General features: G+C 41.1%; 7 protein-coding genes and 1 non-coding gene across 13 annotated transcripts; 5 read left to right on the plus strand and 3 right to left on the minus strand.

Moving 5' to 3' along the window:
* Positions 1 to 739: 739 nt before the first annotated feature.
* Positions 740 to 70,462, minus strand: RHOBTB3 (Rho related BTB domain containing 3). Of its 2 annotated transcripts, XM_020793206.3 has the most exons (14): positions 70,331 to 70,462; positions 66,990 to 67,131; positions 52,375 to 52,560; positions 51,951 to 52,176; positions 47,208 to 47,400; positions 43,638 to 43,789; positions 35,685 to 35,793; positions 33,384 to 33,749; positions 25,449 to 25,561; positions 21,736 to 21,856; positions 14,688 to 14,861; positions 8,427 to 8,593; positions 5,175 to 5,271; positions 740 to 3,985 (listed from the first exon to the last, which is right to left on the minus strand). In XM_020793206.3, coding segments are annotated over exons 3-14 (1,836 nt in total). In that variant the 5' UTR covers positions 52,377 to 52,560; positions 66,990 to 67,131; positions 70,331 to 70,462; the 3' UTR covers positions 740 to 3,869. The 2 variants fall into 2 exon arrangements, with proteins under 2 accessions (XP_020648865.1, XP_020648864.1); XM_020793205.3 differs by lacking the exons at positions 66,990 to 67,131; positions 70,331 to 70,462 and adding an exon at positions 58,156 to 58,462.
* Positions 56,251 to 76,897, plus strand: LOC110078753 (carnitine O-palmitoyltransferase 2, mitochondrial). Of its 2 annotated transcripts, none has more exons than XM_078386292.1 (5): positions 56,251 to 57,510; positions 60,060 to 60,140; positions 61,343 to 61,449; positions 63,403 to 64,701; positions 75,952 to 76,897. In XM_078386292.1, the coding sequence occupies exons 1-5, from the start codon at positions 57,386 to 57,388 to the stop codon at positions 76,284 to 76,286; spliced, it is 1,947 nt and encodes a 648-aa protein (XP_078242418.1). In that variant the 5' UTR covers positions 56,251 to 57,385; the 3' UTR covers positions 76,287 to 76,897. The 2 variants fall into 2 exon arrangements, with proteins under 2 accessions (XP_078242418.1, XP_020648863.2); XM_020793204.3 differs by lacking the exon at positions 56,251 to 57,510 and adding an exon at positions 57,863 to 58,159.
* Positions 76,898 to 77,423: 526 nt separating this feature from the next.
* On the plus strand, positions 77,424 to 88,557 carry SPATA9 (spermatogenesis associated 9). Its single transcript, XM_020793207.3, has 5 exons — positions 77,424 to 79,108; positions 80,205 to 80,293; positions 81,921 to 82,148; positions 85,422 to 85,517; positions 86,962 to 88,557. The coding sequence occupies exons 1-5, from the start codon at positions 79,048 to 79,050 to the stop codon at positions 87,202 to 87,204; spliced, it is 717 nt and encodes a 238-aa protein (XP_020648866.2). The 5' UTR covers positions 77,424 to 79,047; the 3' UTR covers positions 87,205 to 88,557.
* Positions 88,558 to 91,748: 3,191 nt separating this feature from the next.
* On the minus strand, positions 91,749 to 103,474 carry RFESD (Rieske Fe-S domain containing). 2 transcript variants are annotated; one of them, XM_020793208.3, is made up of 4 exons: positions 103,272 to 103,474; positions 93,410 to 93,590; positions 93,072 to 93,106; positions 91,749 to 92,071 (listed from the first exon to the last, which is right to left on the minus strand). In XM_020793208.3, the coding sequence occupies exons 1-4, from the start codon at positions 103,404 to 103,406 to the stop codon at positions 91,802 to 91,804; spliced, it is 621 nt and encodes a 206-aa protein (XP_020648867.2). In that variant the 5' UTR covers positions 103,407 to 103,474; the 3' UTR covers positions 91,749 to 91,801. The 2 variants fall into 2 exon arrangements, with proteins under 2 accessions (XP_020648867.2, XP_020648870.1); XM_020793211.3 differs by lacking the exon at positions 103,272 to 103,474 and adding an exon at positions 98,089 to 98,764.
* A 6,304-nt stretch (positions 103,475 to 109,778) lies between these two features.
* GPR150 (G protein-coupled receptor 150) lies at positions 109,779 to 111,660 on the plus strand. The gene has a single exon (XM_072992518.2). The coding sequence runs from the start codon at positions 110,113 to 110,115 to the stop codon at positions 111,514 to 111,516; it is 1,404 nt and encodes a 467-aa protein (XP_072848619.2). The 5' UTR covers positions 109,779 to 110,112; the 3' UTR covers positions 111,517 to 111,660.
* Positions 111,661 to 119,880: 8,220 nt separating this feature from the next.
* Positions 119,881 to 120,046, plus strand: LOC140705069 (U1 spliceosomal RNA). Its single transcript, XR_012084624.2, has one exon. It is a non-coding gene; the product is annotated as a U1 spliceosomal RNA (small nuclear RNA).
* A 516-nt stretch (positions 120,047 to 120,562) lies between these two features.
* Positions 120,563 to 135,974, minus strand: ARSK (arylsulfatase family member K). 3 transcript variants are annotated; one of them, XM_020793214.3, is made up of 8 exons: positions 135,672 to 135,973; positions 133,821 to 133,950; positions 132,436 to 132,595; positions 129,215 to 129,497; positions 126,623 to 126,794; positions 124,512 to 124,733; positions 121,640 to 121,864; positions 120,563 to 120,887 (listed from the first exon to the last, which is right to left on the minus strand). In XM_020793214.3, exons 1-8 carry the CDS (start codon positions 135,831 to 135,833, stop codon positions 120,607 to 120,609), a joined length of 1,635 nt encoding a protein of 544 aa, XP_020648873.3. In that variant the 5' UTR covers positions 135,834 to 135,973; the 3' UTR covers positions 120,563 to 120,606. The 3 variants fall into 3 exon arrangements, with proteins under 3 accessions (XP_020648873.3, XP_078242419.1, XP_020648874.3); XM_078386293.1 differs by lacking the exon at positions 121,640 to 121,864 and having other exon boundaries at positions 135,672 to 135,974; XM_020793215.3 differs by lacking the exon at positions 133,821 to 133,950 and having other exon boundaries at positions 135,672 to 135,936.
* Positions 135,975 to 136,885: 911 nt separating this feature from the next.
* Positions 136,886 to 199,662, plus strand: SKIC3 (SKI3 subunit of superkiller complex). The gene is made up of 41 exons (XM_072992516.2): positions 136,886 to 137,021; positions 139,863 to 139,957; positions 141,081 to 141,224; positions 142,113 to 142,204; positions 143,306 to 143,381; positions 144,296 to 144,436; positions 144,900 to 144,998; positions 145,098 to 145,206; positions 145,684 to 145,824; positions 146,793 to 146,894; positions 148,167 to 148,306; positions 149,755 to 149,841; positions 149,926 to 150,029; positions 150,337 to 150,463; positions 153,363 to 153,542; positions 156,784 to 156,908; positions 158,136 to 158,389; positions 158,990 to 159,092; positions 160,814 to 160,990; positions 161,710 to 161,854; positions 162,763 to 162,841; positions 162,938 to 162,999; positions 163,082 to 163,138; positions 164,525 to 164,593; positions 165,345 to 165,419; positions 165,786 to 165,927; positions 167,220 to 167,313; positions 168,096 to 168,173; positions 171,669 to 171,793; positions 175,656 to 175,779; positions 179,840 to 180,061; positions 181,059 to 181,131; positions 183,587 to 183,640; positions 183,741 to 183,852; positions 187,190 to 187,318; positions 188,805 to 188,926; positions 190,105 to 190,263; positions 193,713 to 193,865; positions 195,015 to 195,145; positions 196,193 to 196,316; positions 199,417 to 199,662. The coding sequence occupies exons 2-41, from the start codon at positions 139,868 to 139,870 to the stop codon at positions 199,495 to 199,497; spliced, it is 4,701 nt and encodes a 1,566-aa protein (XP_072848617.2). The 5' UTR covers positions 136,886 to 137,021; positions 139,863 to 139,867; the 3' UTR covers positions 199,498 to 199,662.
* Positions 199,663 to 205,574: the final 5,912 nt, after the last annotated feature.

Below are 205,574 nucleotides of genomic sequence, written 5' to 3' on the forward strand. Positions count from 1 at the left end.
ACCAAACTCCGGGAGGCAGTGGAAGACAGCAGGGCCTGGCGTGCTCTGGTCCATGGGGTCACGAAGAGTCGGACATGAGTTAACAATTAAACAGCAACAACAACATAGGTACAGAAAGAAATAGATGTTGTATCATGAATTTACAAAACTATTGCTCTGTCTTTGCAAGGGAATTACATGCTAATCTTGTTATAAAATGAATTTGTGCTACTAATCATGTAACAGCTCTTCCATCTGGGAAGGATTATTTTTCATTCCTCTATGCTAGTTTCATGGAGGGAGGTCAGCGTACAGAAGACCTTTTGTGTTGTCATGCCTATCTGGACTCAGACAGGCTGCCCTATGTATAAAGGTACAGTATCTGTGTGTTTCCTTTTGCTGTACTGTATCATGTTGCATTCCTGTCAACCATCTATACAATAAATCTTCTAAGGTACCAGTGGCCTTGATCAGACTCAAAGAACTAAGCTCACTGAAATTCTGGTATGAACTAGTACACATCTAGCACAATAAAGCATGTGTTATAAATCATACATCCTTTAAATTAGGGTGGAGAATTCTTTGCCCTCCCATAAACTTGGCACTGGTAAGGCATTGTGGAAATTGTAGCCCAAATATCTTCATACTCATTGAGGATGCACTCCATTTGACTCAATTATCATATAAACTTTCAGCTCCTAAAGAGGGTCAGAAACCTATTCCAGCTTTGTGTTTAATGGGCAAGTAATCACATGAAATGAACACTTAGTAAAAACATTTTATTGACTTGTTAAACACAAATTAAACAATACATTTAAAATCTCGTAAATTTAAAGCACCTGCTTACAAGAAGTTGTTTCATACTTCAACACATGCCATAATAAAATAAATGTTTCTTTTAGCTACAAACATTCTTATTAATGTAACAGGTTTGTAACAAAGAATCTTACCATGATCTTAGGGTTGACTGTCTATAAAATTCATGCTGGCTTCACATTAACACATATCCACAGCTTCATTTAAGAAATTATAACAGTCTGTTACTGGAAATGATTTCCTTATAAAAATATAATTTTAAAGTAGTCCCTTCAATGTATGAATTTCTACAATGGTATCTATCAGTACCTCCATAATTAATAAATAACCAGTTATTGGAAATGCAGAAGGTATGCAAGTTATCTCCCAAAGCAGATACACTTTTTCTTAGAAGCAAGTCCCACTGAGTTCAACTGAGGCTGCTTTCAAGTTAAGTGGGCACAGTGGCTGCTGCATTAATTGCCCCTCAGCCATCTGAATAGAACTTAAGGAAAATTACAATCTGATCCCATCATTTTATTAAAGGGATGTCATAATTTGACAACTTTAGAGGGGCTAAAAGTAGCACGGAAACTATGAGCTCTGTGCCATTTTAATGGCCCATGTGGCTCGTCAAGCTATCCAAGAGTTCTCAGGCAACTATAACCAGAAATAAAAATCCAAAGTGTCTCTATATTTCAGAAGGTTGCTCTAGAACTGATTCTTTTCTGAAGCTGAACTAATTCAGACAAATACAAATATACATTATATCAAGCTACATGAAGATCCTGAGCATTAATAGGTACTCCATCTCTAGTTATCAATCCTACAAAGTCCAAACTAGTTTCCCTAATTTTAGGAGCCTTCGGACACTTGTTCTTCCTATTCTGCAGGAATATTAGTGGTTCTGTATTTTCCCTCCAAGTTATACACAATCCTTATTACAAAGCGTCAGTGCATTTTAACACACTATATGATAAGGTCTTAGGATAGGGTACAAACACTTCAAGAGCATGATGCATATCTGTAACAAGCTCCAATATGTGGCTATCCATTCCAAGTGAAAATGTTCTAGAAAAAATCTTAATTTTAAAACATTTATTTGTTTAAGAAGTTTATTTCTACGTTTACATGCTAAAATCACTGGAATAAATTATTAAATCTATTTGTGATTTAGTTAGAGTATGCAGAATTAGTATATACCACATGCAAATATAGGGTACAAATGAGGAATTACAAACTATTTTTTGTCCTTGCATACTCAGTAAATAATCAGAATGTATGGGAACTCTTCATGCTTGTCCAACTAACTTACAAAATGTATTGTAATTTAAAATTTAGTGTAACATATTATACAGTAAATGATTCTACTTTATGCAATTTCATATTAATCAATTATACAGGATTTTAAAAAAAATGTTGGCTTCTATTGGAAAGCAATTATTTTCCAATAGAAGTTCCACAAATGCATCAAGCATTAAAAACCTAATATAAAACTCTATTTTTAAGGGCTGTTGAAATATACATGGATTATATGGGACCACTGATTGGTGCAGCGCATTTTATAAAGATGTGAACTATGTGCCAGGAAGTTCCTGGTTTAAACCTCACCCCAGGTAACACAGACACAATCTTTCACCGTGTTTATGCATAAGAATTTTAGTGTGGTACATATTGACAGGTGTCTTGAGGATTACCCAAGCAAACTGCTGGCATATGTAAACACATGAATAAATAAGAACAACCCCAGGCTCATTGTAGTAGGGTACACGGCTTGTCTACAAAGAAAGCAATCATCTGAGTGTGAAGTATTCCAGAGGCACGCCATCTGAATGCACCGTGACCTCATGCAAGGCCCACCAGAAATGAACTGAGGGGGTACTTACAGCCCTTACCTGGACTTGTTAATTAAACTTGGCTGATATAAGGGATGATAAAAGTGACTGAGAGGAGCAGTGAAGTTAGGCTCCCTGGCCCCTTTCTTATGCCCATTTAAGTCACACACATTTATGGGGTTTCACAGACCACACTTGCCTACTGGATCCCACCTTGCTCCACTTCACTTTGCTGGCACAAAGGATGCCTTACAGATGTATAGAACTGTGGCCATCTTTATTCCCTGCTTCCACCTGAACCATTCAGAAAACACTTTGTAGACAACAGCCTATTCTTCGACCACCTCTTTATTTTACAGGACACAGACAAGCGGAAAAATGATTGGTGCTATTTTTGTTGCATTAGACATCTCAGTGAGGAGAAAAAACTGAGTTATTTTCTCAAGGAAGAATGATCTACTTTTACATTATTACACAAATTTGGTGCAGCTGAAGGGGGGCACTTTTAAATTCCTAATATAGAACTTTTATATACAATTTTAAATGTCTAATATTAAACCTAACACTAAACCCCCTGTGTTTGTACAAAATTCTTAAATAACTCATAAATAAATTACAGAACTAACTAATAGAACTAGCCAGTATACAAAAAAGTAGGTTCATGAATTTGGAATCTCTTCAGACTCCTAAAATCCCTATCATAGAGGCCAGTCAGATAATTACACTCTAAATCAGGGATTTACATACTATAACTCTTCAGATGATTTTGGGGCTGCAGATCCTCTCATCATTTGGCACTGGCTAAGGGTGATGGAGTAGTACTTTTAACATCCAAAGGGCCAGAAGATGCCTAGCCCTGCTCTAAATAGTCCACGCCCCTCTTTAAAACAAAACAAAACAAAACAAGGTGATACAAGTCAAAGTATTAAAAAAGAAAGAAACTTGGTCAGCAACATAACTAAGTCACATCATGGTTAAATGCTTATGCTGTCCTGAAATTTTTCACATGCTTTTTAGTACAGATTATGCATTAGCAAGTGCAACGGTATATATTGTTTCACAGTACAGTATTTTACCTCAGTATCTGATTTCAGTCTTGAGAAGTTGTAAGATATCTACAGTAAACTGCCTTTCTGTGACTCTCCTTTTTGTAAATAAAGAAAGATCTGTTTTCAGTTTACATTACTAGACAATGGCATTTTTGGGTTAACCCAAATATGTGATTCACAGAGGCCACGAAGAAGAAGATCTGTTTTCAGTTTACATTACTAGACAATGGCATTTTCGGGAATGAATGTAATTCCTGTACTCCGCGAGCTGCTTCAGGTACATGCTAGAAGGCCATCTATGCATCTCAACAAAATTACGTTCTTCCACTGGAAATAAAAACAAAGGCAGTTAAATTACGTTCTTCCAGTGGAAATAAAACCAAAGGCAGTTATGTCTTGTCATGCTAAAATACTTTGTGTCCATTGATACAAATAGTCTCTGACACATTTTTTCAAATGAGAAGCATCTATGAGATTCTCCCTACTGACAGAACTGATCTACAATTAGAGTTTCAGATACTCTACTTAACCTGGGGTGAGGCAGGCTGGGTGAAAAGCATTCAGTCAGTTTTACCAAACACATTATGGAAGTGGGTGGACATATTTCTTTAATGTGAAACAAAATACAGCACAGTTTTTCTGAGACTTGACATAAAGAGAAGTAGAAATATAAGGGAAAAATCGGGGAACCTGGGAGAAAGCAACACTGTTAATCACTGTACAGTACTACTGCAGACCCTTTAAAAACAGAAGAATCTTTCTCAACTTGGTATTTAGTTTATACCTAAATAGTGGTTCATAGCCTTGGTTCCTCAGATGTTGTCAAACTATCCAGCATTGTTTCTTTATGTCATGAGGTGATTTAAGGAAACAAATACATTAAGAGGTGGTGGCCAATAATAGCTGTTGTGAATTGTCTGGGGTCTGCAGGCCCTGCCATTTGTTCAACTATGCTGGAAGTGCATGCCAGTCCTACTCTTCCCTCTGCCCCCAAAAGATTACTGTTGGCATTTTGTGCCACTTGCCTTCCCCACTGTGGGAAGCACAATCTGAGTGATTTCTGGGCTAAAAACATTACCACTTGTTGTATGGGAGGGAATGAGCCTCTGATGGCAAATTATGCCTCGGGTCCTATTTGGAGATCACTTTTTCATTTATTTCTTCTTGCCTTCTAGTGCTGTTTTAAGCCTGTGGTTTCAATAATCCCTCATAAACCTCCACACCTTTCTCAAACTTGTTTTAGCCTGTCCTACAACCTCTCAGAATTTTGGAGAGATGTGTGTCTTCCTTACAGATTTATTAAACCATCTGGCATTGTGTCAGCCTGGCAAGCTTTTCCATAGTAACCAGTCAGAAGGGCAGATGCCAGTTGATTTACGGATTAAAGCAAGCAAAATAAAATATTGTCATTCTGCTAAAGCAAATGCAGTAAGACTATGCTCTCATTTTGACAGTGAGAACTATAGTACCAAAACTAAAATCCATCTTTTTTAAAAGGGAGCAGTTGGTAAATTACCTGAAAGGTCTTCAAATTCAGGTTTTTGACTGAAGATTAAGTAATTAGAAGCAATAAAATGAAGCAGCCAGTTTGAAAGGCAATCAGAGTTATGAAACTGTACAAAAAAATAGAAATAAAGTACAAAGGAATATCAGTGTCATAGAAAAAAGATGTTGGCATGAACAATATACATAGTTTAATATATAAATACTTCACTATACTTTAATACTAGCTACTTTCAGAGGTCTCCATATACAGTGTGTGTGTGTGTGTGTGTGTGTGTGTGTGTGTGTGTGTGTGTGTGTGTGTGTGTGAGAGAGAGAGAGAGAGAGAGAGAGAGAGAGAGAGAGAGCAGGCACATATGTACTATACACATATATTTGTAAAAGTATGTATATGTGTATGTATATACCTGTATAAATATACATATACACACACACTTCAATACCATATATACTTCCAGAAGAAATAATGCAAAATAAAGCATAAAATGAACGTTAGCCTGCCCTGGTGTATTATTAAAAGGTTCAGAATGTATTCAACACACTTATTTAACACTATTCTTTTAGAGTTCACAATACAATCAAGAGTCAGTCTATACAAGTCTGTGGTGAAAAGAGTAAAGAAGGGAGACTACCGTACCTACATTTTAATGGTGGTTGAAATAGAGGTGTAGGGCTAAGACTGAGGATACAACTATGTGTGACAATAAATACACTTTTGCCTTGCCTATAATACTGGAACTGTGGTTCACATGGGAATTAAGCCTTCCTTGACCTATGTACCATGTTTCCAAGAAAAATCATGCCCCCTCAGTTGCTACTTGTTACAAGAGACAAACTGCCATTGATGCCAAGAAACAGAAAAGACTATCAAACTCTATTTCTAAAAGAACAATAAGACTATTCAGACAGTAGCAGACTTCATTCTTAATGAATGCTGAACTTGCTACAATAAATTAGGGGCAGAATTGGGAAAATGTTGGGGACCACTGTCCTAGAGGATCCAAGGTGGCTTACAGTATTGAAAGAAACAATGTTAAAAGCTAAATAACAAATTATTACAATATTTTAAAAAGCATTAAACAGATGTCGTATTACAACTCATAAATAAGAGCAATATTAAAAGCTCAAGCAAAAGAACAGAATAAAATAATCCCTTTAAAAATCCCCTTTAAAAGTAATTAAAAGGAAAGGCTGCCTGGAGAGAAATGTCTTCATCGGCTTGCAGAAGGACAGCAAAGATGGGGCTAGGCCTCTCATGGGAGAGTTTCTGGCTCTGGGAGTAGCAACAGAAAAGGCCCTCTCCCATGTCCCCACCACATGTGCTTGTGAGGGTGGTGGAATCCAGAGAAAGGTCTCCCCTTAATACCTGGGTAGACTTACAAAGGGAGATACAATCTCTTAGATAGCTTGGATCCAAACCATTTAGGGTTTTACAGGTTAAAACCAGCACTTTGAATTATGCCCAGAAATGGGATCAACTACCAGTGGAGCTGCAGTAACAGGGGGATGATGTGCTCCCTGTAACCAACCCCAGTTAACAATTTGGCTGCAGCGGTTTTGACCTGCTGGAGTTTCTGAACACTTTCCAAAGACAGACCCACATAGAGCACATTACAGTAATCCAACCGAGATGTAACTAAAGCATGTGTTACCATGGCCAGATCAGACCTCTCAAGGAATAGGTACAGCTGGAGCACTGGTTTTAACTGTGCAAAGTGAGTCCTGCCACTGCCAAAACCTGGGCATCTAGTCTCAGAGACAAATCCAGGATCACCCCCAAGGTATGCAGCTGTGTTTTCAGAAGGAGTATAATCCCATCCAGCACAGACTGAATCCCTTGATCTGCCTTTTAGCTGACCAGGATCACCTCTGCCTTGTCTGGATTAAGTTTCAGTTTATTTGCCTTCCCCCAGTCTATTACTGACACCAGATACTGATGTAAAACTGAAACAGCTTCCTTGGATTTAAATGGAAGGAGAAATAGAACAGGGTGTCATCAGCATATTAGGGACACCGAATCTCAAAATGCAGACAACCTCTTCCAGCAGTTAATGTAGACGTTAAATAGCATAGGAGAAAAACTGAACCCTCAGGGATACCACAGGCCAACGGCCAGGGTGTCAAACAAGAGTCCTCCAGCACCATTCTCTGAGGTCCACCCTCCAGGAAGGAATGGATCTAGTGTAAAACAGTGCTTCCAAATCCCATCCCAGAAGGATACCATAGTTGATGGTATCCAAAGACACTGAAAGGTCCAGCATAAACAACAGGGACACACTACCCCTGTCCAGTTCCTGGCACAGATCATCTATCAAGTTGACCAAAGAAAGCAGTCTCTGTCCCATAACCAGGCCTAAAGCCAGACTGAAATGGCTCTAGATCATGTGTCTCATCCACGTACCCCTGTTGCTGAGAAGCCACAATGTACTCTAGCACTTTGCCCATGAATGGAACATGCTGGTAATTATCCAATACCATGGGATCCAAGGAGGATTTTTTCAACTGGTTTTACTACTGACTCCTTAAAGCATGCTGTGGTACTTTTCTACTGCAAGGAAGCATTCACCACTACTCGTATCCACTCAGCCAGTCCCCCTCTAGAAGCATTTAAATGCCAGGAAGGTCAAGGGTCCAGTAGACATGTGTTAGCCTTCACCTATTCAAGAGTCCTGTCCACAACATCAGATATTATAATTGATAGCATGAGGAAGTTGAAGTACACAAATAGGTCAAGGAACATTAGCTGCTGCAAGAAGCCAGTCCACAATAACTGAGGGGGAAAGACACCATAAGGTGGCAGTTCCAAGCAGAAATAAGTGTAGACTTTTGAAAGGTACCCAGTATCAGAAATGGGTGGAAACTTTCAATAAATTATTTTATGATGTTATCACTGAAGGGAATATCTTCTCCAGATGGCTCTTTCACCACAGATAAAGTTGGAAGCATGGGAAACAGTTCCATGGTTGGTGACATTAACAGCAGTCTGATGATAGCCAGCAATCAGCAACTCACATTTAGGTCCATGCCATAAAAAGCATGAAACAAAAAGTGCTCAAGCTCTTGCTAAATAGTTAGGGGCAAGCCAAGCAGTTCCCTCTCCAATTTTCCAGCTACTTGGTATCCCTTGCCTCAGAAAGGAAACTACGGTGTGCCCCAGATTTTGTTGGCTGCAGAAATGCCAATAAGAAACCTTGTTGGTCAGGAACCAGTAAAAGTGAATATGTATATACCGATACTTTATACATTTACAAACGGTAATCCTCACCTTTGCCTTTCGAAGCAAGCTGACAACACTCAGACTTGTTGATGCCAGCTCCCTACTGGGCATACTCTGTAGTTGTGTGATGATATAAAGCTCACAGATGTGCTGGAGCCTTGACACCTGGTACATCTCAGCACAAATTAAAAGTGACATGGCTTGCAAAATGCTGGCTGATAAAAAAAAATCAAGCAAGAGTCAGATTAGTGCACATTAACTAGCAAGGTAAGGACAGGTTATGTACTTTTAACTGTAGTTCTCTGAGTAGTCATCTGTGAATTCATATTAACGTATTGTTTTGTTCCAGCACAGATGCCCTCAGCATCTTCTAGAGCCTGGAAAAAAGTGTTAGCCCACTCTAGCACTTAGTGCATGCTCCTGCACCCAGCGCTAGAATTCAGTTCCCATGTCTGCAACTGAGTCAAATGCAAACATGCGAAAGATAGAGGGGAGGTTGTGTGAATTCACAAATGATCACTTGAAGAACTTCACTTAGTTCAATAACCTGTCCTCCTTCTTCATGGTCTCTGTGATTCACACTAATAAGTGACTAACAAGCTAATTTACTGGCTGGTGGGATGTCATGTCATCAAAGACAAGATCATTACTCAGCCAAAGGATGCAACAAGGTTTTCTCTGATGTTCAGTCTAAAATGCATAATGACAGTCATGAGCAGAGACTACATAACTGCCTTACAGATGCCCTTCATCTGTACCTCTTTTAAAAAGTCTGATGAGGCAGCAAGCACCCTGACAGAAAGTTCTTTCAAGAAGCTTGGAACAGGTTTCTTAGCCAACTGGTAAGACAAGATAACCACATTTACAAGCCACTTGTATACTCTGAGAGGAGATGTAATTGCCTAACCAATCTCCTTGGCAGCAGAGGAATAATCTGTTAGTTATCCTAAAAGGTTTTATCTTTGACACATAAAAGGCTAGCACCCTGCAAATATCAAGTGTCTGTAATGTTTTCTCTAAATCTGTAGTAGAGTCTGGAAAGAATGCCAGCAATGCCAGAGGTTGGTTGATGTGGAAATGTTACAACGTTTGGGACAAAAGACATACCTGTTGTAAGAAACACCTTATCTCTGAAGGCAAGTGCCAGGGTTATTGTTTTTAATCCACTGGCAAACTAAGGGGGAAGGGCTGTATTTTCTCCCACAGTATGCTGCCCTGGACACCTAATAATTTGCAGCTCAAATGTTGAGTATATTCTGCATCTGATGGCATCCATTTTTCTGCCTGTTTAGTTATGGGTGTTATTTTAGATCTTGTCTGGGACACTTGGATCATGATTTAATTAAATTGTTAATAGAAAAAATGAATTCTTTGTCTTGTATTTTGTTTTCAACTCTTCTCTGTGTCAGAGAGGGTTGATGGTTTCTTCCATAATTCTTTCATCAAGTATAGTAGCTGGCAGCATGGTTGTATGGATAGGTGTGGAAGCATTCTTTTGAACTTAAGGCAGACAGTGTCAGACCTAGGAGGAGGGCTCTGAATTTCTATTTGCAGTGACACTGCCATTCTAAGCATTAAGTCTGTGAAGGACCTGATGTCATCTGATGAGAGTTGTTAGATGTAGAGGCACTAACATTGTGTGTGTTCTCCTCGATGTCAAGCTCTAACATCAAGGTTTTTTCAGGTTCAGAGTCTTTGACTTGGTTTTGACCCTTATCTAGTTGGCACTGGGGTTGGAGGAGTGTTCCAATTACAGCCTCCTAAATTTCAGTGCACACTGTTGAGGTACTTTGATGGTTGATCGGTCTTAATGTCTGATGATGAGTTTGATACCAGAGACGTGATGAGGCTCCAGGGACTTCAAAATGGACAGCCTTCATTTCCTGCTCCAAGTGTGTTGGTGTTCCAGCACTGGAGGGGTTGGTGTAGAGAAGCCCAACATCAAGCTACAGTATGTGGCCAAAGATCCTATTCCATGTGCCCTCTGAAAATCAGGAGAGGGTGGCATAAAAGGCCATTCATCATCTGCACAGAAATGAGGTGGGACTTTATAGAAGAATGAGGGTAGGAAGGAATTCTCCCCCATTAGCATCTGCTCACATGGGATGGGCTGTGGCCTGTTCGCTGGGAGAGTTCCCATAACTGACAGATGGAGATCCTCCAATTCCAAGCATGGTGATCAAGATTGAGTGGTTTTATTGCATTGGTGTTTGTCAGAAACCTTCATGGTATCTTCCTGGGTGGATTGGGATGCTGGCTCACCACCATCCCAACATTTCAATTGGCTCTATATTGGTGACTTCCTTGGGTGACTTTCTGCTTTAAAACAGCGTGCGCAATTCTCAAATTCTATCTCTGGCCTTAATATGGTAAATAGGAAAGCCAATTAGATTTGCATAAGCCTGGGAGGCAGGAAAGTTTTAAGGGTCAGATCATACTTTCACACCATTAAAGAGAGGGCCAGGTAGTTGGGGCTCGTCAGCCATGGAAGGCAGCCCATCTAGGAGAAGGAAAACTCCGATTTCAAACCTCCACTGCCTTGTGGCTTTATCCACTCATGGAAAAGGCTTCAGGAGTTAACCTCGAGGCAAAATCCGGAGCTGGAGTCCCAAAGGCATTTCGTGTTGTTCTGCCAATTCCTGCGACGTTGCTGGAACCAGTTGTATTGGCTCTTGCCTTTCCATTGGAACATTTCAGCAACGTGGAGAGGGGGGATCTGCTACTTGGGTAACAGCCTATCCTCCATATTACCTTACCCGGGCTTCATGCTCTGGAGAGGACACTCCTCGATTCAGAGCATGTTACCATAGTCTCTCGAGACTGAAGGATGCCTATGTATATTGGTGACTGTGTTAAAGGAGAAGAGGCACTAGATGAAAGGAGCAGGGCATCGTCTCTGTCTGATACTGGCCTCCAACAGAACTCGTTGTGTACTTTCAGCTGGGAGGTCAATAGCTGTGGAGTTGGTGATGGTGTTTTCCTTGTCGAGTTAATGGCACTGGTCTTTTTAAACTGTCAGTTAACCTTTCCTTTTCTTCAATATGGAAGGTGAGGGTTTCAATGCAGACAGTGTCAAAAACATGTTCTTTGGAGGTGACCTTTGCGAGGTTCTCGATGCTGCTGGAACTGGCTCTTCTTGGATGTTTTGGCTCATGTCAGTTTGACTGGATTCCATAAAAATTGACTCAGCAGGAGTCTTGCAGATTGGGACTGGCAGTTCCATACTCTCCTGAGAGATCATGTCCACTGCTCAAAGTGACCATCCCCAAAGGTACAACTTGAATTTTGCTTGCCTATTTTTAATGGTGACTTTTGCAAACTTCTCACAAAATTGTCAAGACTGTGTATGATGGTTCTTCTCTGAGGAAATACAGGCATTTGAGTGTCCATCTGAAAGATGGTTTTAATATTACAACTCTCGCACTTGAATGGTGCAAAAAAAGGCCATAAAAGGCAGGAATGTGTAATGAGGAACCAGAATTTTTTCTCCCCCTCCTTTTTTTTTAACAGAGAAAAAGAGGGCTAACAAAAATGAAAAGATAGAAGAAAGGGAACCTGAAGAACAAACTTTTTACAAAATATTGAATCAGGCTCCAGATTATCACTGAGGTGCTGCTACAAGCAATGGTCAAAAAGAAAGTGAGTGCCAGCATTAAGTTGAGTAGCAAGTACCAAGTGCCAGGGTGGGGCTAATAAACTTTTTTCTAGGCTCTGGAAGATTCTGCGACATCTGCGCAGGCACAGAACAACCCACAAGTTTGAATCACAGAAACAGAGAAGAATCACCATAATACAAATACAAGCACACTGCTGTATGCTTACTAATTTGTATGGGTCAGCAGTATTCATTTTTAAATAGTTTTTTCTGCAAACATGATATTATTGGTCCTTTGGCAAAGTTCTTGAGATTTCAGAGATGCACAATTGCCACAGCCATACATGCATCCAAAATAGCTATATTAAGGTTAATGCAGTAAACAAAGTGTCTATATGTGCAGCAAACATTCCCTTACACCCAAGGAAGTTTCATGTACATTACAGCGGTCACTTGCAAATTAACGATCAAGCAGAAAACATCCTTTCAAAGTATTCATATACAGATTGTAGCACAATTGCAGTTTTAAAACATTTTACTTGTGGCTTCTTCAAATAGTACAAAGAAAGAAGAAACAAAGAAAAGATGAAAAGGTGAGTGAGGAAAATAAAAGGCATCAATGGCAAGATGTAGCTTATTTTATGTAATTGTTTTTTCTCTTGGTGATTTATATATAATCATACGAATTCCAGCTGCAATATACAATGCCTGTTAAATCATTAGACATTTGTGTGGACTTGAAGATACAGCATCAAATATTCAGATTTACTCTTTCTTTATATTTAGCAAGAAGCCAGAACATAAAATAAAGGTTTGCAGTGCATTTGCCACAGTGATCAATGAAAGTGATAATGTGGTACTTGGCTAACAATGCTAAGCAGTAAGCAAAAAATGAAGGCCTGGCACTGAGGGAAGATGGCTGAGTCAGCACAGCATAGGTGCACAACTGCTGTCTGTTCAAAAGCCTTCACATGGCCAGTAGTGGCCAGTTAGTAAACATTTGCTAGCAGGGTGCTGATCCAGCTGCCAATTAGAATGTGGCGTACGTCAAATTACTACGTATGTTTCTTTCCATCTCAGGTAACTGTTTTTTATATTGCTTGGTTATTTCTCTTGGTGTCTAAGGTTATTACACAGACAAAATTGATAGTCCATCTACTTTCCTGTTCTTAACCCTAGATTCTGTTCAATTGCACCTCTACCTCTACTGCACCCCAGCATGTCATCTGGAGCACAAGAAGAAAAGTTTTTTCCTTTCTTCTGTTGTAGACAAAATGCAACTATTCAGGAATACCTATGGGGCTAGTTATTATTCAAAGTAAGTATTATAAGGTTATTCTAATACATATTCTTAACATTGGAGAGTTTCAGTTATTTACTTTTGAATATAAGTTGAACCTTGGTGTGAATTATGCTATCTGCACTAAAATCTCTTTGCACCCCAAATACCCATTTCATTCTTCCTTGCTTCAATCACAAACCTTCTAGCACTGTGCACTAGTATCTAATAATGTGCAGCAGCCCAGATACTCTCTTGAATCCAATATGCAACAGGAAGGGGAAGTCTTTTGTTACTGAAAATTGCTTCAGTTGTTAGAGATATCCCAGTGCTCGTGATTTTTTGGTAATTCCCCCATCTGTCCTGCAGCTCCAATTACTATCTAGCGATGAAAGTGATTATATGGGAGCCTTGGAACAGAAGCTGGCAATGTTTAATTTCTGAAAAATCACTCCCACTGATGACCTCATCAGCCATGTATGGGCATAGTTGCATGAACAGGACTACAGTCAATAACAACTAAGAATTTAAAAAAGGTTACAGTTGTGCAGCACAACCCAATGCACGTTTACCTGAAAGAAAGGTCCATTGCGTTTATTGGGATTATAACTCAAATTAAGTACACACAAGTGTAGGTCAATCATAGTACAGTATTTCCCCAAAAATAAGACAGGGTCTTCTATTAATTTTTGTTCCAAAAACTCATTAGGGCTTATTTTCAGGAAAAAAAATTTTTTCATGTACAGTCAACCCTCGACTTACGAACTTAATTCGTTTTGGAAGGACATTCATAAGTCAAAAAGTTTGTAAGTCGAATCAGAATTTCCCATAGAAATGCACTGAAAACCAATTAATCCGTTCCGGCTGTTTTTGGTTTAGGTCAAGGGGTGGTTTGTAAGTCGAAGCATTAGTTCCAATAGGAACTAGTGCAAAACCAGTTAATCTGTTCTTACCATTAGGGGCTGATTTTTTTTCTTTTAACCTAAGATGACTTACGTTTTAAAAAAGGAAAGAAAAGAGTTCATAACTCAAAGCAAAGTTTGCAAGTCGAGCCAATATTTTCCTATTGGAGCAGTTCGTAAGTCAAACTGTTCGTAACCAGGGCCGTTCGTAAGTCGACGGTTGACTGAACAACAATCTACATTTATTCAAATACAGTCATGTATTCTTCTGGTTGCTGCACAATGGTGGAGGGAGGGGTTTCACTCAACTGGGGCTTATTTTTGGGGTAGGGTTTATATTACGAGCATTCTGAAAAATCATACTAGGGCTTATTTTCAGGTTAGGTCTTATTTTAGGGGAAACAGGGTACAGGATGGGATTGTGATATTTACTTATGCCTTTCCCTCCTTCTTCATAAAACAATAGTTTGAACAAGTATTTACCAGAACCATGTGACATTTCAAGATACAAAAAGGTTTTCATGTTTACTTACGTGGACAGCAGGAGTCAGTATACAGATATTCTAGAAAGGATAGGAAAGTGTCTTTCGAAATCCCATATACCGGAACTAGAAAACTATTCGATTCTATGTAGTTACCATTAAACATTGCTGCCATTACCTCACAGCGAGCTACCAGGACTGCTCTGTGAGCTGGTACTGTAACACCTGTAAGAAAGAGGATAAGGGAGAAAAGGGAAACCGTTACCACACTTTCAACATGTTAACAGTCAAAATTATTTAATTGAAAGGCTACGTTTACTTAAATCCTTTAACATGGATTTTTAAAAAAGGATTTTATCATTAATTTTAGCAATAGCTTAATTTGATGGGATATACATCTACAGTCCATATAATCTGAAATACCATGTTTCCCTGAAAATAAGATAAGGTCTTATATTAATTTTTGTTCCAACAACACATTAGAGCTTATTTTCAGAGGATGTTTTATTTTTTTTCATGTACAACAATCTACACTTATTCAAATACAGTCATGTCATCTTCTTCTGGTTGCTGCACAGTGGTGGAGCGCGAGGTTTCAGTTAACTGGGGCTTATTTTTTTGGTACGGCTTATATTATGAGCATCCTGAAAAATCATACTAGGGCTTATTTCAGGTTAGGTCTTACTTTCAGGGAATTAAGTCAAGGCAAGCAAAGTACGACCCTCTAGCCAGTGCAGAGGAATCGATGCTTTTGTTACCAATGGGTGAAGTTTTATTTAATTCTGTAGAATCACTTTTGAGTAAAGGCATTTAGAATTGTACTGTACACATCCTAAAATACAACACAAGAAAAAAGAGAACTGGAGAAATGCTCATGTGTCAACCGCTGCTGCCCAATGCACTACCATGACCCAAGAAAGTGCACTAGTAAAACAAAATAAATTTATATTGAAATATCCACTTTTACAAATGCATATGCAGTGACAATTCTCAGATACATTCTGCTCCCCTCCTCTGATATGATGAAAAAGAAAAGTCCAGAAGCTTTCATTTTTCACTTTCTCCCACAGTGTTCAAACCTGGGAGAACTCTGGTTTGTTTGAATTATTACTAGCTTTATACAAACCGGCATCCCTGATTTTCCTAGTTAAGTTTCTAACCACTTTACACAAATTCAGGCCAAATGGAAACTCTTGCAGGTTTATAAGACCTTAGAAGAGGAAGAAAACATTTTATCATCTATTCCTTGTGACTGGGCCAAAAAGAAGGGAGTACAAACAGGAATAAACCATAAGCTTGAGGTTAATGCATGTAAGGTCCTGGTCACTTGAAGGAAATGTTTCTTCTCCCCAGTTAGTTCGTTGAGGACACACAATCAACACTGAAACATTTTCCCTGGCAGGGATGCAACTGTCGAACATTTCTCCCTCATCAGGAGGGTTGTGTTATTTAGTACCTGTTGCATTCCTTACCCGGATTGCCTGTGTGCACAATCTGCCCCGCTTCTTTTCAGAATCAAAGCCAGGAAGACGGCAGTCATTTTTGCGGTGCACATATTAATTTTTTCCCCAGTCAGTACACTGATACATTGGTAAAAGAATTTCACAGGGAAGTGCCACCATTACATTACTGGCAGATAATTTTTATTATTATTATTTCTGTGGAAGATACATTGAACCGTTGGTATGCCAATGTCACTGGGCGGAGGTGATCGCCAGTATTGATGCACTTTTTTTTTCACTTACTGTGCATAGCATTTGTATGTATGTCTATGCAGGAGGTGCTGCCCTTTCTGCCAAATGTGCACCTTTTTCCCCCATGGCTGCTGCTGTACTAGCAGCACAGCCATAGATGGTGGTCCTATGTCCCTTGTGTGCAACGCATTTCCACAGGAGTAGCCAGCACAACAGAGGACAGTTTCCAAAAGAGAAACATCTACCAAATATAGTAATATATCGATAAATATTTTTTTCAAAAGTAAATAAATCAAGAGGTTAAATCACCCCTTGAAGCACGAGAGAAAACTATCTGGCACCATGGTGTAGTTGGCCATAATGATTCAAACAGGAGGAAATAAATTGGTAATGTTAAAAGTTTTGGGGACATTCACCCTGGTATATATACCATGAGACTGAGATTCAGTACAACAGAGGTATGGAAAGTATCGGAAGAACTAGAGAACATTCCCTCACAAGACCAGGGCCAAACACTAAACCAGAGTGTACAGTTAGTTACCACTGAACTGTCCTCTATATCCTCATTTTCACCATATATTTTTAAAAGAGTAGTTTCAGGACTAGTATATTTACTAGCTTCTACACAATGTATGAATACTTCAATTGAAATTAATATCATATAGGTGTGATCTGCTTAATGTAACTGTCTTGCATTCTAATATAGCTTGATACATCTAACAATCTATGTCACTCTAGCATATATTGCCAGTCTAGGGAAAAAAAAGTTTACAGCTGCAGACTTTCAAGCAGTCCTAATAATTTTAGTAGAACAATTCCAGAAGTGAAAAATTTAAAGATAAAGTATTCTAAAGATCTCTATGTACCATAAAACTCCACAGAAACACACAGCTGGTAACTGCAGTGACTTCTTTAGGATTAGATACTGTATCTTATAATATAGCACATCTCTCTAAAAACTTTAAGGCGCTTTCAGGTATAGGAGAAGAGCTCCAAATAAATAACTTTCAACTAATTTTTAAACCATTGCTGAAGAGGACTGTGATACATAATTTATGTGTGTGTGTGGGGGGGGGGGGAAGACTTGAAAATGTCTCCAGTACTTCCTATTTATAATGAACTGCTCTGTAGGAACAGAGAAAAACAATGCCCTAATCAAGCTTTTGTCCATACTGGTGTTTCTCTGCCTTCATGGCTAACAAGTAGTTATGTGTCATCTTGCATGGAACTTTTTAAAAAAATGTCTCATATTCCACAATCTAGAATCTTTATCACAATACTTGGTGTGTATATAGAAAAGGATGGAACAGCCATTTGTACATCTTTAAAAATGCTCACATTACCACTTCATGTGTTCTTCAGATGAATCCTGGCATTAAAAAGGTGCCAGGGTTGAGCCCTGTGTGTCCTAATAGTGAAATCTATCCACAACTGAATAAATACAGTGGTGCCTTGCTTGATGACGTTAATTTGTTCCAGCAAAATCGCTGTAGAGAGAAAACGTCGTCAAACGAAATAAAAAAACCCACTGAAACGCACTGAAAACCATTCAATGCGTTCCAATGGACTGAATACCTGCTCGTCTAGCGAAGATCCTCCATATGGCAGCCATTTTTGGTGCCTATAAAGCAAGGAATCCGTCCTAGAAAACAGCGGGGGCCATTTTCTTCAGCCGGTGGCCATTTTGAAACCTGACAATCAGCTGTTTGCTGATCATCGTAAAACGAAAATCGGTTCCCGAAGCAGGGAACCGATCATCGCACAGCGAAAAAACCCCATTTAAAACATCGTTTTGCGATTGCAACGGTAATCGCAAAAACATTAAGATAAAGCGGATTCGTCGTAGAGCGGGGTAATTGTCCAGCGGGGTACGACTGTACAGCTGCTATGCAATTTGCATTCATATATGTGCCACATTCTCAAGTTACCTAGTTTTGTTCCTAAAGAGATAAGGCCCTTTAGAAATACTAAATATTAATTCAGTGTCATTGTGTTCTGTCTGTAACAGAGGATTCCAGTCTGGTTAATATCAGTTTATGCCTTGCTGATATTTTCTTTGAAACAAGCAATGAGACCTATTGTTCCTTTGACATCCTACATGAAACGTCCACATAAGTAGCCCTTAGAACTGAGCTGTCTGTCTCACCAAGCTGTGCATTTGGATTTTGTTCTCCTTTCAAAGGAATGTTTGTTTTCTTTGCATAGTGAAGGCGACATCTAGAAAAGAATCCCCTTGTACGCATGTGCTAAATTCATAAAGATTCAGACTTGTCTGTGGCTTTTCAAAGCTGAAAGCAAAATAATTAAACAACTCTTTAATCTTGTGTAAGTAAGAGATTGAAGTTAATTAAAAATTGCCACTATCCTGATTTCCATATATGCATGAAAAAAGTTAAGGTCTTCATTACACACAATTTGCTCAAATCTCACTGAAGTATTAAACAATGAAACCCTTGCTCTGGACAAAAAAAAAGGTCATTCAGAGACAAAGCAAAGATGTTAACACCACAATAATTTACTATTAAATGACCTTTTTTGTTTATTTACTTAGTCATATACTTGGCTTTATAATATTCAACTGATACTATAACACTAATATATTCAGTAGAAAGTATTGGTTAATGTTATTTTGTACATTCTGATGCGATGTAAATTAAACACCAGCATAAGTATGCCAGGCATTACACCCAGGCAACATGCATTGCATAATTAGACTGCACAAGCATTCACGTGACTCCTGTTGTGAACAGCATTTCCGCTCTGCCTCACTTTTCACTAAAGCTATTACAGTTTCGTGTTGTGCTTGTTGAGTTATGCAACAAGATTTCAGACAATACATTTAAGTAAATTAAGGAACATTTTCTTCCCTCTATTTTTTCCATTGGTCTTTCAACTTTGTTTTCTATAGTAAAATTGTTCAAATAAAAATGTCAATTATTTTTTTAAAACAACAAAGAATCCTGCAGTTTCATGGATAGCAGCCCATTTCTTCAGATGGGCTAAAGATGAATCTTGTTGGTCAGGTTGCTATAGGCCAAAACAAAAGAAAAATAAAAAATAAAAAAGGTTGTGACACTGCTACATTTTAATGTTAAGCTTTTGTGGACATGTTCACTTCATCAGATGTAAGAGGAAATTGACTTGTTTATGAAAGCTCACATTAAAATGTAGCAGTTAGTCTTTAAGTTGTCACAATGTTTTTGCCTTCTTTATTTTTCATTTTTCTTTTCTTTTGGTCTCATATGTTAGCACAGACAAACACAGCTACCACTCACTTTTAAAGTTGCCACAGGACACTGCTGTTTTTGCTGCTGCAGAGTAAGGGTCTGATCAGATAGTGACAAAGGACCACATCTGATGGCAATGGAAAGAGTTGCTTTGCTAGGAGCAATCTCCCTTGAAGCAACCCTTCAGTCCCTGCAGGAACTGCTCTAGCACAGTCCCCTAAAAGAGTAGCCCTGCAGCTGGACCAAAAATGAGGCTGCTAGGTCTCGCTACATCATAGAATAACTGAGATGGGCTCAGTAAGCTTGAAGACTGAGTCCAACTCTGGGCACCACACTTTAAGAAGGATACTGACAAACTGGAACAAGTTCAGAGGATGATAACAAGAACTATTGGGGACAAGAAACCAAGCCTTGTGAGAAGAAACTGAAAGAATTGGGCATGTTTAACCTTAAGAAAAGAAGACTGAGATGAGGAATGATAGCACTCTGAAAATATTTGAAAGATTGTCATAAAGAGGAGGGGTAGAACCCGTTCTCAATAAACCCAGAGCACAGGACATGTAATACAGTGGGGTCTTGACTTGCGAATGGCTTGACTTGCGAACTTTTTGAGTTGCGTACTTCTCCGTCCGCAAAAATCCATTTTGACTTGCGAACGGAGAATTGACATACGAACTCAAAAAGTGTGTCGGGGGGGAAGCAGGAGAGGCGGGGAGAGCCAATAGGGCAAAAGCATAGCTGGGTGGCTGAGCCGTAAGGAACAGTAAGGAACCGGGGAAAAGCTTGATCGGCTGGGCAGATGCGAGGGAGGCAGCACGCCAACGCGGCCGCTCGACCCGGCTGCCTCCTTTTCCCGCCGCTCAGGCCGGCTGAGGGGGAGTCCGCACCACTGCGCTCGGCACCTCCGGTAGCCACGAGGTGAGTCTGCCGCCCTTCCCTCCGGAGGCTTCGTGGGGCCGGGTGGGCTGCCTTCAGGGTCCCACCTGCTCCTTCCCAGCCTCCGCGGCGCGCCCTCCCTCCCTCCCCTCTGCGCCTGCTCTCCCTGGCGTGCCTCGCCGCCCTTTGTCAGCCCGGCTCTTCCCCTGCTCTGCCCTCTGAGACACCCGCCCGGCACTCGGGCGAGGTGGGCTTCGGGCTTCCTCTCCCGGTCCTTTCCTCTTGCCCTCCCTCGACCCGCCAGACCCTTTCCCTCCGTCCGTCCCTCCCTCAGGTGGCCTCAGCCAGACGCTCTTCCCTCCGGAGGCTTCGCGGGGCCGGGTGGGCTGCCTTCGGGGTCCCACCCGCTCCTTCCCAGCCTCCGCAGCGCGCCCTCCCTCCCTCCCCTCTCGGCGCCCGATCTCCCTGGAGGAAGCCCCGCGCCTCGCCGCCCTTTGTCAGCCCGGCTCTTCCCCTGCCCTGCCCTCTGAGACGCCCGCCCGGCACTCGGGCGAGGTGGGCTTCAGGCTTCCTCTCCCCTCCCTCTCTCCTTCCTTCCTTCCTGTACAGGCTCCCCTCCCGCCCGCTCTTTCTCCCCTGCTTTCCTTGCCTGTGCGGGTGTCTTTCTATTGCCAGAAAAAAGCAGATACGGATCAAATGGTTTTCAATGCATTCCAATGGGAATGCAGATTTTGACCTGCGAACCGCCTCCCAATACACATTAAGTTCGCAAGTCAAGACCCCACTGTAATGGGGTTAAGCTAGTGGTAGACAGATTTTGGTTGAATACCAGGAAAAGTTTTCTAACTGTCAGAGCAGTAGCACAATGTAATTAATTACTTCAGGAGGTGGTGAATGCTCCAACAGTTTTTCTAAACAGAAAATTAGACAACCATCTGTCAGATACACTTTGATTTGGATTCCTGCATTGAGCAGGGGTTTGAACTCAATGACGTTATAGGTCCCTTTGAACTCCATTATACTATGATTCTAAAAAGATCTAGTTTGGGCACAGAGGTAATAGTTGGAAATAACTCGCATTGGACCATGTCACAAGCTGTCCAATAGGCAAACAGTTTCCCTGTTCGATCAACACCTTAGATGGCTATCTCTTTGATACTTTGCTAAAAAGTATCAGGAGCAATTTGTCATTACTTGTATATTGTGTTACTCCTATATATGAAACTCAGTGAAGCTAGTTATTCAACATTATTTAAAAGGAAAAAAGGTAGTAAAATAAGTCAGAAAAGCTTGATGTGATACCTTGGATTTTGAACATGACATCAGCTAAGACTGTTGTGTTAAAGAAAAGCCTAAGATTGCTGTTACATAACTGTAAGGGTCTTTTGGACAAATATGATCTGCAGTTCCATGAGCTGTTGATCTGAAAAATGAGAAGACAACAGAATGCATGAATGCCAGTGCTTTCAAAAATCATTAATTTTATTACCTGTCTCATAGCAGCCTTCATGGGCAAACGGATCTTTGATCCATCTATTTCTCTGACCACTTCATGCCTCAAATGCAATACCTATAAACATTTTCAAAAGCTCTTTCTTCCTTTTCCTCTCTGCTATGCTTACACTGAAATAGAGAGGTTACCTACCTGTAACCATGGTTCTTCCAGTGGTCCTCTGTGAATCCATACAATTGGGTTGTTCTGCACCTGTGCAGGACGTCTTGGAAGTTTCTAGAGCTTAAAGACATGTAATTAGTAGGACGTTCCCCCGTGGAGCGCATGCTCCGCCCTCCAAAGGTCCCCTCAGTTCTTGTAAGAGTCCGCCACTGTCAAAGGCCTATATCAAAGACAATGTGACAGACAGAGGGGAGGATGGGCGGGATGTGTGGATTCACAGAGGATCACTAGAAGAACCATGGTTACAGGTAGGTAAGCTTTCTTTCTTTGTGGCCTCTGTGAATGCACACAATTGGGTGACTGACAAGCTCACTTACCAGATGGTGGGACATCACAGTAGGAAGGATGTCAAGATCGCTCTGCCAAAAGCAGCATCATTCTTCGCCCGGATATCGAGACAGTAGTGTCTCACAAAGGTCGATGGGTTAGACCATGTAGCTGCACGGCAGATGTGAGGAAGGTCTATTCCATGTTGGCAGTAGAAATTGACAGCGCTCTGATGGAATGAGATCTTAAATATTGTTTTGTCCGTGAGCTGATATGCCAATGAGATAGTTTGGACAATCCAGCGAGATATAGTTTGAGGTGAAGCAGGGGCACCCTTATGAGGGCCATGAAAGCATAAGAAGAGCCTTGGAGACTTTCTAAATGATTTACCTTGACTTGAGAACGTCCCTACATACGAACGATTCGAGTTCAGAATGGCTCCGTTAGCAAAAAGTTGCTTCGACTTGAGAACAGAGCTTTGACTTAAAGGACCAAAAAAAAAAAAAAAAAAAAACCCACACATTCCTGCGCTTTTTTTTAACCTAACTTCACCTTAGGTCAAAATAAAAAATAAAAAAATTCATCCCCTAGTGGTAGATGTGAATTTCGTTGTATGTGTATATACTTACAATGACAATAAATTATTATTATTATTATTATTATTAGATACGGATTAACCAGCTTTGCATTAATTCCTATGGGAACTAATGCTTCGACTTAAGAACAGCGCCTCGACTTAAGAACGAAAAACAGCAGATACGGATTAAATGGTTTTCAATGCATTCTTATGGGAAATGGTGCTTCGACTTAAGAATGTTTCAACTTAAGAATGCAGTCTCAATACGGATTAAGTTCTTAAGTCGAGGTACCACTGTAGTTGTATCGATATAGAGGCAAAGGAGCATCTTACGTCAAGCATACGCTCGAGAGGCCAGCACTATCAAATGGAAGGTCTTTTATCCTTGACCTAGTATAATCTGAGATACCAGCCGATCTCAGCCAAGCATGGTGCCTCAAGGCAACAGAGGTGGACATAGCTTTAGAGGCCATGTCTGCAGTATGGCAGGAAGCAATTCTCTGCTGTTTAGCCAGAGTTGAAGCCTCGGTGTGGATATTTTGGCCTCATACTTGGTGGTGTCTGGGATTGCTTGATAGGTAAAACTCTATCCCACAGCTGGCGGTGATACGTACCCATAGTGGCTTGATAATTAGTGACTCTCATGGTAAGTGAAATGAGAGAATAGACATCTCCTGAGAATGTCTAGCCTTCTTCCTTCTCAGTTAGTGGGAGCTATGGATGATTTATTGCTTGCTCTTGACTGATTAAATTCCACAATAATTGCATTTGGTGTCGGATGTTTGGAGAGAAGGGCTGTGTCCGGGCTATGAGTTTTATAGTGATTTTCAACACGTCTCGAAATTTGAAATGAGGAGGGGGGGGTTGTCTCATGATTCTTTTACTAAATCGTGCATAGCCGGGATGAAACTTAAGCTAAGGGGTAGTGTCTTATCCTGACTGAGGTCATCGAAGACCAGGTCTTTCTTTTGAGGTGGTGGTTCTTCAATATCCAGTTGTAAAGACTTTGCCATTCGCATGACGAGCTGAGAATAAGATGTGAAATCCTCTGATGGGGATCGTGGATGGTTTTTGTCCACATCAGAAGATGGAGTTGGTAAATTAGTGGGTGATTCTTAGGATATACTGGATGTTGAATCTTGAAAAGGGAGGATTGTGGGGATGGTAATTGGTATGGAGGTTTGGTTGCCAATGCAGATGGTTGTGATGGTGGAGGTACAGTTGATGCTGGGCACTGTTCGATGTCAGGAGGGGTGGGGTGGAGTCCCTTGTAGGTGGTGGTGACCTGGAGAGATGTATGATGTCAAGAGTGTGTGGAAGAGTGCTTAGCTCGTTTGAGTTGTAGTAGAGAATCCAGTACTGGGAGAGTGCGTTCGAGAGCTGATTTCGTAGGGATCATATTGTGAGTGGATGTTGGATAGACCGCGGATGAAGGATGTTGGTGTTGTGGCGGTGAAGGTGATATGGAAGGTGCCTATCAGGGTGGAGAGGCATATCTCACCCTTCTTGGTTCATCATAATAGACATGGCCAGTCCGATCTTCATAATAATAGGGGTTTTAGTGGTGGTACTGATCCCCATAGTCATCTCGAGTTAGGTATCAAGACAGTTCATGATAATAGCAAATTTCCCTGTGTGGAGGGGTATACTGGACTGGAGAAAGGTGTCGTCTCTTCTACCAGTGCTTGTGGGGAGAATGGTGAGATGATTCCGAACCAGAGACCTGAATAGGTATTGCCCGCCCTGATGATCTGGGGTTTGAATGGGCCAAGGCCGGGGTGGAATGAACATCAGCCAGAGATAGGCCAGTACTTGGCGAAAGACCTGTGATGGAAGCCACAGCCTGAGCCGGTGTTAAAATTGGGTCATCTCTGTACAAAATCGAGCCAGGGGCATCTCTAGATGACTCCTCAAGAATCAGTGATGGAGGCCCCGGTTGAGGTGGATCGTAATAGTCACTCTAGTGTTCCAAATAGTTCCAACCGAAGCAGCGGCAAAAAGGAACTGAGGGGATCTCTGGAGAGTGGAGCATGCGCTCCACGGGGGAACGTCCTACTAATCATATGTCTTTAAGCTCTAGAAACGTCCAAGACATCCTGCACAAGCGCAGAACAACCCAACTGTGTGCATTCACAGAGGCCACAAAGAAGAACATACAATGTTGCTTGCTCTGAACAAGCAGATTTGTACTGATGTACATTGATGACAATGGGACCTCCCTAGTTCAATTTAAATTTTGAAATGAATAGGAGCTGTGCAACACAATAGCAGCGAGCAATTTTTCAATAAATTGCATCACAGTCTTAGGTCATATCCGTTTCCTATTGTTTTCCTTACTGCTATCCAAAATCCACTATCTGAGACAGAAAACTGCCTCCCCTTACATGCCTCTATTCCAATACTCCAAAGGCAGAAGAATTTTATCTGAGGGATCGAAACCAATTCAACAGGACATCTTTGCATCCTATTCCAGTAGGATGAAATAATTTAACTCACCTTTCCTGGAATTTTCAAGATACATTTAACTCTCTCAAGAACAAGTTCAATACTGCCAGGATCTTTCAGTTTCTTTTTTATATGTTCTTCCAATACTTCCCACTGGAAAGCACCTATAGGGAAGAAACAGATCAATAGTCTTTAAAAGAAAATAGATGTGTTTGTTGCAAATATGTGTTGCATAAACATATTTCCCAAAGGTTCTATTTCTGCAAAGATACTGTATTTTTCGAGTTTTGGTTGCATTCTACTCTGTACCTAAAAAGAAGCAAATCTCACACATGTGTCACAAGCAAATTTCTTCTGACTGTGACTCAGAAAGATGGTTAGGTGAGGCATTTAACAAGATACTATACACCTATAGTGTAAATAACACAAGCAGCAAAACTATCTCTGCCACTCGTATTTGTTGAATTCAGTGATTTTTAAGAGTGTGCTATTTAAAGAAAAGAAGAAAGGACAACATTCAGGGAAGAGTAGCCCTCCTATCAGTTGCCCACTTGAGCTATACCTGGCATTCCTGTTGGTGTGCCCCATCCAACAGCAACAGTTTCCATTCTGGGCTTGGAATCAAAGAGAAGTATCCGTTTGGCCTTGAATAATCAGCCTCGCAAATACTCTGAACCCACGCCTTTCACATCCACACATATACAACATAAGCATTTTGGTATTCATAGTACAGTAGATGACTTAATACTGTACTCTGTGGTTCAGTAAATATAGAACCTGTGGGGACTATGGGCTAGTTTATTCAGTGGAATGAATCCAATATGCAAGTGAGTTTAACTGTTCTCAGACCTCTAAGGGAAAAAGGTGGTGAAATTAATACAGGTGCAAAAGCTTCATGCTCACACCCAAGCACCCTGTGTTGCAGGAATCTCTGATCTGCACAATTACAATCTTCCATGCACTACTCTTGTGCTACTTCTCTTGATCTCTGCATTCCAAAGGAGTTGCAGGTGTAGTGTGACTTGCTCTACAGCATTTATTCCAGCATCTTCTGTCAGCTACTCTGTGCCAGTAAGGAAGTCTTAACATTTGATCCATGGCACGTTGTTTCCTGCCCATTTGCTTAAGGTTTTGAACATCTACCATTATTCATATTTTTTAAAGAGAGCAGAGAAAACTGAACACAGGCGAAACCTCTTAAAACATGCAGGAGAATGAACTGAAGCTGAACCCGGACAAGATGGAGTTCTTGAGGGTGGGCACCCCTCCTATTAGTGGCTTGGGAAGCTCCCTTTCTTTTTTGGGGGGGCAACTCTCACCACAAAGAGTGTGGTCCGCAACTTGGGGGGTCCATCTTGACCCAGCGCTTACCACGGAGTCCCAGGTACCGTGGTCTGTACTGCCCATCTACATCTTTCGCGGGGCACTCACCACTCTGGTCCATACACTCGTAGTCTCCAGATTACACTACTGTAATGTGCTCTACATGGGGCTGCCCTTGAGATTGATGCAGAAACTCGAAATGGTCCAGAACACGGCTGCCAGACTATTAACCAGGGTGAAAAAATATCATCATATTTCCCCCCACTCTGGCGGCCTTACACTGGTTGTCCATTCATTTCTGCATTGACTTCAAGGTATTAATGCTTATATATAAAGCCCTAAACGGTTTAGAATCTCGATACCTGGCACAGTGCCTAGTCCCACCTAGCTCTACTCGTGTCACTCAATCTAGCCAGGCTAGGTGGCTGAGGGGCTTGAACCTGAGAGAGGCCCAGAAAGAGAACTAGAAAGTGGGCCTTCTCGGCAGTGGCCCCTCACCTCTGGAACATCTTGCTCCCTGAGATTCGCCTGGCACCCTCACTGGGAGTTTTCAAGAACAATCTGAAAACTTGGCTCTTCAGGCAGGTCTTTCCCCCTTCCATCACTTAGTTCTCTGTGTTTTCCCATCTTGGACTTTGCTCATCTTTCTTTTGTTCTGATATAACTTTGTCTGTCTTTATTCTTGGTTTTATTGCTCGGACTGTAAGCCACACAGAGTAGATTCATTTCGAATCTAGATGGGCGGGGTAAAAGCTGAATAAATAATAGTAGTAATCAAACAGAAAACTGAAGAATAAAGAAAACAAGCTTGTCTGGTGCCCAATCAATCTGTGCCAGCACAACCTCTGGCAGTACCTACACAGATTCACAGATGTTATGGGTCAGAAACCCGTTAAATCCAATTCATCTCAGTGTGACTCTGGGTAAGATCACAACCTCTATGGACACTGGAAATCCTATTCTCTTCTGTAAAGAGAATTGCTTCACACATCCAAAGTGAGGTTCACATTTGAGTGCTGACAACTATATTTTAGTTTACAGAAAGGAATGAGGAAGACTCACATACACAAAGAGACGTGCACAAAGCAGAACTGCTAGGTTGCATATGTAACCTCAGCAAGTCCTAACTTATCAAAGGACTGTGACCTAATTCTGATTGAGACGGTAAACCCACATTTGTGCTACACCACAAGACTGCAGGTGGAGGATCGTATGACTAAATGCTCTTCCACAAAGAAAAAGAGAGGTTACTTACCTGTAACCATGGTTCTTCGAGTGGTTCTCTGTAAATCCACACTAATGGGTTAACCTGCACCTGCGCAGGACTCCTCGGAACATTCTAGAGCTTAAAAACGCATAGTTAGTAGGATGTTCCCCTTTGGAGCGCATGTTCTGCTCATCCACAGTCCCTCAGTTCCTAAAAAGGTCTCCCACTGTCAAAAGACATGAAGATAATACCATGATGGACAGAGGGGAGGATGGGCAGGATGTGTGGATTCACAGAGGACCACTCGAAGAACCAGGGTTACAGGTAAGTAACCTCTCTTTCTTCTTCGTGGCCTCTGTGAATGCACACTAATGGGTGACTAGCAAGCCAACTAACCAGATGGTGGGATGTTACGCCAGCAAAGAGGTCAGGACAGCTCTGCAAAAACTCGCTTCATTTTTGGCTCTGACATTCAGTCGGTAATGTGAAACAAATGTTGAGGGCGTAGACCAGGTGGCTGCCCGACAAACATTGGAGACATCATCACTACAAAGCAAAGTAGTAGATGTGGCCATAGGTCCGGTGGAGTGCATCCTGAGAATGCCTGGCGGGGGTTTACCTGTCAGCTCACATACCAGACTGATGGCATGGATTATCCACCAAGAAATTGTCTGTGAGGAGGCTGGAGAGCCATTGCATGGACCATGGTAACAAAGGAAGAGTCGAGGAGATTTATGGAAATCCTTAGTCCTGGAAATGTAAAAGGCTAAGGACCGCCAAACATCGAGAGAGTGTAGCATGCACTCAACTGCAGATGACGGAGAAGGGAAGAGAGATGGTAGGATGAGAGGCAGATTAATGTGAAAATCTGATACAACTTTAGGTAGGAAGGACACCTCAGGATAGAGGGTAAACTTGTCTATGTGAAACTGAATATAAGGAGCATCAGCACATAGAGATGCCAACTCACTTGCTTGTCAGGCAGAGGTGATTGCAACCAAAAATAGTGTCCCAAGGGAGAGAAACTTCAAGTGAGTCGTTGCAAGGTGCTTGAACTGAAGACGAGAGAGAACCTGAAGAACTAGACGTAGCAACCACTGAGCGAGCAGAAGTCGTTGAGGAGGGCAAATGTTTTGAAGACCTCTAAGAAACGTCTTCAGGATCAGGTGCGAGAATAAGTGAGAGGCCTCAGATCCACTAGGTTGATGCAACACAATGGCAGAAATATAAACCTTTAAGGTTGAATGAGTGAGATCTTGGTTGAAAAAGTGGAGAAGAAAAATGAGAAGAGTATCTAACGAAACTGGGATCGTGGCCAGATCCTTGGAAGCAGCGAACATAGAAAAGGTTCTCCATTTGTATGAATATAACAATTTAGTTGAAGGCTTTATGGCTTTGTCCAGCACCGCAACTATGGAGGGAGAATTCTCCATGCTGTGAGGTGGAGTGCATCTATGTTGGGATGGAAGATCCTGCCATTGTCCTGTGTCAGAAGGTGCGGCTGGCAAGGGAGCCAGAGGAACTCTGATGATATGGCTCTGAGAAGGGTAAACCAGGGAGGCCACCATGGGGCTATTAGGATGGCGTCGCCTCGTAGATGACAGAGCCTGATTATTGTCTGTTGGATGTGAGGAATGTGAGCGAAGAGGTAGAGGAGGCCTATTCCCCAATCCACCATGGAAGCATCACCTAAAGAATTTGTGCCTCTCCCTGTCCGGGAGCAGAAAGTATCTCATTTCGAGTTGTTCTCCATTGCAAAAACGTTGAGAACCAGAGCCCCCCACTGTTGGCAAAGTTGGAAAAAGACAGTCTCCTTGAGAACCCATTCATGGATTTGAGTGGTAAGGCAACTCAGATGATCTGCAACATATTGTCTTCGGTAGAAACATGAACAACAACCAGGAACACATGGTGATTGTAGCACCATCCCCAAAGTTGAATTGCAAAGTACAGAAGAGAGGAGTGAGTGCTGTCTTGTTCGTTGATATAATAAAGGGTGGCCATGTTGTCCATCGTGACCTGGACCCTGTGACCTACCACTAGAGATCAAAAAGCACAGAAAGCTTTGATGACCGCAAGCAGCTCAAGATAGTTGATGTGCAACCACTTTTCTGACTTTGACCATAGGGCATGGATTAGTGTGCACCCCAACCTGCAGGGCTCAAACAGAAACAGGTACCAAACCTGGAGGGAACACACTTTGAGTGTGGCATGTTGCACCATGGACATGGTCGAACCATGAGACCGAGGAGGCACTGAGCCTGATGAGCTGAGACTGTCCTGAATGGTCGAAAGGGCTATATGGCACATCTTAGTTTGACTATTCTTTCAAGGGGGAGGAAAACTCTGGCTGTAACAGAGACGAAATGAGCCCCAATAAAGTCCATACTTTGTGAGGGTTCAAGGCGGGATTTCTTGAAGTTGACTCTTAGACCAAGATCTGCCAAAGTCTGAAGAGTGAAAAGGGAGTCCCTTCAGACCCTGTGGTAAGAGTCTGCCACAATCAACCAATTGTCTATATAAGGAAAGACCTTGATGTTGTGTAGACAAAAGGTAGGCTGCCACGGGGGCAAGACATTTTGTGAAGGTTCTTGGAGCGGTAGAGAGCCCGAAGGGGAGGGAGCAGAACTGGTAGGCTGAATCCATGAAGAGGAAGCGAAGGTACTTGCAATGACGAGGGTGAATAGAGATATTGAAGTAAGCGTCCTGAAGGTCTATGACGACAAACCAATCTCCTGGGGAAAGAAGTGGAATGACAGCTTTGAGGGTGACCATCTGGAAACACCTGGGCTGAAGATAAGTATTGAGAAGTCTGAGATCTAGGATGGGGCGGAGGCCTCCATCTCACTTGGGAACAGTGAAGTACAGGGAATACAACCTGGAGTGGATGTCGTGGGTGGGAACTTTTTGGATGGCATGTTTCTGGTGGAGAAGAGATACCTCGTCCTCGAGAGCAGGTGAGTAAGGGGCAGACCCGAGGCGACTGGTAGGAGGGAGCTCTATGAACTCTAGCAGGTAACTATAGTGAATGATGGCTAACACCCAGTTGTCTTTGGTGATGATGGACCAATCGCAGAAAAAGAGATGGCTGAGGCCATAGCCTTTGAAGCTGCACCAGCAATGTGGCGAGTGGCTATATGTTGTTGTTTAGCCAAAGTAGAAGCCTCAAGGTGTGTACTGAGGGCACTTGTCTTAGCGTCCTCAGGGGCAATCTGAAGAACTGGAAGGACCTTATTCCAGAGCTGTCTATGATAAGCTGCCATAGCGGACTGGTAGTTAGCGACTCGCATCACAAAAGAGGTAAGAGAGTAAAGATGATACCCCAGGAAATCCAGCTTCCTACCTTCCATTAGTAAGGGTGACCACTGAACAGCCTCCAGCTTGTGACTGATTGGATTGAACTATGATAGAATTAGGTAACAGATGTTTTATAAGAAAGGCAGTGTCACTTCCATGTGCTCTGTAATGATTTTCTAACTATCTGGATATATGTAGGGAAGAAGATGGTTTGTCCCAGGACTCCTTTATGAAGTCTAACATAGCCAGAATGAAGGCAAGGCTTAACAGAGGGGATTTATCTTGGTTGATGTTGTTGAAGACAAAGTTCTGTTTGGGAGGGGTCAGCTGCTCGATGTCGAGCTCAAGCAACTTCACAATCCTGATAATTAATTGGGAGTAAGAAGAAAAGTCCTCAGATGGAGAGGGGGGTGATTGTCAGCCACGTCGGAGTCATGATGTGAGGCTGACACTGAGGAGGTGTGGACATGTTTTTATAAATGGCACTCGGCATGTGGGGCATCTGGTTGTGATAACTGGTGTTTCAGGGAAGATTTTGATGGTACCGATGCAATGGGCTTGAATTGAGAATTTGTGCAATGCTGATGCCGAGGAGACGAGGGTGACACCAAGGAGTCAGAGGGAGAGGCATAGGCATAACACATTCTCTCAGGCCGTTCATAGTAGCAGGCATCATAATAAGGGTCGAAATCATCGTATCGGTATTGAAGTCCCCGTAGTAAGAGCCTCAATAGTCTGGTAGATGTTGATGTTGAGAGGGATGATGTATATAAATAATGTCCCCATGCGGAGGCTGTTTGTGTGACGGCGAGAGGTGGTGGCATTTCGCCGAACATTTATGCAGGGGAGACTGTCCCACCGAAGCTTCCAAGTTATATAATTGTATTACAGTTGCCCGCCTGATAGAAATAGGGCTAGAATGGGCTGCAGCCAGGCTGGAGAGAGCACCAGCCACCAAACAGCCATGACGCGTCGAGAGGCTCGATATCAAAAACAGAGCCTGAGCTGGAGGCAATGGAATAGGGTTGTCAGCTTCCGACAAAGAGTCTGGATTGGGTAGTTCCCTAGACAACTCTTCAAGGACTGGTGAAGGAAGATACATTTGGTACGCAGGAAGCTCCTGTGGCTGGTTAGACTTAGCAAGGCATTTGGACTTCTTCTGCTTAGTTTGGCCCCTCTTTTTCTTAGGCAAAGGTTCCTGCGTCGACACTGAAGGTGACTTTGAGCTTGAGGCAGGTTTCAGGCCGGACAGAGGCTTTGACTTCGAAGACTTAAAAGTCAATTTTTGCTTAGGAGATGGTGTAGTGGGAGCCGATGCCGGATCTACAGACTCAGACCAAGGAACAAGTGTCAAGATAGGTTCCATGATCAAAGGGGATCTAGAGTTGGAGGGTTTCAGGGATTTCTCTCGGAGAAAAGACAAAAGGTGCTGTAAACAGTTTAAGAGCAGGATTGGTCAGTCTCTTGCACTCCGGGCAGGAGTGGGTTGGTGCTGCTCCCCCAAATAAAAAAAGGCAGCGATCGTGGCCATCAGCCAGGGGGACCTTGTTGGCACACAAGCTAAAACATTTAAACGGGCCCAGAGGGGCCATAAAAAGGGCGAAATGTCCAGGTAGGAGAATCAAAATAAGGAGTAAGAAAAGATCCGAAGATCGCAAGAAAAAGGCTAAAAGATCTGAAGATGGCAAGTGTAAAAAACACTCCAGTCGTCGGAGGAATCTGAACTCAGTGGTGACTAAAAGGAACTGAGGGACTGTGGACAGGCAGAGTATGCGCTCCATGGGGGAACGTCCCACTAATCACATTTTTAAGCTCTAGAAAGTTCCAAAGAGTCCTGCACAGGAGCAGATTAACCCATTAGTGTCCGTTCACAGAGGCCACAAAGAAGATTCAGGTATCTGGCAACGGGTTCTAGCTTACCGGTCTCATTCAAATACTAGTCTCTATACAAAGAAAGATTTCTCTCCCTATTCCCACCACCTTGAAGAAGCATTCAGTCACGCAATCCTCCCTGGAAGTCCGAAGTGGTATGACCTAGTTATAGGTTTACTGCTTCAGCAAGAAAGAGGTCTAGTGAGAAATTATGCATCCCCCACTACAGGAGGTTAGCTCTTTCTTGCTAAAAGACAAAAGCAGCTAGAACCATTCTGACAGGATACCTGAATAAATGAAGTGCAGAATGTCTGACAAACAAGAACAGAAGGAAGAGTCTTTAACAATGACTCTTACTGGTGAAGTGCATGATGAACCAGGATTTAAAATGGGGAACGCAGCTTCCTGGTCTGCTCTAAAAAGGGTCTGAGCAGTCCTAATGATAGAGGAATCCTGAATGTCAGCTGGGCTCTTCACATTAAAGAGTAACATGAAGACATGGCTAACAGAGCACAAAACAATCCTGTGAGCTTCTGCTACCTCCTTCAAGTCTTCAGAGTAAAATATCACATCCACACACTGGCAGCAGAACAGCAGGTTACGTAAATCGGAGTCGTAATGAGAGGCTTCACCTTTTAAGATTGGCATTTTTTCTAAAAAAAAAAAAGGTGAGATATTAGAAAAGCAATCATGAATAAACCGCTTGTAAGTCCAAACTTGCATTAGGCAAAAGACAAACAAAAGCATTTTTATTCCAAGGGCCTGGATTAAATGAGGACATAATAGCATATCCTTGAATGCCCTTACTAATTTTTTTTCTTTGCTACACTTTAGTCATGGAAAGTGCAAAGTTCTACACCTGGGGGGGGGAATCAAATGCACAATTATAAGATGGGGGATATTTAGCTCTAGGATCTTAGAATTGTTGTAGATCACAAGCTGAATATAAGCCAACTCTACGATGTAGTTGCAAAAAAAAAGGCAAATTCTATTTTAGACTGCATTAGCAGAAGCAGTCTCCAAATCTCGTGAAGTACTCGTTCCCCTCTATTTGGCACTGATTAGACCTCATCTTGAGTACTTTAAGAAGAATGCCAGCAAACCGGACCAGAGTTTGGAGCCAATTATCTTGGGAGGTGGTGAGTGCTCCAACGTGTGAGGCACTCAAGAGAAAATGGGACAATCATCTCTCACACTTTGATTTGGATTCCTGTATTAAGCTGGGGTTGGACTCATGGCCTTATAGGCCCTTTCCAATTCCACTATTCTATGATTCTATCTTTCTATGAAAACAAGCCTATTTTATCTAACTATTTTTAGTAAATGTTTTTACTATTTTTATTAATATTCTAATTTGTTTTTTAATGTATTTAGCGGAGAAATACTTCAGTTTCATCAGAATTTTGTTTTACAGCCAATGAATTATGAAAATTGAAAGCTACACACTCATAACTGTTGATCTTTCTGACAGAGGCTAGATGCAATACTGAATATAAAAAATTCTGGTTGTAGGAAACTCCTCTTTCCTTCTCTCCTCAGAGATTGGGAAGGGAAGGCATTTTCACTCTCACAAACTCAATTTAAATAAGAAAAAACATCAGTAGCATCACACTGCTGTTTTCTACAGAAAATGGCAGAAAGAGAAAAAGGCTAAATCCTCTTTTTTCTTAAAGAGAAAAGAAGTAAGGCAAAGGGTAAAGGTTCCCCTTGACAATTAAGACCAGTCATGTACGACTCTAGGGGCTGGTACTCATTCCCATTTGTAAAGCTGAAGAACCAACATTTGTCTGTAGAATCTTTCTGTGGCCACATGGTTGGCATAACTAGACACAGGACACTGTTACCTTCCCACCGAGGTGGTACCTATTCATCTACTTGCATTTGCATGCTTTTGAACTGCGAGGCTGGAAGGAGCTGGGACAAGCAATGGGAGCTCATTCTGTCGTATGGATTTGAACTGCTAATCTTTCAATCGATAGCCCAGTGGTTTAACCTGCAGCACACCATCTGCATCCCACAGAAAAGAAGAGGTGGCTTCTTTTTCTTAATTTTCTTGTTTTTGGCAGGAGGCACCAGAAAGGCTTAGCTTTTGGCAGAAATACTCTCCCTACTCATCCATTTAAGACAGCAGCCTAAGAGTGAAGGAAATTGCTGTCCAAAAACACCTGAAGATCACTGCAGATGTAGAAGAAAGGAAAGGTAGCTTCTTGTCATTCTCCTAGAATTTCTGAGTAGGTGATGGCCACTGCGTAAAGTTTTGATCACTCCCGGTTTTAATTATCAGTCTCCATCATTCAGTGAAGGAGTATCACTATTCATTTCTCATGCATCAAAGGGCTCCATATGCTAGTTTTGGAAGAAATTTAGATAAGAAATTATTATCTAAAATTTTCAATGTCTCATTTATTTAGTTCATCTTTATGCTCAGGTCTTCATCTCAGCAACAAAATCTAGAAGCAATTTTTTTCTAACTTCTCCTGGTACTTTATGTAACTTAGGTAACAGTGGTGCAAAATGTGTAATTTAAGAGATACAGTTTTAAATCATCTGAAGAATAATCAATAGACACACACTAACTTGCATTATACCTGGCTGATCAAGTTGAGGTGGCTTAACTCCATGACACTTATGGCTTTTTTTCCTTTTCTTCATTTTTTCAGATTTCTGATTCAAGCTCTGTATCATAAAATACTCCAACTAAAATAAAACAAAATAAATATTAAATATGGCAAATAAACTTGTAAAAGTACCTCCTCTACCACTGTCACTTAAAAATTGTGGTTACCAAATTCTGTGTTTTGACACATGATGATTTTATCTACTTGTACAGCCTCAATAACAACTACAATAAGAACACACAGAGAAAAAGAGCAATGTGTATTTTACAGAGAGATTGTTCTGGTCCATCAGACTCCATCTCTGTATGCAAAACAGACTACTGCTCCTAATGTGCACACTCCTTCATGAGAACTGAACTCTGTAATTACATAAGCAAGCTTTCACTCTTGCATATAGGCTGCTTAAATCACCTTGAAATCAACTGACACTAACTAGCCTCAGAGTACTGTATCTTTGATATCAACAACTGCAGATAACAATACAGTATTCAAATAATGAATACTGTACAGTACTGTATATAGCTTATCATGCCATCAGTCATGTTTAGATCCATTATAAGGCAGTCAGATAAGGTAGCAAGTCCCTCATACATGGAACAATTTGTAGCCAGTTAGCAACATTGGCCTTGAGTGAGTGCTTTCCTCCTTAAATAGCCTCTGCCTTAGGGAAAACCAGGTGAGGATCTGACACTAGAAACTGAATGCACACTGAGGTAAATGGTCATTTTTGCCATTTCTTCTCTCTGCTCCCAACACCTGCTCTGACATGCGTGCACACAATTTTCTCACAGAGGCTTCTGGAACTAACTTCCTTGTCAAGAAGAGGAAGCAGGCAGCCACATTGTCATCTTCACTTTGGCCTTGTTGCAACTCTTACCAGCCGCTCTCGTAAAGACATCTGGAGGCAACTCTTCCGGGAGGAGAAACGGCACTCAGAGTGCCGGGTTTCTTCTTGACCCCTTGAGCTTACCTGATATGGTAGAAACAACAAGATGCTGGCAGATTCCAGCACAGCCTCAGAGAGCTGAAGTCATCAAATTCTAGTTAGAATCATTTGCAAGGAAGTTAAATCGCCAGGTGATTTTTCAGTTACTTGCCAAGACTAGTTTCTGAACTGTGCAGCCTATTTCCACCTCAGTTGTTTCTTCTGAGATCTTTATAACTAGGGTGAGGCTTTCTATGACATTTCACATTTTCTCTGCAACCTATATTTGAACCCATGAGCATGTTCAAACATGTTTTTTTGAGTAATCTCGCCTTTCTCATCAGATTAGTCATAAACATGTTCAAGCCCACTTGTAAACTCAAACATAGGTTGCAGGGGAGGGGGGAAAATCCTCCTCCTATTTATAATATTAAGAACTGGTGCCTTAATTTGCTTGTTTTCCTTTCCTTTTCCTTTCTCATTTTAATTTTAAGTGGGATCTTTTTTTTTTTTAACAATAAACCTGAGGATACCCTTTTTTTAAAAAGCTCTGTATTCATTTCTGGGAGTATTTCCACCTAAACAGCAGAGTCTTTCTTTCTTAATGATATCAGAGTGTCGTATAACTTAAAATTATAGACATATATGAAATACAGGTAAAATTAAAAACAAATTAAAATGTTAAGATAACTTGAATATTTTTGAACAAAAGTGAGCTACTTCACTAATGTTATCTCAGCCATTTGCTAGATCTTCTTTGTACAGTTGGTGGGGCATAAACTGCATGCACTAAGTGCTGCACTGATTGAATTTCTCCACAGTCACAGAAAATTTGCCCTATATCCAAGTACAGTAGCTGCATTTTGCTTGAATATTCTTTGATCTTCCTGCTTCACTTGGAAGTCTATTAAGGGACTTCCAGATGGTACACTTAAGTCTTGTCCTGGTGGGAGACACTCTTCATCATTCATCTATTCGGCAAGGTGTGTTGTTTTAAACCTCTATAGGTTTAGCCTAGCCCCTTCTGGTTTAATAGTTAGAACTTGAGATGTGTGCAGAAAACTTTTCTGTGATTTTAGCTATTGTCTCTCTTTGTGTGTGTGTGTGTGTGGGGGGGGTGTCCATGAAGTGGATGGGCTTGGTGCTGGATTCTTATCTCATTCATTATTTGCTAGCACCTCTTGATGTACTTCTGGTGGGGCAATGCCAGCCAAATGATAAGACTTTTTCAATGGCAGTAGGTTTCAGGCAGCCAGCAATAATTCTGCTTAATTAATTACGAGATGCAGTCATTTCTTCTACATGTGCTGATTTATACCATATGGCAGTTGTTCCCTAACTTTTTCAATGTGTGGCTTCCTTGAGCTGCAGCAGAGCAGGAGGAGCTGCGAGGAGCGGACATGAAGGAGTGCAAAGAAGCCATAGCTGGAAAAGCGGCAGCATCAACTTGAAGAGACACAGAGAAGATTCTGCAGTGCCCTAGCTGGATTTGGCAGTGCCCCAGGGCACTGCAAGTCATCACAGCACACACTTTGGGAACCTCTGCCATATGGCACTAGCACATTCTGCTGTAGAGTAGCACAGGGACAAAGCTCTTATTGTTTATGGGTATGGACCCCAGTCTGACTCAGCCAGTTTCCTAAGTATGTTATTTCTGGTGGCAAATTTCTTTTTGGTGTTTACACATTTTTTGTAGGTCACAGTTCAATCTAGATCAGGGGTTTAAAACTCAATTTACCTGGGGGCCGCTGGAGGCAGAGTCTGGGTGAGGCTGGCCCACATCAGATTTTCCGCCAAGTGGAGCAAGAGCCCAAGGAAGCCGCCCAGGAGTTTCCTTAGCCGGCAGACAGGTGGGCTGGCTGGCAGGCTGCAGTTCTGGATGGAGGGTGCAAGAGGTGCTGTCTTGGGAGAGAGCCGGCGAGCGAGGCAGGGCTTTTTTTTACTCTTGACAGCAGAGGATGTGTGGGTGCTTTGGGGGGCAGGCAAGTTGAGGGCCACAAACTATCATCTGGGGGGCTGCAAATGGCCCCCGGGCCGCATGTTTGAGACCCCTGATCTAGATTGACACCCGAAGACTTTGGTGTAGGGCAATGTTCCAAAATCTTTCCTTCCCAACTATCCTGGAACTTCCTCTCTGCATCTCTGTTCTTTAAGTGGAAGCACAGACCCGTGTTTAAAGAGTTTGGTTTCAACTGGCTTTTTATGATATAAGGAAAGCTCTCCTGATGAAGATCTTCTTTAAATAAACAAAGAATCACAATTTCATCTGTTATGATTATCACATCTAAAGCCTTCTAGGTCAGCGGTCCCCAACTTTTTTGGGACCAGAGACTGGTTGGAGGAAGCAACCAGGAAGCAACCAGCAACCATGCATGGACAGAGCTGGGGGCACGCCCCTGCAGGCTCAATATGCCCCCGGTGCAAGCGCGACATGCCCCTGTGCGAGCATGACACACCCACTGCAGGTGCAATGCCCACCACGCAAGCATGACACGCCCCCCGCGCATGCATACGGGGGGGTGGAGATCCGTATCCACAGCCCAGTTCCAGCAAGCCCACAGACTGGCACCAGGCCGCGGACCAGGGGTTGACGACCCCTGTTTTAGGTAAAAGGTTACATGAATTTTTAATTACCAGGTTGAACACAAGTTCTGTTAAAAGGGCAGCCAAAAACAGTCAAACCCTGCTGAGCCAGTACATTGGGATATCTTGTCTCAGGTTTTCCTCTGCTACAGCCAGGAAGAACGGCTACTATCAGAAGATGGTTCTGGGAATGAAAGAGCCAGAGGAAGAGGAGACACTTCTGGGCAAAGAACAGCCTTACTGAGTTGATGGAATGAACAATATCTTCTTCTCCCCGTACCCACGAGGTAGAATGGAAACAGGTACAAAGGCTTTATATTTCTTCCTAGAATTTTATATATATAATTCTTCCCATCTGTCTTCCTGCCATAGCCTAAGTCTTATGCCATAGTTCATCACACACATATTAAAAAGCATAACTGCTATATAGCATGAAGCTAAGTAATTATTAAGACTCAGATGTGGGATAAAAGCCAAAGTATTAGTGAACTAATCCTAGAGCAAAGTCAGGAACAATTAGGCCACAAGATGTTTAAGAGAAAATGGAACATAACATATACTTAGGCATACAAGAAAATAAAAATGGAAAACTAGCATGGTAGCTTAATCTGATTACTTATGGAAAAAATTAAGTAGGGTACATTTAAAGGAAAGTTTACCATTACATTTCAAACAAGTATAGAGTCTCATGGTGCAGTGGTTAAACCGCTGTACTGCAGCCAAAACTGTGCTCACGACCTGTGGTTCAGTCCCAGGTAGCCGACTCAAGGTTGACTCAGCCTTCTATCCTTCCAAGGTCGATGAAATGAGTACCCAGCTTGCTGGGGAGGCAATGTGTAGCCTGCATAATTAATTTGTAAACTGCCCAGAGAGTGCTTGAAGCACTATGGAGCGGTATATAAGCAGCATGCTTTGCTTTGCTTTATAGGGGCATTACTTTTGGGCCAGAGAACAAAGACAGCACAATTTTAGTGTTGTGCTGCCTCAACACTGGTAAAGGACAAAGCAGAGGTGCATAACCTATGTCCCCAAGACCTTAATTGCCACCCCCTATGAGTGCCCTGATTCTTCCCAAGTGCTATCAAAATTCTTCCTTCTTCTGAAATCCTCAGACAGCTTGTAATTTTCACACTAGTGTTACTAGCAAGGAAAGAGAAATTTCTATGGGGACTGTTGAGGGATCTCAGAGATATTATTATTATTATTATTATTATTATTATTATTATTATTATTATTATTATTATTATTATTATTATTATTATTATTATTATTATTATTATTATTATCATCATCATCATCATCATCATCATCATCATCATCATCATCATCATCATCACCACCACCACCATCATCATCATCATCATCATTGTTTTTATACCCCACCTATCTAGTCATTTCGACCACTCTAGGCGGCTTACAACATAAAACATAACAAGTTCAAGAAAAAATTATAACAGATACTTATACAGATCTCTTTTACAATGCTAGTGCTACCAGCAAGGTAATGAGAATCTGTATCAGGACTGCACTTATATGTATGCAAGTATGTGTGTACATGCATATGATCCCACATTAGAATCACACAGAGCTCCAAGGGCCAAAAAGGGCACACCCACTACACAGTGGTGCCTTGACTTACGAGCATCCCTACTTACGACCATTTCAAGTTACGACCACCTCAATCCACAAAATTTTGCTTCTACTTGCGACCAGAGCTTCCACTTACAAATAGAAAAAGGCAGGGGAAAAGGCAGGAAAATCAAATTGCTAATTGTAGGTGGCGAGAAGGCTGCTTCTTTGTAGCTCTTTAGACCCAGCAGTTAGAGCAGTGGTCCCTGACCTTGGGCCTCCAGATGTTCTTAGACTTCAACTCCAAGAAATCCTGGCCAGCAGAGGTGGTGGTGGTGAAGGCTTCTGGAGCTGTAGTCCAAGAACATCTGGAGGCCCAGCATTGGGGGCCACTGAGTAAGAGAGTGTGTGACAGAGGAGGAGGCTTGGGACTGCCTCCTTCTGCTTCTGAGAATGTGTGTTTCCAGGGAGGCTTCGGGCTGCCTGGTAATGTTAGGTGCTGTTTTCTGCTTTTTAAAAACTGTTCTGGGTGTTTTTGCAGCATGGTTTTGAGCTGGGGGGTTATGTTTCTGTGCTGTGATAGGTCTTGGGGGTTTGTTTGTTTGTTGGTCCCCCCCCATTTCCGATGGGTCTTGTAGGGTTTGGTTGCTTTTTGAGGGGCTCCCCATTTCCAATGGGTCTTGAGAGGTTTGGTTGCTTTTGGGGGGATTCCCCATTTCCAACTGGTCTTTTGGCGATTTGGTTGCTTTTTTGATTTTTTCCCCATTTCTGATGGGTCCTGCATGCTTCCATTGCTTTTTCCTTTGCTTTCTTTGCATTTCCGACCTGCCCCCTTTGTTCTGTGCATTTTTGATCTGCTCCATTTGTTTTCTGTGAATTTACAATGGGTCTTGCACGCTTAATTGCTTTTCTCTCCCCTCCCCCCTTGGCCGGAAGGGATTAATCGTGTTTCCAATGAGTCTTGCAGTGATATTGGGTGTGTGTGATTTTTTTCCATCGGCCAGAACGGATTAATTGCTTTTCAATGCACTCCTATGGGAAATGGTGCTTCGACTTACAACCATTTCAAGTTACGTCCATCTTCTGGAACGGATTATGGTCGTAAGTGGAGGCACCACTGTAAATTATATTTGTCAGCCTTATGGTCCAACCACTTTTAGTAGGTAAATTCAATTTCTAGAATCTATGTTTGTTTTTGCTTTTGGAACAGATACAATATTGTCAACCAAAAAAGCACTTGCTCCCTTTGTCTCACTTGCACAACACATGGTCATGACTGGAAGATCAAAGTAAAAGAATAAACAGCTGGTGTTGACATTCAGCAGTGTTTTGTGAAGAGACTTTCTTTACAACACAAGCCTCCCCTTAATCACCCTCAGAATGGCCCACTCTAGTTGGTACCAAGAAGTTTTCCCCGCCCTTATCCTTTCTCAGCCTTCAGTTTTTGCCAGTTTCCCACAGGAACCTTCTTTCCACTGCCCCCCAGCTTCACTCTAAGCTTTTTTGAGTTCTGAGACCTTGACTTTCAACTTGATCTCTCCTTAGTTATTCAGAAGATTGCTGGAAAAGCAGAGTCTGGCCTTTAACTGCTCTCAACATCATTTTAGGCAGTAAAGGGAAAAAAACAGTTTGTGAGAATTGCTCCTCTGCATCCACCAAATCAACCTTTATAGTAGGTATCTAATGTCCCATTCCACATAATTTATTTTGGAACAGTTAATTTACACAATTTACTTATCCTTGAACAATCTTGCCAAAGATAAGCATAATATAACACAAGACTGCAAAAATCAGTATAAGCTGGTGTAAACCTGTGCAAATGAGGAACTCTGAATAACATATAGATCCAAATTAACAGGTACAACCAAACAGATAAAGACAGCTCATACTGATGCTAATATTTATAAAAATATATATTCATCATTGCTCCCTCACTGTTTGTGTTCATTTACTATCCTATTTTTCATGTGAGAAACATTATGCCCACTGAAGCTCATCTTGAAAGCAGATGATTCAACAACAAACCTAAGTGCCTAATCATTGCAAATAGATTAAATGCAAAAGTCTTAGAACAGGCTCACTTCCAGCATACACTTAAGACTCTAAAAGCCATTGATGGCACTATATACCATTTTCCAGAAATAATTTGGATGCTACTGGTAATATTTTCAATGCACTAATGGATCTAAGGATATAATTTGATCAATGACTTTGGATGTAATCCACATCAATTCCAATCAATATGCTATGGTGTTTTGTTGTTGTAGTCAGGGGACCTGAAACCGCTATACCCAATGAATGCTGTCATTAATAAAGTGAAATTAATCACATAATTTGCCAGTAGACCATTTAAGGCAAAATGAGATTTAGTGTGTACTTACATCTCCAATTCTTAGTTAAGCAGTATTATTTTAGAATATTATTTATTTGTCACATTCATCAAGCTTTTAAATTACATCTCTCAGAAAACCAAAGCACATCTGGACTAATACTCCTATTGCATTTGAATTCATTTTATTTCCACCCCTCATTCCTAATCCCTGCATTCTTCCCAAATATATATCCTTTCTCTTTCTAAAATAATGGATTACAAATAACAAGTGTTTTCAAATGGCTGGGAGGAAGGGCGGTGCAAGATCTGGAAATGTTACCCCTTCTTTATATGATTTTCTATGGCACATTGAGCACAACTGCACTATTAGACATTTTATCTCCAGAACAATTCTGTTTAAACTTAGAAAGCATAATCTCCAAGTCAAATAATACATAGCCCCAAAATCAAAGTTTTCAGCTAGAAAGATTTTACATCATAACAACTGGGCATGCTGCAATAATTCTATACTTACCACACCTCCAAAATATTTTCCTATGTAGAAATCATTGAGGCTGTGCAATTCCAGATAAGTAGCTCCTAGATCTTTAGCAAGCTGAATCCCTTCAGAAGCTGTAACACAGCTACCTCTGTCTGAGATGCACAAAGGACAAGTGCACGGAACTTCTGAGAAAGAAATGCCCATACGGAGTACTTCAGTACAGTATGTTGGCTCGTCTTCTGATTAATCCATACTAAGTAATTAGGCCTAAATCCACTTGTTAGTCCCAACTAGAGTAGATTCATTGTATCCATGGAACTTACACAAATGTTGAATTAACAGATCTATTAATTCAATAAGTCTACCTTCTTTACGAATAACATTTGAATTTACCTCTTAATGATGAATTAAGCAATACAAAACACATAGCCCTGAATCCAGTTCCTACTCCCAACAAAGGCACACTGATTGAATCAGAGAGGTTTACTTGACTGTATTCAGCAGCTGTACTCTGTCTAGCTGGAGATAGCAAATGGATTTAGGCCTGTAATTACTGTATACACATTTCTACTCAGTAGGCCCCAGTTTTCAATGTATTTACTCCTAAGTAAGCATAGAGACAATTGCAACATAAGATAATAAATAACATAAGTACAGTGCTCAACAGCTGTCCTATTGAAGACCAAGTTGGGTAAGAGTTACATTGTTGTTTTAATTTGATGTCAAATAGTAGGTGTTACTTTTTTCTCATAAACATTTTTTTGTAATCTATTATGCTCTTTGGAATGATATAACAGGTCTTTCTGCAAAAGTATTGATACAGTTCTACTAAAACAATCTAGAGCATTTATATTCAAGCAATTTACTTCATTGTATAAGCATAGTAAAATAATAATACAGACCATTTTATACTTGTAATACCCTGTTTCCCCGAACATAAGACCTAACCTGAAAATAAGCCCTACTATGATTTTTCAGGATGCTCATAATATAAGCCCTAACCCAAAAATAAGCCCCAGTTAAGTGGAACCCCACCCTCCACCATTGTGCAGCAACCAGAAGAAGATGACATGACTGTATTTGAACAAATGTAGATGGTTGTACATGAAAACAATAAAACATTCCCTGAAAATAAACCCTAATGCATTTTAGGAGCAAAAATTAATATAAGACCCTGTCTTATTTTCAGGGAAACACGATAATAAAAGCAGCTAGCTGGACAGCTCAGTGGTTTAGTACCGTATATGGCTATGTAGCCTGAGGTTGGCAGTTCAGTTCCCCCCTGGGAGAAGAGCCAGCCTGCGTAGCCTTGTACAAAATGCACAGTCCGAGGGTGCCCCCAGAAGAAGGGAATTGTAAGCCACTTCTGAGTATTCATTACCTAAAAACCCTGAAAAGGGTCACCATGTCAGAATTGACTTGACAGCACATTTTTATTTATTAATAATAAATGTGCCTAATTATTCTAGCAAGTTCAGGTAAAATGGAGCAGAGTGCTTAGTGATTACAGAATTATATAAAACAAAAGGAGCAGGAAGAGAAGAATGAGAAAATTTATGCTCATGAACTTTACATGTAGTCTGGATCTGGAAAGGTCTCTTTTTGTTCACCTGCCATTCACTACATCTGTGATACAATGTCCATGTAACTGAATGCATTTCTCATGTATAAGAAGGCCACAAAGCAGCGCTCCACCATGCAATGAAATATAAGAACTAATGGATCAAGGGACTGCATTACAGCAACTATGTTACATAACTACTTCTCATGCAGTTACAACATACTGCAATCTAACAAAACAAAGCAAAACAGTGCAATGTTTCCATTTTGGAAGTAGCACAGAATATCAGTGTTGCTAGGTTCCGATAAAAAAAAAACTATGAACTAGGAACATGATGGCTTAGGACTGATGCATTGGGTCAAGAAGCTATGGGAAGAAGCTATGGGAAGAAATTATGTACCTTATGAAACACCATCTAAACTCATTAAACAATGCCTGTAAGATCAATGGATAGCTCAGGAAATTCCAAGCAATGCATCAGCGGTAGGCATACTAATACGCCATGCGAGAACTGCTAGAATGCCACAAGAAATATATTTTTGAAAAAGTTAAATTTGTGAATCTAGGGAGGCAACCCACAGCATCTTTGCATGTATCAGTTATCTGGCTTTGCTCCTTTAATTAAGACTTCATTGCAGTTATTCTGCTGCAGATGTGATGGGATCATTCAACTATTCTGTTTACAGAAACACTCGTTTTCAGAAGGATGGGGGAGTATGCTATAAAATATACAGTATGTCTCATCTATCAGGAGATTGATGGCACAGTTGCAGTTATGATGCTGGCCTATGCTCACCAATTCGTCAAGGAAAATGTTGCTGAAAAGAAATGTTCATGCATACAAGAGAATTATAGAAATCAAATTGTAAGCCGCCCAGAGTACATTGTCTAAATGGGTGAGATAAATATCTAATAAATAAATAAATGAGTTCTTGAGGTTTTACATGTACTGTACATGTACATAAGTATGCCCGAAGAGACTGAAATGATGTTATGTCCTATTCACATATTCAATAACAATATGTACTCCAAATATAAGGAGGGAACATATATGTCCTGCTCTCTCCATCATTTTCTTCACATGAAGGAAGAAGACACCCTGTGGAGGTTCTCCATGTGAGTCAGGAATAGTTTCCATGAATAAAACACATCCAGAATGATGGGTTCTCTTCAGGCATTCCTACATATACTTACTATGGAATAAGTACTTACAAACATAGTAGGACTTATTTCTAAAGAACATAGTAGGACTTGTTTGGGACAGAACTGTATTCTTAAGGAAAGATCCAAAGCTATGCTAGCAATGCAACATCATATAACTTTCTTCTCCTCCACTCCTCTTCCCTTCAAGCCCTCAGTATTGCCTAAAAATATGATCCACAGATTTTCTCAGCTCTCTAGAGCAGCGGTCCTCAACCTTTTTCAGGCCGTGGACCAGCTAGGGGGAGCGAGAACCATGTGGGTGGCAGGGGCACCCCCATGCTCATGCCGTGGGTGTGTCATGTGAGCATGCGCAACACCCCCGCCGTGCAAGCATGACATGCCCTGCCATGTGCAGGGGGGGAGATCTGTATCTGCAGCCCAGCTCCTGCAATTCCACGCATCGGCACCGGACCACGGACCAGGGGTTGACAGCCCCTGCTCTACAGTATATATTTAGAGGATCCACAGTAGGCTGTAATGGAGAGGGGAAATTGCCTGCCTCCTGATTGCACTGGAGGAAGCAGTCCATAAGTAGATGTCATTCCCTGATTTTAGGGCTAAGACTGCAGTCAGAAACATAATTAACAGAAAGGAAGCCATACATAAAGGAACTTGTTTCCAAGTAAAGATGTAGTCCTGACATCATTTAAATTGGCACTTTCATTTCCTAGATTAGCCCAATACCAGTTTAAGTATATCAACTGAAATCTTTGCCAGTTACAGTAAGGATGTGCATTTTGAAATAGATCTTTTGATTGTAAATCAGTGATTCTTTTTCATCATGATCTAACTTCTAAGTCCATATTTACATTTCAGCTGTTTTTAAAATGAGCACATACCGTTTTGTCTTGCACCAACAGCAGAAATTATGACTGGAACTGAACAGTGGTTTAATGCTTTTTTAATCAATGGTGCATAAATGTCCTTTAATTCTTGAAATGAAGACTTGTCATTTACAGAGTATTTAATCACAATGATATCTGCTTCTCCAATAAGATTCCGGGATGTGTACCAGTCACTTTCAAAAATGTCCTACATGAAAGAAAAAGATTTAGCTAAATTCCTTTGTTTGTGGATCAAGAGCAGAATGAATTAATACTCCTTCACACAAAACTACAAAAATACATCATTGGTATTTCTTTTATCATAAACTGAAATGTTGAAACAACAAAGACCAGGAAGCTTGTGAGTACAATTTCTGTCTTCTTCTTCTTGTTCTCCCCCACCCCACCCCGCCCAAAAGCAATTTGCACAAAACTGTCCAGAATTAATGAATATGAAGCTAACTTTTTAATCTCATTCACCTCCCAACAATCCTTTTATATATATTCCCAGTTTACAAAACAGGGAACTAAATAGCTTGATGTAGGTTAACTACTAACTTGACGGGTGAAAAAAAATGTCTATGAAGATCTTCCACTAATGTTCTCACTAGTTTCGAGTACTTTACATTGGTTTAGTTACAGATGTAAACTTTCTCTTCTTATCTACTTAATTACAAAAGATCTCAGAGATGCAGTACTGATAAAAACTGAAAACATAAACAATTTACTTTACTCTGTCAATAATACCTTTCTATTAATTTTTATAAAAAGCAATCATCTGCATTGATGACAGCTTCATTTAACAGCCCAAGAGTTTAGTCATACTGCATGAACACCAATAACCTACTTCATTTATGAAAAGCAGTAAATCCTAGCAGCCTCACCAGAACAATTTCTATTGTTTTTATAAATGAAACATTTTAATTAAAAATGCTTCATGAAACAATTTTTTACCACTTCAAGAACAAATAGCCATTGAATCATAACATTCCAGAAGAAAGCTAGAAGTATTTTGAGACAATGGATCTATGTTGCAGCTCACCCCACCTGCATTTTCCCATCATCTTAGAATCCATATTCCAGTACTCTCATTGACTGGCATTATTTTTTCTCTTTTTTTAATTTCAGTTTTTACAATAAGATCCTGGATGCTTAAGTTTGGAGATAAGAGTCCTTTGTTCTTACAAGCAGACCATGTTTCTCTGTTTCTGCAGCTATTTCTTTTTTTCTCCAGTGGCATTCTGGAAATATCACTTCTAGAAAAATGAAAGGCCAGTCCAATGTCCTTGCTTCTTATGCAATAAACAGTTATTACTAGCTGATGAAAGGCTTTCATGGACTATTATAAATTGATCCTTTGTACTGCTCATTTTTCATTGTAAAATCCTGGTTATTAAAATTGCAGATCTCACAATTTTAGAATATCATGAAACTTCCCACTACTTAAAGCATTCTCAGATAAAGTAAGCATAAGATAAATTCAGAATGTTCAGAGCTGTTGGAAGTAAAAGAAGATAGGAATAGAAAAGTATATAAGTCCAATAAATAAATAAATAAATAAAATAATCTCAAGAGAGAAGACATAGGGAGACAATACGAACTGAGGAGATGGGAAAAACCAAATGGAAATGGTTTGATGAATACACTGAGAAGTTACAATCTTTTGGGAGATTCTTAGGACATTCTTAGGACACCATTCTGAATACTGACAAAAGGCAGAAGAGAATAAAATGTTTTAATTTCAACATGTCTGTATGCACACTGACGTATTGCCCTGATTATAATACTGTATTTAGGTACTTCTTGACATCATTCTATTTCAAAAGTTCAAACACAAGAGTGGATCCTTATGTAGCCAAAACAGCACCATGCTTTCATAAGAGATGAAAATCCAAAGCTTGGAGGAACACAAGTCATCAGGACAAAAGTGCCGTCTCTCAAAGCAACACAATGAGGACAGAGCACAAACAGTGGCTATGGAATGTTAATGGGGGAGAGGCAGAAAAACAAGTGGATAAGAGAGTGACAAATCCTGGAAGCTGGCATAGCTGGCTTAATGGAACACCAAACAGGAGCACATATTTTGGCTTTATTTGCAATGACAACACTGAAACTGGAAACACTTTTTAAAATTCCTCCTTAGATTTTGGAGCTATTGGTAAGAGCAAAGGTCCTGTCCTGATACTTATAGCACATACTTTTTTTTTCATCTGTTGTTGTGTTGATAACTCTTTTACTATTGATCAATATTGCAATTATCAAAGAAGACGACTGACAGAAAGTATCAGGAATGCATAGATAACATATTCCAAAGCTTAATGTCCTTGGAGAAAGATGACATTTGGAAGCATTCTTAGCCAAATAATTTGATCTGAGATATAGTAACCTGAAATTTGGGGCAGAATATCATATTTCCAATACAAATCAGAAACAGCAAAAGTATTGATGTATTGCATCAATTTCCAGACAGGAAATTCAGGTTCAGCTCAGTTAATAATACTGACCAACAATCGTTCCTGTATATTTGTATATAGACCTATATAGCAAGGTTAATCTCTAAATGGTTGGGGTATGTGCTCCTGATAGCTCAAACAGATTGTTATCCTTTAAAATAATTCATCCACTCTAAACATAGTATCAGAAAAGTTATATAGGGGTAAAGCAGTGCGTTTTTTTCATTTAGCTTAGTCCATATTTGTGATAGCAATTAGAAAATAAGAATGATTCCAGATATCATCCAGAATAGATGTGAAAAACTAATGTTGAGATCTGTTTTGAAGTAAAATATATTTTCACCAATTCCTAATATTTACACTTGTTAAAGCTGCCCAAAGTCATCCAAATGATAAGATACACAGCTGAACAAAATGAGTTTTCTAGACAATGTTATTTTTGTGCATAGCAAGCACCCTGGTTAACCTTTCCAGGTGACTGCTCAAGGAGAGCTATTCCATTCTGTGCACCAATGCCTAGACAACTTTATTTTTCATGAACTCAAGTTCTAGTACTGATTTACTAGGAAAAACGCAATTGCTATTCCTATTTCATCCTACAGTTCCACTATTGTGACAATATTGTGATAAGCAAAACAAGTCCCTCTTCATTATAGCTATGCCATTTTCTGTGTTTTAAATGCTCTGCCACTTCACCTACTTTTAAAATTTGTTCTAATTGATTCCTGTCATCCAGTCAGGTGCAGTGCATGCCTGTTATATAACTGCTCTCCCAGTACAGTATGTTTAAAAATGGCTGTGTTTCAGCAATCAGATTGACTCCTCACCTTTTTTTTCCTTGGTGTTGTAAATATAATACCTCTGGCAGTTCGGATAGTTCAGTGGTTCTTAACCTTTTTGAAAGAAACGCCCCCTTGAGCCATTGAGGAAGTTATCATTGCCCCCTCCCCACGGCGATATCTTATTTATTTATTTATTTATTTATTTATTTATTTATTTATTTATTTATTTATTTATTTATTTATTCATTCATTCCTTCCTTCCTTCCTTCCTTCCTTCCTTCCTTCCTTCATTCATTCATTCATTCATTCAAGACACTTAAATCCAATGACCCCTGAAAATAAAATTCAATTGCAAGAAAATGAAATGCCTGAAAAAACAGTAACATTTAATGATTTAGTTACAAGTGAATTTTAAGATGCAAAAAGAAATATTAAAAGGGCTTAAAAACAAACCACAGTGCAGGTTTGGCTTGCTCCAGCGGCCCCCCCTACCGCCCCCCTTCTGTTCCACCGCCCCCATACCGCCCCTTTTTGTTCTACCGCCCCCCTGAAAAATGAAATCACCCCCTGGGGGGCATTATTGTCCACGTTAACAACCACTGGGATAGTTGACTGCTAATTTAGCACCTAGAAGTAAGGTCCAGAGAACCTCACCCACAGCCATCAGACAGTTTCAAGTGACAGATTCTTATTTTTTGTTTTTCTGTTATACTTTCTTCAACGTATAATTAGAGACAAGCCCAAGATGAACAATATTTGACTCACCTGATTCATACTAACAATCGCACCTTAAAACACCTATACACCTTCTACAAAACCACAGTTTTCAGTCATTTCAGACTTGGCATCTACGTCTAAACTTTTAACTGTGCATATCTGCCTTTCTCCTCATTTTCTCTCCATTCATAAAAACACATATTAAATGGTGGTGGTGGTGGTGGTGCTGTTAGTGCAACCGAAAAGGTCATGAAAACTCGTAAGTTTGTTTTATTACATATAAGGATTTAAAAATCAATTAAAAGAAAATGAACAAGTCTTCCAACAGAACTGTCAGTTCTCACTAAAAAGGAGAAAAAAATGTGAGAACTTGTTCCTCATTACCAACCCTACTAAGAAATTCAGGTATATAACTAAGTCATTTTGGTGCATGATCAGTGCAGTACAAAATGAAAACTTACATGTTTCAAAACTTTTGTCATCATACATTTTTCAAACATATCCCATGCTGAAAATCTCTGCAGAAAATAAGTTTACTTTCAAACTGTGCTTTAATGTTGATACTACTACTGAATTTCTCTCTCTCATTTACTCAGCTGACACTAACTTAAACAGGTATTTACTTTCATTTCTTTATGTGCTGATTTTCTATTTCAATAATCTTATACTATATTAAAAATAGATGAGAATAATGTTAAAATCCTTTAAGAATATTACAAGGAAATAAGTGTCATGGAATTCATCGAGACCTGGCATTGAATAATATGTTTAAGATCAGTAGTTTCTTTCCTATTACATTCTCTTACCCAGAAAGGACAGTCATGTACCACCAATCTGACATTTCCAAACACACAGGCTTGATACTCGGTGAATGCAGGGTTTCTAATGTGGTTGGCAGAGTTTAGCAACAAACTGCTGTCAGTCTCTGAAACAAGAGCACTTCTCCCAAGATAGGTCCAGATCAGACTTCTCTGCTGATCATCCTCAGAAAATCCAGTTCCTTCATTTCCAAAAGCTACAATGTGAATGGACCTACAAATAAATGATGCTTTTTTTAATCTGCTGGAATCAAAATCTATTATGATAAAATTAAGAGATGGGGGAGAAAAGAAAAAACAAATGATATTTTAAAGTCAAAACAATAACATTATTTCACTTCTAAGACACACTTTTTGTTTTTTGTTTTTTTCAAACGTGAAAAACTTGAAAAATAAATAATGACCCACATACATGATCTTAAATCCACAAGCAGGAGAGCAAATCGGCCAGAGATCCTGCAAAAGCTGCTTGCATTATAAATCCAAAGGTTCTTGAGCTCATTCTTCCTCCATTCCCTGAAGCTGCTTCATGCTCTTAGTCGCATACTTGGTGGCTCTGTGGTGCGTCCGCCAGTGTCTAATTCAGCAATCCCTTTCTCTGCAAATCAAAATGAGGATTAGTTCTTTGACAACAGCCTGCTGCTACTGCTGCTGAAGGTGAAATCAGCACATACACTCAGCAGCTCCCAGCTTCGAGCACAGCCATTGCCTCATGACGTCAGAAAACTCTACCAACAAAGGGTTTTAACACCCGCAAGAGAAAGAGAGACTACAAATTTCTGCAGAACCAAAATAAGACGGTCAGTTTGGTGGAGACAGAGAGAAAAAAGCAAAGTGTGGCTTTGGGAGCAGCAGCATCTCAGCGAACTGAAGAAACCTACGTGGTACACTGCTGCTAGAGTGAAAAAGATACATAAATACATGAGCTCACTGGCAGCCAATCCACTTCCAGTCATTCCAAATCCAGGAAGGCAGGCAGCCCAAGCTAAGGCAGAGAGATCAACACTCAAGGGAAAAAAATGCCCCCAATAGAAAATACTTCTTTTCAAGACCTTTCACATGTATATCAGAACAGACTTTTAAAACCAGCTTTGTAAAAAACCTTTGGATTCCACAACCAACTCTTCTATTAATAGTCAGATTAAATTAGATCTTATATTTGATTGCAAATATTTTTACATTTAACTAACATATTGCATGTACATAAAAAAAAATCAGTGGTCACCATATGAACAGCCATTGTGTGACAATAAGCATTATGTTTTGAATATGGAGATGGATGAGCCTCTTTCTTAAGAATAATGTTTTCTGCTTCTGGTATCACTACTATAAGTAAAACAAATATATATAATAAAAATTGAATATTAAACAGAAATATTTAAAGTATTTTACGATATGCAATTATAAATATTATATACAATTTGATATGTAAACATACAAATACAAAATAGAAAGGAAATGAGTCTTTTAAAAATTGTTAAGATCTATAAGATAAATTAAGTATACAATTTAATGTTGTTTCAATACTTGTGCCTGCCTCTTATTTTATACAGTGGTGCCTCGCTTAACGATTACCTTGTTAAATGACAAATCCACTTTATGATGAAGTTTTTGCGATCGCTATTGAGATCGCAAAACGATGTTCCTATGGGGAAAATTCACCTAATGATGATCGGCTCCATGCTTTGGGAACCAATTTTTCGCTAGACGACGATTTTAAAACAGCTGGTCAGCGGCTCTAAAATGGCCGCCTGCTGTGCAAAATGGCTCCCCGCTGTGCTTTAGGACGGATTCCTCGCTTTACAGGCACCAGAAAACGGCCGCCCTGTGGAGGATCTTCACAAAACGAGCAGGTATTTCACCCATTGGAATGCATTGAACAGGTTTTCAATGCATTTCAATGGGTTTTTAAATTTTGCTTGACGAGGATTTTGCTTAACAGCGATTTGAACGGACCGAATTATCCTCGTCAAACGAGGCACAACTGTATTTTAAAAATGTGCAATTTATTTTTGGTTGCAATCCTGTGCAAATGTACTTTGACACAATGTATGCCACAATGAACTCAGTGGGATTTCTGAACAGACCTGCACAGGACTGCTTTGCCAAAGTAAAAACAAAATTAAGATATAGGATTGTTCTGTTAAAGTCATGATGAATCTTAATTTGAACTTGTGCACAAAAGTATTTCTGCAGATTATATATAAGTGATCTAAATCAGTGGTCTCCAACCTTGGGCTACCAGATGTTCTTGGACTTCAACTCCCAGAAATCCTGGCCAGCAGAGGTGGTGGTGAAGGCTTCTGGGAGTTGTAGTTCAAGAACATCTGGAGGCCCAAGGTTGGGGACCACTTATCTAAATGAAAAAAACACAAGAAAACAAAGAGAAACCTCAACAACTACCATCTGGCAAGGGGATACTATCAAGGCAAAGTTTGTCATTCCTTAAAATGAAGTTAAGGAAACAATCCCGTTTTTACAGTAAATGTATTTTTTGTTTATTTGAAATATGTTTACCTCACCTTTCTTCTTAAAAAGGACCCAAGGCAGATTACATAATTAAGTCTATTATCTTCAAAAAGGTAGGTTTTCAGTTATAAGGACAGTACTTGAGACATCTAGCTGATTGTTCAAATCTAAGATGTAGAAGGACTTCCCCAACATACACATTAACCAGGTATTGGTATGCAAGCACAGCAATGACGTCACCAGCAATAGCAAGATGCCAATACTGTATAATAAAGAATGAATGCTTCTGCTTCAGATTCTGTACAACTAATGCGCAATAAGATGAATGCAACCTGAAACTGAAGCAAGATTTCAATTAATTGATGTTCAAGGAAATTAGCAGCAATTTGCCAGTGTTGGTGTTGTCATTCTTACATTGGTGTGGCTGCAAAATGCATATTCACCACAGATATAATAAGATGAAAATCCATTTACTTCGTGTTAATCCCATTCTCAGCCTGCCAGGAGCCATCCAGGGGGAGAACAGTATTCCCTTTTGCTGCCCAGACAAGGCAGGGGTTGACAAAGAAGGAAAATTTTGCATATCTAGAGCACACGTTCAGCTCTTCCCTGAGTTTTTTTTCTCTGCTTAACATGGGGCACATTTCTCTCACTTCTTCTCTGTTTAACAATCTTCATCTTCACTCTTTGGATACTTTTCAACTTTTGTGCTTTTCACAATTGATTTCCCCACATGAGAAATAACAATAAAGATGGTGTGCCGTCAAGTCAATTCTAACTTATGGGGACCTTTTTTAGGGTTTTCCAGGTACAGAATACTCCAAAGTGGCTCATTATTCCCCTCATCTGAGGGCACCTTGGGACTGTGTATCTCACCAAGCACAGTGGAGAATTGAACTGAGCGAATAGCTACGCTAAGCATACTGACACTGAAATCTTAAATTTCATACTGTTGTTGTTGATAGTGATCCATTTACAAGTAAAACCCTGAAAAGACTCACCATAAATTAGAACTAACTTAATGCCATAAATTATTATTATTATGTGGGGAAATCAATTATGAAAAGCACCAAATCTACCAAGCTGTCAGACCAGCCACAGAGATTGCTTTCAAGCCTGTCCAGCTCCCTTCATATTCCCATGCACCTCTTATTGTCTCTGCCAGGCAGCCAGGGATTATCCATTAAGCAAAATACTGTAAATCAGGGGTTTTAATCTCAATTTACCTGGGGGCCGCTAGAGGCAGAGTCTGGGTGAGGCTGGGCCACATCAGATTTCCCGCCAAGCAGAGCAAGAGCCCGAGGAAGCTGCCCAAGAGTTTCCTTAGCCGACAGACAGGTGGGCCGGCTGGCAGGCGGCAGTTCTGGATGGAGGGTGCAAGAGGTGCTGTCTTGGGAGAGAGCTGGCGAGTGAGGCAAGGCTTTTTTTAAACTCTTGACAGCAGAAGATGGGCGCTTTGTGGTGGCAGGCAAACTATCATCTGGGGGGCCGCAAATGGCCCCCGGGCCGCATGTTTGAGACCCCTGCTGTAAATGCATGCTTAGGGCATCAACAAGGGAAGGGGGCATCAGGTTTTTTTTTCAGTGCTGGATTTTCCATGGACCATGGTGCAAATGGTGGACCCTACTTAACAAATCACATCCATCCACCCCTCACATTCAGCTCTCCCTCCCTCCCTCTTCCTCAAGAGCACGAAGAAAACTTTCCCTACTTAAAGTAATTTGAGTATGTGCCAGTAAATAGTATAAAGATTCACCCAGTGAGAAAATTCAGGCTTTGAGTGAAATGATCAATCATCACCATTGCTTAGTGCCTTTTGTTTATTTATTTTTTTACTTTATTTTGGGAGGTTGAGTGGCGATAAGGATAAAAAGAGCTCCTGGTCTTTAAACTCATGGCCTCTGCACTGTATGTGCAAGCCAAAGGAATAACAGCCACTGTTAAAGCTGCCCCCAAAGGGGTTTGAAGCTCTTGATTGAGCTTTTCAGTTTACAGATTCTGACAAAATCTGTCTACATTAATCAAAGCATGAAAGTGCAAGATTTGGCTGGAAGCCGGTAATTAGATTGTACATATGATTTTAGATACAATATGTGGTTCTTTTTTGCCGTACATTATATAATTAAATTACTGTATTTTCATGTGAATGTTTTAAGGTGTTTTTTTTAAACCATGGGAACCGCCATGCATTCTATTCATAGGGGGCACCACAATCTTTTCAGAATTTAGGGCTTCTAAAGGTCTTAATCCGGCAATGCTGCCAGGAGCTGTAGAAGCCCTTCTTCCAGTAATGGTGGTGAAAAACATTAAATCTGCCAAGGAGCTGGACAAGCCACACAGATACTTTCTGAAGCATATTCATTCCCCCTTACATTTTCATGTATTCCTTACCATTTCTACCAGAAGCTGTTGAGAGCCATAGAAAACTGCCCCACCAGTAAATATGTTCATTCACATCTGTGGCCACAATTAATATTGAATGGATGGAGGCAGTACATTTGGTTAACACATCTCTACTTTTATACAGTTCTACAGAATCCTTGGCTCCAGGATTTACTCTCTCATCCTCTCCTTTTCCCAAACATTTTGATTTATATATCCTTATCTTCCCCCAACATGTTTCCATGACTGAAGATAGAGTTATATGCCCCTCAAATCCACTCAGACTAGATGCAAAACAGTCGCCTCCAAATCAAAGTAAATACAGGTCGATGGGTTCTTAAAGTCAACACTTGCATAGGTGGAACTTTGTGTTTCTGCTCATCCTGTAGCAATCTACTGTATTTGTAACGCCAAGGGAATGCGTTTAAATTATAGTTATTTGTTACTCGTTTTGGGGAAGAGGCAGGGAAACTATGTTGGTAAACTGCGGACAAAAGGAAATGCACGGTGCTTCTCAAGTACTGGTAAGACGAGAAAAGAGCTATTTTGGGGTGAGGTAAAGAAAGTCTAGGATGAAACTAGCAACACTTCGTAGGCTACAGCTCGACTCTGCACTTTGGCTTCTCGGAGAAAAAACAGCCTGTGTGGTTTTGGGCAAGCTGCACAGCTCCCGAGGTACCTCCAGAAGAAGGGAACGGTAAACCACTTCTCTGTATTCTCTTCCCAGAAAACCCTGGAAAGGGTCGCCGTACGTTAGAACTGACTCGACGGCAGGCTATTATGCTTGTATAATAAATTACATAAATAATAGCACTTATTATTCAACCGACTCGTGTACGGTGGGTATTATGTAATAAATGCCTTCCTGCCGAGGCCATCCAAGAAGTACCCCTTTCCCGCCCGCCTCTCCCCCCCCCCCAATACGAGGCGAGAAGGCCGAGCGGGAAGGCCGGCGACCCAGGCACGAAGGGCGCGAGCCACCCACGCCCGCCTCGAACCACCACGGCCGTAAGTAGCGGCCTCTCGCGCGCGTTCGTTGCCTTGGCTACTGCCCAGCCAGGCGGCGGCCTCGGCCTCCGGCATCTTCGGCCGTTTTGCCCGCCCTTTGGAGAAGCGCGTGCCGGCCAGTATCGGTTGGCTTAGCTGTGCCCCGCCCGAGCCCCTCACTCCGAGCACCGGGACATGCACCGAGCTAGACCCCACTGGGGCGCCGCAACCCTGCGGAGCCGTGGGTACTGGAGGACCGTGGGGCAGCCGGAGGGCATCGTCTCGGAACAGGACACCGACCACCACTTCGTGCACCGGAGCACCATTCCTACCATGCACTTCCAGCCCAGCTTACCCAGGTTGCTCGTCCTTCCTCCAACTTGAAACTGGGGTGTGCCTGTGCCTTGGAGGTGGCAGCTGGCTAAGCCGCAGAATAACAAAAGCGACGGCGAGCGAGAGCAAAACCCACCGCCCTCTCTCCCGCCTTCTCCCATCTTTCCTTCTGCCGGGAGAAAGTAGCTCTGCACAAAGCCACTCATTTCAGTAGTGACAAATCCCAAAGGGGGTTATGTTTCAGCTTCTCAAGATTTAACTTCCTCGGAGTAACAGGAGCAGAGAAAATGCTTCTAGTTCTCACCCCATTTTTCTACAATAAAAAGCCCCCCCTTCAGTGTTTTTAGGGACGTTGCCTTGATCTTGTATGTGGGAGCAGAGGGTTCTCTTGAGTCCAAAAGGAGGAGGCCTGAGCTACTTGAAAGACCAATAAGAATTTACAGAAAATAAAGCTTGTTAAGCTCTAAGGTGTCTGGCATTACAAGTCACCCCCCACTATGGAAACCCTATGAATGAGCAATCTCCAAAATGCCCTGTCCGCTGGCTACTGGCGAGCACCAAAGAATTTCAGAAGATCGGTCTGTGCTTTATAGATTACAGCAAAGACTTTGACTGTGCACCTCACCAGAAACAATGGGTTCGTTTGAGAGCAATGGGTGTGCCTTAGCACTTGATTGTCCTGATGCATAACTTGTACAGTATTGTGGATGAGAAGCTACTACCATTAGGACAGAATATGGAGAGACAGAATGGTTTCCTATCAGCCAAGGGGTCAGAAAAGGGTGTATTTTATTCCCTTATCTATTAAATCTGTATGCAGAACATATACACAGAACCAGATTTGAGTCAGATGAAGGATGAGTGACAATTGGTGGAAGAAACACTATTAATTTAAAATATGCAGATGACACCATTTTACTGGCAGAAAGCAGCAATGACCTGAAATGACTTTTAATGAAAGTGAAGAAGAAAGTGCCAAAGCAGGACTGCAGTTGAACGTTAAGACCAAAATCATGACAACAAAAGAACTGCATAACTTTAGTACTGACAATGAAGAAACTGAAATAGGCATTTTGTATATCTTGGTTCAATCATCAATTCAAATAGAGACTGCAGTCAAGAAATCAGAAGAAGCCTGAGACTAGGAAGGGCAGCAAAGAAGGAACTATAAAAGATTATCAACTGTACGGGTGTGTCACTGGAGACCAAAACCAAGTTCATTCACACTCTTGCATTTCCAATCACCATATATGCACTTGAAAGCTGGACAGTTAAAGAAACTGACAGGAGAAAAATTGTTTTGTTTGCAATGTGGTGCTGGAGGAGAGCTTTGTGGATACCCTGAACTGCCAAAAAGATGAACAAGTGGGTTCTAGATCAAATCAAACCTGAACTAACTCTGGAAGCAAACATGTTGAAGCTGCCATACTTTGGCCAAAAGGCAGGATTCTTTGGAAAAGACAATAATGCTGGGAAAGGTAGAGGGCAGCAGGAAAAGATGAAGACCAAATACAAGATGGACTGACTCCCTAAGGTTTGAAGCTGAATACGGCAATTGAGGACAGGACATTTTGGAGAACACTCATCCATAGGGTTGCTATAAGCTAGAGTCAAGGGCATATAACAACATCAACAGCCCTGCTCAGCTCTTGTAAATTCATTAAGGTGGCTAGGAGACTTTTTTGTGATAATTGAAACTGCTTCTCACAGTATTAATTATTATTCATCTGCGGTGAGTATAATATCTCCATGACTCGGAGGCAAAGGTTTTGCCAACAGAGAGTTTATATTTTTCTTCCCAAGTGTTTAGAATGTCCTAAATTACTGATGTGTGGCCATGTGAGCTATATATATATATATATGCTAGGAGGTTTAAAGGAATCGTGGATATTTGATGTATAATTTGTTAATATTATCCTTTTACAGATTGCCTATTCCAAAACTGGAAGATACTATCAAGAGATACCTAGCTGCCCAAAAACCACTACTGAATTATGAACAATACAGGTAAAATAAATGATATTTGAAATTTTGTAACAGTTGGGAGATTCTTCTCCAAGTCTATCCCTGTCAGCTGCTCAAAAGTCTTCTGTTCTCTTTTGCCATCCAGTGCTTAAAGGAAGAGCTCTAGTTCCTTGGCAGAAGAGGTGCTTTGTATACAGAGATCCTCCCTGCTCAGTCTCAAGCAACTCTGTTTAGACTGCACCAGCCTGCTCCAAAAGGGCCAGTGTGTCATAACTAAGGTTTGACATACCAAATCCCCACTAATTCACTGGGTTTACTTACTGCAGTTTATAACACTAAGCAACAGGATTTCAGCTCTTGGGTTTGAACAGCGGCCACGAAGAGCTGAATTCTCTCTTCCTGCTTCTGCTTCTCCAAAGCCCAGTATACAGTGAGAGACCAATCCTATCTCAAATGTATTTGCATTTGTTCTTTGCATAGTGACTCATTCTCTGCACTTTTTCCTATTTATTTAAAATTCAGAAATTGAGATATTTGTGTATATAACACAAAAAAATAGGCAAGAAGCTGTAATACCTGCTTTTTATGGACTCTTGAGTATAATTTATGTAAAAATTTATTTTCTTAAAATTCCAAACCTAGAATTATTAAAAATTATACTTATAATATTCACCGGCATTGATTTTATTTGAAAACTAGTCCTATATTGATTTTGGATGTCCAGAAAATCAAGTAAGTGAGTATTATATCAGATCAAACCTGGTCTGTAGAAGCAGGAATGTGAGGCACCTGGAAGACTGGTCTTTATCTGAATCTGCTTTAGGGTGTAATCCATTAAGGTAGTACTGCAGCAGCACATACATCATTGATTTGGAGTCTGTAAAAATTCCATTATATATTACATATATGGCAAGGAAATCTTATTACTATCCTCCTTTTCCTTTTTCTCTCTCTCTTTCTTCTTTTTTCCTTTCCCCATCTTGGACTTTGTGATTAATTTGGATTTTACCTCAGTTTATTTTTATGTTATATGTAAAGCGCCCAGAGGAGACACGTTCTAGATGGGCGGTATATAAATCAAATAAATAAATAAATAAATAAATAAATAAATAAATAAATAAATAAATAAATAAATAAATAAATAAATAAATAAATAAAATGTTATAGTTACAGCTATCATAGCTATAGGTTGCTGTTAAAGTACAGTGATATTAATTAATTATTAATTCATTTTAAACTTCTAGATATACTAAAAAAATTGCCAGAGAGTTTGAAGCTGGAGAGGGCAAGTTAATACATCGTGATCTTCTTGAACATGATAAACTTAATAAGCATACAAGTTATATATCAGGTTTGGAATTTTTTAAAATTGTCTTATGATTTTTTAGAAATGTTGATTTATTTTCTCGCTTTCACTAGGTCTAGGGATTGTTTTTCAGCAGGCAAGTTGTTGTTTTTGCTGGTTGTTTTTTCATACTATCTTGCATTTTGTTTGTGCTGAATAGTCACTTAAGGAATAGCCTTGTAGACAGGTGTTATTATTATGTGGTTGCTCATAACCTAGGTTTGGGGCTAGCAATCCTAATGGTGCATGTAGCCCTTGAAATATTTTCAAAGTTTATCTGCAAATGACCTGTTCAGATTGACATACAGTGGTGCCCCGCATAGCGACGATAATCTGAGCAGCAAAGATCGCTGCAAAGCGATTTCGTTGCTATGTGAAAATAAAAAGCCCATAGGAATGCATTAAAACCCGTTTAATGCGTTCCTATGGGCAAAAAATCTCACCTTTAAGCAAAAATCCTCCATACGGCGGCCATTTTCGCTGCCCGGTAAGCGAGGAATCTAGGCAAAAACACAGCGGGCGGCCATTTTTTTACCCGGCGGCCATTTTGGAACCGCCAATCAGCTGTTGGGAAATCATCGCTATGCGATGATCAGTAAGCGAAACAGCGTACCGATCATCGCAAAGCGATTTTTTACCATTTAAAACATCGCAATGCGATCGCTTTTGCAATCGCAAAATCTTCGTCGCTATGCGGATTCGTCATTAAACGGGGCACCCGTTAAGCAAGGCACCACTGTACTATATTTTGCCGCCTCCTGAAAGCCTGCTAGGTACGTTGGATGAGGAGAAAGAAAAGAAGAAAAGGTGATGCAAATGGTATGTATGTGTGATTAAAGAGAGAGTGCATAAAATATTTGACCCTGCCCATTTTTGGCTCGAGAGCCATGTATCGCTGCATTGTGATTCTTGGCAGATTATTCTGAAAAAATGCAGCAATAAAAAAGGTAACCCACTCCTATTCTAAGTTCATTAAGGAATCCTCTCACAGTCATTAGCCTTATCCAAAATACAGGTAAAAATGTTATTCAAGCAGAAAGGCTAAGCAGTCTCTCATCTCAGTGGTTGCCTGAATCAGTTTGATACTTCTCTTGAACCCTTCTGTTAGTGTGACTATTTTTGTAGTCCAGAAATAGCACACATTATCCTTATCACTCCTTGTCCTGATTTAGAAGCAGGTAGGCTGGATATGTGAGTGGGTTGGGTACCTGACAAGTGTGACTCCCAGGAGAAGTGCCAGCCTGTGTAGCTGTAGGCAAGCTACACAGTCTCAGAACACCACTAAAAGAATGGAATAGTAAACCAGTCCATAACACTTACGTTATGAGCAAACTTTCAATAGAGATCATCTAAAGAATACCTAGGGAAGCTATACTCAGAGCCTGGAAAATAACATACTATGTTAATCATTACTTTTGCACTGAACAGGAAACAAGTGACAGATGTAGAGAATTACATTTTAAAGTAATGTTTCTAATATTCTAATGTTTCTAATATTCAAGAAATTATTTTCTTAATAATAACTCTGGTCAAATTTAAATCATATGTACACGCGATATGCAAATTAACAGTGATGTATTGGAACTGCCCCATAGCATCTAATTCCCAATCAGAATAAACATACAGAAGGACTTCTTTCAACTTGATTGACATATTCAGACTCACTGATAAAATTGTTACTTGTCTGAAGATAGATTGGCCTAAATGAACACTCACCAATGGTAAACCCTGGCACAGCCATTTCCAGAGTAGTGTGGGAAAGACTCATTAGAATGTCAAAAATAAGTTAACAATGTAAATGCAAGATCAGGAAAAAAATTGTCAGGTTTCATGCATGATTTAACTTCCATATCATAGTCCTTGTTTTTATATATATATACTGTGTTATTGTGCAAATATGTTTATGTGTTCAACAGCTAAATATGTATTTTATTAACAAAATTGTTTTTGTTTTTGTAGCACCTTGGTCTGACATGTATCTTTCAGCAAGAGAACCTATTGTTTTTAACTACAACCCTTTTATTACTTTAAATCCTGATCCAAACCCAAGATACAGCAATCAAATAGTGAGAGCAACAAATCTGGTTGTATCATCATTAAAGTTTCTTAACTCTCTGAAGAATGACTATTTGCGACCAGATATATATTACGTAAACCGCAGATGGGGGCAGAGTAAAGTTTTCAAACACTTTATACGTATGCTACCACCTACTTTATCTTGGTATGGAGCTTATTTGGTGAATGCTTATCCTTTAGATATGTCACAGTATAAGTCACTTTTCAACAGTACCAGGATTCCTAATTTAAGCAAAGATTCATTGTTCACAGATGAATTTGCAAGACATTTGTTGGTGATGAGAAATGGTCATTTTTATGTTTTTGAAGTATTGGATCCTTTTGGTAACATTCTACACCCATCTGAAATTCAGGCTCATTTAACACAAATAATACATGATGCTGATCGGTTGCCTGGGTTTGAACTCTCCCTCCTGACTACTGAAGAAAGAAATACCTGGGCAACATTAAGGCAAGAACTTGTCCTGAAAGGTAATGAAGAAAACCTGAAGAAAATTGACAGTGCAGTTTTTTGTCTTTGTTTAGATAACACTTCCCCCAAAAATGAAACTGAGCTTGCACATTGTTTTCTTCATGGATATGGCTTTAATCGCTGGTTTGACAAATCCTTTAGTCTGATTGTCACAAGTGATGGTACTGCAGGAATAAATTTTGAACACTCTTGGGGTGATGGAGTTGCAATTCTACGATTTATAAATGAAGTATATAGAGACAGTACAGAGCATCCAGCTCTTGTACCAGAAGCCAGTCCAGCTTTTTTTGTTACGTCATTTGACAAACTGGAATTTAATTTGGGACGCACCATAACATCTGCCATAAATGCTGCACGTATAAAATTCAATGAAAAAAGGGAAAGGTTTTGTGTTAGATCATTTAGGTATGAACAATTTGGAAAACAGTTTGCAATGAATCAAAACTTGAGCCCTGATGCTGTGTTTCAGCTTGCATGCCAGATGGCCATCTATCGTCAGTACAGAAAATTAGTGCCTTCTTATGAAGCTTGCAGTACTGCAGCTTTTAAGCATGGTCGCACAGAGACAATTCGCCCAACATCTGTATATACAAAAAAATGTGCCACTGCATTCTTTGATGAGCGAGGAAAGTATAGCATTGAAGACATGAGAAATATGATTGATGAATGTTCAAGGTACCATAAACGCTTACAACTGGAAGCTACATTAGGTTAGATATTTTCTTTTTGTTATGTAGATAATGATTATTCTAAGTTTTGTAAGTTTTTCTAGGACTGACCTTATATAAGGTCTTTATTGTATCAATATATTTTACTTTGTAAAAGCTGTTGCAAATACTGTTTTTGTTGCCAGATGTCTTTTAGAAAGGATAAGGATCTTCAACATTTTTCTATAGAAGCAGAAGTTATGTTACCCTGGCTTTTCCTAATTTAACTAAAAAACTTACTGACTAACATGGTTACATTGAAAAGTACTTCTACTATTTTTTTATTTATTTTCCACTTTGCCTCCATGTTGCTGAAGGTGTGATATATCATATTCTCACCTCCATTTTATTTTCACAATGACCCTGTCAGATAGGTTAGGCTGAGAGTTTTACAGTGCAGTTCAATATATGTCTCCTCCAAAGTATGTTCCATTAAATTCAACTGGGCTTACTCCCAGGTAGGTGTGTAACATTGAAGCCTTTATGATTATTCATTGATCTTGGCTGAGCATGGATTGGGACCATGGTACTACAACTCTAATCCTATACCAATCATGACATTGCACTAATTCTTTAATGGATAGGGAAATGGCAAATCAGCAGATAGCAAAATTAAGCTTTTAAAATGAGAGAATAGCAGCTCTCCAATAAAAGCCATTAAGGTACCTTACAATTGGCTAATTCCTTTTCTTTCTTTTTTAAAGTCTTTGTACAACTATGGTTGGGCTGGGGAACAGACACTAGATATAATTCTAACAAAAAGAAGAAAGAGGTCACATAGAAACACTATATAATCCAGCCGTAACTGGGAAAATATAAGTTTTATTGTAAGAAGAGATAGTAGAATCTAGTGGTTCCCAACCTTGGGTAAGCCAGATGTTCTTGGACTGCAGTTCCCCAAAACTGTGGTGGCTGAGGTTTATGGGAGTTGCAGCCCAAGAACACCTGGAATACCCAAGGTTAGGAACCACTGACCTAGATGAATAGATTAGCATCCTTTCCTTGCGTTCAAAGTTCTATGAAACTTAAATAGTGCTTGATTTGCAGATATACCTGATTTTTTTATTGTTGATATGAGTGTTATTGTTAGGATGGTGAGGGAGGGCAATTAAGATAGTCTACTCCAAGAAGCTTATAGGTACTAATGGTTTCTTGATAGGTCTTTGGGTGGGGGTGGTTCCTGTTGTCTTGGCATTCAATTCTGTCAAAGTCCTGGTTGATCTCTGGAATAGGGAAGTGGCTACAGAAGTCAACAAAATTGCTCCTAAGCATCCCCTTTCATGAATAAAGCCAAACTTGGTCCTTGATTTATCAAGCTACTGATGGTGATGAAATGAATGAATGGATACTGGGCTGACAGTGGCAGAAAACTTAAGAATGTATCCGACCAAACACAGATCTTTGGAAGGTCTGCTCTGTGGTGATGCTGGCAATGAATAAGTCATTTTTCTCTGCCAGCATTACATCTGTTCAGAGTCATCCAACAGTGCTGTTTCACGTGTCAGTGCCTTTTAGGCACTTCCCCACAAATGTAAACTGTAGACCACTCAACAATTTGCGTGGCACTTTGCAAATAAAACCACTCAAATCCATTCTGACTTAGATGCTGTAATCGAGACTGTTCCAATGGAAGTTTTGGCTCCTGCTTGTCTAGTAAAGGATACATTTCAACTTGAGTAGCCTGAGGTTCTTCTTCGTGTCCTCTGTGAATGCACACAAATAGGTTGTTCTGCGCCTGCACAGGACGTCTCGGAATTTTCCAGAGCTTAAAAACACGTGATTAGTAGGACTTTCCCCCGTGGAGTGTATGCTCCACCCACCCAAGGTCCTCTCAGTTCCTTTTAGCCGCCACGTAGGTTAGACCTATATCGGAGCGCTACAGCAACTTCTTTCAAATCAGTATTCTGTACCTCACCCTTTTTTCTCATCTACCTTTCCATTTTCAATCGACGTTCTCCCGTGGGTTATTTTTCTTTTACCCATTGACTTTTATCCCTTTTTGTTCACTCCTTCACTCCCAACCTATTCCTCCTCCCCACTTTTCCCCTTCCTTTTCCACCTTTTATGGCCTCTCCAGCGCCATTCAAGTGGTGTGTGCTCTGCACTAATAAGATCCCACAATCGGGCAGACACGATCGCTGTCTTTTCTGTTTGGGCGAAGAGCACCAGACACAATCTTGTTCTGCGTGCAAGAGGCTCACTAAACCAGCCTTGAAACTTTGGCTTCAGAGACTTAGATCTCATCTCTGGGAGAAATCTCTTCACCCTCCATACACATGGATGGAACCTACCTCATCACCGGTTCCACGCTCCGATCCATCCAAGTCAATGTCGAGCCCAATGCCGCCATCACCGGGCAAAAGGAGCAATCCAAAGCAAGACCAAAGTTGGTATCGACGTCAAAAGCCTCTGCTTCCCAGGCTAAACACTCTCCTAAAAGAAGAAAGGAAAAGAGCAAAAAACCCCAAAATTAAAAAACTCTCCAAGACCCTCTGTGTGGAGCAACCTTTTCCATCACTTCCTTCTCCGATCTTGGAAGAATCATCCAGGGACACTCATCATTCTCCTTTACCAAGAGATTATCACTCTATACCTCCTGCGCAGGCTTCCGTATCAGCGAGTAGCTCTGTTCCCACTATTGGCCTTTCTATGGCTGATGATCACTCCAGCCAGGCCTCTGCCCATTCTAGTCCTGCATCATCAGGACGGGCGATACCGATACTACTTTCTGATTCTGATTCTCCCCAACAATCTCCCAGAAAACACACATCTAAGTGGAGACACCTTTTTCCACCTTATCATCCTCCATATGGAGAAGTAATCTATTATCAGGAGCCACCTTGTTACCATTATGAGCTCCCTCGACACTACTACCAACCTTGGTATCACAAACGAGGTGAGTACGGCGTTCCATATTACCCATATATCCAAGAGGACATACCAGAACAGGTCCCCTACGACAAACCTAAGAGAGTGTGCTACACCGTTGGCATCCCCATCTCCACCTCAACACGGACATCATAAACCTTCTTCACACGCTCTACCTTCTGAACAACTCGCTTCCTCAAAACCATCTCGTAAACGTCATGACACCTTACCAGAACATTCAACATCAAAACGACCAGAACATTCAACATCGGAATGATCTTGATATAAGCCCATACCACCATCGGTATTGCAACATCATTGACCCTCAGTTCAAGCCACCATTACTTACAAGGGGCCTCCTCCTCCTCCCTCTGATCCTGGCAGATCGCAACCAATCAGACCTCGCCAACCTGCCTCTCCCTCCACTTCATCTTCAACAGATCAAGATTCTCCAGTATCTCTCAAGAATCTCCATCTAACATACCTACCCCTGGATCGGATGTGGCTGACAACCACCCTCCTTCTCCATCAGAGGATTTCACCTCCTATTCCCAACTCGTTATGAGGATGGCCAAATCCCTGGAACTCGACGTCGAAGAACCACCACCACTTAAGCAAGATTTGGTCTTCAATTATATAAATCAGGATAAAACTCCCCTGCTTAGCCTCGCTTTCATCCTTCCAATACTAGATTTGGTCAAGGAGTCCTGGGACAAGCCTCCTTTATCCCTACAAATTTCAAGGAGAGTGGAGAATCATTATAAAACACACAGTACCAACACATCTTTCTTAACAAAGCACCCTACTCCCAATTATATTATTGTAGAATCAAACCAATCCAGGGCTCGGAACAAATCATCAGTCACCCCAACAAACAGGGAAGGTCAGAAACTAGACATTCTTAAGAGACGGCTCTACTCCCTCACCTTTTTCCTGATGAAAGTAACAAATTATCAAGTGGCGATGGGCACATATTTATTTATTTATTTATTTATTTATTCATTCATTCATTCATTCATTCATTCATTCATTCATTCATTTATATCCCGCCTATCTAGCCAACACAGGACCACTGTAGGCGGCTAACAATCAACAAATAATTAAAATATACATATATAGAACAGCCAATGATAAAACTACAGAGATAGAAACCAAATAGAAAAGAAGAGAAAAGGAGCATCAGAGATAATTGACACACCATTGTCAATTATGGAATAAGGTTCTCCCTATTCTTCAGATGGTACCTGAAGCATCTAAAACGGAAGCTCTTAACATCCATACTGAAGCTTTTATGCTTGCTAAACAACAAAGAATCGCATCCTGACACACTGCTGATGCTGCTTCCAAAGCCATGGCCACATCAATTGCACTTTAACGCCATGCTTGGCTCAGATCCGCAGGTATCTCTGATGATACAAGATCTCAAATCGAAGATTTACCTTTGATGGTGCTGGCCTTTTCAACCAAAATACAGATGTCATGGATAATTTGCATAAAATCAGGAAAACTGCTCACTGTTATTCAACTCAACAACCTTATCGATTCCAAAGACCTCAGTTGCACAGACAACAATTCGTCCAGCAGCCTTATCTACCATATCAGCAGCAATGCAAGCCTTACAAACCTCTGATGACTGAACAACCATTTCTGATTCAGACTACTTCCACCGCTCTACCCTTTCAAGCTCAAGCCCAACATCAACGTCAACAACCCTTTTGGCGCAATCAAAAGTGGGATAAGCAATAGCGATGATTTTCTAAATTTCGCCTTTATACACCCAACATTTACCCACACTCATCTATACCCTTTTCTCCAATTTTGGATTCATATCACTAATGACCATTGGGTCCTATCTATAGTCGAACATGGCTTTTATATGGAATTCCACTATATATCCCCTCTTGGTCAAATTAAATATACAGTACCTCCTACTCTTCAGCCATGGAAGAAGAAGTTTCCCTTCTTCTACTCGAACATGCTATCATTCCTGTCCCAACGGAGGATCTTCATAACAGTTTCTACTCACGTTATTTTACAGTACCCAAGAAAGACAGAGGACTCTGTCTTATTCTTGATCTTTGACACCTAAATAAATTCATCCAACCCAAATGATTTACAATGATCACATTGAACACTGCTATTCCCCTCCTTTCACAGGGAGACTAGTTTGTTCTCATTGACCATGATGATGCCTACTTCCACATTTCCATTCATCTGAAACATCACAAATACTGTACCTTCGTTTCCATTTCAACGGTGTCGCCGTTGAAAGAACTTTTACGAAATGCCTAGCACCAGTTGCAGCATATCTTCGTCTACAGGGAATTACCATATTCCCTTACATTGACAACTGGCTCATCATCTCCCACTCTTACCAAGCTGCTATCAATGCTACTCATATCACTCTCAATACCTTACAGCGCCTTGGTCTCAAAGTCAACTTCTCCAAGTCTCATCTCGAGCCTTCACAAACAGCCAAATACATTGGTGCCTGCCTCGATTCCACCAAAGCCCGAGCCTTTCTTCCTCCAGACTGACTAGAAAAGTCAAAATTAGCAGTTTGACACTTCCAACCCCACACTTTGGTTTCTGCACACCAGGCTCAACATCTACTAGGTCTCATGGCCTCCACTACTTCTGTGATTCAACACTCCAAACTCAAAATGCGATCTCTTCAATCACGGTACCTCTCTCTTTTCAACCCATTCATAGACCATCCATCAAAATGTCTCAGGGTAACTCCAGAACTTGCCCAACAACTTACCTGGTGGACCTTTGTCCCAAACCTCCTCATCAGCCAACCTTTCACACTTCTCCAGCTCACTATCCAGGTTACTACCGACACCAGTCCTCTAGGATGAGAAACTCACTGCGAAGACCACAGAATCCATGCCCTGTGGTCAAAGAAAGAACAATCATTACACATCAACCAGCAAGAACTCTGAGCAGTTATCAAAACCTTCAGAGCCTTTCAACCTTTGATCTCAGGTCGAGCTGTCCAACTTGCAACGGACAACACAACAGCTATGTACTGTGTGAATAAGCAAGGTGGTACGCACTCTCTTTCATTCCTGTTTCTGGCAGTTTGTCTTTAGGAATGGTGCTACCTCCACCATGTATTTCCAATCGCAGTTCACACTGTCACAGAGGACAACATTTTAGCGGACCACCTCAGTCGTCTCACAGTATCAAATCATGAATGGACACTCGGTGACTCCATCTTCACTCAGATTTGCCGTGATTGGGGAGAACCACTCATCGATGTCTTTGCAACAGCAAACAATGCGAAGTGCAGTCAATACTGCTCCCATGCTGGGATCAGCACCGATTCAATCAGGGATGCCTTCATGATCAATTAATCATCTTCTCTACCTACATTTCCCCCAATCCCTCTCATCCAAAGAACCGTAATCAGAATTTGCCAATTCCACACCGATGCAATTCTGATCGCTCCTTGGTGGCCTCGACAACCATGGTTTACATACCTCAAGTCGATGTCAACCACTTTTCTCCACCTCCCCACCGCTGAACCTGCTTTCTCAGGACAACGGCAAGATTTATCACTCAGATCTAACGTCCCTCAAACTTACAGCATGGAGGATTCTTCCCCCATAGCAGCCATCATTAGTAGAGCTAGGAAGCCATCCACACAAATTCTTTATAATTATAAATTGAAGTCTTTTTCTACCTATGCTGCCTCTAAAAATCTTTCAGCCTCCCCAAGTTCTCTAGATACATTGCTTAATTATCTTTGTGAGGAGGAGAGTAAAGAAACAGCAAGTAGTGAGCCGTCCCCTCAGATAGTTATTGTGGAGTCAGAGATATCAGTGAAGCCAGGAATAAAAGAACAAGCAGAGGAGATAGAGGAAGGTCGTGCGGGCAGAATAGAGAGAGCTCGAGAGGAGGAAAGGCGCGCAGGAGAGGAGGAAAGGCGCGCGGGAGAGGAGGAAAGGCGCGCGGGAGAAAGTCAGTTGAAATGGTTGAGAGAGGAAAGAGAAGGTGCGAGAAGCAAGGTGTACCGTGAAAGAGAGCAGATAGATGTTTTCCTAACTACCGAAGAGGGAGAGATCTCTAAAGAGAGGGAGAAGATGTCTGTATTCAAAGAGAGAGAGTCTGGAAAGTCAATTGAAGATGTTCAAGATCTGCCCAAGCCCTGTTAGAAGGTGGAAGTGAGGAGGGAAAGACCGGCACGACAAGACCAATCATTCCCGGTCTGAGCCCCGAGGAATGGACCGTATTGGTCTTCCCGAAGAAGCGTGGTCCTGCTCGGATGGTGCATCACATTCCCCCAGAAGTGGAGAAGAAAATATCGAGAGAGGGGGATTGGGCCCGCCACCCTTGTTGCGGGACCCTGTGCGCTGTTCGCAACAGTTTTCTGAGACTACCCACGGAAGAGGAAGAGAAAACAAGAACCTACTACTAAAAGGGTTAGATGAAGATAAGTCGTTATTATGGTTCTGGGAGAGTTCTCCTCCCTCGTTGTCTGTTCATGGTTCAAATGTTAGCAACAAAGAAATGGCAAGTAATCTTATTAATAAAAATGTTTTGTTAAATACTTCTGAATCCTCTCTCGTGTCTCCAAGTAAGGAAAAGCCCCTTAAAGACAGAGAACCCACTCACAATCTTTTATACCTTTTCAACCTGGGACTCTCTCAAGCCACTCTCAGAGTTTATATTGCTGCAGTTATAGCTCAGCAACCACCAGATGCAGAATCAGCAAAATTTTTCTCTCATCCAACCTTGAAAAGATTTTTTAAAGGACTTCACAATATTTGCCCTCCACAGCGACCTCCACTTCATCAGCGGTCTCTCCAAACTGTTCTGAATGCTCTCACCAAACCACCATTTGAACCCAACGGCTTCCACTAACTTGAAACTTCTTTCATTGAAGACTCTTTTCCTGGTAACCATCACCTCAGCTCGTCGAGTGAGTGAGCTTTCTGCTCTCAGATCTGACTCTCCATACATACAATCCCATCCTAACAAAGTCACACTTTATCCAGATGTCTCATTCCTTCCTAAGGTAGTATCCGATTTTCATTTGAATCAACTTATCATCTTACTATCTCTCTTTCCTTCACCAACTTCTGATCTTGAGTGCATGCTCCACACTTTAGACATTTGTCGCACTTTTGCATTCTACATAGACAGAATAAAAACTTTCAGGGCATCCCCTCGGCTCTTCATTCGTTTTCATGGACCTCATAAAGGCTCTCCTGCATCATCGCAGACCTTGTCTTGGTGGATAGTTCAAGCCATCTCCCTGGCTTATGAGCTTGCAGAGAAAGAGCCTCCTGACACCATTAAGGCCCACTCCACAAGAGCTATGGCTACCTCCACTGCATTTCAGTGTGGTGTGGACATTTCCAACATCTGTCAGGCGGCCACATGGTCCAATTCATCCACCTTCATCTCACACTACAGACTGAATGTTCGAGCAAAGAATGATGCCCAGTTTGGGTGAGCTATACTGACATCCTTTCTTCAGTGACGGCCCACCAACCGGTAAGTGAGTTTGCTAGTCATCCATTTGTGTGCATTCACAGAGGCCATGAAGAAGAAAGAGAGATTACCTACCTGTAACCATGGTTCTTCGAGTGATCCTCGGTGAATCAACACATCCCGCCCATCCTCCCCTCTGTCCGTCACTCTGTTGTCTTTATTTAACCTTTTTGACAGTGGCGGACTTTGGGAACTGAGAGGACCTTGGGCAGGCGGAGCATGTGTTCCACAGGGGAATGTCCTACTAACCAGGTGTTTTTAAGCTCTAGAAACGTCTGAGATGTTCTGCGCAGGCACAGAACAACCCATTTGTGTGCATTCATAGAGGACCACTTGAAGAACCATGATTACAGGTAGGTAACCTCTCTTTATGGACAGGATCCCTGGAGAGGTGAAAGCCACAACTTGCATGTAGTATCCTTACCCATTTTGGCTCATTAAAGTAGCCAGAGGAGGTTTGATGGAAAATACCAATCTGCCATAAAAAGGCTGTCGTAAGACCACTGTTGAGGTTCTTGGGTAACTATAGATCTATTTAAATCTGGCTATGAGATGCAGTCAACACTGGTCACACTGACCTCTGCTGGGAACTGGACAGGGAGATATGTCTCTGCTAGCTCTGTTGGAGCTCTCAGCAGCTATCCATACCATCAGTCATGGTATCCTTTTGGGTTGTCTGTGTAGAATGGGACTTGGTGCAGCTGGTCTTACAGTCCTTCCAAGTCCTTCCTTGAGGGCGAATGTTGGAAGGTGCTGTTGGGGATTCATGTTTAACAACTTCACTGTTGGTATATGATGTCCCTCAGGGTTCTGACTTGTGTCCTATAAAGTTCTGAATACTGGTGTCATCAATATGTTGATGACATCCAACTCTCTCTCTCTCTCCTTTTGATCTAAATCTGATGAAGTTATTTCAGTGCTAAATCAGTGTCTGGAGTCAGGAATGTACTATAAGAGAGTGAACAAGTTGAGGCTTAATCCAGATATGACAGAGGTGCTCCTGATAAATAGAAAGATAAATCAGGGGATAGAGATTCAAGCAGTACTACAGTGGTGCCCAGCATGACGACGATAATTCATTCCATTAAAATCGCTGTACAGCGAAATCGTCATGTGAAAACAGTTTCCCCATTGGAATGCATTGAAAACCAGTTAATGTGTGACTCCAATGGGGAAATTACCTTGTCGTCCAGCAAAGATCCTCCATAGGGCAGCCATTTTGCGAGTGCCGATCAGCTGTTTTTAATCGCTGTCTTCCAAAGCAGGGATCCAGAAAACAGTGGGAGGCCTTTTTGTGAAGCCGATGATCAGCTGTAAAGATCGTCGTTTTGCGATTAAACGGTCCGTGAAGCACGGACCAAGTCGTCGTCAAGCGGAATTCCCCCACTGAAATGCCTGTTTTGCGAATCACTATAGTGACTGCAAAAAGGCATTGTCCTGCGGTTTTGTCGTTCTGCAGGGTCATCGTCATGCGGGGCACCACTGTACCTTATAAGTGACTACACTCCTGAAAAAATAAGTTCACAATTTATGTATGGTGCTGGATTAATTCTTTAGCCTAGGTGCTCAGCAGTGAGCAGAAGTGCTGGAAGAAGAATAGAGGGGGTGCACCATTTCCACATGTTCCTGGAGATGTTTGACTTGCCTTAGTTACATCTGTACTGGATTACTGCAGTATGTGCTATGAGGAGCTGCCTTTGAAGAATGTTCCAAAACTAGCCCAAACTAGTGCAGTCAAATTGCTGGCTGCAGCTAGTTTTAGGGAACATATAACTCCTTCCAAAAGCAAAGCAAAAGTGTGCTGCTTATATACCGCCCCATAGTGCTTCAAGCACTCTCTGGGCAGTTTACAAGTTAATTATGCAGACTACACATTGCCCCCCCCCCCCAGCAAGCTGGGTACTCATTTTACCGACCTCGGAAGGATAGAAGGCTGAGTCAACCTTGAGCCGGCTACCTGGGATTGAACCCCAGGTTGTGAGCACAGCTTTGGCTGCAGTACAGCGGTTTAACCACTGCGCCACAAGGCTCTGTTAAAAAGTGCCTGGTGCTAGTCCATTCAATTCAAGATGCTGGTTACAATCTATAAAACCAATCAATAAAACTTGGCTTCAGGTTATTAGAAAGACTGTATCCTCCTGTACAACTCTCTGGGCTTTAAGATGAGAAGCCCTTCTCACAGTACCACCATCTTCAAAGGCCCAGTTGATGAGGACTTGAGAGTTGGGCCTCTTAATGGCAATGCCCAGGCTCTGGAACACCTTGACAAGAAAGGCTAGGTTTGTCCCCTTCTTGATCTCCTTCCAGCAAGAGGTGAAGACCATTTTTATTTAAGCAGGTGTTTGGCAATTACCATCTCAGCTGATGTGTTGGTTTTCACTATTTCCCGGTAAATTATTACTACAATTTTCATCTAAATTGTTTTAATCAGTCTTAAAAATTTAATTATGTAGTTAAATTAAATTCTGTTTTAATGTTTGTAGTATCATTTTAATCTTCTCTTGTTTTAAACTGTTCTGTAAGCTACCTTGGGTCCCAGTTCTCAAGAAAGGCAACATACAAATGAAATAAATAAATAAATATTATCATGAAAAACTACTTTTCTTTTACTACTGTTAGATCATCACAAATTATGTGATGTGGCATAAGAAATCAGAAGCACAGTCCACCTGATATTAAGTCTTTCAAAATCATATTAATTCAAATGGGGAATGATATACATGGATAAAATCAAAATATTTCCAAGATGCTTAACTTCAGCTGGACTGTGCCTGATATTTCCTTATTGTTCTATAAAAAGTTATAATGAGTATTTTTTTTACAAGTAAATTACTAGATTCTGCATACTCATATTCAATACATTTGCTGTTTTTCTGTATCCAGGCCAAGGATTTGATCGCCATTTATTTGCCTTGAAGTACCTTGTCCAGCGCAGAGGTGGACGTATTCCTGATATTTATAATGACCCTGCTTATAAAAATATAAACCATATTATTGTTTCAACTAGTACATTAGGCAGTCCAGCAGTTCATTATGGTGGGTTTGGACCAGTGGTGCCAGATGGTTTTGGTGTGGGTTATAATGTGTTTGATACTTGGATAGGATGCATTATAACTAACTATTCAGAGGAAGACTTAGAAGAACTTCTGAAAAACCTTGAATATACTTTGAATGATATATTTGATATTTTAGAAGGAAGAAAACTTCAGCAGTGTTAAATAGTATTATTTTGAGGTAATAAATAATTATGTATTAGCAACACACACATTCTGTAATACTGTGTTCTTATTGCATATTATTGTTGTTTGTGATTTTATATTAAAGAAAATACCAGCACATTTCTTTTTATTCTACTTATTCTGTGGGGTTCTTCAAGCCTATGGAAGTCATTATGTACTGAACGGTATACGTGTTAACTGGTTCTCAAAATGCTTCCTGGCACGTGCAATCCATATTTTGCCCATCCTTGCTCTAGGACCCAAAGTATTATCCTATTTATACTTAGGTAAAGGTTCCCCTTGACATTTAGCCCAGTCGTGTCCGACTTTAGGGCGTGGTGCTCATCCCCGTTTCCAAGTCATAGAGTCAGCGTTTGTCTGAAGACAGTTTCTGTGGTTATGTGGCCAGCACGACTAGACACGGAACGCCTTTACCTTCCCACCAAGGTGGTACCTATTTATCTACTCGCATTTTTACATGCTTTCAAACTGCTAGGTTGGCAGGAATTTATACTTAATATTTTGTATTTAGAAGTTATACTGTCCACTTACACAGAAGAAAAAAAGATAGCTAAATCAAATATGGGCTAAAATTAACAAGGTAAAGGTTCCCCTTGACAATTTTTGTCCAGTCGTGTTCGACTCTAGGGGGAGGTGCTCATCTCCGTTTCCAAGCCATAGAGCCAGCGTTTGTCCGAAGACAATCTTCCATGGTCACATGGCCAGTGCGACTTAGACACGGAACGCTGTTACCTTCCCACCGAGGTGGTCTCTATTTATCTACTTGCATTTGCATGCTTTCGAACCGCTAGGTTGGCGGTAGCTGGGACCAGCGACGGGTGCTCACTCCGTCGCGTGGATTCGATCTTACGACTGCTTGGTCTTCTGACCCTGCAGCACAGGCTTCTGCGGTTTAGCCCGCAGCGCCACCACGTCCCTTTTAAAATTAACAAGAATTAAGTCAAATCAGTGATTTTGAGGGTCACCACATAGAAGTAGATTTTCATTGGAATACAGCAACCACTAAACAGTAAAGCTCTCAGATCAGATCAGTAGTTTGTAGAGGAACGAAAGCCATACACATTAAAGGCAACTGATTAACCTGTGTACAGAGAAAATGGCCCAGTTTGCAGTACATGGAACACAGTTTAAAACTGTTAAGAAGGTAAACTATTAACAAAATAATTTGCTGAGAAGTTGAATTAAATGATCAAAGAGCAATGTAATATTCCTATCCCAGATTTCCCCATCCATTGAAAGCAAATAAAAACAACGAGCATTTTTAAATTTATGAGCTATACCTTTTTGGTTCTTCTAGGAAGTATGTATCACTCAGATAACTTGCAATAAAACATTGCACATTGCTGCTTGCCCCTAAGAGCAGGAAAACTCAAGTCTTAAGCCAGTCTTGAAGAAGAGGAATGTAGCCTTGCAGGAGATAGGAAAAGAATTCAACTGAGGCCATCCTCTACTGCATGCTGTAGAATTGTAGGACTTCCATACTTTGAATGTGTATAATGGAAACAACAGTTTACAATAGGGCACCTTGCTCCCAAATTTCAGGATAAATTGACTTCCTTTGTTGGAACAGGCTGCCTGTTTCCCAACCTTACAGTGTGGACTTTGCTGAGGAGGTTTTATGGCTCACATCTGTACTCAAGGATACTCGCTCACTGAAAACTGTCACAGGCAGATTTCTTATCCTGCCTGCTCTATTTCTTGTCCTTCAGCTGACAGCCTTAAATCATGTGTCAGTATTTGTTGGATGTCAATAACACTTCAGCCCTGTATTCACTTATGTGGAAATATGCCCCACCCATTTCATTGAGACTTACTTCTGAGGGGACATTATAGGATTACATCACATATTTGCAAAGCCTGTCTGACTTCTATGAATTAGAATCTTCCAGGGCTGTGGGGGCTACATACATACACTCCAGAACCTTAAAGAGCCATACCCAAGTCTGTACCCACCAGCCCCAAAATACATCAAAAGAAATATTTTATTGTAAAGGCCTCTTTGCACTCGTGACAATTTTTTTAAAAAAGTAAATTCTGAGAGGAATATAGAGGGGGAAAACAACAAAATCCCCCCCCCAGCACAACAGAACTTAGTTTGGACAGATGTGAGCCAAGCCATTAAGGTTTCTAAAAAAAAAATGCCAAGCCATTATGGTTTCTAAAAAAGTGAAAATGAAACAAATAAAATACTTTCCATTCAATTCCTGAAAAGAGAGAACTTCATGTATCAATTTTCTGTAGTTATTGCTGAAGCCCTATACTAAATGACCAATTAGCATACTGACACTCTACAGGCCAGGTAAGCCTAAATACTTGGATTTAAGCCAAATGTTAAAAGTTAGTATGATTAAATTGAGGCTACTGTGTTTTGGACATGTTACAAGATGAGAATTACTGGAAAACATTTATTTGAAAGTGTTTCAAACTATTTTAAAATACTTGAATTTTGATTCTGTTAATGTGATTTTATTTCCCTTCATCTGTAGATATAGGGCATCGATAGAAATCTAAGGGGAGACAATTTTGTTTTGTACACATGACACTTTAGGCATCAGGAGTCAAGCTAGTACTGTGTCTAAGAGGCACATTGTGATCTCACAAAGGTTTCTTAGTTTGGACAGAGGCATATGTGTATATATGGGGATACTGTACTGTCATTGGTGGCCTGAAAAACAAGCTAAACCAGGGCACACTATACTCAAAGTTGTTGCTGCAGAAAGACACAAAAATAACATACAGAATGTCTCTCAGGCCAATTGGCTGGATCTGTGGGGAGATGGTCAGAAAATTTGTTGGGCAAGGTATGAGTCATTCTATGTCTACGTATCTTTAACCCTCCAGCCTGGAACAGATGAGCAAAACTTGAAGGAACACCTCCTTCCTTATGCTTCTTTAATACATTTTTAAGTATTTCTACCAGTTGTATGTGTTTGTGCATGCACACACTCACATCTGACTAGTATGTTGTATCTCACACAATATATCCGATTACAAGAACAAAACTATAACTCTATATATGTTGTGGAGGAGGGTCTGCCACAGATTTTTCAAAATTATGCCTTTCAAGGTTGGAAGCACCAGGTAGATATTCCCTAGGTTTAAATACTGAGAACTGGGCAATGTTCCCCAAAATATGCACTTCTGCTTCTTGTAAAAGATGCTTGTTTTCTTCCTACCCCTCCAGAGATTTCAGAAATTAGCTTGGCTCTCTGAATTTAATTATTCCAGGATAGTGTGGTGCAGTTGGTATCTATTTTCCAGAAAGTAGAACTAGGGGAATGAATCAGAAGAAAGTTATGTTGCATATAACAGAAGTGCCTTATTCTTAAGTCACACCATGGTTCCCTCTAGCTTGCCATTTTCAATTTTTATTGACAGCAGTACTTTGAGGCTCAAGCAGAAGGAGGCTGCCAAATCCATGCTACAAAACAGCATTTTAACTAAAGCTAGCAAGAGATGAATATGAGTATTTCAGCATTCAAAGAATGTGCTGTATGATAAGCAATGATGGACCTACTACACTAAGGCAGAGGTAGCTGGCATAGTAAGGTGGGATCTGGCTCATAAACGAAGGGGACTGAACAGTATATTGAAAGGAATGGAAAAAGCTGTTGTGGCTTTTGGAGTGTTATAGCTTGCATCTGAAAGAATGAGGTGGACATGGACAGAGCCTGGAAGACCTGCAGATGACTGACATTTTACATTCCAATAATAATTAAGTGATGAATATGATTTTGCTATTCATACAAACACAGTCAGCTATCCTAGACTTTGATACTCATGCTGTAGAGTTATTTATGCATTCAGATCAATTTAAATCTTTCACATATCAGCAATGCTTATAAATAAAGTCTAATTTAGAGATTTTATTCATTTAACAACTGCTTTTCTATTCAGCTGAGATCATACAGAGGGCCTTCCTGGAAATTATAGATGAGATTAGGGATGAATTTCCAAATTTACTGAGACTGACAAATTCAAACCAGGTAAGATTTCTGAATTATTATTTTTGTTATTTCAATATTTGGTTTCTCTATAAAATAAACTGTTTAAAATACTGTATGTTATATTTACCATTCGCAGAATACAGTTCATTCTTAGTATTTACCAGCAGCAGCCTGAATGCTCTCACCATCTATGGTGGTAGGAGATGGGTCATTGAACAGGCCTCCAAAGGCATACATAATACCCTCCTTCCCACTCAAGCACTCAGTATAGTACTGCTTAGGTTGCTTTGAACCAGGCATATAGGATGAGACAGGATGAAGGTTGCTCTGTCTTTTCTTTTTTTAAAAAATTATCCAAAGGTAAGCCAGGAGAGGAGATGTTGCTCAAACATTGTTGGGTAGAGAACACAACAGTAAAAGACAATAATGCTAGAAATGTTGACGGCAGTAAGAAAGAGAAAGACTAAAGATGAGATGTCTTGATTTAATAAAGGAAGATAAAGCCTGGAGTCTGCAAGACCTGAGCATAATATTAGATAGGATCTTTTAGAGGTCCTTAATTCATAGGGTTGTCATTAGTCAAAAGCAACTTGTGGCTGTCCTATGTATTTTACCGTATTTTTCGCTCCATAAGACGCACCTTTCCATAAGACGCACCAATTTTTTAGGAGAAGAAAACAGAAAAATATAATCTGTTTTCTTTGCTCCATAAGACGCACAGACTTTCCACCCCCCCCCTGTTTTGTGGGAAAAAAGTGCGTCTTATGGTGCGAAAATACGGTAATTTGCTGTTGTTGATTATTTAGAAACAAGTGACACATTGCAATAGAATGGTGCAGTTTTCCTCAAGAGATATTTCTCTCTTATTCCTCTGTGCAGAATCCTAGCAGTGCTACTCACTTGTGCACTGTATGTAATTTTCAAAAGTATCATGCTCTTAAATGAACTCACGATAAATATCTTTTGATGTTTTTCCCCCCCAGGCTTCCAAGGTCTATAAGCCAGGATGCCAAAACAAGTCTTTCATAGTCACACTTAATTCTTGATGTACTAGGTTTGGAGTTTGGTTCCTCCCTTCCCAATGCCAATAAGATGAATACTGGGATTTCAATATGATTCCAATTGCTACACATAAATACATAAACTTCCCAATGCATGGTGGGCAGAATTCATATTTGGTGGAATGGTCTTACTTTTTAGTAGAAATCTGAGGACTACTGACCGGAACCAGACACAAAATGGTGATTCAAAGAGCAGATTACCAAATCTACTGCATGCTATGAAGCATACACTAAACTACACAGATATCTGCATGTCATTGTTATCAGAGATTATAATATACCACTCAAAAACAGCTCAACACGCCTAAGCAAAAGGAACTGATCAGCAAGACTCTTGTTTTATATACTGTACAAGGAACTCCTAAGTCTAAGATGTAAGCAAATAGTACAAGATCAGTCATAGCAAAGGTTAGGACCCCAACTCCAGACAAAGACTACTTGCTCTTGTTATAGCATTGGGATTTTGAGTCTTTTAAAGATCTACCCCAGAGATCTATTAGCAGATTACAATCTACTGTCCACCTGCACCCATCATATTGTACTGACTTGACCATCTCTCATGTCAATAATTTTACTGATTTTTTTTCTTTTCACTTCTGTTTTAGCAAAGCAATCGACCTGTGAAGGAATCTGGATCACTTATGGCCAGGGTATTCTCCTCAGCTCATGGAGCAATCATTATGAGTGGGCTAACTAAAATATCTCGTTCATCAAAATCTGTTGCTAAATTACTGCAGCCACAGCTTGCTAAAAAGTTAGCAGAGTTAAATATGATATCACATCGTCTTTTGAATACACTAAGTACTCCAAAACAACCTCTGTATAGAGTGAAGGTAGGCAACAAACTGGATTCCTACCTTTCGCACATTTTGTATCGGAGTTTTACCACAGAGTCCTTGAAGTTACTAGGTGGGGTTCCAAGTGAGCTATAACCACTCCAAGTTCCATGAATTTCAAATGCCTCAGATCAAATCAAATGCTAGAAATACCATGTCCTCTGAAGGTTATATCACTGCAAACAACCATTCATAGCTGAGCATACTGTAGTTTCAAACAAAACCCATGTTTACTTCCCCGTGCCTTACCTAACAAAACAAAGTGAACTGTAAGACAAGGAAGGAAGGAGGTTCATGCTGTGAAAAATGGACTTATTTTAAGATTTTAAGAAATTACTGCATCTAATTGTGGTCCATCTATACCTGAGCATAAGTCTGGATTTAACCCTTCGTTTCTACAACTAAACCAACCCATTTTTTCCCGTTAAAGGTAAAGGTTCCCCTTGACATTTTTAGTCGAGTCGTGTCCAACTCTAGGGGGCGGTGCTCATCCCATTTTCAAGCCATAGAGACAGCGCTTGTCTGAAGACAGTTTCCATTTCCACATGGCCAGCATGACTAGGGAACGCTGTTTTACCTTCCCACCGAGGTGGTACCTATTTATCTACTTATATTTGCATGCTTTCAAACTGCTAAATTGGCGAGGAGCTGGGACAAAGTGACGGGAGCTCACTCCGTCACGTGGATTCAATCTTACAACTGCTGGTCTTCTTACCCTGCAGCACAGGCTTCTGCGGTTTAGCCCACAGCAATAAATGGTAGCCACCCATTCATGAATATGACCACAACACTCATCTGTAGCCACTGCAGTTAGGTGCTGTTATTTTGCCCTTCTGCTTCCATTGATCTTAACTTTCCCTGTTTCACTAAGCAGAATGCATGTGCAAACAACTGATCTGTATTTAAGCATTCCATCTCTATCTCAGAGAGGGAAAGTATGAGAACTAATTGTAAGGAAATGTGCCTTGACATGGTTGTCTTGGTCACTAAAAGCCTCTACTCTAGATATCGATGTAGTCAAAACTATAATCTGTAGTTCAACAAGCAGCAGACACAGAGTCAGAAATGGGGATAAACATTTATTGGAGGGAAATGCTGAAGATCCACAGGAGTGCACATATTTTGTACAGAAAATATCCCAAGTTCTCTTCATGGCTTTAGCAACTACAGCAGCTTTTAAAGGCTGCGGACTGCAGCAGGTGTTTTAGAGACAGATGGAGAGAGAATATTAATAGGAACAGATTCCAGGTGTTAAAGGGAGATTTAATAAATTCCTCACCTGCTGTGATCCTGAGGAACATGCTTCTCCTGCTGCTACAGCTCATATTTGTCTCTTTGAGGGAATCCACTGGCACTAATTTTTCTCCAAAGTAAATACCAGCTTCTGAGCAACATGGAGTAAAAGGTTAATGTCTCACTTCCCAAAAACTGCCATTCTGATTATTATGAATCTCCCAGTGTGCAGAGCTAAGGTAGAGAACTTGCTGTGGCTTAGCTATTTAGCTGCAGAGCCAGAAGTTGAGAGTTTGATTCCCCACTGTGCCTCCTGAAAAAAGAGCCAACTTGTGTAGCCATGGGCAAGCTGCAAAATCCTGTGATGCCCCCAGAAGAAGGGAATGGTAAACCACTTCTGAGTGTTGTCTACCTAGAAAACTCTGGAAAGGGTCACTATAAGTCAGAATTTACAACACACAAGTATTATTATTATGTGCCAGCCCACCCTACGTTGTCCAGAGAAGATAGGGAGACAGAAGGAAAGGGAATATTGAAAATAGCCATTTTCTTTTTCAAATAGCCATCTTCAGAGTCTGCTAATGTGGGGCCTAAGGGCACACATCTCACCTCTGACCACTGAGATTGTTCACCCTTGAGCTAGGTGGACCAGTGATCCAATTCATTATAAGGCAGCTTCCTGTTTCTTCATCAAAGTCTGTCACAGTAAAACTAAAAAGAGATGTCAGGAACATCATTGTGGCCTAGGGTTCATCGTGAAAAGACTTCTCTATCAGATATGTGCTTTGCCTCATTTTCATACAGTATTTACTTGGATGTAAGACCCATTGAGTTCAATAGGACTTATTCCCAAGTCAGTATGCTTAGGGAAACCAGTGAAAGCCATTCATATTAACCATACTTTAGACTGAGATCATTATACAGTACTAGGAACATGCCCAACATACTAAAACAAGCACACAATGTGAATATATTGGAGAAACCCTGAGGTCAGGATGCCAGAGACATAAAACAAAATGCCAGAGATGGTATCACACTCTTTAGGAGAAGCTTTCCAACAGATGGTAAATACACATTTCAAAGTGTCCCTTTAAGCATGGGCTAGTGAAATCCCCATTTGGTGTAGGAAGGCAGGGACGACTGACTCTGGCCTAGACCCCCTCCATATGCAGATATACTCAGGAAAGAGCTCACCCATACAGACTAGTAAGTTTTTAGATAAAAGGCCCTTTTGATCTGCCTTTTGGCCCAGATATCAGGAATAAATAAACGGCCAAAAACTTTAATTACTGAGACAACATCCCAACAGGGAGGGCTTGGGCTACTGCCTTCCCGGCCAGAGGAATATGACCGCTACAGAGGATGGATTCTCAGGCTGGAGAATCAATACGTAATACAACACTTAAGGGACTGCAGTTTAGCTAAGCCTAAACAGATAGAGACCAGCTAGATTAAAATGACTGTGTTTTGGTAGATTGCCTATTGCTAATCTTGTGCCTTGCCTAGGTGATGGTGAAGCAGTCTGTATAACCTCACGGGTTAACTCCTTTGACAATGTTTTACCTGTTTTGTCCTTAGTAAAATTAACTCTTTAGAAACAGTCAACTTGTGGTGTGGAAGTTTCACTCGTGCAGAGCTACGTTTGGTTCACATCTAAGTCCAGATACCTCACTATTCTTGGCCCATACTACCAGAGTGTTTTGCTTGTCTTTAAAGCATGAAATCGAGAGGAGGTTGGTGGCAGCTTTATACCAAGGATTCAAAGAGAAATTAGGCCGTTGGCGGCTGTGGATCGAAAAGGGTTGCTGGGTTAGCTTCTCCCAAGCTGTAAGAGCCCTGGCCTCAGACCCCTAAAATCTTTATGCACAATCCATCTGAGATTCAGCAATTTGACCCACTGATTTCAATGAAATATGCCCATGCTGTAGATTCTTCCATTCAAATGAGTGAGATTCGAAAGTGCTCAACCCAGAAAGAATCATGCCCAGATTGTAGCGAGACTAATGAATGCCATATCTGACTCTTTTCTCTTTTCAGAACAGGACTGTGTTCTTTTATGATGCCATTTCTTATCCAGCAAGGACTGCTCTCACCAGTGTAATGTGTGCTTCTTATGCAGCACTAATTTGTCTGGTAGGTTAATAAATACCATAATAAATACCATTCTCCAGTTCCAGCTTCTCTCATGTTTGCATAATGGTACCTTTATTCTCAGGAAATAAATTTATCATTATGTCATTGTTATTTTTAGTACACACTTTTATACTTCAGTTACCAATGGAATGATTTATTTGCTAACATTTGTGTCTTTACATTGAAATACTGCTGTGCAGTGGAATGGGTGATTAAAGTTGTTTGTGTAGGAAAATACCACATACTCCCTACCCTATTTCAAAATTTCATCTATCCTAAATTTCCACACCATTCTTTTCACAGATGATAGCTACCAGCATTTAGGGAGAATCCAAAGAAAACAGTTTTAATGCTATTCATCAAAAGGCATTGCGCATCTATTCTTTTTTCTTTTCCCCCCCTTATGATAAGAAAAAAGACATAAGAAGCAAAAGAAAAACACAGAATGATTGCAAATGGAAGACAACATAAATTTCCATGTGGTCATTCATCCATTCTGATAAATTATGTATTGAGGCTCAATAAAAACCTGGAGTAAAATTACACACAAAAGCAGTATTAGCAGGATTGATTACAGTACTTTTGTAACTTATCTAACAAAATTAAAAGAACATGGATCCTACAGAACTATTCTAGCTCCTTCATGCATGTGTGCAAGTGCATGTGCGCCCATGCCTGCCTCTCTGCGCATGTGCACAAGCAGGTGCCCTGCCTGCCCTACCTTCCCCTACCGGTCTGTGGTGTTAAAAAGGTTGGGGACCTCTGTTCTAGAGCAGGGGTCCCCAACCTCCAGTCCGCGGCCCAGTGCCAGTCCGTGGGCTTCCCAGGACTGGGCCGTGGAGACAGCTCTCTGCCTCCCTGCATAGTAGGCATGTGGTGCTCGCGGGGGGCATGTCACGCACACATGTGTGTGTGAGGTACCGTGCTCATGTGCATGCACGACACACATACCCCGCGAGCATGGGGGTGCCCCCGCCCCCCTCAACCAGTCTGCAGTTCCAAAAAGGTTGGGGACCGTTGTTCTAGAGAACACAATAGTATTCTAGGGATACCAGTCTGCTAAGAGAATGACATTACTTTCTCACTAACCAGTAGGTAATCAACCCTGAATAAATTATTAGAGAACTAGTAGGATTCTACCTGTCACATCCCAGAGACCAGCAGCCGATTTAAAATGATCCTTCATTTCTTGCATTTTCAGAGAAGCTGCCTGACATTAAATGTCAGAACTTGGAAGAGTAAGTTTTTGGATCACAGTTCCCCAAATCCCCCAGCCAGCACAGTCAAGGAGAAACTGGAAGGCACTTCACCTTTTTGTGTTATTAATGTATTCTAGATAATATAAGTAATATAGTACAAAGTCTGTCTCTTACATTAGAAAGAAATACAGAGTACAAAGAGCTTTCAACGTCTTTAATTTAAAATCTGTATCTTATCTACACAGGCAGTCTCCCTTAACAAAATTCTGGGAAAGATAAAAAGCATCGTTCATACGGAAGACGCTTCGAGGGAAAGCAGCACTGATGATGTGGATGCAGATGGATTTTCCAGAGTAAATGAAACAGCAAGTGACTTTGCAACTAACCCTGCCCAGCAAGGATCTTCACAGATTGCTCACAAGACATCAAAAAGTGATGGAAGCATCCATACACTACTTTTAGCAATGGATCAAGAAAATGAGCAATAATGTTCCTTTACAGAGTACTGTATTAATAGCTGCTGTCTTTCTGTTTGCATACTGACTGCTTGAACAATTATATGGACATATTCTTCGTTTCTAGTAAGCAAATGTCAACATTACACATACAGAGTCAGCCCGCATGCTAAAAAGAAAAAGCAAAGAAAGAAGAGGTTCAGAAATCAGTTTGATAAACTATTAGAAAAAAATCTGGTGTGTGTGTGTGTGTGCGCGCGCGCGCGCGCGCGTGTGTGTGTGTACGTACGTACGTGCATGCAAATATATGTGTGTTTTCTAGTAAAGGTTTTACTATATCTTGAACTTGGAAACTTTGAAAAGACCCTCAAAACAGTGAAATCCATTTTAATGCCATCAGTACATATATTTTAAGTTCTGGAAAAAAAAACAAATCAACTTGCAAAAGCAACCTTGCCAAATGTGTGATAAAATCAGAATTAATTATTGTTGGAACGTATGTGTGGTGGACAGCCCACACGTCACTCCTGTCAGTCATTTTAGAGCTCTAGTGCAGGAGCCTATGAAAGGACAGGAGGGGCGGAGTCAATAGAACTGGGAGAGACAGAGAGTCAGTGAGGGAGTAGATTGGGAAGTGTTTAGACAAGAGATTGGAAAGTTGGGGCATTAGAGAATATAAAAGAGAAAAGTAATAAGAAATGCATAGGCAGTCAGAATATATTGAAAACTTAATTAAAGTGAATGAATACAAGTAAGCTTACATGTAATCAAATCCACATTTATTGAATGAATAATAAAAGAACATCCATGATTTTACTTCTGTGATTTTCCTACCAAACCATAAATAAACGTTGTTACATTTGGCAGCAATAGTCTGAGATTCATAATTGGTACAGTGAAGGTAATATCCTCTGGTGGCAGCGAAAAAGGGTGACAAGAACAAGTCATGTCCGAAGGTGAACCAGTGTGAGTGGGAAAACAAACAGGGGACACTGGGGGTGCGTGCGTGACAGTGTGCTATGCCAAAATCTAAATTTAAAAGCAGAAAAAAATTAACAAGTACTTGATGATTACAATGCCATTTTCGCAGTCTTAATTCCTATTACTTCCTAAATACAGACCTAGGTTATCCTAGCTGGCCCTGTATATGAAACTCCTAGATCCACAGTCTTTTTCCCATTAACTCTACTAGTTTGTTTTCTCACAAAGTTATTTTAAAAACAAAATTCAGCAACATTGCGGAATACAGCTCTAGAATACTGTATATAATTTCAAACAGAAATCAATACATTAAGGGTAGTGCAGAAATGTAACACAGGTGCTGTTGTTTCACTTTGTTATTGTTGTTCAGTCATTTAGTCATGTCCGACTCTTCGTGACCCCATGGACCAGAGCACACCAGGCTCTCCTGTCTTCCACTGCCTCCTGGAGTTGGGTCAAATTCATGTTGGTAGCTTTGATTACACTGTCCAACCATCTCGTCCTCTGTCATCCCCTCCTCCTCTTGCCTTCACATTTTCCCAACATCAGGGGCTTTTCCAGGGAGTCTTCTCATAAGATGGCCAAAGTATTGGAGCCTCAGCTTCAGGGTTTGTCCTTCCAGTGAACACTCAGGGCTGATTTCCTTTAGAATGGATAGGTCTGTTCTCCTTGCAGTTCACGGGACTCTCAAGAGTCCCCTCCAGCACCACAATTCAAAAGCATCAATTCTTCAGCGGTCAGCTTTCTTTATGGTCCAGCTCTCACTTCCATACATCACTACTGGAAAAACCATAGCTTTGACTATGCAGACCTTTGTCAGCAAGGTGATATCTCTGCTTTTTAAGATGCTGTTGAGGTTTGTCATCGCTTTCCTCCCAAGAAGCAGGTGGCTTTTAATTTTGTGGCTGTTGTCACCAGCTGCAGTGATCATGGAGCCCAATTGTTTCATTTACAATATTGCTTATCAGTCAACTAGCCACATATTATTTGCGAATGGCACATTGCTCTTGCAATCCCAGCCTAAACAACAGGCTTATATAAGGTTACCGTGTAAAGAATCTTGGCTGTTCAAAAAAATCTTTCCCATCCAGATTCTGCCGGGTAAAAGAAAAGGGCTCTGCCTCTATCTAGCAACAAAGGACAGAATTTCTTGTGTAGCAGAAATCCAAAGCCTGATTAAGTGTTATGGACCCCTATGTGGCGGCGGCTGAAAAGTTTACCTATAGAATATGGTGGTAGAATTTTTTACCAAGTGCACTGCTGTGCTATTATTCAGCATCTCCACATCCATTCCCTAAATATCCCATAGATCTATAGTGCCAGCGTGGGGATGCCATATCGAACTGAATTATTCAACATGGTTTTACCATATGTGGACTGGTGCTCAACAATGGAGAAAATGTTTTAGTGAAGGGGTCCCAGGATCAGGCCATCCCCTGTGCCATCTACTCCCATCATCCCTTGGGTGATCTCCCCAGGGTGACCCTACACTACGGACTCTGAAGCTGCCAATCGCATCAGAGTCACCAGTAGAAGAGAAAACAACAGGAGGGGCTTCCCTGGAGGGTTTAGAGGGCAAGGGACCTTTTGGAAAGTGTGAGGCTCAGGGTAAAGAGCAAGGGTCAGGAGGATCTAGAAAAGGGAAGGGTGACCTAAAGGGTATAAAATGGCTGGGAGAAGGCAGTGTCGGGAAGGAGTGGTGGCATCAGGCAAAGGAAGAGAGAATGGAAGAGGATGACAAGGGCACCAGTGTGGCCCCAACCTGAGCTACCCAAGGAAGTACTGCAAGCTTCGAGTGTCAGTTGGCCATGGGACACCACAGCTCAGAGGAGTCTACAGCTGCCACGAGCACTGCCTACCCCAACACTCAGCTGTGATGGTGGAGGAGGCAGAGGCAATTCCATTATCCCTAGCTATTAGAAGCTGAAATGTTGGCCATCCACTGCATGACCACCTCCACCCACAGCAGGGGGCAGAGACAAAGACAGTTTTGAGCCTCTAGAGACATGCATGGGGAGGGTGAAGTAACTGTTCCCCCTTTTGAACATGTATGAGCTGCCCAGATTTGGACTGAATGGAGCAAACCAATGGAGGACTTGAACAGCTAAAGCAATTTGGAGTTCTCTCATTGGTTTCATTAATAAAGTTGAGATAAAAGAAGCTTGGATTGGCCCTTTATGTCAGGACCCATGGATCCCTTTGACGCTCCTCTGCCTTTTATTCTCTATGAGAAAGTAAAAAAAATGCTTCCTGAATTTATTTAAAAAAATTTGCATTTTAGTATTATTTGCATAACACTAAGGAAATATACACAATTATTTTACTATACCTGTGTGATGCATACAAATTTAAAAGTAAAACAAACTTGAAAACACTTTCGCTCCCAAAGGCATGCAAGTGCCTAAGAACCACTTAAAATGAGTAATTTTACTGAAGGCAAGCATAAGCATGCTAAGAACAGCCAGCCATGTGTCAAATCCATGAGCGTCACACTATGAAAATGAAGTCATGTCAGGTCAGCAGGATGTGGGTGTTTACACAAATGATACACTTTTTTGCATCCTCTCTGACCTTTTTTAGCATGTGATCTGCCTATCTGGACCACACAGCCTTTTATTCCTGAATAGTTTTCTGCATCAGACACACAAACACATGCATTCTCTTCTGTATTGCCACAAAGAGGCCCCACCCAGCCAGCATATCTACCACCACCAACATAAACCCAAGAATTGTTGACTCTTGGGCTTATGTCAGCTGTGCTTCAGACTCAGGAACAATTTCTGCAGCTCTCCAGACAGAAGGGGGAACATTTCCAAGGAGTTTAACTTCCAGCTAAGACAGGCAAGTTGCATTTTTGCTGCATTGTACTAAGTAGAAACCACTTTCCAGTTGCTTCCCTGCTTCGTTCACAGAATGATGTATAATGCCGCAAAATAAACAGACATGCAGGCATTCACAAACAAACCAGTACAAATCTCGGCAACCGTTTGAAAAAAGCTTGGATTAAGTACAAAAAGAAAAAGTTTAAAAAGCATCAAACTTCCAAATCTAGTAGATCTCTTTTATGAACAGTATAACAGTATGGTTCAAATCCCAGGTAGCCGGCTCAAGGTTGACTCAGCCTTCCATCCTTCCGAGGTCGGTAAAATGAGTACCCAGCTTGCTGGGGGGGCAATGTGTAGCCTGTATAATTAAAAATTGTAAACCGCCCGGAGAGTGCTTGTAGTGCTATGGGGCGGTATATAAGTCCAATAAATAAATAAATAAATAAATAAATATATAAAAACAGTAACTCCAGTACAGTATGGTTTAACATAATGTTCTTATTATTTTATGATATCCACAGAGAAACTCCTGAAGGCTAGAAGGTTTAACTAGAATGATATAAAATTTCTAACATTTTGAGTACAAGGGTTTCAGATAGGGTAGAATCAATGCACTTTATTCACGCACTATTGGTATTTCCTTCTCAAAGGCACAAACACACCCTTATTCAACTGATTTCTGAGAAAGTCTGTAGGCTTGTTTATAAATTTTATGCATAATTTAATATATTTCATAAGGTCAACACATAATGAATTTTTAGACACTAAGAGTGTTGTTCATATTTAGGATTTATTTTAATGCTGCAGACAGTGAAGCACAGATGTTACTTTATCACAGTAGAATATATCATATTTTTGAACTTCTCAGCATAGTAATCAGAATCTATACTGTCAACTACATCTGAAAGTGTTACATAAACATTTCCATTCTCCACAGTAACTGTATGAGTCCTTTGTTTTACCCCCTTTGATCTCCATTTTGGAGATAACGATGGCTCCCTGGGGTTTACTGCTTGATACAGTCCTTCGCCTGTGGCCAGAGTTATTTTGTACTTGTGCCAGGGACAAATAATGCAGGCTTGTCCATTGATATCCTACACATAAAAAGGAGGAAAGAAAAAAGAAATGACATACATACCCAGAGGAATCCCACACAGCCTGTAATTCTTCTTGCCTCTATAGGGGGAGTATGGAGTTTCTGTTTTAAAAGCAAAATCAAGAAGACTCTATGGCAGAGGTAGGCAACTCCGTTAAACCAAGGTCTAGATTTTCATCCTCTGCACTCAAGGTGGGACATACCAGGCCCAGATATGTCAGAAAAATAAATAAACAAGTAAAACCCAGAGGTAACAAAAGTTTTGGTCTGGGGCTCTGGATTTCTAAGAGGATTCTCCCCACAATCAATAGCGGTTAGCATCTTATTAAAAGTAAAACAAACAAAAAGAGTACCAGGGAACAGCTTCTGATCAGGTATCTATGGGAAGGAGATAACTCTTTGCCTCCTGCTGTGGTTCTCATCTGCATCAGCTATACTTTTTGGACATGTAAAATGTAGAAACAGAGCGGACTAGATCCAGATTAGGACCATAAAAGGTAACAAAGGGTTAAAAAGCAATGCAAAATGTGCAGCTTATATACCACCCCACAGTGCTTAAAACACTCTCTGGGTGGTTTACAATCCAGGCTACACATTGCCTCTTCCAGATGGGTACTCAATTTACCAACCCTGAAAGGATGGAAAGCTGAGTCAATTTTGAACTGGCTGGCTACCTGACCTCTTCGAATTGAACTCAGATTGTGAGCAGAGTCTTGACTGCAGTACTACAGTCTAACCACTGCACCATGATGCTCCTTAAAGCTCTTACACTCCTGTTTCAGGAGTCTGAATCAGAGTAGGGCACCCATAGCTATTTCTGAAGTTTTTTTTCAGCTGCTAGCTACATTCCTAAAGTGTAGTTCATCTTAGCATCTGTTCTGTCTAATCAAGCAATCATTTGCATTTGTGTGTTACTGCAGTTGTGTGGAAAAAGTACTCTCAGTTAACCTGAGGATTTTGGGCATCATGCTGGCCGGCCAAGAGAAGCTATGCCGTACCTCTATTTCACCAAGGTGCAAAGGACCTCCTGCATCTGTTGAAAGAACGGAATACAGAGTTAAAACAGTTACTAGTCTTGATGGCTCAGTGTTACCCTGAGTATCAAAAGCAGGATGCCTCTGAATACCAGTTCTAGGGAACACCAATTGGTGTTACTGCATTAATGTCTTACTTGTGGGCTTCTAGGGCCATTTGGTTGGCCATCATAGGAACAGAATGATAAACCAGATTGGCCCTTTGTTCTGATCCAACAAGTATTTTCTTACGTTTTTAACAATCTCATGAAATTTATGGTTATTTAAAAAAAAGCAAGATATATATGCTACAAAATTCTTACGGTAACAGCGGCAGTCCAGAGCATAAAACCTTCCGTTGTGATAGAAAACAACAATTTCTCTGTCATGGACACTAGCTGTTGTTTTTTTGTTTTTTTTAAGATCATCTTCTCTGCCGACACACACTGGGCTGCTGCGTTCCTTCTCTTTAGATGTTTTGACTGAGCTCTCCTCATTCATATTCTGCAAGCAAGGGGGGGAAATGCACTATATTAACAATTAACATGGACACAAGTAAACCAAACCGGTGCTGGTATTCCCATTTACAGCAGGCCAGCATGTGTTGACTGATCTACCAGGAACTCCACACACTTCCATAGAGAGATGCAAAAACATGAAAAGACTGCTCCATAGCCCACATTTCATTTGGGATAAAGGATGGTCTCAGGCTGTTAGGCCCATAAAGCTCTCAAAAGACATTACAGAATGGAATACAGTATATTTATTCTCCATTAAGGGTCACACTCACTTCAACTGTTTCACCTTTACTCTAGAATGACAACACACAATGTTTAAACTGTTTTTCTATTTAAAAATAAAATCAGAAAACAAGTATCGGGCTAAATCTCCCACCACCCATTCCTGAGCAGTGGAAAAAGGAAACATAACAGCTAAAATCCAGTAGCAAGGTACAAGCAGAGTAAGCTCGTTAAATCAATAGAACTTATTAAGGAGTTGATTCACCAAGTCCTCACTGATTTAATGGGCCTATTCTAGCTACAATTTACTACTGGATTTCAGCCACTGTCTTCTCCCAGCAGGCCAAACAACCAGGAGCACTGGAAATATCTTGTGGTACTTCCTTTTTCCTTATAACTGGGGAAGTTTGGTTGTTTACTCGGATAAAGGAGGCCCCTCCCCAAGTCTTTAGCCAATCTATTTTTTGTTGGGTACATTAACAAGCAGCAGTTCTCCGGGATTCCAGACAGATGTCTTTCCCAGCACTAAAATCAGGACTAGCCAAAGGTATTTTGCTGCTAGGACAGAAAACACAATAATGTTCCCTTCTGATTTCATGCATGGAAGCCAGCTGATTTGCCACCTGAATCTTCCTTCAACATGTGCAGTGCACGGTATTTTTCATTGCTCCTGAAGACAACAGGCTAGCACTTGACCGTCTTTTAAGATTCTGTTGCCACTTAACCACCATCTGCTACCTGAGGGCACTGACTCAATCGACCAACTGGTAGGGATGGCTTTATTTATTTATTTATTTTATTTATTTAATTTATATGCCGCCCACACTACCCAAAGGTCTCTGGGCTGCTTACAGCTTTAGAGGCCATATCCCTTCTTGAAGAAAAGGTGAGATGCTTTCCAGTGCTTGACAGGCTGGCTTCTCCAACATGTTCTTTACTATACCACTATCTCCCACAAAGATCTTTTAAAATAAGGGCAAGGCAAATATGAACTGAAGATCCTTGTAGACAAATCTCACAGATTGCATGGAAACATTCAATATATTAAAAAGGGTTTCCTGGGAATGCTTAGTACAGTATCAGTCGCTGCAGGCAATAAAAACAGGCCCTGCAACATATATTTTGCACAGCACACAGTAGAGGAAAATATATTGGCCACATTCTAAGGCAGTGGTCCCCAACCTCGGGCCTCCAGATGTTCTTGGACTTCAACTCCCAGAAATCCTGGCCAGCAGAAGTGGAGGCCCAAGGTTGGGGACCACTGTTCAAAGGGACACTATGGAAACTTGTAGGGTGACAATAAAGATCCACACTGAGTGACCAAACTTCCCAAATAATGCAAATGACATACTCTTTGTGACAGCCTAATAAGCACTTCAAACGTGACATTGGTCAAGGTTCTGTTGCTTAGCATAGTAACCCATGTGAAAAGGCCACTGTAGATTTAGTAAGGCAACTGTAAGTTCCATTGATTCAGATGAGTCTACTCTAACTGCAACTTACTCTGCTAAAGAATTTCCTTTAGGGGGCAGATTTAAATGATCTGATATTTTGAGCCCGTGAATGTGCATTACCTTATTGTGAGAGATCACAAGGAAAGATCTTCACATGGGGCCTTGATGACCCCAATAGCTCCTTTTTGTCCTGGTGTTTCAAGACAGCAATATCTTTTAGCAGTATTGGCAGCAGCAGCAGAAAGAATGTTCACTGCAGGTTGGATATGTTGGGGATTTTATACACATAGTTGTGTGTCAATGTTTGTGTGCAAAGTAGTGCATTTTAATCTGCGATAATTTATTTGTTAAAAATTATGCAGAAGTTTGGACTTCTTAACCTTCAATTATTTCTTATGAGACAAAAAGCAGGCATGCAGTGCAGAAGATACAAGTTGAACAATTTCAACTAAGGAGCAAAGTAAAAGATCCTATATGAAAGCGACGGCAAACCTATGGCACGCGTGCCACAGCTGGCACGCAGAGGCCTTTCTGCAGGCATGCGAGCCATAAGTCGGCAGATCGCTACTCCCCCCCCCCACAGCCAAACCAGAGGAAGCGGCTGCAGCCGCAGTGCTGCCATTTTGACAGGTGGCGTGCCAGGATCCGGCGTCGCGGTGGATCCAGAGCAGGGTATCAAGGCACCTCTGTGCCTGGGATTCCCCCTTCCGCTGCCACTTTCAGTTCCATCACCGCTACCTCCGGTGGTGGTGGTGCCGCCACACGCTGGGTCCCCCCCCCGATTGGGCACTCGAGTCTAAAATGGTTCGCTGCCACTGCTACAGTTGTGTTCAAAATTATTCAACCCCCAATGCTGTAAAGGGGTTTAGGGACTATAGTGTACATTTGGAATTGTATTCAGAATGAAATCCTACAAGGACGTTTTAAAGAACCAAATGCAACTAAAATAACATCAATTGTTTATGTAATACAGTAGTAAATGTTTCTTTTGTGGTTTCTTCATTGCCACAATTATTCAACCCCTTAAAGACCACCACTCTGAAGAAGAGAGGTTCATTCAGGTGTTTTCGATCAGGTATTGAAAACACCTGTGGATGTCACCGAGCACCAATCAAGCATAATAAGCACCAATTAGGCAGCTTTAAAATGACTGTGATACTCAGCTCCTTCTAGACATTTACTGGTGTGGTTACAAACATGGTGAAGTCAAGAGAATGGTCCAGGAAGACAAGAGAAGAGGTGATTTGTCTTCGGCTATAAGAAGATTGCAAAGAAGTTAAACATACCAAGAGACACCATAGGAAGCATCATTCACAAATTCAAGGCAAAGGGCACTGTTGAAATGCTACCTGGTCGTGGAAGAAAGAAGATGCTGACTTCGACTGCTGTGCGCTACCTAAAGCGTAGAGTGGTGAAAAGTCCCCGTGTGACTGCTGAGGAACTGAAAAAAGATTTGTCAGATGTGGGTATAGAAGTTTCAGCTCAGACAATAAGGCGCACACTGCGTAATGAAGGTCTCCATGCCAGAACCCCCAGGCGCACCCCCTTGCTGTCTCCCAAGAATAAGAAGAGTCGACTGCAGTATGCCAAAAGTCATGTGGGCAAACCACAAAAGTTGTGGGATAGTGTTCTGTGGACTGATGAAACAAAATTAGAACTGTTTGGGCCCATGGATCAACGCTATGTTTGGAGGAGGAAGAACAAGGCATATGACGAAAAGAACACCTTGCCTACTGTGAAGCATGGCGGAGGGTTAATAATGCTTTGGGGCTGTTTTGCTTCTGCAGGTACAGGGAAGCTTCAGCGTGTACAAGGTACCATGAATTCTCTTCAGTACCAGGAGATATTGGATGAAAATGTGATGCAGTCCGTCACACACCTGAGGCTTGGGAGACGTTGGACCTTTCAACAGGACAATGATCCCAAGCATACCTCCAAGTCCACTAGAGCATGGTTGCAGAGGAAAGGCTGGAACATTTTGGAGTGGCCATCGCAGTCACCAGACTTAAATCCGATTGAGAACCTCTGGTGGGACTTAAAGAAAGCAATTGCAGTGCGCAAGCCTAAGAATTTGACTGAACTGGAGGCTTTTGCCCATGAAGAATGGGCGAAGATACCCGTAGATCGCTGCAAGACACTTGTGTCAAGCTATGCTTCACGTTTAAAAGCTGTTATAACTGTAAAAGGATGTTGTACTAAGTACTAAGATTGAATGTCACTTGGGGGTTGAATAAAAACTAATAATGATGTGAGCACAGAAAAGACATTTGTGGTTATTTCATTATAAACTTAAGGTTATATTTCTCTGACCTACAAGTGCCTCTTTCATGTAAATGTAAGCAAGATGACTGAATGATCAAAATCAATGTCAAAATGGCCAAAACATTCAATTTCAGTGGGGGTTTAATAATTTTGAACACAACTGTATATGAGAATCAGATATGCAATTACAGTACATACTTTTTTTTTTTACAACAGACATATTATTAACATATTTACTCAGAAGTAAGTCCTGCTGTGGGGCTTATTCCCATGTAAAGAAGTACATTACATGCCAAGAATACAGCCTAAACGGATACTCTGCAATCTATATTTGTCTTTCCTTTCAATACACATGAACTTTCCAACTAACAACCCTTAATTACTAAATACCAGTGAGTTCAATAAGATTTTACTATAGAATATAGAATACAACACAAGTATTTTCTGGAGCTATATTCATTCCTCGGTAACATGCAGCCAAAGGTGTCCTTTTGTTAAAAGTTAGAAATACTGAATTCCAAAGCAATTTTAATAATACTGTAGTACCTCTTTGTTAAAACAGCTGACTCGTGTCCACCAAGGCAATCAAAACGATGACTCTTCAGGACAACACAGCAAAGTATGTACAGAGAATCTTGAAATATTCACAGCAATGTGATTAACAAGCAGTTTCTAAATCAACAACTAAAGTTCCTAAACATCATAGCTATGATGTTGGCAAAAGTACACAGAGTTCCAGATTGCGAGACTCTTGTAGAGCATGTCCCTCTATAGTGATGTCAACCATGTCACTAGGTACGGAATGACATACGTAGTCAAATTTGTATCCTGCCTAAGCTGATAAGAGGGCTGGGACTATCCTGCACAAAACTGATAGTGAGGGCATCTTAAGTTCTAGGATGTTCTACCATCAAATTGTTCTTTCCCCTGCACCATCTAAAAACTGAATTCTCTGAATCATAATAACACAACGATTAATTAATGATTTTTTTATTTAAAATACTTTTATCCCACCCTTCTCTTTGAAAATGACCCAAGGCAGCTTGCATCATTAAAAGACAGTATTTAAAAGCTTAAAAGAGTAAATATACAAATACTTAAAAGGATCAAACAAATAGCATAGTAAATAATACAAGCAACAACAAAAGTGCTTTGTCCGCTCCCGGAAGGACAGTGAAGATGAGGCCAGCCTAACCTCCTGTGGGAGGGAGTGCCAAAGTCTGACAGCGCGGACAGAGAGGCCCCTCTCTCCCCTCTTCCCACCAAACGCACTTGTGAAGCTGGAGGGACTGAAAGAAAGGCCTCTCCTGATGATCTTAACAGCCAGGCAAGCTTATAACTGGAGATGCAGTCCTTGGGGCAGCTTGCACCAAAGCCGTTTAGGGCTTTATAAGTTAGAACCGACACATTGAGTTCTGCCTGGAAACAAATCAGCAGGTAGTGGAGCTGCTGTAACAGAGGGATTGATTGATTGATTGATTGATTGATTGATTGATTGATTGATTGATTGATTGATTGATTGATTGGACTTATATACCGCCCCATAGCGCTACAAGCACTCTCCGGGCAGTTTACAATTTTTAATTATACAGGCTACACATTGCCCCCCCAGCAAGCTGGGTACTCATTTTACCGACCTCAGAAGGATGGAAGGCTGAGTCAACCTTGAGCTGGCTACCTGGGATTTGAACCCCAGGTCGTGAGCACAGTTTTAGCTGCAGTACAGCGCTTTAACCACTGCGCCACAAGGCTCTGATTATGTGGTCCGTGACCAGCCCCGGTTAGCAATCGGGATGCTGCGTTTTGGGCCCACAGAAGTTTCCTGACACTTTCCAAAGGTAGTCCCATGTAGAGTGCATTATAGTAATCCAGCCAGGATGTAACTAAAGCATGTGTCATCATGGCCAGATCAGACCTCTCAAGGACGGATGCAGCTGGTGCACTAGTTTCAACTGTGCAAAGGCACTCCTGGTCACTGATGAAAACTGGACATCCAAGCTCAGAGATGAATCCAGGAGCACCCCCAAGCTGAACACCTGTGTTTTCAAAGGGAGTGTAACCCTATCTAGCACACGCTGAATCTTATTCCTTGATCTGCCTTTCAATTAACCAGGACCACATGAGCTGATCCCTGCTGTTTCCCCAAATGCGGGAAACTCGACTGCATAATTTGCAGTCTTATCTGGATTATGTTTCAGTTTATTTGCCCTTATACAGTCCATTACTGACACTAGACTCTGATCTAGAGCTGAAACAGCTTCCTTGGATCTAGATAGCAAGAGGAAATAGAGTTGGGTGTTATCTGCATACAGGTGACACCAAAACCCAAAACTCCGGACAATCTCTCCGACAGTGTTTTCATGTAGATGTTAAATAATATAAGAGGCAAACCAGAACCCTGAGGGACCTCACAGGCCAGGGTGTAGAACAGGATTCTCCCAGCACCACCTTCTAAATTCTCTTCTCCAGGAAGGGCTCACTATAAAACAGTGCCTCCAAGTCCCATCCCAGAGAAATGGGCCAGGAGGATACCATGGTGGATATTATCAAAAGCTGCTCAGAGATCCAGCAGAACCAATAGGGGAACACCCCTTTTGTCCAGTTCCTGGCATAAATCATCCACCAAGGCAAACCAAAAAATTTCCATCCCATAACTAGATCTGAAGTCAGACTGATACCAATCTAGATAATCTGTCCCATCGAGAAACGTCTGGAGCTAAAAAGCCCCAATTGTAACTACAAACAACTACTAACAAATAGACAACTATACATGTAAACAGTTTTGTTCCTACATGAGCCAGTCTACCTCCTGTCATTACTATTAATGTTTTTTTTCAGGAAAGGAATCAGATACTAAATCCTTCAATTCTATTACTTTTGCTGCAAGGATTTTCTTGGGAAGAGCATTGTACTAAGTGACATTTAAAATGCGGCAACGTTAGCAGCTATAGGTCCCTGCGATCCCTGGAATAGTGGAGCCAGTTCTGGAAGGAATTTTGCAACTTTCCCTCGGGGTGCTGCAATGGGGAATGTCATAAAAAGCACCTATGTCTCCGACATCAACAACTACAACACTGCTGGTGGTTCTTTACTATTTCTTTCCAGGCTTTCATGAAGCCTGCGACCGAACTCATTAATATTTTCCCCCAAGCAAACTCCTACTTCATGTGGACTCTGACTCACTGCAACTGAAACAACATCAAAACCCAAATGTGGTCCTAGTGAGAAAAATGAAGTTTGAAGCAGCATTTTTCTTTCATCATACCTCAGCCGACAGCACAGAATGAAATCTTTCGGTACAGAGGGACAGTTGGAGCACCTGCATCATTGTTTGGCTACAAGGGAGTGAAATCTGATTGTCAAGTGAGATGCATAACTGGCAATGGCTGTGTAAACTGGCCATTAAAATCTCAGTATGGACAGCAAAAAAACATTTCAGCTGCCAAAGCCAGCAGTGGACATCTGCCAGTGTATATAGCATATACTATTACATTGTGTTTCACAGCCTTTATGCTTCCTCTGAGTCACCCTTCCAGTTGCCAAGCAGCCTCTTAAAATGGGAACAAGCTGAGATGGTTTGTGATGTGCGAGGAGAGAACTGGCTGGAAGTAAACATACTGGCACAGCATCTAAAGCAGCAGTAGGTTTAGAATACATAGATGTGAAGGGAGCAGGAGAGGATAAATCATGTAGTACAGTTTTGCTCCTTCTCTGCTAGCACAGGTGTTATCATCTTGGTTGCGATGCAATGGATAGTCTATCCTGCATTCCTAGAACTTATTTATGTCCAGAATTAACATCAAAAGGAGCACTTCTCAATTGCATGTTTGTTTACATGCACTTTTAAAATTATTCATTGCCTGAGGTGAAGAGTGATTCAAATGGTTTTAAACATTTAAAACTTATGCCACAATCTTGTTGCTTAGCATAGTAAATTACACTATAAGAAGTCAACTACTGTACAATGAAATTATTAGCCACACCTTGGGGTCAGAAAAAACAGAACGGAAGTCTCTTCCTATGACAATAACATTTATCATGGTATTGCTTGCAGCATACGGTATATTTTTAAAAAAACCTGTGTGATCCTTTAGGGCTCTGTAGTCTTCTGCTCCAGGTTTACCACAGAAGCCTCAGGCTGTTACCAAGGGAGGGAGGCTTCAGTAAGACTGAGACGGTGAAAACTGATCCCTTTGTCACTTCTGTTTAATGTATAATCTAAAACTCCATTTTGCCTCCCTGACAATCTGATTTACAAGCCATGGCCATCACATCTGACCCAAAGACTGGACTTTCTCCTTGAGCCCCAAGTTTCATACCAGCTTTGCCTGATGAAGAGTTCTGGAAAAATGCAATAGCTCACTTTATTTGTAGCCTTTTAGGATCCAATAAAGGTGCTGCCTAACCCAGAATTTCCCGAGGCTGCCAGCTCTCCGCTGCCTTTGACAGTGAACAATGAGGTTCTCTAAGGCAGTGGTCCCCAACCTTGGGCCTCCAGATGTTCTTGGACTTCAACTCCCAGAAATCCTGGCCAGCAGAAATGGTGGTGAAGGCTTCTGGAGTTGTAGTCCAAAAACATCTGGAGGCCCAAGGTTGGGGAACGACTGCTCTAAGGTATTGTCTTATTACAGTACTTAGTTGTGTGCACTTCCCCTTCTTTCTTTTGGTGCCTGGCTTCTAGATGTTTCTGCTTTCTTTCTAAGTCTCTGGTTTTCCTCCTCCCTCCAATTATACCTTGTCCTCTGTTTTATATGGACCTTGCTGTGTTAGCACTGACAGGCATCCCTACTTGGAACTATGAATACTCCTTATTGTTTAAAATGTACATTTCAAAATAAAATGGTATGAATTGTACCATTTGGAGCTGGAAAGTGGCATACTGAAAGGTAAGCACATTATTTCCTTTTTGCAAGGATAGGAGAATTGATGGTTTTCTTCTTCTCGCCTTGGTTTTGAATTGTTATCTCTCAAATTCCCCAATTCCTCTTCCTGATCCTTTAAAAATGGGGGGATGTGAAATTCTCCTAACCTTCAAATTCATAACGGTTATCTAGTGATCTAATGAGAAGAAAAGACTCCCTGGAAAAGACCCTGATGTTGGGAAAGTGTGAAGGCAAGAGGAGAAGGGGACGACCGAGGATGAGATGGCTGGACAGTGTCTGCGAAGCAACCAACATGAACCTGACACAACTCCGGGAGGCAGTAGAAGACAGGAGGGCCTGGCGTGCTCTGGTCCATGGGGTCACGAAGAGTCGGACACGACTAAACGACTAAACACACACACAGTGATGAAAGGTATTCTGCCCGGTGCCCAGAGCGAATGACTGAGCCATGATACAGTATTTCAAAGTGATTCTATGCAACCTCATTCTAGAATCTGGACGTCCTCCACAAATCAGAGAAAGCATGTTTTTGCAGCACGTACTGTAATTTTGAAATATTAGCAGAGAAATCCATGAGGCCTTAATCAATGCAACCCCTTATCTCCCAATTAAATATAAAACGCTATCCTTACTACACAACATACTAAAAGGCCAAATGCAGGAGAAATAATTAATAGACTTTTTTTTCCTAAAATGCTATTGAAATATCCCTACAAGGTTTTAATAGGTATCACGACAATATAATGAGATGTACATAAAACACAAACGAGGAATAAAAACGTATTATTCGAAACATCCGGAGTCGCATCATTTTCCTCCTTCCACCACCCCCCCAGCTATAATCACCGCTCCGGCGCTCGCTTCCTTCCTCGGCTTCAGGCCACGCCCTCCTTTTTCCCCGCCCCCCTCCCCCCGGGATTTGGCCACTGACATCTGAGAAACGTCAGCGTTCAAAAGCCATAGCCTCGATATACCCAACATCGCCCTCGCCAGACGAAAATTGGTCACAACAGGCTATTTCACACGGTTTTGCCGCGGAGGGAAAACAATACGCGTGCGCAGATCCTCAAACACCGATAGCGCTCGGAGACTACAAATCCCTAGAGCCCTTGCGGCCAGCCATTTCCCTCCCTTTCCTTGGATTCCCACGTGCGCATTATAAGGACTTTAGAGTGAGCGTGCAATTGAAAGAGGGTACAGTAAAGAGTAAACTTATTTTTTTAAAAACTTTGCAGACCTGCTCCTCTTCGCGTCTTCGGTCGCAACCAAAGACTGCGAGTCGATGGCTGCAGCTCTATTGGAGTTGATGGTATCACGTGACAAACATGCCAACTTTTCATAAAATTAAGCTACGATGCCATCCATCGTTACTAGAATAAGAAACTCAATAGACACCGTGAATCTTATACGTAAATAGCCGCAGGGCTGTGCTATTAAGCCAGGGGAAGGTAGTTATTGTAATCACCTGAAATGTCCAGTACAGAGTTTTCCCAAACTCTTGTTTCTGAATATTTAGCAAAACGAAGGATAAAGAAAGCAGAAAATATGGGCATGAAGCTGTTGTACTAAAGGACATAATTTGGAAAGGTTACCTTTTTGGATTACATCTTCCAGAATCCCCAAGTTTGCTGTTTATAAGGCGGAACAAAGCTGTTTTCTAGAACCAGCAGGCTTGGAAAAGCAGGCTTTGGGGGGGGTGGTTTGTGTGTGTGTGGTTTGAGTTTATGGACCTTGAGACTCCTCCATTCCACCTAAAACGCCTGCTTGGACTTGCTTGATTTTTTTTTAATGGCTAGTACTTACCTACTGAAGGCTGGAGGTTTCCATTTGCCTCCCAAGTTCTCAGATCTTGTCCGCCCCTGAGTTACCGTGTTTTCCCGAAAATAAGACAGGGTTTTATATTAATTTTATGCTCCAAAAAACGTAGAGCTTATTTTCAGGGGATGTTTTATTTTTTTCATGTACAACAATCTACATTTATTCAAAATGTACAGTCATGTCATCTGGTTGCTGCAGTGGTGGAGGGCGGGGTTTCACTTAACTATGACTTATTTTGGGGGTAGGTAGGGCTTCTCTTGTGAGCATCTTGAAAAAAATCATACTAGGGCTTATTTTCAGGGAAACAGGGTAGGTAGATGTATACATTGGAAGCCACATAGGCTTGAGTTAACAGCTGGACACAGTTGTTGAGGACAGGCTATTTTGGAGATCACAGGTTCATAGGAGTCACTGTAAGTCAGAGGCGAGTTGCCTGTAGGTAACAATGTGTGCAAAGAAACTTGAGCAGGCAGAAGATGAGTTTCAGATTGCATTTAGGCTCACTGTGATAAACATGTCAGTTTCTCCCACTATTTAAAATTAGAATACACACAGCTTCCTTGTGACAAGAGCAGATTTTCCAGGTACAGTATACAAATGCCCCGTCTCACACACATATACACATACACCAAGTTAAACACAAATCTTCAGGCTCATTTATTTTACTATAGCTGAAATTCCTGCTATATTTCCAATTACTTCTTAATCCTTATATAAATTATGTTACATGACACTGGCTGTTTACATACTTAGTATCTAACATACTGCACTACTGCACATTTTTTAGTTTTCAGTTACACATTTTTGCATATTTTGTGTCCAACTGCATAGTTTAAAAACCCCTGCCTTCTGAGGCAGAGAGAAGATGCTCAGCAAACTTTTATTATTAGATTTGGAAATATCATAAGATGTTGTATGGGTAAAGATGATGTACTTCAGGCAATGCAAAAGCCATCTAGATGAGGGTGGGCAATCATCAGAGGGGTGAGGCTGCACACCCCCATGCTTCAACCAGTTCTCATCCAAACTCAAAGCAATTGTCGGGCCAAACTTGGTGCTGATCCGAAGTACAGTTTCACAGTTACAATGTTATGTTTGGGTTGCCCCCGCTTTTGCAATCCATGAAAGTGCTAGCCTTAAAGGTGTCACAAGACTTTCTCTCTCTCTCTTCTCCCCCATATTTCTACATGATGAAACAGCCTAAGAACTATTTCTTTGAGAACAGGAGAGAGACTTGCTAGACTTTATAATTATATGGATCAAAACTTTCTTCACAGGGTTCTTCTCAAATGACACTGTGGGTACATACTGGTGCGTCCAGTACTGCAGTATTGAAAGAGCCATATTTTCGTATCTGCTTTTTCTTCCTTCTCCACCACACCTGGGACAGGGTGGGGACATCAACATCTTAAGATCTAGTAGCCAGAATCCTGATGGTAATTGTATGTGCTTAAGTTAAATTGCATCACTTACTAGGGTGAAGTGTAGGTAACTAATAAAGCAACAACTGTTATGAAGTGCACAACTAAGAATGGGACTGATGCTTCATTAGTGCCAATATACTATAATGAGTAATGAAATTTAACTTATGCATTATTAAATCTCCAGCAGGATTCTGCCAGTCAGCTCTTGCTTTTTGGTGTCTTCCCTTTACATATTGGAAGGGCATTGCTGCACTTCTGAGTCTCAGTTTTCTTCTAATTTCTTGGCTACAGTTTTCATTTGCTGATTGAACTGAGATGCACAAAACCTTTAACTGTTTTATTTTCTCCAGTCAATATTAAAGTTGTATTACAGTTGTGTTGTTCTTGTGTAGTCATGATTTTGTGCTTTCTTCATGTTCAACTGGCTTTGCTTCCTTAACGTTAAACTCTAAACAGCCAAAGTGCAGGAATCATTTCAGGTCTCTGCTGCTTTCTGCCCAGTAGTGTGGATAGGATTGCACTGGTAATGTCTTGAAGATGCAGCTTCCAGTGTTGGAGCCATGTGCATGGAAGTATTGAACAGGATGATGCTGATGTTTACGAGTAACTTGAGGCCTGTTGATTTTAATTGGGCCACCTTCTCTAGATCTGGTCCACTAATTTCAGTGTGGAACTCACTGTTCACATGCCTTTTACATTTTTAAAAATTATTTTAGGAAAAAGATTTCCTGCACTTCTAAATGTATCTCTTCCTTCAACTTCCTGAGTTTAAGTTAAAATAAAAACAAACACCTTTACACGATTGATTCATATTGCCTTCCACTGCATGGGGGCGTACTTACAGAGAAGTGCCATCTGGTAGAAATCCTATTAGAAGCCACTTGGTGTAGGAGATTTATCATCTGGAATCAAAATACAAATGAGCTGATGATGCAGTATTACTCTGTGGTTGACATTTCTTCTCTCTTTGGCAATTATTCAGAATGAAAGGATGGAGAAAAATACTACTATAAGTCACAGCACAGTGACAAATACACAAAAGATACAAGTTTCTACAAATGCAACAGGTCATTTCTAACTGAAGTTTTCACAAAGATGTAGCATAAAATGGTGTGTGAGTGTGTGTGTGTGTGTGTGTTTTGATTAATACAAAATAATATAGCTTTCAAAACCTGATACTTTGGGTTGCCACCTTTTTTTCACTCAGTGGTGCACAGTAACAGCCAGTCATAGTTTCTAAATAAGTGATGTGCACTGCTCAAGCATAGCCTTGTGATCCTTCTTCAGGGCTGGCATTAGGGATGGCACTATGGACACCTGTTCTGGCTTGTACTTCAGCAGGGACCCCAATCTTGATCCCCAAAGCCCCTCAGCCCTGCTCATCCTTGCTGTTGCTGCCTGTTCATTGTTCCAAAACACACACACACACACACACACACACACACACACACACACACACACACACACACACACACACACACACACACACACACACACACACACACACACACACACACACACACACACACACACACACACACACACACGGTGCAGGACAGTTTTTTCTAAACTAAAACCTCAGTACTGTATTCAGGTTTAATTGCAGTGTTGGCACTTTGAAATAAATAAGTTGGCTTTGTCTTGCAGTTTGGGCATTCGGGCTCAAAAAGGTTCACCATCACTGTTCTAAGCAGTCATTTTGTACAGTATGTTGTTTTTGATCTGTTCAGAACTGTGATTAAATGAAACTTTCTTACTCTTTCTCTTCCCAGTGTCCCAGAGTTAGTTACTGACACTAGTGCCAATTAATGAAACAATAAGGGATGGCCTACTTTAAGGAGGTAAAGGTAAAGGTAAAGGTTCCCCTTGACAATTTTTGTCCAGTCGTGTTCGACCCTAGGGGGCGGTGCTCATCCCCGTTTCCAAGCCATAGAGCCAGCGTTTGTCCGAAGACAATCTTCCGTGGTCACATGGCCAGTGCGACTTAGACACGGAATGCTGTTTACCTTCCCACCGAAGTGGTCCCTATTGATCTACTCGCATTTGCATGCTTTCGAACCGCTAGGTTGGCGGGAGCTGGGACAAGCGACGGGCACTCACTCCGTCGCGTGGATTTGATCTTACGACTGCTTGGTCTTCTGACCCTGCAGCACAGGCTTCTGCGGTTTAGCCCGCAGCGCCACCATGTCCCTCTACTTTGAGGAGACCTGAAGCTAATTCTGCTTTATAAGTCTCTGGACCTCTGCTGCACAGTTGAGGGGGTTTAGCTAAAATTCAAAACTCTGCAACAAGAAAAGCATGTACTGTGCCACAGGAGGGAGCACTGTATTTAAATACATGCTATGGGTATTGTCTAATACGCTGATAACCTCCTGTTATGTACTAGCCAGAACCCTATTGGTGATTAAATTATATTAAATCAGTGAATTGCTGCCAAGTACTGGTGTACCGATCACATCACTGCAGCTATTGTGCAATCAGGCAGATGCCTGACAAGATGCCTAGCAATCCACAGCCTTGAGTTACATAGCTTAATTTATGTACATGTTTGGACTGTTTGTACTGTCTGGGAACTTTAGCTGATCTTTGAGCTTTATGCACAATGCATTTGATGAAATATACTGTCAGGAAAAGTTTAGGTCCTATATGAATCTCTTTGATGCTATAAGCCTTGCTGTTTTCCTGCAACAGGCTAATATGGCTACCTGAGAACTTCACCTGGGTCAGATTCTACTTTGGGAAGGGCTTCAGGGATGTTCCCGAATATCCTGTGGCAAGCATAAAACTGAGTAACACAGGTGATACAATGCAGGTGGGATCAGATTTAATTCTTGTTAATGTGGAGGTTTTTCCACTGAGTATAAAAAGAACAGCTTAGTTCTAAGCATGTCTGCTCAAAAGCAAGCAAATAAAACAACTTTCCTTTATTTAAGGTATAGCTGAATTCCATGAAATAGCTTTTATTTTCTGTCTGCAAAATACAGTTCATTTCCATGTGGGTTTTTTTTTGTAAAGTGTAAATACATTTCAGTATTCTTTTCTCTCCAGGCTGGATAGCAAACCACTGGGGTTTATATGGTCCTGCTGGAGGTGCTCATACCTGGTCTACACTCACATCTTTTTGGCAGGGAAGGTTTAATTTTGTCAGGCCTTTTTAGAAATTTTTTTATTGCTTTTAACCCTCCACACTGCTTTATCATGGCTGCTGGGTTTGTTTATGCGTTTATTTGCTGCTGGTTATATTGCTTTTACCTCCACTTATTTCATAATAGTTGCAGGCTGTCAAGTCAATGCTGACTTACGGTGACCCTTTTCAGAGTTTTCTAGGTAGAGAATACTCAGAAGTGGTTTACTGTTTACTGGGATTGTGCAAGTTTGCCCAAGGCCACAGTTTGGCTGTATTCACAGGAGGCAAGTGAGGAATCAAACTCCCAACCTCTAGCTCCACAGTGCAATACAACTTACTGAGCTATCTAGCCAGCTAACCTATTTTATAGTTAGTTTTTAAAATGTTCTTCATCTGTTCATCACTCAAAGAACATTGGTTTTTGGACAGTCCAAATATTTCATAGATAATATTGCAAGATATTTAGCTGTGGACTCCTTACGTATTCGCTGCTTGACAAAGAGGACAGCTTCAAATAGCTTAAACTATTGGGGTGCCTCAACACATTTCACAATGTGGTTGTGAAGCATGAAAGGTACCTACCACATTAGCTGTACAATCTTACTCATCTGCTCAAAAATAATTCCTGCTGAGTTCAACAGAACTAATTCCCAGATAAGTGGATGTAGAATTCCAGGATAACGTAACAACGGTATCCATGTCTAGGCAGAATAAGTTCCACTGAGTTCAATGGAGATTAGGTCTGCTACCTGGATTTTGGGGGTGAGTGGATTCAGCTGGCGACTTTAGCTCTGATGCTGCCCTGAAGAATATAAAATCATAGTCGGCGACAAGCTACCGCATATTTTCATAAGCCAGGACTGCGATCCTTGCTTTTCGTGCACGCTTTCCTTGCAACAGGTTTCTCCCACCAGCCCTCTTCACGCCAACGATGCTGTTCAGGCAGCCGGGAGGGTGAAGCAACGCGACGGATAGATAGGGGAACTAAAAAATGATTTCTGGGCTCGGTGGCTGGAAAAATGAAAAGGACCGGTTCCGGCAGGGGTGCGGAAGGTGGTTCGGATGATGCTTGTGTAGACTGTGGTGAGAAGGAGACCTCGGCTGCGTTCGGGTAGGTGTGAAAGGCAGTTGCTCGAAGGAGGAGGGGGAGACAAGGTAGAGGGGTGGGCACAGCACCGGCTCCATCGTGGTGTGCCCACCCACGGCAGAGCCCTATATATATATCTGCTGCCGAGCTGCGTCCCACCCGGGCAGAAGCCTCGCGCTTTCCTCCCAAAGAGTAAACTTTGTGCCCAGTTTTAGCAAGCCCCGTCGGGCCATGGAGGAGGCATTCAGGCCGGAAAGCTTGGCTCTCGGACCCAACCTGTCCCTCGCCCAGCATTCCGGGGGGAACTTGAACCTTTCTGTCTCCTCCCGCTGGGTCACTCCGGGACAGCCTGCGCGGACCACCACGGCGGCCGTGATCACGCTGCTAGCCCTGGTGGGCAACAGTCTCCTTTTGCACCAGCTCCGCTGCGGCGTCGGTGGTTGTTCACTCTGCGGCGGCAACCAACTGCGGCGGCGGCGGCGGAGGATGGACTTCTTTCTGGCGCACTTGGCCGTGGCCGATCTCTACGGCTGCGGGCTAGCCCTGCTCTCGCACCTGCCTCCAGCCGCCGCCGCCGCCCCTCCGGAACCTGGGGCCGAAGCGGGCGAGGCCGAGTGGCTCTCAAGGGGCGCCCCCTGCCGCCTGCTCCGGCTGTTGCAACGCTCCGGGCTGCTGGCGCCCTCGCACATGCTGGTGCTGATCGCTCTGGAGCGGCGGCGGCGGGGCCTGGGGAGTGGCCCTCCGCGCGCCCGGCCGCCCTCTTTCCAGCCCGCCCGGGGCGCCCTGGCCGCGCTCGGCTGGCTGCTGGCGCTGCTTCTCGCCCTGCCTCAAGCCTTCGTCTTCCGCCCGGCCCCGCCGCAGCTCGGCGGCCGCTGCCTCAGCATCTTCGCCCAGCTGCCCCGCTGGCACGGGCAAGCCTATGCCCTGTACGGGGCTGTCACGGGCTTCGTGGCGCCCGCTTGCCTCCTGGGCACGACCTGCGGCCACATCCTCTGGGCGCTCAGCTCTTCCCGCACCAAGCAGGAGGAGGAGTTGGAGGAGGAGCCGGAGCCGCCGCCGCCGGGGTTGGCAGAAGGAGGCAGCGCCCGCCACGGGGCCGCCGAGCTGCCGGGTGTCGCCTCTCCCGTCCCGCCGAGACTCCTGCGGCTGTGGCCGGTGGCCCAGTGCGTCCTGCCTTCGCCGCCGACGCCGCGGACTCTACCCCGCGCCCGAGCCCGGTCCCTACAGCTGACGCTGGCACTGGCCGCCTTATTCGCCCTCTGCGGTTTCCCGCGCTTTTTCCTGGAGCTGGGCGTGGCTTTTGGCCCCCGCGGGGTCACCGGCGAAGAGGCCCAGGCGACGCTGGGCAGCCTCCTGGCGGCTACCAACGCCGCCCTCAACCCCTACGTCTGCCTCGTGTTCCACAGCCACCGGCCCTGGGCGCGGCGCCTCCAGCGCAGCCTCTGCTGCTGCCCCGACGGGCAGCCGAGGCGACGGGCTCGCCCCCGACACCATCCGCCGCCACAGCTGTCGGCCGAGCGCCCCGCACGTTGGCTGTGCCCCTGCCAGACCAAAGAGCTTTCCGTCTCCACCGTCGTCCGGCGAGAAGCGGTGCAGACCCCGGCCGCCCCTCTGGCTTGCGAGAGCGGCTTCTAACGCCTTGCCCCAGGCCGGAAGGGCGACAGAGGGAGAAGACGCTTGTGCTGACAAAAGGCCGTCTCTCCAGCTCACTGAGGGCAGGCTAACGGCCAGGGTTCCCTTTACCCGTTTGACCCGGGACTGTACCCCGAAGCAAATCCTTCGGAAATGACAGTGCACAGTCTCACCTGCTGCTCCTGGTCTCAGATCTGGAAAACTCTTCCTCTTCACACAAGTCCACTGAGAAGGGCAAATTACTGTTTTAGGGAAACAAATGAAGTCAGAAGTACACTTTATTAGAGAGGTTATATTTCGGGTGCTGAATCCAGTTATCCAAATCAGGCTGTCAGCTTCAACTATAGGAAAATTTACTCAGTTTTAAGGATATCAGGTCACACACTTTATTGGAAACCAAGGGGGAAAATTCAGTGGATCCCTACAGCTTGAGATGTAGATGTTACTTTATGTTTGTAGGGCTTATTGCCCTGTATATGTGTTTGTGCTGGAAATGATAAGCCACAACCCAATATTTTCAGCTCTCTGGAATTCTGCTCATTTTACCATAGGATTAGGTTCAAAGCAGTTGAGAATCCCTCATACATTCACCAAATTTAGCTGGTTAGAAGACATCCTATAAATTATGGCATCTCAACATAAGTTGACAGCACAACTGTTCTTGTAAACTGATCAGGAAAATATTAGGCATGAACCGTTGTTTTCATTCACCAGAGCAAGATTTTTGATGTTTTATTTTCAGATTCTCCTGTTTATCTCTGGTTTGAGAGAAAATGGCAAATAATAATAATTAGGGAGTGCTGCTATTGCTATACAAGCAAGTTGCATAGATCAGTGCCCACCTTAAATTTGCCATGTTCCAGGCAATGACAACTAATACTGAATATAATGTATATACGGTATACAGTATATATAAAAAATTTGTATAGAGAGCATATGATATCACAATTTTCTGTTCATTGTGATTTGTTTGCTTGATGTTCACAGCCAGCAGTAATGAAGGCTAGGTCAGGAATCTGTGTGGGCAGATGGTGAGAGAAAACAAAATATACCTTGCAAAAGTGAAAGACTTTAAAAATGCTTTATAATAAAATGTTGCTTTCTTGCAATTATGTGAAAATATGTGGCCTTGTCAGAGGTTTAAAGGTTTTGTATATGAGCAGTATTAGCTGCAGTATTCTACAACTGCAGATGTTTCTGACAGAATAATTACTTTTACCTCTGAAAGTTAATGTGAAGGTTGCAGTGCTATTCACACCTTTCAGGCAGCACGCCTATTGTTGTTTCAACTTGCATACTACCCCATAGTGTTAGAGCACTCTCTGGGAGGCTTACAGAATTATGCAAGGAATGCTTTGCCCTGCCCCACCCCCTGCAAACCAGTTACTCATTTTATCAGACTTGGGAGGAGGATGGAACGCTGAGTCAACCTCAAACCCATCAGGGTCAAACTCAGATCGTGAGCACTTAACCACTGTGTGCTCAGTAAGGCTTCTGATGACACCTCTTTCTTCAGTAGACTTCCTCTAGATCAGGGGTGTCCAACCTTTCACCTTCCCTGGGCCACATTAGAAGATGAAAATTTGGTTTGGCAGCCCTAGCCATCCTCCGCAGCCCCTCTCCAAGCGCTCTTACCGGCAGCTGCAATCTCAGACAGCAGAGGCTGCCAGCTTCGACTCCGGTGGTTTTATGGGGCCGGGAGGGGGTCCCACCTATTGACGGGGATGGCTCAATGCAGTCACGCAGCCCCCCTGTCTCCTCCCCTCCCACTCCTTCCTTCCTTTCCTCTCTCCCCCTCTACTGTTGTGACATGCCCCGGCCACATTTCGCCCGCAAGTGCCGGCAGTGTAACTTGAAACTTTGGAATTTCTTTAAAAATAAAAAAATGCACTGGGCCGCATTACAAGCTGACCTGGGCCGCATGAGGCCCTCGGGCCGCAGGTTGGACAAGCCTGATCTAGATATTCAGTGTGGCGTACTGCAGGGGTCCCCAACCTTGGGCCTCCAGATGTTCTTGGACTTCAACTCCCAGAAATCCTGGCCAGCAGAGGTGATGGTGAAGGCTTCCGGGAGTTGTAGTCCAAGAACATCTGGAGGCCCAAGGTTGAGGCCCACTGGCGTACTGGATAGAATGATGGATACTCAGAAGGCCTTATCTAGTCCAATGGTGGTTTTCCTAATATAGTGGTGCCTAGCTAGACAATTACCTCGCGGGTCACTATGGTGCCTCGCAAGATTTTTTTCTATGACCGTGCTTTGCAAGACTTTTTTTTTTAGACCGATGCGTAGGGAACCTTGCAAGATGATTTTTTTTACAAGACATTGATTTTCACGGAATGAATTAAAATCGTCTTGCGAGGCATCACTGTACTATTTTTCTCCAGAAAATTGTGGTAACAGTGTATTCTTCTATGTGGCCTCTGAATGCACACAACTGGGTTTAAACTGCGCTTGCGCTGGATCCCTGGAATATTCTAGAGCTTAAGATAAGAAACATTAGTGGCACGTTATCCCTACCACGCATGCTCCATGCGCCTCAGTTTAGTTTTTTCCAATGCTGCGACTGGAACCACTTTGCTAGAGCTCTCTTTTGCAAAATTTTATATAATCTTTACGGTTTTGATTTCTGGCTACCTTGACTACATTTTTGATTTGGATTTTGGACACATTTTTGTGCACTTTCTCTTGAAAAAAAAGTGTATCTCTTGGCCTACAATGTTCAATAGACATCATATAATGAGAAGGGGTGCAATTGAAAAAAAGCCAACATTAGGCAGTAAAAAACCCTTCCCAATCCAAGACAAACAAGCACATTTGTGTAGGAAACGTAACAAAAATAACGACACCGAGGAATTGAAATTAAATGTCTGCACAGAACTCAAGCCATCTATGTATGTACGTTGAAGCAGGTCCCTGCAATTAGTCCTGAGAAGATTGTGCAAAAAACCTGAGTTTTGCTTTGAAGTGTTTTGCATGTTTTGTGGGTGAAAATCTAATTTGGTTATAATTGTCCCACCCATTTTAGTTTGGTCTGCCTTTTTGTTGTTGTGACTTCTGTGCCTAGTTTTGTTGACTGCGAGAAAGTGTTCTCCAAGAACTTCCCCAAATTCAACCATGAGGTTAAGCCCAAGTCATTCAGAACTGTTGGAGAGACTTCCGGCTTGACGTCGTGACGAGACAGCAGCAGGAGGACAGAGCTCTGTCCCCCGGGCTGAATTCTGACCTTGTTTGGGACACCATAGGGTGTTGGAACCACCCTGGAGGGGTGGTGAACTGGGGGGGAAGCCTGTTGATCACGGGGGGGGCGGCCACCCCCGTTCGATCCAGGAAACTCCCTAATCAGCCAACGGGCAGAAACAAGCAGCCTCGGCTCGCTTGCAAGTCGTCGGCAGCCGGCTAAGAAGCAACGATCAGCATCTGGCATCGCTGTTTACCATCGGTGAGATTTTTATAACTAATTGCTTATACCCCTGGAGGAAATAATTCCTATATATGGAAAAAAAGAATTGCTATCGCATCTCAGAAACTATAAAGCGGCAAAAAATCTGGTGAGAGGGATAGCTGATGGAAAGGAAATAACTTTTAAAAATACATTTTAAGAATATTACAGTTTGGCGTTGTGAAGCTCGAGAAACTTTCCTGTGAGTTATACTTGATAAATCTGGACTCTGTTTTGACTACCTGAAGTCTTTTGGCATGGAGCCTAGGAGCGGTGACCTTGAGCACTCTGCTGTTATTTCCTTTTGACTTTCTTTGTGCCAGGCTAGAAAATTAACCCTAAAGTGGACTTTTAAGGCCATCAGGCCGTGGATACAAATATTGTACCCTATCCTGGTATTCAAAGCAGCAGCTGGTGGAAGTTAATCTAAGAGAAATATCAGTCTTGGACCAGAGGAGAGTACTAGGGGAAGACAAAGGGAAAAAAACAGCAAAATTAACCAAAAAAAGCCTGGAAGACCCATTGAAGATAGACCAAGCACATAAAGAGTTAGTGGACATAAATCAGATCTACAAAATGGTTTCAGAGGACATGAAAGATGACAGAATGCTTAGAGACACAGAAATATTAAATGACAAAAGAGAAATTAGAGAGGGAATTACCTAGAAAAAAAAAGGAAAACAAGGAAGGGCTCCTTAATATTGAAAACATGTATATATTTATCATCTGGAACTGTAAAAGGGTATATTCTGTATATTAAAAAGGAGAATTAAATTGAAATAAGGGAGCCCTAATCAGGGTAAAGATGTAATATGGTGTTTTTTTATTTTAGGTAAACTAAACTAGATATAAAGCTGGGTCATGGATCTAGAACCACTTTCAATAAGAATGTTATTTATTTATTTATTTATTTATTTATTTTATTTTATTTCTATCCCGCCTATCTGGACATATTAGCCCACTCTAGGCGGCTTACAATAAAAGAAACAATATAATTTTAAAACATTGCACCTAGACTATTAGAAGACCTTGAGAATTTTATATAATATGAGAGTAATATTATGATAGTAGCCATATTATATACTAAAATTTGTATAGGAATGGTTTGAATGTTTGAAAGATGTTTGGAATTTGGGGGGATAACCGGGAGGACACAGATGTAAAAAACAAATAATTGTAAGCAAAACATGTAACACGATGTTTGACAAGCACAAAACAATGTAGATAGATTGAAAAACCAGTAAAATGTTTATTTAAAAAAAAAAGAACTGTTGGAGAGAGGAACAACCTACCCAAATGATGTAGTTTGGTGGGTTTGTGCAACTGGAGATGATAAATAAGTGCTGGCACACAAATCTTTCAGTCTACTCCTGTGGGGGGTCCCATTCCCAAGGTTGCTAAGCCACATGGGTGTTCTAGTGAGGGAAAACTCTCCTAGCATCCTGTGGCTGCTTCTGAGGGGAGGGGCTGCCACTATTCCTCCTCTTTCTCATTATCATAGAGAGCTTGCTATAGAGGCCTTGCCTTAGGCCAATCAGAGGGCTTGATTAATTGCCTTTCTCCAGACCATCCCTATTAACATGATGTAACCATTGTCCTATCTGAACTCTATTTACTATCTGTAATGCTGTCACTACCTGTGACCTTGTAATGTTAATAAAAGAGCAGTCTCCTGGGGGCAGGGCAGAAGAGACGGACAGGAGAGACCAAGGGCAGAACGTCACAGACGGAGAAGACTTCTCATTCTGCTTCCTTGCTGAGTCACCCACCAGGAGTACTGCTGGCAGACATCCATCTGTGTGTATGTGGGGCTGACTTCTTTAATCTATTGCTAAGAGACTCTTTGCTATCCATTATCTGGTGATCACCACAAAGCTCATCAGCCTGCTCATTGCCTGAACCCAACATACTCCTGCCCCTTAGCAGAAGCGCTGTTCAAGACCCCAAGCAGCCTAAAGCTGAAGCTTGTGGTGCTATTTAGTGTTTGCAGGGGAAAAGTTTCAGGGTAGAGAAAATAAATATTTTCATCTTTGTCACACAGCTGAAACCTTTCCCTATGCTTCAGGCTAAAGAGTACACAGTAGCAGCTGGTGCCTCTGGAATAGGTCAATTAAAGTGATGCTGAAGTGAGCAGTGGATGGAGCAATCCTACCATGTCACTTTCTTCCCCCAGAATTACTTCCCTCCCCCTTGCTTTTTTTTAATGGGCAGAGAGACCTTTGCTCATGAAGCACTTTTCAAAGTGAAGGCTGTGCCAGTCTGTTTCAGCACAACGCCACAGAACTTTGTTTTTTGTTTGATTTTGTCATTGAAGGCCACCAGGAAGAAACATGCTGTGAGTCTTTGTCTGGAGCGATTCCTCTGCTGAATGCCACAAAGACAGAGATGGAGAGCTAGGCTAAGGAAGAAGCTGACAACCAGTGACACCCCACATTGACTATAAGTTAGAAGATAGACAAGAGTGAGCTAGCTGTGGATAGCCTGAACCCAGGAGACTGACTGATTTGCACTATTGGATCAGTCTCTACTAGTTAGTCAAGGTGGCTGTCAACTTCGTATCTCAACACTTAATTACTACCAAGTGGAATCAGGTCGATATCAGCAGATCTCACTCATTTTTTCTTGAAACCTTTCCCTATAGTGCAAAGAGGGAAGACTTTTAACTTCATAATGTACCTCTACCTGCCCATAAACCCATGCTCTAGGATATTATAAAATAACAGAAGCTCATGGAGATGACTTCCTACACTTCCAACATTCATTAGATCCTAGAAGCTATTTAGCACAATTTCCTGCCAATTCATTCTTATTTTAATTTTCATTCAAATTACAAATTAATATTTGTGGAGAGTCCCCAAGACATCCAGACACTACTAATTTTCTTTGGGTAGTACTGTTTTGCTTTAGAAAGAAACTGTTTGCGAATTTTGGATATGCAGACCAAGTGAAACATAAAATAGTATGGTACTTGAACTGCAAATGCAGTATAAACAAATAAGTACCGTATTTGCCGGCGTATAAGGCGACTGGACGTATAAGACGACCCCCCAACATTTCCACTCAAAATGTAGAGTTATATACTTGCCATATAAGACTACTCCCTTTTCCGCATGCGTGATTCTGCTTTGGCTGCATCATGGGGAGAGTTTGTTTTGCCGCTTTTGGTTCTATTCACTGGGAGAGAGCGAGGGTTTGCTGGAAGGACAGCATCGGCGCTGAACAGCTGTTGGGAACCAGCAGAGAGGTGGCAGCCATTTTGGAGAGGTGGCAGCCATTTTGAGAGGTAGCAGCCATGTGGTCGCATCTCAAAATGGCTGCCGCCTCTCTGCTGGTTCCCGACAGTCAGCTGTTCGGCGCTAGAGTCAGGCTGTTCCCAGGCTACCAAGGAGGAGCTCGGTCTACTCGGTCTTACTACCAGGTAAGTGACTTCGCTGGGAGAAAGGGAGGGTTTGCTGGAAGTGCACCCAGCGTATAAGACGACCCCCCACTTGGAGGCATGTTTTTCAGGGCCAAAAGTCGTCTTGTACGCTGGCAAATACGGTATGTAGAGTATGTTATGTGAAGGCTAAACAGTGCTTATAAAACAAAACTTAGCACTGTTCTGAAAAGATTGCTATAAGATCAGTAAACTATAAATGAAAGTATATTTAAGCAACATATTGCTGGCCATCGCCACCACAAGCCTTATATGGGGACTAAAATGACTTATAGTCTGCTACATAAACCAATTAGGCCAAAATATTAAGGGCTGGGCCACACAGTCAATGAGTTCCATCTAGGTTTTGCCTGTACTGGTAGGAGCAAGGGAGACAACTTTTGCTGACTTTCTTAGTAATCCCTTATACCCTCCAAAAAGTTACTCCAGAGATTGCTGGGGATGGAGGCATCTAGGGAAATATAATCAGCAAAATAAAAATGTAAAAGCTCTCTTCATTTTATTTCCTGCAGCAAAACCTTTAACAAAAGGCCTTCTGCTCATCAAAGACTTAAATAAGAACATAATGCTGTATGGGACATTGAATACAACTGTACAACTATGTGTGTGTGTAAAATCTGTATTCTATATATATATGCATATTCACAATGCAACAGTATCATGTTTGTACTATATTGTTAATACTGTAATGTGAAGTACTACCTTGGATCTAGATTTAGGGTGCAACTACACCATCAGAAAAATACTAATTGATCCATTGTGAATTCACATCCAGGAAGGTGGGTTCCCCAGGATGAATTTGCTTTAGCTGAGCACACAGGAAACATTAGACGGAGATGAAAAAAATGGCAACCAGCCCTTGTTTGTAGCTTATCAAGACAGCTTCTCTGTAGTTGTCCAGATTTGCAGAAGACCTGGCTATAGCAGAGCTATCTTAACAAGCTGCAAATAAGAGCTGATTGCCAATCGCCTCTCTCTGCTGACTCATGTCTGGTCAACTAAACCAAATAGTCTTCTACCAGCTGGTCCATGTAAACAAAGGCTGATCACCAATTTCTTCCACCCCTCTCTCACACCTCTTAGGTGCTCTAATACACTACAGCTGGCATCAAGTCTTTTTTTAAAAATTAAAGTTTGGTGACAATGGGTGCTCAGTTAAGAAAAATTGACACCCCTACAAGCTTCCCCTTTCTTCTCGCCATACCTTGAACTAGAAAGCAGAGAGAGCCAGCATCTGGTGCACAGGTATTAGCATATGCTAGGTGTTCCTCCCACAATTAGCATAAGAGGATTGCACTAGAGGATTGTGGGAAGAACACCTAGCCCCTGATGGGGGTCCCACAGGGCACCCCAAAACACTGAGGAGTTCTCTTGGCCTCTGGTAGGACTGGGGCTGTGCAGCCCTGTACTGAGTGGGAGGTGCAGCCAGGGGGTCACCATGCCTTGGGGGATCAGGGGACAGAAGGGGGTATGAGGTGCAAGGGCCATTCCAACTCATACCTGGCAAAGGAAATACCATGTCATTAAAGTGGTTTTTCCAGGGGGAAGCTCACCCATTGCACTTTGGGTGTGCTACTGCTCCCTGTGATTTCCCCAAATGTGGGGAACTCAACTGCATAATTTGTGTTAATGGGTGATTACATTTGTGATTTCCCTGTTTTTTTTACAATCTCTTTACCCATTGGTTCCTTGCTATTTTCACCATTCTCTATCATTTAAATTTGCAGCCATAGCTTCATTGGCAATGCTTTGCAAGATATTTTCCCCCCCATTGAAATATATTAATTACATAAGACCTATGTTTTTATCCCAAAAAACTGGGGGAGAAAGTGTATGCTGCTATTTTTCCAAGAGGCAGACCCTGGAAAGCCAGCAGCATACACTTTCTCCTCCACTTTTTTGGGATAAAAACGTAGGTCTTATGTAATTAATGTGTTTCAGTGGGGGGAGGAACCATCTTGCGAGGCAAGGACCCAAACATCATCCAGCAAAAATTGACCATAGGAACAATTGTTTTGCAAAGTGCAATATTGCTCAAAAAAAGTCGTCTAGTGAATTCCTCATTTTGCGAGCCAATCGTCTAGCGAGGCACCACTGTATATTGCACATTCTGAGCCTCTTAGCAGCAGGAGACCTGTGCTCATTATACCTGCATTGTCTGTTTATGGTCAAAATCAGATTATTTAGTGGACTTTAATTTTCACTTTCCACGTAAATCTCATACATGTGTCTTCCCTATAATCCACTGATCAATTGCATGTTCATACATCTTTGGGTGCTTTTTCCAGTCCTGATGCCATCTGAGGTTAGCTAAGGTATCAGAATAGTTTTGTCCTACATCTTGTTTCCAGTTGATAAACTCCTGCTTGTTGTACTGTTCAACCAAAGCAGAGACTTTTGGATAATCAATTATGGAGTAAAGTATTTTGTTCAAAGATTCTGTAATCTCTGGAAATTTTGTTGCAATATTTGTTAGTTCATCTGGATCAGCAGAGAGGTCTGCAACAAAGAAAAACAGAAAGAACAATCAGAAGAAATTAAACATACTGATGCTACACTTTAGAAAACACTGAGTAGTCTGATTCCATAGTGCAGCTCAAACAGCCATTGCTAGTTACTGAAAGCAGCTTGCTTGCTTTTTCTCTTTGAAATCGTCATGTCTCAGCCTATGGAACTGCTAATTACCGGTTACATTGATGTGTTCAGAATATTTAATTCTATATCAAAAGACCTCAGTGCAGTTTACAAGAAGCAATTTAAACAATTTCAAACACCTTATACGTATGAAACAATGTAAAGACATTTTAAAAGTTTGAAACTATTTAAAACCATGTACTTGAACTCCACAATTTAAAACCAGATCCTAAACCCCAAAGATTTTCGTGTAGAGTCACATTTTAGTTTGGTTATGAAGCATCTTCACTGGTATCAATTGGGCATTCATGGGGAGAGCATTCCACAGCTGGGGTGTCACCACAGAAAAGACATCCTCTTTGTCTTCTTGTAGTACAGTACTTGTTTCCCACTGATGGGACAGAAGAGAGTCCTTACAGCAGATGTGGCTGCTTGGGCAGGTACTGTATATGTAGGTTCACTATCTAATTCTCTATTGTTTGGGATAACCAATGTGACTGATCCAGGATGCATTGTCCTTCTGTTCGTTTAAAAAAGCCGAAGAAAGGCAGTGGAGCAATATTGGAAATGTTACTTTGTCCTTCTAATGCAGATCTGATCAGAGATAATAAACATACCAAACAACTGAGGAGATACTGAATGGCCATCTGCATAAGCTATGTATTTCCATTGGTCAATTCGCAGCATGTAGGTTGAAGCATTCACGTTGCATCCATGGAATTCACTCAGAATCCAAGGAGCATGTAGCTCTCTAGATGGGATTGTATCTTCTGCCTTCTCCAGTATTAAAGGCATCAGTGAATAACCACTGAGATTTTTTGGTATAGGTATTCCAGCAATATCTGCCAAAAATAATATATCAATTCAATGGGAAATAATTAAATGAATGAAATGAAAAAGATTAAACATAATGAGGAAAGAAAGTATAGCATGTCCATTTTTAGTGCGTATTGGTAATGTGCTTTTGCTCTTCTAGTATAAAGGAAATGGTTACCTACCCTAAAGTTTTTCAACTGGTATACAATGCAACTAGCCATACTTATGCTTTTTAATGAATCTTTTAAAATATGCTTCAGGTACTGTTATTCTATAATATAATGTGTAAAATACTAAAGGGGAAGCACACAGACTAGGATGAGGAGATGCCTCACCCCAAAATATTTGGGAGACACACCTTCCTTTTGAACACCTTTGAAATACTTTATGCTCCTTATCTGTGTAGTGCCCCATAAAGTTGGTAGTCACTGTTGTTATTATTTCCACACTGGTGATCTCCTAAGATAGAACTCAGTTTGTCATGAGAAGGAATACCTGGATCTACAGTTTCCTAGCTATGAGGAGAACAAACAAGATATGCTCTAGCTGGAGTGTCTTTTGACAACACATATGTATTTCTCTGCCTTGTACATCTTGTGCATATAAAGGTATGGCTCAGTATGTAACTATTTCCTTTTGGTGGTTATTTACATTTGAGAATCCAAAAAATATATTAACAACAAATAAACTAAAATTTGTATTCTGAACTAAAGCTAATTGAGAAGCTCCATAAGGGTGTTATGATTAAATGCATAACTACAGTACTGTAATATTAAGGCACTACAGTGCTATAATATTGAGACAGGAATGGTGAATACATGTAAATCAATAATTTATAAAAGAAAATGATAAAGGACAGAGAAGATACTGCTATTTACTACGGACAAGGTCGTAAGTGTCTGTTTCTCAGAATGTCTAAGGCAACAGCATTAACCATTTACTCACCTACATGAAATAATCCTTCTTGATTTATGGTTTTTATTTTTAACATTCTGATTACAGGAAGGAAAAACCAGGAGAACATATGGAGAATGAGAACAGGAAGGACAGTGATTTAAAAATACAAACTTCAGGAGAATTTTTTTTAAAAAAAAGAAAGTCACCATCAAGAAAGGAGGAACTGAGATCTGATTAAAAGATGTGCTGCATGATTCAGTTGATTAGTAATTTTAAACTAAGGTCCCCAGTTAGAATGTAGGATTTGATTTGAAAATCCTGGCTATTTTGCAAGAAATATACAGCAGTATAGAATAGAACTCCTGCCATTTTGCAAGGTTTTTTCAAAAGTGTTTTCCTATCCAGAAGGGGCTTTTAATTTTGAATTTCTTTCACTTATCTTAAGTAAAATCATCATATTAAACACAACTAACTATGCAGCATGCAAAGACATCAGGTTCACTATCTAATTCTCTATTGTTTGGGATAACCCGTGTGACTGATCCAGGATGCATTGTCTCTATTCTCATTTATTGATATGCTTCCTTACTTACATGAAACTCAGTGCTACACCTGTCATTTCCTACCCAGAGAGTAAATAGATGTGGATTTGCTTAGCTTCAGATAGTTTGTATTGTGTGCCTTCAAACAGTGCCATACAACCAAAGGGCAGATGTATTACATTGCAACCAGATACCTCATACAAGCTGGACTCAATCCACAAGGCTTTCCCTCTGGCCCACCAAGGCCCGCTCTTCCTCCCAGAAGAAGCTTCGTACACCCCTTCTGTTTTCCTTGAGACAGACAATTATTGAATGGAAGTAGCTTCTTCCAAGGCAGTGTTTCTCAATCTTGGGTAACCAGGTATTTTTTGGACTGCAACTCCCAGAAGCTTTCACCACTAGATGCACTTCCTGTGGATTCTGGGAATTGCAGTCCAAGAATACCTTGGTTATCCAAAGTTGGGAACCACTGCTATAAAGCACGTCTGCCACTTTGAAAGGGAAAGCAACCTGAATTGTTTACTGACCTGAAGATGGAAATGGGATAGGCCTATTAGAATGCAGAATTTCCCAATCCAAGTGATTCATAAGTTACAAACTTGAAAGGATTTTGAGAGTCCATTGTTATAACTCAGATAAAACAGTCATTTTCCATGTTATTAAAACATTTGGGCTTAAATATCTGAGTTGAATTAATTGTTGAATGACAAACTAACAATATAAATCCCACTGATTCAAATGGTCTGTTTCAGTTGGGATTACTAGCTGGAACCAAGTTGGTAACAATTCATACTGAGAATGGCTTGAAACTCTTACACTAGTAATGAGGAACCTGAGATTTTATTACTAGTATAAAAGTGATCAGCCATATCTATGCAAGTATCTTTGTGCATGTAAAATGGAAAGCCAATCAGTATGCATGCAACCCAAAATACACCCTGCATACCCTCAATATTAAATCACAGGGGATGAAGCTGACATAGCGCTATACCAAATGTTGGCTTGACCGGTCAGCTTTAAACCCAGACAGCTACTGTGCTTGTGGCCTGAGCAGTAAATCACAACACGGTGTAGACCCAATGGTGACACTGTATCATCAGCAATGCCATAAGCAACACTCAATCATGCTTTTTAACAATCAGTCATAACTGACTGTTGGAAATGGCATAATTTAAAATCATGTTTAAATCTTCAGGTAATACAAACTATTTGGTTGTATCAACATACCACTTACCAAGCATGGTAGGATAGATATCCACAAGGGACACCACATTGGATACTTTTTGCAGTTTAATGTTTGGTCCCATTATAAGAAGAGGAACATGGGAACTTGCTTCATACATGCTCATTTTATAAAATTGCCTGTGTTCCATAGCAAGTTCACCATGATCTGCAGTGAATACGATTAAAGAGCTTTTGAGTAGTCCTGTTTCATTAAGAGCAGAAATTATCTCTCCTGCAGCAAAAGACAAGGAAAGATTGATACCGGGTTCAGTTCAAAATATTAAAATGTGCATTCAACACCTGTATATATAAGAACAGTTGGGTTTTTTTTTTAAACCCACTAAGAAATACGGCAACACCACAGAGAAAGCACTGGATCAAGTCAGTGAGGTTCTCATTCATACAAATGGCATTTCTGAAAAAAACCTAATAATGGGAAATCAGAAGGAGCATGTTACTTTCTTCTTGACAATTCTGGACACATTTCTTCCACAGCTACTATCACCAAGTACACTGTGGTTTCTGTACCTTCAGAAATCTCTGTCTAAAACTTTATATTTTGCATAGTAATTCTGTGACAGAATACTTACAGCACTCCACTTTTAAGGGCTTAGTTTTACAACTTCCTTGAAATTTTCTATCAACACTTCAGTAATCTGAAACCTAGTGAAGTCCTAGGAGGCCTTGTATGTTCATCAATGGGGCCAAAGTCTCTTTCTCATTCAAGAATATACATGAGCCCAGAAGCATGATAATAATTTCTATGTATAACAGAATATGGTAGTCCCTTCTATATCACTGACATTGCTAACATATGTAAAATGCTGCATATAGACTAACCCCTGACTTTTTGCGAGCACTAATTGATTAATTATCTGCCAGCAAGTCATTTTCAACTTACAGTGACTTTTTCCCAGAGCTTTTTCGGCATAAGGTATAGCAGTCCCCCTTTCTGTGACCATATGGCTCAACAAAAACTACCCAGATGGCAGGGAACCTAACCCCCTCAGCCACCTATGCTGCAGATGATCTCATCTGGCCCCTTTCTAAGGAGGCACAATGGGCATTCAGATTCCAGACCCTGAAGTCAAATGATCAATACTAGCTAACTTGTACCCCCAAAACAGGTTTTCAAACATGTTGGACTGTAATACTCACAAGTCCTTTTCCAGCATTTTATGTCACACAGGTCCAGTTCAGATATTTAAGGCCACAGCATGTCCTTTGCATGGTGAAGGCTAATGCCCACTTTTGAATGATGACCTGTGCAGCACAGATGAAAATAGGCTTACAGTCCAAATAGACTGTAAAATCACATTACTCCTTGGTTTCATTTTGTAGGCTGCGCATGTGCCAAAGATCTATCTGGTCCTGTCCTCTAACATGCAAAGGACATTACCATAGTTCCGGGAATACCTATGCACTAGCCCCCTGTATAAAAGACAGGCATCTAAACTGGGGCGGGGAAGCACTAATACTTTACATGTTGTTAAACTACAATTCCTTGACCATTAGCTTTGCTGGCTGGGGCTGAGATAAAGTGCCATGGAACAACATCTGGGGGGACACAGAGTACCTGCACATGGTCTCATAAATAAATTTCAAAGAAATTCCTAGCATGAAATCTTTGAACTACTTTCTGGAAAAATAGTTTTCTACAATTCGCCATTCTAGAACTTAAAAAAATGTATGGTTAAGGATTGCGGCCATAACCAGAATCTGGATGATAACTTTAACTATAATATTATTAGGAAACAGATTACAATCTAAATCTATTTAAGGGAATAAGCTAGAATAGATTCACTGCCTGAAATTTGCCATCTCCCCTTATCGGGAGAAAGGTGGCCTATAAAACAAACATTCTGTTGCTTAGAGTAGTAAGTTCTAACTGCAGTAGGACCTGGGGAGTCAACTCCTCCATAAATTCCCCTAATTCAATGGGTTAATTCTAGTTGCAACTTACTATGCTGAGCAACAGGAACTGCAGCTACTGAAACAATGGGAACTTGATACATCATCACTTATATAAATTCAATTGATTCATTAGGACTACTCAATCTGGGAATAATGATTAGATTTAGGACACTGATTTTAATAAGAGTTATTATGATTATCACCTACCTAACATGGCATCAGTCTCAGCACACATGGCATAATAATGTGCTCGTATATCTCGTATTTCTTTCTCCGTAAATGGCCCAGTACAGTTCTTGGTATAAGAGGAATAATAATCTATTGGGTGCATCTCTGAAAATGGAAACCATTTTGGAATCTTGATGGCATTGTACGTCACCTAGTAAAAAGGTGGAACTGTTTTATTTTATATTGCAAGTGATGTTATATTTTATATCTACAGTTTGTCAGCAGCTTTCAAGTATCTTGTTGAGGCACACATCCTGAATGAATACGAAAAAATCTGGCAAGCTTTAAAAATACCTCTGTGCTAAAATGGGACAAAGACTAGCTTAAGGGCCCCTTCCAAAAAACTACTAGTTTAGTGAAACATTTTTCTCAAAACGTTGTTATTATAGCACCATCAATATGCATGGCACTATATAAAACAGGCACAGGAGGGCTTTCAATCTATAATTTGACATGGATAAGACAAAAGAAGGAAATGGAAGCAGGCAAAGGTTATAAGTGTTCTGTTTACCTACCTGTCCTTAACGTTCATTACAGAATGGCATGAGGATTGGGGGGGGGGGGTTGCACCAAAAGCTTTGTGAAAAAGAAGAGTTTTTGAATGTTGATAGAATGGAACATCAGTCAAGGTAGAGTCACATATTGTACCACAATGTTACATTCCCTTTAAGAAATTACTTCAGGCTCTGCCTGTTGCATGTTACTGTTTTCCCTAAAAGCACCAATTATTCTGAGAGTTGGGACCAAGCTAGTGTTGCTTGTATGAAAGTTCTGTTGAGTTGTAGGGGATCATCAAAGCCTTTCAATGCAGCAACCTCCACTTTGGCAGCCAGTAGCCTCTTCTGAGGACAGTAATCCCTCTATAAGCATGCAGCTCTAGCCATTTAAATGGGCCTCTAAAAATGCAGCCTCTTCCTACAAAACTGAAACTTGATCCTTCCTTGCTATTAAAGCTTATGTGTTTCAGAACAGTGCCACATATCTTGGAAGATGGTTTCTGCTGATATGCAGCCAGTCAGACCATCTGCTTAGCAACACAGTCTACTACGAGCGCATCACACTGATGCATGGCTCTGTTGATCTGCATTCACCAGATCAACAGAGGGCTGAGTTCAATGTTATGCTCTGTTCCAACCTTGAAAGCCTGCCACAATCTTAAGCAAACGTTCAGCACAAGCTTTCATGAATTCTTCAGCCATGCCCACCGTCTTGTGGAGAGTAGAGAAAAATGATAATGAATGTCTCCACATTTTCATGGCAGAAGTCTGCCAAGTATAGCTCAGAGGTGGTTTCAACCAGTTTGTGTGTGTGTGTGTGTGTGTGTGTGTGTGTGTGTTTAAATGCTTCACCCTTGTCACCATGTGGTTAGAATTTTCCACTCAGCCTGCAGGACAGGAGGACTCTGAATGTACTCCTCCCTCCAGGACTCATATTGCCTGTTTTGGAAATCAACTTTCCTTTCTGGCTAGAAAGGACTTCCTCCCCACTGCCCACATTAAGAATTCCACAGGCATGCCAACAAATATGAGGTACATCCTTATTCTTCCCAGTTTCAAAATATCCAAAGACCGAATTGAGAAAAACAAGTACTCCAGCATCTGCAGGAGAGCTCTTGGGGAGCTGAGTTCATGACATTTATTTTTAAAGCTGATCAATATTTCACTAGAGCAGTACAGAACACCAACGTGCATTACAGCTGGGGAAAGGGAGATGTTTAAAAAAAAAACGTAAATTGCTGAAATTCCCATATATTATAGTGAGTTGGATTAACACTAAGGAAGATGCGAGCTGTGTCCACTGAAGAGTTTTTTTTAAAAAAGAAACTGCTGTTTTACCTTTTTAAAGCCTGTAGAATTGCAAAGCTTCGCAGCTATTTAAGCTGTGGGAGCCATGGCAACAAGCTAAGATAGTGTTTTGACTGCAGTAAAACAGCATCTGGGAATAATTCAAATGGAGCACAGATAAAAAAGAAGAGTATTTGACACCTCCCTCACATAAATAGTACAGTACTGGGTTTCTGTACAAGAAAATACTTGCATTTCCCTACCCCACCCCTTTGAGTAGGAAGCGTAAATAACTTCACATAAAACAAGGAAAGCACAGTAAGATCTGAGGGGGCTGCATGCAGTCCCCCAAGGCTGCTTTTGTGGGCTGCAAATGCCCTATCTTTCCACCTGGACTTTGAAAACTGAGCATGTGATAACTGTGGTGTCTTGGCCTATTTTCCCTACTTTTTAAAAAAGAAAAAGAAGCCTCTTGCAGTCAAAGTAGCACACATATGCCTATGATACTTTATTTTGTATATTCAGCAACTACTGCATTTTCTTAATTTTTTAAAAATCAAAACAATAGGTCCAGAAGGAGAGCTCTTGCAGGAAAGCAGATTTCTAAGGATTTTTAGACAAAAACATGGCTAACAGCACAGTTTGGATGTGAATCCTAGGATGTGAATCATGCTCTGTGACCAAACAGGGCAGAATTTTGCCCAGTTTGGATAACATCCTGAGTTACAGAGAGATGCGAGTTAGGCTACATAATAAACACAGTTCTTTCCAAACAATATCTACATACCTTTTGCAGCCAGTATGGAGATGTCAGAAATGTAGATGACCCATAATTTTCTCCTGAGGAAGGTGAAGGATACGGGTGAGGTAAATTTAATCCCAAGTAAAGAACAAAAGGTTGTGTTAAGTTTGTTGCCTTCTTTCTTATCCAAGCTGCTGCTTCATTGGTGGTTTCCCAGTCTTTTTGCATGACTTTCACAGATGTCTTATTACCTATGAGTGCTGCCACAGGCCTGCCTTCCTGCTGTAGCAAAAAATCTACATTTCTGGTCCAAGCCTCCATACGGTTACTGAAAATGAGAATATTTAAAAGTTAAAACAAAGGAAAACAAGAGAGAAAAAACAAGAGCAGTGCATGCCATTTCGATGCACATATAATCACAGACAGACTATAAGAATGTTCAACATTCAGAAGTCTTTACCTACTGCTTTTCATCCATCAGTGTTTTGGATATTTTTTCTCTGGATATTTATACTTATATTCTTAGAATAATCTTAGAACTGCAGAACTGGAAGGGACCCTACAGAACAGTGGGCCCCAACCTTTTTGACACCAGGGACCTGTTTAGTTGAAGACCATTCTCCCAAGGACCTGTGTGTGTGTGGTGTGCATCTGTACATGTGTGCGTGCGTGGGGATGTGTGCGTGCATGCGGAAGGTAGGCAAGCATCCATGTGTGCACGCATGGGGGTGTGCATGCATCTGTGTGTGCATGGGGGGGCTTATGCACATGCATGAGGAGGGTGGGCATCTGTGAAGGGGCAAGTGGGTGTCTGTGTGTTTGTGCTGGTGCATGTATGCATGCAGGAGGCAGGCAGGCATCTGCATGGGGGATTATGCGTGCATCTGTGCATGTGCGCATACAAGCGGTGTGTGTGTGCATGCATGCGGGAGGCAGGCGGGTATCTGTGCGTGCAGGGGGCAAGCGTGTATGTGTGCGGGAGTGCGTGTTCTTTTGGCCTTCGAAAATATGTCTCAGCGGCCCAGTCCTTCCAAGGTCACAGACCAATACCAGTCCGCAGAATGGGAGTTGGGGACCCCTGCTATAGATCATTAAGCCCAACTTCTCCCATCAAAAAAATTATCAAATCTATATTGAGTATACAAGTAAGATTAAATCATGACTTGTCTAAATTTAAAAGTAAAATAACAAAGTAAATGAAACATTATTTCATTGTTTCTTTTTAATTTAGATTTTGGTCTCTTTGGACTTCAAAGTTCCTTACATTTAGTTATAGTTTCCTTATAGTTAGCATTAATTACTTTACACAATGAAATGTATAAAGTAATTAATGTACTGCAAAATGCAGTAATAAATTAATCATGCTCTTACTGTAATAATAATCCCAAACAATATTTTTAAGTTATAGAAAGATACAATCTTCCACCATGTACACAAAAAATGACAGTTGCTTATATTAAACTTGAGTTCATTAATTTGACAAAGATACATGGAGGACAGAACAACGGAAACTCTATCATTTTCTCCCTATAATAATACAAATGAATCACACTTCTTGGAAACACTTCTGTTTAAGAGCCTACAAGAAGACACACTGTGAAGGGAAAAGCTAGAATGTTCCTAACATTATAAATAATGGTAGCTCTTATAAGGTTTTGAACTGTTGTTGAGAATCTAAATCCTTTCTAAAAGTTTAATTGCTTTATAAGCGATTATACAGTTTCCCAGACAATGAGTGCTAAGAAAAGTGACAAGGATTCCAGTCAAACAGATTATATCAAGAGGATTCCAGAGAGATTAATCATCTGAGAAATTCTCAGATGTTTTGGATTTCAATTCCCATAATCCCTGCCTATCAGCATATAGATGCTTTATAGTTAGAGATGGGGTATTCGTATAGGAATACGAATATCCCCACACAGGTGGAGCCGGACTGTCCACTCATGATTTCACCGCTGATGCAAGCTTGTCAGGCCTTCCTCTTGTGCCATTGTCCACAATTGATTACCCAGTCCTGGCAGAAGGTGGGATGACAAGCCTCTCTGCTATGTCGGAGAGTGGCTAATCCATTGCGGAGAACAGTGCAATAGGAAGCCTCTATGAAGTCGGCGGCAGTGGCAAAATCATGAGTGGACAGTCCGGCCTCACCCTCGTTATTTCCACATATGCGGGGATATTTGTATTCATATACGAATACCTCCCTCTCTATTTATAATGCTTTACCTGTAACCAGGAGTTTCATTAGAGAACTTTAGGATGCTGTAATTGTGATGGGGGGAGAGTTAATTAGAGTATATTAAAAGTTGATTTCCTTAACTGTTGCAGTTAAGCATTTGAGGACTATCCTGGCACTCAAGATCTTGGAAAGGTCTTAAAGAAACATGTGATACCCAGAGGTTTTTTATTTTTGGCCTTTGTTTTGTTTTTGTTAACTAAATTATTAACTAAATTGTTAACTCATGATCTGATATGGAAGCTGTCTATTATCTATATGGTTGAGTAGTATGAAGACCAGGAAGTCTGTGAGCCAACAATAGTAAATAATGCATAAAAGCCTCATGCCAGCACCATTAAAGCATTCTGACAATAAGTATTAGAAACAGCTAGAAAATTGTTGTTATGTGTAATCAAATTGTTTCCAAGTTATGGCAACCCTGATATAGTTTTTAGGTACGTAAGACACAGTCAAGGAGTCACTTACCACTGTCACCCCCAGGGAATTTGCATATTTGACTGGAGATTTGAACCCAGGTCTTCTGAGTCCCAGTCCAACATACTATCCCCAAACCATACTTGTTTTCAAGGAAACAAATAATTTAAAAGAAATTCAATTTACCTGTAAGGAAGTTAGAATAAATCCCTGTGTGTTGGGAAACCTGATGTCTAGGCAATTTGTGAAACAAGTTTGCTTTCAATTTTTTTTAAAAAACAGTGCAGTGTTAAGTCCAGTAGTGTCAGAGGGTTAAATCCAGCAGTGGCAGATTTCCAATAATTACTGTATACATTTCCTGCTTTGATCCTGAGGTCACCTGAATCACCTGCAATGAAACTAATTGTGGCAAGTTGCAGGGGAATCACATAAGCCCTGAGATTGGCAGGAACCCTTTAATTATTGGCAATTCCCTCCTGATAGTAAAGTCATTATCTTTATGCAGGCTTAATTTACTCAGCAGAATTTTGGCCATGGAAATAGTGTACTCGAGAAATAGTTTTAAAGATGATTTTAGCTAATAGTGATAAGAAAAGATGATTTTCACATTGCTCACCTTAGTGAATGATGTCCTGAAGTATAATCTAGTTTTCCATATTTTTTAGTGTAATAGCCTTGCTTTTCCATCAGGTCCATCCATGTTGTGTAATTTGGCTCTAAGCCCTTGAAGTTATTCCATGATTCTGTTAGGTGAGTGAAAAGGCCACTCCACATGGCTTTAAAAAGCATATTGAAATACATTAATCATAAAATCACACTAAAATAATTAGTTTGTATAACTCTTCTCTTTAATATATGTAATTTCCAGAATCCTGTTGGTGATTTCTACATATGCAAGTTAAATGTTAAAACCCAATGTGGTGAACTGGTGTTACCTTACAATGCATGATAAACACAACTGCTCAACAGGCATGTACCTAGTAATCTGACCAGTACCTTGTTAAAAAGGTAAAGGTCCCCCTTGACAAATAGTCCAGTTGCGTCTGACTCTAAGGCGCAGTGCACATCCCCAATTCCAAGCCGTAGAGCCAGTGTTTGTCCATAGACAGTTTCCGTGGTCACGTGGCCAGCGTGACTAGACACGGAACACTGTTACCTTCCCACCGTGGTGGTACCTATTTATCTACTTGCATTTGCATGCTTTCGAACTGCTAGGTTAGCAGGAGCCAAGGGAAGGGAAGCCACAAAATCTGGAGGAAATATGTGTCATTCAACAAGAGACCCTTCAGAACACCTCTCCTTGCTTGTTTTGCATTTCAGAAATACTTGGGCTCTGAGAAAAGTTGCTTCCTGCTTCCCAGTTTTCTTCAAAACAGACAATATGCCATGGTGAGTTAATCAATTTTGCTTACACATACATCAACAAAATTCTAGCCACTGTATCTAGAAGGCAGTCCATGAGACAAGAATAACATCCATAAAGATATTCAAGGGTTCACTGATACCTTCTTGCCAGAGTATTTTTCCTGGTATAATATAATGCCTCCAGGACACCAGAGTAGACCCAACAGCATGGAAAATGTCAACTCTCCCTTCCCGCACCAATAATAGTTACCACTTCTGTTTTATTTATTTCTACCTTGCTTTCCAGGAAGGGCCACACAAAGCAATTTGTAATGATTTCCCAACTGAAAAATACTATTCTTCTGGCCTCAGAATCATCTCAGAGCCACACAAACCCTTCCAAATAAGATGAGAACTACTAAATCTGACTCTTTACATGGGTAGAACCTAGCTATGAGATTCTCCTAAAGTTCCCCAAATGTCAACTTTCATTTAAGTTACACCTACTTGAAACATACGTTAACAATGCTATTTCTATCCTAGGCCAAATAGTTCCATGAAGACATTAAAGAAAAAAAATGTAGGGTTTTCCAAATAAAGTCTTTTCATCAGTTAGAATTCAGATAGACTCTACTTATCATTGCAGTATGATCTTACCTGCTCGAGAAGGACAACATATTGGAGAATTTGTATAGGCATTAAGAAAAAGACTGCCATGTCTCTTCATGAGACTTATAAAAGGCAAGGCCACTGTTTCATTTTCTGGATTAAATGTCAGCCTTCCATCCTGCATGCAGGGGGGAAAGGTTACTTTGGGGATAACTTGAGAGAATAGTCTATGCAATATTACAAATTAGATCATAAATCTGTTGCCTAAATACCAATTTCAGACATTCTGGATGCAAGATAGTGCTATTGGTTTTAATATTTCTATTTTTGTTTTCTATTTTATGAGTTGTAACACACCCAGAGTAGTGCTGTGACACTAATGGGAGTGGGATACAAAGTGAACAAACAAACAAATAAGATACCATGTATTTTTGAGGGAAATGTATTTTCTGGAAAACTGGACTTTATAGCTGGGACATTTCTTTCTGGTAATAGACCCCACTACATTTTTTATATTTACTGCAATGCTTTGCTACATAAGTCTTTTCAGAACTAAACCCTGTAGTTGCAATATAAATGATGTCTTACTACCAAACTGTATTAAGTTCAGAATGCCCTTAAAAACATATAAAGAATCACAAGCTGAGAGGAATGGCTTGACTGAGAGAGGCAAGGGAGGACATGAACCTTAGCTTCACATATAAGAAAACTAGATTATTCCCTGCCTTTTGTCCAGAGTTTGGAACAGTTACTGTCTGCACTACAGCACCATCACTTCTCGAACCAGCATGGCCCGGACATATTATTATGGGATTAAGAGAACAATAATCCAAAAATATTTTTTTTCCAAGCTCTGCTTTTGTCCTCTACACAGAGTAGGGACAGGATGGGAGAGCGCTGTGATTCCTGCCACTGTTCAGAAAGAATATAAGTCATGATCCATAGGGTCCCTTCCAGCCCTACAGTTCTAAAATGGTTCTAAGAATGGCACTATAATGTAACTGAGATCATCCCAGTTCCAGAGGCTCATTTCCATGAGGCATCATAACCAGTTACATGTTGATCTTAAATATGGAAACGGGAAGACTGATGAATTTTAATTTTTCCATAGACTGTTCCAGGTTGTTTAGGAAAGGTTTTGCAGACTTGTGGGTTTATAATGAATAATGCAAACAAGGAAAAGACTCTGAGATATAGGGGCAGACACACATGGGCCACTAATATATTTCAGTAGAAGGCATCAGCATTTGAATGCAGCCCTGCAAGTAGCAACCTGACCTATTTTTCAGCCAAGGTCATTTGTGGAATAACCATCACATTTCCAAGAGCTACTGCCTGTTCTGTCATTCTTGCAAAAACACCAAACAAATTACTTCACACTGTCATCTTATACAAAAACACCCACCCCAGAGATACCATTAAAATACAAGACATCTAAGATACATGTTTAGCTGTGTTTGTGGGACCCCTAGTGCTCAGTCTTAACAAGTTAATTTGTGAAATGTACCCATACCCACCCATGCCACCCTAACTGGGCAAACTTGCCATCGAACTGTATGCATGTTTATTTTTTTTTGGGGGGGGGAATCCCACTATCAGTGAAATCCCATTGAATTTCAATGGAATTTCTTCAAAATAAACATGCATACGGTTGGATGGCATAGTGGTATCAAGGCCTGATCAACTATTTCCACCCTCAGAAAAAGGTCTGTCTCCACACCAGGTTTTCTGGCATCCAAGAAGCACATTCACGTAGAAAGAGAAGGGAAGGACTCAGGTGGTTCTGCACGATGGGGAAATGAAGGGCGGCTGAAAGCTGAGCTGCCCCACATCGTCCCAGAGGAACTGACAGCGAGTTGCAGAGCGGTGTGGATTTAAAGACAGAAATACAGTACTTACAAACGAATCGCACATCACCATGACAACGTTAGATTTGCCACAGCCCTCGTGAGGGCAGAGCAAAGGAGGGCTCGCCCTCCCTGCAGCAAAACCCGGGAGGAGCAGGAGAGCCCAAGCAACGACTTTTAGGCACTTTCCAGCGGCGGCGAGATTTCTGCCCATTTCTTCCTTAAGGTCAGTTCTTCAAGGGCTCCTTCGGCTACACAAGAGGAGGCAGCGCCGCGTGGCTCATAGCCGGCCGGTGACTTCGCTTCCCTGCCCGCCCGCCGGCCCAAGTGCAGGACCTCAAGCCCGGGAAGCGACGTGAAGAAGTCCGCAGGGAACTGGAGCCAACCAAACAGAACTACCGCTCCCATCGTCCTTCTCGGAACAGAAGGGGCGGACACGACAGAGAGAGGTTCCCGCCTTTCCCCCTTTCAAAAAAAAAAAAGTTTACTGCCGCCAAGGATCAGGAGGAAGGGAAGGGATGTCGGTTTCCCTCATGACGGTGGTGGCGGCGGCGGGGGAGTTAGGAAGGGAGAGAAACGTGAGGTGGCGAACTACAATTCCCATGATGCAGCGTGGGAGGATAATATATAGAGGCAGAAGGCGAGGAAAGAGAAGTCCTTGCCCGTCGGAGATCGTTAATGGAGAAATTTCGGCGGCCTTGTGGGGGAGCGGGCAGACACACTCGGGCCTGGGCTCAAATCCTGGCTCAGTGACCTCGAAGGCGTCGTTGCGATGGCTGCAAGTCGGAAGCGACTTGACTCTACACGTACACACCGCGACTTGCAAAAAAAAAATCGAGTCACTGGTTTGCCCATCTCCCCCAAAGAAAAACGCAAAAAATAATCATATGATTTTTCCCCTCAGGTTCTTGTCACATGCAAATAAATTAAGATAGAAATCCAGCTGTCAACCTGAATTATCCCTTTTCGCCCCATAAAAGTGGGAAAAAATCCCACACACAGTCACTCTCGTCCAGCGTTAGGGCCATAAGCAGCGGAGGTAAGGAAACCGCCTCTGAACTGGGCAGCCGTACGCGTGTTTACTCAGGAGGAGGTCCGCCGAGTAAGTGTACTAGCCGGCTGCAATCTCGGCCTTAAAGTATCGCGCATCCACACCGGTACGCGTAAAATCGTTCCGAAACAACGCCGCTGCGGGAAAGCTCAAATAAACTACGCTTCCCATCAGCCCCCGGGGCAAAGGGCAACCCGACGGACAGCTGCATGGCGTAGCCTCTTGCGCCAGCGGGGAGGAGTTTTCGAAAACGAAACCGCCCGCGCGCCTGCGCGTGTTTCTCCAGGTTGGGGCAATGGTTGTGGGCGGCTGTCGGTGGTAGTTGTGGCGAGGAGTGGTGACAGCTGGCCGGTGAGTGACTGTGTGGCGGCCTGAGGTGGGGTGGGGGCGAAGGCCTGCCTGGAAAGGCTTGGAGGATGAGACTTTTGCCGTTGTGCCTGTCTGTCTGTCTAGGAGCGCAGCGAGTGTCGTGCTTAAGCTGGACTCCGGTTTTCCATTTCATTCCGAGAACCGGAGGGGAAGGACGGAGTTAGGGTGGCTCCGGAGTTTGCGGGTGGTTGATCCTGCCTCGATTTATTTAAGGATCCTGCTCGCCTGGTGCTTCAGTGGAATGAAGCCCCACTGATAACTACGATCTCCTGCGGTGTCCCAACTTTCTGCCTGGCCATTGCCGGTCTTCGGCTAATCCTCGTTGACGTGGAAGGGCGTTTAGCCGTAATCTTTGTTCCCTACCCCTTTATCCCGTTTTCTTTTCCATGTTTTCCCCCCCATAGCCTATTTTAGATTGCACGTTCTATGCTGACCAAGACTTGCCTTTAGTCATCATCAAGAGCAGTATTTAACTGGTGTTCAGATGTAACAGTGTCTTAGTGTGGTGTACAGTAAAGGACTGCTTAGAAGCTCATTAAAAACCCATTCAAGTGCAAATCATTGAATAATAATCAAATAATCAGTGCCAACAGTAGTGTAAAACCTGAGGCAGTACAATTGGTGATGAGTTGGGTCTTTTCCAGATGTCTGAAGGGTTCAGCTGTTGTCAGCGTTTGGTCTGGATATTGTAAATCTGTGTGGCACCTAAAGGTTTCTAAAGGTAAAGGAAAGGTAAATGCCGATGACAATTGTATAATCTTGGAGATGACAATATTAGCCACAATAACAGCATAGTGCAGTGGTCCTCAACCTTGGGTAATTGATATGTTCTTAGATTGCAATTTCCAGAAGCCTTCACCACCAGCTGTGCTGGATGGGTTTTATGGGAGCTGCAGTCTGAGAACACCTGGATCATCTGAGGTTGGGAGCTACTGGCATCAATTAGAATATAAAGATAAAGTAAAGGTTTCCCTTGACAATTTGTCCAGTCATGTCTGACTCTAAGCGGCAGTGCTCATCTCCGTTTCCAACCCATAGAGCTAGCATTTGTCCGCAGACAATCCTCCATGGTCATGTGGCCAGCGTGACTAGACATGGAACACTGTTTACCTTCCCACCGAGGTGGTACCTATTTATCGACTCGCATTTTGCATGCTTTTGAACCATTAGGTTGGCGGGAGCTGGGACAAGCAATGGGGCCTCAGTCTGTCGCGTGGATTCAATCTTACGACTGCAGATCTTCTGACCTTGCAACACAGAGGCTTCAGTGGTTTAACCCGCAGCGCCACGACATCCCTTTTCAATTAGAATATAGGCGGCATCAATTAAGATACTAACTCTGCCACAGTGACCTTACTAAGGGGGTTTATTCAAGTCACTCATTCCCCAGTCCCATCTGCAACAGGGAGGTTATAAGGCTCACTTGACCAACTGGTTTTAAGGATGGCCACAAGGTATTGCATGTGGAGTACTTTGAATATTTATTTATTTGTTTGTTTGATTTATACCCCGCCCATCTGGCCTAAAAGGCCACTCTAGGCAGCTATATTCTAAAAAGCTTCCCAGAATCTACATTTTTAAAAAACCGTTCTTGAGCTTTTGTGCATGCACACAGGTAATGATAGAAGTACTATTGAGTCATAGAGCCAACTCTACTATAAAACAATAAGGCAGTCGGTGCTCCTTCCCTATGCTTGTTGCTCTTGAGTTGCTTGGCTGTTTCATCTCTCATCTACTTAGTTGTTCTAGTATCTCATGGATGGCATCACTACGCAAAGCCCTGGCTTGGGCAATCAGGCAGAGAACTACCTAACTCAGGCCACACTTTATAGCAGCTATTGCTTTCTTAGTTTGCATGGTGTATGAACTGCAGTGGGCAAGGACGTAGTGCATAGGCATGGCTACTTGTGTCGCATGTACTTTTCAGCTAGTCTGCTCTTCTCAGGTGCAGTGGAAATTCCTGTCCTGTTGCTACAGCTGAAATAGGACTGAGCTACTGAGATGGTAATAAAGGAAGCCATGTCCTTGGGTTTGCAAGAGCCAAGCAGGGCTGTTAACGATACAGAATATTGTTGCTGATGGCATATAAAAACAGCAGAAGCCTTCTGTTGATCCTGAGAGGTTAGAGTCAGCACTGTGTACATGCAGACGAGGATGATTTTTAAGAAGTTTTCCTCTGCTTGTATTTACAGTTCTAATTTTGAAGGGTCACGGTGAGTCAAGAGCCCTAGTTTGAACAACATGGCACCATGTCAGTTCCTAGTTAGTTCAGCTGTTCCTGTAAGTGGAAGAGGCTAAGCATGAAACAAAATAGGATAGTGCACAAGATAGTGCACTACACATACCCTGTTTGCCCAAAAATAAGACCTAACCTGAAAATAAGCCCTACTATGATTTTTCAGGATGCTCGTAATATGAGCCCTACCCCCAAAATAAGCCCTAGTTAAGTGAAACCCCGCCCTCCACCATTGTGCAGCAAAAGGAAGAAGATGACATGACTTTATGTGAATAAATGTAGATTGTTGTACATGAAAAAATAAAACATCCCCTGAAAATAAACCCTAATCGTTTTTTGGAGCAAAAATGAATATAAGACCCTGTATTAGTTTTGGGAAAACACTGCACCTCATTTACGGTAAGCCAGGATTCTGAAGATTCTGACTGCTAGCTATATGCAAACATTATCAATGTATCTGTCAGGCTTTTTAAAAAAAACCAATTGGGTTCCAGAAAAGAGAGTTCAGTGTGAGTTGTAAGAATGATTCGAAAATACTCCACAGTTCTTAGTATATGGCAATAATGTTCTTCTCTTAACATCTGCAGTAATTATGTCAAACAAGGAAGTGAAAGCTGCATTGAAAGGTGCCAGAGATGCAATAAGAAATAAAGAATACAAAGAAGCACTGAAACACTGCAAGGTAAATACCACTGAAATATACAGCTAAGCTTTCTTCACATGAAATGTTATGATCTATTCACAGTAATCCTGTTTGATGCTCTTTAAGGGATTGGTTTCACTGTACCTCAGAATTGCATGGTGTTATCTTTCTATCTAGCTTGTACTCCTTAATCTTGTGGTAAGTTAAAGGCCAAAGTGGTGCTGGGCAACAGTAGTCAGATCTTCTTTTCTTTCCCATTAGATAAAAAGAGAAACAAAGTATGTTGCTTATATATCACCCCAATGTGCTTAAAGCACTCTCTGGGTGGTTTACAATTCAATTATGCAGGCTACAAATTGGCACCCCACCCCATCCCAGTGAGCTAGGTACTCAGTGTACTGACCATGGAAGGACGGAAGGCTGAGTCAACCTTGAGCCTGCTACCTGAGCTTGTTGGGATTAAACTCAAGTCTTCAGCTTAACCACTGTGCCATGAGACTCTTGACTTGGCATTTCTTTCATCATACATACATATATGGTTGCCTTGTACTAAGTCAGTGTTCTCTGAGTGGAAGTGAGATGGTGTGGACATCTTCTTTCTGTGAGTGGGGAGATCCATAATACCACTGCCACCCTGTGTCATGGTGGTTGCTACTATGCTCAAAAACTGGCAGCCACTGAATTTCTTGGCATCTTTACTTACACTAAGCAGCAGTTTCAGAATGGATACAGTAGAGTGTTCTTTTCTTCTGAGAAGGAAGGAGGTAAATTTCTATGCTTTTGCCAGCACCACATTTTGAGAGCATGCTTCTATTTGTGATGATGTGGCCTGGCAAAGATGGCATGGGGTCAGATGTCAGTGTGCTTGTGTAGCCTACCTATGCTTGGGGTCTTTCTTCTGCTCCAGTCCTCCTATTTGATATCCTTTAAGCTAGAACTGTTGCGGGTTGAATGTGGGAGTTGAGCCTGCAAAGCATGTGCTCTGCCACCGAGGTATGCTCTTCCTTAGTTGTTAGATGTTTTCCCGAATCTTTGTGACAAGACAGCAGAAAAATCAGAATGAAGCATTTCATCAAGTTATAACTTGCATTTTCTTAGCTATGAAATGATATATTAAATTTACAAGTGTATTGCAAAGTGCTTTTTGTGTGTATCTTTGTAGGCAGTGTTGAAACAAGAAAAAAATAACTACAATGCCTGGGTATTTATTGGTCTGGCAGCTGCTGAGCTGGAACAACCTGAGCAGGCCCAAGGTGCCTATCGAAAGGCTGCTGAACTTGAACCAGGGCAGTTGCTGGCATGGCAGGTAGGTATGCTGTCAATCTTATTGTCTGTGTTGGAAGAAATGAGGTTCTTTATGCTTGCAAGAAGGAAAGGAATAAACAACAGTCACAATAGGTCATTGCTGGGGCTTCCTACTCTATTCTGATGGCATATAACTTTCTTTTCTCTCTGTCTTGCTAATAACCTATTAGTACACCTCTTCATTTTGCTGTTTTGAACAGTGCAGCTACTAGCAGCATTTGGAAAAATGACATTTTGGGCGACACTGGGTAGATTCTGGGAATATAATCCTCAAAAGTAACATTTTCTGAGCTCTGGCTGCTGAGTTGGAAATGTTTCTCCTTGCTCTCAGTTGGAATAGACACTGATCTCCTAAAAGGAGTTAAGGTGTTCTAGGAGTTGTGGGAACTTTAGAGAAACCAAGACAAAGGAAAGCAATGGAGAACAGTGAAGCATTCAGAACTAGAAGAAAATTCAGTAAGCTGAATATTAGGGTGAGATTTGGTGGGTTCACTGGATTGTTACTAAATTGGAATAATATTAGTTGTATTTAACATCCATGTAATCTCTGGATGCTGGGGGTCAAGACTGCTGTAGAATGAGACTTTACCCCTCCCCCTCCAGCAGTCCTGAGGAGACATTGCTGTTTCCTGCTGATTTTAATTGTCGGGGGGGGGGGGGGGAGAGCAATTTTGCTCGCATTGATTTTGCTCTACATTGGTGAGCAACGTTAAAGTCTCTCCTCTCCATGACTACAGTGATCTGGGAGTTCTTTCCCAAGTGCTAATCACACTTACGATGAGGTGGGCATTGCGAGAGCAAGCATGTGAGTGTTGATTGGGTATGCTGTGGAGTGAACCTGGAGGCCACAAATGTTGCTTCAAAAGTACCTTGCTTCACTTTCTTCTAGGGTTTAGCAAATTTGTATGAAAAAACAAACCATGCTGGTGCCAGAGAGGATTTGGTTAATGTTTACGAGAAACTCCTGGAACTCTATGAAAGGTAGGAAATCTCATCGAAGATTTTATATTATTTTGAAGCAATGGAATAAGAGTTGGTTAAAGGTGTTTTTCATGCTACTGACCAAAATAGATTTGTTACCAAAACATTGTCTGCATTGTTTTTGTAGTGTTAATAATTATATTTCTGCAAAACTATAAAACTGTTCGTTACCTATAAAAATAAATCTTTGCAACTTGCTTATCTACCATGCTGACTACACTTTCAAGAATTCATTTATTTATACCAAACAGTAAAATCTATTGTGTGAAATTGCACTTGTGTAATCATCACTTTATCTGTAAAGCATTTTGTATGTATGCATCAATCTCACTTTTTTTCCTGAACTGTTTGACCTGTGTAAAGAGTACCATCAGAAATCCAAGAGTGGAAGGGAAGTAACTGTAGGTTCCTCTCAGCAGGATGCAGCTCTCTTCCCTTTTTCTGGAAATGAATGAGGAAAACAACTTGAGGGTGTTGGAGTTGATTTGGGAGAACCAGATTGTAGTTTTCACTAAGGCAGTATTAGGTGAACTCATTTCTCTCAGCCTTATATATTTCACAGGATTGCTGTGAGAATGAAGGAGGTCCGTGTACACGCTCGTGACTTCATTGGAGAGAGTAATTAGTAAAACACATACATATATATTAATGGTAAGCAGGTAGACCTAGGGCAGTCAGTGGATCAAGCCCTTCTCCATCTCCAAATTGATTAGAAACACTGAGCTGTCACTAGATCAGACAGAAGGGAAGACAGCAGATGGGAAAGCCAAAAGATGATGGGATGAAGGAAGTAGCCCTGGAATTAAGTGTGAAGAATCGGGAAACTAAAGAAGGAAAGCTGAGCAAGGAACTATTTGGGGTGGTAAGATCAAGGAGTTGAAAGTGGTCAGTATCTCAAGTGGGGACAGTAGAGGAATGCAGAAAGCAGGGTTCAGTCTTCATAGTTTAAAGATAAGGTAGAGGGTAAGTGCGTAAGAACAGATCTTTGAAGAAATCTCATTTTGTTTGGTATGAGAATGGTAATTGAAATTGATATTGCATGGTAGTCGAAGCCTTGGTTTTTTAAATGTATTAATAGACATTATTTTGCCTTCTTTCTAGCACTGATAAACAGAAATGGTGTGATGTATGCAGAAAGCTTGTGGAGGTGGATCAGCAAGAAAAGAAATACTTTCAGGTTGCTTCTCATCACTACTGTGTTGATATATGTCTTTAATGGCCAAAATCCTGATGTGTTGCACATTCATATAACAGCAACTGTGCAAGCAACAAACATCAGTTTACTTTGTTCTGTTGTACATGCTATAGTCCTCTAGTTGTGTAATGAGTTGCACAGCCAATTGTGTAATTGGGTGAGTAAATGGCAGCCGTAAAACTGTGTAAACCATGTAGTTATGTGTGCAGTATTTCACAATAAGATTTTGGCCTTTATGTTTTATGTTGCAATTGGATTCTTTAACAAAAGCACGTTTTTATACATACATTTTTTTGTAACCTTATGTTGGCAAACTTGTCCTGTTTTGCCATCTCAAAATGTTCTCTGCTGTCTATTATTTTTAGTGGAAATGACTTTGTTTAGATTGGTAAAGCCTCTTTTAGCTGTCCACCTCAGTGTTCTGTAGGTGTGTTACAGCCAAAGGTGTTAAATGACAGTCTGGTTTTAAGTTGCTAACTTCTGAAAAGGAGTTTTAAAAAATTAATTGCTACAAATCAGGTATTAAAAAACATGAACAACAGAGAAAAGAATAGAATACAGTGGGCAGACATTATCACTGTATGGCTGTGACACAGAAACTGATTGACTGAAGGACACAACCAATAATAATGTATTGAAAAGTTGTGGGAGATGCCATCCACTTTCTACAGTAAAACAGTTTGTATAAGTGTATGGCTCAATGGACAGCAGTAAATAATACTGCAGAGTCAACAAAGAATACTGATTCCTTACTTTTTCTGACATCTCAGTTAAGCCAAAAGATAGTCACCTTGATTGCTGCAATTGGAAAATGTCTTCCAATTCACTGGCAGTCAAAGATCAAAATGTCCCTCTGATTTGGGAAGCCACTGAAGCTTGACTGGCTTCTTTGACAGGCGGCTCGAATGTGGCACAAGCTGATAAAAGTGAGACGAGAAGAAGGCGCAGACAGTGCTGAACTTCATCAGCTATGGAAGAGATTGATCCAGCTACTGGAAGAATGGTCTCCTCTCCAGGATAATGAAACACAGCAGCTGGTAAGGGACTGCTCCCTTCAGTTCACATACCCAATTTAAAACCTTTGACATTTACACAAACTATGACACAATCATTTTACCTTGTTTTCCAAGCAACCTTGAAGGATAGTTCTAAGCCTCCATCTTACAGATGAGAAATAAGGCCACTGTGGGTCGGAAAACTACTTTTTTGACCGAGTGATGGTGATCTGTTTTGAACAGGCAAATGTCTGGCAGAGAAATAGTTTATCAGCTCCTTCTCTTTGTTTCTATTGTCAAGCATCCAACCACAGGAAGTACTTCTCCTTTTGGGGAAAAAAACTACAGAAAGAATCACATGGCTACAACTTGGCTGTAATTCTAATAATATAGTTTTGCTAATAATATAGCAGAATTGACTGTTCCTCTCCAAAGACCATTCTGACCTTTGTTAAAAGCATGGATTCTCTTGCGTCACTGTGTGGTATTCATATCCCCCTTTTAGCTCCTTAAGGCGTACGAGGAGGCACTGAATTCCTCAGACCCAGTTCCAAGTGAAGATCACCAGAAGCTTTTCAGAGAATTCATTCAATGTCTATCAAAAGTAAGGATTGCCTTTAACTGTATTGTATAATGAAAAGTAGCCTTCTTTAATGTTAACAACAATCTGCATTCTTAATTTTTTTTCTCCCTTCAAAATAAGTTTCCTCATGAGTATTCAGGATTGAGGAAGGCCTGTGAGAATATGATCATTTTGTATCCTGCTGTGAGTTATCCTCTGGAAGTTCTTTGCTTACACTTCATTCAGTCAGGTAATGTACATAGCTTTTAAAGTTAATATTGCTATTAGTTTTGAATTTTCCCACCCTCTTTTTCTTGAATGCTGCATTGGCTGCATTTCTTAAAATGATGAGCAAGGCAAAACTAGAGACTGAAATCCTGTTTCTTAGCATAGTAAATTGCATTAGATTAAGCTCATTGAATTGTCGGGGTTTGGTGAATCAGCTGCTCTGCAAGTTCTGTTGATTAAAATGGGCTCCCTTAATTGTTACTTTCATAATTAGAGTAGGTCCAACTGAATAATGGAATTAATGGGGGAGTTGGCTCACCAAATCTCCACATTCTGTGGGTATACTCTGGTGGGACTACAGTAAGCAACAGGATTTCAGCCAGGATGACTTTCAAAATGAAACCCAGGGGGGAAAATGTGACAAAATTGCTTGTGATACATGTTTTTGTGATATTTTTTCTAAAATGATGCCAAATAAAATTCCTCTGTGTATACTTAGGCAGTATGGCTGAAGAGGCCCTCAGTTGTTCTCAGAAGCTTCTGGATATTGACCCAAGAAGTGGTCCAGCTCTTATTGTTTTAGGGATTCAGTTCCTTCAGGAAAAAAAATACAATGAAGCTGAAAAAAACCTCACAGAAGGTAAGCAATAGGGGAAGAGAACAACTGAAGATACATTCCAGTGTTTGAAATGGGGTGGTATGCAGTCTCACTGTTTTTCAGGTGGACCTGTATCAAGAGTGGGCAACCTCAGCAGTCCCAAGGGCTAAATGTTTGCCTCCACGACTCATCATTGGTCGCATCAGGCCCCAAAGTAGCAGTTGATATGGCAAAAAGAAAATCAGGGGTGGTGGGTGGGGAGCAGGGGACTGAAAAAAATAAACTAGAAGTTGCAAGGCAGACAATTCCAGTTTAAACTTGGCAAGAGGGAGGCTTGGGAACCCTTCTCCATGCTCTTGAAGAAGAAAAGCAATTCATGAAGATCTTCAAGATTGCTGAGACATAAAAGTTTTCTCCTTTCTTTCCTCTTTCAAGGCATGTGGGTTCTGGGTCACTTTGGGTGCTCACAGAAATAACATTGGGGCCATACTTTGTCCATCCCTGTCCTTTAACCATCATGCTCCTTTTTGAACACACTTCATCAAGTTTTGGCATAACCACGTCACTTCTCTCTCTTCCACTTTCGGTACCAATGCATTTTATAAGCCCTCAGTTTTGAAGCTTCATATACAACCCTAAAGACTTTACCTTAGAGCATTTACATTATTAAAATCACTATAAATTATGAACAGACAGTTTCTGATGAATAAGACATTTTAATGTTTGCTGTTGGTCAAATTTAAATCTATTGGTGATAAAAATGAAATCATCTACTGCTCAGTTGCCCTGTGTTTTTGTTATTGGATTAGGTTGTACACCCAGTGTTATGAACAGAAAAAAAATTAAAGTTGGTCCTACATAAGAATTGAATAGGTTATTTTGGTGAAGTCATTCTATGCACATAGCTTGAAAAAAAAAGCAACCCCCCCAAAACTTTTTAACGTTCAAATAGCAGCACGTTTACTTTTCTGTATGTGTTTTAAGATGTGTTAAATCAATCTTCATGTTAGGTTTGCAGCAGACCAGCCAGTGTCCAACAGCTTGGTGTTACTTGGGAAAAGTGCAAGTGGAAATACATAAGTACAGAGAAGCTGTTCAGTCTTGCAATCAAGGTAATTGTAGAACTGTGCAAACTGTAACTTAGAAAAAGTTCAATCTGCTTTCGAATAAAATGTAGCTAAGGGAGGAAGCAGCAGTGGAATTGATTAATAATAATAATAATAATAATAATAATAATAATAATAATAATAATAATAATAATAATAATAATAATACAGTGAATTGAACAATGAAATAACCATATACATATGGAAGAATTCTGAAAACTCTGGCAAGCAAAACCACATTTAGCAATTAAAAGCTAATATAATAAAAAGGATTTCAAGGGCCTTACAAAAAGCCTAGGCTCTTTGATCTCATGGACTTGTGAGAAATGTCTCCACAAACTTGAAAAAATGTCTGAAAAGGCCAATGTTATAGGCAGTTGTTAGATCTCAAGGTTTTATTTATATAATGTCTGGTGAATATTATTTAGCAGACTTCTGAAAGTCTAGAAGGGAGCATGTTAATGGGAGCCTGTTATAAGTTATGAGCAAGTAAATGTGAATTGCTTTTGTTTGGTTTTATGTACAGAAAGACATTTCCTTGTATTATAAAGACAAAGCAAAAGCAAAGTGTGCTGCTTATGTAGTACCTCATAGCCCTTAAAACATTCTCTAGATGGTTTATAGTTTAATTGTGCAGGCTACACATTGCCCCCTGCTTCTGCAGCAAGCTGGGTACTTAATTTACCATCCTTGGAAGGATGGCAGGCTGATTAAATCTTGAGCCAGGCAAATGGGTTTGAATCTGAGTTGTGAGCAGAACTTTGGATGTAGTACAGCAGTTTAACCACTCCACCATGAAGATAGTACATTAAAACATTGGCTAAAATCATGATAGCGATGCTATGTAAGACTGATGGTGTCATCAGGTGCCATAGTTTTTCAATAGTACACAGAGTGGGGGGTCCTGAAACTCTAATGGGATCCCTTCATGGGGAAGCTGTGGGGGACTACGGGATTGAGGGAAGTCTTTAATTTTCGAAAATCATTGCCTCAAATAAAATCATCCATGGGAGCCTAGGACATTGGGAGAAATAATGTTTTTTATTATTATTTCCAAAAACTGCTGCAGCTGATGTCATCATCCTTTTGTAGCGTAAGTTACAGATCATGATTTCAGCCATTGTTTCCCAAGGCCCTGAATTATTTTAAAGTCCTATGTCTGAAGGCGTCTTATTAAACTAGCAGTGTTATATTGTGAACCTCAGTTTACTTGTTATGTTGTTAAATGTGACAGTGAATTGAAGACAAACAGAACATTAATTCCTTCTTTGTTGATAGCCTTGAAGATGTTAGCACAACCCAATGAACCTGGTTCCAATCAACAACAAAAAGACAATGCCTGTCATCTAAAAGCAGCAGCCTTGATTAAAATACCCGGTGCTGATTCTGCAGATGAAGCTCTAAGATGCCTTGATCAGGTATGTGATTAGTTTTAAAACAGCTCTGGTAAATGAAATCTGTTTAACATTAGCAACTTTAGGTGGTAACTTTTACAGAAGGAGGAGCTTGGGTTGTCCAGTGCCTTCGGTTTTATTTGTGTAACAGATATGCCTTCCCATGGACAGAGCTGCCTCTGCCATAGGTGGATGAGAGCAGAGATGTCAGGTGTCTGTCTTCTACTTTCCAGTTTCACATTATTCACCTAGGCACCTTTCTTGGTGATCAAGCCTAGAATTCCTGGTGAGAAAGCCTAGACTGGGAAGCCTCCCATTATTCACAGTGTCTACCAGGCACAAATCAATTTGAAATAATAGCTCCCAGCTCCAGCTGTCTAGTTGGCTGTCTCTTTGGATTCCCAATGGAATCTTTTGGCTTCCAACCATTGCAGAAAAGAATGGGTTTCACCTTCATAGGTCAGGATCAGAAAGCTTCACTTTTTGTGCGTACTAATAGCATATGCAGTCATGTCTTGTATCATTTTCCAATAGCCCCTCCCTTCCTTTAACTCCTACGTTACCTACAGATGTTCATAAACATACACATTGCTTCGAGATAGCATTTCATCAATTTGAAATTTTTTTAAGATATGGCAAGCAACACACAAATTCATGACATAGCCACGTGCCTTCTTCACCATCTTCTTTTTACAGTGGAGTCTCGACTTACGTGCGGCTCCACTTACGAACTTTTCGACATACAGACTTCTCCGGCCGCAAAGTTTCACTTCGACTTGCGGCCAGAGAATCAACCTACGGACCAGAAGGGGGAGGCGGGGAAAGTGCCAAATTCAAATTCGGCCCTTTCCCCACCTCCCCCTTCCAGTCCATAGGCTGCGGCTTTCGGCTTTCCGGCTTCCAAAGTTGCAAGCCAAAAGCCGCTCTGCGCCTGCTGTCAGCTTTCGGTGCTTAGAAAGCTGGAGCCACGGCCTCTTGCCTCCTCTCCCAATGGGGATGGGAGGCAGGGGACAAAAGGCAGAGGGCAGCGGGTGGCGCTTTGGAAGCCCCGGATTTTTTTTCTTTGGCTGGAACGAATTAAATGGTTTTCAGTGCATTCCTATGCAAAATGAACCCTCGACCTACAGAATTTTCAACCTGCGGCCACAGTTCCAATACGGATTAATTCCACAAGTCAAGGGTCCACTGTAAATGCACACCTGTTTTTTTCTTTTTGACCCTGTTGCACATTTATTAGAGTTGAAGCATACATTGGGGTAGAAGACAGTTTATAGGTCACATTTGTTATGTAAACTTCTGTGAAAGTTAATGTAGGGAGAATGTTATTGCTTGATATTCTCTTCTACTCAGAGGGTATTGGAAATCAAACCTTGTGTTAACAAGTACAAGCATTGTGGCATTCCACAGGAGGTTTGGTGTGATAATAAGCATTTACTATGTGTTGAAATGTCAAATATGTATTTGATTTCCAGATTTTAGATAAGAACAGTGATCCAAAACTTATAGCTCTTAAAGGACAAGCCTATCTGAATAAAGGACTTATTGATGAAGCTTCAAAGGTTGGTATGCATTTTATACATATAATAGAGGCTTTTGTAAAAAAGACAGAATTTTTCTTTTCTGAACTTACCATTTTATTTTAGATTGCACAGGAGCTTAAGGCGATGCATCCCAACCTGGCAGAAGCCCACTATCTTGAAGGTTTAATTCAGTATAAGCAAAAAAACTATCAACATGCAGAAAGAAGGTAAATTACTTATTCTTTTGCATACAGCCTGAAAAGGGACCTTTTTAAAAACACCTCCCACTATCCTTCAGCCAATAAATATGTTTTGTGTACCATTTTTATTTCACCTGCAGAACTTTATTTTTTGCATATTTGACTTGCATGAACTTAAACGATGTCTAATTTTTGCAAAGATGAGAAGAACAAGTCATTTAGTAGCAGGGAGACTCTTAGGAATCGTAACCTTCAAACATAATTTTCGCAAGCTTTGTATTTAGGATCCATGTATTGGGGAAAAAAATTAAATATATATATATTTCCCCCTTAGTTTCCATGAAGCTATTGCAAAAGAAGCTGAAGTAGCTGACTTCCATTTCTGCTTGGGTCTCACTTACTGGTTTATGAGTGAAGAGACAAGAAGAGATAAATCAAAAGCTCTTACACAGTTTCTGAAGGTAAATAATGGGAAGAGAATTGGCTTAGTACTAAATGTACTAAACGGCTTGGGCCCTGGATACTTGAAGGACCGCCTCCTTCCATATGAGCCTACCCGGCAGTTAAGATCTAGCCAGGGGGTCCTTTTGAAAGAGCCATCCCTCAAAGAGGTAAGAGGGATGGCTTGTTGACAAAGGGCCTTCTCGGCAGCTGCCCCCAGATTATGGAACACCCTCCCAACTGAAATTCGTCTGGCGCCAACGTTGATGACATTTCGGCGCCAGGTCAAAACCTTCCTGTTCCAGAAGGCTTTTAATTGAAATAACAACTGTGGGTCCTGATGACGGCAATTTTAATTGTATTTTAATTGTATTTTAATCATTTTATTGAATTGAATTTTAATTATTGTAAGCTGCCCAGAGACCTCTGGGTAGAGTGGGTGACATATAAATAAATAAATAAATAAATAAATAAATAAATAAATAAATGTAATGTAATGTAATGTAATGTAATGTAATTATAATAATTATTTCCTTTCTCCCGGGGCTTTGACTGCTGGCTAGCAGCAGTCAGTAATTAAATAAGTTAGCCTTCACAACCCAGACGGAAGGAAATACGTGGTCGGGGGCCAGATGTTTCTCCTGATTTCCATCCTTGTTCCTATGAGAGCACTCACTTTGAGTGGAAGTTGAGAATTTGAGACAGCATGTTGTTACTTTGAGAAGAGAATATAAGTATAAGGAATATGGGTGATACAGTCGCTATATATGTGGTGGCTTCTATGGCATCCATTTGGAAGCATTAATGATTTGGTTGGCTGGTTCTTAAAGATTGCCTGAAGCTCCTCTTTGTGTGGATAAAGTTTTTGGGTGAAGGGAGCCACTACCAGGCTAATCTTGCTTCATTTTTTTGATTGGGTAACTTCCCTGGTATATGGCAGGAAGGCTGTAGACGTAATATATCTTGACTTCAGTAAAACCTTTGACAAAGTGCCCCATGATATTCTGATTAGTGAGCTGACGAGGATAGAACAACTGTTTGGTGGATATACAGTTGGTTACAGAACCATACTCAGAGAGTGCTTATCAATGCTACTTCTCAAACTGGGAGGAGGTAACAAGTGGGGTATCACGAGGCTCAGTCCTGGACTCGGTCAAAATTTTTATTAATGATTTGGATGTGGAGGTGCAGGTAAAGCTTACCAAATTTGCAGATGACACAAAATTGGGTGGAATAACTAATACCTTGGAAAAGATAAAAATACAAAAAGAACAATAAACCCTATTGCTAGATATAAACAGTGAACCTACCTTTAAATATAACTACACAAATTAAAACCTGTTTTAGCATCTTGGGGCAGTAGACGACAGCTTTATATAATTCTTTCTTAGTTTCCTAAAAATCAAGAGGAACAGTGCCTGGCAGATCTCTCTAGAAAGCATATTCCAGAGGGAAGAGGCCATCACAGAGAACTCTCTGTTCCTTGTGTTGGCTTTTTTGCCTCCCTGGATGTCACAATTTTTAAAATTAAGGACTGCAAGGAGCAGAGATAGAACACACAGCTATTTTGTGGGAGAGATGCTCCACCAAATATTGAGGTCCCAAACCATTAAGAGCTTTATAGGTTATGACCAGCACCTTAAATTGAGCACAGAAACTAATAGGGAGCTAATTAAGGCAGGACAAGACTGGGATATGCGTCCCTGTCTGCTGGTACCCTGTAATTAGTCTGGCTGCGGAAGTTTCCATCCTGACTTCAAGTGCAGCCCTATGTGGAGAGCATTACAGTAGTCTGTTTTAGAGATTACCAATGCATGAATCACTATTATTAGGCATTCCTTATTTAGTAGGGGTGCAGCTGGGCAATCCACCAAGTTGATAGAAGGCACTCTTGGCCACAGCAGATATTCATGCCTCTGTAGAGAGAGCTGGGTCCAAGAGTTCCCCAGGCTATGATCATGATCCTTCATGGGAAGTGTAACCACATCGAGGCCAGGTAAATATTGTTCTAACTGGTCTGACAATCCTGCCAACAGTAGGATCTCTGTCATGTCTGGATTCAGTTTGCCCTTGTCCAGTCCATTATCTACACCAAACAGCACTCAAGGACTTGCACAACATCATCTGCTGGTGAAGCGAATGAGAGATAGAACTGTGTGCCATCTGCAAGTTGATGAGAACGAACTCCAGATCTCTGAATGATGTTTTCCAGTGGCTTCATTTAGATATTAAAAAGCATTGAGGAAATGGCCGATCCCTGCAGATCCCTGCAGAGCTCCATAACGGAGATCCAAAGGGGTGGTCAACACCACCTCATGCTGTGCCATCTGGGATTGGCCATCAAGGAGGGTTGAACCACTGAAGAATGGAGTCCCCAAGTCCCAAACTCAGTAACTGTCCCAGAAGGATACTATGGTCAATGGCATCAAAGACCACTGAAGAATCCAGGAGGACCAGTAAGGTTATACTCCCACTGTCTGCCTCCCTCAGGAGATTGTCTTGCAGGGCGACCAATGCCATTTCATTCCATGGTGCAATCTGAACCCCGATTGAAATGGATCTAGGCTATCCATTTCTTCCAAAAATGGTTGCAGCTGGTCAGCCGCCACCCTCTCCAGCAGCTTGCTCAGAAATGGAATGTTTGCAATGGGCCTATAGTTACTGAGGTCATCTGTTGCTAAATTAGGTTACCTTATAATGGTCTCCTTTGGATGGGAAGGTAAATGATTCTCCCTTAGAAACACATGAATGATGCAAGTAGGCCATTTCATGGTCATTTTCTTCCCTGATTTTAAGAGCCAGCTTATTTGCCAAGTCAGGGGTTTTCAGTTTTTGTTAACAGAATCATTGCACGTTTCAAAATGATGTTTTATTCATTTGAAAACAATGGAGTAAAATGTTTTTATTTTTACTTTTCAGGCAGCAAAACTTGACACCTACCTTGGAAGTGCTTTCCGTTACTTGGGGCAATACTATAAGGATATCGCTGGAGATAAGAACAGAGCTCTTGGCTGTTATAAAAAGGCTTTTGAAAAAGATAAAACAGATGGGGAAGCTGGAGCAGCTGTAGTAGACTTGAGCACTGAGCTTGGGGACTTGGTACTGTGTCTCATTTTGAGCATTCAATATATACTGTTGTAATCAGAATAGCTGTAGTGTCTTTCACAAGAATGCAGAGGTTTCAAAAAAAGTCTTCATTTTGTTGAAACTACTGTTTTTACCTTTCTATTTGTTCCTATGGCTTCTGACCAATGGTGTCCCCTATAACATTAATTAAGTCATCATTCCTGCAATTGGTTTCTTCCACCCATTTACTCCTCCAGTTAGTTTTTGTAGATCTACTCCAGGTGTGTGTTCAGGTCTATATCAAATAGTAGCTGCAGCCAAATGACCTAAACTATGCCAGCAGAGTTCGTCACATTTTTGACAGGGTCTGGATACCCGAGAACCATTTCTGCCATTGTACCTGACCCTGAAAAGAGTATATGTTCTTTTCCATGGCATTTCAATTTTCAGCCAGCAGAGGGAGTCTTTAGATGGAATTGTTTGAATTGATGGAAACCACACAAGCAGTGCATACAGTAATAAGATTTGCAAATACAGTGGTGCCTCACACAACGATGTTAATTGGTTCCAAAAAAATCAACGTTGTGTGAAACATCGTTCTGTGAAACACCATTTCCCATAGGAATGCATTGAAAACCGGTTAATCCGTTCCAGTTGGAACGGATTGCCATCGCTGAGTGAAAATCCCCATAGGAAATATCGCTGTATGAAACAATGTTTCCTTCATTGCAATGTATTGAAGCCGACTCAATACATTTCAATGGCTTTGCGAAGTCCGTTTTCGCTCCTGTAAAAGTGTCTTACAATGTTTGGAAGCTGTTTTAAATGATTGCAATGGTTAGTCCACCTCCTGAAACCTATGCAAACTGATTTTGGTGTTGTTCTGACACTTCGTTAATTTATGATGATTTTTTGTTTTTTCCATTGGAAACCATTAGACAGACCATCCAATGGTTTCCAATGGAGAAAATTCAAAAAATCATCATAAATTAACGAAGTGTCAGAACAACACCAAAATCAGTTTGCATAGGTTTCAGGAGGTGGACTAACCATTGCAATCATTTAAAACAGCTTCCAAACATTGTAAGACACTTTTACACGAGCGAAAAGGGAGATCGGGAAGAACTTTAAAAGGCAAACGGAGATCAAAGAGCCCTTTCCCGATCTCCCTTTTCGCTCCTGTAAAAGTGTCTTACAATGTTTGGAAGCTGTTTTAAATGATTGCAATGGTTAGTCCACCTCCTGAAACCTATGCAAACTGATTTTGGTGTTGTTCTGACACTTTGTTAATTTATGATGATTTTTTGTTTTTTCCATTGGAAACCATTAGACAGACCATCCAATGGTTTCCAATGGAGAAAATTCAAAAAATCATCATAAATTAACGAAGTGTCAGAACAACACCAAAATCAGTTTGCATAGGTTTCAGGAGGTGGACTAACCATTGCAATCATTTAAAACAGCTTCCAAACATTGTAAGACACTTTTACACGAGCGAAAAGGGAGATCGTTGTGTGAAAATCCCCCATAGGAAACATCGCTGTGTGAGGCAGCAAATTTAACAGAAAAAGGCATCGTTGTGTGAATTCATCGTTGTGTGAGGCACTCGTTGTGCGAGGCACCACTGTACAGTGGTGCCTCACTTAGCGATTGCTCCGTTGAGCGATGAAATTGCTTAGCGATGGAGTTTTGGCCATTGCCAGAGCGATTGCTTAGTGATGGCCCCTATGGGGAAAAATCCTTTGCGATGATTGCGGGGAAGCGATCATCGCAAAGCCCCCATTTCCGGCCAGGTGATCGGCGGTTCCTAAATGGCTGCTGGAAAAACAGAATGGCCACCCGCTGTTTTGCCTCACTTTAGAGGCACTGAAAATGGCCGCCCCTATGGAGGATCTTCGCATAAGGTCAGTTTTGAAGCCCATAGGAACACATTAAACACGTTTTAATGCATTTCTATGGGCTTTTTTATTCCGTTTAGCGCTGAAATCGCTTAGCAACATTTTTCCTGGAACGGATTAACATCGCTAATCGAGGCACCACTGTACTGTATACATATTCTTTTATGAGGCATCTGCCTGACCTTGGCTGTAGCAGCAATGAGTGCAAGTATTGGTGTGTTAAAACCTTGCTGCAATGTGGGAAGAAGCAAAGAATGATGAGGCTACCCCTGCCCTGCCCCCAAATCAGTACCCTCTTACTTTGTTTCTTTTAAAAAAACAAAAAATCGCTGTTTGGGGCATTTCCAGGCTGGATGTGGCCCATGGATTGGGTCTGGAGGGCTACCTTTGGCCTCCAAGGCCACTGAAACAGTCCACCCCAAATGAAAGCCAAGTAATTCAGTTGCTGTGGCTTCTGCTAATGTATGCATCAGTAAGGAGGTACATCGACCGCTACTTACCACGAAGTATGAAGATAGGGAAGGTTTAGTGAAAGGCTAGGCATAACCTTAGAACGTATGTTTAGCTTCAAGGCTCAATGCTAGAATATTTAAGGTGAATTGCAGTTCTTTTGAATGTAAGCTGTGAGTTCTCTTATCTGAACAGTGTGAAACCACAGCTAAACCAATTTATTGATAGGCAGGACTTTTCTGTGTCCTCAGTATGGCTTCCAAGCCGACTAGAACATCTTCCACTCTAAGAAATCTCAAAGATCAACAGCATCTAGTGATAACTTATTTATTTAAAAATGTTCCATTTTCTTTCATTCTGTTCCACTGGTTAAAAATTTGTTCCACTGGTTAAAAATTTGGCCCCCACCCTCCTGAGCTTCCAGAAGCACATTATAACCTGGCTTCTTACCCAGGCCTTCCCAAGCACCACCCTTTTGTAAAATTATGCTGGCCCATTGTCTGCCATCCTAGGTCCCAGACTGGTGATTTTAGGGGGAGGGGAGAGTTTTGTTTGTCTTTCTTAATATGTTTTATATTTAAATATTTTAGCTGTATGTTTTATAATATTTTGTAAGCCACCCAGAGTAGTGGCATGCTCACTAAAGGGGCAGGGTAGAAATATACATGCATACGTACATACCTACATACATACATACACAGAGACATACACAGACATGCATGCGTGCATGCATACATACATACATACATACATACATACATACATACATACATACATACATACATACATACATACATACATACATACATACATACATACATACATACATACATACATAAAATTCTGATATGCAGTGCTGCCTATTTGTGTTGTGTGGTTATGTGTGTGCATAATAAACTTGCTGTGACATTTTCCGGCTTCATTAGGACACTGCCCTTGCTATCTTGACGGAGGTGACGGAACGCGCAAGTGCTGGGCGAGCAAAATGGGCCTGGCTTCGTCGTGGGCTTTATTACCTGAGAGCCGGACAGCATTCCCAAGCTGTGGCAGAGTAAGACCACCAATGATATGGGGGCTTAATTGTTGTTTGCAAATGCAGGTTAAATACATGATCTGATAGTATCTGTGTAGGTTTTTACAAAGGCAAATCTTGTTGTTTGCTGATGAATTGAATTAGGTGTTTTTCTATTTTTCATTTTGCTTATGTGAAACATCTGGGGTGTGGTCCTTTCTTCTTCAGATGGGTAGCCATGGTTGTTCCCGTATGTTGTCAAACTACTGCTCCCATTGGCATTAGCCGGTGTAGCTATTTGGAGATGTGGCCCTAAAACATCTGGAGTATTGCAGTCGCCCACACCCATGTTTGCTTGTAGAATAGCCTGGGCTCTGTGATAGCTCTAATCTGGGGCACACAAGCTTCCAGAGGTGTGGGAGCTACACACGCCTCTCAGACCTCATAAGGCTGTCCCTCATGGTGCATGTGCACGTGCACACACACACATAGACACTCAGTCACTTCCATTTCTTAAAAAAAAACATGCTCCTGGTCTAAAACATAGCAATTGGCAAAAATGTGGCAGAATTAATGTATGCCCCCAGATAGAAGCGGCCTTTTTAAAGTGATGAAGTAAAGATGAAGTAGGGTACAGGAACTGCTTAGAACTCTGTCAGCCCAGAATGCACAGATGTCAGGGCTGTCTCTCCACACTAAGCATTGGTTGCTCAACCTTACAGAGGACTTACTGACAAGTCCCATTAAAAGGAATGCACAGTTTGTCCCCCTTCCTTTTATCCTTTGGCCAGGAGCTAAAGACCCACCTGTGTTTTCAGGCAGACTTTTAACAGTCATGATTGACTCCCTCAATGCCTTCTAAGAGTCAGGTAGTTGTTAAAGGTTACTTGCTTTTAATTATTCAATTGTCCTTAAACTGGCATACTGTATAAAGAACCTTTAGCCATTCCCTTTTTGTATGTTTGTTTAAAATAGTTTACTAATCAGTAACCCCAATATTAATCTGATTTGTTTGGTTTCACCATTACGAAAGTCAGACTGTTGCTTTCTCCTTCGCCACAAGTTCTCTCTCTGCTGTTCTTCAAAATAAACTTAGTATGGACTATTTTTATGGACATTTTTATTGGAGACTGCAGTTACTTTTCAGAGAAAGCAATCTGATATGTTTTATAGAGAAAGCTTTTAAAAGAAACTTGTCATAACCAACCATGAATTTTAATTCTATTTTAATTCACAAAATTGCCTGTGCTTTCTCCATGTGCCCAGTTTGCAGGCGGCTCTGCGAGCCGATCCAAAGGACCCTCACTGTTGGGAGTCCCTCGGAGAGGCGTATCTGAGTAGAGGGGGACACACGACAGCGCTGAAGTCTTTCCGAAAGGCCAGAGAACTGAACCCCAAGTCTATATACAGTATTTATAAAGCAGCAGCAATTGAACAGATGCTAGGGAAATATAAAGAGGCTATTGCAGAATATCAGCACATCTTGAAGACAACAAAAGATTATGTTCCTGCTCTGAAAGGTATTCAGGCGTTTTTGTTAGGGCCAGCAACTTTACTGCTCTGATTACTTCAGGGCAATTCTGTCCTTGATATGTAGTAAAACAGTGAGTTAAAAACTTTTCCCAATACAACTATATGTTCCTGCATATGCGGGGGATTCATACATAGGTAGCAAAAGTATTTTCTTTTGTCAACAACATGAAAAACATGTAGCCCTAGAGGAAAGTCTGGTTGCTTTTCTGTTTGTTTGTTTTGGGGGTTTTTTTTGGCTTCTCCTGCATCTTGAGTGGAAAGGAAGTTTATAAAGATATTCCCAAATAATGGACATTATATGGCAGTAATACACATTCGTAGATGATGTTTAGATCTATGTGGACATTATATGGAAATAATATGCATCCGTAGATATTTAGATCTATTAATATTCCTTTCATTCATAGGTTTTCAGCTCAGCTTATTGTTGCGTTTTTTATAATATACATTAAGGATATTAAACTTTATATTAAAATATCCATATAGCAGAAGAATGATTTCTCACCATTTGCTGCTGCATGAGGCCTATGGGCTTAACTTATGTTGTAGCTGCCTTATCACATGTTAACACATTGGTTTCTGTTCAGGTCTGGGAGAATGTTATCTTATGATGGCAAAAACTGCTCTTGTTGACTACCTGGATGGGAAGGCTCTGGACTACATAGAACAATCCCTTGGTTTTTTAGCACGGTTAGTAATTATATATGTTCTCCATTAAGATCCTTTAAGGATGGGTCACTTTGATCCCTCAAAGTCACACTTGGTTGCTAATTCTACATAGGACAGCACCTAAAATACGTACAAGTATTCTATGGCATTGCCAGTTGAACTGTTGTATACAATGCCCAGGGTCATATTCAAAAGCAAAGCAAAAAGCGTGCTGCTTATATACCGCCCCATAGCACTTCAAGCACTCTCTGGGCGGCTTACAAGTTAATTGCGCAGGCTACACATTGCCCCCCCCCAGCGAGCTGGGTGCTCATTTTACCGACCTCGGAAGGATAGAAGGCTGAGTCTACCTTGATCCGGCTACCTGAGATTGAACCCCGGGTCGTGAGCACAGTGTTAGCTGTAGTACAGCAGTTTAACCACTGCGCCACGAGGCTCTTCAGTCAAATATTCAGTCAAATAGCTTGTACAGAAGTTGTGGTACAGCCATCTTGACTTTTTACGGAGTTTGCACAAGGAAGTATGCATGTTTCCTTGCACAAGTATAAGTTGGGTATGTGTAATGGGGATCTTTGGTTGTATAAAATCAGTGCTTGCACAAGTGGAAGATCCGGCTTTCCTCTGCTGGTGGAGCTTTACACTCTAATGATGTGGAACAGAATTCCAGGTAATCTCACCAGGTTTCAGCCTTTTAGCATATATTGTGGATTCTTTTAATAAACCAAGACCAGTTGGGAAAAACATTCCAATCATCTTTACATTTTGGCCTAGTCAGTGCAGTCTACTAGAACAGAGAATGTTCCACACTGGATTTTGTGTGTGTGAATCATACAATAATTGAAAGGGGGCTATATGGCCATCGAGTCCAGCACATGATTATCATGTTTTCGGTGAGCCCTCCTGCCAACTTTCAACATGTCAGAATTCTCACTGGAGCCATGAATCACCCCCAGCTCCCTAAATACAATGGGTTTTGAATTCAAATGTGTGAGTGTTAAAGAAATTGCCTTAATTCGATAAATGAAAGTAAACTTTAAACAAGTGACATAATAGCAACAAACCTTTCTGCAAGTACTGTCAGGACCATGGGTGCAAGCCCTCTTCCCTTTGTTTCAGTGTTGAGGAACAAAGTCACCATGCACATCTTCCTTGTCCAGGGACAAGCCCCCAACTTTGAGTAGGCGATGGCAAGTGATTTGCCCAGTGGAGAATTTGTAGTGTTTGGGGATGAAGAAGATGAGCTATAACCGAGGAAGACCCAAATGCACTAAGTTTCATTGAAATCAGTATTTTTTTCTGCCAGGTATTTAGAATTCACTGTTGACATTATTAAAGCCTATAAAAGAAATGAAATCTTACCACTTTTCATTTGTGAGCTGATAGCTTAGATGTGCTTATGCATGTAAAGAAATGCTTTTTAAAATATCATTTGGGAATATTTACTTTTATATTTCTTCTGAAAGGGTTTGATCCAGAGCAGTGTACAGTGGAGTTCGTTCAATCAAGAAGACAAGGGCAGTGTCTTTGTGATTTCTCTGTACATTTGAAAAAGCAGGGCTGGATGGCAGGGGATATTTCAGTACAGTTTGAGGGGTGACAGAGGAGGATTTGTTGAAGATCTGCTCCTGGCCACTTCTTCTGAAGTGAAGGCATCCCACCATTCATGGAATGGCCAATCTAGACCCACCCCTACCTTCCATAGGTGAGCTTCACTCTCTGTTAAGTTCTTTTCTTTATTTCAGAGCAGCAAAGCATCGTCCCGAAGTGTCTTGCCTTTGGAAGTTGCTTGGAGATGCTTGTACCTGTGTTTGTTTTATTTCACCATCCAAAGTGAATGTGAAAGTTCCTGGGTTCCTTATTGGTCAGAATGTGGACAAATGTACACTAAAGAAAAGTGAACTGCTGAGCCTTGGAGGAAGGTAATGGCCAAGGAATAAGCTATGTAATGTTCCAGAGCAATTCAAGTCTTGGCTGGTAGCCCTCACTTGAATTGCTTTGCTGGCATGAAAGGAGAGCTATCAGTGTGAAAGCTGAGAGGGAGTGGAAGGTAACAGATGGTATCTGGACAACTTCTAGCTTTTTGCAGGGAATAAATTCTTCAAATGTTGCTTCCTTCTCCCGTAGGACATCCGTTGAGGTAGAATATTACATTCCTCTGCTTTGAGGAAGATTCAGGAATCAATCTGGCCTTGCAGATGATAGTAACAGCTACTACACTTTTTCTCTGGAAATCCCAGCTTGTGATTGTGTAGGATTGGATAAAATGAACAGTTGTAAGAGTCCTTAGAGATGGAGAGGGGGCTAGAACCAGTTGGAAGAGGACGCTGGGGCTGCTATTTGCCCACTCATTCAAATGCAGCCCACAAACACATCTTACAGTTCAGAACTGAAGCCTTGCCAATTTTCCCTGTACAAGGGCTACATGGGATTAATTACTGAACTGTGCTAACAGTAATGGCTCTTAAAAGTGAAGGCCATGGAACATTCTGTTTCTCTCTCAACAGTTTATTTTTACTTGCCTTCAAATATCATTTTTATAAATCAGACAGCCTTTGGAAGGATCCTTCAGTTAATGTGTTTATTTTATTTTCCAACCATAGAAACGATTCTTTTCATATGATGATTCATATTTCTGTAGGTGTTATGGCAGAGGATTAAAACTGATGTCCTCACCAAATACGTGGTGTGATCTTGGCATAAATTACTATAATCAAGCCCAGCACCTGACAGCAATGGGCAGTAGTGAGAATGAGAGCAGTGAATTGTTAGAGAAATCTGTACAGGTATATATATTTTAAAATCCTCATTGTTTTAATGCAATTTATAATAATAAATCTTTTGCTTCTAGCATTTTGAAGCTGTGGCTGTTATAAAAGACTTTCTAGCAATCTTTTCTTGACAATAGGGGTCACTTTGTAATCAGTGGCAGTGTTCTTATATGGTGCAATTAAAAATGGGCCCAAGCATTGAGGCTTTACTCTAACATGAGTTAAATAGCATTTTTTGTACATTAACATTGTGTTGCATATATGCATTTTAGAGGTTCTACAATGTTTCTGTATAATTTTTACCCGCTTGTTTGTTTGGTTTGTTGGCTGTAGTAAATTCAAATTTTTATTGGCTGAAATCCTGTTGCATAGTGTAATCAGTGAAATGTAAAGTAGACCCATTTAATCATTGGAACTTCGAGAAGAATTGACTCATCAGATCCCCAGTGATTCAGTGGGCCTACTCTATTTGTGACTTACTGTGCTAACTGACAGGATTTCAGCCACTGCAGTGGTTTTCCTTTAGCCTTTTGTTTCTGTCTAAAAGAAAACCATTACAGTGGCTGAAATCCTGTCAATTCTGAAGGAAATCAACCCTGAGTGCTCACTGGAAGGACAGATCCTGAAGCTGAGGCTCCAATACTTTGGCCATCTCGTGAGAAGAGTCCCTGGAAAAGACCCTGATGTTGGGAAAGTGTGATGGCAAGAGGAGAAGGGGACATAGAGAACAAGATGATTGGACATGAATTTGACCAAACCCCGGGAGGCAGTGGAAAACACGAGGGCCTGGTGTGCTCTGGTCCATGGGGTCACAAGGAGTCGGACACGACTTAACAACTAAACAGCAATGGTTTTCTAGAATAACACACAAATGAGTTATGCTATGTCAAATTATAGTGCTGCACTCTCTCAATTTCTTCCAGTGTCTTAAAAAAGCTGTGAGACTGGATAGCAAAAACCATCTTTATTGGAATGCCCTTGGTGTGGTGGCCTGTTGCAAAGGTATATTTTGAAGGAAACTTTTAAAGTGTTGTCCGTCTGTTTCAGAGTTTTACTGGCTATTGCAGACATTGTTATAACCAGATCTGTCTCTTTCAGGTGTTCGAAACTATGCGCTTGCACAGCATGCATTCATTAGATCTATTCAGGCAGACCAAATTGTAAGTACCCTAGATAGCTGCAAATGTTTTGAAGATGATGTCAGGAATATTTAATTTAATAATTTCATTTATTTTTGTCTAGAACATCATTGCCTGGACCAATTTGGGAGTCTTATATTTAACAACTGGAAATATAGAGGTAAATAAGTATCTGTGTATATGTATTTATACTACTTTATTCTGGTTTAAATGTAAGAAGATAAATAAATTAAAAAGAAATTGTACAAGATGTCACCTTCCCATTTTGAGCGAGCTATTAGGCCATTTAAATGCCAAATAAATAGTATTTGAATGCCATTTGAGATACAGTGGTGCCCTGCTTGACGCTTACCCCGCATGACGTTGAAATCGCTTTACAATGAGTTTTTTGCAATCGCTATTGCAATCGCAAAATGATGGTTCCAGTGGGTTTTTTTCGCTTGACGTCGATTAGGAGCCTGCTTCGTGAACCGGTTGTTCGCTAAACAACGATTTTTCCAGCTCCTACCAAATGGCTTCCCTTTGTAATATGGCTTCCCTCCCTTCGCAAAATGGCTGTTTTCCAGACCCCTGCTTTGGAAGACAGCGATTTTAAACAGCTGATCGGTGGTTCTCTATGGGCAATCTTCGCTGGACGATGAGGTATTTCCCCATTGGAACGCATTGACCGGTTTTCAGTGCATTCCAATGGTTTTTTCCCCCCGCTTGATGATGATTTCGCTTAACAGCGATTTTCCTAGAACGGATTATCATCGTCAAGCGGGACACCACTGTATATTTATTGGAGATGAAGAACAGGGATGTGTAGAGTGAAAAGTTTTGTATTTCTATTATTTCATTTTTCTCTGCAGCTTCCTCTTTTGTTTTCTTATCTTTTTCCCCCACATGTCAGTCCTTTCACTTAGTATGCAAGAGAAAGCTCTTTTTTTTTTTGTTCCAAGCTTTCCTGTTTATGTTTCCTGTTAGTGGTCCAAATTGAACCCAAAAGAATCCTTAAAAACTGCTCTAAAAATCTGAATTGCAAGGCAGAAGATAATCAGTCTATTCCAAAAGCAAGCAATGGTAGATGAGAAAAAAAAGTTGTCATCAGACTTTCACAAAAAATATCTCACTCATCCAGCAATTCAAAAAGCAGTAAAGCACTCAAAAATTAGAAAAGAAGAAACAGTAATATGAGTTCAGTACCACCTACCCAGCACAACAGAGAATTAATATTAAATTATGCTTAAGTTTCTTTTGTTAATTACTGTTTCTTATACAGAGAATAGAATAGATTTTTTTAAAAACGTGGTATTTGTTTCTGCCCCCTATTTGAGGTCTTTTACGTTCTGTTAGGTTTTTTCTTTTTCTTTTTGAAAGATTTCATTTTTTACTTCTTTGGTAAAGTTCACAGGATTCAGACCCCAGTGCCCAAAACGTTCTTAGTCTGTCCGAAGAAAGGAGGAAGTTTTACTTGTGGCTTAAATAGCTGCAAAAAATATAATCCTAGGTGTCATTCCCCAGTTTAATTGTTCTGTGTTTGTTTTGTGTTTATATATTCACATAGCAAGCACATGAAGCCTTCAAAGTAGCCCAGTCCCTGGAACCCTCTCATCTAACATGTTGGATCGGGCAGGTAAGATCTCAATTTAGGCCCTTCTAATCCTCTGTTTGTGTAAACAGTCCTAAGGGTGTTAAGATTTGGGCAGCAGAACATTGAATGGTATTTAGTTCCAGCTGAAACTGAAATTGATAGATATCCTGTGAATCGCTTACAGCATTTGCACCCACATTTACCATGTAGTGGTTGTCTGAAAAAAAGCAGTCTTTTTCATTCAGCAGTTTCCAGGATTTTTTCCCCTTCTACTTTTCTTAAATGATGAAATCTTTGAAAGTAATTGAATTTAATGGTATCTCCATCCTAGGATGTCTCCAATTATTGTTCAGACAAAAAACTAGTACTATCACTTTGTTAACTGTGGTACAAGAACAAGAGATTTGTGCCACTGTAGCTAGGACAGTGTTTTACATCCAGGCAACCAGAGCAGAAAAAGTGTCCTCAGCAACCTTTAAAACAAGAATGGCTTCTTGTTTTAAAGTATGCCTTTTGCAGGATGATACTACGATTTAGCTGCCAGTTTTGCCAGTTCTATGTCTCCATCAGTTTCAAGTTCTCAACTCCATGAGATTTCTTTCTCATAAACTGGAGTAGCTTAGTCTGCAAGATGGAGGTTTGTATTTCTGTGGACAACTTTTTTACTAGGTTGAAATTATTCTTTGTCATTCCTTGGATTTAGCAGCTGATGATGTCCACATTTGATGTGGAAGGAAATAGATAGTGCCTGTTGTGTCAAGTTAGGGATTTTTGTCCCGTCTTCCTTTGGCAGGCTCTCATTGCTGAAGCAGTTGGAAGCTATGAAACCATGGACCTCTTCAGGCACACCACTGAACTCAGCATGCATGTAAGTGCTTGTTTCCATGTTAGGTTATAAATCAGTAAAGGGGAAACTAAGGGAAGCCCAGAGGCAACTGATAGATCCATTACATTTCTTCTGTTTCTGTTGCACTTCCACTGGATTTATTATATGGAGCTTCTGAAATGTGTAGACTCCCTTTATTCCAGGCAAACTGTTGTGCATTCAGTATTTCTGGGGATTTGTCTGAGTATATCAAGTTGCTAGTGCCTGGGTTGGAATAATAATAAGAGCAGAAAAAGAGAGCTGTTCATTCAGGTATACTTTGCAGGTTCATATGTTTAAGAAACTGTAAAACATTTGTCTGTCTAGCCGAGTGGTTGTTAACGCCAGTTGTGTTTTTACTGCATTCAGACTGAAGGAGCAAAAGGCTATGCCCATTGGGTGTGCTCAACCCTGCAAGATAAAACCAATAGAAACACTGATTTGTATAGATACAATATTCTTCAGATGAATGCTGTTCCCGCCGCACAAGTTGCTCTGACTAAATATACAGGTAACGTTACTTTGCATCTAAATAGTACACCTACATCATAGTTCCGGGTCGTTGTTTTTATATATTTAAACCTCATTTAAGCCAGTTAGCCACTCAAAATGAGACAAAGTTACCGAATTATGAATTCCATAAAGTATGGTGCTTAAGTTCCATTAGAGGTGTGGATAGTATGAAAGAAACAGAAAAACCTCTAAAAGGAGAATTCAAGGCAAGTGGTAAAATATAGTCATTGAGGAGGTTCAGAATAGAAAAAAGGAAATACTACTTCAGACAACATATAATTAACGCATGCAATCCAGTGCCTAAGGTTGTGTGACTTTTTGGAAGATAAACTGATCCTATAAAAGTGTTATAGAAAGCATCTCTTCTCTCAGCAGGTAGGTTGGTGGGGAGGCAGTCAGGGGTAAAGCTGTTGCAGACATGCTATTCTTGAAAATCTCTCAAGACATCAGTTGACCAAAGCTGGAAACATTATTGTATGTGAGATGAATCCTTGACCTTCCAGTAGGACTGTTTTTTGGCTTAAAACAGCAATGGCCATTTTTTTCACTAAATGTGTGGGAAGGCCAATCCTGCATGAGCACCTGCTTTGAGCGTAGAAGGTCCTTCATTCAGATCCCTGACATCTCCAGATAAGGCTGGTGAAAATATTTGCATTAAACTCTGGAGAGCCGCTGACAGGGTCTGCAATACTGGGCTGGATGAACTATCTTGATGTAAAGCAGCTTCCTGTGTTCCTTAAAATATGAGATAACACCAACCATTGGTAAGAGGGTGAGGTAAACAGGAAAGTTCAAAAGGCTCCTCTTTAATATGCTCATGATCAAATGGCTCCAAAACAGGACATTGGAAGAGTATTAATTCTTGTACCTCATAACCAGAGATATAGGTTCCCCTGAGAAATAACCAGTTAATATGAATACAGATGGGTGTGAACTGCCAGTTTGGCAGTTCGTGCTGGTTTGGACAATGGCCCAACAGTTGTTCTGTGGTTCAACCTCTCTGGCAGGGACCCATTCAGAGATAGTGTGCTGGCTTCCCTGCCCCGATTCCTTTGGGCGCTGCCTCTTGAGTGGGCGCCCGCCAGACGGGGGTGGGGCACCAAAATGTGGAACACTTGTTGGGTCATTGTCCGAACTGGCAAGCCACTGAACTAGTGGTTTGTGCACATCTCTAATTATGGAATATAGTTTCCAGCACTAGAGGCATGTCTTTAGTACCTAAAACTCAGTTTCTTTAATTTCCTCAATTTTCCCCTTTTAATTTTGTGTATGTGTCATTTGATTTTGCAGAAAGAATCCAAAATGATGCATGTGCCTTCACAATGCTTGGCTATTTGAATGAATATCTTCAGCTGAAAAAGCAAGCAGCAGATGCATACCAGAGGTAAACTGTGTTGAACAATGTATTTTTTTTTCAAAAATGCCAAACACCCTCAGTGCACAATTTGACCTGGCATAGTACCACCTCTGCTAGCAAGCCAGGGTATCTTAAATATTTTTTGTTGGTCAGACCTGATGGAAAAGCATAAGCAATATATGCTGCTGAATTTCATGAGTCATTAAGCTGTAATAAGTAGCACAAAATAATAAAGAGCAACCCGTAATTGGTGGCAGTTACAGAAAGAACGGGTTTAGGCATTAGAACGTGCAACCGAAGAAAGCTGGAGTAGGAAGGCAATATGAACCATGCTCTGTTGCTTCTATTTGGGGAAAATAACTTGCCTAAGCTAGACATTTTTTATTTCTGTCAGATAGCTCTTGTTTTGTTTAGTACTCTGTCTTGAAAGCTCAAGGAAGATATTATGCTAAATAAGCAGAAAGAGCATAAAATAACTTCCCAGGTAATATCTTAATTCTACTCATGTGCACCAAATGTCAGGCCCAAACATGGAAATCTTATTATCTTCAGTAAAGGCCAAGTTTTTGATGAAATTTCAAAATAGAGTTTTTTCCCACTGAAAACACACAAAAAAGCAGTTAAATGGTCCTTTTCTCCTTCAACCTGAGAGTTGGCTTTAATCATTATTTAAAAGGTCAGGTTCTGTATCTTAAATCTTGAATGAAAGAGTGTCATTGAGGTAGCAGTATAAAGATTAGATTTCACACTTCTTGCAGACTCATTACTAACTGTAAAATCCCTAGAAAATCATTTTCCATCGTTTTCAGGGCAGTTTTGTTGCTGAAGAATTCTGAAGATAAAGAAAAATACAATGTAGCAATGAGAAATTATGGCAGATCACTGTGGTAAGTGCCTATTTTAAGATAAATATAATACCAATATCCTGTAAGATCAAGATTTGTAATTCTGCAAAATGTTCATAATGGATTGGTCTCTCACTGTAATGGAAAATTGAATTGCTGTATCATTTTTTACAATATGATAAAATTTTAGTACCTGTTACATTGAGCTGGTACTGCACAGTGGTTAGAAAGTCATAAAGGTTCAAAATTATAAAGTTAACTAGGAGATTTTGGACAAGTCACTATGTATCCTCATTTTGCAGTGTAAATGGAAGAAAAAAAAACAGGTATGCTTCTTGGAGGTGCTTGGTGGAAACGAAGAATATATATGTAGTGAATAAATAAATATATCTTGGGATGGATCCAGAGATGTTTTGTACTTTCAGACAAGCACTTTTGGTTACACAAGGCATCTCCCAAATTCCTCCAGTTTCTGTTGCAGCGTCTTCCCGTGACCCATCCCAAACCAATCCAGAGGAAGCTCTGCCCCTCAGAAACCTGTGAGGGCACTCGGGGGGGGGGGGGAGAGGAGACAGGAAAGGCACATTGCACAAGCGAAGTCTATCTCTATTTTGTTTGGATCCAACCTGTTATAAATACTACAGTATGAAAAAACAACTGTTATTTAAATTATTACATTTTGCTGTAGTTTTCAAAATTGTGCAGTGGAGTGTCAAAATCTAAACCTCAAACGATTAGACTTGTGTTAGGCAATTGTTCTGTTGAAACAATTCTACTGTATTAATTCTCTAATTGATTCCAAACATTTATTGCCAAAATACAGAATGCTGTTTTAGGTATGTCTAAGGGCTTAGGAATGTACAATCCAGGTTTTGAATTTTAACTATGCTGTGATGCAGGCTTCTTTTAGCTTATCCTTTCCCTTTCAAAAGCAGTCCACTTCTGTGTGACTTCAGGAAAGAGAATACAGTGGTGCCTCGCTTAGCGATTGCTTCGTTTAATGATGTATTCGCTTTGCAATGGGTTTCTTTGAGGAATTTTCCCCATCGTTTAACGATGTTCTCTATGGGGGAATTTCACTTAACGATGTCCGTTTTTGCTCATTTAAAAGTGTCTTAAAATGTTTGAAACCTGTTTTAAATGCTTGGATTCGGTAGTGCACCTTCTGAAACATGTGCAAACTTAATTTGGTTTTGTTCTGAGTCTTCGTTAATTTTTGGTGATTTTTTGTTTTCCCCATTTAAATCCATTGAACGGACAGTGGGGGTTCTTGATGGTACTGTATAAGTCAAACAGTTAAAAAGATCTTGAGTGGAAAACATTCTCTGAGTTGACCATGTTCGTGTTTCATCTCATACACAACTTTAATGTTCAAGCATGCAAGTTCTAACATGCTCATAAACTTTGCTCCCAGATCTCCTTATATTCATACAATTCCATCTGAAACTATATATACATTTTATTTTATTCTGCAATTTCTGATGAAGAATTGCAGATGAGCTGAATTACAGTCAGGTATGGACGTTTTCATAGTGGTAAAAAGGGTGGGCATAGATTTACTACTTAACAGTTTTATGGAGGTGGGTGTAAATCAGTTATTTCACAGGTATGTTATATAGGTTAGACCTGAAAATTATATGAATTGCTTTACATTTGGTTGTTGTGGGTTTTTTGGGCTCTTTGGCCGTGTTCTGGAGGTTGTTCTTCCTAACGTTTCGGCAGTCTCTCTGGCCATCATCTTCAGAGGACAGGAGTAGCACTCTGTGCTCTGGTGCAGTTTGTTTGGGAGTTGAGTATTTATAGCTGTGGGATCAGCTTTTGTCCTTTTCAGGAGATGGGTGATTATGGTGATCTGTGTGTTTTTGTTGTGGGTGTAGTGTTGTGATAAGGAGGAGAGATTATTTGTCACTGTGATTGATGGGTGGTGTTAGCTGATCTTTTGTGTGTAGTGATCACCGGTCCTTGTGGCTGGGTAGAGTTCGTTGACCTTTTGCACGCTGTATTTTTGAGAGCTGGAAGCCAAGTTTTGTTGAGCTTCACACTTTCCTCTTTTTTCTTGAAGCTCTGCTGGTGTTTGTGGATTTCAATGGCTTCCCTGTGCAGTCTAACGTAATGATTGCTGGTGTTGTCCAGTATTTCAATATTTTGAAATAGAATTTCATGTCCAGCTTGTTTTAGGGCATGTTTAGCTACTGCTGATTTTTCCGTTTGCTTTAGTCTGCAGTGTCTCTCATGTTCTTTGATTCTGGTGTGAATGCTGCGTTTTATGGTTCCAGTATATACCTGTCCACAACTGCAAGGTATCTGGTATACCACTGGTTCTTAATCTTGGGTTACTCAGGAGTTTTGGACTGCAACTCCCAGAAGCCTTCACCACCAACTGTGCTGGCTGGGGTTTCTGGGAGTTGCAGTTCAAAAACATCCGAGTAACAAAGGTTAAGAACCACTGTGGTATACTCCTGCAGTGGTGATGGGGTCCCTTCTCTCCTTTGCTGATTGTAACATTTGTTGTTTTTTTTGTGGTGGGCTTGAATACTGTGTGTAGGTTGTGTTTTTTCAAAAGTTTCCCCATGCGGTCCATGACCTCTTTGATGTATGGCAGAAATACTTTATTTGTGGGTGGCTGTTTTTCTTCTTCAGTTTGGTGTTGTTTTCTTGGTTTGATGGCTCTTGTGATTTCATTTTTGGAGTAGCCATTTGCCTGTAGGGCCCAATTCAGATGGTTGAGTTTGGTGCTGGGAAATTGAGCTTCACAGTTCCACTACCAGTGTTTTGATTATGCCTCTTTTTCCTGTGGATGGTGGTTGGAGTTTTTGTATAGGTACTGGTCTGTGTGTGGGGGTTTTCTGTAGACCTTGTGTCCCAATAGGAGGTCAGTTTTGCGTATGACCATGACATCTAAGAAAAGAAAAGGGACATAGTGGCGCTGTGGGCTAAACCGCAGAAGCCTGTGCTGCAGGGTCAGAAGACCAGCAGTCGTAAGATCGAATCCACGCGACGGAGTGAGCTCCCATCGCTTTGTCCCAGCTCCTCGCCAACCTAACGGTTCGAAAGCATGTATATGCGATTAGATAAATAGGTACCATCTCGGTGGGAAGGTAAAACAGTGTTCCCTAGTCACACTGGCCACGTGACAACGGAAACTGTCTTCAGACAAGTGCTGGCTCTACGGCTTGAAAAACAGGATGAGCACCGCCCCCTGGAATCGGACACGACTGGACTAAAAATGTCAAGGGGAACCTTTACCTTTACCGTATGACATCTAAGAACGGGAGTTGGCCCTCTATTTCTTTTTCCATGGCGAATTATATATTTGGGTGGATGCTGTTGAGATGGTTTAGAAATTCTTCCAATTTTTCTTCACCGTGGTTCCAAATTGCGAAGGTGTCATCCACATATCAGAACCAGACTGTAGGTGCGAAGGGTGCCGAAGCCAGGGCCTGTTTTTCGAAATGCTCCATGTAGAAGTTTGCTATAACCGGGCTGAGGCTGTTTTACATTTTCTAATTTGGTTTTGTTCTTTCTCCTTCCTATAAGTACTCTTGGCCATTATGATGATGCCATTGAAGCTTTCTTGTCAACTGGTCTCTCAGAATTTGATGATATCATAGGAATTGCTCTGGCTTATTTCAAGAGAGGATACTTTCAAGAAAGTCAAAAGTGTAAGTATGAATATGAGCATAAATTTAAATTATCACTGGGTTAGAATCGCTTGTGATTCATTGAAGTGTGTTAAGACCACAATGGTGTTTCCCAAAAAAGAATGGTTAGAGGCTGACTTCATTAAATATTCCTGCAACACGTGTGACATAAACCAGAGAAATTGCTATTAACAATATGAGTTATTACTGTAACTAAATGTGGGTTATCATTTTTTCTTTCATATACCAGAACTGCAGCTTGACTCCACAGTTGTTTACTCAGCTTTTGGAGGAAACTGAACAAGAGTCAGTGTGTTTTTCTGACCTTTATATCCAGTGAGAAATGTAGTCACTACATTTCCATGCACCTTCCACCAGGGACAATAGTATCTTGCCTCTGAGCGCACACATGCAGAGCCTGAAGTCCATACTTCTGGCCCAGTTGTGAAGGGGTTGCACTTGCATTCTGAAGTCAGTACAGTGGTGATTGTGTGCAACCTCTTCACATCCAGTTACACTTCTCTGGAGTGTCATTATACTTTTTATTTGATCTCACTCTGACAAATCTCTAGAGGTGAGGAAGATATGTCCAGGAGGCTGCACTCGTCAACATTTTTTATGTTTTTGGAGTTTTCCAAGGTGCATCGAAACCTGCCACATTTTCTCTCTCCAAGCTATAGAGCAGTGATGGCGAACCTTTTTCATCCTGAGTGCCCAAACTGGAAAAAAAAACAAAAAAACCCCACAACCCAGCAGGTGGTGGCAGAAGCGGATGTGGCGGTGCCGGAATGGGGAATCCCAGGTACGGAGGCGCCCCCAACCCCACTCCGGATTCGCCTCCAGTCATGGCCAATCCCGCCGCTACCTATACCTCGACTAGCCTGCTGCCGCCAGCTGCCAGCTGCTCCAGATCCTGGCCTGCCACCTGTCAGGGCGCTAGCATTGTGGCTGCAGCCTCCTTCTCAGGTTTGGCTGCTTGGGGTAGTGATCAATTCTTATGGCTTGCGTGTCCACAGAGGGGCTCTGTGTGCGAGCTGTGGCACACTTGCCATAGGTTCACCATTGCTGCTCTAGAGTCATTTGTTCTTGCTCATGGAGGAAGAAACACTCACCTTGGGGAATAGGGTGAGTGTTATTGATGGATCCTTGCCATCCAAGAACCATTTTCAACCTGTTGTTCCTGCAGCCAGCTTCACAGCTGTGATATGCTGCCATCTGCCAAAAAGCAAATCTTGCCATTTCCAGTAATGCTCCATACATTTACAGTTCTTTAAACTCTGACCAAAAAAAGCCACAAATTAATGTTTAGAATTTTTATTCAAGCAAACCTCTACCATTGCTAAGGCTTTTTTGCACCATGCAACTACAGTGCACTTACAAAGTGAATGTTTATCAATATATTGTTTGATTTCTATCCTGTCTTTATCCAGGAAACTGGGATATTTGAATTTACCTTTTTAAATAATTAATTATGTTAGTACACCCATCTTATGGCAACCCTCCAAGGATTTGCTAGGTAAAATTACTGAGAAATACTTTACTAGTCCTTCCTGCTGCCAGTGTTTTGGCTAAAGCCATGCAGACAACTAAGCACATCAGCAGCACACACTTCTGGGTGATTTTTGCTGACTTCTCTCCTGGAGGCCACAGTGGTGATTCAGACCCCTGGCCCTTGGCTCTACAGCCAGGCACTCCAATGCACTGAGCTGTAACAGCTGATACTAGTTTTTAATCTACAGAGAACTAACAAGCTAGAAACTGGCAGCATACAGTGATCACTCATGTTAAATTATCCGTGTTTTGGTGCGCTAAAAAGTTCCTAATGTAGGTAAATGAGCCAAATACTGATAGTCTATTACAGAAATTACAAATGATGTATTACCCTGAATGAAGGTGAGGTAGCATTGATAAGTGATGTTTTCCTCATAATCCATGGGCCGGAAGGGACAGTTGCTCCTGTCTCAAGTAAATAAATGAGGTAGCCTTTTTAATGGTCTGTGACACATGCATATGTTCCACAAAAGAGGAGAGCTTTCTTTTCTATACCACTCACCAGTATATGGAGCAGTATACTAGGCCTGTTTTGATAGGTCTGCCAGAGGGATAATGGTGGAGATCGGTGGGGGGAATTAGCATTTGTGAGATAAGGAATGGAAGGAGGAAGGCAAGCCTGGCCAGTGGGAAGTTGCTTCTCCAAGTAAAGCTGAAGTGCTGATGAAAATAGGGAGTCACCAGGCAAAAATAAGAAGTAAAAGGCGGGGTGGGGGAACAGAGCCCAAGTCCTCATAATTGTCTAGTTTTAGAGTTAGGGGAGTCTAAAGGGCTTCATTTTTCAGTTAGTCACAAATCATTGGACAAATACTATGGATGTAAGCTACTCTGAGGTATTCCGGCCACTGGTTACAATTTTTAAAATGGGATGAAAGCCTGTAGTTATTCTCTCCTTGACAGTAATGATCACCCACCCACAACCAAAAACTATTAATAAGTACAGATTTGAAAGAAAATTATATGAAAATATTATATAGATGGTATATGACACCAGAGAAATTGGCAAAGGTGAAGAAAAATGAGAAAGATAAATGTTGGAGATTTAAGATAATAAAAGGAACACTATATCATATGTGGTGGGGTTGTAAATTTAATAGGAAATTTTGGAAAGAAATAGAAAAAATGATCACCATAGATTTAAAAATAAAAATAGAGATGAGACCTGAAACTTATTTGTTCAATATGATAAAGTTAAACTGGAGACAAGAGACAAAAATTTGTTTATACACATTAGGCACAGCCAGAATTCAAGTGGCAAAACAATGGAAAGACAAGGAGGAACCTTTGGTGGAGGACTGTTTAATAACATTACAGGAACTAATATTAATGGACAAACTAACAGACTCATTGAAAGGAAAGAGTAGAACAGAGCACGAATCTCAATGGGGAAAAGTCAAGAATTATCTCAGACAGAAATGGAAGAAAGATTCCAAACCTGTACCAAGTGACCTAGGCTTACAGGTAAATTAGAAGCAGAGCTGCTCTCAACAGAAGTAAAAAGAAAGTAAAGCAGATTGTTAATATGTATATAAAATAAGAATTAAGAAAGGTATTATTAAGATTGCGAAGAAAATAAATGTCTGGTGGAAAATAAGGAAGTAAAAATGTTAAAGACTTATTGTTTTGCGAAAGAGATAATAGAAAGTTAATTTGGTTATGTGCTCTGTGACGCTCGGCCCCACGTCACTCTTGTCACTCATGTCCAGATCTCATTTGCATGAGCCTATGGGAGGAATGGAGGGGCGGAGTCAGCGAATAGAAGAAGGTGTGGCAGAGTGAGAGTGGCAGTTAGAGAGAATGGAATATAGCAGTTGGAAATAAGAGGGACAGTTGGAAATAAGATCAAGAGAGATAGAGAGATAAGAAGAGAGATAAGAAGAGAGATAGAGATAAGCTGGTATAGAGAAACAGATACATAGATAGAGCAGATGGTGGCAAAAGATATGTGATCTTGATTTGATTGTATGCAATGAATAAATAACATCTGTGATTCCAATATAATTTAATACACTTCAATAAATCAGTTCTGTTGTCAGCAAGTGTCTGAATAAAGTCTTTTACGTTTTGGATAACAGAAATTCACTGGTGGCAGTGAGAAAGAGAAGTAGCTTCTCAATTGATATCTGCTGGTGAGCTGGCGGCGTGAGCCTTTGTTTGGTGAAGGAAGGGTCACGTGGCAAACGTCACAATTGCTAATATTGTGATAATTTTTTATATTTTTTATAATTTTTATAATTTCTTTTTTTAAATGCAATAAAGATTAAAATGTAAAAAAGATCCCTTAGCTGTAAACAAATCCTTTACATCTAGAATTTTCGTTTTTTATTACTAGCTTATGAGAAAGCTCTCTCTGCTGCTGAAAACGAGCAAGACAAAGCATCTGTTCTGACAGCCCTGGCAATATTGGAATACAAGCAGAATCGACTGGATGCCGCCAAAACCCTCTTATTTAAATGGTAGGTATTAGATGCTTGCATGTATCCAAGACAATAATCATCACTGTTCCTAAAACTGAACTTGGGTGCCAACAGGATTGCATGCAAAACAGAGAAAGAGGAGGGAAATAGCCACTAGGCTCAAGGGAATGGCTGGCCCCAAATTTGGGACTTTTCTTTTCTTTTGTAATTTTTTAAAAAAATGGCCACCAGAGAGGATGAGGGGCCATGTTCAGCTTAGATAATCACCTGTTTTTAAAAATGTGGAGCAGAGAGTCCTTGTAGCCTTCCAAGGCCCAGAAACGGGTAGTTGTGGATTTTCGACCTTTGGAGATTTCCTCCCTGATCTGTTGGAAAGTGTCTGCGGTGTCACTGACGACATACATTGGCCTTCTTGAATCCTTTAAAAACAGGACTTTGCTGCATGAGCTTTCATTTAGTTTGCAGCCCATGTGATACTTAGCCCTTTAAAAGAAAGAATGGAAAACTGTTTCTCACCTGGAGCCCTATTCCGCCCTATCAGGATACTTTCTTTTTCACTTTGAGTTATTTTTCTTGGAGGAAGAGGTGCTGCCGCCGTGTGTGAACATCATTTCACTCTCAAATTGTCAGAAACAATCAACATTTTTACAAGGGGGAGAACCTTCAGAGGATAGTACTGATCATTTTCTTTGCAGAGGGAGCCCTGGGAAGTGGCAGGAAGAAAGGCTTTGATGGGTACAGCAAAATATCATGAATTGAAGCACGTGCAGAAATTTTGCTGTGCTTACCTAATAGTATCATTTCTCAAACTCCATGAACAAATAAAGGACTCTGATCAATTGTTCTCTGTGATTTATAATCTCATATATACAGTAGTTGTGCATGTTAGTCATGGCCACAGTATTTCTATTTTAACCACCTATTAGAACAATGGCATCATCCTACACTGTATTAGTCATTCTTATATTTGCTATAGACATTAATGTTAAATTTCTTTAAGATGGCTTTTAAAGTATTGCCATAAATGTGTGGATCAATACTGCAAAAGTGAAGTTTTATATCCCATCTGGATTATGATACTGCACTCTATGTGGGGCTGCTTTTAAAATCTGTTAGAAAGCTTTAGATGGCTTAAAACGCTGCATCAAGGCTGCAAAGTGGGGTTAGTTACAGGGAGTGTATAACTTCCCTGTTACAACGGCTTCACTGGTTGCCAGTATGTTTCTGTAACTAATCCAAACTGCTGGTTATGACCTATACCAGTGGTTCCCAACCTTGGTTCCCCAGATGTTTCTGGCCATCAACTCCCAGAAATCCTGAGCAGCACAGCTAGTGGTGAAGGCTTCCAGGAATTTTAGTCTAAGAACATCTGGAGTCCCAAGGTTGGGAACCACTGGCCTAATATGCTCAGGTGCAGGTTATCAGAAGGACTGTCTCTCCCCATATGAGCCTTCTTGCTTCTACAGTCTTCATCCTTTCAATTGATCATACATACCCTATGGCAGTGATGGTGAACCTTTTTGAGCCCGAGTGCCCAAATTGCAACACAAAATCAACTTACAGTGGTGCCCCGCTTCACAACGACCCCATTAGACGACGAAATCGCTTTACGATTAGTTTTTTGTGATCGCTATAGCGATCGCAAAACGGTGATTTAATGGGGTTTTTTTGTTTGACAACGATCGGTTCCCTGCTTCAGGAATCGATTTTTCACTTCACGATGATCATAAACAGCTGATGGTCGGGTTTTCAAAATGGCCACCCGCTGTTTTCCAGACCTATTTCCGGAAGACAGCGGTCGAAAATGGCTTCCCCTATGGAGGATCTTCGCTTTACGATGAGATATTTCGCTCACTGGAATGCATTGAACGGTTTTCAATGCATTTCAATGGGGTTTTTACTTTCGCTTGATGACGATATGGCTTAACAGTGATTTTAACGGAACGGATTATCGTCGTCAAGCGGAGCACCGCTGTATTTATTTCAAACTGCCAACGCTGCAATTAAAACCCGAATACTGAGGTTTTAGTTCAGAAAAAAACAACTGCTCCTGCACTACAAGGGTTAAATGCTTGCTTGTTTGTTTTTCCTATGGGCGGTATTAACAAAGAAATACTTACCGATCCTCCAATATCCTATTGGGCTAGACCAGTAATGGTCGCCATTGCACCCCTCCGCTGGACCAGTGCACCAGCAGAAGGGAATACCAAAATATGGGATCAGAGGATGGGTAAGTATTTTTCGATGGTGACTTATCGCTTGTGTTCCCACAGAGAGGGCTCTGTGTGCCAGCTGATCACAAACATATTTGAACTTGCTTATGAGTTTAAATGAAGGTTGCAGATAAAATGTGAAATGTCATAGAAATCCTTCCCCTACTTGACCATTCATCTACTTTTTTATAGCAGAACAAGGCAAACTGCAGTCCTCCAGGTGTTACTGAACTACAAATCCCAGTATTCCTATTAGTTCCCTGCACTCAGAGGAGTTGCAGTCCAAAACCAATTATTTTTATAGTTTTCGACACTGTTTAGGTGTAAAGGTAGCTCTTCAGCTATTTCCAGAATATTCTCTAATTAAGGAGATCCTGTCAAATGAAACTTCTGTCTTTTTTTAAAAAAGGAAACAAAATCTCAGATCTCTTGATGGCGAACATTTTGGAACTACTGTTGTTATAGATATCTTAATCATTGGGGAAGACAAATCTTGGGCCACCTTAATGACTAGCAAGCTTTATTTGACGTAAGATTTCAGGAACTTTATCCACTGATCCAGCATCATCTGAAGAAGGAGATTAAAGTCCACAAAACCTTGTGTCACAAAAGCTGAGTCTTTCATTGTTCAGTAAATTAACATGGCTATCCACCCCCCAAAATTATGAATATATTTCTCAATATGATCTCTGTGCCATATGATCCACATCATCTCAGTATATGAACATGAGACCCATTTGATCTCAGAATGGAGGAGAGGGATCTTAGGGAGGCCATTTGTCAGGGAAGATATAGACCACATTTGACTCTTATCTTGCTAAATTATAGGTCTTGAATTCATTTGCAGTTATTAACTTATGCTTCCCAGCATCATGTTTGACTGCTGAACTGCATTTCTAGTGTGGACAATCTGTGGCATTTTAAGCACACAAACTGAGTCCCGAAGTATTGAAATTCTAACTGGGGTGTGAAAATAAATTGCAGCCTAACACTCATGACAGAGGTATCTGTTCAATCTATTGGAATTCTCATCAGGATCAGAAAATGCCGCACCATTTTTCTCTCTCCTTGCATATGAAGACCAAGAGACTCTTTCCCATTGTCAATGATAATGAGATGAGCTTCATGGAGCCTAGACTACATCTACTGCCCAAAGCAAATCGTACATTCTTGCAACATTCTGGACCACTCTGCTGATAAGATTCAGCACTGATTAGATTTAGCAAGTACAGCTTTAGTCCCTTTGAGACATGAAGCTAAACATATAAAACTGACTTACACAAAGCTTATTGGTCATTTTGTCTTGACGCTGGCTGCTTCAACTGGCAGCAGCTTCTGAAAGCCCATAAATGAACATCTTCACACTTTGGGATAGTCAGTTTAAAAGACTTATGGTAGGATTGTGGGATGTGCTATATGTCTCCATTCAAGATCTTCACACAGATCATATGCATTACTCTGTACACTCTATGTATTATTTGATTTTTATATCGCCCATCTGGCTACCTAGCCTTCTCTGAATGGTTCACAACAAAATAGACAACAATAACACACTCAGTAATAAACACACAAACATAATAACAATGTAGAAAATCAAATAAACATATAAATCAATTAAACTCAAAAGGAAGACAACATAAAAACAATTAATAAAAGCAAGACAGCAGAATTGATAACTTAAGAGCTGTAGCATTGTTTTGTTTTGCTTTCTTGCAATGTGTTGTGTTGTTCTGGAGCATTTTGCAGTGCTTTAGAAGCACCAATAGTTTTTCAGTGGTAGATGGCATTTAGACTTTCCAACACCAGGCCAAGTGAACAGGAGTGCCTTCCTCTTATACTTTTGAATTATCTTGTGTCGAGTAACCATTTATCTGTTTCACTTACAGCTCTATATTACAGGAACCTAATACAGAAAGTCTGCAAGCTTTGTGTACTTTAGGGCTGATAGCGCAAGATGCTACACTTGCAACAGCAGCCCTTAAAGAATTATTAAAGCATTTAGAAAGGAAGGATGATCTTTATAAGAGGTGTCTCCTGACATCTGCTGTCTATGCATTACAAGGCAGAAGCCAGACTGTCCAGAGACAAGTTTCTAAAGCTGTTCACAGGTATGTAATCTGCTTTTCTGAAACCAATTATGGTATATTTTTATCACATCCTTCTTCCAGACAGGGATTTTGGGGGGGCATTATACTCATCTGAGACAGACTGAGTTGAAAATGTTTCATTTTCCAAGTCTTTCCTATGGTCTTCTGTTTCTGTTACTAGGCATTTCTTGAGATTATTTTAATGCTTTTCATCCGATAAAGCTGGAATGTGTAAAATGACAATTTGCCATTTTACCAATTGTAGTCCATTAAGTCAATTAAGTAGTATACGTCTTACACAAAACAAAATGACACTGAGACCTTAAATTTCATGCTGTTGTTCTTGATGGTGGTCCTTTTAGAAGCAATCATCTTGTGTTACCAGAGCTCAGTATATATCAGTAACGGGTTCAAAGCTCAGGGCTGAAAGCATTAGACTTAAGCATGCCCACCACCTCCCCAGCACACCAGCTTGGAAACTAGATTAGATATTAAGTGTTCATATTCCAGTGGTGTCATCAGAAGCGCAGTAGACCTCAGGTTGCTTTAGACTAAAAAAATTGCTTTCTAATTTTTTTTCAAAAATAATATTTTCATTTAAGTCAAGAAGTATTTTGCCAACATTTTAATTGTTTAAAAAATTTAAAACAATTGATGTTTTCTTTGCAGACTGTTAAAAAATTTTTAGCTTGCTTCAGATAGTAGGATAATTAAGTCTCATATACCGTACATAAGCAAGGAAGATATACTTCCAAAAGATTTGGAGTACAGTCCACTAGTATGATTTCCAGTCCAAGCCACAGTGATTTTTCTTTTACCCATCTGCCACTGATCCATTCTGACATCTGTCATTATAATTTAGACATCTAAATCACCTAACCATTTTGGGGGAAGCCACATTTAGGTGGGGAAGTGTTGGCTTAGTTACTTAGAAGGTGCATTTTATCATTTCAACGCATGTTGATGGGTTTTCTGGCAGAAAACTGCAGTTTTATTATTGCTATGATCTCTTTCCTAGCAACCCAAATAACCCTGTCCTGTGGTCTCTTCTGTCTCGACTGGTACCCAAGTATACACCAAAGAATGCAAAGGTAAATATAGTAGAGTGAAATGTTACAGGCATTCACTTACATACTAAAGAATTGGTTTACTAAAATGATTTCCCAAGGGATAATCATGTTAGTCTGTTGCAGTAAAAACAGCAAGGAATCCTGCGGCACTGTAAAGACCAATGGATTAATTTTGCTGTAGGCTTTCATGAACTGGAGCACATTTCATCAGATGTATGCAGTTATTATCCAGCATTTCAGTTATGTGGATATGTACATATGTGTGTAAATGCATACACATGGATATAGTACACATGGTTGTGGTAGGTGGGGAAGGCAGAAATTATACGCAGTGGTTTCAGGGGAAAATTAAATTCAGACAATACTGTATTAATATCCCTTTGACTTTGCCCTCTACAGCCCTGGGATTTGATTTAATTCTAACTGAAAATTAAAAATAATTCAGAATTTAAAATTAAAAAGTCAGATTTTTTGACAATTTAAATTTTAAATTCTTTTAATTTAAATCATGATTTAAATCAATTTGATTTTTAAAAATCATTGATTTTTATCCACTCTAATCCTTGTCCTGCATCCGATATTACTATATATATATGAGAAATTCTGAAGTTGAATAATACCATTCATATGAAGTGGGCAATAGTCCACACAATCGTATGGTTTAATAAATTGTTTAATTTTTTTATGGTGCCACCTGATTTGTTTGTGTTTTTACTGAAATTCGTTTTCAAAATGATGAGTTAGCAAGGGAAGACCAAGGTCTGTCTCCAGATGGTAGAGACTGGTTTCCTTCCTAAAGAAAAAAGATTCTTGGGCACCTTGTTGATGCAGACTCCCAGATAATCACTTCAGGCACTTATAGGAGGATCCACGCTCTTAGATTCTATGGGATGGGTTTTTTCCTAGAAATTGGGTAGGGAACACTGATGTACATTTGACAAGAGATTACATTGAGAGTTAATTGTCCAAATGATTAACTGCTGATGCTAACTTACTCTGAAAATGAATTTTAATAAAAAATAATAATGTTCCTTAAAAAGCGGGATACAGTCCACAAAAGCTTATTCCAGATAGAAATATATTATGTTTAAGGTGCCAGAAACCTCTTGGTTGTTTTTGCTGTAATAAACTAACATGGCTATCCTCATACAGCAATGGTTTCTGCCTTTCATATCTTGCATCCCGCCAATTACTCTTGTCAAATAATTGATTTAAAAATACATGATAAAAAGAAAAGGCCTAAAGCATCACTAAACATTACACATTCTCCTTCCTCTAAGACAGTGGTCCCCAACCTTGGGCCTCCAGATGTTCTTGGACTACAACTCCCAGAACCCTTCAGCACCACCTCTGCTGGCCAGGATTTCTGGGAGTTGAAGTCCAATAACATCTGGAGGCCCAAGGTTGGGGACCACTGCTCTAAGACACTCAGAGCACTTCCTTGCTCTCATGTACATTCTGATAGAACTTTGAGTAGCTGTGAAACCCTAGAAATGGATTTCTATAAGAAATGAAGCAAATTGATAGTATGTGTGTATGTGTGTGGAATGGGCAAAATAAAAAGATCCACAATCACTTTAAGGCAGGGGTGGGCAATTAATTTCTATAGGTGGGGCACATGAAAAATCTGAACTGTGTTCGGGGGCCGAACCAACTTTACTTACAAATAAAATGAAACACTGATGTTATGATTGTTTTTATTTTAAACTTATTAATCTTCACAAATACTAAAGAGGTTTTTTTGCGGTATGTTAAAGATAAGCAACTGATCAAATTTAGACAAAAAGCTGTAAATGGTTTTGATGTTCAAAACTGTCTGCGGGCCTGCACTTTGCCCAGGTCTGGTTTAAGGGCTGGGACATGCTTTGACCCTTTGTAAAGTACTGCTGTGTGGCAGTCCTTGGTGCTGGAGCTTGCTTGTACCTTAACTGGACTTCCTAACCTTTGCAGAGCCCCTTTGTCTGAGATTCAGGACCACCTTGTTTGAAGAAGATGTTATAATGGTGGGCTCTCCCCACTGCAACAAACACATTATTTGATATACTAGTCTCCGAGTGCTTGGGCCACCAGTTGTAGTAGCTTTCTCAGTCTCTGTGCTTCTTCCCTTTATGTGGCTTTCCAGATATTGGACTGTCACTCCCATCATTCCTCACCATTGACTATGTTGCCTAGAAGTGTTGGAGTTTGAAGTCCTGGAACACTAGGAGAGCCACATGTTCCTCATCTTTCCTCTGTGAAACATTTGTGAGTTGCTTCATCTTGCCAGCCAAAATGTCTCAAGGAAGAAGGTGAAGAGAACAACTGACAGTTGATAGTTTCCATCATTCTAGGAAGTCAGCACATTTCAGTGTGCAAAACCATTTGATATTTTCAGAAGTATTGATCCAAAGGGCAATATAAGCATTCTGACTTATTGATTTAACAGGTTTATAATACACGGTCAATGTCATAACTCTGTCAATATTTTCTCCTGCAGGGTGGGGCTGTGGCAGGGACTGTTGCCCATATTCTTGATTTAAATCATGGAAAGGTGAGTATACGCTGTGCAAAAACAAAATTTTTATGGTAAATTTAGGGTAGATATCTTTTTTTAGAGTGGAAGAATAAAGGAGAGTATTATTTATGTTTAGAAAGCCTTGCTAAATACTGCTGTGAATCAGTTGGCTTATGGATGTCACACAGTGGAAGATGACAAGAACAATGCCTTGAAGAATATTCAAAAGGCTGTCCATCTTTTTCCAGGTGAGTTCTGCTCTTTGACTAATGACTTACACCATCAGTATTAAGCAGGATTCAGAGACTTTTCTGAAATTTGCTGAGTAGTGTGATATAGTTTTTCTGGAGCAATCTGAAGCCCTAAATGGTTTGGGACCTCGATACACGGCAGATCGCCTTCTCCCACACAGGTCTACTCGAATCACCTGACAAAGCCAGCAGGGACAGCTGGGGGACCTTATGCCGAGAGAGGCCCGGAAGGAAAGAACCAAGAAACTGGGCCTTCTCGGAAGTAACCCCTCAGTTGTGGAATACTCTACCAACAGAAATCTGCCTGGCTCCCTCGTTGAGTGTTTTTAAAAGCTATTTAAAAACTTGACTCTTTAGGCAGGCCTTCCCTCCAGTCAATTAATTGCTTTGTGTTTTCAATTATCCCATCTTGATAATGTATATATCCATCAGTTAGTTGGTTTTATTATTAGATATTATTAAGTATGTTATTCTATTATATTTTATCATTTATGTAAGCCGCCCCGAGTAGACTTTGTCTAGAGGGGCGGGGTATAAGTCTAAATAAATAAAAAAAATTAAAATTCATTGAGTGTTTAATATAACAGTTTTTTATCAGTAAAATTAGTTTCTCAGTTGCCTCAGTGCTTTTGATAATCATTAGCAGTATAACATTTCATAACAAATTCCTCATTGGAAATTACTGGCAAAATCAAGTGAATGAAAATACTCAGTTTTCCCTGCTTATGAAATGAGAGTTGTATAAGAGACACTTCCCAAGATACTTTCTGTGTATATTTGTTTCCAACTTTTTAAACATATCTTTTGTGTGTGGCTTCAGCCCACTTTTCCTGAAGTTGTAGTGTTTGTTCTTTTCTAAACTTAACTCGGCTCTAGGCAAGGACACTGAGACTTGGGGCTGACTTTGAAGCAGCTGCAGTTTCACTGGCAAACCAGCTCAAGACAGAGAGGCAGAGAACGGGCAAGGTGCAGAGAAAGTCTGGGAAAGAGTCTTAACATGCTCTTCAAGTTTGTGAAGAGACCCTTCTAATTGACAGTCTATAAAGAGTACTTATATGTAAGAGTTTCTTCCTATTGTGAATGTGGAGAGGTGTTATGGACAAAATGTGTCTCATCCCCCTGTATCTGTTTGACTGAAAAGGAGGGATGTCAGATGAAAAGAGGTACCTCCCTCACTTGTGAGACTGTGGTTTTAACAGTTTTAACAGGGTGTAACACTGATGGCAAAAAGTGAGGAGGAATTAAAGAATCTCTTAATGAGGGTGAAAGAGGAGAGTGCAAAAATGGTCTGAAGCTCAACATCAAACAAACTAAGATCATGGCCACTGGCCACATCACCTCCTGGCAAATAGGAGGGGAAGATATAGAGGCAGTGACAGATTTTACTTTCTTGGGCTCCATGATCACTGCAGATGGTGACAGCAGCCATGAAATTAAAAAAAAAAAACACCTGCTTCTTGGGATGAAAGCGACAACATCTTAAAAACCAGAGACATCACCTTGCTGACAAAGGTCCACATAGTCAAAGCTATGGTTTTTCCAGTAGCGATGTATGGAAGTGAGAGCTGGACCATAAAGAAGGCTGACCGCTGAAGAATTGGTGCTTTTGAATTGTGATGCTGGAGGAGACTCTGGAGAGTCCCCTGGCCTGCAAGGAGAACAAACCTATCAATTCTAAAGGAAATCAACCCTGAGTGCTCACTGGAAGGATAGATCCTGAAGCTGAGGCTCCAATACAGTGGGGTCTCTACTTAAGAACGTCCCTACTTAAGAACAATCCAACTTAAGAACAGCTCCATTTGCTAAATATTGCTTCTACTTGAGAACAGAAATCCAAGATAAGAACAGGAAAAAAAACCTTTCCTGCTCTTTTTTTAACCTTAGGTCATCTTAGGTTAAAAAAAAATCTCCCCCTAGTGGTAGAGTACGTATTAACCAGCTTTGCATTAGTTCCTATGGGAACTAATGCTTCAATGTACGAACGCACCTCTACATAACAAAAAAACAGCCAGAACGGATTAATTGGTTTTCAGTCCATTCCTATGGGAAATTTTGCTTCAACTTAAGAACGTTTCAACTTAAGAACAGCTTTGCATTAGTTCCTATGGGAACTAATGCCTCAACGTATGAACGCACCTCTACATAACAAAAAAACAGCCAGAACGGATTAATTGGTTTTCAGTCCATTCCTATGGGAAATTTTGCTTCAACTTAAGAACGTTTCAACTTAAGAACACCATTCCAAAACGGATTAAGTTCTTAAGTAGAGGTTCCACTGTAGTTTCTATGGACGGAAAAGAGCAGATACGGATTAAATGGTTTTCAATGCATTCCTATGGGAAATGCAGATTCAACATAAGAACGTTTCAACTTGAGAACCACCTTCCAATACGGATTAAGTTCTTAAGTAGAGACCCCACTGTACTTTGGCCATTTCATGAGAAGAGAAGACTCCGTGGAAAAGACCCTGATGTTGGAAAAATGTGAAGGCAAGAGGAGAAGGGGACGAGAGAGGGCGAGATGGTTGGACAGTGTCATCGAAGCGACCAACATGACTTTGACCCAACTCCGGGAGGCAGTGGAAAACAGGAGGGCCTGGTGTGCTCTGGTCAATGGGGTCACGAAGAGTTGGACACGACTAAACAGCAACAACACAGAGCAAGATTTGTTTGCATCCAGATGTAAGAAAGTATATATAGCTGTATGTGTTTGGACTCCTGGTTTTTAATGGCCTTAATTTGGCATGGAAGGAGACCGAGAGCACAGCTTCTGACCTGAGGGTGAGGCTAGAAGAGGAAGAGAGCTATGCTGTAGACTGATATCTCCAGCTTTTACCAGATGCTTTCAACTTTTGTGGTTAAAATATGAAATGAAAATGGAATTCTGAGAGCAGAGTTCATGTCTGGTTCTGTGGTAATGCATTTTTTATATTGCTTCTGAGTTGCTGTTACTGGATATGAAAAGAGAATGCTTATGATCAGCTCTTAAAGAAAAACCCAGGTCTTGCTGCTATGAAATTTCTTCTGTGTGCTTATGGATCCCTTTGCAAACAGAATGAAATAAACCAATTTTCACTAAGCTTTTAAGCTCTGCATGCAACCAGATCTGAAGCACTGCAGAGATTTTTGTATTCACAGGTAACTGTTTTTGCAATACTGTGCTTCCTATTCAGGAATTGTTACCTTATGTAAGTTTCTAAATGGCTTGGGCACACAAACATTCAAGGGAAGTTATCTGTTTTATTTCTTGGCCTTTACACTACTGGGTACATCCAGTTATTTAGCAATTCAGCTGGCATACCTTGAAACTGACAGCTAAGTCTTATGTGTTTCAGATGATCCTGCTGCTTGGTCTGTGCTCCTGGCTGCCTGTCATGCTGAAAACACCATTGTTTGTCTGTATAATACAGAGCCCAAGAAGACAAATTTGGAAAAAATGATTGTCACCACAGTCTCAACTAAAAGTAAGGTATTTTTTGTTGGTTTTGCTTTGCTTTGTTTTTTTGTTTTTTGTTTTTTGTTTTATTTTGATTTAGTTACAGGTAACTGATTTGAATAGGAAAACCTAAGAATTTTCCCTCTAAAATAATAAGGTAAATGTACTTCCTATACTTTCTTCTGAAATAATAAAGTAGTGTCAAAACAGGTACAGTGGACCCTCTACTTATGGAATTAATCCGTATTGGAATGGTGGCTGCAAGTCGAAAAGTCTGTAGGTTGAATCTCTACAATGCATTGAAAACGAATTAATCCCATAACTGACAGTTTTTATTCTATTTTTGTTCCATTTTGGTTTTTTTCTGGTCTGTAAGTCGATTCTCCGGCTGCAAGTCGAATCTAAATTTTGCGGCCAGAGAAGTCTGTAACTCGAAAAGTCTGTAAGTCGAGCCATCTGTAAGTCGAGGGTCCACTGTATTCTATCCCATAAGGGCAATTCAGAAACTTGAAGAAGGCTTGAACACAATGTAGATGTGTTCTAGTTTTGATCCACCATCACCAACTGATATAATACAGCCACAGCTTCCAGTTGATTGGTAAGCAGGCAATAAAGTCTGGTGCACACAGGTAGTGTTGCAGAATGAGCTGTACCACCTTCAGGTTGAAGATATGGCTCAAGTTTTTTATATGTATATATTATAATATCCGTGAAAATGACAAACTAACTCAAGGAAGAGCAAACCCAGGTTAGAACCTTTGTCTTGTGAGCTAATTTTTTTACTTGCAGGATGCTTCTAACATGGAGGAAAATTCATAACTGGCACCCACCACCCCCAACCCCGAAGTGGTGCATTCCATTCTCCACATAGATAGATAAAGCTTCCTAGGGAACCAGTTTGTGGTTACTTAATTTCATGATCACCATCTAAAGGGTATACACCATATTTTCTGTATAATTGTGAATAATTGTAGCAATCTTGTTTTTATTGATCACAAAGGACATTGTTGCATAGTAGTAATGGTCTTGCATGTGGTCAGTCATTATAAGAGCTTGGAAATGTTACTTATTTGGACTATGCTCCCACAGTTTCCTAACCAGCGTGTCCATGGCTAGGGGATTCTGGGAGTTGACAATCAAGAGGAACTTTTTGGAAATGAGTCCGGCTTTATCTTTTTCCTTCTCTGCATTGTTTGATGGAGAAGGAGGCAAAAGTGACTTCAAGAATGAAAGAAGGCTGCTAGAGCTGGGTAGCTTGTGAGTGGACATTATGGGGGAATAAGGATTTATTATTGCCCCATTCCCCAAAGAGTTGATACTTCCAGCAAAGAGCTTAACTATAGAATATTTGAAACACATTCAAATACCAAAACAATGATTGCCTTTAGTGTCAGAATTATTTTGCTCTGTTTTTTAATTCATGATTACATTTCTCTTTAGCTGTTAAGGTTTAAAATTTATATGTGAACAAGCTGCAGAGTTTTTAGGAATAATACATATTTCATGTTTTCTAGCTAAAGAAAAGGATCTTTCAGCTTCTCACTCCCAGGCTCTTGAAGAGTGGTCTCTTTTCCAAGCCATTACTGGTTTAAATGAGACAGGTAGCACATCAGAAGCTGAGGCTCTCTGTACAAAGGTATGGTCATTGTCAGCAGAAACTGCTGCAAATTTGAGTTGAATGCGAAGATTTATATATTGGAGGCTATGCAACTGTGCGGGCTGAACCATTTAAAAAATATTGCAGTCCATTTGCTGTTTATCTCCTTGATCCAATAGGATATGGCAGTGGCTTGCACCACCACTTTAATGGTACAAGCTCACTGTTAGAAATATTTAGTAGCATCCTGGGAAGAGGCTGTGTAAATGTTCCTTTGCCTTATAATGTTATCACAGATTTGCGCAGCACTCCTAAGAGTCATAGGAGTTAGTCTTATTACTTCTGCTGTGAATCGTATCTAAATGACTTAATATAGATGGGCCATGTTTAAAAAAATATATTAAAAGTTAGTTTTTTCCCATAATATTCATTTTCTTTTCATTGTTACCTATTTGTAATTTCTTTTAACTAGGGGAGGAGGAGACTGTCCCAAAGCAACCATAGTTCTAGAAATCTGCAGACGGGTTTGCTAGGAAGGCTTCATCAGCTATATATGGCCCTGATGATTTTTCATCTCTTTTCTAGAAAAAAAGTAAATGATGCCTTTCCCCCTCCCCCAGCCCAGTGATTCTTAACCCTGGGTAACTCAGGTGTTCTTGGACTAGAGTTCCCAGAAGACTTCACCACCAGCTGTGCTGCCCAGGGTTTCTGGGAGTAGCAGTCCAAGAATACCTGGGTTACCTAAGACTGGGAACTACTGCCCTAGTGAGTTAAGCACTTTGTATGATAAATAAGAGCAGGAGAGCTGGATGAAACAAGGCCAATAAGATTCAGTAGTTATTTAGTGGATATTTCTCACATGTTCTAGTTGTCTCCATCAGTGGAATTATCAGGTCCTTACAGACAATGGAAGACAGAAACTAATCTTATTGGGGCAATACTGCTGCTTTACGAAAATATATTGGAATGTATTTGTTAAATATTACGGTGACCTAATTTTGATAAATAAATGTATTGAATGAGGGGCTGATGAAGCAATGACACCCTGTTAAGCCCTGCCTCCTGGGCTTTTTCTGTGTGTGAACGTCTGGATCCTTCAAGTTGCTCACAGTTGCATTGTTCACATGAAGGTCCTACTTTCTTTGAAATAATGTCAAGGGTTTTTTTTCTCATGATCAGCTAATTTTATTTTTTAAATAATGTATTTTTGCTTCTAGGGGTTAAAAACTTTTCCTGAGCAACCAACTTTGTACTTGCTTCTAAGACAAGTTCAGTGTAAACCACTTCTGCAGTCTCACAAGGAGCTTCCTGATGCCATCTTGGAAGAACTCCGAAAGGCAGTGATGTCCAATTCCACTTCAGTTACAGCGTGGCATGTAAGTGGGGACCAGTTTTGGATCTCTTCATTATATCTGATCACTCTTTAGCACAATAGCAGCTAAGAATGCTACATGCAGCCAGTAAGTTCAGTGCATATAGTAGGTTTGACAGAAGAGGAGTTAAACAGCCCTTGCTGTGCTCAGTATAAGGAGACTTTGCTGAATGGGGTAGGTACAAGGAGCAGTGGGAGAAGGGCAGTCTTTAAGAACTGGGTTAAAGCCCTTCAGTAAGTGAAAGAGATTTCAGGAATCTGACCTTTCAGTGGTACCCTACTCAACAAAGTGACTTAATCCGGTATGGTTTTTGTGGGTTTGCAGGCACTTCCATGGGGACGAGAGAGCAAGAAAGTTTAAGCCTGTCAAGCTTGCTATACAGACCTAAATCTGGATCTTGACACAGTGTGCCCAAGATTGAGCACAGCAGGTTAATGGCTGAGCGGGATTGTTCAAGCTAGGTTATTCAAATAGGTATGACTACCTATAGGTGCAGAGTGAGATTGTACCTTTTGTAAGCTGCCCCGAGTAGACGCTGTCTAGGGGGGCGGGGTATAAATCAAATGAATGAATAAATACATAAATACCTTCTGGTATGCTTTCCCCCTCTCTTTCACTCAGTCAGGCATAGAAATGCTGAACGCATTTTTGCATTTCAAGCAGATTTTACAATCAGGGCATTTAGCTGTCTTAGTTGCCTTCAGCACCACATGACACTGAAGTCAATAGAAGTTGACATGGCAATCTGTGGGATGAAGGGATGCAGTCAATAAATATAACTCTTTTCAGTACATTGGGATTTGGTAGCATCTCCAGCTGCTGTTTAGCATCAGATTGGTCCTTGCATAATCTTTCTGATGCCATTCTTCTGCACTTAAATGTATTTGGTACTTTGCCCAGAGAATACAGTGTTCTCCATTTCATTACTGTAAGTAAACATTTTATCACCATGACAGAGAACTGAAAGAACAAAGAGGAGCTGAACTCTGTGTCATTGTTGCAGTGTTTCTAGATAGGCTGTTGTAACACACACATGCTTTGTTGGGGTGGTCTTTAAAATGTAAAATTACCAGTTTCTGCCACCACATGAACACTTGTCTTTCCTTCCACTGCACATTTCCTGGTATCAAAGCAGGCTTGTTTGAGAAAAACAATAAACATAATGAAGGAATGCATTCGGTTGTGGCTCATTAATCTTGTTTAGCACACTGTTATTATGTAAAAGAACCAGGGTAAAAAAATGATTTTATAAATCTGGGCACATCTAGGATATCTGACATAACTTGTGCTCTCTAGTTTTGCTTTTGGCAAGAAACAGGTTTCAGCTACTGTTCCTCCTTACAAAATCATGAGTCATTGCAGGCTTCTCATATAAACAGTTGGGCAGGAGAAACATCTGCACCCAGACCCCATGAGCCCTGGACAAGCGTTGCAGCAGGGAGTGAATCTGTTCTGATTTCCAGACTTTCCAGTTCCATTCCTTTTCCTTTTTTTCCAATCCGTTGCCTCCTGCTCACCATCCTTGTAACATTCTGTGGCCACCGAGCCTACCCAGCACTCTTTTGGATGTGTTGGAGTCCCTTTGCCTCACCCTTGGGGTTCTCTAAGCCTTTTGATACTTCTCTCTTGCCACTGTCGATGGAGCCATTTTCCTTACATAAGCATTTTTCTTTTCCCAGTTGGAGGCTTGAAAAGCATCATACTCAGAGGGTTTTAGAAAGCAGTATACAGTGGTGCCTCGCATAACGAGCGCACCGTACAACGACGAAATCGCATAGTGATCCCTTTTTTGGGATCGCTAATGCGATCGCTCAATGACGTTTAGATAGGGCGAAACTCGCTTTGCGAAGATCAGCAAGCGTTTCGCTTACCGATCTTCGCAAAACGAAGCCCCGACAATCAGCTGTTTGGCGGACAAAATGGCCGCCGGAAGCCCCAAAATGGCCGCGCGCAGCATTTTCGCGCCCTCCCCTCGCTTAACGAGGGCGCGAAAATGGCTGCCGGCCATAGGAAACTTCGCTGAACGGTGAGTAAAGGAGCCTTTTGGAACACATTAAATGATGTTTAATGCGTTCCAATGGCTTTCCCTGTCCCGTTCAGCAATGTTTCGCTATATACGAGGCACCACTGTATTGATGTGTGCAAAGTATGGTCCACAAGCTGCATGTAGCTCTCTGATCCCCAAGGCAACATTTTAGGGGAAAATAAAAAATGGCCAGTTGTATCTCAGAAGCTTGGGGGAGTGACTTGACATTAAATTGCTATATCAGGCATGAATTAAAACCCAGAATAGTTTATAAATGGCCAATTGTATCCAACTGAAGAGTTCTAGGGGTGCAACTAGTTGTATTCACATTTCATTTTTCCCCCAAGATGACAGCTGTAGAGAAGGATAGTGGTTCATCAGAGTTGCAGCTCACTGAGGTCTTGGGGAGGCAAAAATGGTTCCCAGACTTAGCAAAGGTGCTTATTCCTGCTGTAAATTATCTCCAGTATCAGACTACAGCACATCTCTGAATATCACTTGTGGTGTAACATGGGGATTCTATTGCTGTTATGTCCAGCTGGTGGACTTTTCATTGGCATTTTAGGTGGTCTCTGTCAGAATTCTCATCTAGATAGATTGGATGGACAAGGTATAGTTATTCAGATATCCAGTTGCAACTTGCAGCATTTACCATCATGGTCAGGTCCTCTTGATCCCTTCCTGAATGGGTGTGCATCACTCCAGTTGACCGACCCTGCACACAAATTCTCATTGAATGCAACAGCGGTAGCACTTTGCATGCTCGCAGATTATAATGACAGCTCCTACCACAATTATTTGTGGGTGACAGTCATTTCACTAGTCCAATTTGGCTAGCACCAGTGACCACTAGAGCTAGCATAGTTCTGATATGGCTTGTAGGTGTTAGTCCATGCTGACTAACCAGATGCCCATGGAGACCCTCTATCTGGTAAGGTATTTCATGTAGCATCCTGAGAATCCTTCCTTATCCATAATGTACAAAACAATGGAAAAACTGTCTAACATCTTGGGTATTTTGTTCTTTTGAAACCAGATTAGGTTGCATATTGAAGCCATATGTCAATTTATTGATCTCCTTGAGCTATGTGTTTTGTTTCACCCAAACTTAATGCACTCTTCATGACATGTGTGACTTTCCAGTTCATTGTGCTAGAGAACTGTAGGATGGCTTTTTTCAGTCTCCTTTACTTGATTTGGAGTTAACATCTCAGCTTATAAGCTTTCTTTTAATATATAATCATGAGACTAGGAATTAAGTGTGCTGTAAGAGACTAAGTGGACTTGTCCACGAAAGCTCACATTAAAATATAATAGTCTTTAAGGTGCCACATGTTTTTGTCCTTTTGTTTTGTTTCTTTGGATTTTGCCTGATATAAGAGCAAACTGCGAGCCTGAATAATGGACTTGATTCCTCTCTCTCCAGTGGTTGGCGCAAGTATACCAGTCACAGGGAATGATGGTTGCAGCAGAGATGTGCTACCGAAAAAGTCTGCAGCTGGCATCCCAGCAGGGCAACTGGAGTGGGAAGCTCTCTAGTCTACTAAGACTTGCTAAGCTTGCCCTAGAAATCTGCATGGTGAGAGAGCTAAATTATTTGATGATAAAACAAGCAGATTTTTTTAAAATTTAAATTGTGGGATTTGATGATTTTAAGTTTTACTCTTGTAAACTGCCCAGAATCACATTTAAATAAATACGTAAATATTGAGTTTCAAATGTAAAAAGGTGTTTCATTTTATGCTTATGAAAAAATTCAAATAAATTGTGTGGCCAAGAGGTTTTCTCCATACGAATTGTATGTTGAATAACAGACAGAAATTAGATTCCATCATGAGCATGTTACAAATGTATTTGCACTGGTGAGTTACAAATTCTCTCAGAGTTTGATTTCCCTTGATGGTGAAGGATATGTTACAAGCCATGTTTCATACGGTCAGCTTGTACGGGTGAGGTGACACCTTTCCCCACCACTGTTCCAGCCAGAGTTGCCGTGCTTAATGGTCATTCTCATGAAAGGTCTGGATCTTTCGTCATGCCAGCTGTCCCAGTGTTAGTAACTGATACAGTACAGTGGTGCCTTGCATTACGATTGCTCCACATTACAATGAAACCACATTACAACGACGTTTTTGCGGTCGCTTTTGCGATCGCAAAACAATGATCTAAATGGGCTTGTTTCGCTTTGCGATGATTGGTTCCCTGCTTCGGGAACTGATTCTTTGCAAAACGACAATTTTTCTACAACTGATCAGCGGTTTCAAAATGGCCGCTGGGTAAATAAAATGGCTCCCTGCTGTTTTCTGGGACGGATTCCTCACAAGACAGCCACCGAAAATGGCCGCCCTATGGAGGATCTTCGCTGGATGGTGAGTTTCCAGCCCATTGGAACGCATTGAAGGGGTTTCAGTGGGCTTTTTATTTTTGCATTACGATGTTTTCGTTCTACAGCGATTTCACTGGAATGAATTAACATCGTAATGTGAGGCACCACTGTATTCTAGAATAGCCAGACCTAATATATTGTGCTGGAAGTTAGAGCACTATTGCATAAGTAGATTCAAAAATACTTTATCAAACATTTTAATTAGTTTAATTGATGCTGTGTAAGTTTACAAATGGAAACTTTTCAGACATTTATTTCATTATATAATCATTCTAAGTCCTTTTCTTTGTCAGTTGTGATATGGAGATCGGTGTTCATTTTTACTACTGATTTTCTTTAAAGGCTAATATTTCAAATGATCACTGGCCATCTCTAGTTCAAGAAGCCACAACAGAAGCCTTGAAAATTTCTTTTTGCCCTCTGGGTGTTCTGTTTCAAGCACTTCTACAGTATACTCGCAAAATGGGATCAAGGTATGAACTGATTAATAGTTGCACAATAGGCACCTATGCACTGAGTCAGTATTGTAGTTATCATGTGATAATACTTAAGATGCCTTAAAGTTTCATTCACATGTCTAGATGACAAGCTTTATAGCAGTGGTGGGGAACTTGTGGTTTTCCAGATGTTACTCAGTCGCAACCCCTACTAACCCTAAGCCCAACATAGCCAGTGATAAGTGATGGTTAGAATAGCAATCCAGCAACAGCTGGAGTCCTGATTTACAAGTAGAGCCTTCCTGGATTTTACTGTTGTATTAAGCTGTAGTGTGTGTGTGTGTGGGGGGGGGAAATGCAGTAATAAAGAATAAAGTAATAAAGAAATGGATAATACTTGATTGGAGGCACCCCTTCCCCCAGTGGAAGCATCATTTGGTGATGCTTCCACTGGAACACCTGTGATTGCCAGAGAGTTTATCTTAAAAGGAAAAATTCACTTTCCTTTTTGGTGTAGAATGACTACAGGAAAAGTAAACAAAAAATTCTGTCTGCTTACACAATTCCCTTTACTTACATTTAAATTATTGCTTGAATTCCTGTCAAGAATTCTAACACAGTGAGGTCCAAGACCTTCTCCAACCTAGAATTGCCACAAATTTAGCCAATAGGAGGTTGGTGACATCCGTCCTCTCCTCCTAAATGTCCTAATACTTCCATGTCTTTCAACAATGAACATAGTTCCACAGCTAGGTTTGTTTCTGCCTGAGAAAGTAGATTTTCTGCCACATTGTAGCAAATCGTTCAAATTTATGTGCAGAAAAAACTGCTTTCTGGCTTAAATTCCATTGTTAGTCTCACTTTGAACAGACCTGGTAAATTAATTGGAATTAAATCAATGATTACGTAGGTTTTATTGATTCCGTGAGTGGCTCTAGTTAGGACTTAAATTGGATTGAGGCCGTTAAGGGTGCAATTTGCATCTTCAAAATGATTAGACTTGTCCATGGTTCCTATGTACTAATTTTCTCATACATTGTATACCATCAAATTAGTGTTACACGTTCCTTGTTTTCTTCATAGAGAGACTCGTCGCATGCTTGAAAGAGTGGTGTATCAATCTGGCTACCCAACAACCATTACGTCTGTTGCCCGATGGTATCTCTTAAGACATCTATATGCCAAAGATGACTATGAATTAATAGATGTAAGTAGCATTCTGTAAATGCCTTTCTTATTCTTTATTTATTTCATCAGGTAAAGTAATTTTTAGATTGTTTTTTTCTCCAAATGAAGCTTTCCTCTGTGCACCATTGTTTGGGAAATTCAGATGTGCTACTTCTTGAAGGAAGGCCACTCACCCCCGTGATAGCAGTCAGAATATGATTAGTTTATTTTTCAGTATTTGTACATACTTAGTTCAAACTGCATAGTGCAAAAAATGGTCTGAAGATCAACATTAAAAAAAAAAAAACTAAGATCATGGCCACTGGTCCCATCACCTCCTGAGAAATAGAAGGAGAAGATATGGAAGCAGTGACAGATTTTACTTTCTTGGGCTCCATGATCACTGCAGATGGAAACAGCAGCCACGAAATTAAAAGACGCCTGCTTCTTAGGAAAGCAATGACAAACCTTGACAGCATCCTAAAAAGCAGAGACATCACCTTGCCAACAAAAGTCCGCATATTCAAAGCTATGGTTTTCCCTGTAGTGATGTATGGAAGTGAGAGCTGGGCCATAAAGAAAGCTGACCGCTGAAGAATTGATGCTTTTGAATTGTGGTGCTGGAGGAGGCTCTTGAGAGTCTCCTGGACTGCAAGGAGAACAAACCTATCAATTCTAAAGGAAATCAACCCTGAGTGCTCACTGGAAGGACAGATCCTGAAGCTGAGGCTCCAATACTTTGGCCATCTCATGAGAAGAGAAGACTCCTTGGAAAAGACCTTGATGTTAGGAAAGTGTGAAGGCAAGAGGAGAAGGGGATGACCGAGGATGAGATGGTTGGACAGTGTCATCAAAGCTACCAGAATGAATTTGACCCAACTCCAGAAGGCAGTGGAAGATAGGAGGGCCTGTCGTGCTCTGGTCCATGGGGTCACGAAGAGTTGGACACAACTAAATGACTAGACGACGAGTTCAAACTGCAGAAGCTGCAGCAGCAATCTGACAATGAGTGCTGGTCACATATGATTGGGCATATGACTAGTATCTTTGCCAGTTGGTGCTCTGTGCATCCATAAATACAGTAGTTGATAGGATACTAGCCTTTATCTCTACACTGCTTACTTTTTGATATACGTTTATTTTTTCAGTTATCCAAGTTCTTAATTCAGCATGCTTATATGCCATGCTGTTGATTTTGGTATTATATTTACAGTGGTGCCCCGCATAGCGAGGTTAATCCGTTCCGGATTAACCTTCGCTATGGGAAAACATTGTAAAACGGATCCAAAAAACCCATTGGAACTCATTAAACAAAGTTTAATGCGTTCCAAATGGGCCCAAAACTCACCGTTCTCTGATGTTTTCCCTTGTTCCGGCAGCCATCTTGGGTGTACCGGCAGCCATTTTGAGTGTCCCGGTGGCCATTTTGGGTGTACTGGTGCCCATTTTTTGTGTTCTGGTGGCCATCTTGGATGTACCGGCGGCCAGTTTTTTGTGTTCTGGCGGCCATCTTGAGCGTCCCGGCGGCCATCTTGGGTGTACCCGCACACATTTTTTGTTCCGGCGGCCATTTTGGAACCGCTGAACAGCTGTTCCCCCATCGTAATGCGAGCATGCCCTCGCATTAGCGATGGGGAAATCCGCATCGCAATGCGGAATCATCGTTCAACGGTGCACTCGTTATACGAGGCACCACTGTATTTTTATTTATTTTTGTTCAAATAGTTGCATTATGTTCTAAGATTAGAGCATAATATCCCAGATGGCTTCCATGGTAGAATGGGTTAAACAATTGAAAGAACAGAGTATAGTTTCGAATATTTTAAATACATTTTATCCTTCCACAATGAGAAAAACATATTAAGAATTTATAGTAGCAATCATAAATGTTTAACAGTGTTGGTGTGTGTGAAAAAGGAAGTAAAGATTGATGGTCAGCTTTTTAAGGAAAATAAAAGATCTAGATTAAGTTACCAGTTTGTAAAACTACTCCCACCAAAATAATGTTCCAGTCCTATTCTCCAGTGAGCCACTGGAGTCTCAGATTACACTCTTGCTAGAGCAATACATGCCTTTGGTGGAAACAGGGGGAAATTCCCTCCCTGACACTTATCACCAGTGCTAGGCTGGAAGAGCTATGAGATGCCCATTTGTTTATACAGTTGAGAGACAGCTGTGATAAAATATATACATGTTTAAAACCCATCTCAGTGGAGTCAATATACGCCAGGAGTTCTTAGTTCATTTGAATGTTCACCAACATACCAGCTGTAATCCTGCTTTGCTTCTTAGCCTTAAGAGGCTGGAGCAGGTAAGAGGGGCATCGCTTATACTGTCTTATGATCTATCAGTTATGCCATCAAGAGGAATGAATAAGAATTAGAACAAGTAAAGTGTGAGAAACACTGACGCTTTCAGAAAAGGGACTATTTTGCCCCATCTCCCTTTGATCGGTAGAATCACTACTACACTTTGAAGGCACAACTAACTAAATATTAGATAAGTAAATCTTAAGGTAAGTACAAAACTAAGTGGCTTCTTATTCTGAAGGTTGGTTAATGCCTTGTGATTTGTCAAAAAGTAAATATCTTTAATTCCCCTGTGGCTAAAATTGATTGATTGATTTTGAGTATTTATTATATACCACCTAAATTAGTGCTAGGCAGTTTACAGTAAAGGAAAATTATTCCATAAACCACAAACCAGCTTTAACAAACTAAGAAAGGTAAACCAGAATTAAAATTAAGTACAACCTAAGTGATGGCGGGAGCTGATGATTCATATATAGACCTAACTCCGGCGATGATGTCCTTGAAAGGTTCTTTGAAAACAATAGTCTTTAACATCCTCTTGAAGGATGGGAGGGAGGGGGCCTGGTATACTTCTAACAGGAGCCCATTCTGTAGGGATGGGGCCATATGACCAAAAAGCCTCACTTTCTGGTAGAGGTCTTGTTTGCCTCTCTTGGTGTGATAGCCTACTAGAGTGAAGTTGGTGAGGACTGGGTGGTAGGGACCAAGTTTCTGCAGGAAGGACACTTTGACAAGTAACAGGGTTTCAAGCGCTTAATGAAATTATTTAAGCATTCATCATAACATGCTGTTCTCTTTCCTTGCCCCCACCCTGCCATTCTCCCTCAGGCTCTTGTAGCGAATGCCAAAGCTAATGGAGATGTTCGAGCACTGGAACTAGACAAGAAGCTTGCAGCTGCCGCCTCCTAGCCTGAGCTTCAGAGGGAAGACGGACAGAAGACCTCTTTCCAGTGGCCCACAGCAGCAGCATCCAGATAGCAACTCTTCCTTAAGTTCAAGCCTCCTCTCCTGTTAGTGCTAAGAAAACATATTTTAAAAGGAATTTGTTATTAAACTGCCCATTTAAAATTGAAATTCAGTTTGTCTCGATTTGTGCTCATTTTAAGTTACTTCTCATCTACAGTGGGGTCTCGACCTATAGAATTAATCCGTATTGGAACGGAGTCTGTAGGTCGAAAATGCATTCCCCATAGGGAATGCATTGAAAACCTATTAATCCGTATCTGGCCCAAGAAACCCACACACACAAACACACACACGCCAGAAGCCACTGGTAATGGTGCGGCTAAAAAATATTGTAAATAAATATTGTAAATAAAAAATTAAAAATATTTTTTTAAAAAATCACCTTCCCTTTTTAAAGTCTTCAAGGGGTCCCCCGCCGCCACCATCGCTGCTGTTGGAGGACTCCGAGGGCTTCGGCGCGGCTGCCGGAGGCCTCTTGGAGGTCCCCCGCCGCCGCTGATAGTGCTTCAGAGCCACTATCGGCAGTGGGAGGGGCATCCAAGAGGCCTCCCATGGTGGCGGGGAAGGCCTTTGGAGGTCCACCGCCGGGAGCCGCGCCGCGCCTGGCTATCCCAGCCATGGTTGGACTCCCAGGAGTCCGAGCATGGTTTGGGTTGCCCGGCACGGCGCGGCTTCAATCGGTGGCAGCGACAGGGTAGGGGGTGCCCGGATGCCTTCCATTGCTTCTCCGCCTCGAAGGCATCCAGGTGTCCCCCACCCCGCCGCCGGTAGCCGCGCCGCGCCGGGCAAACCCAGCCATGCTTGGGACTCCCAGGAGTCCGAGCATGGCTTGGGTTGCCCAGCGCAGCACGGCTTCCAGCGGCGGCAGCGGGGGGGGCCTCCGGATGCCTTCCAGGCAGAGAAGCAATGGAAGGCATCCGGCGACCCCCACCCTGCCGCCGCCGCCGCTGAGAGCCTTCGGAGCTCTCAAAGTGCTTCCTCCAATGTCGGGGGGGGGAAGCTCTTTGAGAGCTTGGAAGGCAAACAGGCAGGGAGAAAAAGGCTGGAAATTCGAATTTCCCACCCTTTCTCCCTGCCTTCTTGCCTTCCGAGCTCTCAAATGGCTTCCTCCGATGTCGGGCGAAAATCTCAGAAGGCAAAAAGGCAGAGAAGCAATGGAAGGCATCCGGAGACTCGCACCCACCCTGCTGCCGCCGCTGGGAGCCGCGCCGTGCCGGGCAACCCAAGCCATGCTTGGACTCCTGGGAATCCAAGCATGGCTCGGGTTGCCCAGCACGGCGCAGCTCCCAGCAGCGGCGGGGGACTTCCATATGCCTTCCAGGCAGAGAAGCAATGGAAGGCATCAGGAGACCCCCACCCCCACCCTGCTGCCGCCGCCAAAGCAGCAGCAGGGGGGACCTCCGAGATGCCTCCCATGGCAGCAGAGAAGCCCTGCAAGGCATCAGGAGGCATGATCTACTGCCTATGGACTGGAAGGGGGAGGCGGGGAAAGCACCAAATTTGAATTGGGCATTTTCCCTGCCTCCCCCTTCTGGTCCATAGGTCGATTCTCCGGCTGCAAGTCGAAGTAAAATTTTGCGGCTGGAGAAGTCCATAGCTCGAAAAATACATAAGTGGAGCCGTTCGTAATTCGAGACTCCCCTGTAATAAATTTCAGTCTATGCCTGTGGAACTAGAAAGACCAGGAATAATGCTTAGTTGAAAAAGTTTCTGTCATTGAAACACAGTCTTAATAATATATTTATGTATTAAACAAAAATGAGACATTGTTAACCTTGTATCACATAAAAGGTTCCATGTAAGACTCAATGTGTGTCAAATAGTTAAAAAAACAAACACCATTTTTGGTGTGCTATATGTGCTCTGCAATTCCAGTGTTAATTTTTTAATTTTAAAACACACTGCAGCCTTAGCCCTATTCAGGCATGCTTTGAAACATGTGAAGATGACACTTGTTAAAAGAAGATGATCAGTCCTACCTCTCTCTTTCACCTTGAGAATCACAGAAATGTGTTCGTCTAAAGAGGAACAGGCTGCTTTACTCAGCTTCACAACCTCCCCAAGTTAGTATTCTGGATCATGAGGAAAGACTCGCTGAGTCCAGCGACCGCTGCTTCTTCATGTTTATGTGACTGAAGAAAACATGGAGGAGGCAAGATGAGGACATTCTCAATGGGCATGGACTCTGCCCATTTTAAAGCATAACTGAATAGGGTCTTCAGAGGCTGCTGCTGAAGAGGATCACCAGTATGAAAGGAAAGAAAACTCTTAAATTGTTTTTCATGGCATTTCTTTGCTTGAAATACAGTATTTTGTCTGAAGAGAAAGTAGTATTGTAGGGTACTGAGGTTCTGTCTACAACAAGAGTGAATAATAGCTGGGGTGACGTGAGGTGGGTGTGCAGCAGAAATATGGAGGAGAGAGGAGGATTTAAGACATGACTCCTTTCTATGCTAACTATCTGCCTTTATACCAAAACACTGTTCAAGACTGCATTACGAACAGGTTATAAATAAAATGAGATTTCAAGTTCTCCATAAGTCTTCATCAGTTAAGAATGGTATGAAACCTGGTATTTATACTGAGTTTTACATCATCTTCACCTAACAAAGAATTCTGGAGAACTTAAAAGCTCATTTTATTTGTAACTTCTGGTGAGCCAGTAAAGTTGTTGCCCAAATTCAAACTGTTTCTATGAATGGATCCCATAGCCATTTTTTGTATTTCATATTGAAGTCTCAGAGGTTGCATTCTGTAAAATTGTTGAGAAAGACTGAAAAAGGAGCCTCTGAACCAAGCTTTTGTTTGACTCTTTTTTCCTCTGAGTAATTTAATTCTTGTCTTAAATACATCAAGATCCTAATTGGTTTAGGTTTTTATTGAATGTGGTCTTTTATCATTAATATTGGTGGGTTTGCCACTGATTTCCCATAAATCATTATATTTGTTGCTTTATATGCTATTAGTCTTAGAACTGGATTATAATTACAGTAAATCTAAATATCTAGGCTTTCTCAGTGCCTGAAAGTCTGGCCAGTACCTTTAGGAGAAAAGTTCTTGGCTTCAAAAATTTATAATCCAGCTCACTAAGTCTTATATCAGTTGCAAAAGCCCTTTGTGTATTAAAATGATGGGTGCTGTGATGTTTTGCCTGAAGTTTTCAGTTCTGCTTACTGTAAAATGTACTTTAAAGCTAACATCATTATACTTAATGATTTGGGTAACTGAACCTAAAAACCACTTTCTCTGTTTATGTGCTGCCTACTCCCTAATCATTTCTGACCAAGGCCTTCTTTTTGTTGCTGTTGTATATCATTCTTGTCACCCCTACAGAGGGAGATAAAATATAGTATAGATCACTGACAGTCACGCTAGTTAGTTAAATTCAGGGTTAAGATCCATATTTTCTTCCCTATGCAGGAGAGCTCCAGCTTGTTGGAAGTTGTAATCAGTTCTAGTTCAGGGGTACGTGGTGTTTTCAGTCTGGAGGCGGGCATCCAGGATTACCTGGCTGGGTGTCACACATGCATGTACACAGATGTATATTGTTCTCCTGTACATGCTCATATAAAAATCTACTCTCTCCCTCCACATACATTTTAGCACAGAGAAGTCTGTGATGTGGGGGCAGAGGTGAAAGCCTCTCATATCCTCCCGTGATCTCCACTGCTACTAGCAGCAGTAAGAGAAGAATTTGGAAACCAAGAACACAATCCTGCCTCCCAGCCCTGCAGCCCAGCTAAACAGCTGGACTGTGGAGAAAGATGGGTGGGGTCATTGGAGGCTGGTGGCTCCAATGTCAATAGGATGGTGAATCCATTTATGGTTTTAGTTCAGATTTTTCAAGAGGCATTACAAAATTGATTCACCACTTCACTGACATGGGAGCCACTCACCTCCACTTATCCCATACTGTATATCGTATACCATTAGCTGGTTCACTGGATGGGAACTCTGTTCCTTGGAATCCCAATCTCTGTGCTGCAGGATGTACCGTATATTTCCATCTATAAGACTACTTTTTCCTAAAATCATTACCCTAAAAATTAAGGGGCGTCTTTTACACAGAAGTAAGCTGAGATAGCTGAATAGAGAACAAAATGGCACACACCTTGCCTCTCTAAACAGTCTTGCTTCAGCCACGAGGCTGAGCTTCCTACAGTCAGGAGACCGCTCCCGCCAATCATGAGCCTTATGAAACTGACATCAGCTGATCCTGAACAAACCAATTGGAACACACCTCCTTGGAGGTGGAGCCTGTAGGCTCAGATGCAATAAGGACTTGTATTGTCCAAGTGTTCTGAGCCCAGAGGCTGAATCCTCAAAGATAAGTTTTCTTAATTTTGGAGTTAGAAAATTGGGGTGGCGTCTTATAAATAGGGACGTGCTATAAATGGAAAAATACAGTAGATGTTATTTGTAAATGTGTAACTGCAGCTCTTGGTTACTCAATGCTTCAAGAGAAGGGTGATCTCCAAGGTGCAAATGGTGCGAGGAAGAAGAGTGTGAGGAAGAGGAGAAGTATTCTCATTGATTTAAACTAGGATAGTGACTCACATGGAAACAAACTGTTCTCTGGAATGCACAAGTTTTGAAACAGCTGCTTGACAGTATTTTCCCTAATACAGAATTATAACTCCAATTCATCCACTGGTAAATGTCTGAAAAATTGTTAGAAATTGTATGAATCTCACCATTGCTCCCATAGAATGATACAAAATGTGGCTCTGAGGTTCTTATAGGAAAGTAGAAGCTCCATGTCCTGTACTAATTTATATTAATTTTGATTGTCACTTCTAACTAATGATAATGTATGTTTATGTCTGCGTCAGTTCAAGGAGAGTTCGGTACATTAGCCCATCCCTAGTGCATACAGTTATCTCACCATATTAAAAAGTTTATGGTGACTGATTGAAATAGGAACCACACAGCTTGACTGCATGGTGGAATGGCACAGTCCTTGCTTCCTGGGTAGAACACCCAGCATATTATTTATTTTATTTATTTATTTGATTTATACCCCGCCCATCTGGTCTAAAAGACCACTCTAGGCGGCTTCCAATATAGTAAAAACAGTGAAATAATATAAAAAACACACACAATTACACAAATCATATAGTAATAAACAGAATACAACAATAGAATAGAAAATACATAAGGAGAGAATAAAGAAAAGTCAGATATTAACTGGAGGGAAGGCCTGAATGTATAGCCATGTTTTTAATTGACTTTTAAAAGTGTCCAAAGTGGGGGCCGCTCGGATCTCAGGAGGGAGATTGTTCCAGAGGCGAGGAGCCACCGCCGAGAAGGCCCGGTTTCGTGTCCTTTCTTTCCGGGCCTCCCTCGTTGTTAGGCTCCTCAGCCTCACCTCCTGGCTCATGCGGGTGATGCAAGCATAAGCTTACACTGCTCTTAAACAGGATTCCAGCCACTGTGTGTGATTTGAAATTTAAAATGGGCCCATCTGCTGCTACCAGTGATGTCATTCCCACTGTGCAGGCAGAGGTATGCAACAGGGTATTGGCTGCTATGTCAAAACATGAGAATATGTGAAAAACAGATGATGGAACAGCATTCAATGGCCCAGTGGTTCTTTCCTTTGTTTGTTTGTCAGACATCTAGCATATTTCCAGACTTTATGTAACAATCTTGATGTCTTGTTTACCTTTGCCTTTTTCTGGCCACAACTTTTGTGCCAAAATTAAAGCAGCAGGGAGGGGAATGAAACTATAGCTATACCACTGTACATACAATCCCCATTCTGCTTGTAATACTATTTGGAGTTAGCCTTTTAAAAAATCTGGTGGAGATATTTTGTTTAAGGAAATATATGTTGTTATGTTCTCCCTAGTAGCTGATGATGGTTTCCATGATGATGGAAATGGTTTAGTAGAGGGCTCAACAGACTTGTGGGATCTACTTTGTGTTCTGTTCAAGATTCACTAACTGGGGCCTGATACAGATTTAGAATTAAAACATTCTGGACTCATTTTAAACAAATGGCTAAGTACAGTTCCCAT

The sequence above is a fragment of the Pogona vitticeps genome, chromosome 2 (assembly GCF_051106095.1).
Source record: "Pogona vitticeps strain Pit_001003342236 chromosome 2, PviZW2.1, whole genome shotgun sequence".
Classification (NCBI taxonomy): domain Eukaryota; kingdom Metazoa; phylum Chordata; class Lepidosauria; order Squamata; family Agamidae; genus Pogona; species Pogona vitticeps.

Bases quoted from the DNA above. Each gene is read 5' to 3' on its own strand.
- GPR150 (XM_072992518.2), top strand. From the start codon at position 110,113: ATGGAGGAGGCATTCAGGCCGGAAAGCTTGGCTCTCGGACCCAACCTG.
- ARSK (XM_020793214.3), bottom strand. From the start codon at position 135,833: ATGGGCAGAAATCTCGCCGCCGCTGGAAAGTGCCTAAAAGTCGTTGCT. The intron at 126,795-129,214 runs GTATGTAGATAT...CCTTTTTACTAG, and splicing joins CTCCATACTGGCTGCAAAAG to GTGACGTACAATGCCATCAA. The intron at 120,888-121,639 runs GTATGTTTATTA...TCTTTGTTGCAG, and splicing joins AGTATCTCCTCAGTTGTTTG to ACCTCTCTGCTGATCCAGAT.
- LOC110078753 (XM_020793204.3), top strand. From the start codon at position 57,996: ATGCACCGAGCTAGACCCCACTGGGGCGCCGCAACCCTGCGGAGCCGT. The intron at 60,141-61,342 runs GTAAAATAAATG...TTAAACTTCTAG, and splicing joins CTGAATTATGAACAATACAG to ATATACTAAAAAAATTGCCA. The intron at 61,450-63,402 runs GTTTGGAATTTT...TTGTTTTTGTAG, and splicing joins GCATACAAGTTATATATCAG to CACCTTGGTCTGACATGTAT.
- RHOBTB3 (XM_020793206.3), bottom strand. The intron at 47,401-51,950 runs GTAAGAGAATGT...TCTTTCATGTAG, and splicing joins TACATGACTGTCCTTTCTGG to GACATTTTTGAAAGTGACTG. The intron at 33,750-35,684 runs GTATAATGCAAG...TTTTTTTTTTAG, and splicing joins ACCTCAACTTGATCAGCCAG to AAAAAATGCCAATCTTAAAA.
- SKIC3 (XM_072992516.2), top strand. From the start codon at position 139,868: ATGTCAAACAAGGAAGTGAAAGCTGCATTGAAAGGTGCCAGAGATGCA. The intron at 146,895-148,166 runs GTAATTGTAGAA...CTTTGTTGATAG, and splicing joins TGTTCAGTCTTGCAATCAAG to CCTTGAAGATGTTAGCACAA. The intron at 163,139-164,524 runs GTAAATAAGTAT...ATATTCACATAG, and splicing joins TAACAACTGGAAATATAGAG to CAAGCACATGAAGCCTTCAA.
- RFESD (XM_020793208.3), bottom strand. From the start codon at position 103,406: ATGTTGGGTATATCGAGGCTATGGCTTTTGAACGCTGACGTTTCTCAG. The intron at 93,591-103,271 runs GTGATTATAGCT...CCTTGCTTGCAG, and splicing joins AGGAAGCGAGCGCCGGAGCG to AATATGAATGAGGAGAGCTC. The intron at 92,072-93,071 runs GTACGGCATAGC...TTTTATGTGTAG, and splicing joins TGCACCTTGGTGAAATAGAG to GATATCAATGGACAAGCCTG.
- SPATA9 (XM_020793207.3), top strand. From the start codon at position 79,048: ATGTCTCTCAGGCCAATTGGCTGGATCTGTGGGGAGATGGTCAGAAAA. The intron at 80,294-81,920 runs GTAAGATTTCTG...CTTCTGTTTTAG, and splicing joins GACTGACAAATTCAAACCAG to CAAAGCAATCGACCTGTGAA. The intron at 85,518-86,961 runs GTAGGTTAATAA...TTATCTACACAG, and splicing joins ATGCAGCACTAATTTGTCTG to GCAGTCTCCCTTAACAAAAT.